A 288,358-nucleotide genomic window follows, 5' to 3' on the forward strand; every position below is an offset into this window, starting at 1 on the left:
ACAGTATTATTACCGGAGGTCCTCGGGTTACGACAGTCTTGACATACATCCTTTCGAGTTTGCGAAGCTCACTCGCATAAAACTTATTACAGGTGGAATCATCTCCAGCGTCTCCGGCATGTTCCTTGGGCAATCCTGATTCTCCTGACCCAGTGTCTCCAGCACCTCCTGCAGGTTCTCCTGCCTCTCCAGCTTCCTCCTCCCAATAGGTCACTCTCTCCCACCTTGCAATGCCCCTTCCAGTGTGCAAGCCAGCCACAGGAATAAAGGTAAGGAATTTTTTTTACACTCATTTTTTGTCATTTTTTTTGTTATTACAGTACAGTGTACAGTACAGCATATTTATGTCCTTTTCTCTTTTCTGTGGCTTAGTTGTGTTGTCATGTTCTAGATTATGATTTTACAACTGTGTTAGGATAGATAAGTGACTTAGGCTAGGGTGTGTTTCACCTTACACCGAAATTCGGGTTATGTCACTGACATAGGAATGGAACTGTGTCATAACCTGAGGACCCCCTGTATATTAGTTTCAGGTGTACAACATCATGATAACTAACATCACTCTCTTTTTATATTTCTTAATTTAAAATAAAAATTTAAGCACAGTTTACATCAATATTATCTTGTATTAGTTTCAGTTGTACACAGAGTGGTTAGCCAATCTTATGCTTTACAAAGTGTTCGAGATTGGAGCTTTCATAAATATTGCTTTTACCTGAAGATCATTAAAGGTAAGCCACTAAAACTCTCCTGTTCATAGTAGCTTAGTGTCAGAAAGGACTTAGGTGACTAGTTGGAGCGTGTGGACTGCTACTAAAATATTTGCAGCGGCAATATCAGATACAAGCTGGGAATTGGAGATGCCATCAGCAACAGTGACATCTAGTGGCCTCTAAGACCTACTGCACCTCTTTAAAGCCAAAAAATAATGCCTGGGTTGTAAGCAGTAAATACTGCTCACAAAAATTAGGGGATATTTTGGCCCTGGCCGGTTGGCTCAGCGGTAGAGCGTCAGCCTGGCGTGCGGGGGACCCAGGTTTGATTCCCGGACAGGGCACATAGGAGAAGCGCCCATCTGCTTCTCCACCCCTCCCCCTCTCCTTCCTCTCTGTCTCTCTCTTCCCCTCCCGCAGCCAAGGCTCCATTGGAGCAAAGATGGCCTGGGCGCTGGGGATGGCTCCTTGGCCTCTGCCCCAGGCGCTAGAGTGGCTCTGGTCACAACAGAGCGACGCCCGGGAGGGGCAGAGCGTCGCCCCCTGGTGGGCAGAGCATCGCCCCTGGTGGGCGTGCCGGGTGGATCCCAGTCGGGTGCATGCGGGAGTCTGTCTGACTGTCTCTCCCCGTTTCCAGCTTCAGAAAAATACAAAAAAAAAAAAAATTAGGGGATATTTCAAAATGAATATGAAGCTATTAAATATCCCCTAATTTTTGTGAGTATATTTTGTGACAACATAAAGGTACCTGAGTTCTGGAAAAGGACCCCAGAAATATTAAGATTTAACTACTTCCACTCAAGTCTTATATCGCTCAGTATATTAAAAATTATAACAAAAGAGCCCTGGCCGGTTGGCTCAGCGGTAAAGCGTCGGCCTGGCGTGCGGGGGACCCAGGTTCGATTCCCGGCCAGGGCACACAGGAGAGGCGCCCATCTGCTTCTCCACCCCTCCCCCTCTCCTTCCTCTCTGTCTCTCTCTTCCCCTCCCGCAGCCAAGGCTCCATTGGAGCAGAGATGGCCCAGGCGCTGGGGATGGCTCCTTGGCCTCTGCCCCGGGCGCTGAAGTGGCTCTGGTTGCGACAGAGCGATGCCCCAGAGGGGCAGAGCATCGCCCCCTGGTGGGCAGAGCGTCACCCCCTGGTGGGCGTGCTGGGTGGATCCCGGTTGGGCGCATGCGGGAGTCTGTCAGACTGTCTCTCCCGGTTTCCAGCTTCAGAAAAATACAAAAATAATAATAATAATAAAAATTATAACAAAAGAACTATTGTGATACAGATCCTTGTTTCTAAAGGGAAAGCAGCTAGAGAAATATGTTATTTTGACTGTAAGGGGTGCAGCATGTCTCTAACGATGTCGCAGGTGAGATGTGTTTCCATGGTCGGCCCTTCAGTGCCCCTCACCCACACACCGTATGAGTGGGTGACCGCCGGGGAACCCTGCTGTACCCCTGTACCACAACTTTAAAAATGAAAGGGACAATACGCTTCCTCCCTTGAGAATCCTGGAACTGGGGAAATAAAAAATGATGTCATTTATCTGGAGAGTGGAAGGTGGGAGCATTCCACGAGGTAGAGGTGTAGCCGGAGGGCCCTGAGACAGACGTGGAAGCTCTGAGGAATCAGGTCTGTGGAGCGCAGAGGACCCTGCCAGGAGAGGAGAGAATGAACTCAATGCTCCAAGAGAGGCCATGAGGTAGGGAGGGAAAAGGGGGAACTCAATGGAGAGGAAAGAGGAAGGGTGACTGCCCTTGATTTCTGCCCTTCGGCGGTACTAATTGTTCTTTAATTTTTTTTTAATGTCACAGAAATGGCCCTGGCCGGTTGGCTCAGTGGTAGAGCGTTTGGCCCAGTGTGTGAATGTTCCGGGTTTGATTCCCAGTTAGGGCACATAGGAGAAGCACCCATCTGCTTCTTCCCCCCTCCCTCTCCCCCTTCTCTCTCTTTGCTACTTCTCTCTCCCGCTCCTGCTGCCATAGCTGAAAAAGTTCAAGCAACTTGGCCTCCAGAGTTGAGGATGGGCTCCATGGCCTTCACATCAGACACTAAAAAAATGGCTCCATGCTGAGCAACAGAGCTAGAACCCCAGATGGGCAGAGCATTGCTCTCTAGTGGGTTAGCCAGGTAAATCCCTGTCTAGTCGCATTTGGGAGTCTGTCTCTCTGCCTCCCTTTCTCTCACTAAAAATAATAAATAATAAATAAATAAATGTATGTATGTCACAGAAATAACTTGAGTAATTTCGTAGGCCCCCCAAAAGAGTCTTAATTGCTCTTAATTAAAATATCTCTTTTCCCACAAATCTAAATTGCTTTCACACTGTATTAGCTCCTAAGTGCTCTTGATGCCTGTTTTTCTTATTTCTCTCCGATGTTTGACGGCCCCGAGAGGGAGAGGGCTTCTTGCCTGGAACTATGAGATACTGGACATTTTGCTTTCATATCATTGCATTCAAAACTGAGCCAGCTGAGAAAAATATACCAAGGGCTCCCTTGGTCTTTTCACAGAAAAGCCCAATTCATTCTGTACCAGTGCTTGGTCAGGGTCAAACTGACCACATCCACGCCTGCTGCCCATCTTACCATCTCCCCCTGCCAAACCTGTGCTTCCTATATTGCCAGTTTCCTCCCGGGAACCTAAGCCTAGTACTTCGAAGTCATTCTTGGTCATCCCTCATGTTCCATATCTAATCCGGTGTCACTAAAATCTGTTTAACTTGGAAAAAAAAAAAAAAAAAGCCCTGGCTGGTTGGCTCAGCGGTAGAGCATTGGCCTGGCGTGCAGGAGTCCCGGGTTCGATTCCCGGCCAGGGCACACAGGAGAGGCGCCCATTTGCCTCTCCACCCTCCCCCCTCTCCTTCCTCTCTGTCTCTCTTCCCCTCCCACAGCGAGGCTCCATTGGAGCAAAGATGGCCCGGGCGCTGGGGATGGCTCTGTGGCCTCTGCCTCAGGCGCTAGAATGGCTCTGGACACAATAGAGTGACACCCCAGAGGGGCAAAGCATCGCCCCCTGGTGGGAAAGGCATCGCCCCCTGGTGGGAAAAGCATCGCCCCCTGGTGAGCATGCCGGGTGGATCCCTGTCGGGCGCATGCGTGAGTCTGTCTGACTGCCTCCCTGTTTCCAGCTTCGGAAAAATGAAAGAAAAAAAAATCTGTTTAACTTGAAACTGCAGAAGCATAAATCTTAGCCATTGCTATAAAAGAAATGTTTGTGTCCCCCCAAAAAAGACTCCATGTTGAAACCTAATCCCCAATGTGATAGTATTTAGAGGTAAGACATTTGGAAGTTGCTTGGATCATGAGAGTGGGGTCCTCATCAATGGGATCAGTGCCCTTCTAAAAGAGACCCAGAGAGCTCTCTTACCCTTTCCATCAAGTGAAGACACGGCAAAAAGATTCCACCTATGAACCAGGAAGTGCCCTCCCTATACCCAGAATCTGCCAGCACCTTGATGTGGGACTCCCCACCCTCCAAAACCGTGAGAAATGAATGTTCTGTTGTTTAGAAGCCACCCAGTCTATGTTATTCTGTTACAGCAGTCCGAAAGAACTGAGAAAGCCACTAACTGGCTTTGTGTAGTTTTCTTACAAATTGCTTTCCTTTGGCCTAAAATAGAAATGCTTCTTAGAGAGCTAACACATTAAAATGAGTCAGTTCTACCACCATTAATGACCAGGAAGACCAATGAGCACTTTTTCCCTATTGTAAACTTACTGTAATTAAATGGTACACATACTATAGTAAATGTCTTGATGAAAAATATCAGGTAATAGAGGAAGAAACAATGCTGCCTAAGGAACGGAGATGAGAAAAGGATGCGAACCTTTGGAAACAAATACATATCACCGAAAAGTGTTAGGAGTATAATTTGTGTCTGCTGTTATGAAATAAAAAGGAAAAAAAAATCCTAATATGTGATTTATATGTAAATGATGTGAATGCATGTAAAATGTAAACAAACATGATTTCCCACCTTTTCAGCACCACCCCATAAAAAACAGAAGCAAATAGGGAAAAGATGAGATTTAGCTTTCCTAAGAGGAAGGTGGTAAGACCAAAAAGTTCTTAAAATTCTTCCAGTGAGACGAGGAAGCAGGGCGATGGGTCACATGCTGAACTGTTCTCAAGCGCTGTACCCCACTGCCCCGCGCCAACCCACAGCCAAACATCCTCGGTGCTCACACGTATTATACTTCGTCATAGTGTAGGGAACCAGGAAACCCTGTTCGGAGATGGAGGTCTGAAGGAACATCTTGTCCACTGACCAAGATAGAAGAGAACAAATGAGCTGAGAATTTTTGTCCGAACCAGAGTTAAAAGGGACAAATAACCACTGTCACACTGTATTTGCCTTGTTGTGCAGGTTTGTGTTAAAATGGACACCATTTTAACAAAAGGACACAAACGATGCAGCATTTTGCACCGAGCATTTTCTAAAAAGGAACAGACAATATACTGAGCTAGCTCCATATTCCCTCCCCAGTTTCAAGACCATCTCCGTAGGATGGTGACCATACTGTTACCTGAATCATAGTCCCTCCCCTCTCCCATCAATCAGGTTCTTCATTATTCTTTCAGTGATCATGGCTCCCAGAACATCAACAACAGTTATTCAGTATCCTAAAAGGAGAACTCGCAGATAAGAAAGAGAGGCAAGGCATTGAGAGCCTGCATTATTTGGGATGTGAAATTGTACCTGAGGTGTATTAAATTAAATGACTTTCAACCTGACCTTTGGAGATGTTATGCCCCCATATGGGGGAGCCAGTTTCCTCCTTTGGGGTGAGAATATGACAGTTAACATAGTGATATGGACTTTGAATAGAAAATACATTGTGCCGAATCTCACATATGGTGTCCTAAAAATGTTCAAAATGATGTCATCCAAAGGGGGGGAGGGGGACTGCAATTAGATGAGGAAGAGGCAGTTAAGAAAACAGACAGATTAATGATGCTTTTGACACAATCAGCCTGAGAGGAATATTGGTTTCCATGACAACCAAACCACTTAACCTAAATTAACTAAGCTGTTAAAAAAAGAAAAACTTAAAAGACGAGGAGGGAAAAACCCAAAGCATCCTCTTTTGGGAAATTAAGTAGCCTGTCCCATCAGCGCCTGTGAGAGGTGTGCTTGCTACATATCCACAGGGTTTGTGTTTTCTTACATTCTCTGGCTCCCAGTAATTAGTTTCAGAAGCAATACAGAGATGTTGAGAAACTGCAACTAATTAGTGCCGTTTTCTGATAGAACAGCCTTATTATTCTGATGCAGCCTTAGCTAGACAGCAGGGACCAGGAAGACAAACTTTCTGTTGATGTCCACACCCACCATGTTCACGGCGTCTTCCCAGAACCCCTTTCTCAGCACTGGGCAGGCCAGGCAGCACTTGGACACTGTTTGTAGCAGAGCATAATTGCTCTTATGGTGAAACACGTAGATCATTCATGATGAGACCACGTTCAAATCAAATGTTAAAATGTTTATGCCTAATTTAATGTCCCCTATGTAAGAAAAGGAATGGTACTTTCTTGAGTCACTTTCAAGACGGTGTAGAACTAGCCCCAGATTTTCCCAGGTCTCAGGTGAGCTTGCCCGAGTCACAGTGGGCATGAATGGAGGTGGCTAACAAAGAGAGTGGAGAGGGAGCAGTGCAGTCCATCTTTATTTGTTTCTAATTCCTCATGACTTCTTCCCCTTCTCCCATTCCTGACTGGAGCTCAGTCAGGGTTTGAGCCTCCCCCATGCCTCACACCCTCAATGAATGCTGGGTGATGCTTTTGACAATTTCAGGAATAAATGGCAATTCTCATGGGAGGGGGGACTTTAGCTGAGCCTCAAGACGTCTGGAGAAAGCAGACCTTTGTTGGACTGCCTGTGGGTTGTCTCTGTTAAAAATATGTCTAATATGGATAGCCTACTGCCAACATAAACGAGAAAGAAAAAAATAGGAACCCAAATAATATTGGGAGTACTTCCAAGTTCTAGCATTTTTTTTTTCATTTTTCCGAAGCTGGAAACGGGGAGGAAGTCAGACAGACTCCCGCATGCGCCCAACTGGGATCCACCCGGCATGCCCACCAGGGAGCGATGCTTTGCCCCTCTGGGGCGTCGCTCTGTTGGGTCCAGAGCCATTCTAGCGCCTGAGGCAGAGGCCACAGAGCCATCCCCAGCGCCCAGGCCATCTTTGCTCCAATGGAGCCTCGCTGCGGGAGGGGAAGAGAGAGACAGAGAGGAAGGAGAGGGGGAGGGGTGGAGAAGCAAATGGGCGCCTCTTCTGTGTACCCTGGCCAGGAATCGAACCCAGGACTCCTGCACACCAGGCCAACGCTCTACCGCTGAGCCAACCGGCCAGGGCCAAGCATTTTTTATAGATGATATTTTCTGCTGTATTTATAAAAATATACATACATAAATATTATAATCAAGTATGTTACACCCTTGTTAGTACAGTATATTAAAGTTTATGAAAAATACGTTAGGACTTTACAAAACAAAACTCAAGTTTCTATCAGTTAAATTTTTATAATTAAATCTAAAAGACAGGAAACATGCACATTGGCATTTTTTAAAAAATAAATAGCATGGTGCATATCCACATAGCATCCACACACACGGATCCTGTTCCTCACTTACTTGTAAATTTGACTCACATTTTGCTCCCACTGCTGAGGATGAGAAGAACATCGCTTTATCTGTGACATGGCGGTACTGTTAGTCTGGGAGAGAAAGAGTACCTCATAGTTTAAACTTTGCCTTTCACTTTTCATATGTTATTGGTGACTTTGTTTATTCCTATGTGAGTCACCTGTGCCCTTTTTTTTTTTCTGCTAGGTCCTGAGAATTTCTCTTATAACTACTATTGATATTTTAAAATATTAAGACTATTAATCTTATTCCTGCCATATTAATGAAAAAATATCCCCAATTATTACTTTTTGATTTTATAATGTGTTTTGGCATAAAAAGTTTTTCATTTCTGTAAGGTAAAATCTACCGATATTTTTCTTTAGTATTTCACCTTTTGCTTTTCTGTATAGAAACTTTGTAATTTTTAAAGTAGTCTAGTATTCGTGTATATTTAATGTAATAATTTAGTTCATCTAAGATTTGATGTATGGATCTAACTTGAAATTTTCTTACTGAGATATAATTCATGTAATGGAAAATTCACTATTCTTTTTTGTAATGCACGAGAGACAAAGACAGGGAGAGAGATGAGAAGCATCAACTCGTAGTTGCATCACTTTAGTTGTTCATTGATTGCTTCATGCCTTGACTGGGGGGGGGGCTCCAGCTGAGCCAGTGACCCCTTACTCAAGCCAGTGACCTTTTGGCTCAAGCCAGTGACCATGGGGTCACATCTATGATCCCACACTCAAGCCTGCAACCCGGCACTCAAGCTGCTGAGTGTCCACTCAAACCATATGAGCCCATGCTCAAGCCAGCAACCTCTGTGGTTTTGAACCTGGGTCCTCAGCATCCCAAGTTGACACTCCATCCACTACGCCACCCCACCACCTGGTAAGGACCAGAAAATTCAATATTTTAAAGTACATATACAATTCAGTGGTTTTTAGTATATACCCATTGTTTTGCAACTATCACCACTACCTACTTCCAAAACATTCCATCACTCCAGAAAGAAACCCTATACCTATTAGATGTCAACCAGCACTCCGCTTCTGTCCTTCCTCAGCCTCTGGTAACCACTAAGCCACTTTCGGACATTTCATAGAAATAAAATTATACAAGATGTGACTTTTCTGTATGGCTTCTTTCACTTACCATATTTTCAAGATTCATCCATGGATAACATGTACGGTACTTCATTGGCTAGGCAATATTCTATTGTATTGGTATGCCACATTTTATCTATTCATCAGTGGAGGGACATTTGGGTTATTTCTGCTTTTTAACTATTGTAAATAATGCTGCTATAAACATTCATGTACAAGGTTTTGTGTGGACATATGTTTTTAATTCTTTTGGGCATATACCTAGAAATGAAACCTCAAATTTTTTTTTTTTTTTTTGTATTTTTCTGAAGTTGGAAACGGGGAGGCAGTCAGACAGACTCCCGCATGCGCCCAACCGGGATCCACCCAGCATGCCCACCAGGGGGCGATGCTCTGCCCATCTGGGGCATTGCTCTGTTGCAACCAGAGCCATTCTAGCACCTGAGGCAGAGGTCATGGAGCCATCCTCAGTGCCCGGGCCATCTTTGCTCCAATGGAGCCTTGGCTGCGGGAGGGGAAGAGAGAGACAGAGAGGAAGGAGAGGGGGAGGGGTGGAGAAGCAGATGGGCGCTTCTCCTGTGTGCCCTGTCAGGGAATCGAACCCAGACTCCTGCATGCCAGGCCGACGCTCTACCACTGAGCCAACCGGCCAGGGCCAAAACCTCAAATTTTTTGTTGTATAATATCTTTTCCATTGATTTGTAATTCTTTCTTTATCACATATTTAAATTCCTGCCTGACCTGTGGTGGCACAGTGGATAAAGCCTCAACCTGAAACGCTGAGGTCACTGGTTCAAAACCCCAGGCTTGCCGGCTCAAAGCACATAGGAAAAACAACTATGAGTTGATGCTTCCTGCTCCTCTTTCACCCCTTTCTCTCTCTTTCTCTCTCCCCTCTCTCTAAAATTAATAAAATCTGTTTTTAAAAATTCATATTTATAGCAGGATTGGTTTCAGGGTTCTCTAATCTTATCCATTGTCCCGTCACTTTTTTCGCAAATACCAAACATTTCCAACTTTAGTAGCCTTATGTTTGATTACTTCATAGGGCAAGCCATCTTTAATTTTTAAATTTCTTAAAAATTTCTTAACTTCTCAACTATTATCGATATTGCCTCCTTATTTTTCACTATTAACCTTAAAATTATTTTGTCATGCTACTGGTATTTTGGTTGGTGGAAAATTAATTTTTGCAATATTTTATCTTTCTATATCTTTCTCTACACCATAAACATGGTGTATCTTTTCTTTTGTTTAAATCTTTTACTCTATCTTCCCCTAAAATGGTGTGACTCTCCTCACCCATTTCTTAAGGGAATAATTAGATTCTGTAACTTCTGAGAAGATGACAGTAGGACCCAGGTGATGAGAGGAAGTTAACCAAGCATGGACCCAAGGGAAGGCTACCCCCCAGCACAGCAGATGAGAGCAGAGGCTCTGAGGTAAACACAGGTTGACTACGGAAGCAACAGGGAGCAGTGAGTGCGGCTGGGACACACAGAGCAAGGAAAGCTAGAAAGCGTTAGAGTCAGGCTTGGTAGTGTCCACACATAAGGAGCTTGGTCGTATAAGGAGCTTGGACTCTGGCCTCATGCAAACAGGAAGCCACAGGAGATTTTAAAGCAGGCATGGACATGATCTTGTGTGAAGGTAGCTGCTCTTGGTCCAACTAGGAAGTGACTCTCTCAATGTGGTCACATAGCTTTCTGCCCACGCCAGGGCCAAGATTTAACAGCCAGAGGGAAATGTCAGGGTGCAACAAGAAGCCAGTTCAAAAACACTCACCTTTGCAAAGTGGGCCCAGCAGGACCACTGATCTCCAGTAGCCCCCATAGGTCACCCACGGATGTGACTGACCCTGAAGCCATCAGCACCACCAGAGAGAACTGCAGGTCCCAGAGATACCCATTCCCCATCCACTCTCATAAACACTGATGGAAAAGCCCACACAATGACTGCAGTAGCCAACACTTCTGGAGAGAAGCTAGTCGGCAAATACCCTCCTCCCAACTGCTTGTCCACTCTTCTCCCTCACAGCTGCTACCAGAAAGGGCAGCTTTGCAAGATGGGGACTTCCAATACCAAGAAAGGTGCTGGAAATCACTGAAACTGCCCACAACCTTCCAGGGTTTTGTGTGGCTTCTTACCCAGCCAGATGCCGCCACCTTCACAGCGGTCATCAGCTTACCTATCATCCTCTCTCTTGTCTCAGCTGTCAGGTTGCCGGAAGGAATCAGTCCTGGTAACCACGGCAGGCACATGTGCCCACGAACAGCCCAGTGAGCTCACGCCCTCTTGCTTGGCTGGGAAGCTAAGCCGTTGCCAGGCTGAGGGGGCAGGCCCCCAGTCAGATAGGTTTTGAATTCTAGACAACTGTTGCTCAGTTCTAACCTACCTCCTTCTAGTGGCTCTTCTGAACTGAAACTTGAAATCTAAAAAATGACATTTCCAAGACACCCTTGCTGCTATAGATCTGGGTGCAAATTTAGGTAGATGCCCTAACCAGAGAATTGAAAGCAGAAGTGAAACAGGCTTCACCTTCCTGCAACTTTGGCCATTCCCATGGCCAGCAAAGCTACGCGCAACATGGGATATTTCTGCAGCCAGTTCTGTGTACCAAATCTAAAGGGCAAATGACATTCTGATACCAGATTCAGTGACACAGCATGTTAGTTTTTATAACTGAAAGTTTAAAAATTCTCCGCCTTCCTGATTATGTCCCCAGTAGGTCACTTCTTCCATGTTCTGGAGTCATTCCTGGAGGCCCAGCCTAGAACCTACTTGTCCAATCCTTCTAATGATTATGAATAATTGTGTAAGCACCTACCTTCATGTAGCAAATCCTTTCTTTCGAAGTACTTAGAGTGATTTCTGTGGACTCCAACTGACATTCAAATAACAACAAAAAATGTGATCTACCACAGGAAAACCAGAATAGGTCTATTTCCTAAGCAATCCCCATAAGAACTATTCACCTTGCCAAGTAAAACCATTGGCCTGGCCACTGTCCTAGAGAAAGTGCCTCCTCTTACCACCTTCCCCTTTCCATACTCAGGCTCAGTCATTGTCCAGTCTGAAGGAGACTTCTCAGCTTCTCCGTCCAGCTCTTCTACAAAGTCTGCCCAGATGGCAACCCAACCTAACGCCCACTGAGCAGAGGTAAGTCCAGTTAAGAACTCCTAAACCAGTAATCAGCTGAATGCCCATGCTTTGCCAGGGCTGCTTGTAAGAGACTATTTTTAAAAAAATCCTGAAAGGCCTGACCTGTGGTGGCGCAGTGGATAAAGCGTCAACCTGGAAATGCTGAGGTCGCCGGTTCAAAACCCTGGGCTTGCCTGGTCAAGGCACATATGGGAGTTGATGCTTCCTGCTCCTCCCCCCTTCTCTCTCTCTCTCTCTCTCTCTCTCTCTCGGTCTTTCTCTCCTCTCTCTCTGTGACTCTCTCCCTCTCTCTCTCCTTTCTAAAATTAAAAAAAAAAAAAAGTCCTAAAAACCTGAAAAACCTCACATCAGCCAATTTTCAGCATTAAGGTAATCACGTAGGGGACCAAACTGTCCCTGAGGATCAGATCTCTGTCGACTCTGAAAGAGGGAGGGCACGCAGAGCTCGCCCCAGCTGGAGCTGGGCAGACGGCCTGACAGAGAGGCGGAGCTGCCTGCCTGAGCCTCTCTCCTGCAGCTCAAGAGCCAAAAGGGAGGCTTTCAGTAGGACAGCTCCTCCTGGAGGTGAGCTTCATGCAGCCTTCAGACTGGTGGTAAAGCAGGAAAGACATGGAGCCCATTCAGTCTTGGAATGATCAGAGCATTTCTGTTCAAGACAAGGAGGCGCTCAGTGTGTGTACTCCTGCGCACCCAAGAACACAAACATGTATGTGCTTTGTAATGGCAGCGATCTTAGGAAGGAAAATAAATCTATATGGAGCCTTGGACCTCCAAGCAAATGCTACCAGGCAATGTGCCTTTTTCCCTTTAGTCAAAAGACTATTTTCTGAATTTAAGTCTATAGACATTAGTATACAAAGATATCAGAGACACCGATTCACACTCTGGTCAATGCTACCGTGTGACCTGCACGAAGTCCCACCGGGCAGAACTGTCACCTGAAAAGATGGGGCTGATAACGCACACCTCAGTTTTGTGTGTGACAGCCCCTCCCCCCACAGATCTCTGCAGCGCAGGGCTTGGCCTTGACCGGTGCTGCAATCTTTATTTCTCACTTTCGCCATCAGGTCAGAAGGCGAAGGTAGATGATGATAAAATTTGTCTTATTTAACTTCTTTCTGATCAGCTGGATTCTCTGGGTAAGGCCTGCTCAGAAAAAAAAAACCTTGGGACAAGGGACAAACACTTATATCCATAGACAACTGATAGAAAACATTAGATCTCTTCCCAAATCAAAGGATAGAACATCCTAGTTGTAGACTTTCTATTCTTTTCGCATCAGTTCATCTTTGGTATTTGTGTTTTCTTCTGTAAACAGCTGTTTTTATTCCTTTGATTTTGTATAATTGCCTAAAACCCTTCTTGTCTCAGTAGGTGTCTGGTCATTCATACTCAGCATTATTTGAATAATTTAGCATATAAAACAAAACACATCCCAGAGAAGAGTGTACATTTGCTTAACAACAAAAATAACAGCCACCGCAATCATCAGTGACCTCCAACGGATGCAAGTTGAAGTTCCAAACCCTTGGACTTAAGGCTGGGATGAAAGGCCCTAGGAAGTTCCCAGCTTTTCTTCTGTGCATCATTCACCACCTGGAAAGACAGGAAGCACAACTTACCTTTATAAATGTGAGTGCCTGGTAAGGGCTAACAGTGTTAGTTCTGTGAAATTCTGTGTTCAGGGCTCTTATTAAATAAATCTCTGAAAATCGACCCAGAACAAGGAAGTACAAGCTCAGCTCCAGCCTGAGTATAATCACCAGCTCTGACTGCGCACCTCCTGTGCCCCTCTGCAGCTACGTGTCCAAGGACAGGAAAGGAAGTGGCCATAGCTTCATCTCCAGGTCCTCCCCAGGGAGGAGCCGCATATGAGATCAAAGCAGCTGGATGGTCAGCTGTTGCTCAGCACATTCAAGAGAGAACCAACAAAAGGCGGTAATGAAAGGACAGTAGGCAGCTGGCGGGCTGCTAGAGGCCACCTGAAGAAAGACACAGCTGGGGTGAAGCAGACTGTTCCTTTGGACCAGGGGGCCTCAAACTTCTTACACAGGGGGCCAGTTCACTGTCCCTCAGACCGTTGGGAGGGCCGCCACATACAGTGCTCCTCTCACTGACCACCAATGAAAGAGGTGCTCCTTCTGGAAGTGTGGCGGGGGGCTGGATACATGGCCTCAGGGGGCTGCATGCGGCCCACGGGCCGTAGTTTGGGGACGCCTGTTTTGTACTAAGCTTTACAGATCCTTTCTTCAGAAGGCAAAAGATTGCTCCAATAAATCAAGAAACTAACTTTATAATGGAACAGGTGAGAAAGGAAAGATGAAATCAAATCTATCGTGCTTATGAAAATTCTGGAAGCTATCTAGTGATCACTTTAAGGGGAAATGAACATTGAGCATCAAATGTTAATGAAATAATCAGTATGAGGGAGATGGAAAAAGAAAGTTCATCTGGAAGGAAAGATGAAACAAGTGTTGAGTGTGTGCTCTCCTGTGGTTTGGATATTGAATAAGTAAGAGCCATGAAAATGGATTACGTGTCTAAGAGATCCCATGGACCTGGCATTGGCTTATTACTTGATAACCAATGGCAGACACAGGGTTTTAACATCAAGTACTGGGAATGTGTGCTCCCTTGATTCCTACATTCTATACAGCGATATACCCAACACTGACTAGACATGGATTTTTTTTTTTTTTGTATTTTTCTGAAGCTAGAAACCGGGAGAGACAGTCAGACAGACTCCCGCATGCGCCTGACCGGGATCCACCTGGCACGCCCACCAGGGGGCGATGCTCTGCCCCTCCGGGGCGTCGCTCTGCCCTGACCAGAGCCTCTCTAGCGCCTGGGGGAGAGGCCAAGGAGCCATCCCCAGCGCCCGGGCCATCTTTGCTCCAATGGAGCCTCGGCTGCGGGAGGGGAAGAGAGAGACAGAGGAAGGAGAGGGGGAGGGGTGGAGAAGCAAATGGGCGCTTCTCCTGTGTGCCCTGGCCGGGAATCAAACCCGGGACTTCTACCCACCAGGCCGATGCTCTACCACTGAGCCAACCGGCCAGGGCATAGCCATGGATTTTGTTCATCAGAATTTTGGACACTCTGAGTAAACTAACTGTAGGGATACAGAACTCATCGAGAAAGGAGGGCATCCTGGAGGCAGAGGGGGGCACCAATCTGAAACACCATCCCTACCATCTCACTTTCTACTTAGACAACAATAATATAGAATTGGTGTGTCCTCCGCACTGTCCTCTTCCCCATCAAAAAATTTAAAAAAGAATTTGCAGAATATAAGATGTAGAAAGCTGACAACCACGATACTAACCCACACTATGGCCAGTACTCCATATACAGATTGATAAATGTCTAAAGGGACAGATTCTGGTCCTGAAAATGACACTAAATGTCTAAGAGAGCATCACACCGGTAACTGTCTCCATTCTAGACATGACGTGAACCTTCTCAGAAGTTTCCAAACATAAGGCTTCATTTCAAGAGCCACAGTTTCAGCGACAGGATACACTGTGCAGCTATTTTGAAAAGCAGCATTTATCTTTCTTCCAGCTAGTCAGCAGGTCACCTTTTGAGATCAACCTGCCTGATTTGGCCTTAGGAAGATCACCTGGTTGAGAAAGGGTGCAGGAGGAATGTATCCTGTTCTTACTCAATGAAAGTTATGCATAAATCTGACAAGGATTAGAAAGAAAGAATCCCCAAAGGCCCTGAAATGTCAGAATATACGTATTTCATACAAGATTAATGAGCACCATAAATATTTACATCATCTGCTCACAGATCTAACTTGTAGGAGGAATATGAGAAGAGTGGGAGAAGCTGGACAAATTCTAAGAGATTTTCTAAATAATTATGTGTCATCATTTTTTTTTTAAATTTACTTTCCTTGAATGAAGCATTCCATATCTTTTCAGAGAAACCATTTTATGGACAAAAGGAAGAATGTTTAGCTCCAACCCTACATTGATGCCATTATGTCCGTGCTCAGCCAGAGTGTGCCAAGTAGATCTTTTGTCAAATAAGATTTATTTGATAATGGAAGGAAAGTCAGGAAATAGTTCGTATCTCAGGACTTTAAAAGATCATATACTTTTAATCTGGATTTTAACAAGCTGTAGTGTTATAAAATACTTCAGACACAGGAAAAAATAAATAAAATGAAGGCATTTCATCTTTTCATAAAAAAATATAGTCTAAAATGTTATTAAAATGACTGCTTTTAATCTCAACATAGAAGTGCTCTGTTTAAACTATTAATAGTTTATTAATATAAACCATTAAGTGAAGAAATAAAAAGAAAATGGGAACTTTCAGGGTTAGAATGAGCTCTTCTTTTCCATTTAATATTTGGGTAAGGAACCATTCTTGGAAATGATCACAAACGCAATAATTACTGGCTTAATTCTAAATAGATTTGCAGTCAGTTCTTTGCTCGTTATTTTTGGCATACTGGCTGCAGCAGTGGCATGCCGTAATGTTGATATAACTGGTTTCTCAGAAAACAAGATTTGTGACAATTTGCTGCGCTTTGCTGCAGAGACAATCTGAGCCTTTCAAAGTAGGGCTAAAAATGCACACAAATCTTCCCCCTCACAGCTGCTTCGTGTTTAACATTGTCAAATTTTCTTAATTAAAATTTCAGAATGTGTGCTTGGCTTTTTTTTCCCCCAAAACAACTCAAATGACAATTTACCTTCTAGATATATACGAGTCTGCAAAAAGCAAGATAAAAACTCTTGTTTTATAGAAAGAGCTCATTTTAAAGTTGGTGCTTAATATCATCATCTCTGTCCCCCACTCCTGCCCATGGATTCCACAAGGCCCACTTCTCCCTTTATCTGTTTAATAGAGTCCTCCTCGGGTTTTTGTTCTTACACTAGCTCAAGTGGATTTCTTTACTTTCAACTGAAAGAGTTGTAACTAATGTGTTCCCAAAGCCACTAAGCTGCTCATGCCAAAGGACAAATGTGAGAGCAAGAAAAGGGACAAATCTGGGGGAAGCCATGGTGGAGCCAGCCCAGATGGAGATACGGCAGACAAGCTGGGACCACACCTACCTTCTCGTTCCCCAGCCAGCCAGCGAGGCTCCATTTCTCTGCTTCTTTCCCTCGGGCCAAGCAAGGCCTGAGCTTGAACCAACGGCAGTTGAACAAATTACAGGCACCACCTCCCTCACGCAACCCTCCATGCTTTTCCCGCTTCAGCCACTTGATGCAGACAAGCAGAGAGTGATCTTAGCGGCGATGCTTTGAAGACAGTGGAACCACAAGCCTGAAAGAACCTCGGTTACTGCAACACAACATGAACAGCCACCGGCAGGCAGGAGCACCGGACCTGCGACTGAGAGCAGTTTACCCTAACTCCTGTAGGGGAGGAGTGAGGGAAGTACTCCATGCTGGATTAACCCTGTATGCTTCTTACATACCTCCTCCTTTGACTCTCCTGCAGAGCTGAATGTGATGGTGGAATTGTCCCCGTGTTACAGAGGGTTAGGAAAAGTTCAGGGAAGTTGCTAGGAAGGAAGACTCACGCCACTACCTAGCCAAGTTCAGTCTCAAATACAGATGTCCTGATTTCCAGAGATCAAATTTTTTCCCCACTATGTTACAATAAATGCTAATGAAACTTCCTTAAATTAAACCTCTTAGCAGTCAATCTAAACCTCAGAACTATCAGATAGATTATGATACGGTGAACAAGAAAATAATGCTCCCTCAAGAAAACTGTATCAGCCTGCCCAGTGGTGGCGCAGTGGATAAAGCGTCAACCAGGGATGCTGAGGCCCCCAGTTCAAAACCCAGAGGTCCCCAGCTTGAGCGTGGCTCACAGCTTAAGCACAAAGGTCACTGGCGAAGAAAGGAAGGGGAGAGGAGGGGAGGGGAGGGGAGGGAGGGAGGGAAGGGAGGGAGGGGAGGGAGGGGAGGGGAGGGAGGGAGGGAGGGAGGGAGGGAGGAAGGAAGGAAGGAAGGAAGGAAGGAAGGAAGGAAGGAAGGAAGGAAGGAAGGAAGGAAGGAAGGGAGGAAGGAAATTGTACCATCTCATTTATTGCTTCATGCCCCGTGCTCAGCCAAGAACATGGCACAAAGAAGGGCCTTCAATGGTTTGCCTGTAAATGTTTTTTGGATTTTTTTAAAGCTTACTGAGAAACAAAAATTCATGTGTATATTGCACTGCAATTAAAGATCAGCAAAATATATCTTGTGTACATCCTTCAACTGTAGACAAACCAGAATAAGACTGTAATTCCATCAAGTGTAATTTATTTATATAACAATACAATTGCATGTTGTAGGTAAACCAGTTGTAGCAATATGAAAATATAGGATTGTGAGACTATCTGGCAACTTAAACATGCATCTAATAATGCAGGGTATTCTGTAATACTAAGGAATGAAAAATAAAACACTGACTTTCAAGTTGAGATGATTTATTTGCACTTAAAAATACAATTTTAAAGATGACATCTGTTTTCAAAAATGTCTTAATGCTAAAAATAGGCTACAGGGACTGTTATCTTCATGATGAAAATTTAGATCTCATATCAGCATTAGCTTACAAATCATAGATGATAACACTAACACAAAACCAGCCAGCGAATACTCATTGGGAACACAGTTTTAAATTAAAAATACCAGAACTTCACAGTTTCCTTCTTCCTTCTTGACTTATATTGACAAAATGCTTTTATAGCTACAATTTATTTCATTTTCCGGTACCAGATCCTACTTGATCAGCAGATGGATGCTACTAACACATTCATCTTACATAGAACTCACACATCTTCCATTTCTAAAAGCGCCTTGCTCTGAAACTGTGACGGCTGGGAGTGGGAAAGACAGAAGACTAAGTTCAAATGGAATGAGAAAGAGTGAGATACAATAAGGACAATTTTTTCTAAAAAAAAATATTGAATTACAAAACACATACAGGTTGCTTTGACGATTCAACAGGAAACCATATATTGATTCACGAAACACTATGGCCTCTAACTTTTTTGGTTTAATTCAAATAAAAGTGAAAAATAAACTTTATCAAAGAATTTCAAAAGCTGTTTACACGACAAGATAACACAAAGGTTTTTTGGTGATTAGATCACAAGACAGGTTTATTTTGTTTGTGTGTCTTAAGGCAAAGCAAAATATCCCAAGTGGTGTATCTACAAAATAAGTTTGCTTCGGAAATAAATTTTAGTAATAAAATAATACTTCTCACTTATTAAATATATATTTTTCTTTTACCTATGATTTTGCAACTTACATAAAAAAAATTCAAGAGTTCTTATGAACAGTTGCAAATAAATATTTTTAAACACTAGTACACAAATGAGTCCTTCAGGTGTGTGGATGTCAATAGTGAGCAAAAGAAAAATAATAAACTACTTAGTTATAAAATTTTCCTCTAACACATCATGCGAATGCAAAATATTATTGAGAATTAACTAATTTTTCTGGACAGCACATATCAGTGAAACACACGTGTTCTCCTGCAAATCTGAGTTAAACAGAAGCCAATAGTAGCCTAAGGTTTCTAATGTTTACCACAATCTCTTGTTCCATGTAAATCATTTTCTTAAAAAACAAATCACTGTGCAGAAAGCAACTATGTACTATAAATAATAAAATCACTTTAGAAAAAAGTGAAGTAATTAATGAAAACTGTTTAAACTCATTTACTAGGCCCAAAATTGCCAACTGAACACTTGGCTCCAATTAAGATAAGAGTGAATTAAAATGTCAGTTGTCCAGCAAAGGAAATCATCAACAAAATGAAAAGGCAACCCATTGAATGGGAGAACATATTTGCTAATGACACATCCAAAATTTATAAAGAACTTATAAAACTCACACCAAAAATAATCCACTTAAGAAACGGGCAAAGGACCTGAATAGACACTTCTCCAAAGAGGACCTATAAATGGGCAAAAGGCATATGAAAAGATTCTCAACAACACTAATCATCAGAGAAATGCAAATAAAACCACAATGAGGTATCACCTCACACCTATCAGAATGGCTATTATCAATAAACCAACAAACAACCAAGTTATGGTGAAGATGTGAAGAAAAGGGAACCCTTGTGCACTGTTGGTGGAAATGCAGACTGGTGCAGCCATTGTGGAAAGCAGTGTGGAGATTCCTCAAAAAATTAACAATCAAACTGCCTATGACCCAGTGATTCCACTTCTGGGAATATATCTGAAGAAACCCAAAACACTGATTCAAAACAATATATGCTCCCTTATGTTCACTGAAGCATTACTTACAATAGCCAAGATTTGGAAGCAGCCCCAGTGCCCATCAGTAGATGGGGGGGGGGGGGGGGGGGCAGCTGTGGTACATTTACACAGTGGAAAACTACCCTGCCCAAAACAGAAGGAAGTCTTACCTCTTGTGACAGCATGGATGGACCTGGAGAGCATTATGCTAAGTGAAATAAGCCAGTCAGAGAAAGACAAGTACCGTATCATTTCACTTAAATAAAGAAACTAATAAAAATAAACTAACAAAATAAACTAACAAACAAACTAAGAACAGAGTCCAGACCACATAAAATACAAAGACCAGACTGACAGTTTTCAGAGGGAAGAGCGTTTAGGGGCTAGGTGAAAGAAGGTGAAGGGACTTAATAAAAACAAACAGACATAGACAATAATCTGGTGATTACCAGAGGGGAAAGGGAGACAGAGAGGGCAAAGCGGGGGTAAATGGTGATGGAGGGAGACTTTACTTGGGGTGGTGAACACACCACATACAGATGATGTAGTATAGAATTGTACACCTGAATTCTATATAATTTTATTAACCAATATCACCCCAATATTTCTTAAAAAAGAAATATCTGCATAATTTCCAAAGCAGGAAGAGTCATTTCTTCTAAATAAGAAAGACCTTCCAGCATTTCAAAATAATGTAATTACTTTAGAATTGAAATAAGCAATATTCTTTAATATGTTCATTCTATCCAACTTCTCTGGATATCATTTCTGTTACACTGAGACCAACTTTTTTTCCTAATTAATGCCAAACAGACTACCAATAATTAGAACCAATATGCTAGAAAATATTAAGTAGCAATAAAACAAAATTTCCCACCATAAGCTAGCATTTCTTATATTCATCTTTTAAATTATGTGTTTCTAACTACTGAATTGACATATATATAAGTTGTATATTAATATGCAACAAGTCTCACTTATTGAAGCTTGGTATTCAAGTATGTTGAGCTTTCCTATTAAATATCCAAGCTGTAGGTATCTGTATGAATTCTCTGTGAGTGAACCACAGTGGGGCCACTGTTTTGATTTTTCCATACAATGTCGTGTTACAGTATTACTGTACTGACCCATTTGTAAACTGGACAGAATGGAAGGGTTGGACTTCTTCCAAAGCTAGATCCCCATATCCCTTAGGATCAGACCAAGAACCTGCTCAGTCTTCTCAATCAACTAAAGAGCCCTTGCACCATTTCTTTCTGTAGTTATGACAGTAGAAACAGACTGGCACGGGTTTCAGCACCATTAAGGTCAGATACCAAGTTCTGAACACAGAAGATATTCTCCCTCATGATACCTTCTAATGTATCCTTTGCATTGCATTTCACGTTCAACATTCTGAAGTAATTAAATCTAACAGAAGATGTATAAAAGACAAAAAGAGAAGTAGGAATAGGGTTTTACACCAAGCAATTTGACAAATAAAGAAAAATATGTAGATAAATGGTCTGGGGGAGGAGAAACTATCTGAAGAAAATCCTGTACTACTTCTGAAAGAATAGTGTAAAGCATTGTCTATTTAATATTTGTAAACTATTTTTCTACTTATTTGTCTATGTACTTGATCAAGAAATGTCTCAAGAGTTTAAAAATATGTCAGTTACATATATGAATTTCACTTAGGTATCATACACAGTAAAAATAATAATAGGCAGCAAAGGCATAAAATATATAACTTTAAATAAACTATCTGCCAAATTATTCTGTAAGTGGGTAACTAGTGCCTAAAAATTTTAAAATAGTAACACTGGCCTACCCAAGTCAGTGTTGAAACATCAATACTATAAAAGGGATTGAAAGGTCAAGGAATTGAAATTTTTCAGAATAATATTAAATTTATAAAATGTTATTTTAATCATAAAATCTACTGACATCTCAAAGATGAGTCACTTCTGCTACAACTCTAACAGTCTGTGCTGTCGCCTCTGAAAAAGCAAGGAATGTCTTTAAAATCAGATGAAAATAGTTCTCTGAGAGAATAAATTGGTTTAGTATACAAGGAGCTCTAGGGTGGGAATGAAGAATGTTCGAATGTGCAAATGACCTTACTCATCTGCAGAACGTGATGAAATGAATGTTTATAGGCACTGAAATGGGAAAAGCAAATCCTACCGATATATATTAGAACCACAACTGACAATGCAACTATGGTGGCGGGCTGATCATAGTCGTCATCAAGTAAAAGCCAGAACTCTAAGCAGCACATTAGGAGGCAGCATGTACATGTATAAATGAGTGTTCCCTGACACTCAGCATCATTCCAACATGTGCCACCAGCCATGTTTCATGTGCTCACTCGCCACCTGTGGCCATTGGCTACCATACTGGACCAAACAGGACTTAAGAAGAAAACAACAGCCCTGGCCGGTTGGCTCAGCGGTAGAGCGTCGGCCTAGCGTGCGGAGGACCCGGGTTCGATTCCCGGCCAGGGCACACAGGAGAAGCACCCATTTGCTTCTCCACCCCTCCGCCGCGCTTTCCTCTCTGTCTCTCTCTTCCCCTCCCGCAGCCAAGGCTCCATTGGAGCAAAGATGGCCAGGGCACTGGGGATGGCTCCTTGGCCGCTGCCCCAGGTGCTAGAGTGGCTCTGGTCGCAACATGGTGACGCCCAGGATGGGCAGAGCATCGCCCCCTGGTGGGCAGAGCGTCGCCCCATGGTGGGCGTGCCGGGTGGATCCCAGTCGGGCGCATGCGGGAGTCTGTCTGACTGTCTCTCCCTGTTTCCAGCTTCAGAAAAATGAAAAAAAAAAAAAAAAAAAGAAGAAAACAGTTCAGGGATAGGAAGGACAAGAAAATTTCTCAAGACCCACTCTAGGCCCTATGAATCACAAAATCTTGGGCATCAAAACCATCACCGGAGTCCTCATTAATTCATTTTAACTAAATGTATTTGAATTTATGATTCATAAATATGGAGAGAATAGGAACAAATAAAAATATGACCAAAAAAATCAATGAAGTATTAATTAGTAATTCCAGAACATTTTCGTTAGTTACAAAGATCTTTTTTTAAAAAATTGTTATGTATAATGTCCAAAGGAAGAAAAGCATCTATTTGAAACATTAACATACTCACTTTAAAGGAATGGATGAGAACTGGAACCATAATGAGTATTAACAGCAGGGGCAATCAGTGCACATCACACTGTACCTCTAAAAGTAGCTTCAAAACAGAAAACACTTTGCTTTGAAAGGGGGCAACTTTCATCTTTATACACATCCCACTGATGTGAGGTCCTAATCAGAAACTGATAGAGTGTCTTAACCTCAAGGTTAAACCATTAGGTTTTAGGCCAGGTAGACATGACAATCACAGAGCTCTGCTAAACTACACTTTTGCCCAAGAGAAGGCTACACTGTTGGATTGTTTCAATGATTTAATATCCCCTTTGATGCTGATGGATCTGGAATTCACCTTCCTACAGTTTGGACCCACTTGCAGAAGAGACAGGGAATCAATGGCCTCCCTTTTCCTGTGTAACTTGGGACCTTCTTGTATGCAGGAAAAGCACAGAAACATCAAAATATATGTCCCTAAACGAGCTGATGTAGTGACTCTTTAATGAGATATAAAGCAGACTCATGACTTCACTGTCACCGTCCTACAAAGCATAACTTCTAGTTGAGTCTTAAATTTACAGCACCAACCAGAGCTCTAGTTCTCCATTTTTATATAAAAAAGGCAATTATACCAAGAACTACACAAATTGCACAAACTGTCAGACACATTGGCAGCTCAACCCTACCACATATGCCCCTCAAAGCATTAGATAAAACATTGTCACTTCAGTACTCATTCTACACAGAACACCCTGCATCACAAAATAACTCCAAAAAGGCTATATGAGCTGATGTCACAAGAAACTGGTGTCACCACAATATCTTAAACAAAGCAGGTAACAGATTAATACCTGTAGCATTAGTGCTATTACAGCACTTTAAACCCTATTGGCTGTGTTATCCATATCACCAGGCAACTAAAAAAAAAAAAAGGAAATAGTAATAAAAATAAGAAAAATAACAAAGTGAAATTTTAAGTACATATGAATTATCCCATATTTGTTTAAAGTATGGAGTTACAATAAAATAAAAATAACCACTATTAGCTTAAATTGGTTTCATTTTATACCAAAGAGAATATTTTTAACTGACTTTTGCTCTGACTTGCGACTTCTCACAAAAACAATGTATATGTTTATACTTTAAAAAAATAATGCTACCAAAGCTCTTCTAAATAATTTATAAACCTTTTGTTCCAGGCTATATAAAAAATAACTATTAAACATATTTTACTAGTTGTAATGACAGTTTATTTCCCCTATAGTCTGGACCTGCAGTAAAGTGACATAATTCATATTAATAGCACATACTGATTATCTTCCACCATAGCATCTGAAGGGGTGGTACTCTGACTCGAATTGTACTGATATCTCCTATTGGAAATCTATCCTCTGTATTAGTCAAGAATTAATACCTTAAAGAAAATAAGGCAAACACCTGCTGGGGACAAGCTCGTGTAGCAAGGAATAAATAGCAAGGAATAAACTCATAAGCTGGGCTACTGTCCATGCCAAATACATGAATAAATCAAAAGGGTGATTGAATTTCCATGCTTCTCTCATTTTACATCAGAGACCACAGACTCAGCCACTACCTCTGTGCAGATACTGTAATCAGTGCATAAAATGCATAATTGGCTCAACTCGTACTCATATGGTCTTTCACAGTTTACAAAAAGCTATGCATATGACTGTGCATTATCTAACAGAGCTGCACAAGCACCAAGCTCTATGCTGCTATCCCCAATGAGTCCCAGGGAAGGTGAACAACTTGCTGCACGCTGAGGAACTATTAACTGAGACGGGCTCCTAACTCCCAGTCTGGGGCTGCTTCTGTTAAACCACATAGGCCTCCGTGACAAGTTCTTCTTCAAGAAAGAAACAGAAATAGGACAAAATTCTGATTCATTGATTCACAAATTTTTTCCTCACTCTGGATGCAAACTGGTCCTTAGTCACAAAACATACATATTTGGGGGAAAGAGAGTAGAGACAGTGATGACCGGCAAAAAAAACATACTCTAAGCAGCAGTGTTTTGGATTAAACATTTTAACATTGCTGAAAAGAAATACCTAAAATACTGACAGTTATAAAACTTAGAGATATCTTGGTAATCATTTGCTTTTCTTCCCATTTCACAGATGAGGAAAATATGGTGATGCACAGAGCCGGGGGTCCCTCCAGGTCACCCTGGTAACTGCTAACCAGCAGCAGAGCCAGGACCACAGTCACGCTCTCTTCCACAGTGTCCTGACTGTGTTTCCCAATGAAAAGGATCAAACACAGTCCAGATATTTTAAGAAACCATCACAGTGCTAGAGAGATTAGAAAATTAGATCTTACTCACCAACATCTGAGTGTAAAAATTACTGATAGTTTACATACATTTAAAGCAGCAGGAACTTTTTGCATCCTATAAGAAAAATAATCAAATGTATTTATTTTAGGCTCTCGTTGCTAAGGATAATGTCTAAAATATCACATTTTCTTCCCTTTAGATACACATTTTTAAAATTTTTGTTGTTATAATAGATTTGATAAGTACATTCAAAAACAGGACAGTCTCCCAAAAACATTACCGCTTTTAACTTACATGAAGAATAAAAAAACAATAACAATATTATACCATCTTTGCTAGCTATGGTCTTTTCAAACTATTAACTACATCGTCCCACCCCTGTTCCCACCCACCGCCTGTCTTTTCCAGGAGACTTCAGAAGGTTATTAAGCCATTTTGATTGTGATTTTATTTCCCCTCTGAAATGTAAACTCTAGGAAACAAAAATAACTCTGATGTTTAGCTGACTAACAACTCTAAAAATGGCTCAACTTGTAAGTCATTTGCTATTTAAACAATATTAATTTCCATGTTTAAAAAAAATAATCTAATTAGATTTTATTGTACCTGTGAGTCCTTTAAAAGACTTCTTCACTCTCCAACTGAAATCTAATATGAAATTCTTTTTGGAGAGGCAAAATACAAGAATTATCTGGATAGTATTAAACATTATTCCACAGGGAATAACAAAAAAATTCACACAGAACAACAGTAAACCACACAGATGACAGAAAATATTGACAAAATTAATTTTTGTCTCTCATTCACAAGATCACTTTTCCACTTTAATACAAGGTCTAATCTGTAGCAGATGTTGGTATTAATGGAAGGGAAGTGCCATCCTTCATGTTCTGTTCAGTCTGAGGAAGGTTTTTTCCACAGTTGAAGAGCTGCCTGAATTCTGAAGTGTAGTCTAGACTCCATGGAGTAATCTTTGTAGTTGTTTCTGAAGACAATAAGAATAAAATCATAAGGTCAAAATTTCTTGTCTGCCACAGCACTCTCACCGTCCTCCCCTTCCTTTCATCTTCATTCCTTATTTTCTGTCCAATTTGAATATACATAACAATGGATTATGTACACATAAATGTAGATTATGTCCTATGAGAAAAGGATGGTAATATTCTTTATTTCTAGAAGCTTCATAGTGAACATCTAAAAGTCATACATTGAGTACCAAGGTTATATTTAATTTCCAAGCCATTCACAAGCACAGCCAGAAGGTTGTGAGGATGTTTGACAATTTTGTGAACTATTCTTAAACAGTTGACTCCTTTTCTAAACTGGAGATGTTAAGGCAGCCTTGTATAAACAAGGTGAACATGATTGATCACAGCAACCCACTCCCAAAAACAATTACCTTCAAACTCCCATGAAATAACAACCTCAACAAAGATGGCAAAATTATTTACTCCAATTCTCACAGGCAAATAGCAATGGCTTGGCCAATAATTATTGTGTGACAATGTCAGAAAGGGCCCGGCCATTAAAATCCAGATTATTGAAAAACTTTTACTTAGATCATTCATGACTGCTCTTTAAGAGAATTATTACGAACGATCAAAACGGAATGGCTTTGACATTGGGCTCCTGCTCCGTCCCATGGGTGAGCTGCCACTTCTTTCTTTGCAGTGTATTTATTTCTTTTGATAGCCCTTCATTTTCTACAGGTTAAGTACTACTTACTGGTAACCTTGAGAAGAGTTATTATTCATAATCTAAATCATCACCTTACTAGAGTTTACCAAAGAAGGTAGATGAGTATTTTCCTAAATGCCTAATTTTTGACAACTCTGCAAAGCTCCTACTACATAAGGGAAACTGCAGACAACTGACAGTCATTAAATTATTGGGGAGCATGTTTATGTTGGCATCATTAGCACTGGCTAGAGTTAGTGGTGATTTTTGATCACTGCTGGTCTTGTTTCATAATGGCGAATTATTATTCTTTTATTTTCATCATTATAAATTTGTCTTATTGTGCATTGCTAAGGTAACACTAAATATGTCCAAATAACAAATACTTGGAACAACAGTATTTATAGTCCCTAATTTTCCATCAGCTACATTTGATGACACATACGTATCAGTTGAAATGTGAGTCATTATCACTCGTATTCATTTTATTAACTTTAAAGGTGGTATTACAAATTAACTTTAAAGGTGATTTGTTCTCATATCTCCTAATAACAAGAAGAAGGCAGCAGAGGAGGAGAAGGAGGAGCAAAAGAGGAAGAGGAAAAAGAGAAGAATAAAGAAGGCTTTCTTGACTCTATCATGTTCCTGAAGCTTCTATCTCATTACTAGGTTTTATTCACAGCAGAACATCCTGAAAGAGTTACCTGAAGTAGCTGGTTGTACTTTCTCATCTCCCTTGTCAAGGTCACCAGTGCTCTGCAGGCAGCCAAGTATAACTCTAGTCTCATCTCGCCTGACCTCTCAGCAGCTCTTTACAAGTGACCACTATCTTCTTTCTGAAACACTTTCCTCACTTGGTTTTTCTGGATGTCTTCCTCACTCAGTGGGCATTTCTTCTTACTCTTACTATTTATTCTCATTAAAATGACAGCATATCCCAAGGTTCTCTGCTGGACCTCACTCTCTCTTTAGCTAAGTTTCCCAAAATGACCTCATCAAGTACCATGGCTTCAAATACCATTGTGTCTGTGCTGGTGACTCTGAAGTCTCCACACTTGGCCTTTATCTTTCCAGTGAACTCCATGCTTTTAGGGTTGACTGCCCACGCACTATCTCCATGTGGATACTAGTAGGCATCTTAAAATATCATGGTCCAAACAGAATTATATATATATTATTCTCTCCCTAAACCTGCTCCTTTAAATATTCCCCATCTCAGTAAAAAGCATCATTATCGATCTAGCTGCTCAACCCCCAGTCTAGAGGTTACTTAGCTGTGGCTTCAGCCAGGGATATTCCCTAAGTAGTCTTCTGCTGACCGATCTCAGGACTGCTTTTAATTATGCAAATATCAACCACACTATATTACTTCCTCAAGGAAACCTTCCAGAATCAACCCAATCTAAGGCAACAGCCAGGGACTCTGTATCAGACTATAAATCTCGGCAAAGCACATACCATTGTTAATTTTCTTTACTTTTTATTTAATATCTCCCTCCAACTAAGAGAGCAGAAATACCGCCTATTTGTGTACAGTTGTCTGTCTAGAGCTTTATGAGTGCCTGGCACATGAGTGGTGCTCAGTGAACACCTGCTGAGTTTGAGTAAATGAACAAACAAATGAACCACTAAGCTATTTATGGTCTAGAGCTAAAAATGGCATTCTTTATGCACTGCAAGAAGTGCTCAAGGCAAAGAGACCACAGGGTTTCTCCCCTTGCTAAGTAAACCAGGATCACAAGTCTGTGAGCCACTGACTAGCAGAAATGATGAAGTGCTTTGAAATCGCCATGGTAGACAGACAGAAGAAAGTCAGGGGAGGATTCAAAGGTCTTCAAATCAGCGTGTCCTCAAGGAAATGAGAAATATAGTGAGATATACCAAAGGTCAGCAAATTATTTTTAAAAGTATGGCTAAATCTGGACACATCCATTTATTTATACATTGTCTTCTAAGGCTGCTTTCGATAGAATAGAGTAGTTGAATAAAGACCTTAGACTGTAAAGCCAAAAATACTTAATACTAGCCCTTCACAGAAAAGTTTGCTGACCTCTGATATAGAATAGAATGGATTAGATTAGATATCTGTCATATAGAGGCCCACAATCACAACATCTGTAAACAGTCACAGGGTCAGGCATTCAGAAGGTAAAAACAGCACAATTACAGCAAAAGCCATGAGCATACACTAAGCATAAGTAACAGTACTATAATTTCTATTAATGTTTTAACTTTTGAGTGTACACACACTATTACTGTTGGTACTGACATTCCCAACTCCATAGCAGTCAAGGAAAAGCTGTCATCACCACCTACCTTGCTGTTTCCAGGACCTTTATGGCCTTGTCAATTTCCCCTTGGCTTTTGTACAAAAATGCCAACTCAAACAGAGTGAATGGCACTAAGTAGTGATCAAACTTCAGTAGCTTCTCACTAAACGAATGAATGAGAAGTAATTAAGTCTTAACAGAACAAGAACTGGATCATTATTTTCAACATATATACTTCTCAACTTATAAAACAGGTGCTTGGCAGCACTATTAACAGAGAAAAGCTGTTTGAATATACAAAATTTATTCAAAGAATCAAATAAACTATGGCAATAAATGATATGCTTTTAATATATTAATATTTTATTCCTTGATCTAAATTAGACCAACGCTGAGGACAGTTTACGGCCCCTTTAGTATATGAACACATGCAGACCTTCAAAGGTTAACTCTGGAAAGGACAAGATCATCTTCCTGAACATAAATGTGTTCCATTTAAAAATAAGAATGCTGGATTATTTTTTGTAAGGTTCACTTTGATTTGCATTGTGAAGTCTTGTAATGCTAAAACTATGCCAATAAAGAACTGGTCAACAGGCCCTGGCCGGTTGGCTCAGCAGTAGAGCGTCGGCCTGGCGTGTGGGGGACCTGGGTTCGATTCCTGGCCAGGGCACATAGGAGAAGGGCCCATTTGCTTCTCCACCCCCCACCCCCTCCTTCCTCTCTGTCTCTCTCTTCCCCTCCTGCAGCCAAGGCTCCATTGGAGCAAAGATGGCCCGGGCGCTGGGGATGGCTCCTTGGCCTCTGCCCCAGGCGCTAGAGTGGCTCTGGTCGCGGCAGAGCGATGCCCCGAAGGGGCAGAGCATCGCCCCCTGGTGGGCAGAGCATCACCCCTGGTGGGCGTGCCGGGTGGATCCCGGTTGGGCGCATGCGGGAGTCTGTCTGACTGTCTCTCCCCGTTTCCAGCTTCAGAAAAGAAGAAAAAAAAAGATTAAAAAAAAAGGAACTGGTCAACAGCCCGGCCTATAAAGGCGCAGTGGACAGAGCATCGACCTGGGATGCTGAGGTCACCAGTTCGAAACCCTGGGCTTCTGCCAGGAAGACATACAAATGGCTAATAAATATATGAAAAGATATTCTTCTTTGCTAGCTATTAGAGAAATGCTAATCAAAACTACAATGAGATATCACCTCACACCTATTAGATTAGCTATTATCAACAAGACACATAATAACAGTGTTGGAGAGGCTGTGGAGAAAAAGAAACCCTTTTTATTGCTGGTGGGAATGTAAACTGATATAGCCATTAAGGAAGACAATATGGTGGTACCTTAAAAAATGAAGAATAGAGTTACCATATGACCCAGTAATCCCTTTAGTCAGTATGTACCCCAAAAAACTCAAAAACATTGGTACGCAAAGACACATGCAACCCCATGTTCATTGCAGCATTATTCACAGTGACCAAGACATGGAAACAACCAAAATGTCCCTCGAAAGAGGATTGGGTAAAGAAGATCTGGTACACACACACACACACACACACACATACATATATATATATAAATATATAATACAATACTACTCAGCCATAAGAAATGATGACATAGTGCCATTTACAACAATATGGATGGACCTTAAGAACATTATACTGAGTGAAATAAGTAAATCAGAAAAAGCTAAGAACTATACAATTTCACACATAGGTGGGGTATAAGACTGAGACTCATGGACATAGATAAAAGTGAGATGGTTACCCAGGGGAGGGGGGGGGAGTGGAGACAAAAGGGACAAATACAGAGTGATAGAATGTGACTGGGGTGGTGGGCACACAACACAAGCAACAGCTTGAATGCTATACGGATGGTCACCGAACCCCTACATACTCTTAATGTCATCCCATTAAATTTAATTTTAAAATTAAAAATAATTTAAAAATAAAAAGAAACCTTGGGCTTGCTTGGTCAAGGCACACACAACAAGTAAGCAATGAACAACTCAAGGGAAGCAACTATGAGCCGATACTTTTTGCTCCCCCCATTCTCTCTTCTCTGTAAAATCAACAACAAAAAAATCTTTAAAAAAAAGTGGTCAACACTTTTGTTTTCAGCAATGTTATGAGAACTCTCTGACAGAACATCTAGACGTACTAAAAATATGAATAACACACTTTCAAACGCATAGCTGAGCTCACATGAATGGAAGAAAAATTCTGGAACTCTAAACAAAACAAAACCAGAACTCTGAGTGTGAGGATGGTGCCCAAGCAGTCCTGGGGTCTATGCAGTGTGAATCCACGGGAGCTCTGTGTGCCAGTGTCCAGGGAGGGCATGAGGCCCTGGGCCCACACAGGACAGGGAGCAGGACCGACACTTTCATATAAGGTGGGCCCTTCCTTGGAAGACTGCTTCATCAGAGAAAGGGCAGGTTAGAAAAAGCCCAATCTCCGGCACAGGAAGAAAACCTGGGCAGTTGGCTCCTTGGCCAGTGCTGCAGGGGGAAGTAAAAACATATTCCTTGAAAATTAATAACCAATGGGCCTGTCCCCACATGAATTTTCAATTCAAATTTACATTGCCCAAAGGATCAAAGAACCTCTAAGCCATAAAATTAACACAAATGTGATTCTGGGCTGGAAAAGTCTTTGGAGCACCTAGCAGAAAGAAAAGCAAAACGACATGAGAGAGACTTTTCCTCTTTCATCCTAGCCTCATAGGAGTTTCCAGACTAAACGTCACCTGACCAGGCGGTGGCACAGTGGTTAGAGCATTGGCCTGGGATGATGAGGACCCAGGTTCAAAACTCAGAGGTGGCTGGCTCGAGCGCCAGCTCATCCGGCTTGAGCGCAGGGCCACTGGCTTAAAGCCCAAGGTTGCTGGCTTGAGCAAGGGGTCACTCGCTCTGCTGGAGCCCCCTGGTCAAAGTACATATGAGAAGGCAGTCAGTGAACAACTAAAGGTGCTACAACAAAGAATTGATGCTTCTCATCTCTCTCCCTTCCTGTCTGTCGGTCCCTGTCTGTTCTCTCTCTCTGACTCTGTCTCTCTCTTAAAAAAAAAAAAAAAGATAAATGCCAACAAAGAAAACCTCAAAATCCAAAATTATAAAACACAGAAACAAATAATTCACTATTGTTAAAACACAACAAATAGCACAAATGGGTAATCCTTTTAATAACCCTTTTGATCCTTATAAAAACACCAATAACACAGAACTCAGCTGATACTTCTTTAACATGTTTACTAAAATTGTAAGTATGTTACTCATTTGGGAATAGACAGGGTCTCTTTCCTGTTCTTATAAGCACACCAGCCCTCCTACACGCTCAGAAAGAAGAGGAAGAACGGCCCGGCTGGCAAGCACGTGATGTAAAACAGGACGTCAGCTGGCAGCCTGTGGCTGCCATCCATTCAGCTTACACTGTTTTAAAAACCTTTTTGCCAATATTTAAAAATCAGGAGATTTTACATAAAATCCAGATTCTAGTGTTTTCATGAAAAAATGCAGGGTTTCGTGTTCCTGGGCCTGTACAGAGTGGTAATCAATGAGAGCTCAGGAGCAGCTGCATTTCTTAGAGAGCACATGCCCCTGAATCTACGGTGCCCACCGAGCCCTCTTCCTGCCGTCACTCAGGAAGGTTTCTGGTCTGGCCCTTGTAGATAATGTGCATTTGTAAATCCAGATACGGAGAAGAAAGCCAGCCATCAGAGCCTTGACCCAACTCTCTGTAGTAAAGGTACAGGACACCATCATCAATGCTATTAGGACAAAACAAAAGAAACAAAAAAATGCACATATGCAGGGAAGAAATGCCTTTTGCCAAAAGAGCAGCAGTTATACTGTGCATCCCACGCCTTTCTTCCCTGCCAAACTGCCATCACGGTGACTGCAAGTCTCTCTGCTCAGCACTGAATCCCTAGGACCCAGCACGTCTCTGGCATGTCGTGGGTGCTCAGATAGCTGTAGAGTAAATAAATGAAAAACAAATGCAGGAATCAAAAAAAGTATCAGAGGTTCCATACATCGCTGCCAGTTTGGATAGACACCTGTTAGCTGGGCCATAAATTTAGTTTTGTGTGTCACTTTTAAATGCCAAGTGGAAAATGTACAAAGCCATGTTCCACTTCGGTTACAATTTTGTTCTCAGAGAACACACTACTGGATTCCGTTTCTGGTAGCAGCAAGAGAAATTACTTCCTCGCGGTAGTGCCCCAGAAGCCACAATGTGCACTCAGGTTGGCTTCCTTGCGTGTTTTTACCTTTGGATAACATAATTGAAACACAGCTCCGCTTGCAAGGGCCGCTGTAAATTCTTCAGGCAGCACCCTTTCAGCAGCTTCAACAAGCACTCATCGTCCACCGAGTAGTCGCTGAAGTCTTAAAGCAACACAAACAAACAAAAATCACACACCAAAACAAAATCACTTCTTTTAAAATCCCAACTGAGAGGAATAATAGCTATTAGGTTTCAGAGGGGTCATTTAAAAATCATTAAAACATTTTAGAATTTGGTGTGCATCACTAAATAAAATCCAATGAAATTATTTTAAACTGGATCTTGAACTCACTAACCTTAGTTTCGTACCCCATCTTATTAAGGGGTCGGTCTGTCCATGTAAACATTTTTTTCAGGGGCTCATATTCTGAGTTATGCAACCTTAGTATGTATAACAGGAGAATACCAGAACTCTAAATGAGGTAAGTGCTTCATTAGTTCTATAAAAGGTAAAGCCATGAGGAGGAGGAAGGCTGCCCCCTCCTGCGGTTCTGGCTTCTCGCTGTGCTGGCTCCATGTGGGTGCGGACAGCACTTCCATATGGAGAAGCAGATGGCGTTCTACCCATTAAAAATTCAGGAAGCAGAATACCCTCTCCAGATCATTATGTTTGTAGCTTATCAATCCTCCCAGGCTATGTTCTTTTGGGGGGATATTACATTACAAAGTTAGATAAAATGGTTCTAAAGTACACGCTAGCTACCTCAGATCCTCACACACTTCAAACTGCTTGAGGCTAATGGAAAGTTTTTTCTTCACCCAGGTCCTCCCTCTGGAAAGTGATTCTTGGCCCCTACAGCGCAAGGCTGTGTGGATTATTAAAGAGAAGGAGCCATATTATGTGATATCTACCTGATAAAGGTAGCCATTTAACGGCAACCACTTTTGAATTTGGGGTTTTCTGCAAGTTAGGTACAACTAAAAAGTGATCCCAAGACAGATGATAATTTACACATTTCAGGCTGTGACAACACTGAGGGGTAAGGGATCTGGTGGGCAGTGGGGGGTGCCCTGTAAACCAAACTAATGAGGCCCTGGGAGTCCCTCGTATCGACATCCTCCTGCTTTCAGAACAAACCTCAGTAATTGCCATGAACACATGCTGCTGTGTGAGTGAGGAACTGCTTGTCTATGGGAAGGTAACAATGCTACGTGACCAGCTAGAAGGGGTCCGTTTGCTTCAAGATGCTGAGGACAGCTGAATTCACCTCTCACTTCCAAGCTCTGTTAGGTCATTCACCCAAGAAAACCACAGATATCACTGCCACATTACCTTTTCTATTACTTAAGGACCATTTTTCTACACACACACAAAAAATCAATTTATGCTTCTAATCATGGATGCTCATTGATATATGCATACAAGAAGCAGTATCTTTCCAAGCCTAGAATCAAACTCTTCGGATCCATTCTAGATGCTACTTTTTAGTATCTTATTTCTGCATTTTACTGAGTTCCATGCAGGATTTTCTGATAGTCTCGTGTTATCACACAATTCTGGTGCTCAGTGAACGACGATTTTGCTGAGAGAAACAAACATAACACCACACAGAGCTTGAGTACCAGTAAAGCCACTCTTAGCTTTTATTTAGATAAGTTAGGAATATGGAAAATAGGTTCAAAAACATCAACATTCCTTTAAAAATCCTAGAGAGCAAAACCATAGTTTTTTCAGACCACAGAGCTCTACATGTCAGAGGATTATTTTCCCTTAAAATGTGAATGTTTGTCATGATTCTCTGGCCCAATGTGAGTTCATAGATGAACATTTCAACACAGTTTCCATGTCACATTCCAAGATAACGATGATGCTGCCAAAGCATATTTTCATCACAAAAGATGTGCACTTAATAAAACAGAGGCTAGGCAGAGGAAAAAAGTTAGAGGCCCAAACTACAAAAATACCAACATTGAATATTTTAGAAGCTAGTTGAGATGCACCAAAGAAAAACGTGAAAATAGATTTAGAAAGTGAAAAGTCATAAAGTAAATAACACTTTTTCTTGTATGTAACTCTGATTATGCTTGCTATGCAATTTCACCAGATTATCCACAAAAACAAAAAACAAACAAAAAATAGAGCTACTGTACTAACTCCTGGCTACATGTTGAATTTAGTTCGATTTCAAATGAAACACTAAGGAATTAATAGCAAACACTGACTCCAGCCATATTACACCACGTATTTTTTCTCTTTAAACAGAATTGCTCCGTTTGTATCTCTGACCAGCCTCTCAGAACTACAGCACTGCCAAAAGTAACGTCCACTGTAGCTTCTACTATCTTTTACTTTAAAGACACTTGTCCAAAAAAAAAAAAGACACTTGTCAAACGTAGAAGCAAAAATTCATTCAATTCCTAACAATGGGGGAGGATGGAGATAAAGTCACATCAGGTTGAGAAGTTCATTCCTTTTCCCAATTTTGGATTTCTTTCCCCTCACGCTGAAGGATAGAAACCTAGTTACTCAAAAGTTATAACAGTTGTTAGGGGGGTAGGGGAGAGGTGTGTGTGTGTTGGGTAACCTTCCTGCATAAAACAATGGACCTAGAAGAGATGATCACAAATTTCATGAGTAACATCTGGCAAAGGGGATCATCAGAAAAGAAACCAATTTTTTTACCACAGGGAAGACATACAAAGACAGAATTTTACGAAGTACGGCGTGTCTGTCTGAGCTCCCCTGGGCCATGCTTAAACATCTCTAGCCTATCGCCTCAATATGTCATTAAAAGAGGAAAGAATGAATGGAAACAGTGTCTTGGTTTTCTAAAGCTCGATTGAAATTTACATACATAGCCTGATACATATATTACTCCTTTAATTTTTTCCCAAAACCAATGAAGGGGCAAAATAAATTTATGAGTGTGCTCAAACAGAGAAAACCCAATGGTCCTTCAGGACTTTTTAATATACAAAGGCCCCATTCTGGTGGTACATATTAGGTTATACTGAAAGGATGGACATTCAACCATCAAAATTTATTCCACAAAACCCAAATCCTGGCCTACTTCATTAGGAGAAAGAACAAGAACACACTACAAATGTTTTTACTTAATAAAAAGAGATTTTCTTTTACTCCCTGTTTTCACATATCCACTTATTTAAAAAATAGTCCTTTTACCATTTAGTTTGTGGATATGTGGGATTTAATCTTAAGTAATTCTCTTAATAGCAGAAATAAGTGCTTTCTCTGCCTATCATAATTCTAGAAGGGAAATCTACAGAGTTTCCAAATAAGAAAATTAAAAGCCCCAATGGATTTTACAGAAGTGCATTTTGTGAAATCTCATTTTTAAGGTAAACTTTCATAGGGTTTCATTTTATTTAAATTCATAATGATGTAATTTTATGTTGATTTCCACTCAAAACAAAATACTTTTCACTTCTGAAATTATATCATATGAAAAGTAGTAAAGATTACTTCACACCCATTAGGATGACTACTACTAAAACAAAACAAAAAACAGAAAATAACAAGTGTTGGCAAGAATTGTAGAGAAATTGGAACGCTTGTACACTGTTGGTGGGAATATAAAATGGTGCCACTACTACAGAAAACAATATGGTAGTTATTCAAAAAGTTAAACATAGAACTACCATATGACCCAGTAATTCCACTTTTGGGAATATATCTACAAGAACTGAAAGCAGGGTCTCAAAATATATATGTATACCCATGTTCATAGAAGTATTATAATAGCCAAAAGGTACAAGCAACCCAAATGTGCATCAGTGGATACATGGATAAGCAAAATATGGTACATACATATAAAGGAATATTATTCAGTCTTAAAAAAGAAGGAAATTCTGACATGGTACAACATAGATGTACCTTGAAGGACATTATGCTGAGTGAAATAAGCCACTTATATGAATACGACTCTAGAGCAGAGGCGGATTAAGTTTGGTTGAGGTCCAGGGTGCAGGAGAAAATATTGGGCCCCTTAAAAAAAAAAAGAGACAGGGAGAATAAAAATAGATGTTAACCATATTTTTAAATAAATAAAAAATATTATGTACTATTAATGTTAAAATTGCACATATGAAACCAAAACTTGGTGTCATTAGAAAAAAGTGTAAAATTGGGGTTTTGTGGGGCCCCTTCAGAGGTGGGGGCTCAGGACACACACCTGGTGTGCCCGCCGTTAAATCTGCCTCTGCTCTAGAGCAGTCAAATTCACAGCAACAAAAAGTAAAATAGTGTTGCCAGGGACTAGGTGTAGGGGGCAATGGGGAGTTGCTGTTTACTGTGTGAAAAAGTTCTGGAGACTGGCTGCCCAACCATACGCATGTATTTAACATTCCTGAACTGTACAATGAAAATGGTTAACATGGTAAATTTTATGTATATTTTGCTACCATAAAAAGATATAATTGTTAAAAAAAAGTAAGAAAGCTTATCACAACTCTATGCTAATAAAAGCTATATAGAAAATATGTTAGTAATGGAACTCCTAGAACAACACACAAAGAAAGTCTGAAATGTCCATGTAGCAAGTCCGTAGTCTATACCCATACATACAATCCTTTGGATGTCTGCAAAAGAGAAAACAGTTTTGACTCTTCCTTCTTTTCCCAGAATCTTGAGACTTCTTATTTGCTGATTTCCCTGGGTACCCAGAAATCAAAGGAAATTATCAGTCTGTGAAAATAAATACCTCAGTATTTTGGCTTCTCAACCTAATCTATAGTTCATTATCAGGTTTAAATGTTACAACTTTTTGCAAAAGGGAAGGAGAAAAGAAGAAAAATGATGATACTGATACCATAGTTCTTTGATTAAAATGCTGCCTTTACTATGGAATAGTGACATTATAGTAGTTCTCCCTTATCTGCAAAGGAAACACTCCAAGACCCCAGTGGATGCGTGAGGCTGCACATAGTGTCAAACCCTATATACACTATGTGCATTCCTAGACACAGGTATCTATGATATAATTTAATTTACAAATTAGGCACACTAAGAGATTAACAATAACTAAAAATAAAATACAACTATTATTATACTGTAATAAAAGTTATATGAATGTAGTCTCAGTCTTAAAATACCTTGCTGTATATACTGTACTCACTCTTCTTGTGATGATATGAGAGGATATTATGTCTATATAATGATATAAAGTGAGATGAATATATTGGACAAAGGAATAATTCATGTCTGTAGGAATATCTGTGAAGATTTGCACAGTTAGGTAAACAATCAAAGACAGCAAGGCATGCTACGGTGCAAGCCCTGAGCCTCTACGGTGCAAGTCCAGAGGCCTCTCTGACCCATGCTGGAAGCAGCAAAACATCAGGATAAGATTCAGAAACAGAAATGTTTAAGCTCTCAGAACAGAGATTAGAAGTCAGCACGTTCCTTATCCTTTACTTCACCCCCTGAAAACTTCTTCCATCTGCTTTCTTGAGTTATTTTCACTGGCTAATAAATATCTGAGTAGGGCTGGGGACAGGGAGGGCCTCAGTCCTCAGATCTGCTGACCGAGCTGTTGCCTCTCCTTGGCTCCGCAGAGCATTTCATTTGGTCCCCGAGTAGTTCGTTGTTGCCACAACACATGTCCTTGGCAGGACAGATCAGGACAGTGCAGGATTTCATCATGCTACTCAAAATGATGCACAACTTAAAATTTCTGAATTCTTTATTTTTGGAATTTCCATTTAATATTTTTAACCCACAGCTGACCACAGGTAACATATCACAGACAGCAAAACCACCAATAAAGGGAGGCTACTTTACTCACCCTCCATCAGCAGATGAGCCTTCCACGTGACTGTTTTTCAATTAGTGGAGTAGAATATTCCACTCACCTGGTCTCCCTGTCACCATCAGTTTGTATTTGCAAAGTGGCTAATAGGGGAGAGGGTCTATGGCCTCAAAACAGCCTTGCGCTCTGTTCTACTGGGTTCCTTAACTACCGAACCTGAACCCTCGGCCTTGTTAGCAGATTCAGCTTTCATTCTTTCAGATGTCTTCTCCTGACTGACTGAAGTCTAAAGCTAGAATTATCTTAAATATGGAAAATAACCTAAATGCTCAATAATATGTATGGTAAGAGTTGATTAAACTACAATACATTAGCTCCATGGAGAGCTATAAAGCCTTTTGAAATTATTCTAAGGGAGTCTTAGCAACAATTTAAAAGTTTATGGCAAAAACAGGACTACCATATGATCCAATAATTCTACTCTTAGGTATCTGCCTAAAAAAAATAAAAACACTTCCCATTGACACCAGTGGATAGACCTTCCAGACAGAAAATCAACAAGGAAATGTTGGCCTTAAATGACACATTAGATCATATGGATTTAGTTCATATCTTTAGAGCATTTCACCCAAAGCAGAATATACATTCTGTTCAAGTGCACATGGCACATTTTCTAGAATAGACCACATGTTAGGACACAAAACAAGTCTGAATAAATTTAAGAAGACTAAAATTATATCAAACATCTCCCCTGACCATAATGGTATAAAACCAGAAATCAATCACAAGAATAAAACTGAAAAATACACAAAGACATAAAGGCTAAATAACATGTTACTAAACAATGAATGAGTTAACAATGAGATCAAGGAAGAAATCAAAAGATACTTCAAAACAAATGAAAATGAGAACTCAACAACCTAAAAATCTAAGGGACACGACGAAAGCAGCCCTAGGAGAAAAATCCATAACATCACAGGCCTGTCTCAAGAAACAAGAAAAATCTCAAATAAACAATCTAACTTTACACTTAAAGAAACTAGAAAGAGAACAACAAACAAAGCCCAAAGTGAGCAGAAGAAAAGAAATAATAAAAATCAGGGCCAAATTAAACAAAATAGAGTCAAAAAACAAAATGAAAGATCAATGAAACCAAGAGTTGGTTCTCTGAAAAAATAAACAAGACTGACAAAACTTTAACCACACTCATCAAGAAAAAACAAAAAGGACTCCAATAAAAAAAATCAGAAATGAAACAATTGAAAAATAACAATTGACACCAAAGAAATACAAAGGATTTTAAGAAAACATTACACACAATTGTATGCCAACAAATTGGACAATCGGCATGAAATGGATAAATTCCTAGACACATACAATCTTTACAACTGAATAAGGAAGAATCAGAGAATCTAAACAGATTACAACTAGTGAAACTGAAGCAAAAATCAAAAAACCTCCCAAAAACAAAAGTCCTGGACCAGATGACTTCACAGGCGAATTTTACCAAACATTCAGAAAAGAAATAACATCTATCCTTCTCAAACTATTCAAAAAAATTCAAGAGGAGGAAAGGCTCCCAATCCCTTTTTATCAGGCCAGCATTATTCTAATTCTAAAAACAGATAATGACACTACAGTAAAGAAAAATTATAGGCCAGTATCCCTGATGAACATAGATGCTACAATCCTGAACAAAATATTAGCAAACCGGACCCAGCAAGACATTAAAAAGATCACAGATCATGATCAAGTGGGATTTATTCTGAGGATGCAAGGTTGGTACACTGCCTGCAAATCCATAAACATGATATATCACATACACAATATGAAGGCTAAAAACCACATGAATGTATCAATAGATACAGAAAAGGCATTTGATAAAATTCTGCACCCCTTTATGTTAAAAACTCTCAGCAAAGTGGGAATACAGGGAACATACTTTAATGTAATAAAGACCATATATGACAAACTCACAGGCAACATCATACTCAATGGGCAAAAACTAAAAGTGTTTCCCTTAAGATCAAAATCAAGACAGGATGTCCACTTTCACCACTCTTATTCAACACAGTACTAGAATTCCTAGCCATCACAATCAGACCAAGAAAGAAGAAAGAAGAAAGGAGAAAGAAGAAAGGAGGAGGAGAAGGAGAAAGAAGAAGAAGGAGGAGGAGGAGAAGTAGTAGTAGTAGTAGTTATAAAAAGCATCCAACTGGAAATGAAGAAGTAAAACTGCCATTATTTGCAGATGACATAATACTGTATATCAAGAACCCTAAAGATTACACCAAAAAACTACCAGAACCGATCAGTGAATTTAATAAAGTAGCGGGATACAAAATGAATAGGCAGAAAGCAGTTCCATTTTTACACACCAATGAACTAGCAGAAAGAGAAACTAATAAAACAATCCCATTCACAACTGCTTTGAATAAAATACCTAGGAATAAATTAAACAATACTGTAAAAAAAACCAACAACCAATATTGTAAAACACTGAGAGTACTCAGAAAATTATGACACTAAAAAAGAAATCAAGGAAGATACAAATAAATGGAAGCATATGCCGTGTTCATGTATAAGAATTACATCATTAAAATGTTCACACTACCCAAAGCAATCTATACATTCAGTGCAGTTCCGATCAAGACACCAATGGTATATTTCACAGAATTAGAACAAATTTTCCAAAATTTATATAGAACCACAAAGACCCAAAATAGCTACGGCAATCTTGAGAAAGAAGAACAAAGTTGGAGGAATCATGCTACCTGATATAAACCACACTACAAGACCATGGAAATAAAAATTGCATGGTACTGACATAAAAACAGACATACAGATCAATGGGACAGAATAGAGAGCCCATAAATAGACCATGCTTTTATGTTCAATTAATATTTGACAAAGGAGGCAAAAATATACAATGAGGTAAAGATAATCTATTCAATAAATGTTGGAAAAACTGGACCAATATGTGCAAAAAAAATGAAACTAGACCACCTTCTTACACCATACACAGAAATAAATCTCAAAATGGGTTAAAGATTTAAATGTTAGACTCAAACCATAAAAATCCTATAGGAAAACATAGGCAGTAAAACCTTGGACATTTCTTGTAGCAACATTTTTTCAAACATTTCTCCTTGGGCAAGGAAAACATAAAAAAATAAACAAATGGAACTACATCAAAATAAAAAGGTTTTGCACATCAAAGCAAAAAAATGAAAAGACAACCCACTAAATGGGAGAACAATATTCGCCAATACATCTGATAAGGGGTTAATATCTAAAACTAATTTAAAAAGATACACAATTCAACACACAATCCAATTGAAAAATGGGCAAAGGACCTAAGTAGACACTTATCCAAAGAGTACATAAAGATGGCCAAGAGACAAATGAAAACTAAATGCTTAAAGACACTAATCATCAGAAAAATGCAAAGTAAAACCACAATGAGATATCACCTCACACCTGTCAGAATGACTATCATCAATAAATCAACAAACAACAAATGTTGGAGAGGATGTGGAAGGCAACCCTCATGTACTGCTGGTAAAAATGCACATTGGTGTGGCCACTGTGTAAAGCAGTATGGAGTTACCTTAAAAAATTAAAAATGGGCCCTGGCTGAGTAGCACAGTTGTTAGAGCACCATCCTAATACTCCAAGGTTGTAGGTTCAGTCCTTGGACAGGGCACATATAAGAATCAACGAATGAATGCATTAATAAATGGAACAACAAATTGATGTTTGTTTCTCTCTCTCCCCCTACCACTCTCTCAAATCAATTTTTAAAAACTTTTTTAAAATTAAAAATGGAACTGCCTTATGATCCAGTAATTCCACTTCTGGGAATTTATCCACAAAAACACAGAACACTTAACTCAAAAGAATACATAAACCCCTACATTCACGGCAGTGCTCTTTACAATAGCCCAGATTTGGAAGCAGCTCAAGTGTCCATCAATAGATGAGTGGATACAACAGCTGTGACATATTTATACAATGGAATACTACTCAGCTGTAAAAAAAGAAGGAGATTTTACCCTTTGCAGCAGCATGGATGGACCTGGAGAGCATTACGCTAAGTGAAAATAATCCAGTCAGAGAAAAGACAAGTACTGTATGGTTCCACTCATATGTGGAATTTAATAAATAAAACGAACAAACAAGCAAAACAGAGATAGAGTCATAGATAGAGAGCAGGCTGACAGCTGTTTGGGTTGGACACGGACAACAGTATGGTGACTGCCAGGGCGGGGGTGCTGGGGAAGGTGGGGTAGAGCACAGAGGGGTGAGTGATGATGGACAGGGACTTGTCTCGCAACGGCAAACACAGAATACAGTGGACAGATGATGTGTTGTGGAATTGTGCACCTGAAACCTTTATAATTTGTTAGACTGTGTCAGCCCCATAAACAATAAAAATAAAAAATATACAACTCACTGAGTATATTAGTTGTACAACAATCACTACAAAAACTTATGACCCCCCCAAAGAAATACCATACCCTTTAACTATCACCCCCATACCAGCTCTCCATCCCTAGGCAACCACTAATCTAGTTTCTGTCCTTACAAATTTACCTACTGCCAATATTTCATATAATTGGAATTATATGACATGTTGTCTTTTGCAACTGGCTTCTTTCGCTTAGCCTAACGTCTCTAAGGTTCACTCATGTTTGCAGCATGTAGCATTCCTCCCTTCATTTTGATTGCAGTCACCCAGACACCCGCAGCCCAAGCTCCCTTGTCCTTACGATGCACACAAAATCACGGGGGGTAGAGGTGCACAGGGAGAGCACGGGCGAGTGATAACAGTGAAGGTTTCCAGTCTTTCACTTTTCATCCTTACCTTCATTTTGTAAAGCTGCCTCAGCCTTTTCAATAGTTAACAACAGATTTTCAGAAAGGTCTTTTCTTTTGCTCACTATTGGAAAACCATTCCAGATGTACATCATTTCCTAATGAGGAAGAATAAAAAACCATTTGCCATTATGTAAGGTTATTCAATCTCCTTTATGACAACAAAACTACGGACGTGTATTTACCTTGGTTGCTGGGGATCTTATGTGGAGTTTAGTGATATCATTTCCTCCTTTCTCATTTTATTATGTGCCTTTTGCCTTTTATACTGTGAAGTAATTCAATATATGTACTATAGTATGGTTTTACTAAAAAAATTAATTTTTTCATTTATCTAAGAAATATCTATGAAGCACCTACTGGTATTCAATCCTTTTGGAAGATAATCAATTACAGATAAATAAATATAATATTCTAAACTGATACCATGAACAATTCTATTTAATATAAATTTTTATTGTTACATTTAAGTATAGGAAAAACATTTTAAAATATCTTCCAATTATTTACATAAATCATTTCCAAGGACATCACTGGAAATGAACACAGGAAATATTTCCCTGGGCTCAGGTTCCTTTTATACCATTAAAAATGTGACAGTCCAGTGCTGCAATCCAATATGCAGAAAATGGACTTGTTTGAAGGCCATATGGCTGGATGACAGCCCCTAAAAATGTAAATTAATGATTTCTCATTGCAAATTATATTTAATAGGCTAACAGATGAGAATTTTTTTTGAACCAAAAGCAAATGTGCTTTTGCTTGAAAATATTTTTCTAATCTTCCTAGTTCATATATTTAAGAGTATGAAATAATATGATTAATTAGTATTTTCTTGGAAATAAATACATTTTAAAATATGGTAAAGATATTATTTGAACAACCTCTTACAGGGAAGCAGTGGAAACAAGAAAAATACATTCAAGTAGAGTGACAAGAACGCATCCTTACGTGATAAGCACTGGAAACTACTAGAATCACCACACTCTACCTTTTATTTTACATCTAGCAGTTTCTTGTTGCTAACAGCATACCAACTCAATTCAATAACTAATGAAATATTTATTTTAATTAATGATGAATCTTTCTAAAATTTTGTTTTTATTGATGAAATATTTTACCAGAAGATGGCAAGTTCATATCTGAGATTTTAAGAAAAATAGGATTTTGGTAAACCTAGTCACCATAATTCAAGCCAATTCTATACCCTTAGATCGAGAGAAATAAGTGCAGTGAGTTGACCTTTACTAAGGTCCCTATTAATCAAAGTGAGAAAAAATTAGCATATATGTTCTAGGACAGAGAGAGGACTATGGTGCTCCAGACAATTTTTAGGAAAGTTCTGTGACAAAGAAAAAGTTTCCAAGCACAAAAGAGATAGAAATGAATCAGGATTGGAGCTAAAAGCTATAATTGGTAAAATAGCAGCAGGCTGCCAAATGAGCAAGGAAAGAGAAATATCTGGTTCTTTTTGTGATTTTATTATTTTTTTAATATTTATTAATTTTAATTTATTGTGTTAACATGGATTCAAGTGTCCCATTCAATATAACAAACACCCTCACCCTTACCCCCTTGTCCCCCATTATACCCCCTTTGCCCCCTTCCCTGAGACTTGCTATCCTGTTATCTGTATCTCTGTTATGTATATATAATTTCATTTATCCCTTCACCTTCTCTGATCCCATCCCCTCATCCCCCTTCCCTGTGACAGCTGTTACTCTGCTCTCTGTGACTCCGCCTCTGCCTCTATTCCATTCCTCAGTTCACTTTGTTCATTGGATTCCACATAGAAGTGAGATCATATGATATTTTTCTTTCTCTGCCTGGCTTATTTCACTTAGCATAATGATCGCCAGGTCCATCCATGCCACTGCAAAAGGTAAGATTTCCTTCTTTTTCGTGGCTGCATAGTGATTTTCTTATTTTTATCTGTGCTCTGCTCTGATTACAGAGTGGTCACAGTTTGTCTATCGCAAGCAGAGAATAGCCTATTCTAGTGGTGCTGCTCCAAGAGAGTGTTTATCTGAAGCGGGGAACACCTGGACCTAGGTACTAGGTGCAGACCAGCTTCTTTCACTGGTAGGGCTATAGTTTTCTTTCTCACAACATATATAAAGAGCTCCTGTAATTAATTCAATGATGAAACAATACAACTCAATGAAAAATTAAGTATATGAACAATTCACAAAAGAAGAAAGAAAAATTAATAAGGACACAAAAAGATGTTCAATTGCACCAATAGGGAAATGCAAATTAAAACAGTAAAATACCGTTTGTAGATTCAGCATTTCTGGAGGAAAATTGGGCAGTGTCAAAATATTAAATGCATATACCTATAACTAAGAATTACATTTCTAGAATGCTTTCCCAGAGATTTATACGCCCATGTACAGGGAAGGGGGTAGAGAGTTAGGGGGCGGGGGGCAAAGAGGGTATAATGGGGACCAAGGGGTGGGGGTGAGGATGTTATATTGAGTGGGACACTTGAATCCATGTTAATTAATTTATTTACTCATTTTTTAGAGAGGAGAGAGAGAGAGAGAGAGAGAGAGAGAGAGAGAGAGAAAGGGGGGAGGAGTAGGAAGTATCAACTCCCATATGTGCCTTGACCAGACAAGTGCAGGGTTTTGAATCAGCAACCTCAGTGTTCCAGGTCGACACTTGATCCACTGCACACAACAGATCAGGCTTTGAATTCATGTTAACACCATAAATTAAACTTAATAAAAATTTAAGAAATATACAAAAGAATATGCATTGTAGCATATTTGTAACAGTAAAAACTGGAAACAAACTGAATAACTTTCAAAGGGAAATAGTTGAACGAACTCTGAAATACAAAAAAATAAAAATGAAAAAATTCAGGAAACCCCAGTGGAGGACTTCAGGGGTCAGCTGGAAATAAACAGCTTTCTAGTGCTATCTGGCTACCCAGGCATATCTAAAGCCTCACGGATCCCTGGCCAGATAGCTCAATCGGTTAGAGCCCCATCCCAATATCTTGTACAAAGGTTGCCAGTCCAATCCCTGGTCAGAGCACATTCAGAAACAAATGGATGTTTCTGTCTGTCTCTCTCCTTACCCCTCTCTCTAAAAATCAATGAATACACTTAAAAAAAAAAAAAACACAAAGCCCCAAGAGCCACAGTAATTTGATAGGGGGAATAAATGGTGATGGAGGGAGACTTGACTTGGGACAGTGAACACATAATATACAAATGATATACAGTGCTCACAAAAATTAGGGGCTATGTTATCGCTTCATATTCATTTTGAAATATCCCCTAATTTTTGTGAGCGGTATATTATAGAACTGTACACCTGAAACCTATATAATTTTATTAACAATGTCACCCAATAAATTCAATAAAAAAAGAAATCTTCATTAAAAAAATTTAAGTTGAAATGATGTTTTTTATGAAGTCTAGCCTGAATGGTCTAACAATGAAGAATAAGAGCCCCGGCAGTGATGCCGGCGCCGCCAGTCACGCAGGGCTCTGGGGCTCGGGACACGCGGCCCGTCCAACCAGGATGCACTCAAGAGGAAAAGACACACCACATTTCATAGAACTAGGACAATAGAAAACAATGTCAAACATCTCACTAAATTTTTGTTAACTGCCTGTTCAAACAACGACAGGCATTACATATACTGGATTAAACAAAATCTATCCCTTCAATCATTTTCATCTTTCCTTTTCCTTTTCAATTTCTTACCTTTTCATTTTAATGTAGCCACTTAGAAAAGACAAAATTACATATGTGGCTTGCATTATAATTCAACTGAACTTCAATTAAGTCAACTCACCCCAGTGTGCCTGAATTTACTTATCTGTAAAACAGAGCAACAAAGAAAAACTACCCTCACAGAGTTACTGTAAGAATTAAATGACATATTTTTAACTAGTCTTTATCATAACATCTAGAACATACCAACTAGTCAAAAAACACTAGCTGTAATATTTAATTTTTAATTATTTATGAGTGTTCACCTTACAGACACACTTAAATGGATTTTAATGGAGCTAAACTTCAGAACCTAAGTTCGGTGTGCTCCCTGCTGCTATAAATAGAAAATGTATTTTTTTTTTAATTTATTTTTTTAAGTGAAAGGAGGGGAGATAGACTACCGCATGCGCCCTGACTGGGATCCACCCAGTAACCCCCTTCTGGAGCCGAAGCTCGAACCAACTGAGCTACTGGCTGGGAGGGGGGAAGAGAAAGAGGAGGGCGACACACTTCTCAGGTGTATCCTGACCGGGAATCAAACCTGGGACGTGCATGCCTGGCTGATGCTCTACCCACTGAGCAAACCGGCCAGGGCCAAAAATTTATTTCTAGAATGCAAACAGTAAGTAAAATGAAGGCAGGTACCAGAGCAGGCAAGACGAGCTTCACAGGCACAGGCACCGAGGCAGAGTAGCGTCGAGACTTCCTCACAGCAAACTTCTCAGTAGGAATAGATTTCCCCGCAATCCTCTGCTTCAAGCTATCCACCTGTCTGTGAAGAGCCCCAGCCCCAGCGAGAGGTTATTAGAATACAGACACTACAGTGTGTCTGTAAAGTCGCGGTGCACTTTTGACCAGTCACAGGAAAGCAACAAAAGACGATAGAAATGTGAAATCTGCACCAAATAAAAGGAAAACCCTCCCAGTTTCTGTAGGATGATGTGCCAGCATGTGCGCATGCGCAGATGATGACGTAACACCGTGTATATAGCGGAGCAGCCCACGGCCATGCCAGTCGAGATGTGGACGGTACAGAGGAAAGTTCAGTGTGTTCTGTGGCTTGCTAAATTCGAATCCGTGACCAAAGTGCAACATGAATATCGGCGCGTTTATAACGAAGCGCCACCACATAAGAATAACATTACTCAGTGGGATAAGCAGTTGAAGGAAACCGGCAGTTTGGTGGAGAAACCCCGTTCTGGTAGGCCATCAGTCAGTGATGAGTCTGTAGAGGTTATACGGGATAGCTACCTAAGGAGCCCTAAAAAATCTGTGCGTGAGCCCACATCGAACTGCACTGAATAGGTGTGAAACTGGGAGAGTTTTCCTCTTATTTTGCAGACTTCACATTTCTATTGTCTTTTGTTGCTTTCCTGTGACCAGTCAAAAGTGCACCATGACTTTACGGACACACTGTATTTACACCTGTGATATTCATGCCGTGTTCCCTATACCAGAAGCAGCAGCAGAAGCAGCCGCAGCAGCATTACCTGGAAACCTGTTCCAAATGTAAATTTCAGGCTCCTCCCCAAAGCTAATGAATCAGCAGCTCCTAAGGCTGGGCCCAGCAATCTGGATTTTAATGAGTCTGCCAGGTGATTCCGCTGCATGCGCAAGTTTGAGCACTACTGACTGACACATATTTCCTCCTAGTTAACTGAGCCCATGTCTTGATCTACCAGACACAGTCTAGGAAATCTAGATATAAAATTGGCAATTTCCATAAGTAATCAGGAAAGCATCCAAAGTATTTACTTACATCATGAATACTCAGCAAGAGCTAAGAGAGTTTACGGGCACCTTTCATATTCCTATCTGCAAGTATGACACAGATTTATAAAATAATGTGGATCAAACAGCTGTCAATTAATGTATAATTTGAGAAAATGTTTCCCAAGCATAAATGATTGTGAAAATAACCAGCTAAGGAAAGACACCATGTTTACAAACTTCCTCTCAAAATTCTAAGGAATTACAATTAATAAATTGTACAAGTACATAGAAATGAGAGTAGGATGGCAGAAGCATGTTTCTAAAGTGCTTTGTTATAGCACATAAATCTGTAAATGCTTCACACATGTGGCTGAGAAAGATTTCACTGAAATAGGAAGATAAAACGAGAAAAAAAATATTCCAGAAGTACCTGATGCTCAGTAACATCAGCGAAGGCGGGAATGGAAATGTGAGGCGGGGTTGGGAATAGGATGTTAAAACGAGAAAAAAATATTCCAGAAGTACCTGATGCTCAGTAACACCAGCGAAGGCGGGAATGGAAATGTGAGGCGGGGTTGGGAGAAGGGTCAGAAGAACGCACTGGACATGAAACCCCATGGTTTAATGATCCCAGAGTGTGTACGAAGAAACAGTCATTTGGGGACTCTCCCATCGTTATCACAACAAATTAGGTGCTGCATACAGCAGACCTCAAGCTTGCTCCTGAAAATAAGGTAGGTTACATGTTTCACAGAAATTGTTTTGATATGGAAAAAATCTATTCCGAAGCAGAGGAAACAGAAGATGTAGAGGATCTGAATGTGTCTCAGTATTCCATTCCATCCCATTCATCACTGTTCATGTGAGGTGAGAAGTGCATTTGACCAGTAAGAGGTAGCATTTACCATCCTATGGCTTCTACTGATGTTGACTCTCTACTTAGTAAACATGGCCCTGTTTTTAAAAAGAGATCTTAAAAAGGAGATGAAAAAATGGTTCTGGTCATACCTTCAGATTTGTTCTGATAAGTCTAAGGGATCACCTAAGATCTAATTTCTCATAACGTGGTCACAGAATATTATACTGCATTTAAATACTTTTGTTATCAAGGTTTGAAAAAGTGGGGTTTCTCCATTCCTTAAAGTCTCTTATCTCCAGGGGCACCTGCTCACTACCACAACCTCCCACCCTGTCGTCTTATCCTTAGACCACTTCATCACCCGTAACTTTTCACCTCAAATCACGAGTTCAAACACACCACCCTTTGAACATCATTCTCCTCACTCAAACTTGGCTGTCTAATAAGACTTCAGTCCACCTGTCTTTCAACTTTCTCCCGATTCAGCACCTGTTCTGTTCTCCCCACCCCTTCACATCCCTGCTTCAATTGCCCGGTCCTTTTCTCCTTCTGGTCCTTGTCCACAGCCTAGTCGCCACACTAAGCTGGTCAAAACCCAACCCTGGATGAAGTTCAGTGTCCACCCTGCCTGCACCTGCACTGAGAGCAGATTGCGAGAAGCTCATCAGAGCCAGCTTCACGTGGGCCCTGCCTGCCGGCCATGCCCCCACCCTGTCACTCACCATTTCACTGTCCCACCCTGTGCAATGAAGACTTCAAACATTCTCCATCCCCCTCAGACCTTCTCCTTCATTCCCAACAGAACCCCTGCCTCCTACATCACAGTGAAAAGCAGAAGCTCTGAGGTAGGAAGACTGCCACCTTGTACTCCCACCATGGGCTCTGCACCTGTATCTGTACCCCTTCCCTTCCAATACAGCAGAGGACCTGTGCTCCTCCTATCTAGATAAAGCCAGTGCTGCCAGCAACCTTGGATCCTACCTCCTCTTGCCTTCTCAATACCTTACAAATATTAATTATTCCATTTCTCACTTGAATGCGCAACTTCTCTTTCACAGCTGGATCCTTCCAAATGGTTTTTCAGAATGTTCAGTACTATCCCATTAAAATACTCTTTGATTTTAAGTCTCCCTCCAATTCTCTCTCACCCTCTCTTTCTCTCCCTCTCTTGTCCAGGGATGTAGTTATGCTCAAATCTCATTCATTCTTTAGCCAGCTCCAATATGGTTTCCACCTCCATCCTATTACCTATCAGCTCTTGCCAGGGTTACCAAAGACCTCTGTGTCACTAAATACATACTTTGTCTTATTTTAAAGTGAAATTCTGGGTTCTGTGGAACATTTGTGAGTAATCCTTGACATTTCTTTTCCTTTGACCTATATGTAAAAAATGTAGCATCATGTCCTGTCCAATACCGGCTTTTAGTTCTTTAACATGCAGCAGGGTCCCCTCACACGCTGCTCCCTTGGTCTGACACTGCATCATGACAATTCCCCACTGCCTTGGCAGTTTCTACTTCACCTTCCAAACTCAACTCCACCATTATTCCATCTATGCTCCTATAAATACCTCTTCTCCCACTGGGCAGTGAGGGGACAGTGGGTGATGCAAGTATCATTGGTTTCTGACTTGCTAACTGGTGGTCCCAGCCACCGAGAGAAAGCACACTGGGTTGCTAGGAAAGACTGAACATGATGAGTGTAAAATGGCTTGACATACTCAAGTAAAGGTGGCAAATGGGAGGTCGATATAGGAGTTTGGAGCTTAGTCATGAGGTCTGAACTAGAGATTTAAATTTGGCTGGGACGAGATTTCCTAAGGTGGTAGCTCTAACCTTTGAAATAAAAAGCACCAACATTCCCCTGACCAGGGAGTGGCACAGTGGATAGAGCATTGACCTGGGACACTGAAGACCCAGGTTCAAAACCCCAAGCTCACCAGCTTGAGTGTGGGCTCATCTGGCTTGAGCAAAGACTCACCAGCTTGAGCGCAGGGTCGCCAGCTGGAGTGTGGGATCATAGACATGACCCCATGGTCACTGACTTGAGTCTAAAGGTCACTGGCTTGAAGCCTAAGGTCGCTGGCTTGAGCAAAGGGTCACTGGCTCAGCTGGAGGCCCCTGGTCAAGGCACATATGAGAAAGCAATCAATGAACAACTAAGGTGCCACAACTATGAGTTGATGCTTCTCATCTCTCTCCCTTCCTGTCTGTTCCTATCTGTCCCTTTCTGTCTCTCTTTCTTTCTCACTTAAAAATATATATATACATGTATATGTGTGTATATTTATATCAATATACATATATGTAGATATACATATATATTCACCAATATTCAATAGCTGGTTAAAGTAGGATGGGCCTATAAAGATACTAAGAAGGAATGATGAAAGAAGTATGTAATTTTGCAATTATTTGTGTATTTCACTATGTCTAGTTCCATAATAAGATTATAAATTCTGTAAGGACAGGAGCTATGCCTATTTATTCACCACATAACACTGTACTCTTCACACAGTAGGTGCTCAAACAAAAAGGTTACAGATGAGTGGGTGGATAGAGGGATGGAGGAAGGGAGGGAGGGAAGGAGGGAAGGATACTGGTCTAAAAACAAAGCTAACCAGATTACTTCACAGCAGAGGTACTTAGAATCTTTGACACATTAATGAAAACTAAGGATATATTATACTAAGTTTCTTAAGTTTATCTGATCACAGAATACCTTTGATTCACAGCAATGATTAACATCTTTTGCTAACAATGCCATTTTAGGAAACTATTCAAAATGAAGAAACAGTTCCAATAACAAAACAAAAAAATATTCTCAAAATTCCCAATCATGCCAGCATATCTGCAAAATCCTGCTAACAGGATGACATTTTGACTCTTAGCTAAATGTATTTTTTAAGAGCTCCTGTATGAAATGAGATATAAATGAAAGAAATATAGAGGTGAAGAACAGGAGAGCACTGAGGAATAAAAAAGAAGCTGTATTTGTGTGCTCCTTTGTATATTCAAGGTCTTGGATATAGAAGCAGGGTGCTGCTTACCTGAATAAAGCTATCACATTCTCTTTAGTTGCTACAACATCCTCCTCTGGAAGCATACTCAAAATTGCAGCTTTCAAGAACACATATGTTGCCTTGAGGAAGAGAAAAAAAGATCTAGTTATAGAAGGGTCCTCCTAGGTACACAATATTTCTACTTTGCAATCAGGAATGACCTACACACCTTCCAGGTATGATACATGAGTCATCAAGCGATAAAAGAAAATGAAGTCTTAAATTATGTGTTCTAAATAAGATGAACACTTTTCACTTAATTCTGGTCATTTTCCTATTATACAAGTATAGTTTTCATGGGTGAGAAAATGGACAGATGAACAAGGATCATTATCTCATTCCTCTTGACTTCTCACAAATGGATCAAATCAATGTTGATTATTAGGAAAAGCTTTGTCACCAGAACATTGGAAAATCTACAAAAACAAAATCCTCATACCACTGAAATTTAGTAACTTTTAAATATAAGTAAAGTTCATCTTCAGAGGTAAAGCCTCTATTGAAAAGGACTGTTTAATAGGTACTAGCTGTACATTTACTCCTTTGATAGATCTCTAAGTTCAGAAAACCATGCTGTTATCATACTACTAAACAAACAGTCCTTAATGCAAATCATCTTGTATACTTCTTAGCAAATATACTGCTCACAAAAATTAGAGGATATTTCAAAATGAATATGAAGTGATTAAAAAAGAAGCATTTGATTTTTTTAAATTAAACTAGAACATCAGAAAAGCAAATGACAAATCAAAGAAAGTTGTTTGATTATGCAAATGAGATACAAAACCAACTTTTATTTCATTGGTGAAAATGCACTGTACAAAAGGCTGAAAGTACTGGAGTATCTGCACGTTCCCTGATCCCCTAATTTTTGTGAGCATTAATAAAAATACTGCACTTTACCTTGGACCATTTACTCTCGTTGAAAAGCAGGTCTGCATAGTAATATGCCTTCATCCAGTTTTGTTGGAATATATTAATCCACATCAGCTCCCAATAACAGAGATGGTGAAACTGTTTCCATTCTTCTTGAACTGAAATGCATTTTCGAAATACCTCTTGTGCCTATAAGTCAATTGCATAAAGCTGATCATCCAGATATTACACAAGGAGATAATAACCTAATGGAAAAATACATAAAACACTTTGTACAAAAAGAACAAAATCATCACTCATTAAACCACTCAATAAAATGCTATGTTCCTTGTATTATGTGCAATGATACAGTTAATTTCTGCCCCTTTATTTCACTTTGTTAGGGGGTCGTGAAATTTTATAATGTGGTAATAGGAAAGTTATAAAAAGTAGTAAGATATTAAATGTTGCCATAAGCTATAAAATGTAGAAGTCCTTTTAAAAAAGACTGACAATAAAAGTTAGAACTTTCAGAGGTTAAGAACTTTCAGACTTCTTAACCAAAATTAAAGGCAATGAACAGACTAGAAGAAGATATGACCTTCTATATAACTGGCAAAGGATTAACCCTTATCATACAACAATTTTATCAAATCTCCTAGAAAAAGACAACTCAACAGAAAAATTGTCAAAGATGAATAGGTAAATAAGACAAGTAAAAAAAGACATATGAAGAAAATTATAAACTGAAAATATGAATTTTAAAATTAGGTTATCATATTTCAGCAAAGACAGTGGTAAAAATAAAACAATGTCCAGAGTGGATAAAGAGCACTGGAAACAGTATTCTTATATCTTTACAAGAAGAGTTTAATAGAATAGCCTTAAGTTAGGAGGGCAATCTGGCAGAATTTATCAAAATGTAAACATTTTTCACTTATTAACGATACATCTATGCACAGAAATATTCACATAACCATGTTTACACACCACTGTTTATACTAGTCAAATGTCTATCAATAGTGAACCACTTTAATAAGTATAGCACATCCTTCCCATGAAATGAAACTCAGCCATCAAAAAGAATGAATGAGATTTAAATACACCAACCCAAAAAGAAATCCAAGATGTATTATTAAGTAGAAAAAAAAAAATCAAAGAAAAATACATGTTTGACCCCATTTGTATAAAAGAAAATGGTTTGTGAGAATATGTATATAAAAGGCTCTTCACTTTCTTCAAGGGAATTAGTGAGCAATTTCCTTTGATGAGTAGCACACATGTAGTACAGTGAAATTATATCTTATGCAGGGGCTACATTTCAAAAGTCAATATATAATATAGAAATTGAAGATAGTCAATTTTTTTTAATTCCTTAAATTGTCCACCTATATTTTATATACTCTACTGTGAACTTTTTCATGTATTTTATGTATAAATATAGACTATAATCAGTAATCTACTACATCTCATAGAATGCACACATAAAATTTAACTTTGGCTTTTACTTACAGATTTTTTTCTTTGTTATTGTCTAGTGCATTTAACCAAATTTACTGATGTTGAATGAGTATGTGATGCAACTCCACCACACAGACAACTCCCCAAAAGACTCTCCCCAAATAAGTTACCTTTTCTATGTTCCCTTTCAGCAGCTCTATTCGGGCATGATAAAACAACATGAGTGAGCCCTGTGGAAAAAGGAAGAAAACAGGCTGTTCAATGGTCAACCGGGTTGACTGATTATGATTGAAACATACACTTGAAAGTGCGGGCGTACATTTGGATACTGCTGGAGAAAGGGTGCAAGGAGGCGCTCTGCTTCCTCAATGTTCACCTCTCCTGTACCTGAAATTCAACAGGAAAAGCTTCAGTCTTCATGAAACATGGGAGATGCTTCTAATTAATTCTCCAAATTTCATTACAATAGAGCAAAAGCCTATTCATAGAAAAGATAAAAACTGCTCACCTGTCATTTTTATATTTGGAAAATAATATGTCTCATCTGTGACTTCTGTTTAAGAAAGCTCTAGGATGGTCTAATTCTTAGATTCCTAATTGGAATTTCTGGTTTTAATAGCAATATTAACTTATTTTAGCCCAAAATCTAATTTTGAAAGAAATCTAATATGAAGAAGCTAAGATAGATCATCTTAAAACAAGTTTTATAGACCTTTTTAGCTAACAGATAAATTCAATGAAAGAAATCCTCCACCCACCTCTGACAAATGTTACTTACTATGACAAATGTCACAATTTTCCATCTCTCTTCATAAATAAACAAATATACACTAGCACTTATTAATTTTTCTAAATTTTTACTTTCTTAGATAAAAGATAATCAACTGTCAATGACATAAAATGTAATCCAGTACTTACCAAGTATTAGAGAGATATAAGTATGAAAAGATAGTATAGTTAAGCAGCATAGTGGAGACCTCATGCTTTTTCCTTCTGCACCTTCCTGTAACTGCAGGAGGCCCAGTTCCTGTGGGGACAAAATGCATTTAAGAATGAGAAGAGCATGTTTGAAAAACCATAGTCAGAACCTTAAAGTGTTATTTCATATATCCTCACCTCCACAAAGGTGGGTTTATTTTTCAAGAGCTTAACGTAGCTATAATTCCTAACTAGAAACAAGGTTTATATTTTAAAACAGCATATGACAATCTCACAAATTCTTTTATATCATGTGATTCTATGAAGAGAAAAAAGTAGAGCTCATTTTATAGAAATGCCGTACCTGTCTGATATAAATGTTAACTTATTAAAACATATTGAGCCTGACCAGTGGTGGCGCAGTGGATAGAGTATTGACCTGGAATGCTGAGGTCCTAGGTTTGAACCCCAAAGTCACCAGCTTGAATGTGGGCTCATCTGGCTTGACTACAGGTTCACCAGCTTGAGCATGGGATCATCAACATGATCCCATGGTTGCTGGCTTGAGCCCAAGATCACTGGCTTGAGAAGGGATCACTGTCTTGGCTGGAGTTCCCCTATGAGAAGCAATTAATGAGTTGATATTTCTCATCTCTCTCCCTTCCTGTCTCCTCTCTCTCACTCGCTTGCTCACTAAAAAATTTTTAAAATAACATTTTGAAGATCTAACTGGAAGGCACTATGATGAGATGAGTATGAACAAATATGATTTTATATCTTCAAAGATTTTTCCATCAAATAGAGAAGACAGTTTATGGCACACGATTTTATTCAAATAGAGTGAGTGCCACATGTAAGGTGAGTGGTCAAAGGAAACAGCAATCATTACACAGGGTCTGAATAGGCAGAACACATCGTGAAGAGGTCACCATCAATACACAATAGCTTACGAAGAATCTAAACAGTAGAATGAGAGAAAAAATTATAGGTTCTTGTACATGCTCTCATACATTTCTTAAAACCTGCTCTCTAAACTAACAGGGACAGCTTTTGCAATAAGGCAACTCTGATAATAGCATATTCAGTATTATGATTAATAAACATTATCATTACAAAAAGAACCACACAGAAATACAATAAGCAAAACTCCTAGAAAACAAATTTCCTTGCTTAAATAGTGAATCTTATAAAAACACAAGAAAACCCAAAATACTGCAACTATACTTGATCTATGTGAATCATAAAATACTAGACTTGGAAATCTAGCCCATGTCCTGGTTTTACAGGAGACTCTGGGGTTGCAAACATGTTAAGGAAGCAAATTTGAAACACACAAGTGTACTAAAAGGTCCAGCAAGCAGCAAACGGGTAGGCAAAAGCAGGGTTACAGCTGAGAGCTTGTGAAGCACAGGTGACTCTTGTATTATTTATTATTGTATTATTTTCCATATGAATCACTAGAAACCTATTTTTGCCTCACCCTGTACTAGTAAAAGAAAAAATGTAACCCAAGAATTTAGTTAACAAAGACAAAAAATTTTAACTTTCAATAGAAAAATCATCTCTACATCTTGAAAAATATGATCAAGAGCCAATGGCTTTTTATTGTCCGGCAAACAACAGTCATGTTAGTTATGAGGACATGTTTCATTGTTCTGATGTTCAACATACAGTGTTTTATCTTCACTGTCAAAATTAAGATAAAATTAAATTTGTACCCTATTTCCAGAAAATCCTATAAATTCTAGTAGTCTGATAATCCGTGCTGGTAAAAGGGACAGCATCTGTAAGAAAAAAACATACAAGTGTACTCACATTTAGTGTAACCAACTCTAGATAAATGTTAAGCTCCAAACAACTTAAAGTTTTAGTGATTGAAAAATAAGAACCAAGTTTAAATCATGAGACATGATTTAAACCATCATATACTGTACATGATATAATCATTACTTAGGAATTCATTTCATTTAGCTAAGACAATAACCTACAAAATGTTAAAGGAAAAAAAAACCTAGCCTTTTCAGCATTCTCTAAAGCAGTGGTCCCCAACCTTTTTTGGGCCACGGACCAGTTTAATGTCAGAAAATATTTTCACGAACTGGCCTTTAGGGTGGGACGGATAAATGTATCACGTGACCGAGACAAGCGTCAAGAGTGAGTCTTAGACGGATGTAACAGAGGGAATCTGGTCATTTTTTTTAAAATAAAACATCGTTCAAACTTAAATATAAATAAAATGGAAATAATGTAAGTTATTTATTCTTTCTCTGCGGACCGGTACCAAATGGCCCACGGACAGTACCGGTCCACGGCTAGGGGGTTGGGGACCACTGCTCTAAAGAATACTTGCCCCTTTCTTGTGTAGTGATGAAGCAGTAAGATGGCAATTCCTCAGTGCCCACCTTTCCAAACATGGTTTCTTTTAGCATCTTCTTCCAGAAAGCACAAGTCTGCTGGACTGTGCATGACATGCAGGCACACCCAGGAGTGGACAGCTGCAGCACTAGAGCCCCCACAGGGCATCCCTAAGAGCAGAGGTCAGGGGAGAGCCTTCCAGTGGAGAACTTCGAGCCCTGTGCCTGATGACGCACTACTGGGGAGGAGAAATAGCCATATGTGTAATTATACACCAGTTCTTGGGCTGTAGCCTATGGTCAGGGATTCAGAGAGAACATGATAGGAAAATTGATGATAAGAGGTCTGGGAAAGAGATGTGTAGCTAGACCTCTCTGAATGAGCAAAAAACGTGAAGATATTTGTGTCCCATCTGAATGTTCACTAAAGGCTGACTTCAGCAAGGGAGGATTTTAATAATCAAGTGGATAGGGTGACTCATTCTGTGGATAGTAGTCAGTCTCTTTGCTCAGCAACTTCTGTCAGTGGCCATGGTGACATATATACTTGTGCACAAAACCCCTTTACCAATTTATTTTCTCACCAATTCTAGTCAAATCTTATTAAAATTTCAAAAATCTCAATTATAACACAGTTTGACAGATATCGACTCAAATGCTTCATCTCTCCTACAGCATCAAAATCATTCCCCAAGATGTATCAGTCCTTCACCTATTTTCAATTCCAGAGCTGCCGCTACTGTCGCAACAATATTTCTGGCGTGGAAATTGAACTGGATTCCAAGCTCCCTATTACCCCAAAATGTTATCAGTCCATTCAGAGTGCTATATATGCTTCCCTGATTGTACAATCTAAAACCATACAGAGAATGTGAAGGACTTTATAACACATACTGATCAAAGCCTCCACTGCATCACAACAGAAGAAAACTGATCCCAATCTAGCCACTTATCAACCAAACTCAGGCAGATGTTCAGGGTAAGGTTCAAAGACACTGAAAACCTACAATTCTGTTACAAAAGATTCTGGTGGGTCTGACCAGGCAGTGGCGCAGTGGATAGAGCCATCAGACTAGGATGCGGAGGACCCAGGTTCGAGACCCTGAGGTTGCCAGCTTGAGCACCAGACTCATCTAGTTTGAGCAAAGCTCACTAGCTTGGACCCAAGGTCACTGGCTTGAGCAAGGGGTTACTCGGTCTGCTGTAGCCCCATGGTCAAGGGACATATGAGAAAGCAATCAATGAACAACTAAGGTGTCGCAACAAAAAACTAATGATTGATGCTTCTCATCTCTCTCCATTCCTGTCTGTCTGTCCCTATCTATACCTCTCTCTGACTCTCTCTCTGTCTCTGTAAAAAAAAAAAACAGGTTCTGGTAGGCATGTAATTATTTACTTACCAAATTAAAGGCCCCTATTCCAAGTTTGACACCCCCTTCAAACTCAGAGAAGAATTGTTGCTCAACTTTGTTCTTCTGAATTATATGCAGGATAGAAAGACATTCTCTGGATGGAAGAAAAAAATTACAGCATAAGTTTATTATGACTCTGACAACTATTGTTAAGTCCAATTCCACACTTACACACCATAAAATAATTGCCATTAGACAAAATACTAGAGAATATTTAAGTGGATGTTGCTGTGCTCAGTTAAGGCTACTGGGTAATTACCATTAAGAAAAAATGACACACCATTTCTACACTATTTATCAGGGCCAATCCTCCTGGGCTTCGAGCAACAATGGATTCGAACATGAGCAAGTATACTCAGGAGACACCGGACCACAGCACCGTGATCTCCCAGACTCCCAGCAATGAGTTAGAGGGGACTTCCAAGGTGTGGTCCATTCCTCCTGTGTGCACACTTCAGCCACCCACCTTCCACTGAGTAACTGAGGCACTACTGACAAAATATTTGAGTTTCAGTGTGATCACCATGGTATCAAATAGATGAAATTAATGAGAGCTTGTGACTAGGAAAGACTGAAAGAGGAAAACAAATTCCATCCCAACAGCCTCATTTGTCTTATTTTTTCCTGTTCCATCCACGTAAATCTTTCTGATTTCTCACTTTACTATCTTTTCTGTGCATTTCTCCCTTTCCCTCCACATCTTCAAAAAAGAAATGCAAATTAAACACAATGACAAAGATGTAAAAACTAATAATAATCAGGAACTGCTTATCAAATTGACAAATATTTTTTTTTTTTTTTTGTATTTTTCTGAAGCTGGAAACGGGCAGAGACAGACAGACTCCCGCATGCGCCCGACCGGATCCACCCGGCACGCCCACCAGCGACGCTCTGCCCACCAGGGGGCGATGCTCTGCCCCTCCGGGGCGTCGCTCTGCCAAGACCAGAGCCACTCTAGCGCCTGGGGCAGAGGCCAAGGAGCCATCCCCAGCGCCCGGGCCATCTTTGCTCCAATGGAGCCTTGGCTGCGGGAGGGGAAGAGAGAGACAAGAGAGGAAGGGGGGGGGGGGGTAGAGAAGCAAATGGGCCCTTCTCCTATGTGCCCTGGCCGGGAAACGAACCCGGGTCCCCCGCACGCCAGGCCGACGCTCTACCGCTGAGCCAACCGGCCAGGGCCTGACAAATATGTTTTTTAAAGTATTAAAAAAATAGCCAGATATTATGTATCATCTGGTGTGATGTAATTATAAAGCATGTACCTTCATTTATGATGTATTTAAGCCAAATGTATTTAATATGAATCTAATAATTCTACAGATATAAATTTACAAGAAATATAAAGGGTTATGAACTAAATTATTCCCCCCACACACACATATACACACACACATTTATATGTTGACACTCTAAGCACCCAATATGACTGTATTTGGTGACAGAAAGTTTAGGAGGTTAAGTGAGGTCATTAGGGTGAGGTATTGATCTGGTTGAGATAGCTAGCCTTTTAAGAAGAAGAGAAAAAGATAGGCCTCTCTGCCACGTGAGGGCACAGTGAGAAGGTAGCTATCTTCAAGCCAGTAAGAGAGTCTTCACCAGCACCTGACCATGAACTTCCAACTTCAGAACTATGAAACAATATACTTCTCATACACTGGTTAAGCCACCCAGTCTAGATCATTTTGTCACGGAAGCCTGAGCTAAAACGAGGAGCAAGGTAAATGTAAACTCAAGGAAGCCACCAAACAAATCTGGATATTCTGCAGGACACCTGGACTGGGCTGTTCAACAGCTGTCACAAATACAGACACTCTTCTAAAATAAAATATATTTAATGGAAGTAAGCATCAGATGTGCACTAGACAGTCTTGGGTTGGATCCTGGGGCAGACATACCACCAGTAAAAGAAATTTGAGGCCAACTAGGATATCTAAAGATGGACTGCGTATTACACAAAATAAAGACTTATTGACATGAAAAAATAATTAACTGAAAAAAAGCAAGTTACAAAAAAGTATGTCCAATAGGATCTCATTTTGGTTAAAAAAATACATGTATTGCCCTGGTCGGTTGGCTCAGCGGTAGAGCGTCGGCCTGGCGTGCGGGGGACCCGGGTTCGATTCCCGGCCAGGGCACATAGGAGAAGCGCCCATTTGCTTCTCCACCCCCACCCCCTCCTTCCTCTCTGTCTCTCTCTTCCCTTCCCTCAGCCGAGGCTCCATTGGAGCAAAGATGGCCCGGGCGCTGGGGATGGCTCCTTGGCCTCTGCCCCAGGCACTGGAGTGGCTCTGGTCGCGGCAGAGCGACGCCCCAGAGGGGCAGAGCATCACCCCCTATTGGGCAGAGCATCACCCCTGGTGGGCAGAGCGTCACCCCTGGTGGGCGTGCCCGGTGGATCCGGGTCGGGCGCATGCAGGAGTCTGTCTGACTGTCTCTCCCCGTTTCCAGCTTCAGAAAAATACAAAAAAAAAAAAAAAATACATGTATCTTTAGATGTGTATGAAATATATTCTTAAAGGACATATACTAAGATGTTAACAACTATAATCACTGAATGGTAAGAGTACAGTGTATACAGGGTGTGTGTGTTTGTGTTTGTTAATTTTTTTGAGCAGTATATTTGCTTAACTACATTTTCTTTTCTAAAATATATTTAATACTTTGTGATAATTAAAGCATTATTTTCATTTTTAAATAAAAAGCTAGGGCCAGCAGAGGTAAGAGAAAATAGATACATTCACCTACTTCTGGTAAAATGGTAAAAAGTACAGGGGTCAGTGTGCTATTGGAACACAGCCTCACTCATTCATTCACTTATCGTCCATCGCTGCTTACACACTTCAGTCGCAGAGTTGAGTAGCTGCAATAGAAATCTTATGTCCCACAGATCTAAACCATTTACTATCTGGTCTTTTAAGAAAGTCTGCCAACCCAATTATTCTTCAGAATAATTTTGTAGTACATATCAAAAATCTTAAACCCATGCATATCTTTGACCCAACAAATTCAACTTTATTCTAAGGAAATAGCATGGATACACACAAAAAATTTTACTTATAATGAGCAATACTGTATTACTTATCTATAATAAAAATTTATAAACAAACTAGGCAACACCAGGTTAAGAGCACAGTTGCATCAATTCATACATTTATACATACACACACATGTGGTACGTCCACATAATGAAATACTACGCAGCCATTAAAGGCCATGATGAATTAAAAATATTTAATGACCTAAAATTTTCAGATATGAAGTAAAAATAAAAATTACAAAATGATACAAAACATATAATTTCATTATATAAATAGATAATTATATATGCTTACATACATGCATTAAAAATTAAAATGTCAAAATATCAACAGAATGGCAGGAGGTAGATGTGATGTTCTGAGTTCTTTCCTGTTTTTAATCAAAATGTAAATGTTCTATTTGCTGTAATAGATGACTGTTACAGAATTTTCAAATACATAGAAAGCATAATTGTCCCTACAAAACCACCCCACAGAGAGATAATCACTGTTAACTACCTAGTACCTACTCTTCTGGACGTTTCTATGCTTTACTAAGAATGCAATCTTTGCCAGACCAATGGTGTTCCAATAGACTGAGCACTGGCCTGGGAGGCTAAGGGCCCCAGTCTGAAACCCTGAGGTTGCCGGCTAGAGCGTGGGCTCCTCAGCTTGAGCATAGTGAAGGTGGGGTCACGGGCTTAAGCATGGGATTATCAACATGATTCTAAGGTCACTGACTAAAGCCCAAAGGTTGCTGGCTATAGAAGCCCAGGATCGCTGACTTGAGCCCAAGGTTGTTGGCTTGAGCAAGGGGTCACTGGCTCAGCTTGAGCCCCCTGGTCAAGGCACATATAAAAAGCAATCAGCCTGACCGGGTGGTGGTACAGTGGATAGAGCGTCGGACTGGGATGCGGAGGACCCAGGTTCGAGATCCCGAGGTCGCCAGCTTGAGCGCGGGCTCATCTGGTTTGAGCAAAAGCTCACCAGCTTGGACCCAAGGTCGCTGGCTTGAGCAAGGGGTTACTCGGTCTGCTGAAGGCCCGTGGTTAAGGCACATATGAGAAAGCAATCAATGAACAACTAAGATGTCGCAACGAAAAACTGATGATTGATGCTTCTCATCTCTCTCCATTCCTGTCTGTCCCTGTCTATCCCTATCTCTGACTCTCTCTCTGTCCCTGTTAAAAAAAAAGGCAATCAATAAACAAAGGTGATGCTTCTCATCTTTCTCCTCCCTTGCTCTCTCTCCCTTCCTGTCTCTCTCTCTCTCAAAAAAAAAAAAAAAAAAAAAGATTCAAATGCGATCAGAGTATATACTGTTATATTGACAAGTTTCCATGAAAATACACGAATGTTAACTTATTCTTTAAAAAGTAACTAATATTATATTCTATAGACTTTGTTTAACCAAATTCCTATTGTTAAATATTTGTTTTTGTATTTTTCATTTTACAAACCATGATGTTCAGAATGTTCTTGTACATTCATCAAGTCCTTTTCCTACACCAAGTACTATAAGTATAGTTACGGTATACTAACTATCCTTAGGACAAATTCTTGAAAAATGAACTTCTGAGATCAGTTGTGATGCACACTGTTAATTTTGATATGTGCTGCCAGAGCCCTCTAGAAAAGCTACCAGCAACCTTTGAGGGTCTTACTGGCATTGCACCTCAGCCACTTACATCATGTTTCCATCTGCAGTGTTTAGTATGGTGCACTCTGACCTGATGACAACTTCAACGTTCATTTGGTCAAGTTAATCATTTATGATTTCTGATTTTATCTCATGCTTAAGAAGGCTTCTGAAATTGAAATTACGTCCTAATGATATGATGCCCTGAGAAGGACACAACATCCTGTCTGAGATATTCTTGCCAGATGCAAAATCTGAATTTAATCATGAAGAAACATTAGACAGATTCACACTGAGAGATGCTCTCTACAAATAACTTCCCAGTATTCTTCAAAGTCATGAAAGACAAAGAAAGACTGAGAGACTCCTCCAGATTAATAAAGACTAAGGAGACATAACAACTAAAACAACATCCAGAATCATGGCTTGAATCCTGGACCAGAAAAGGTTATTGTTGGGACAGTTAGAGTAAACTGAGTAAAGACAATAATAGAGTAATTTATATACTGAAGCAATGTCAATTTTTAACTTAATCATTGTATTGTGGTTCTTAATAGAAGGTGTTAATTTTTGTGACTGAGTGAAGGGTATCTGAAAATTATAAAAATTCTGAAATTCTTTCAAAGTAAAAAAATTTTTTAATAAAAGTCATTGTACTTTAAGACTACAAAAAATACTTTCCTATGTTACATTAGTACTCTTTTTAAAATATTCTAATATTGTATCTATATAAATTTATTTTTGTTTAGTTTTTTTCCCTAAAATGAAGACCAATTTTCCTAAACCATTTATTAAAGTTCCCATCTTTCTCCATTCTTTTGAAAAAGACTTATGGATATATAAGAATTTAGTATATTTTAGTACATATGATTGTGTGCACACATGTGCACATGCACACACATAATATATCTGTGTCAAACCATATGTTCTGTCCCACTGATAAATGAGTCTGTGCCATTATAAGACTATTTTAATTTCTTCAGTTTTTAAAGTTTTCATGACTAGAAGCAACCAATACTAATATTGTTTTATATCTTCTAAAAATATTTTGAGAGGAAAACTAAAAGCAATATGTCAGGATCCCAAAGTCTGTCTCTCTGGGATTTTTAAGTGGAGTATAATATTATGAAATCATTTTGGGTAAAGTTATCTCTTGATATACTAAATTGTGGCTCTGCTTCCACTAATGGAGATCTGCTTCTACTAACAGCAGGGTGGTTCATATTAACCCTCCCACAGATAACAATTATTAAACTCTAGAAAAATTTCAAAATATATATTGTAAATATATCTGCAGGAACTAGAAAGAAAAAAATGTAGCCAGAAGCTGGGGAAGAGTTGACTTTTTTAAAAAAGGAATAACTCTCTTGAGTAGACTTTCTATTTACAAGACTAGTCACCTAAAAGTACTCCCCAATGTCCATCAACATGGGTGCCCAGAACTTTACGTACAAAGCCACTGTCTCATTGCCTTAAAAAGTAAGAGTACAGAGCTTAAGATTGCCAAAGTGGCTGTAGATAATGGACAAATTTTCAGATAGAAGAGGACCACATATGAGAGAAGCACCAAAATCAGTGTTAAAACTTCACTCCAATTACTGGCTGACCCATGAACTATATGAACACTGAGGAGGTTCCAAACAAAAGCAGAAGCAAAAGAGAAAAAACAATGTAACCAAGATTTCAGATGCTACCACTACCAGAAGGTAAGAGTATGGAGTCTGTGTAGTCAAGTTAAATGCTTCCTGGAACAAAAATTAGCACACTTTTTAGAAAGATAACAGAACCTACAATCTTTACAATGTATCAATATCTAGTATATAATTTAAAAAACACTGACATGACAACAGAAAATTATGACATATATTCAAGAGAAAAAGCAGGCAATAGAAACAGACCCCATGATGGCCCAAATGTTGAGATAATATCCAAACATGAAAAAATATATTTTTTAAACGAGCATCACCTAGGTGACCTGGTAAACAAAATCAGGCTAACTTGTAATGGCAGTCTCAGAAGTAGAAGCATAAGAATGGAGCAGAAAATAATATTTGAAGAAATAATGGCCACAGATTTCTCAAAGCCACACTTTAGCACACCATTGTCAAATTGCTAAGAACCAAAGATACAAAAGAGTCCTCAAAGCAGCCAGAAGAAACGACACATTATAGCCAGGGAAACAATAATACAGATAACAGCTGACTTCTAATCAGAAACAATAGAGGCCATAATACAATTGGTTGACAGTTTAAAGGGGGTAAGAAAAAGAAAATGAAAACCCTGTAACTCAGAATATCTTTATATTGAACAAAACTAGCCTTAAAAAATGAAGGCAAAAATAAAGACATTTTCAGATAAATGAAAAAAAGAGAACTATTGAAAGCAAACATGCACCATTAGAAATACTAAAAAAAATTATTCAGTCTGAAAGTATACAGGAATGAAGAAGAGCAAATATGATAGATATATGGATACATAATGAAGATCATACTATAAGACAATTTAAAGCAAATGTTTGACACTGCATTGTGGAGTTTATATATACATGCACTATCATAAGAACAGTATAAAAGACAACAGTGGGTGGCACAGTGGATCAAGCGTCGACCTGGAACTCTGAGGTCGCCGGTTTGAAACCCTGGGCTGCCTGGTCAAGGCACATATGGGAGTTGATGCTTCCTGCTCCTCCCTCCTCCCTCTCCCTCTCTCTCTCTTTCTCTCTCTTCTCTAAAATGAGTAAATAAATAAAAATAATTTTAAAAAGAGACAACAGTGATAAATGAAACTCTACTTTAGCAAAGTTCTTATTTTTATGTACAATGGTACAATATTTATTCTAAGTTGACAATAATAATAAGTATATTATAATCATTAGAGCAACCTTTAAAAAATTAAAGATGGGTCCTGGCCAGTAGCTCAGCAGATAGAGCGTCAGCCTGACATATGGACATCCTGTGTTCAATTCCCAGTCAGGGCACAAAGGAGAAGTGACTGTCTGCCTCTCTCCCCTTCCCTGTCCCTCTTCTCTCCCTTTTACCCTCCCATAGCCAGTGGCTTCGATTGGTTCAACCTTCAGCCCTGGGCACTGAGGATAGCTTGGTTGGTCGGAGCACATCAACCTCAAGTGCTAAAAACTGCACAGTACTTGAGCATCATCTCCAGACAGGGTTGCCAGGTGGATCCTGGCCAGGATGCATGCAGAGTCTGTCTCACTATCTTCCTTCCTCTCACTTAAAAAAAATAAATAAATAAAGATGGCTATAACTAAGAAAATTGAGGGGTTACACTAAAATATACATGTACATATATTTTTAATTCAAGAAGAAACAAATGAGGTGAAGAGAAAAAACAAAATGGTAGTCACAGGTGCAAACATATTGTCATACTGAATAGAAAAGCAAGACACAATTATGTACATCCACAAGAAATGCAATTTAAATATTTTTGAAAAGATAGGTTTAAAGTAAAAGAATATATGCCATGCAAATGCTAATTATAAAAAAGCATGAACAGCCTGACCAGACAGTGGCACAGTGGATAGCGCGTCAGTCTGAACACAGAGGACCCAGGTTGGAAACCCTGAGGTCGTCGGCTTGAGCACAAGCTCATCCGGCTTGAGCATGGGCTCACCAGCTTGAATGTGGGATCACAGACATGACCCCATCATCACTGACTCAAGCCCAAAGATCACTGGCTTGAGCAAGGGGTCACTGCCTCAGCTGGAGCCTCCCCACCCTGGTCAAGGCACATATGATAAAGCAATCAATGAACAATTAAGGTGCCGCAATGAAAAACAGATGCTTCTCATCTCTGTCCCTATCTGTCCCTCTCTCAATCTCTCTGTCTCTCTCACTTAAAAAAAAAAAAAAAAAAAAAAAAAAAACCCAGTTGTATTAGTATCAGAAAAAAATAGATTTCAAGACAAGGAAAATTACAAGGAGTTAAGCAGGGACATTTCATAATGATAAAAAGGTTAATTTATTAGAAAGATGAAACAATTAAAATACATATGAACCTGACAAAGAGGTTCTGAATATACAATGCAAACATTGATGGAGAAATGAATTCTTAACACTGTGAATAAATGATAAAACCATTAGATGAAAATCAGAAAATATAGAAGATATAAACAATACCATGGTCCACCTTAACTGAACATTTGAATCACTGCAGAAAATTCTATTGGATAATACTGCCCTAGAAGCTAGACCAAAGATATACCTGTTATTTTAAATTTATAAATTGTTTTTAGGAGGTACTAAATTATCTAACCATAAAATTATACTAGCTATTTTTCCCTCAATATTATAATATATTTAAACTTAAATTCTGTTGTCCTTACTGAGAGCACTGAATATATATTTAGTCAATAAGCCAAAAATCAAGTGCATTTTTACCAACACCAAATAAAAAACCTAGTAATATTTAATGAGAATTTTGAAGTACAAAGTGGTACACAGTATAGGAATCCTTTAAAAAACACATGATCATGGTCAAAAAGGCACAAACTTCCACTTATAAGATTTTAAATACCCACATCTTAATTTTTAACTTACTTATATATTTGGTAACTTGTTCTAATTTTGAGTCCACCTTTGATGAAGTTGATCATATTTTCATCCTGTAAACAATTCAATTAAATAATTAGATCATTTAGCAAGCGCTTCTTGAGATTTCCCCACAGCTACATAGTTGCATGATTAGAACAAGATACTATCTCTTGAGTACATAATCTTTTAATTAAAACATTCTTGTTTTACATTTGAAATACTTTGTCATTTTTCTTCTAAGTTAAAGGATATAAAAGAGGAAACATTTTTAAAATCCTTTAATTACTTTAAGGAAGTAATTAAAGAAATAATCCTCAGCAATTAGGGGCCATATAGGCTAGTTCAAACCTACTTTAATAAGCATCCTCATCGCCTGAGCAATTTTCTTCTGGGTTCAATAGAATCCAAAAATTGTTGGCTTTAAGAATTTGCTCTAAGGCTTAACTTTCCTGTCCCTGTTTGTCATACTCCAGTAAACGAATTTTTCACAGGGCATTTTAGTAGGCAAAGTCTATTTAACATTGTGAATTTCATTTATATACATTACTAAAAATAACTTTTGGATTCTAAATTTGTTGTCAGTAATACAAAATTTGTTTTTGGGGAAAAAGTACTTCTCTTTAATAAATGGTCATCAACCTTAAAATTGAAGCAGTTGGCTTACATGAATGACATCTTCAGGGTCAGCATTCTAGGATTCCAAAAGAGTCTTTTAATCAAGTATATCAAATAACTGCCTGAAGAAAGTTACTACTGGATAATATATGATGCAAACAGACATGATCCCAAGTTTCACATTTTCAAGAATATTTTTCTAATCTATTAATATCAGGAAGATGCCCTGGTATTTATTTCCTGTGCACTTGAACATCCTTCTGAAGAGAAAGACTGATTTCAGTGTGCTAATTTCATTAACTACTTAAATATTTAACAATTATATTATAACAATCAATAAATACAAAATTCCCTATGCAACTTAAATTTTATCTTTGTATTTTAGGGAATTTTATGACTACACAAGTTGCAATAACGGCTAGGGAAGAATTTTTTAAGTTTGATTAAATCTGCCTCAAATAAGAATATCTCATTTCATGATTCACCAACATTGGCTGAATGCCTATTTTATACCAGACACCTGTATGAAAAATTGGACGAAAGCTATGCAATGGGCTAAGGAATCGAGGAATGCACAGATGGAGGCATGCACAGCAGGAGACCATGAGAGCACAAAGGTGGGAGAGCTGGGGGACGTGAAGCAACCACTAAAGCATCCTGGAAGTACCAGTGCTTAAAGGACACACACACACACACACACACACACACACACACACACACACACACGATTAGTAAGTGGCTTGGTGAAGAAATGCAAAGCAGATGTGATGTAAACTTTGCAAGTAAAGAAAAACCCGGGTGGGAAGGTAAGGAAGCATTACATATCATGGTGTGGTTTGCCATCTGTGTTGTGTAACTAACTCATCACTACTGCAGAAATCTACAGCAAAGATGGGAATGACTAAGGAGTAAGAAAGTCACCTCTACCCATGCCGTCCAACTGTGCAACATACCTGCCCTCTGAGGATATCAGTTAAGAGGGAAGTAGGGAATTTGGAAGGAGATAACAGTTTAGTTTGAAAAAGCACCCCCTATTTCTGATATTCTAATACAGAGCCATTGCAACAGCCCATGAGAGGTACTAAGTGCTGAAGCAGTGAACGGACAAGGTGACATGCTCATCGTTGTCAGGGTGCTCAATTACATAATGGAGAAGGAGTTGGAGGTAAGAAAAATTAGAGAGAGAATCACTGGTTGCTCTGCAGTTTAGGGGAGGGCTGATGAGCCTTCCACTGGAACAATTATAGGCAGAAGAAAGAGAAAGAGGTGCAGCTGCTCAATCTTCAAAAGGTAAAAGAAGCATGACCATGAAACTGACTGCATATGGAGGCACGAGGAAGAAGAAAGCCACAGATATCTCCCAGATGTTTAATTACAAGTCCCCGACAAAAAATCTGGAAAACATATCAAGGAAAAAAACAACTGAAGCCCTCCATGTCCAGCATTATGTTTACTGAGGCAGTCAGACTTGTTTCAATCAGCCTTCATAATATGTTGGGTTTTAGGGAACAGGGTCATAGACCAGACTGATTCAATTTTACTAAACCAGAATCCGACCTAAGAGGTCAACCTCCAGAAAAAGAGAAGAGCAACTTTCAATACCATGAGAAACACTGAGATTGAGGAAGACTTCCCACTTTAAAGTTGAATAAATTTAAGGTTTTTTTCTGGCCCCTTACAATCTCCACCTCACAGAATCCATCACTGTTACTCATGTAGACATGATGTTTAACCGTCTTTCAGAAGCATTGGGAGATACAATGATAGGTGAGGTACTGACGGTGCCATTTCTTAGAGGTGCAATTAAAATGCTGCATAAGAAAAGGTTCATAGGGTTTTTAGTGATTTTTTTAAAATGCTCTTCCAAAGGTAGAACTAAAAGCAACACAGGAGAATGAAAATGGGGTGGGGGGTGGGGTAGAATTCGAAGTCTACATGAGGGGTGTTGCTCTCTATGCATGCATAACTGAGTTTGCTGAAGCATCTGGTGCAAGAAGGGAATGGCCAAGGATTAGGGAAGCCTCTTATGCCCAGGCCACTGCTGTGTGTCCAGTCCTCTACCAATGACAGTAAGCACAGCGAGAGGTAAGCTCCGTTTCTACACAGAGAAGCGTCCTGAAATTAGGTGTGGTACTTGCAAGACAGTTTCTTTAAAAGGCAGTGGTCGTCTACGGCCATACCACCCTGAACACGCCTGATCTCGTCTAAAAGGCAGTGGTTCCCAGTGGACTAAAGTTTAAAACAGACCCTAAGTGCATTTGAACAGGAATAAAGCTCCCTGGAATTGTTTTTCAGCCCAAGTTTATCAGAACAGCAAATGTCTTTCTTGCAACTCTGAGTCAAAAGAACTGAAGCACGGACATAGAATGAGCCACATGCTTCCTACGGAGCATTGGCAGGCTTCCCCAGCAATACCGACTCGAGGGCGAAGGTTCATTACCTGCACAAACGTGAGTGCTGCTTTCTGTAGGAGACACTCGGCATAACAGATTTCAGCATGCATTTCCTCTATTAAAGACAAATAAAATCATATTAAGGAAAATCCCATGTCCATAATAACTGCTCTGAGATGTTCAGAAAAGACTAGTAGATAAATGAGCCCAAGAGAGACACTGAAACCTAGTTGCTCTGATGTTTCTGTGAAAGTGGAATAATGAGCTCAGTTCTCAGTCTCTCAGCAAGACTTTCTCAGAATGAGTGAAATGGTTCAGGCAAGTCATTTTATGGTTCCACTCAAATGTAAATGACAAGACTGGTGTCAGAAAGACCCAAACTAGCTTGCAAAAGGAAACCAAAAGTTAAAAGCATTTTTTTTTAAACTTATTTTTTAAACAGTAATATGCAAGTTTAACAGTTATAAATATTGAAAAAACTTAAATTTATGAATTCTAACTTCTAAAATAGGAAGGTATGATAACCATGGCAATGATTAGACACATTATTAACCTGAAGAGAAAACAGCAGTTCTCTAGGTTGTTGGAAAAGAACCGTCTGGATGCACAAGTCGTGGCTCCTCACACACAAAAGGCTTGACGGGAAAAATACACTCGCGCGCAGTTTCAGGCTGGTCTGATCGCTGCGACATGGAGCACAGGGACAAAGCCCAGGCTAACGTACAGCCGTGCGCATCTCAGGGACAAAGCCCAGGCAAACGTACAGCCGTGCGCATCTCAGGGACACGCAGGTGCCTCACACCACACGGCCTGCCTTCCCAAACAAGCCATTACACTTGCAGAGACTGGGGAGAAGGGGGCAAGCTTTGCATTTCTGCATTAAAAACATCAGCAGATTCCTGTTTTATCCATGAAATACAAATTGGTATTTTATTTACGTAAATGGAGTTGGGGTATTGAACAGCCTGGGCTGGAGGCAAGGCTCAGCCCAGTACTTAGCTACAGGACTTCATGAAAGCAAGCCTACCTTTCTGCTGGTTTCCCCACTTCTAAAGGCTGGCGATAACGTCTCTACTTCACAGGGGAAGAGCCCAGGGAGGTGCTGCGTGGGGAGCTCACCTCTCAGAGAAGCGCCCAAACCTGCTGTCTACTTTCACTAAGCTTACAGCCCTTGGGCCGGGTCATGCTTTTTGGAAAAGCTCAGAAAGCAGATTATCTTTTGTGATGTAACTGAAAAACAGAGTATTTCTGTGGTAGTGGAAATGCTGTTCAATCCAACTGGATAAGAACTAGTGCTTTATTTCTTTCATTTACACACCAGACCTCCCACCTGACACACATACACACACACACTCACACATGTGTGCACACCCTCCTGAGGCCCACTGGTTATTCTCACAGATCAGTTCAACTTCCTGTCATGCTCATATTCTACAGACTGACTTTGTAAAAAAGTAACTATGCAGCTAAGATCCCACAAGAGCACACACACATATGGGGCCAAACCTGAGGCGTGGAAGCACCAACAGGGTATCAGTCCTTCACACACCTCAACTTAAAGTGTGCTTTTGGGTTTTCACAGTGTATCCAGTGGGATAAAAACTGGTAACTTCTATTTGTACAGAGTCACCTGAATGCTCTCTCCCTAGGTGCATTTGTAACAAAGCAGAAATTGTTAGGAACTGCTCCCTTTGAAAGCTGTTCAGTGACACAGACAGCGGGCGTGGGGTAGGGCCAAGGGGTGACGCACAGTGGCACGGAGGTCGCCCGTGGGTGCGCCTGAAGCTCAAGGTGTAAAGTGAGGAGGGGCCAATGAGTCTGGGAATGTAAGTCAGGGTTACATTACGGACAACCTTGAATGTCAGAGTCTGGGCTTGACCCAGTAGGCAATGGTGAGTCCTTGCAGAGAGCTGAGCAGAAGGGTGACAGGATCAGGGCTAAGTTACAGATGGACAAATCTAAGAGCAGCTAATGGATATAAGCAGAAAGCAGAGATAAAAGGCAAGGAAGTTTGAACTCTGTACACCATCTGTACATATTCTTTGTATTAAACCCCTCTCACATAATAAGTGCTGCATATGAATACCTGTTCTTAAAGGCAATTTGAAAGCCATTCAGGGCCGTGTGCAGCCATGAGAGAACAGGTGTGTTCCATGTTAAACCCATGAAAAGCTTAAATATATTCACACAGCCATCCACTCAAGGATGCACATGAAAATCACCAAGGGGAAAAACCAATCACACACGAAAGCTACGACATTTGACGTGCTCCCGTGAACACAATGTCTGTCTGGGCTGCAGTGGCAGCCGAACTCATTAGGAATAAAATGCAGCCTAATGTACAAAAGCTTCATTTCTTCACAATTCCTTAGTTCATTTTAGGAAATAGCTTCATTTTGTACCGAAATGTTAGCTAAATATGCCTTTAGATACAAAAGTCTAAATAGACCTATATTTCAGAATAGGCCATAGCCACAGTCCATTTATTTTTCTTATTTTTTAAAGCAGTTTCAGGCTCAAAGCAAAATTGAGTGTATGGTACAGAGATTTCCCCTTTGCCCTCTGCCCCACACATGCGCAGCTCTCCCACTGTCAGCCCCCCACGCCCAGTGATAGATCTGTTACAGTGGATGGACCTCCATTGGCATCATAATCACCCAAAGCCCAGTTTTCTTCAGGTTTCACTGTTGATGGGGCACATTCTCTATGAGGGACAGGTGTATAATGACAGGTATCCACCAGCATGGGGTCATACAGAGAGACTATTTCACCGCCCTAAAATCCTCCCTGCTCTACCGATTCGTCCTTCCACATGATCCCCTGGCAACCATTGACCTTTCTACTGTCTCCACAGTTCTTCCTTTTCCAAGATATCCTAGAGTTGAAATCATACAGTATGTAACGTTTTCAGATTGGTGTCTTCCACTTAATAATGTGCATTTAAGCTTCCTTCATGTATTCTCATGGCTTGATGGCTCTTTTTTAGTGCTAAATAATATTCTACTGTCTGGATGCTTATCCACTCACCTACTGGAGGACATCTTGGTTGCTTACAAGTTTTGGTAATTATGAATAAAGCTGCTATATAAACATTCATTTGCAGATTTTTGCACAAATATAAGTTTCAGCTCTTTGAATAAATATTAAGGAGAGCAATTACTGTATTGTATGGCAAAGTATACTTAGTTTCCTAAGAGCCTGCCAAGCTACCTCCAAAATGGCAGTACCGTTTTGCATTCACATCAACCATGAATGGCAGTTCCTCCTGTTCCACATCATTGGCAACATCTCCTGTTGCCAATGTTCCAGATTTTGGACAGTCTGCTCAATATGTAGTAGTATCCCATTCTTGTTTATTTTTTAATATTTAGCAGAAAGTAATTTTCTACCTATTCCAGATTTTCTAAAGTGCTATGTCCAAAGACGTCATAAAAAGATAAAAAACACAGTACCACCTATTTTTAAGATGTCTAACACGGGAACAATTCAGCATCTCCCTTATCCGCATACGACCCAGTTGTTGTCCTTTTCTTCATGCCTACAGGAGAAGCCTGGGTACAATGGGAAGATCTAAGGCTTAAGGAAAGGCAAATCAGGTTTGGACCCTGCTCTGCTAGGCATGCAATCTTGGGCCATGTGTCTAATCTTCTGAACATCAGTTCATAGTCCATAAAAGGCAGGTTACACAGATTAGACTGAATAATGTTAAGAAAAGCATCAAGAACTATGTCTGACACATAGATACAATACGGCATTATCACTAATTACTTTTTAAATTATTATTTATACTTACAGTAAAATTACCATGTTATTCTTCCCAAAACTAAGGTTTATAAAAAATCTCAACCTGGCCAGGCGGTGGTGGTACAGTGGATGGAGTGTTGAACTGGGACATGGGGGACCCATTTTCAAAACCCCAAGAGAGCCGGCTTGAGTATGGGCTCACCCAGCTTGAGCACAGGTTCACTGGCTTGAGCCCAGAGGTTGCTGGCTTGAAGCCTAGGGTCACTGGCTTGAGCCCAAAGGTCACTGGCTTGAGCAAGGGGTCACTCTCTGCTGTAGCCTCCCAGTTAAGGCACATATGAGAACGCAATCAATAAACAACTAAGGAGCCGCAACAAAGAATTGATGATTCTCATCTCTCTCTCCCTTCCTGTCTGTCTGTCACCATCTGTCCCTCTCTCTGTCTCTGTCACACACAAAATAATCTCAAATGTAAGTCTCCACATTGCAAAGAAAAAGGGAAGCAGGGGTCAATAGGCCCCTGGAGAGAAACTATATTGAGGAAAACAGAAAGGAGAATATAATAAGAGTCATGTTTCTTTGAGGCCCATTTTACCTACCACTGACCTACTTTAGTGGACTTTAGGACTACTGGGGCCAATTTACTTCAATGCCCAACAATGGAAACTATTAAGCCATATTCTACTCAAAATTGAGGGGATAAAGAGAATTCTTATGGGTTCTTACAGGCCATTTTCTGCAGAAAAAGAAGAAGGGCTTCAACTGCCTGGAGTGACCCTGAAATGCCATTCTGTTTTATCATGGTTGAAGGGCCAATATCACGCCCTTTTGGAACAAGTCTCTCCTATAATCAGTAGTCCAGCCTTACATCATGCAAATGTTGTCACAAGTTCTTCAATGTCTACAGCAAGTTGAGGATTTTTTCTTCTAGAAAAATAAAACTCCATAATAAAACACATTCAGAAATGTGTTTGCCATCAACTTTAAGATTAAGAATGTCTCCATCAGCACCCAGAACTGCCTGGGCCTTAATCAGCCAAGGGTACTTCTATTATTTTGTCTTGCCTCTTCTAGAGAGTACGTTTGACAATGACAACAAATACACAGATTCTCCTTGGATGGCAGAAGCTTAATTCTAGAATGGCCACAGATGAACATTATTTCCTCTTCTGCAGGGTATCTGGATGTTTATTTCCTATAAATCGTGCTGATTAGTGTGTAACACTTAGAAAACAGAGCTGATCATGGGAATCTGCCCTGATTTCAGTGGGAGTGTGAAGCAATTAACAACAAAAACACTCATTTCCTCCTATCTAGCTGATCAATGTGCTGTAACCATTCCTGGATTCTTGAATATTTCCTGAATGTCCACAAACCAAATATATTTTATATTGTGAAACATTATCAATGGTCTTCAAAGTATCAAAATTATTTTTACCTTGAAAAAAATTTTAATCACTTATAGAGAAACAACAACTCTCATGCATGGATGATAAGAATACACACTAGCCTGACCCATTGGCCTGGGATGCTGACGACCCAGGTTCGAAACCCTGAGGTCACTGGCTTGAGCAAGTCTCGTATGGCCTAACAGTGGGCTTACCAGCTTGAGTGAAGGATCACCGGTTTGAGTGTGGGATCATAGACGTGACCCCATGGTCCCTGGCTTGAAGCCCAAGGTCACTGGCTTGAGCAAGGGGTCACTGGCTCAGCTGGAGCCCACTGGTCAAGGCACATATGAGAAAACCATCAATCCACAAGTGAGACACCACAACTATGAGTTGATGCTTCTCATCTCTCTCCCTTCCTGTCTGTCTGTCCCTTTCCCTACCACTTCTCTAAAAAAAAAAGATGAATACAAACTGACCTGACTTTTTGGAAAAAACATAGGCAGTACCTATAAATATTATCAATTTTCAAATCCTAAGTTCCAATAATTCCATTTTAAGACTCAGTCCTATGAAACACAAAAATGCATAGGTATAAGAATTTTAGGACAGCATAATTTATAATAATGAAAACAATGCACCTGTCCTTCAATAGAGAAAGAGCAAGTAAATTATGGTACCCCATCCTATGGAATACCACATAGCCAGCAAACAGGATGAAGTCCAGGTTATATGTGTTGTCAGGGAAAATGTCAACATCAAAAAAACAATCCAGGTGGAGGGAGGGGGAGTGCCAGAGGGGGTGAAAGGCCTGGAAAGAGACTGTACATGGGGCATGATGCAGTGTGTAGAGAGTATTATATTGAGTGAGACACTTGAAACCATGTCAACACAATAAATTTTAAATAAAAATTTTAAATTAAAAAAGATTATGTTGTGGAACAATATATATAATGTGATTCTATGCTTGTCAGAATAAACAATAAATGAACACCTACAAAAACTGCATATGTACCTTATGCATATGTTCATATATATATATACTAGAAAGCCCGGCGGTCATACAAAATGACCACTGTTCTAGATATTATAAATTGTAATTAAAATGATTTGTGCAAAGGTGTCTGCTAATTTAAACTGAATTACCCAGGGCAGGCGGCGAGGACGCCCCTTTGCTTAGTGCCCCACGAGGTTTCCCCCTTCTACTTGCCTAATTGCTTAAAGTAGAGTGCAATGAAGGAAACCACTGGCAGTACATTTCTTAAGAGCCACCGCTAGCTCAATAAATAAAGATGATTAGGAGGCATTCTTAAAAGAAATTACGTTAAGACATAGTTTTTATGTAAAACAGATGATTGCCAATACAAACAAATGTTCACCTTCCCCCTGACCCGCTCAATTTGCGTTCAGCCATGGCAACTTCACCCCATTGACTAGTACAGTTACGCAAGCAATCAATAAGCTATCGGCGACAAACAGACACTTAAGCCGCATATAATAAAGATACACACACACACAGAAAATTCTACAAAGCTTCAAAACCAATGGTTACTTCTGGAGAGTATGATGGGGAAGAGAAAAAGACATTTCCATTTACTTCTTATGATACATTTAAGTGTGAAATTTTATGAGCATGGTTCCATTTCAATTTTTTAAAGAAAGGAATAAAACATCTTTTAAATAATTCTTACCTTCAGTCATTTGTTCCAATGATCCTCTAGAAAGAAAACTTGAGAAAGATTCTACAACCGTGTTTTTTTTCCTATATCTTCATAGAATAAGCAGAAGGGAAGGAAATAGAAAAAAATACCAATATATTAGTCTGAGCTCATTTTCATTTGACCATTCACTTCAATCACAATCACACCAAAGAGTCGCCAAGGCAGAGCTGAACCCTGAAGTCCACAGGGCAGAGACCACCCTTTCTACACCGTCTCCCCGTCTCCCAGCACTGGCTGGCACGCTGTGGGCACTCAGCTCCCACTCACTGAACACGTGCATGAACAAACCCACACAAAACAGTGCATACCTACCCTGCCAAGCACCCTTCCCTGATCTCTATGGCTGAAATCAGTATTTCTGTGGTAAGAGTCACCAGGTAAAGAATGTACTTAAGCCTGACCAGGCAGTGAAGCAGTAGGTAGAGCATCAGCCTGGGGCACTGAGGACCTAGGTTGCTGGCTTGAGCATGGGCTCACTGGCTTGAGCATGGGATCACAGACATGACCCTATGGTCACTGAAAAGGTCACTGGCTTGAAGCCCAGGGTCACTGGCTTGAGCAAGGGGTCACTGGTTCAGCTGGACCCCCTGGTCAAGGCACATAAGAGAAAGCAATCAGTGAACAACTAAGGTGCCAAAACTCTTTCTCCCTTCCTGTCTGTCTGTCCCTCTTCCCCCTCAACCTCACTTAAAAAAAAAAAACTTAAGAATGCAATGTTTAAAAGCTCTCTCCTCGTGAGGCTTGCAACATATATAATTACATGAGTATATAATTCCACCAATGTTAAAATTCACTAACGCTAACTAACAGCTTTTGCTAGGGTATTCCTATACACATAGAGCAAGGATTAAAATAAACTGAAAGTCCATCTGATTTTTGTGTGTGTGACAGAGACAGAGAGAGGGACTGACAGGAAGGGAGAGAGATGAAAAGCATCAATTCTTTGTTGCAGCACCTTAGTTGTTCATTGATTGCTTTCTCATATGTGCCTTGACCAGGGGGTTAAAGCAGAGCGAGTGACCCCTTGCTCAAGCCAGCAACCTCTGGGCTCAAGCCAGTGACCATGGGGTCATGTCTATGATCCCGCACTCAAACCAGATGAGCCCGCGCTCAAGCCAGCAACCTCAGGGTTTCAAACCTGGGTCCTCTGCATCCCAGTCCGACACTCTATCCACTGTGCCACCGCCTGATGAGGCAAAATTCATCTGATTTTCACCGACCATAGTGTTCAACCACATTTTGTTTTGTTTTGTTCTTAGATTTTATTTATTCATTTTTAGAAAGAGAGAGGGGAGAGAGAAAAGAGAGAGAGAGAGAGAAAGAGAAGGGGGGAGTAGCAGGATGCATCAACTCCCATGTATGACTTAAGCAGGCAAGCCCAGGGCCTCGAACTGGCGACCTCAGCATCCTAGGTCAACATTCTATCCACTGCACTACCACAGCCACATTCTTTTTAAACAAATAAAACATTCCCTTCTGATCTGCAGCATTTCCCACAAAAAGAAGCCTGTGCCTTGCGTGGCCAGGTGTGGGATGCAGTACCTGAACTCATCTGCCACAGGACGACCCTGGAGACCCTCTGCTCACCCACAGAAATCTCCCTCAGCCCTTCTCTGTAGTTCATCAACAAAAAGGAAAGTGTCAGGCATAAATGCCAAGTGTCTGTTCAAACGAGAGGCATACTGCAATTCCTGACAGGAATTTTTTGTCTCTATTCTGTAAAACTACATGAGGCCAAGAAAGCCTTGCAGCTCAAGTCCTTTTCTACAACTGTGGACAACTTCAAACAGAGCTCTCAGTCTGGCAAACTGCATTAATTTTATCACACAGACACAAAGGTTTCTAGTCACATTTCAAGCATTTAATTACGCAGTTCCTACTTTTGGCAGGTTTGTAAGGCGTCCCTCATGGCAGAAATGCCATTTTGGATGTCCAGTTGCTCGAAGGTCATGATGGCTTGCAACACCACAATGGTACTGTAGCCCAAGGCATGGTACATGCTGTCCTTGGCACTGGGGGCAACACAGGAAATTAGCACATTTCAATTCAACTGAAAAGCATTCTAGCACTGCCTGATAGCAATCATGAGAAATCCTAGTAAGAGCATATCTTGACTTTCAGTTATAATCTTTACTCTTTTATCAAAGTCACTGAAATAATATGGACTGTAAAAGACAGGCCCTAAAATACTCAAGTATCAAAGACTTTCCAATCCACAGGCAGCACAAAACATTCCAGGCTCAAACACGAGACAAAGTGCTTTTTCCTGTTTCAGCACAAGGGGGCAGCGTGCGGATTCATTTCCTAGAAAACCTTTCAAAGCAAACCATTTTTTCACCATCTGAACAAGGAACAGTGTATTGTCTTTAGCTCCGAGGTAGTGCTAAAATAAAAGCCACTGAAATATATTTTGTGACAGATTCTGATGTTTTTTGAAAGATAAAGGCTCACTTACAATCCTTCTCTCTCCTCTCCTAGCCAGGGACCAAGAGGAAGAAAGATTTTTGCAATAAAGTGATGGAGGCAGGAAAGGGCCCTGACAAAAGTGCATTTTAAACACTATCTCTAATCTAATTTCATTATCCGAGATTCTGTTTAAAGTTCTTGAGAGTTCGAATTATCAAGTTATCAATGAGAATCACTTAAGAGTGTTAAGGAGCTCACCTCATGTGTAACAGACACCTCAGATTCTCAGGCTATAACAAAAACTACTTTTCTCAAAACTTATTAAATTATGTTAAATATTTCTAAAATTTAAAATATCAATGCACAATTTTGTTTTTAACTCAAATGTAATCACAACAGCAAAAAAAAAGCAAGCCCCTTTATAACTTCCCCCATAGAAATAGTCTAAACATCCTTTGCATGTTTGCAGTTTGTTCTAAAAAGTAATAGTACTAGCTTTCAAAAGGACCACAAAAAAGGACAGCCCAAAGTTAATCAGTAATTGTGGTTTCAAACCTCATGTTTAAACCAAAAGGTCCTCCAAGAGAAAAACAAGTATTCAAGTAGGAAAAACATTTAAGTCAAACATATATAAAGATCAGAGAATATACGTATAACTCCACTAAATACAATACTAATACATTTATTTTCATTCCATATTTTGTTTAGAAGGGTGTCAATGGCAGAGAGAAAAACGAGACATGTTTGACTAAAAAAGCAGGCTGAGAAAGAAGAAACAAAGAAAAAAAGGAGAGAGAGAGAGGAAGGCAGAGGGAAGTAGAGGCGCAAGAGGGAGAGATGGAGAAGGCATTGAAGGAAAGGACCAGAAATAGACAAGGGAGAGGCTGTGAGACAAGTGTTGGAGACACACTGGACAATTTCCTTAGGCTATGGGCTTCACCATCTATTTTAGCATATGTTCCTATCCTCTGAAATGCTAATAGGGAAAGGTCTTCTATTAAGAGAATCACCATAGGAGCATCCAAGTAGGTTAATTCATTTCTAAGATTCAAAGTGAAGGACTGGAATCACATCACCCTATTGATGTCTCAAATGATGAGATTCCCACTTCTGTGTCCAGCTATTCTTCTAGAAAATTATTACATGAGGTCTTAGTTTCATCTAAGTAAGCGACTGTGTTTAAAGGCACAATGTAAGAGTAAGTACTCCTGTCAAGAAAGACATAGTTGGCCCTGGCCGGTTGGCTCAGCGGTAGAGCGTCGGCCTGGCGTGCGGAGGACCCGGGTTCGATTCCCGGCCAGGGCACGCAGGAGAAGCGCCCATTTGCTTCTCCACCCCTCCGCCGTGCTTTCCTCTCTGTCTCTCTCTTCCCCTCCCGCAGCCGGGGCTCCATTGGAGCAAAGATGGCCCGGGCGCTGGGGATGGCTCTGTGGCCTCTGCCTCAGGCGCTAGAGTGGCTCTGGTCGCAACATGGCAACGCCCAGGATGGGCAGAGCATCGCCCCCTGGTGTGCAGAGCTTCGCCCCTGGTGGGCGTGCCGGGTGGATCCCGGTCGGGCGCATGCGGGAGTCTGTCTGACTGTCTCTCCCTGTTTCCAGCTTCAGAAAAATGAAAAAATAAAAAAAAATATAAAAATATATATAAAAAAAAAGAAAGAAAGACATAGTCACAGGGGGCGGTAAGATGGTGATAGAGTAGGCGGACGTTCCCACTGCCACCTCCTACAACCAAAGTGGATTACAACTTAATTTTAAGAACAATCATCTGGAAAAACCAACTACGGACTAAACCAAGAGGAATCTATAACCAAAGATCACCGAAGAAGCCACATTGAGACTGGTAGGAAAAGCAGAAACGCAGAGAGGGCTGCCCAGCTCCCGGGAGCGAGCGGCGGCCCGGAGGGACTCGCGTGGTGGTGGGGTTTTACTGGAGAGGGGAGGGTCCTGGGCACCTGGACCGAAGCCCCAGCCTGCAGCCCCGCACCTAGAAGAGGCCTACGGACAGTATTTAGCTGTGAAACAAGTCAGGATACTGTTTGTGACAAAGAGAAAGATTTCTCAAACCCAGAATTCGTCTTAAAAGCACTGCACAGAAACTCTTTCACAACCACTCACCCGGGACTCTGGGGGACGAGAGAGCTGAGAGGACCGGAGTAGCAGGAAGAGAGTGTAATCTAGAAGGCACAGGGACAAACACTTTGAGGGACAGCCACCCTAACCCCTGGGCTGAGTCACTCCCCAAATCTAAAGTGAATATTTTTCCTGGTACCAGCAATACCAGCAAAGGGAAGTAAAGTAGGTCACCAACCAAACGGAAGCTCTCCTGCTGCACTCAGAGCAGAGTCGCTTAGAAGCAGGGAGCCCGTCAGGAATACAATAATGAGTGCTGAGGCCTGAGCTACAATGCCACCCCCACACTGCTGAGTGCTCACCAGAGGGTGGGCTGTGGCAAAATGCGGAAGCGCAGTCCCGTCTGCAGGGGTGCAAGCCAGGAGCCCAAGGCTGCAGCCTAGTGTGTGAATGCAGTCCTGCCCGTGAGGGCAGGTGGAGGCTCAGGAACTGGCCAAGACTTGCAGCTTGGACACCCACAGGGGCAAGGTGGAGGCCAGGGGCCAGCCACAGCTTGCAGACAGGGCACACGCCTGCAGTTCCACCAGCAGAGGTGAGGTGAAAACCGCAGTGACCACAGCAGTGGGCCCCTGCCAGCAACACGGGTATCTGAACACGGGAGGGGGCAGCAGCAGTGGGGGCGGGCCTACGACAGACAGGCCTTTGGGAACACAAAGGTCACACCCATTGGACTCCTGTGGCCACACCCTTCTGAGGGCTTAAAAGAAAATAAAGTATTGTATATAAAATAAAATAAAATAGCCCTGGCCGGTTGTCTCAGTGGTAGAGCGTCGGCCTGGCGTGTAGGAGTCCCGGGTTCCATTCCCGGCCAGGGCACACAGGAGAAGCGCCCATCCGCTTCTCCACCCCTCCCCCTCTCCTCCTCTCTCTCTCTTCCCCTCCTGCAGCCGAGGCTCCATTGGAGCAAAGATGGCCCAGGCACTGAGGATGGCTCTGTGGCCTCTGCCTCAGGCGCTAGAGTGGCTCTGGTCGCAACAGAGCGACGCCCTGGATGGGCAGAGCATCGCCCCCTGGTGGGCGTGCCAGGTGGATCCCGGTCGGGGGCATGCGGAGTCTGTCTGACTGCCTCCCCCGTTTCTGGCTTCGGAAAAATACCAAAAAAATAAATAAATAAATAAAATAAAATAGAAGGTTGGATAGAATGATACCTGAGGCTAAGGTTCAAGCCACATCCAATACCTTACCTAACCCCTGATTTTTAGTACTGAGCCCAACAAGTAGCCAGCAATAAGACATGGCAGAAAGCGGATCTTAGGGTAACCTGAACATTTAAACCAAGGATCCCCAAACTATGGCCCGCAGGCCGCATGAAGCCCCCTGAGGCCATTTAACCGGCCCCGCCGCACTTCCGGAAGGAGCACCTCTTTCATTGGTGGTCAGTGAGAGGAGCATAGTTCCCATTGAAATACCTGTCAGTTTGTTGATTTAAATTTACTTGTTCTTTATTTTAAATATTGTATTTGTTCCTGTTTTGTTTTTTTACTTTAAAATAAGATATGTGCAGTGTGCATAGGGATTTGTTCATAGTTTTTTTATACTCTGGCCCTCCAACAGTCTGAGGGACAATGAGCTGGCCCTCTGTGTAAAAAGTTTGGGGACCCCTGATTTAAACAAACATCCTCCAGGCCAAAAGTAGATAAAAGCCAGCCTAAAACTGCAGTTGATATTAACAATGGCACCTGGGCTCAGCAGAGGCAGCCACAGGATCTGGATCAACTATTGCTACAAAAAGATAGATAAGGGCCAGTCATAGGCAGTAACCCCCACTGGCCTGCGCCAAACTCCAGCCAAGAAGATCCAGGGAGGGCACATCCAGAGGCCAGATGTAAAGAGCATCAATTCAGGACTTAACAACCCTTGTTAGAGTGACATCTTAAGGAAGGGCTCCTCACAACTGACCCAGTTAAGATACAGACAAGGAAAAAGTGGATCTACTAGTTAAGGAGACCACAACTCGAACAAGCCTGCAACCCACAAACAGAAACAATGGGAAGACAGAAGAACGTAGGCCATATGAATCAGCAAGAAAAATCTCCAGAAAAAGATCTGGATGAAATGGAAGTAATCGAATTACCAGATGCAGAGTTTAAAATAATGATTGTTAAGGTGCTTAAGGATCTCAAAGCTACAATGGATAGACTTAAAAAAATTGTAAGCATCAAAAAGGACACTAAAATCATAAAAAAGAATCAGACAGAAATGACAAACACAGTATCAGAAATGAAGACTACACTAGAAAGAAGGAAAAGCAGGCTGGATGAAGCAGAGGATCGAATCAGCAACTTAGAGGACAAGCTAAGTGAAAGCACAGAAGCAGAACATCAAAAAGAAAAGAAGGTCAAAAAGTCTGAGGAAACACTAAGAGAGCTCTGTGACAATATGAAGAGAAACAATATCCGCATAATAGCGGTTCCTGAAGGAGAAGAGAAAGAACAAGGCATAGAGAACCTGAATGAAGAAATTATAGCTGAAAATTTCCCTAAATTGATGCAGGAAAGAGTCATACAGGTTCAAGAAGTAGAGAGAGCTCCATTAAAAAAGAACCCAAAAAGACCTACACCAAGACACATTATAATCAAAATACCAAAGCTAAGAGATAAAGAAACAATACTAAAAGCTGTAAGAGAAAAACAGTCCATCACATACAAAGGAGACCCCATAAGGATGACATTAAACTTTTCAGCAGAAACACTTGAGGCCAGAAAGGAATGGCAAAAAATATTCAAAGTAATGCAAAACAAGAACCTACAACCAAGACTTCTTTATCCAGCAAGGCTATCATTTAAAATTGAAGGAGAAATAAAAACCTTCCTAGAAAAAAAAAAACCCTCAAGGAATTCATCACAACCAAACCAATATGTCAAGAAATGTTAAGGGGCCTGCTGTAGACAAAACAAAGTGAGGAAAAAATCTAGTAAAAGAGGAATGTAGATTTAAAGAAAAAAATGGCAATAAACAATGACAAATAAATAATAACCTTAATAGATTAAATACTCCAATCAAAAGAAATAGGGTAGCTGAATGGTTAAGAAAACAGAATCTGTACATATGCTATCTACAAGAGACACACCTTAAAACAAAAGATACACATAGACTGAAAGTAAAAGGATGGAAAAAAAAATATTTCATGCAAATGGAAATGAAAACAAGGCTGAGGTAGCAATACTTATATCTGAAAAAATAAATTTTAAAACAAAGACTATAGTAAGGGATAAAGAAGATCACTAATAATGATAAAGGGAGCAATCCAACAGAAAGAGATAACCATTATAAATATCTATGCACCTAATATAGGAGCACCAAAATTTATAAAGCAGACTTTAATGGACATAAAGGGCGAGATCAACAGCAATACGATAATACTAGAGGATTTCAATACCCCACTAACATCACTGGATAGACCCTCAAGAAAGAAAATTCACAAAGAAACAGCAGAATTAAGAGATACACTAGATCAACTGGATTTAATTGATATCTTCAGAACCTTTCACCCTAAAGTAGCAGAATATACATTCTTTTCAAGTGCTCATGGTACATTCTCTAGGATAGACCACATGTTCGGGCATAAAACAAGTTTCAACAAATTTAAGAAGATTAAAATCATATTAAGCATCTTTTCTGACCACATTGGCATGGAACTAAAAATCAACTACAATAGTAAAACTGAAAAAACACTCAAAACGCTTGGAAACTAAACAGCATGTTATTAAATAATGAATGGGTCAACAATGAGATTGAGGAAGAAATAAAAAATTTCCTTGAAACAAATGAAAATGAGCATACAACAACTCAAAATTTATGGCACACAGCAAAGCAGTCCTCAGAGGAGTTCATAGCATTACAAGCATACCTTAAGAAGCTAGAAAAAGTTCAAATAAACAATTTAACCCTGAAACTAAAAGAACTAGGAAAAGAACAGCAAGTAAAGCCCAGAGAAAGTAGAAGGAAGGAAATAATAAAGATCAGAGCAGAAAAAAATGACACAGAGGCTAAAACACAATACAGAGGATCAATGAAACCAAGAGCTGGTTCTTCAAAAAGGTAAACAAGATCAATGAACCTTCAACTAGACTCACCAAGAAAAAAAGAGAGAGGACTCAAATAAATAAAATTAGAAATGAGGGTGGAGAAGTAAAAACTGACACAGCAGAAATGCAAAGGATTGTAAAAAAATACTATGAAGAACTGTATGGCAAAAAATTAGACAACCTAGGTGAAATGGACACATTCCTTGAAAAATATAAGCTCTCAAAAATCAATCTGGAAGAATCAGAAAACCTAAATAGACCAATTACAACAAATGAGATCGAAACAGTTATCAAAAAACTCCCAACAAACAGAAACCCTAGGCCAGATGACTTCACAGGCAAATTCTACCAAACATTCAAAGAAGAACTAACCTCTATCCTTCTCAAGCTATTTCAAAAAATTCAAGAGGAGAGAAGATTTCCAAGCTCCTTTTATGAGGCAAGCATAATTCTGATTCCAAAACCAGGCAAAGACAGCACAAAGAAAGAAAACTATAGGCCAATTTCCTTGATGAATTTAGATGCTAAAATCCTCAACAAAATATTAGCAAACCGGATCCAGCAATACATAAAAAAAATCATACATCATGATCAAGTGGGATTTATTCTGGGGAGGTAAGGCTGGTACAATATTCACAAATCAATCAATGTGATTCATCACATAAACAAAAGGAAGGAGAAAAAGCACATGATAATATCAATAGAAACAGAAAAAGCATTTGATAAAATCCAGGACCCATTTATAATCAAAACTCTCAGCAAAGTGGGAATATAGGGAACAAACCACAACATGATAAAGGCCATATATGACAGACCCACACCAACATCATACTCAATGGGCAAAAATTAAAAGCAATAACCTTAAGATCAGGAAAAAGGCAGGGGTGTCCCTTTCCACCACTCTTATTCAACATAGTCCTGGAAGTCCTAGCCACAGCAATCAGACAAGAAGAAAAAATAAAAAGCATCCAAGTTGGAAAAGAATAAGTAAAACTATCATTATTTGCTGATGATATGATATTATACATAGAACACCCTAAAGTCGCAGTCAAAAAACTACTGGACCTGATAAATGAATTCAGCAAGGTGGCAGGATATAAAATTAATACTCAGAAATCAGAGGCATTTTTATACACCATCAATGATCTGTCTGAAAGAGAAATTAAGAAAACAATCCCATACACTATTGTAACTAAAAATAAATAAAGTAGCTAGGAGTATATTTAACCAAGGAGGTTAAAGACTTGTACTTGGAAAATTATACAACACTGATAAAAGAGATTAAAGAAGATACAAACAAGTGGAAGCATATACCATGTTCATGGTTAGGAAGAATAAACATCATTAAAATGTCTATATTACCCGAAGCAATTTATAAATTCAATGCAATTCCTATTAAAATACCAATGACATAATTCAAAGATATAGAACAAATATTCCAAAAATTCATATAAAACCAAAAAAGAACACAAACAGCCTCAGCAATCTTGAAAAAGAATAAAGTGGCTGGTATCATACTTCCTGATATCAAGTTATACTACAAGTCCATTGTACTCAAAACAGCCTGGTACTGGCATAAGAACAGGCATATAGATCAATGGAACAGAACAGAGAACCCAGAAATAAACCCGCACCTTTATGGACAATTGATATTTGACAAAGGAGATAATAGTATACAATGGAGTAAAGACAGTCTCTTTAACAAATGGTGTTGGGAAAATTGGACAGCTACCTGCAAAAAAAATGAAACTAGACCACCAACTTACATCATTCACAAAAATAAACTCAAAATGGATAAAAGAATTAGATGTAAGTCGTGAAACCATAAGCATCTTGGAAGAAAACATAGGCAGTAAGCTCACCAACATCTCTCGCAGCAATATATTTGCTGATTTATCTCCACTCACAAGGGAAATAAAGGTCAGGATAAACAAATGGGACTATATCAAACTAAAAACCTTTTGCACAGCTAAAGACAATATGAAAAAAATAAAAAAACAAACCATACAATGGGAGAACATATTTGACAATATGTCTGATAAGGGGTTAATAACCAAAATTTATAAAGAACTTGTAAAACTCAATACCAGGAAGATAAGTAATCCAATCAAAAATGGGCAAAAAAAAATGGGCAAAAAAAAATGGGCAAAAGAAATGAATAGACACTTCTCCAAAGAGGACAGATGGCCAATAGGCAAATAAAAAAATGTTCAACATCACTAATCATTAGAGAAATGCAAATTAAAACCACAATGAGATATCACCTCACACCAGTCAGAATGGCACTCATCAACAAAACAACACACAATAAGTGCTGGCAAGGATGTGGAGAAAAGGGAACCCTCCTGCACTGCTGGTCGGAACACAGACTGGTGCAGCCACTGTGGAAAACAGTATGGAGATTCCTCAAGAAATTAAAAATGGAACTGCCTTTTGACCTAGTCATCCCACTTTTAGGAATATACCCCAAGAACACCATAGCACTGTTTGAAAAGAAGAAATGCACCCCCATGTTTATGGCAGCATTGTTCACAATAGCAAAGATCTGGAAACAGCCCAAGTGTCCATCAGTGGATGAATGGATTAAAAAGCAGTGGTACATATATACTATGGAATACTATGGGGCCATGAAAAATAAGGAAATCTTACCTTTCGCAACAACATGGATGGACCTGGAAACTATTATGTTAAGTGAAATAAGCCAGGCAGAGAAAGAAAAATATCATATGATCTCACTCATTTGAGGAATCCAATGAACAATATGAACTGAGGAACAGAATAGAGACAGAGGCAGGATCAATGGGTCCAGAGGGAAACTGGACAGAGGGAAAGGGGATGAGAGGATGGGATCAGAAAAGGGAAAGAAATTGGTGAAATTATACAGATATAACACAACGTTATAGAGAGCAGAAAAGCTAATTTTGGAGGGAAAGGGGGAGGTCGTTGCGGGGAGAGGGAAAAGGGGGATGTTGTGGGGAATATGGGGGAGGGGGAATGCATTCAAGGGGACACTAAAATCTATGTAAACACAATAAATAAAAATAAAATAAAAATACATAGTTGCACTGTAGGGCTGGGGGCACAGGGTCCACGTGAGGCCTAATAAGAAGGCTTAGCACAGCTTTTGCTGCCACATTTTAGAAATTAACAGGTACTATTAATTGAGTTAAGTTGTTCAAGTTGTTTATCGCATAAACAAGTCCTGGTAATATTTATATTATCTTCAGTGTTTCAGTATTTGAAATGAGCATATTCTAGTTCTTCCCATTCCCCTTTCAAAGAAAAATTTTGTTATATTTAACCTTAACAGGAACATCCATAAAAACACTTCACTGAAAAAAGCAAAATAAAGCTCTACAAAACTTCATAAATGACACTATTCAAACAAGTACAGAAATTAAAATAGGAGAATCAGAAATTTTCTACTGATTAAAGGTGAAAAGACAGTTCTTAACTGGATATTAAAAATAACCAAGAGTAAGCAGTCACAACCAAATATTAAGGTGAAAATACAAATAAATTAACTGACAAGACTGACATAAAAGACAATCATCAAAAAATCCCCCCAAAAAAGTTATTTTATCTAAAAGAACTAAAGTCAATTACCATGGTCGAAGCAATTCTAAGGCATCTTTAAATCTGTTACTTAGAAATAATTTCAGCGCCACTTCACACTCTTCCAGGCCCCTCTTGAGGTCAATCTTGGCTGATGGTGACCTAAAGATCAAGAAAAATATATACAGCATTTCTATAGCATTTAATATTATTAGCAAGTTGTTGCAGGGGGGAGGGGTATGTAAACACACTTTCGAGACAGACAGATAATCTGGAATTCTAACTCTGCCACTTACTAGCAGTGTCTTGACCCTCTGGAAGCTGCCTCTCTGACCTGTAAAACGCGAACACTGCCACCTATTTCATGAGGCTATCGTGAAGATGGAATAAATGACAATGCCCCTAACAGGCAGTGAATAAATGACCGTCCCCACCCCACCCACCCACCGTCACTCCAAAGACTACAAGTACAGGGCCTAACTCTATTCATGGGGGCAGTGGAGGTTATTTTGTTTTGGTTTGATCATATAAGGGGGAAAAATAGGCTTCAGTGGCAAACTGAATTGTCTAGAAGAGACCCCTCCAAGTTACCTGCTTTGATTTTATGGGAGCTATCTTACAACTCTGTAAATTTTAAGTTACTGATTGCAATGCAAAATAATTGCCTATAGGCATGTCAAGTCAGTCCTGGCCAGTTGAGTTCAACTGACTTTCCTCCAACGTGGAAGAAACTAGTCCCTGAATTTGCACATTCACTTCAACACTCCTTTATTCTATATAAATTTGTGCTATTTACATTTCTCCTATGAACACTATAACATGCGCCTAGTTCCCTCATTGACTAATGAGTTAAGTCTTTAATTAGTGTTCATTTCTACATCTCTATGACAGTCATGTTTTTACCCTTGTTGGAAAATTACCTGTTAATTATTTACAACTGATAGAAATTTTGCTCTTTAAAACTAGAACCATCTCTAATATGTTCTGTGTAACAATATTTAATTTAAAAAAACTCTTCAAAAAAAAACTTTTCAATAAGTAAATGAGCAGTAAAAAGTTATTTAAAAGTACTTAAATTTTAATTTCCATACTCCAATCTCTCCAAATTCATTCTTTCAAGCGTGAAAACAAAAATCACACCAGTTACTTATCTACCAGAACTGGATTCTGAAGGTTCTCCAAGGAGCGATCCCCTGTCCCCAAAACTTCTCGTGGCCAGTTCCTTTCTTTTATTCAGTTCTGAGCTCAACAAGCATCAACTCAGAACCGTCTCGCTCACGCCGCCCCATCGCGTCTCACCATTTTTTCACTCCATACCACTTATTACCACCAAAGTATCCCCACAGCACTGGTGGACAAGTTTGTCTTTGTCTATCCTCCCTCTCTAGGACATAAATGCAAAGAGGCTGTTTTGGTCCCTGCCGTGCCACCAGTGCCTTCGTGGTACCTATAATATAGCACATGCTCAATAGATATTGTTGAGTGAGGTGGGGGTGGTTAAGTAAAGCTCATCTGGGAAGAAACAGAGAATTCCTCATGCCTCAGGCTTAACAGCACCTCTACTGCAGGGCAGTACTGAAATGAGACAAGCCATTGGCAGAGGGATAGCTGAAGATCTAAACATTTGTGATGGTTAATTTACATGTCCACTCGACTGAGCTAAGGTATGTCCACACAGCTGGTAACACACTATTTCTGGATGTGTCTGTGAGGGTGTTTCTAGAAGACACTGGCTGTTGAATAGGTGAACTGAGTAAAACAGACGGCCCTCCCCAAGGTGGGTGAGCACCATCCAATCCATGGAGCGCTGGCATAGAACAAAAGCAAGGGACGCGGGAACTTGTGTGCACTCTCTGTTTGAGTGGGACATCCATACTCTGCTCCCTCTGCTCCTGGTTTTCAGGCCTTCGCACTCAAACTGAATGCACCACTGGCTTTGCTGGTTCTACAGCTTGCAGAAAACAGGTGTGTGACCTCTAGGCCTCCATGATCACATGAGCCAACTCCCAAGATTAATCTCCTCCTCTTAAAGATCCTACTGGTCCTGATTCTCTGGAGAAACCTGAATGACCCAGAACTGCTTTGCCCTTAAGTCTCCAGAGTCTAAAGAGGCCAAAAAGGAATGCCAGGCATTCACAAACCTTTCTTGGGAAGATTTTTCACAAGAAAGTTGCTTGATACTTCCCTTGAATCCGTCACCCAATTTGGCCAGTGTTACTTCCTGAACATCTCTTGGATTGGTCTTGCTTCTCCTCTACTCCCCAGTCCGACACAGCCATCACTGGCTGCCGGTATCAGCAGGCCTATTTTACCCCATCTCCTTCCTCTACCCCAGGGGTAGTCAACCTTTTTATATCTACCACCCACTTTTGTATCTCTGTTAGTAGTAAAATTTTCTAACCACTCACTGGTTCCACAGTAATGGTGATTTATAAAGTAGGGAAGTAACTTTACTTTATAAAATTTATAAAGCAGAGTTACAGCAAGTTAAAGCATATAATAATAATTACTTACCAAGTACTTTATGTCGGATTTTCGCTAAGTTTGGCAGAATAAATATTTATAAAACAACTTACTATAGTTAAATCTATCTTTTTATTTATACTTTGGTTGCTCCGCTACCACCCACCATGAAAGCTGGAACACTCATTAGTGGGCGGCAGGGACCAGGCTGACTACCACTGATCTACCCCTTACCCCAATCAAATCTCTATTTAGAATTCATTCAGCTGATATTCATTTAGCTCTGAGTCTGCAACAGGCACCCTTCCAGGGGCTGGGGATACAGCGATAGGCGAGACATACAGGGCCAGGGCTCTAGAGCAGCCTTCATTCTCCCCGGGTGGGCAGCTGACTAAGCTCATCCCGGGCTGGGTTAAAGATCTGGGAGAGAAACTGGTTTGGGAAGGTGGGTGGGGCAGGGCCCAATATTAATGAGATGGTCATGGAACACTTTAAGGGTGACCTCTGAGTGCTAGAACACGGATCCAGACATGGGAATATCTAGGTTAAGGGGTGTGAGGGGAAGATTCTAAGCTGGGAATGTGGTGAGCAAGGCAGAGAGTGGAAGAAAATGAAAGAGAGTGGAAGAAAATAAAGGCAGTAAGCAGTCAGAAACCACAGTGGCAGAAAAGATGGGGTTTACTCTAAGAACAAAAATAAAGTTTTAGCTCAGAAATCTCCAGTCCCTTTCGAATCAACCCTTCAACTTCTGGGTGTTTCAGTTTTGCTTCTCACCTGTTCCCTTCATCGGCACTCCCACCAGCTCTCTGGCTACAGCTCAGGTTGTAGTACAAGGAAACGGGCTGTGAACAGGCTGCTCCTTCTGCCAAACAAGCCATCACCTGTACCTCTCAGCAGGCCAGTGTCACCTGGGAGGATGCACTTCCCAGCTTACAGGGAGTAACACGAGTGGGACAGTAGCACCTTCAAACACAGTGAACTCACCTCTTCTAAGCGGTTTTACCAAGTTATTCACAGGAAAATAAGAAACACAACTCACAGGCAGAACACCAGCATGACCATGTGTTTTTCAAGGAATGACCAACAGAGAGCAAGTTGTCAACAGAAACATAAAAATAAATGATGTTTACTCAGATAGAAATCAGCACCTCCCTTGCCTCCTGTTACGTGCTGGTTTCTGGAAGAGTTATTGTTCTGACCTGGTCACGCATGTAAAGCAATTTCCTGTGCCTGGTAGAATTCAGGTACTCGTACCTGTGACGATCACCCCTCTACAGTATATAATTCTTTGGTGCCTGCCAAGTGGTGTCACTGGTCTCCATTTCCTCTGCCATCTCATTAACTGAGACTCTTATCACATCAAGTCTGAATTCTGAAAGTCTCCCAGAACAACTTCCTGACTGTTACTGCTTTGATTGGATGGTTCTCCAACTTCAGCATACGTTACCCTTCCCTGGAGGGCTTGTTAGTAAACGCACAGCTGGACCCCACCACCAGGGATCCTGACTCAGTAGGCCGGGGGTGGGCCCAATAAGTTCCCAAATAATACTAATTTTTCTTTAATTCATCCTGGACACCACTCTCACACTACTCTTCCTAAAACAGATTCAACCTTACTGCCTCCTCAGGTTCAAAACCTAAAATAGCTGCCCATATCTACCAGAGAAGTTCAAACACTTCTGCCCAGCCCCCCCACCCCTGTCTATTCGATCAGAGTGAACAGTACAGTTATTTACAAGCAGCCAACTATCTTGCAAGAGGCTCATCACCATGGCGTCCTCCTCAAGCCTGACATGAGAGAAGGAAAATTCCTGGACCGGAAACTGAAACAGCATTGCCATTCTTAGCCATGTGATCTTTGGCAAGTCACTTAACCTCCCACAGTCCATGGCCTCATCTTTGAAATGCCCTCCCGTTTCACAATGTATGCAGAAGAAACAAAGGCATAAAGGTCTTACACACACACACACACACACACACACAAAGATAGTGAACATGTCAGAAGTGTATTTATGACGATTTGAGGATATGTGTGTGGTGAGGGAAGAGGAGGGCTATTATGTATTATGGATCAAGGAGGCAGAAGAAGGAAACAGGAATTTTAGATTCTTTGCTAAGTGCACCCAGAGAAAGTTCCTGCTTTAGCCAAGAGCCCAGGAGCCCCTCTGCACCAAGAGCCACAATCAGAAATTTCCTATACTGATCGCACTCAAAACTGTGGTCCTAGGAAACCAGATCTCGAACGCCCAACACCGCTTTCAATTATTTACCTGGAGACCTTGTTTTACCCTCTAAGAACTCACAATGTAGACTGACTTAGGTAGAGAGATTACTGGTGGCTTTTTTCTCTTCTTTCCAAATTATTTGAAATTTTTTCATGTTTCTTTTATGAAAAATACTGATTTGTATATTACACACAAAAGTAATGTTTTTTTAAAAAGTGAAAAGTATTATCTGTACCATTTCCCAGCTTTGTAACCTTGAACAACCACATTACCTCTAAGCTTGTTTCCTTATCTGTAAAATGGGAATAGGCAAGCCTGCGGTTACTACTGTATAAGGTAGTTATAAACACTAGGTAAGCAGCCTGACCTGTGGTGGTGCAATGGATAAAGCATCGACCTGGAAATGCTGAGGTCGCCAGTTTGAAACCCTGGGCTTGCCTGGTCAAGGCACATATGGGAGTTGATGCTTCCAGCTCCTCCCTCCCCTTTCTCTCTCTCTCTCTCTCTCTCTCTGTCTCTCCCTCTCCTCTCTAAAAAATGAATAAAAAAAACAAAACAAAAAACTAGGTAAGCACGTGGAAATAACAGGATGAGCACTATTTATATTGAGTGTAATTCTCCAGGAATGTCAAACTGCCCAGCCTCACCTGATAAGAACCACATACACATTCACGCTTTCTGACCAGGCAGTTTCTCTACACTTGGCTCGGAATCTGATGACCTACTTTTACCACATCTGATTCATAAGCCCTGTTGATTAAAAGGTAGAAAGGGGATTTTTATGATTTCTGTTAAAATGAACAAAAGTCTAAAAAACTAATATATGGTAATGCAGTACTTCTGAGTTCCTCTAAATTAGTCCTTACTTTTTCAGTAGCCTCCTGAACTCGATAAAATCAACTGTTTAAAACAATTGCACACCCCACTGAACAGTTAGTTATTAACATTTTAGAACTTTCCAAAAGCATCTCAAATATAAACTTATTTTAAATCCACCTCCATGTACTAAAGGCTCGATAGTAATCAGGTTTTCAACTAAGGATAAATGAACATTGTAAACATTGATGTGAATCAAAACAGGAAACTTAGCTCTCTATTTAAAAAAAAAAAGGAAACTTGCAGAAGAGTAACAACTGTGAGGGAAGAACATTTCTTCCAACTTCTCAGATTCACCTGAGGGGGACTTCACGGATTAACACACCTGGACTCTCCTCCCTTTTCACTCCTCCTCCGGAGAGGAATTATCTGACTGGTATACTGGAAAGAAAAACTGGGCACGAGTGGTCCAGCCCCTTTCCCACAGGGAAGGGGAGCTCATCACAGTCTATGCTCTCCGTGATACAGTGAGCCAAACAGACGGGCTCTCCCCCACCACCATCACCACCCTCACAAAGGATGCTTGCAATTCAGTGCCTAAAAATTTCATGCAGGGGTGTGTCAAAAGCCCATTTATCGGCCCTGGCCAGTTGGCTCAGCGGTAGAGCGTCGGCCTGGCGTGCAGGGGACCCGGGTTCGATTCCCGGCCAGGGCACATAGGAGAAGCGCCCATTTGCTTCTCCACCCCCCACTCCTTCCTCTCTGTTTCTCTCTTCCCCTCCCGCAGCCGAGGCTCCATTGGAGCAAAGATGGCCCGGGCGCTGGGGATGGCTCCTTGGCCTCTGCCCCAGGCGATAGAGTGGCTCTGGTCGGGGCAGAGCAACACCCCGGAGGAGCAGAGCATTGCCCCTGGTGGGCGTGCTGGGTGGATCCCGGTCGGGCGCATGCAGGAGTCTGTCTGACTGTCTCTCCCCATTTCCAGCTTCAGAAAAATACAAAAAATACAAAAACAAAAAAAAAGCCCATTTCTCCATGCATTTAAGTCATAACCCTCCAAGACAGCTTTTAAGAATAATTAGGCTGAGAGTTTGATCTCTGTAGAGCTGACCCCTTCACCAATATCTCAACTGGTTCTAGACTTAGGCCAAAAAAGAGACAGTTCTTTCAAAGCCAAACTAATCAAAGGATTTGTAGGCACAGGATGGTAGCAGGATTACAATTTACTCTTCATAGACCTTTACCAACACATGTGGGAACATCCAGGGTCCTTCTCCAAGCACATTCAAGATCCAATCTGTGCTGAGGACTACAGGTCTCCCGTCCTCAGGAGCTCCAGGCCAATGTGCCTCAGGTCAATCATTTCAGCCCTGTGAGTTCAGAGGCTCAGAGGTACCCCATAGCTGGACAACCAGACCACAGAGACTCCTGGCACACCTTCTTTTTAAGAACCCAATAAGTTTATAATGTATAGTGGGCTGTGTTGGATGGTGAGACTTTCAGGCAAGTCACCTAACCTCTCTAAGTCTCTGTTTCCTCAACTATAAAAAGGATATAAGGACAGGACAATACCTACTCAGCAAGTATTAACATTGCTGCTATGAGGAACACAAAAGATAGCACAAAGTAAAAATGCCAATAACAATGCACTAAATGAATGAGGTAAATACTATTATTGTTGAAAAGAATATAAGTGGATAGTGTCTCTCATGTGAATTGCATGCTTGTCCTTTAGACCCAAATAGAAAAGCAGAGTTCTGACCCAGAGCCACCACTACGGTGCCACAGTACCTCACATCATGTCTGTTTTAGTATTCTGGTAACAGGAAGACTGGAGTTTTTATCAATTTTTCTTAAAAAGCACTTAGTCTACAAAACTAGAATATCATATATCAAATTCATGTAAATTACTTGTGCTTTCAAGCCTTTCCTGACTATCCTGATTTGTCAATAAGTATAATTATAATGAGCTGCTCTTTACTACCTCATCAATATGGTAATAATTTAGCATTGCCCAATAGGTCTCTAATAAAATTAACTTACTTTGAAATGGCTTCTATTTGGCAAAGAGTGGTAACTACTCCTAGTTTACCCTACTTGTGCAGATCCTGGACAATAAGCAACAAAGCAAAAGTCCCATAGGCTAATGCCAAATGGGTTAGAAAGAGCCACGGAGAAGAATGTAAGTACAAGAAGGTGAGAAGCATACAAAAACCCTGCCTCAGCTCCTCTGAGCTCAGCCCACCATCTTCTTTCTCAAACTAGGAGGGATCCTTCCAAGAGGGGATGGTATAGATGTCTTAACCACATGGGAAATATATCTACCACCCTTCTAAGATAAAAAAGGTCAAAGAAAGCTAGGTTGAACTCTATAACAATATTTTTAATTGTGGTAGAATACACGTAACATAAAATTTACCATTTTTAAGTATATATTTACATTGTTGTGCAACCAATCTCTAGAACTTTTTCATCTTGCCAAACCAAAACCCCATACTGATTAAACAATAATTTCCTCTACCCTTCACCCTTTACTAACCAAGCAAAGAGCGAGGGTCCCCTCTTTTCTCACAAGCCCCTAGTCAAAATTTGGCCGTAACCTTAAATGATTTAGTCTCTAGAAAACATTATCTCACTGAAGTCTCTGGAACTCGGCCTCTTAAGGGACCAGAACTCCCTGCAGAACCCCGGGAGTCTCCCAACCTTCCTTAAGTAACTAAGGATACAGTGGTCGGTGCCACACTCAGCTGACAATCTCAGCTCGGTAAGGGAAGGATGAAGAAGTCTGTAACAGGTTTCCTCTCCATTCCTTTATTCCTCAGACTCTAGATCCCTGTTTTGCTTCCTGCTTTTAACAAATTTCTCAAGTAGATTGAGAAGACAAAACACACTGTATCTCAGGATTTTAAAGTGGGCAACTGTGTCATTATATCACTTGCTATGGAAAGACCAAACATGGCTCTCAAAAATAATCAAGAAGTGTGTTGCAGGAGGAGGTAATGGGAAATCCTTGAGCCAAGGTGGCAAGTCTTTCCTCACTTTTCCAAAAGTGATCTTTTTTTTTTTTTCCTTTTTTTTTCATTTTTCTGAAGCTGGAAACAGGGAGAGACAGACAGACTCCCGCATGCGCCCGACCGGGATCCACCCGGCCCGCCCACCAGGGGCGGTGCTCTGCCCCCCAGGGGGCGATGCTCTGCCCATCCTGGGCGTCGCCATATTGCGACCAGAGCCATTCTAGCGCCTGAGGCAGAGGCCACAGAGCCATGCCCAGCGCCCGGGCCATCTCTGCTCCAATGGAGCCTTGGCTGCGGGAGGGGAAGAGAGAGACAGAGAGGAAAGCGCGGCGGAGGGGTGGAGAAGCAAATGGGCGCTTCTCCTGTGTGCCCTGGCCGGGAATCGAACCCGGGTCCTCCGCACGCTAGGCCGACGCTCTACCGCTGAGCCAACCGGCCAGGGCCCAAAAGTGATCTTAACACGGCTCTTTCATCAACCAATGTGTCAACAGACTTGAAGTATGAACACAAAACTTACAAATGACTGAAGCTTTGTGTCACGGTGCCCTGTAAGGACACCAGCAATAAACTCGAACTCAAAGGGTATCAGTGTTACAAGGCATTGTGATCTTTATAAGGGAAAAGACTCTCTGCTGGCTCTTTCAAGTTGAAAAACACTCAAAAGAAACCATGGTTGTCAAAACACTGTAAGACTAAATAAACGAGAGGGGTTATAATCAGGGAGGTTCATGAAAGGTGTACTGGCCTGGAAATGAGACGACAGAGCATCAAGTTGCAATTCAACCACTGCCTGGACATGGCACCTTGGGCATGTCATTTGATATCCAGGATTTCTTGTTTCTCAAATAGTGACCCAAACACCCTCCTTGACTGCCTCACAACTTTGTGCTGAGGAATAAATAATTGGGTATCTGTGGAGTAAGGACTCACAGGAGGAGTGATAGATTAGGTAGGGTGCTGTTTTGTTCTACATAGTCTAACTACCCACATACTTGTCCAAAAGGGTAGATTTGTTCCACTTTAGAGATGTCCGTTTAGGCTGCTCTAGAATATCTTTACAACTGTTTGTTTTTACAAATACACTAAAAGACCTGTTGACTAAAAGGCAGAGTAGGAATTTTTACTGATTAATTTTTTAAAAAGGAAAAGGCTATGAAATCTGCAAATGTTATTACAATATACTGACTATGCCTATAAATAATGTCTTACATTTCCCTCCATTTCTTCATTTATATATCTTTTGTTTATTTGTTTTTCAATTAAAGTCGACATGCAATATTATATGACACTCGGGTAAACAGATATAATAGTATTAATAATTAGACATTTATATAACCTACAAAATAATCTCCCAATAAGACCAGTACCCACCTGGCACCATACATAGTTATTACAATATTACTGACTACATATCCTATGCTGTACTTTATGTCCTTGTGACTGTTTGTAACTACCAATTTGTACTTCTTAATTCATTTACTTTATTCATCCAGCCCCAAAGCCCCCCTCTTCTGGCAATCATCAGTTTGTTCTCTGTATTACAAGTCTGTTTCTGCTTTTTTTGTTTATTTTTTTTAACATTCCATATATAAGGGAAATCATATGGTATCTGTCTTTCTCTTTTTTGATTTATTTCACTTAGTATAATAACCTCTAGGTCCATCCATGTTGTCACAAATAGTAAGATTGCTTTTATGGTCAAGTAATATTCCATTGTATGTATGTCCCACTTTTTTTTTTTTTTAATTTGTATTTGTTGATTGTAGAGAGAGAGGAAGAAAGAGAGGCAGAAACATCGATCTGTTCCTGTGTATGCCCTGACCAGGGATCGAAACCACAACCTTTGCGTATTGGGACAACAGTCTAACCACCTGAGCTATCTAGCCAGGGCGCCCCACTTCTTGATCCAATCATCTATCAATGGTCTGCTTCCCTATCTTGGCTATTGTAAATAATGCTGTGGTGAACACAGGAGTGTATGTATCTTTTTGAATTAGCGTTTTGATTTCTTTGGGTAAATATGCAGAAATGAGATTGCTGTGTCATAGAGTAATTCTACATATCTTCAATTTTTCGAGGAACTTCCATTCTGTTTCCCACAGTGGCTGCGCCAATCAGCATGTCCACCAGCAGTGCCCAAGGGTTCCTTTTTCTCAATATCCTCACCAACCCTTGTTTGGCTCTGTCAGGTGTGAGGTGATACCTCATTGTGGTTTTAACTTGCATTTCTCTTATGATTAGTGACACTGAGCATCCTTTCATACATATTGGCCATCTGTATGTCCTCTTCAGAGAAGTGCTTATTCAGATCCTCTGCCCATTTTCTAATAGGCTATTAACCCTACTGCATGTAGCACTGGTGGGTATCTTCTCCCAGTCAGCACGTTCTCTCCCATTTATTGTTTCCTTTTTCATGCAAAAACTTTTTAGTTTGTGGTAGTCCCATTTGTTTATTTTTTTCTTTGTTTCCCTTGCCTGAGGAGACATATCCAAAAAAATATTACTAAGATCAAAGTCAGAGAGTTTACTGCCCATGTTTTCTTTTAGGAGTTTTATGGTTTCAGGTCTCACATTTAAGTCTTTAATCGATTTTGAGTTTATTCTTGTATATGGTGTAAGAAAGTAGATGTTTCTTTTTCTTTATTTTTGCATAACCCTGTCGGGTTTTCCCAACACCATTTATTGAAGGGACTCTCTTTACCGCATTGTACATTCTTCCTTCCTTTGTCATAGGTTAACTGACCATATAGGTCGGGATTTACTTCTGGACTCTGCATTCTGTTCCATTAATCTGTGTGTCTGTTTTTATGCCAATACTATACTGTTTTGATTACTATGGCCTTATAGCACAGTTTGGTATCAGGTAGCACAGTACCTATTGTACAAACTTTGTTCTTCTTTCTCAAGATTGTTTTGGCTATTTGCCAGCACTTCGTCTGGGAGAAAGCTGCCCCTCCAGTCATTGGTGCTTTCTGAGCTGCTGCCCCAGTGCTGGAGCTCAGAGCAAGTAAGTCCATGTGCACGCCCTGTAAGAGAAATGCCTGGGACTCCAGCAACCTCTCCTCTTACCAGGAGGGACAGGATCCCTGCTGATTTAACAGCCAGATGTTATGGGGACTCTTCTTCCCAGCACTGGTGGTCCAGGCTGGGGAGCCCAGTGTGGGCCCAAAATCTCTCCTCCCCAGGGGGAACCTTCACAGCCAAGATATCCCTGCTGATTCTTAACCAGCACATGTGGGCATAGCCTGTTTTGTGGCTGTTTCCTGCCAGCCTCAACTTGGCTTCTTCTTTACAGCCTTCTTGACATGACCTCTGTTCAGCTAGACCTCAGGTTGTTCTCAAGGGTGGCTGTTCTGTAATGTAGTTGTAACGTTGATGTGGTGTGGGAGAAAGCAAGCACAGTTTACCTACTCCACCATTGACCGGAACTTCCTTTATATATCTTTAACCTCCTCTTCTCTGATCCCTTTTCAACTCAGAAACTCACACAGATCTTAATTATTTCTCTTTAATGTTAAACTGGCAAGAAAAGGTAACTTTCCCTCACTCTTGTTTTCTCTCTTAAAACACAACTTCTCCTGCTCCTTTTCTTTGTGGGCCAGAGCTTCAAAGAGGAACTGACACTCACTTTCTTCACTGCCCCACCCCCTCGTTCACCTTCAGCCAGCACAGCCTGGCTCCTGCCCCAACTTGCTTGAAACCCTCCAAACTAAAGGTCTCTGATAACTAACTGCAATTGCAAAAGATATTTTTCAACCTATATGCACGCAGACCTCTGCGACACCTGGCTCTATTGACCGAATTTCCAAACTCGCCCCTCCCCGAAAGCCCTGCCCGCCCCACAGCCACCGTCCCATGGAGGCCGCCTCTCTCCCACGCATCTCTCTCTGTAGCTCTTGCCTGCACTCTCATCCCCTCAGCCATCCCTTCAGTGTCTGTGCTCCCAAAGGTTCCCTCCTCCATTCTCCTATTTGTTTTGCTCTCTCTTAGAAATAGCATTTGTGGTTCATGACTTCAAAAACTACACAGACGCTGAAGAGTCCAGTCTATATATCCAGCTCGCGGCTCTCTCTAAATATCATACCCTTTATTTATTATTGCTTTCAATACCTTTTTTTAGCTATTCTATTACAGCTTTCAAACTTGGCATTATAAATATTGATGCAGTAGTTACCTAGGAAACTATCAGATAAATTAGAAGATACCTCTGAAAGAGGGACACACATTTCTGAAGAAAGCTCATATTTCCATGAACAGGGACATATGGAGCAAAATAGTAATGCAGAAAATAAATGCCTTAGGAGCCTTTCAAGTTATTTTCAAGTTCACCTCCATTCCTCAATCCTCATGTTACCGCACCCCTTTCTAATACTGCCAAACTGCCAAGTCCATAGAGAAACTCATAAAGTTTCAAATGCAAATTCCAAACTGCTAAAGATCTCCTATATAATTTAAAGTTCAATAAACCTGTAAGGATAGATGAAAACCACTCTCTTGTAGTAGTAAAAAAAAAAAATAGCTTTAATAGAGTTGCCTTAATAAGTGATAAAGAAATACCCTACATGTTTACAAAGAAACAACTAGTGAATTCCAGAATAGGCAGGAAAGGGACAATATTTAGCAATTAAATGTGATATTATAAAAAATAATGCAAAGAAAAAATGTCATGCTTTACTAAGTTTTAAAAAGCAAGTTACTAAATAGCATATTTAATATGATCCCAATTAAGCAATGATTTAAAAAGTTAGTATCTCTAGATATGAAGAGAAAAACAAATACACACCTCAAAATAGTTATGATAGTTATAGTGATAGTAATATATATTTTATTCTTTATGATTTTCTATATTTCCTGAATTTTCTACAATAAACATGTTTAAATATACTTTTTAACCCAAGATAACAAGAAGACTCTAGGTAGGAAAATAACCATAATACAAATTTGAATGAAAACGCTGTGGTTAAATTCATCTTAAGAAACACATGCCTAGGAAAAAAAACTGGAATGAAATACACCAAAACGCTAACAGTCGCATTAAAGTGTCATAACTACAGTTTATGTTTCTCCTGTCCTTCGTTTTCCCCGATGCTCGGCAATGTGGTTATATTATTTTATTAAAAAATTAATGGTTAAAAAAATTTTAAGATAAAAAAGATACAAAGAGAGCTGTGCCCCAAAAGTTGAATTTAGTTTTGTTTCTGCTTTTATGTGACAGTGACATTTATTCACTGAGTCCCTTAGCCTCCTTCCCCAATTTGTGAAATGGACACCCTACCCACCTGGGCCTCTCTCCTCCCCATCAAGCCATAAAACACAGATCCCTGTTCTAACATCAGCATTATAGTTCACCAGTGGGCTACGCTGGTGCCCCCAGGAATGCTCGTACACCCTTTCTGACCTGCTCACATTCGATGATCTGTGATGTCCAGAGGCTCGTTTTGTATCTAACGATGCTAAGTGATGGCTGCTTGTTGCCATATCTGCGCAGAAAGGCCTGATAATAAAAAGAAGAAGAAAAAAAAGACAAAGTGAGGTTTTTCTTCGTCTTACAGGGAAAAGTCCACATAAATTTAAGCACGCCACACAGCCCTTCAATTATTTGGTACTTCTCACCTTCATTTCTTAGCAATTTGGAAAACCAAGTAATAACAAAAATCTACTGTTATGCGATGAATATTCCTGAAATACAGCCCCTCCAAAATAAACTTATTTTTCTTTTCTTCTCATACACACAAAAAAGGAATTAACTGAAATCACCCTCTATAGTTCTCTACCTAAAGACAGCATTGTACCTTGTATATATTCTTCCAGATCTTTTCTCAAATAAACTTATACATAACATTTTTATATTTTATTAAAATGGAATATTATAGTAGAGAAAAAAATTTTCTTTGAACCTCTTGGGGAGGGGGGGGGCTCAGACCCTGAGTGGGTCTCAAAAGTAACAAAGACAGACGAACAAGAGAAAAGCATATAAATTTTTATTGAATTACTACAGGTACTTGGGAGCCTTCACAAGAAAATAAAGAGCCAAACAAATGAGCAAAGAGCAGGCTTTTATACCTTTTAGACTAGGAGTAGTAAATGGTGAAGAAGTAACCAGGAACAGAATGATTACTTTAATAAGGTTTGTTTGCAGATTCTGTGGTCTGATAAGTATCTGTCTCCACTGTAAGAATTTATTTCCTGCCTTAATGCAGAAAAAGGAGAGCTTTTTCTTTTTCTGCCTTTTACTGCTTAATTGCCTTCAGTTCAAAATAATTTTTATGTCAAAGAGGCATATTTAGGGGTGACATACGCTGACTTCCTTCATTAAAACCTTATTTTATCCTGAAACTTTTCTTTTCAATAAATAGAATTGTTTTGTGTCTGCACAGCATTTTATTGAATGGAAGGAAGTAGCATAATTTGTTACCCGAGCCTCATTTGGGGGCATGGAGGTTGCTCCCAATGTTTTGTGACTACAAGCAATAGTGTAATATGTCCCTTCATACACTTTTGCCTGAGTATTTCCTGAAGAGAAATTGTTGAATTAAAGGGCATATATTTTGTAAGATATCTTATTTTTAATAAAGTGCTTCGTGTCCGATTGTCTATATACCACAAAGTACTGAACTGACATAGATAAGGCGGACACTGATCTGGTTTCCAGAACCTTAGGCCACTTTATTAACCCAGAGCCACTCAAGAGAAGGAAACGTCCACAGAGGAGCCTGCCCTGAATTACAACAGAAGCCCCATCCCCTGCTTCGTTCACCTTAAGAGCAGACTTCCCATAAAGAAGAATGAATTATTGACTATCCCATTAGGGAAGCTTTATTATTCTTTTATATATTTAATTTCTTATTGAATTTATTGGATGACATTGGTTAATAAAATCATACAGATCTCTGGCCCTGGCCAGTTAGCCCAGTGGATAGAGCACTGACCAGGTGTGAGGAAGTCCGGGTTTAATCCTGGGTCAGGGAACACATGAGATGCAACCATCTGCTTCTTTTCCACTCCCTTTCCCCCTTTTCTCTCTCTTCCCTTCTTGCAGCCAGTGGCTCAGTTAGTCCAAGCATTGGCTTCAGGCACTAAAAATAACTCAGTTGATTCAAGCATTGGCCCTAGACAGAGTTGCTGGCCGGGTGGATCCGATCAGGGTGCATGCAGGAGTCTGTGTCTCTATCTCCTGTATTCTCACTTTAAAAAAAAAAAATCATACGGATTTCAGGTGTACCACTCCTTAACACATCATCTGCACTGTGTGTTCACCATCCCAAGTCCCCTCCATCTACAGCCATACCACCCTCTACACACCCGGTCTTGTCTGATCTTGAAACCTAAGCAGGGCTGGGCCTGGTTAGTACTTGGATGGAAACCTTTTTTTTTTTTTAGTTTTGTGACAGAGACAGAGTCAGAGTCAGAGAGAGGGACAGATAGGGACAGACAGACAGGAACAGAGAGAGATGAGAAACATCAATTCTTTGGTGTGGTTCCTTAGTTGTTCATTGATTGATTTTTCATATGTGCCTTGACCGGGGGGGGCTACAGCAGACCAAGTAACTCCTTGCACGAGCCAGCGACCTTGGTCCAAGCTGGTGAGCTTTGCTAAAACCAGATGAGCCGCGCTCAAGCTGGCAACCTCGGGGTCTGGAACCTGGGTCCTCCACATCCCAGTCCGACACTCTATCCACTGCGCCACCGCCTGGTCAGGCTTTTTTTTTTTTTTAATTCTAAAATATATAATGCCTTCAATTAAGTGGAGTAAGATTATATTCCACCTTTCAAGCTTCCTAGTACCCTCTAATTTTTACATTCAACATTCATCTTACCTTGAATAGATCAAATTCCCTAAATTTTACACATCAGGATAGGGGAAAATCAAGGTACTTCTTAAGAGTGGTTGGGTGTGAGTGGTGGTAGGGAAAACAATACCACAGATAAAGGGGAATGTATTGTAGCTTGAAGTCAGGCTATGTTCCATCACAAGAACTTTCTACTGGAGCAGAGGAAGCACCAAGCACTACATAAGCAAGACTCTGGGCAGTGCTGCCATCTCTTTTCACAGACTTGGAAAAATAAAGATTCAAGAGGCCGTCTACCCTTTTGGACCATTTTTGCCCATCTGTTCTCTTATAGATTCACTTATAAGGACAAGAAAAAGATGGTATCAAAAATGTACTGTAGCCTGACCAGGCGGTGGCACAGTGGATAGAGCATCGGACTGGGATGCAGAGGACCCAGGTTTGAGACCCCGAGGTCGCCAGCTTGAGCGTGGGCTCATCTGGTTTGAGCAAAGCTCATCAGCTTGCACCCAAGGTTGCTGGCTCGAGCAAGGGGTCACTCAGTCTGCCAAAGGCCCACGATCAAGGTACATATGAGAAAGCAATCAATGAACAACTAAGGTGCCACAAAGAAGAATTGATGCTACTCCTCTCTGTCCCTTCCTGGTTGTCTATCCCTATCTGTCCCTCTCTCTGAGTCTCTCTGTCTCTGTCACAAAAAATTTAAAAAAATTTTTTTTCTTTTATTTTTTCATTTTTCTGAAGCTGGAAACAGGGAGAGACAGTCAGATAGACTCCCGCATGCACCCGACCGGGATCCACCCGGCACGCCCACCAGGGGCGATGCTCTGCCCATCCTGGGCGTCGCCATGTTGCGACCAGAGCCACTCTAGCGCCTGAGGCAGAGGCCACAGAGCCATCCCCAGCGCCCGGGCCATCTTTGCTCCAATGGAGCCTTGGCCACGGGAGGGGAAGAGAGAGACAGGGAGGAAAGCGCGACAGAGGGGTGGAGAAGCAAATGGGCGCTTCTCCTGTGTGCCCTGGCCGGGAATCGAACCCGGGTCCTCCGCACGCTAGGCCGACGCTCTACCGCTGAGCCAACCGGCCAGGGCAAAAATTAAAAAATTTTAAAAAGAGAGAAATGTACTGTAAAAGAGTCTCTGTTTCTTATTTGTCTTTAGCTTTAATTATAAAATTCTCTCCAGTGTTGAAATTTTTGAGTTTTTTTTTAAATCAAAATTAATCATTCTTTCCTGACCTGTGGTGGCACAGTGGATAAAGCACTGACCTGTAACCCTAAGGTTGCCAGTTCAAACCCCAGCACTTGCCTAGTCAAGGCACATATGGGAGTTGATGTTTCCAGCTCTTCCCCCTTCTCTCTCTCTTTCTGTTTCTCTCTCTGTCTCTCTTAAAAATGAATTAATAAAATAAAAAAAAAAGATTTTTTTAATTAATCATTCTTTCCTTCAACATTGCTGGTTTTGAGGGCTTACTTAGGGAAACTTCCCTGTGCAAAGATGATCTAATATCATTGTACTGATGTTGTTACTTTTTCATATTTAATTTGTTGATCTATTTATAATTTGAGTACACAACATAAGATAGTGCTATGAATTTGTTTCTTAATCTCTGGTCATTTTCTCAAGATAATTTTTAAAAGCCCACATCTTTTCTTCCAATGATCTGACATCCCATCTACGTAAAACATTAAAATTTTATTAAGTTCTGCTAAAATCAAGTATCTTGTGGCAGTTAAGTGTTGCATGTTCCAAAGCTATGTCTAGTGTCTTTTCCTGGCACAATGGACTTGAATTTAACAGAACTTAATAATTATTAATAAAATTATTTTAGATTTTATACATCTTTTCTGAGGTATAACAGTTTGGGCTAGATGCCTTTAGTCCTTTATGCTTTTATATACATGTATACAACGTCCTAGAAATTCTATAGTATCTTAAATTTACATTAATGTCACAATAAGTATATCATGCTACAAATCAAGATTTTATTTAGTAGTATTTTGATATAGTTCTAATTCACTCACTTAAACAACTACCTAGTGTTTCATCAAGAAATAATTTTTTATGAGAAATGTTTCAAATACATGGAGAAAATAATATAACATGCAAGTATATCTGGAATTCATTTTTGTGTACAGTGTGAGCTGCACATATTTGTTTCCCACGTGGACAGGAAATTAGCCCAACACCAATAAATAACTCATTCTTCAGCTACGTCTTAGCTTGGAAATAAGACGAAAGGAGAACCAGTGTCCTCTCAATGTCACCATGGAGCACTAACAGGCCCAGCCAAAGGTATACCTTTGTTTGATCTGCTATTTACTATTTTTTTAATTAATTTGAGAGAAAGAGAGAAACATTGATTTGATGTTCTACTTATTTATGCATTCATTGGTTGATTCTTATAAGTGTCCTGATCAGAAATCAAGCCTGCAGCCTTGTTGTATGGGGGTCACCCTCCAGACAACTGAGAGCTGCTTGGCCAGGGCCTGATTTGCTATTTACTATCAACTGAGGCCTATACTCTGTAAAATTATATGTTAACTTATAGGTTTTTCTATCTGGTAAATATCCAAATAATTTGTCTAGTAAGGTTATGGTTTTATTGCCTTGTAAGAGATCAACCAGTTTTTGTATATAACAAGTCTTATTCTAACATTCTTTCTTCAGTTCCCCAAAAATTCTTGGAACCATTTACCACCTTGCTGATTACTTCACTGATAAATAGATCTTTGACATTTGTTCATGCTGGAATTTTTATACGCCGACATACTGAATAACACTGCTATCGCTATAACACAGGGCAAGTTTCCACATGTGCGCAGGTCTGTCTCCAGGCACTCTTGTGTTCCACTTGGATATCTGCCTCTCTCTGCCCCTCACATGATTTTCATTATCATGACTTTCTTTAGACACCAATGGAGCAAGCTCTCTACTTTATTAAATGTTCCTTTTGGGGGGATTGGGAAGGGATTGGTATTATTTTACCCTCATTCTTAGTTATAAATTTTAGAGTAAGTTAAGTTACAAGCAAAATCCTGTCATGGTTTTTAGCAAACTTTGCAGAGAATTGCTGTCTTTATAACATTACATTTTTACATCTATACACTTTTATTCAGGTCTTCTCTTCCTTCCATCAATCAAGGTTTGTAATATATGGAACGCTGGCGGCACTGGGGTCCATGCATCTTTGCACAACAGCCATGCTACACGTTCCCTGTATCGCTTCAGTTTTAGAATCTGTACCACCAAAGAAAGCAGTTATTAAAAACTTAAATAGAATGACTAGTCTGTTCCACGGCTGCACATAAACAAGACATTACACTGAGATATTAAAAGAAATGTATTTTTAGCCAGTGAAAAATATTATTTAGTTGATAAATGCTAAAGAAAACAAGTCATTTCAATTACAGGTGCTAGTGTGCTGGAAAAGATATCCTTACGTGGCCCTGTTTTCACTGCTCTAATTATCTCAAGCTTCTAAAAAAGCTTTATCAAGGTACGATTCACCAGAACATACAATTCGCCCATGTAAAGTATACAATCAATGATTTTTAGTATATTCATATTCACAGCAGTGTGCAACAACTACCACAATCTAATCTTTGAAATATTTTGTGACCCAAAAGAAACTTTGTATTCATCCATGAGCAGTCAATCCCATAGTCTTAGGCAACCACTAAAACAATTTTTGTATCTATAGTTTGCCTATAACCTTTTTTCACTTAGCATGATGTTTTCAAGATTAATTCATGTCATTGTATTATCAGTACTATTACATTCCTTTTTATTGGTAATATTCCATGATATGGAATATTACCAATAAATATTGTTGGTAATATTCCAACAATAATACATTTTGTTTATTGTTTTATTAGTTGATGGATGTATGGATTATTTCCACTTTTTGGCATTTATGAGTAATGCTGCCATTGACATTCTATATCTATGCTATTGACTCTATTATAGCTAACATTTTGAAAAACTGTCAGACCATTTTCCAAAGTGGCTGTGTGATTCTACAGTCCTACCAGTAACATATGAGAGTTCTAATTTCTCCATAGGTTGGCCAACACTTGTTATTGCCCATCTGAGTGGATGTAAATGTATCTTATTATGGTTTTGACTTGTATTTACCTAATGACTAATGAGAGTGAGCCTCTGTATAGGTCTTTATTCGCCATTTGTATACCTTCTTTGGAGAAATGTCTATTCAGTTTCCTTGGCCATTTGTTAATTGAGTTGTCTTTTTATTTTTGTATTTTGTACTGCTCTAATTTTTAATCACAAGGTAGAACTATTTTCCAATGAAAAGTTTTCTGCTGTCTTCGTTTAAACTTTTTCTCTCATTCAAATCATAATCATCAGAATCAATTCAAAGTTAATTTCCCAAGTAAATTCAACACCATGTGCTGTGTTCCTGCACAATGAAAAGCTAGCTTATCTTGAAAAATAAAAAAGTGAAGTAAAATTTCCAAAATTGAGAAAAAAAAACCAAACAGTATCCTTCAAGCTTTTTCATCAAAGGTAAAATCTCACTTTAAGGGGAGAAAAGGAATGACCGGAGCTAGGCCAGCTGTTTGCTAGAAGAGGCACCACTTATATAATCTACAGTCTGAATGGTGTCCCACGGAGTTATGAACATAGGACTCCAGTGATACTACCACCAGGTTTCCAAGAAATCTATTGCTTAATATTGACCATATATGATCAGCTAGCCTTTCTTACTAAAGAAAACTGCTGCTCACCAGACCAAATTCTGCCCAGTGGGCAATGGCTTCAATTAGCCATTCTCATGACCATTGATCAGAGGAAGTGTGGACATGCTGGAGCTGCCGCTGGGAGAGCAAGAACAGCCAGAAATTAACAGGTACTCCACACACACTTCTTACTCTCAACAGGCCTCTCACCAGCGCTATCAGAATCCAAGGAAAGGAATTCAACATTTGCTCACCACTCCGATCCTGCTCCTTCAGAAGGTAGGAATTAAAAAGCTGGCAAAGGCCAAAGGACCAGCACAAACAAATGATATAATTATTCTATTTAAGGAAATACTTCTCAATTCACAAACTAAATAACCTGGCCCTAAATACCCTCTGCTTAGACTTCCTCAACCAAAACTACAAGCCTCCATATTATCTGTAGGGCTTGGGTGATTTTTATATATATTCTTTGTGCTTTTCTATGTTTTTTGCAAATTTCAAAAATGATCATACACTACTTTTTATAATCAGGATAAAATATAGTTAATATATATTTTGAACAATTTAAGTTCCAATTTGTGAAGGGAATATTCAAATATTAATTTAAGAAGACACCTTCTGATCATCATTTTATATCACACATAGCTTAAAATAGTTCTCCTAAAAAAAATACAAAAACAGCCTGACCAGGCGGTGGCGCAGTGGATAGTGTCAAACTGAGAGGCGGAGGACCCAGGTTCGAGACCCTGAGGTCCACAGCTTGAGCGCGGGCTCATCTGGTTTGAGCGAAGCTCACTAGCTTGGACCCAAGGTCACTGGCTCAAGCAAGGTGTTACTCGGTCTGCTATAGCCCCATGGTCAAGGCACATATGAGAAAGCAATCAATGAACAACTAAGGTGTTGCAATGAAAAACTGATGATTAATGCTTCTCATTTTCTCCGTTCCTGTCTGTCTGTCCCTATCTATCCCTCTCTCTGACTCTCTTTCTGTCTCTGAAAAAAAAAACAAAAAACCAAGAACAATATACTATTTTTAGTCCTTCCTAGGTGTATAAGTTAGAATGCATCACTATCCAATGTGTTTCTAATGTGACTTTAGACATTTTAGAACACTTCCAAATATTTACTACTTTGAAAAAGTCATGTCTTAAGTGTTTTGTTTTTTTTATTTTACCTTTTTATTTCCTACATAGAAAACACACTTCAATGTTATTTTGTTTTGAATCTAAAATAGCTGTAATACTAAATTCCTGAATTGATTTCAAACTTATTATTTTATACATACATTTATAATCTCAATCTGATTTGTAATGTATCTACTTTTGCAGAAAATGAACTGAGATTTTCTTTTTTTATCGGAAGGAAGTGGCCCTCACAGGGGCTGCAGGTGGCAGTGAGCAGGCACACTCTGAGTTCTTGACACCAGCCCCGTTAGCAGTGTTGGCAGACCAGGGCCTGCGAGCATGTCAGCCAGCGAGAGTTCTCCCGGCCCTACTGGAAGGTGGGGAGTGACAGGTCCGTCAACACAGACGGGTTCATAACTATTTAAACAGCTTTATGCCAGGGACTTCCCTTTACCCTGTCCAATTTTATATTTTTATAAAATCTCAGAAACTGAGATTAAGATAGAAAAAGCAAGCTAATCAACTCTGCAGAGAAAAAATTAAGCTGGGAATGGACCATAATTTTAAAAGATGATATACTAAATGAATGAGTTAAATTAGTAAACGAAAGTATAATTTTCTCTCACAAACACCTGGGAATGCCATATTACAGACTCTGTATCAGGCATTAGCTACATGAAATCACTCAGTTCATGCTCTCAAAGGTGATACCTGAAGGTAAAATGTAAACTTTAAATCATTCACAACTTTTTACTACTATGTTGTTAAGTCACATTATTTTTATCCTGCTTATTAATTCCTAAATTTGGATCAAAAAACTAATTAAAAGCAGAAAAAAAAAGATATGACTCAACAATACGGCAGTTTGATTACTGGTCAGGGCACACAGAAGAAGCAACCATTTGCTTCTCCCCCTTTCCCCTCTCCCCCTTCTCTCGCTCTTCCTTTCCTACAGCCAGTGGCTCAATTGGTTAGAGCGTGGCCCTGGGCACTGAGGTTGGTCCAGCACTAAAAATAGCTCAGTTGATTTAAGCACTAACTCCAGACAGGGGTTGCCAGATGGACCCCAGTTGAGGCACATTTGGGAGTCTGCCTCACTATCTCCCCTCCTCTCAAAAAAAAAAAAAAAAAAAAAAAAAGGATATTAACCGAGGCAACTTAAGCTGTATTAATAGATGCAGAACATCTAGATAGAAGAAAGTGATAGTCTGTCCTAAGTTTCATTTAATTGACTGTTTTTAACAATGTTTTTTTTTTTTGTTTGTTTGTTTTTTTTATTAAAGAGACAGAGAGTGAGTCAGAGAGAGGGATAGACAGGGACGGACAGACAGGAACGGAGAGAGATGAGAAGCATCAATCATTAGTTTTTTGTTGTTGTTGTTGTTGTTTTGTGTTTTTTTTGTATTTTTCTGAAGCTGGAAACAGGGAGAGACAGTCAGACTCCCGCATGCGCCCGGCACGCCCACCTGGTGCGATGCTCTGCCCACCAGGGGGCGATGCTCTGCCCCTCCGGGACGTTGCTCTTTTTGTGACCAGAGCCACTCTAGCGCCTGGGGCAGAGGCCAAGGAGCCATCCCCAGCGCCCGGGCCATCTTTGCTCCAATGAAGCCTTGGCTGCGGGAGGGGAAGAGAGAGACAGAGAGGAAGGAGGGGGGGGGGGAGCAAATGGGCGCTTCTCCTATGTGCCCTGGCCGGGAATCGAACCCGAGTCCCCCGCACGCCAGGCCGACGCTCTACCGCTGAGCCTACCGGCCAGGGCCCAATCATTAGTTTTTCATTGCGCGTTGCAACACCTTAGTTGTTCATTGATTGCTTTCTCATATGTGCCTTGACCGCAGGCCTTCAGGAGACTGAGTAACCTCTTGTTGGAGCCAGTGACCTTGGGTTCAAGCTCGTGGGCTTTTGCTCAAACCAGATGAGCCCGCGCTCAAGCTGGCAACCTTGGGGTCTTGAAATTGGGTCCTCTGCATCCCAGTCCAACGCTCTATCCACTGCGCCACCGCCTGGTCAGGCTAATTGACTGTTTTTAAATATGTAGTTTCTCTCCCCATCAAAGTATAAACTCCTGGAAGGCAGGATTGTATCACAGCTCCTAGCAAAGCCAGTGTGACATCAGCAAGCCACCTGCCAAGTGTCCTCCTGGGCAGATCTGCCTGCCTTACAAGTGGAAGCCTTCCATAAGACTGCTGGCTGACTGACTGAATAAATGGACAGACCAGGAGCGAATGGGGGACAGCACTGCTTTATTTTTCATTGGAAGGAACTGTCCCTCACTCTCGTCTGGTCAGATCAACCACCTGGACTGTCTGATGTCCTAGACATACTGTTCTAAGACAACCAACAACTGGAAATGCAACTAGAAGCCAACAGCCAGTAAGAGGAAAGACTCAAAGCCAGATCAACAAAAGGAGGACTTCAAGAAAGTGGAGAAGCTTAACCCGAAAGGAAGAGATGGAAGAAAGCAGAGAAAAGAAAAGAACACGGAACTTATTTCCAGACATCTCCCTCTCTAATTCATCCTTCTAAACCACCTTCTCTGGAGCTCCTACATCCAAATGACCCCATAAAATACATAATAACGTGTATAAGGAGAGAGAACAAAATAATGTGGCAAAATTGTTAAAAATGGAGTAAGAGTATACATTAAGTTCTCTGCATTATTCTCACACTTTTTCATTAAGTTTGAAATTATTACAAAGTAAGAAAATGTTTTTAAAAGACAGATTAGGTGTCCCTCTAGCAAAGGGCAGAAACAGGGATCAAATGAGTGGTCACTGGGCCTCAAGCACTGAACTAGCCAATGCCAGCAGAGAATGCTAATCCCTGAGGATCATGGACACACCAACAAGTCCAGCCATCACAGGTGCGTGGCTGGCAGAGGCAGTGGAACCAAATACAATGGGTTTGGTGCTTGGGGTGTTCTATTCAAGGATGAGACATGTGGTCATGAAATGGTTTTAATTACTTGCAGCAAGTAAAGGGGATTCACATTAAGAGTTCTGTCCACCTGAAGGGATGCACAGGCATTGCTTATACACACTATATGTTTTATTACATGTTGATTTCTTCTTTGAAGTTGATTAAAGTTATCCCTGTTGGGTTCTGGTTAAGTTCATTCAGTTACAGCTGCATCTGCAAAATACTATACTACACTTTAACATTTAGCAGAATACCATTTAGTAAAAACTGCTAGACTTTGAGACCCTTGTCCTATGTAACGGCAGCAAAGACAGAGATGAACACAAACACAACAGGATACAGCCATCAACCAGACAGCAATCCCAGAGCCATGCTCCATCACACACCCCTTTCTCCCGCCCCCACCAGGCGGCACCTGGGAAGGAGAGGCAGAGGGAGGAGAAACCTTTGAGATGGGTGATACAGGCCCGCTGCAGAATTTAAAGATTTACTTGACTGGGCACTTGCCTTTCCCACTCCCCCAAGAAAATCTAAGTCATTCCAAAAGAGACTGATTGAAATTTGAGCAGATCATATCATCTTTAATTGACAATGTTTTTTTCTTCCATCCTTAATGGGGATGAGAGTTTCAGAGCCAATTGAGAACTGAAAAGAATGAAAGTTCATTATGTATAAAATATAGTGTGTCTCCAACCTTACAAAAAAAATGGGGAGTAGGATTCAAGTCTCTTAGGAAAAAATAAACTATCCCAACAGATGCTGTTTGTCTTGCCCACGGCCACAGCAAATCATTGACGGAGGGGAAAATAAAACCAGAGCCTCTGCCCTTCAAATTCCTTCCTTAGGCAAAACAAACTGGACTCCTCACATTATTCAAAATGAGTAACAATGGGATGTTAGATTGGCAAGAAGTGGGTATAGCTCCTATTTCACTTTGCTGCTTTTCTTTGATATTTATTTATTTATTTTGAGAGAGAGAGAGAAATGGACAAAATAGAAAAAGAGAGAGATGAGAAGCAATAATTTTTTGTTATGGCACCTTAATTGTTCATTGATTGCTTTCTCATATGTGCCTTGATCAGGGGACTCAAGCCAAGCCAGCAACCCCTTGCTTAAGCCAGTAACCCCTTACTCAAGCCAGCGAGCTTAGTCTCAAGCCAGCAACCTTGGGCTCAAGTCAATGACCTTTAGGCTCAAGCCAGAAACCATGGGGTCATGTCTATGATCCCATGCTCAAGCCAGCAACCTTAGTCTCAAGCCAGCAACCTTGGGCTCAAGTCAATGACCTTTAGGCTCAAGCCAGAAACCATGGGGTCATGTCTATGATCCCATGCTCAAGCCAGCGACCCCACGTTCAAGCCAGTGAGCCTGTACTCAAGCTGGTGACCTCGAGGTTTCGAACCTGGGTCCTCAGAGTTCCAGGCCAATGCTCTATCCACTGCACCACCACCTGTTTACTTCACAGGGATGTTATGAGAGGAAATGCATTCTACTTAATAGAATCACTTTTAGACTGAAACATCACATAAAGGTGGTGCTGACGTTGTTGAATAGTTTAAGTGATTGAGGCCAAGAACTTCCCATTAGACAGACGATTATATTCTTGCTGCTCAGTAAGCCAGCACTCCCTGCAGTCCCGAGCAGAGGCCGCGTAAGCAGCACTGTGCCATTCTCCTTAGTCCCCCAAAGGAGGAATGCAGAGCGAACAGGGTTTGCAATGCGACACTGAAGGGGGAAGGGGGTGTATCATTTCTTTTATTTTTTTAATATTTTATTTTTAACTTTATTCAGTTTTCTTAGAGAGAGAGAGAGAGAGAAGGGAGAGGAGCAGGAAGCATCAACTCTCATATGTGCCTTGGACAGGTGTATCATTTCTTTTAAAACATCAGAAACCTAAAACAAAGAGGAGCAAAAAACAAAAATCAGTGCTAAAAATAAGTTTTCCTTCTATTTACTTCTCGAAATAAAGGCTACTTAAGTAATTTTCTCTGGTTAGATAATGTGCATCTCCTCTGGGTTCCTTGGTCAGAATTTAAAACTCATCATAGTATAATGATTGGATTACTTTTCAGTTGTGGTGAATCGATTATGAGCCTCTTAAGGAGAGAAACTCCGGCTCAGATGAGACATGCTCAATGATTTTTTAATGAATGAATGGCATTTTTATTGATTCTATATAAGCACCCTTGTGCCAAATACAGTCATGATACTTGGCATTTTATGTGGTATATGTTGATTATGGAAAGTACTCGTGAATATATTATCACAGAATCCTTCATTTACAAACAAGCAGCTTTCAGTAAACACAAGGACTTCCCTTCCTATTAAGGTCAGACAAACAAAAGAGAAGGGGAAGCATATAAAAATATTCAAGTAATTAAATGCCGAACTTTAATTTTCTGTGGATCATCCATGTGCAGCTGTTTTCATAGTTGGTGTGCTGTGTTTATTCAACCTATGATATCAAGAAGACACACAAAATGTTTTTGCTACACCGAGATGCTATTGCTTAGAAAAGAAAACAACAAACATCTAAGCTAATATTAAGGAGGGGTGACGGCACATAAATGTTCTATGGGGCCTGGTGTGCTGGATACTGGAAAGGCTCAAAATGTGCTTCATCCACTAACTGAAAAGATAATGGCTATAACCCAAATCCACAAGAGAAGCTCAAGTCTTGGTCTCACACTTCCCTGTTTTCGAAAACATAGTCACCTGCAATGATTTGAAATGAAGTATTCTGTAACATGCTCTTCTAAAACAATCACCAAAGAAATCCATTCCAACCACTCAAATAGTCACTAAAGGCTTTCCACAGCTGCAGACTGATGAAATAGATATACCAGAGGAAAAGTAACCCATGCATGAAATCCATACCAAATTCATGTTCATGTACTTTGCCCATATATGCAGCCCTGCCCTTTCTAACTCGAGCCAAAGATGTAAGTGTAAATATGGTGTCAAAAAGGGGAAAGCAACTGCAAAATGTTAGGAAGACCTCTGGACATGAGGCCCAAGAACACTAAGCATTTTTTATGACACAGGATTCCAGGAGCGCACTGAGGATTTTAAAAGGGGGACAGAGGGCTATACTCCCCCAGTCAACCTGTGGCTAATGGACACAATACAACAGCTCGGGCACAGAACTGCCAACCTGTAGCACAATGGGGTACAGTCGGCTCACTGAATGAGCTTGGGCAACTGATTCGACCTTTGTGCACTCATCTTCCTCATCCATATCGGGAGCAACAAGACCAATTAGCACAGTTATAGAAGATACAGACTACCATAGGTGGCCCGGCACAGAACACATTCTAGAAAGATTCTAGTTCCATCTCTTCTCAACTAAGATACAAAAATGACGACAAAGCTAAAGGGTGCTAAGCCTCCTCCCCTCCCCGCTTTGTTCAGGAAACCCCATAGACCAGGGGTAGTCAACCTTTTTATACCTACCGCCCACTTTTGTATCTCTGTTAAGTAGTAACATTTTCTAACTGCCCACTGGTTCCACAGTAATGGTGATTTATAAAGTAGGGAAGTAACTTTACTTCATAAAATTTACAAAGCAGAGTTACAGCAAGTTAAAGCATATAATAATAATTACTTACCCACCATGAAAGCTGGAACGCCCACTAGTGGGCGGTAGGGACCAGGTTGACTACCACTGGCTAAGAGCCTCAAAATATCCTATTTCATGAGAGGCCTCAGAGGCTTCTGTTAATCAAATGAGAGATTTGATGTAAAAAGAAAATGGGAGATTAAAAACTACACAAGTTGTAAGTGGGTATTTTCTATATAAGTTTGTTTATCAGTCACTTGGTTAGAAATCAGAACATATCTTCTAGCCTGACCAGGTGGTGGCGCAGTGGATGGAGCATCAGCCTAGGAAGCTGAGGACCCAGGTTCAAAACCCCAAGGTCGTCAGCTTCAGTGCAGTCTCACGAGCTTGAGCGCACAGTCGCCAGCTTTAGCGTGGGATCATAGACATGACCCCACGGTGGCTGGCTGAGCCCAAAGGCCACTGGCTTGAGCAAGGGGTCACTGGCTTGGCTGGAGCATCCAGGTCAAGGCATGTATGAGATACAACTACTAGTTGATGCATATTTTCTATGAAAACAATAACTGAAATATATCTGTGGTAGGCAGTTAGGCACACGTGAGCAGAGCATGGACAATGGGCCAGGTGTGGAAGGTCCCCAGGGTGGAAAGCCCTGGGTGCCTAGCAACAGGCAAAACTGGGAAAACAGGGACTTCACCCCCAGGTGATCTTTCCTTCCCAAGAATATCTCTGGGTCATGCAGTCTAGACCCCTTGAACTTTCATGTCACTGCTCAGGCAGTTTGGATTCTCCCTTGACCTTTCCTCCATGGCATGCTGCTAGTCAAGCAGGTTAAATTCCCTTAGAGAACACACGGGGGCCAGCAGTAAGCCCTAAGACAGTGAGGGTCTGAGCCACACTGAATACATCAAGGACGCAATTGTATTTCAGCTTCAGGCCCAGAAAGGCAGCAAAACCAGACAAATGATGCCATGGCTGATAGCAGAACCAGCTGCAATGACTCATGACCATCTGTCCTGGTGCCAACCAATCAGTGGAGACCATGACCCTGAAAAAACACACCTGGAAAGCTGATGAATATTATTAAGAGCCTTCCCTGGGACCTCCCCTAAAGTCCCCACCCTTTAGAAGCCCTTAGGGACAGAAGACCCAGCACTCGTCTGCTGAGCAGGCCATGACTCCCCTCCCCCTTAGGTGCATTGCCCTGACCTTTCTCTTTCTCCTAAGGTCAAAGGGTCCTTCTTTTGCCTCTGTAACTTGTTTCCTGAGCTCTTTTCTTCTATAGCTCACTTCTTCTACTTCTGTGACTTTCTTTTTTTCCTTTTTTTTTAATATTTATTCATTCATTTTAGATAGGGAGAGAGAGAGAGACAGAGAGAGAGAAGGGGTAGGAGCAGGAAGCATCAATTCCCACATGTGCCTTGACCAGGCAAGCCCAGGGCTTCGAACCAGCGACCTCAGCATTTCAGGTTGCTGCTTTATCCTCTGCACCACCACAGGTCAGGCTACCTCTGTGACTCTCTAAATAAACTTTCTCTTATAGTTTGAGTCTTGGCTCTAAATTCTTTCTTAGCCAGAACTCAAGAACTGAGGTTGCTGAACCGAAGTCTGGTCTGACTCCCCTGGTCTAACACCCAGTGCCATTTTCTCACTGCCAACATGTCTACAGATAGATACAGAGATACACACAAATGCATGCATATTATGTGTATATACATGCATATAAATATGCAAACATGCTAAATTCTCAACCTAAGCCACAAAAGCCTGTCTAAGACCTAAATTATTAAAAATTTTGGCCAAAGTCTTAGAGCCAGGAGCAAGGTATCATATTACAGGACTGAGGCATACTTCCCCTCTACCAGTCCCTGGACTGTGGCCAGAAATCCTCTCTAAATACAAATCCATGTCATCTTCATCATGAAAATACTGCTGCAGCTTGTCACTTCCCTTGCCACAGTTCTTGACAGGCACCCTTGGCATCTGCCTATCCTTATTTGAACTGCAGACCTCCCAAGCTTCTTGGCAAACACTGAAGAGATGGTGGCAGTGGGCATCAGAGTATGTGCCCCCAGAATATGCCATATGGACAGAATGATTGTTTTGAAGCCAATTAGCTCTCTGCCTTCCCCCTTTCTATCTAAAAGCAGGGGATAAATTTCCCTTTATAAAGGTGTCCCCCTCTCCCTTACTAGGAAGAGAATGACCAAGGCACCAGAAAAAGATTTTTATTTGTATAACAAACCTTACTAAACAATCCTTTTGTGCTGTACATTTCCCAGTCACCTTCCCATAGCTTACCTCAGGGGTCCCCAAACTACGGCCCCGCGGCCGCATGCGGCCCCCTGAGGCCATCTATCTGGCCCCCGCCGCACTTCCAGAAGAGGCACCTCTTTCATTGGTGGTCAGTGAGAGGAGCATAGTTCCTGTTGAAATACTGGTCAGATTGTTGACTTAAATTTACTTATTCTTTATTTTCAATATTCTATTTGTTCCCATTTTGTTTTTTTACTTTAAAATAAGATATGTGCAGTGTGCATAGGTATTTGTTCATAGTTTTTTTTTATAGTCCGGCCCTCCAACGGTCTGAGGGACAGTGAACTGGCCCCCTGTGTAAAAAGTTTGGGGACCCCTGGCTTACCTCATCCAGAAGCCCAAAAGCCCTTTTCTTTTCTAGCCTCTTCTCCAGGCTTCGTCATCCTTTGTTAAGATGGTATATAAATAAGTCCCAAATTCTAATCACTTCCACTAGGCACATTTCTTTGTGAACTCTGCTAACTTTGTGTGTGTATGTAATTTAACTTGTTTTTGTTTTCTCTTGCTAATCTGTCTTCTGTGCATTTAATTTGCAGGGCCCCAAGAAATGAACCTGAGAGTAGAGGAAAAAGATTTTCCTTTCCTACAACAGTCTCTCATATCTCGGGTCTCTATACTTACTAATAACCCCACCCCCACCCCGCTAGACCCAATTGCCCAGGTATCTAGCAGTATCTGCCTACATTCAGATATCTCCTCTTCCAGAAAGCCCCAGGAGGTGAGCATCTCACCAGACTCCTGTCCATTACCCAGGAGTAGGTTGGTCGCCCGCCTTTTGCTTCCACAGAACCCTGACCTTCTCCATACCACAATGTTTACCCCACTAACAAACCAAAGACAGTTTGTCTGTATTCCCCAACAAACTGTAGGAGCCTGAATGAATATTAATTAATAAGCCAAGATATTTGCTTTGTTAAAAAAAATCCTAACCAGGCAGTGGCGCAGTGGATGGAGCGTCAGACTGGGATGCAGAGGAGATCGAGACCCCGAGGTCGCCAGCTTGAGTGCGGGCTCATCTGGTTTGAGCAAAAGCTCACCAGCTTGGACCCAAGGTCGCTGGCTCCAGCAAGGAGCTACTCGGTCTGCTGAAGGCCCGCGGTCAAGGCACATAGGAGAAAGCAATCAATGAACAACTATGGTGTCACAGTGAAAAACTAATGATTGATGCTTCTCATCTCTCTCCGTTCCTGTCTGTCTATCCCTCTCTCTGACTTACTCTCTGTCTCTGTGAAAAAAAAAAAAAAAAATCCTAACCAGTTTACTCTCAAGTAATAACCACCGGGCAGCTGAGGGAGACTCTGAATTGGGGGTGTCAGGGCACGTGGGGGAGGTCTACCAGGGTTTCTTTTAGAACCCAGACCAGCCAAATACCTTTACCGATCCAGACTCCTGTTGCTGTTATTTTGGTTTGGCTTGGTTTGGTTTGGTTTTGTTGGTAGGTTGACTCTGGTCTATTGTTTGCTTCCTGTTCTGTTTTTGGTGTCTGTTGGGCAGATAAGTTATTTTATGCTCACTCTGTTAGAGATGGCCGCTGCTCTCACGTGGTGATGCTTTCCCGTGATACAGCTAATTACCTTTCATGCTTGGGAAAAGGCTTGGTTATGCTAATAGGTGCTGGAGAAGGGGGTTGTCTCACCGAAAAGTTTTAAAAGGAGGAGCTAGGAGGCCATTTTGGAGAGAGTGACCACATTCTTGTAGAGAGGAGGAGCCCATGTTGTAGGAAGGCAAGGAGGTCATGTGCAGGAGAGGAGATAGCCAAAATGGCAGAATGCTGAAGGAGAAGCCCGTTTGTGCAGGAGAAGGAGATGGGAACAGAGGTGAATGAGGCTGATGAAGCCTTTGATTCTAGGAAAAAACCGGAAAGAATGGGTTTTGGTGCCCATGTGTTTGTGTTTACTCATTAGCCGGTACGAGTCTAGAATAAAAGAAAATGGCCCACCAGTTCTTGGCTCTGTTGTTTCTCTACGATCAGTCTGAATCAAATGCGAACCTACACAGGCCAGGAGGCTATGATGGTGGACGCAGCTACTGGCTTTACAGTGTCTTATAGTCTTCTAAGCCTTAGAATCTAAGGTACTGTAATGAAATGAACAGTGACTAGAAAATCAGGAAACCACTTTAACTATGATGTGATCTCGATAGATAGATAAATGATAGATAGATAGATAGCCTATCACATACGTATTACACTAATTAAATAATTTCCAAAATCTCTTTCCAACACAAGCATTCTAAGGATCTGTGGCTTTAGATCAGGGACAAAATCAGTTGCAAGTGTTTGTACGTTCTGAATATGTCTGGCCACAAAGTCCCTATACTTCTACAGTTGAAAAATTACCACAATTGCAATGAAATAATTAGGTAGCTTTTGAATGCCCCCTCATCTGCTAAACATAACTGATCCATGAAGACAGGTATAATATTTTGTTTAGAATCATATTCAAGAGCTTGGCAAAAGCTTCACAACAAATTTAAACGTTTGTTGAATGAATGAATGAATGAATGAATGAATGGAATTAATGAATGAATATAAATTTTTACAAGTCTAGCTAAGGCAGAACTTCCAATTTTAGGAATCTTTCCTAATTAAATAGAAAGTTTCTGCAATTAAGTACGACAAAAGATTTAAAAATAAAAACAGCAGCTGTTTCATCTCTGTGTGGTGGAGAGTTTCTTTTTAAAATCCTTGATTTAGTTTATGCTTCAGTAAATCCACCAATATACTAGCACCCACAAAGCTCATATAAGTTAAACATATTCTATTGTATATTTACAAAGATGACTGTTACCAGTTGTTTTAAAGTATTTTGACAACTGGTCTCTGAACATATCAACTTTTAGAAATTGATTTAGGTAATGTGTTTTTAAGATAAAGGAATGAGATCAGCAACCAAACAATGTGAATCAGTTCACTAAAGACTTTCATTTAACAAAGGCAAATCAAGAACATATGGGGGTTACGTGGGAACCATAATTTAACCTTTATACAAAATTTTCAAAACTGATCGTAATAACTCAGCAAGGTTACAGTTCTAGCCTCCAGTGAATTCCAGTGGGGAAAAGTGGGACACGATGACTAAGAGCAGATGTTTAGACTAAAGGGTCTGCGTCACCAGAAAAAAAATGGCACAGTTTCAAATGCACAATTAGAAAAGGGTGATCATGCAAAGCTCACTCTTCTGTAACTCCCATTTCCTGTAATCTTGCTACAAAGAGACAGGCTGAAGCTGACACAGCAAGGCGAGGGAGGCAGTCTATCAACCCAAGAGCATGACCCTATACTTAATCTTTCTGTAAGGTTTTAGGCACCCTAGCAAAACAAAACCTGTAATGAAGCCCACAAAGGACACGAGACAAACACAGCGAACACAAAGTGAGTCACTGCAAACCTTCCATTGTTCTGCAGCCCCATGCACACCTTGCAGCAACAATAATCCAGCCACAGCATCCAGGGACACCGCAGTCTCTGCAGCAGCCAGACTTGTTATTTTCTCTGATTTCAGCACTCGCCCTTAGGGGATTAAAGGGGGGAGGGGAGGATGCAGGAAAACCCTGGCAAGTTTGACAGGAAGCCTTCAATGAAGATAAAGTCAACTAACAAAAACTGCAGATCCCCAATGAAATTTAACTCCGATTTTTAAAACTGTCATCGCTTTCCTTGAATTAAATCCTCACAGATCTAAAGAGAACGTTGCTATCATACCCCCAGGAACAGCTAAATAAATGCAACATACTCACAGATTTAGACCAGCTGTAACTTTGGAAGAATGAATCTAGCCCCACTGTGAAGGTGCCTTTCCCTCTCTTCTACCAGATTTTTTAAAAGCCAACAAAAAGAAGAGGCAGTCCTCAATATAAAAACCAACAAAAATCCTCAATTTTGTTTTATTTCCTGGTCTCCAGTGAGACTCTCAATCACCAGGCAGGAGAAAAGAAGTTGCCGAGGTGGCTGACAGCACCCCAGAGCTTCCCAGGGCAGAAGTGAAGACCTGTCAGTTAAAGTGGCAGGTCCGCTCACTGCCCACAGCTGATGCTTCTGCAGGGAGGGATGCCGGGAGATTTTTCTCCCTAGTCTCTGCTGCACCCTAATGCTAATCCATCACTGTTTAATTGTCCTAGGGAAACAGGAAATAAAAACACAAATAACCTGGATTTATAAAATATACAGAGTCTTCTAAAGATTTTTCAAATAATCCAGGGATTTACCTACACCAAAAAAAGGGCCAGTTGCAGAATAGAATGAATTTCTTTTGTTTCAAGGAAAATATAAAAGCAGGCTGACACTTCCAGTTTGACTTGGATTTTATATCCCATGGAGTTTTTAAAAACACAAAATAAGGAAAAATCACATTCTCTGAAGTTTTTAGTCTAACAGGTTAAATGCACAAAAGTTAAATTTGTGGACCGAATTAAATACACATGACATAGTCACACTGATACCACTGGAAACAGCACTTTGAAATTAATCATCGATAAACAATATCTGAGCTGGTCTTGATGAAACTGTTTTAAGTGGCCTTAGAGATGGCCAGTGACTTGGCAGCTTTCTTGTCTGCCATAAGGGTTCTTGCGCATATTGGAACGGATCCATTTTTTTATGATGGAGCTCCCATTTTATCTGATTATAAGTTTTAGGGGATGTGTTCTGATATTTCCTGATTATAAAATAATAAACTCCTTGGAGAGAACAGAAAAACAACAAAGAAAATTGAAAGCAGCCAAAATCTTATAACCGAGATAACCGCTGTTAGTATTTTGCAATATTTACTTCATCTCTTCCTCTGTCTCTCTATATGCATCTTTCTTTAATTCTATATTGTATATTACCTTTTCAAACAGCATCATCTTCGAACAGCATAATGTGACCCGATGTTAACAACGTGTATTTCTAAAAGTGCTCAAAACCGTATATGACAGTCTGTCAACAGGTATCTGTGTGCCTACTATGCGCTGGGCACCGGGGATACAGTAGTGAGAAGAGCACACGTGGTCCCTGCTCCCAGGGAGCTCTCTGCCTGGTGGGGAAGCCAGATATTCACCAAATGATGCCAAACGTGACAGGTTCTGCACTTCAAAGGGGAGCTACAGCACACTTATAAATATGTGAGCCCTGGTCTGGCAAAGGTCAGGGTTTCTCAAGGAGGGAAAAGAGAACGGCAAGGCCAACTGCAAAATTATCAGTACAGTATATTCCACACATATATCTTCTCATTAACATAAATATCTTTTATCTAATACTTTTTCCTACATCAAAATAAACTTTAAATCCAGCTATATTTTTTGTGAATAACGTGCAGTATGTCATAGAATTGATCTAACTTGTATTTGAACAAAATCTTTGAGAAATTACAAAAGGTAGGTGCCCAAGTAATTTCAGACATCCCTTATGAGTTAACACATATTTCCAAGGGTTCTTCAACCTGTAATGAACTTAGCCATGCTCAGAATCTCATAACAGCTAAAAGATTCCTATGAGAATGTTGAAAGAAATACATATAACAATTTGACATGGATTTTAGACATGAACATCTTAAAGAAAAAAAAAAACACCAAACATCCAAATAATTTATGCAGATTCCCTGCCCTCGTGTAGCAGAAACATAACTCCCCCCACCCCAAGAAAAGTATCTTGACAATGGAAAAGCCTGAGATGCACAATCTCTGCCAGGTGATCAAGACCTACATCAACAATGATAAACCATCTTGATAGTATACACCCTTGACATGTGATGAAAATGGCACTTTATCTTTCTGCTCTGTCCCTCAAAAACCTATAACTCAGACTTACCATAGAAAAACATCAGACAAAATCCATTAAAAGAACACCCCACAAAATATCTTAGTACTCCTCAAAACTTTCAAAAAGGAAAAAAAAAAAGCCCGAGAGAAACTGTCATAACCAACTAGGTAAAAAAATAAGGAAATCTGAATAGTATATAAATAAACTTTAGTTAGTGATAAGGTATTAATATTGGTTCATTAAATATAATAAATTACAATACTAATATATGATGTTGATAACAGGGAAAACTGGATATCGGTAACTCACTGTACTATCCTCTCAACTTTCTGTAAATCTAAAACTGTTCCAGCCCTGGCTGGTTGGGTCAGTCGGTTAGAGTGTCATCTGCATATGCCAAGGTTGCGGGTTCGATCCCCAGTATGGGCACATACAAGAATCAACAAATGAATGCATAAGTAATCAGAACAATAAATTCTTTCACTTCTCTCTTTCTCCCTCTCTCTGGAACCTATCCATGTCAACTTATATCAGAAAAGAGGCTCTACTGGTATAATTAAGAATCTTGAATGGAGAGATTATCCTGAATTATCTGGGTAGGCCCTACATGCAATCAATTACAAGCATCCTAATAACAAGGAGGCACAGAGAAAGCAAAAGGTGATGGGTCCACAGCTGTCAACTCAAGGACCATCTCATTTCATCTATAATCCACCCCTAGGGTATTTGGAATCATATTTTATACATTCTAACTTATTTCTACCTCTAAATATTTTAGTATATACTTCTTAGAAATGAAGATCTTCTCTTAACATAATTACCATACAGATATCAAGGTTGGGAAATTAACATCGATATAGAACTATTATCTAGTCTATGTATCAAATATGCATCATTTGAAAATATAATGTTGCTGCTGGCTTCGAAGTCAGAGGAAGGGGCCATGAGCCAAGGAATGCAAAGTACAGCGCTAGAGGCTGGAAACCAAAAAGAAAATAGATTCTCTCCTAGAATCTTCCAAGGAAGCGTGGTCATGGGACACCTTGGTTCTGACTCAGTGAAACCCATTTCAGACCTCTGGCCTCCAGACGTAAGAGAACGCATGTGTGTTGCCCTAGCCACCAGATACGTGGAAATCTGCACAGCAGCCACAGGGCACCAGGGCAGCAGTCATACTTGACCTGTGTTTCTTCTCTTCAGTTACCTAAATATATCCTTTTCCCAATTTGTTCTTCCCTTTCCTGATCTGTCTTTCCGGTATTAATCCTCTTTCATAGATGCTCAAGTTTTTTTCTAGCTAATTGTCTTTTAACTGGATTTACAATAGTGTCGTTAAAATGGTCAAAACCATCCATCTCTTTTCCAGTTAGTGTCAGGCCTAAAACATAATTTCCAGCCCAAAGAATACAGAATTATTTGCCTTAGTTGGCTTTTAATATTTAAGCAATAAAATCTTTACTATTTTTCCTTTATTACGAAAAACCATGCAAAGCCACACATCTCCACACGTGTCCCTCCACCCTACAGCCCCGAGACCAACACTAACACCAAGATGTGGCTGAATAACAGTGCTCAGGAGGGGACTGGAGACTTTCCACATACCCACTCGCTCCCTTCCTCAAGCCTCTCCCCTCAGACTAACTTAACGCCTGATGTGGAAAATACGCTCAACAGACATTTGTTAAACCATGCAAAGTACACATGCTGACCTTATCCCTCGGCTGATGAGGTAGGTCTCAGAAACAGGGAAATGGCCAAGGATAATAAGTACTCTTGTATCTCAAATAGATGTTAACTTGACAAAATCTTTTCTTTTTTACTATGTTTTTACTTTTTTTTTAATGCTTTATATCTTGAGGTAGCCATTGTGAGACTGCATGAAAATAACTCTTATCAAAATTTCTTGTACCTTGAGAGGAATAGTGCCTTTACAAAAACAGCAGTGCTCCCAAGATGACATTGTACACTATTAATTGGTGTACATATTACATTTAAACCTGCTTATACTTTGCAGGTTTTTTTTGTTTGTTTGTTTTGTTTTTTGTATTTTTCTGAAGCTGGAAACGGGGAGAGACAGTCAGACAGACTCCCGCATGCACCCGACCGGGATCCACCTGGCACGCCCACCAGGGGGCGACGCTCTGCCCCTCCGGGGCCTTGCTCTGCCGCAACCAGAGCCACTCTAGCGCCTGGGGCAGAGGCCAAGGAGCCATCCCCAGCACCCGGGCCATCTTTGCTCCAATGGAGCCTTGGCTGCAGGAGGGGAAGAGAGAGACAGAGAGGAAGGGGGGGGGGGGGGTGGAGAAGCAAATGGGTGCTTCTCCCATGTGCCCTGGCCAAGAATCGAACCCGGGTCCCCCCGCACGCCAGGCCGACGCTCTACCGCCGAGCCAACTGGCCAGGGCCTACTTTGCAGTTTTAAAAAATGCATTTAAATAAAAACTTTCATGAAGACATGTTACAAAATAATTATACTATTTTAAGTTCTACTGAAAATATATGTAGCCAAAACAATACAGTTGTACTGAGACAATGAGAATGTTCTTTCAAAATATATATATATGCTTTTAATAGTTGATCATGAAACTCGTTTTCTTGTAGTAAATACACAGAATTATTTCAATCAAAGCAAACAATGCATTTTGGTCTAGTTTCTTCTTAATTGGCACCAAATTCTTTTTTCTTAAAAATGAATTTATTGATTTTAGAGAGAAAGGAAAGGAGAGAAACAGAAACATTGATCTGTTCCTGTATGTGACCGGACCAGGGATTGAACCTGCAACCTTTACATTGTGGGACAATGTTCTAAACAATTGAGCTATCTGGCCAGGGCCAAAATCTTTAAATGGCAAAGAATCTCTTAAATCATTGGGGGATTTGATGCAGAACTTTATATAAAGTTATACACATACAATTTTTTAACTGCATAAAAATAAAGTCAAACAGGTAGAAAACTTTCTTACATGCCAAAATAAATAGAAACCATAGCTTATAACTTGTATTGCTTGTGGGGGAGACCAAACTATGCCTAGCCCTCTAAAAAGATTAATTAATCAGAATTACATGAAGCCTTAACAGTTTGAGTTCTAGTAATAACATTCTGCTTATAGGCAATTAAAAAAAAATACTCCTTGCTGGCTTGAATACTTTCACTCTGGACAATGAAAGTAAAATAAGTAACATAAAAATTACTTTACATAAAAATAAAAGTCATACATAAACCCCTAAATACCACTTCACTTTTAAGCATTTCAGAGCTCTTAGATTTGTTAGATGCTATTAAGTCTTGAGATTATTTATTAAATTAAATGCATGTGATACATGCTACTGAATTACACATTATTCATAAATGTACCTAACCCAAATATCACTCCATCTTTGAGAAGTTCTGCCCATGATGTTCTCCAAATATGATGACACAAATAGGGGAGAGCAGGAAGAATGGGAGAGAGAGGAGATTGATCCGTTTTCAAAGTATAACCAATGGAGAAGTTTGACACAGTTCTAAAGACCAAGCTCCCAAGTAGTGTCTGCTTTTTGGAAGTTTCATTATTCATTTTGGGCTATTTTTATCAAGAGATAGATAAAGATAACACAAAAAAAAGGCAAAAACAATGGTAGAAAGTTAAAAAATAAAAAAAGGCAGGGAAGCTCACTATGTCCTTTGAGACTCTGACAGCTTATTTACATAAACTTCAGATAAAAAGTGAGTCAGCCCTTAGTTGAGAAATAGTAAAGGAGACACCCAAAATCCTGAATAGTGTTTACTAGGCCCAAACAACTGAACATTACCTAATTATGTATGTATTTGGGTTGATTAGCACAACTAGCTGTAACATTATTTTTTTTTAAATACACATCCCAAAAGATCCTTTATCTCACTCTCCCTCTGAACAATCACAGCATTATGACTGTGCCCTATACTTAATAAGCAATACTTAATAAGTAATAAATGATTGAATTTTTTAATGTACCACAAATTCTTGTAATCTACCATTTTTCCTTTTTTAATTTTTATTTTTAACTTATTGTGTTGATATGGTTTCAAATGTCCCACTCAACCTAAAGCCCTCTGCCCCCGCACAGTGCCCTCCGTGCCCCATGCAAAGCCTCTTTCCATTCCTATTTTACCCGTTTGCCCCTACCCCTACCTCCATCCCCCCTGTTCTGAAATTGCTACCATGTTGTCTCTATCTTTGTGTTATGTATATATAGCGTGGCTAATACCTTCACCTTTTTTGATCCCGTCCCTTCTTTTTTTTTTTTTAATTTATTCATTTTAGAGAGGAGGGAGGGAGGGGGAGAGAGAGAGAGAGAGAGAGAGAGAGAGAGAGAAAGGGGGAGGAGCAGAAAGCATCAACTCCCATATATGCCTTGACCAGACAAGTGCAGGGTTTTGAACCAGCAACCTCAGTGTTCCCAGGTCGAAGCTTTATCCACTGCGCCACCAGAGGTCAGGCGATCCCATCCCTTCTTAACCCTTTGATTACTCATCTATATTTTCTGAGCAGTGCATTCTTTCAATGAATCCAAATATATACTGAGGACCTACTTTGTGCTGAGCACGGTGCTTGAATGCAGGATACCCCATGAGCAGCACAGACAAGTCTCATCCCCAAGGAACTTAAAGCCCAAAAGAATAGATGGTCAAAAAACAAATAACAATTAACTACAACATGAGAAATGCAGTGAACTAAGTGGGAGCCAAGATGGAGAAATGAAAGAGGAATAACTTATTTAGGAGGAGTCATTAAGAAGAGTGGGAGAGCCTAACCAGAGTGGTACAGTGGATAGAGCATTGGCCTGGGACACAGAGGACTCAAGTTCAAAGCCCCGAGGTCATCGGCTGGGGCACAGGCTCACCAGCTCGAGCACAGGTTCACCAGCATGAGCATGTGATCATTGACATGACCCCGTGTTCACTGGCTTGAGCCCAAGGTCACTGGCTTGAGCAAGAGGTTACTAGCTTGGCTAGAGCCCCCTAGTCAAGGCACTTGAGAAAACAATGAGTGAGCAACTAAGGTGCTGCAACTATGAATTGATGCTTCTCATCTCTCTTCCCACCTGTCTCTCTTTCTCTCTCTCACACACACACTAAAAAAGAGAGACCTACCTTTTACATTTACATACTAAAATACAGATTAAAATGATGCATATTTGATATATAGACCAGATAATAGTTCTATATCAATGTTAATTCCCCAACCTTGATATCTGTATGGTAATTATGTTCAGAGAAGACCTTCATTTCTAAGAAGTACATACTAAAATATTTAGAGGTAGAAATAAGTTAGAATGTATAAAATATGATTCCAAATACCCTAGGGGTGGATTATAGATGAAATGAGATAGTCCTTGAGTTGACAACTGTGGAAGATGAGTAATGAATACACAGGAATTTAGTTTAGTACCCTTGCTACTTTTTGTATATATTTATAATTTTTCACATTAAAATTCTTTTAACATAAGATAACTTTGGCTGCTGTGTGAAGAATGAGTAGGGTACAGTTGGGAATGTGAAAGGAGAGAGAACAAATGAAGCAAGAAAATACACTAGGGACCTGTGGTGGCGCAGTGGATAAAGCATCAACCTGGAACGCTGAGGTCACCAGTTCAAAACCCTGCACTTGCCTGGTCAAGACACATATGGGAGTTGATGCTTCCTGTTCCCCCCCCCCCTTTCTCTCTCTTTCTCTCTCTCTCTCTCTCCCACACACACACACAAACACACTCTCTCTAAAATGAATAAAATAAAAAAAATACTTTTTTAAAAAACTTATTAAAAAAAAAGAAAATACACTAGGCTGCTCTTAAAGTAATCGCGGCAAAGGCCCTGGCCAGGTAGCTCAGTTGGTTAAAACATCATCTCGATAAATGTCAAGGTTGCACGTTCAATTCTGGTCAAGATACATGAAAGACTCAACCACTGAAAGCATAAATAAGTGGAAAAATAAAAATCAATGGTTCTCTTTCTCTTTCTCTTCCTCTCTCTCTCTAAAATCAATAAAAAAATTTTTTACTAGAGTAATCCAGGCAAAATCTAAAAGTACCTGGAGTTAATTTGTAATAGGGGAGAAAGAAAAGAGAACTGTATTTCCCTTTACTATATTTCACTATGACACAAGATTTTTCTTCATCATGTAATATCCCTAAAACCAGAATATATCTTAAAATGCCAGCAACTTTGACTGATCTGGATCAAAGTGAAATTCTTGGGGAAAGGATCTCCAAACCGATTACCTGAAAGAGCCACAAAAGTGATTCACTTAACATTCAATAACTTGCTTAAAGCTGTGTGGGCCACACTGGTAACTAAGATTCAAACCACAAACCTGCTTCTAATTCAAAATTTTAGAATGTTAAAAAGTTCAATATAGGCTTCCTATAGGACCCATCAATTCTCTCCTAGACATGCGTGCTAGAGAATTGCAAATATATATCCACAAAAAGACATGTGCACAATTATTTGCAGAAGCATTCTTCACAGTAGCAAAAACGGGAAACAACCTGAATGTCCAGGAACCTATGAATCAATAAGCAAAATGTGGTATGCCACATATTCAAATACTATTCAGCCATAAGAAGGAATAAAGTTCTGACACATGGTACAACGTGGATGAACCTTGAAAGCCAGACACAAAAGAACACAAATGTCTCTATCTTTATGAAATGTCTGTAGTGACTGAAATTATATTAGTGGTTGTGTAGGGGTGAGGGTAGAAAAAGAAAGTGACTGTAAAGGAACACAGGTTTCTTTTTCAGGCGATAAAAAGTTTTAAAATTAGACTGTAGTGATGGTCGTATAATTCTGTAAATATACTAAACTTCAACTTATAACAGGGATTTTAAAGGCTATAAATTAATAATGCTATATATATATAAATTATATATATATAGTATTATTATATATATTAAATTATAATAAATATAATTTTATATATATAAAAATTCTCAGGGCAGAAAATCTCCTGAGAGGTTTCTTCCCTCCACTTAGTACCAAGATTGAAATATACAAGCTTTCTTTTTTTTTTTTTCCTTTTTCTGAAGTTGGAAACGGGGAGGCAGACTCCCGCATGCGCCCGACTGGGATCCACCCAGCATGCCCACCAGGGGGCGATGCTCTGCCCATCTTGGGGTGTCGCTCTGCTGCAACCAGAGCCATTCTAGCACCTGAGGCAGAGGCCACAGAGCCATCCTCAGCACCCGGGCAAACCCCGCTCCAACGGAGCCCCGGCTGCAGGAGGGGAAGAGAGAGACAGAGAGGAAGGAGAGAAGGAGGGGTGGAGAAGCAGATGGGCGCTTCTCCTGTGTGCCCTGGCCAGGAATCGAACCCGGGACTCTCACACACCAGGCCAATGCTCTACCACTGAGCCAACCGGCCAGGGCCTATACAAGCTTTCTTTCTGTGTCTTCCTGCATGACAGTTTGATTTCCCTTTCTCTTATGAAAGGTCTCCTAAAACATTCTCCATTGTGTTTTAGCTTTCTTAGTGGTATATGAGATAACAGTGTCAATGACACTTTTTTAAAAAGTCAGGTTGGTGCTGGCCGGTTGGCTCAGTGGTAGAGCGTCGGCCTGGCGTGTGGGAGTCCCGGGTTCAATTCTCAGCCAGGGCACACAGGAGAAGCACCCATCTGCTTCTCCACCCTCCCCCTCTCCTTCCTCTCTGTCTCTCTCTTCCCCTCCCACAGCCAAGGCTCCATTGAAGCAAAGCTGGCCCGGGCACTGAGGATGGCTCTATGGCCTCTGCCTCAAGCACTAGAATGGCTCTGGTTGCAACAGAGCGATGCCTTATAGGGGCAGAGCATCGCCCCCTGGTGGGCAGAGCGTCGCCCCTGGTGGGCGTGCCGGGTAGATCCCGGTCGGGCACATGCGGGAGTCTGTCTGACTGCCTCCCCGTTTCCAGCTTCAGAAAAATACAAAAAAGCCCTGGCCGGTTGGCTCAGCGGTAGAGCGTCGGCCTAGCATGCGGAGGACCCGGGTTCGATTCCCGGCCAGGGCACACAGGAGAAGCGCCCATTTGCTTCTCCACCCCTCCGCCGCGCTTTCCTCTCTGTCTCTCTTTTCCCCTCCCGCAGCCAAGGCTCCATTGGAGCAAAGACGGCCCAGGCGCCGGGGATGGCTCTGTGGCCTCTGCCTCAGGCGCTAGAGTGGCTCTGGTCGCAACATGGCGACGCCCAGGATGGGCAGAGCATCGCCCCCTGGTGGGCAGAGCGTCGCCCCTGGTGGGCGTGCCGGGTGGATCCCGGTCGGGCGCATGCGGGAGTCTGTCTGACTGTCTCTCCCTGTTTCCAGCTTCAGAAAAATGGGAAAAAAAATAAAAATAAAAAATACAAAAAAAAAAAAAGTCAGGTTGGGGGTGGGGGAGGGGCTGTGAAGAGGGTCTCTCTTCAAACCTAAGCAACATTTGAATTACATAGAGAGGGAAGCTGGCCCCCCACAGTTTTTTTTCAGAGAAAAATAAAAATAAATCCAACTCTGCCAGTAGTTACTCTTCATGATTTAACCAGTATGAAGAAAAATATTAACTAGATATTTTTCAACTATCATTTGCTGATTTTCACTCTAAATAAACTTAAAACAGGACAAACTATTACATCATAAATAATTGATCTAAGCTGATGAGGGGTTGGAACTGGCCTTAGAAGCTTTATCACATTATAGTCTACAATATATGGTCCACAATAGAAGGTATGAAGGAGGAAAAAGTCCATGAGAAATGTTATATACAGTACTACAAAATATTTTTACTTTCATTGTAAGCTTTTTACCACCTGGCTCAAAATGTCACCTTATCACTTTTTTCAACTTCTAGAGGTAAAAGACAAGTTCACCATAGTTCTTGCTCAAAAACACATTCATCCCCACTGCATTCACACCACCTTGGGACTGAATTAAACAAATACAAATTTGCATGTTAGGTTAAATTCAAAAACTGGATAAGGTGCTACGGAACATGAGAGAGCACTGCTGAGAACATATCACACCTGTGTCTGCTCTACCAATCTTTGGACATGAATTCAACCTGTCTCCTCTGACTCTCTAAACCATCATAAAAAGGAAATCCTGAGTAACTAGTACCCAACCAGGCCCATCAACTAATCAGATTTTTGTGTCATTGTCTACTGTGGTTTATACGGGAAAGGGTTCATTGAAAACACTCCTAAGACACAATGATTCCAAGTGGGTAGCCCGCTTTCTCCACTCGATGAAGGCCAGGAATCCTGTGACATAACTTCACTCTTTCCACATATCCCAGGTAACCCTGGCACCCCACCAAAACCCAAAACCAATGCCAGCTGCTCCTCTATCCCAACCAGAAAGAGCTCTCTTTGGAACCCCTGAACATGTTCTTTATTCTTCATATGTCTATCACAGTTAGTTTCTGAACATACTTCATTTACACTTGCCAACACACTGTCAGAAATGGGAGTTGTACACAAACACTGAGAAAGAAGGATACCCAGTCAATACAGCACCAAGAATTCCATGTCAGCATGGAGTTATTAAATCAAAAAGCAAAGGACACCTTGACTAGGAGGTGGCACGATGAATAGAGTGTTGCCCTGGGGCACTGAGGACCCAGGTTCGAAACTCTAAGGTTGCCCGGCTTGAGCGCAGGCTCACCTGGCTTGAGCACAGGATGCCTGGCTTGAGTGTGGGATCATAGACATGACTCTATGGTTGTTGGCTTCAGCCCAAAGATCAATGGCTTGAAGCCTAAGGTCACTGGCTCGAGCCAAGGTCCTTGGCTTGAGCAAGGGGTCACTAGTTCTGTTGGAGCCCCCCCATCAAGGCACATATGAGAAGCAATCAATGAACAACTAAAGTGCCACAACTATGAGTTGATAGTTCTCATCTCTCTCCCTTCCTGTCTGTCTGTCCCTGTCTGTCTCTCTCTCTCTCTCTCTAAAAAAAGAAGGGAGGGAGAGAAGGAGAAAAGGGAGGGAGGGAAGGAGAAAAGAAAGGGAGGGAGGGAGGGAAGGAGAAAAGGAAGGAAAGGAGGGAGGGAGGGAAAGAGAAAAGGGAGGGAGGGAGGTGGGAGGGAGGGAGGGAGAAAAGGAAGGGAGGGAGGGAGGGAGGGAGGGAGGGAGGGAGGGAGGGAGGGAGGGAAAGAGAAAAGGAAGGGAGGGAGGGAGGGAGGGAGAAAAGGAGGAAGGAAAGGAGGGAGGGAGGGAAAGAGAAAAGGAAGGGAGGAAGGGAGGGAGGGAGGGAGGGAGGAAAGGAAGGGAGGGAGGGAAGGAGAAAAGGAAGGGAGGGAGGGAGCAAACAAAGGCCAACAGCACAGCTAATCTGGCAAATTTCTATAGTTCCTGAGATGGGTCTAATTTACAGGTCACCTCCTCTCCCCAGCAAGTCAGAAAATTCATAAAAACTTTTAATTTTAATAAAGGACAGGTTCGTGTGTCACCATTTAAAGAAAAATCTCATTTTCCCTCAAGTTCTAAATGGTGGAGAAGTTTGTATGACCTATCAGTTTGCAAACCTAGCAACTTTCCAAAATACTCAGTTAAAATAACCTAGTGGTTACCACAAAGTTCAGAAGTAAAAAAAATTTACGTCTGCAGTGGTAAATCCATTAAGCAGAATGAGACAGCAGGAAATAGTTTTGTTTTGTGGAAACAATTTAAGGCCTCCCTCATCTGTTAGTTCACATTTTTTCATTAGAAATTCAGGAGAAATTATTCCCAGTAAGAAATTAATCATCAGGTTGGTGAGAGGACCGTATCCGGCTACAGAGAAGTTGCGGCATAGTTGCACTAGAAACAAAAACCAGAACATGTGGTTCAATGAGTGGAACGAAAGAGAACCCTGCTGAGTTGAGCAGCTAATGGATCACAAGGGGAATGTTGTGGCATCACAAGCTGATGAGGAGATGAAAAAGAAATACTGACAAACCCTGAAACTAGGTCAAACTAAAAATCCACAGAAAAACAATTCAAGAATTTTTTACAATGAATATGTATTTGAAATCAGAGAGAACATACGCAATTTTTAAAGAAAAACACTGAATAACAGACTATTTCTGCAACCTTTTTTTATTTCCAAAACTAGGTCACTAATGCCAAAGGCATCAACACAGGAAGGACACACTCTATTGGGGCAAGAAGGGGAACCCCCCAGTGAGTTTTCCTGTGAATGAAGGGTACCTTACTAACTTTCAAAATAGGATTCTAAAATATTTGTGGTTATTCTGAAACTTTTTTTTTTTAACATATGTGATACAATTCTCTACCTTTTTAAATGGAAATATACCAGGTATAATTTAATTTAACCTTTTCCCAGTGTCTCAGAGACAGCATCATGAACATGATTTTCTCAGTGGAGACTGACAGCGATTGGTGTGGGAGAAACAGTTCAAGTACCGATATTTGCTGAGCAAATATTATGTGCCTTACTCCCATAATGGATCACATTTAAATCTCATTTTATCTTCCCAATAAATCTATGAGATGATGAAGAAACTGAGACCCAAGAGAAACTGGTCACAGGCCTCCCAGCCAGTAAATAGTGGCTGGACTGCAGCTCAAGTCCACCAGTCAAGTCCAAGGACCTGTCTCCAGGAAGGTACATCCAGTTGTGTGTACCTACATAAAATAAAACCATGTGGCTGTGATACTGAGTTCTATGAATGTATGTCATTTTTTCTTTCACTGGCATTTTTTGCCACTATCAACAAATTGGCTTCTAAAACCACCCCCTCACCTTACGTCTCAGAACTCTGAAAAATTTATGCCACAAATAAAGCTTATTGGAATCAGATCAGAACCAATTAGAAATAGCCTCTGGATGGAGGCCTCTACTGCAAGTAAAGAACAAGATTTTAGAGCATGAACACTGATATGTACACTGCTCACAAAAATTAGGGGATATTTTATTGCTTCATAATTCATTTTATTAATAAAATATCTCCAAATTTTTGTGAGCAGTATACTTTGCCTGCCTTGGCTTTGGGCTCTATTTCAAATACGTGAGATTCTCTATTGGGTGAATGCTGCTATAATGTGTTGCCACAACCACCGTGAGGAAAGCACATACTAGGAACATTTTGGCATCACTGAAAAAGAAATACAAAACTGTTCCTGAGATAAGTCTTAACAGACACAAGAAAAAAAAAATGCACTCGGAAACCTAAAAGAGCAAGAACATTTTAAAACCTTTGGTTTTTCAAACAGAGCAGAACAGGAAGTTAAAATCCAAAGACAGAAGACAATGTTGGCAACAGCAGATAAATACAGGCTAAGAGAGACTGAAAGAGGCACTGAATGGGAAAGAGAATGTGAGGTAACTAGAAAGTGACAGAGCGTTAATGATAGTTTTCAGAATGAGAAAAACTGTGACATGGTTGACATTAGACTAAAAGTAGCCAGGACACAAGAATTCTGCATTTTCAAGTTAAAGAAGCGTTTCTGATAGCCACGAATCAAAAACATCTCCACCACAGGAGCCACTTTTTAATACTGTTCACCTAAAACCACTGAACAGAGTACCGTATTTCCTCATGTATAAGATGCACATTTTTTCAAAAAACTTGAGGTCTAAAAACTGGGTGCGTGTTATACAGTGGTTGTAGTTTTTTTTTTTTTTACTTGCATTTGACAGTGATAAGGAATTGTATGAATTTTATGATGAATAAAACTTGAGTTCGCCTGAACAGGCAGTGGCACAGCGGATAAAGCATCAGACTGGGATACAAAGGACCCAGGTTCGAAGCCCCGAGGTCACCACCTTGAGAGCAGGCCCATCCAGCTTAAGCGTAGGGTCACTGGCTTGAGCGTGCGATCATAGACATGACCCCATGGTTGCTGGCTTGAGCCCAAAGGTCACTGGCTTGAGCAAGAGGTGACTCACTCTGCTGTAACCCCCACCCACCCCGAGTCAAGGAACATAAGAGAAAACAATCAATGAACTAAGGAGCCAAAAGAACGAAAAATTGATACTTCTCATCTCTCTCCCTTCCTGTCTTTCCCTATCTGTCTCTCACTCTGTCTCAGTCACAGAAAAAACAAACAAACAAAGAAAAAAACTTGAGTTCAATAACGTTTTGTTTTTTTTTTAATTTTTTGTATTTTGCTTAAGTTGGAAACGTGGAGGCAGTCAGACAGACTCCCGCATACGCCGGACCCGGATCCACCCGGCATGCCCACCAGGGGGGATGCTCTGCCCATCTGGGGCATCGCTCTGCCACAACCAGAGCCACTCTAGCGCCTGAGGCAGGGGCCACAGAGCCCTCCTCAGCGCCCGGGCAAACTTTGCTCCAATGGAGACTTGGCTGCGGGAGGGGAAGAGAGAGACAGAAAGGAAGGAGAGGGGGACGGGTGGAGAAGCAGATGGGCGCTTCTCCTGTGTACCCTAGCCAGAAATCGAACCCGGGACTCCTGCACGCCAGGCCGACACTCTATCATTGAGCAAACCGGCCAGGGCCCAATAACTTTATGTAATAATTTTTTTTTCAAATTTTGGGCCCCAAAATTAAGGTGCCTCTTAACATGGAAGTGTCTTATACATGGGGAAATATACTCCAATTGTTTCTGTGCAAACATAGACAGATAGATCAAAGGAACAAAATAGGAAGTCCAGAAGGAGTGTTATTGTTTTAATGAAATCATTTGATAAAGGAGATATCATACATAAATTTTCTTTCACATAGCCCTGGCCAGTTGGCACAGTGGTAGAGCGTCGGCCTGGCGTGCAGAAGTCCCGGGTTCGATTCCCAGCCAGGGCACACAGGAGAAGGGCCCATCTGCTTCTCCACCCCCTCCCCCTCTCCTTCCTCTCTGTCTCTCTCTTCCCCTCCCGCAGCCAAGGCTCCATTGGAGCAAAGATGGCCCGGGCGCTGGGGATGGCTCCTTGGCCTCTGCCCCAGGCTCTGGAGTGGCTCTGGTCGAGACAGAGCGACATCCCAGAGGGGCAGAGCATCGCCCCCTGGTGGGCAGAGCTTCGCCCCTGGTAGGCTTGCCGGGTGGATCCCGGTCGGGCGCATGCGGGAGTCTGTCTGACTGTCTCTCCCCGTTTCCAGCTTCAGAAAAATACAAAAAAAAAAAAAAAATTCTTTCACAGATTTGGCAAATGATATTAGAAAAGTGGGTTAGCAAGTTTAGGATTTGCATGAGAAAGGCATCTAAATTAACTTCAGTTGGGTCAAGTTCAGGAGTTAGTTTGTTTTTTAATTCAACTCTGTCCTTTACTGATTTTCTCCCTGCTGGATCCGACCATTTCTGAGAGCTGTGTTGAGGTCACCAGGAATGATAACAGGTTCATCAATTTCTTCTGGTAGTTCTATCAGTTTTTGTCTCATGTAGTCTGACGCTCTGCTGTTAGACACATACACACCAAGAACTGTTTCCTCTTGGAGAACTGTTCCTTCCATCATTAGGTAATGTCCTCCTTTATCCCTGATAACTTTTTTTACTTGGAATTCTGCTCTCTGAAGTTAATAGAGTTTACCTCCTGCTTTCTTTTGATTAGTGTTAGCAGGGTGTATTTTTCTCCACTCATTTACTGTTAATCTATATGTATATTTATATTTAAAGTAAGTTCCTTAGAGACAACGTATAGTTGGGTGGTGTTTTTGATCCACTCACAGTCTGTCTTTCAATTGGCACATTTAGACCACTGACATTCAGAGTGATTATTGATACATTTGGATTACAAGTTTCTATTTGTTGCTGTTGTTCTTTGTTCCTATTTTTGTTTTCCACTCTTTTCCGGCCTTTTGTGATTTTAACTGAGCATTTTATATGATTCCATTTTCTCCCCTCACTTAGTATATCAGTGATATTCATCTTTTTTACCTTTTATAGTGGTTGCCCCAGTTTAAAATGCACACGTACAACTAATCCAAAACCAATTTCAAATATATGTATATTGCCACTTCACAGTGTGGTTACACTGTAATAGCAAAATAATCCTAATTCCTCCTTCCCATTCCTAGCATCATTGCTGTCATTCATTTAATTAATATATAAACAGACATATACATATAAGATGCATATATGACTGGTTTAATTGTTGGTATTATTATTTTGAACAAACTGTTATTTGTTAAATTAAGAATAAGAAAAAGACTTTATTTTACTTTCATTTATTCCCTTTTCTTTTAATTAAATGAGAGGCCGGGAAGCAGAGAGACACGCATGCACCCTGAATGGGATATACCGGGCAAGCCTTTACAGAGCGAAGTTCTGCCCATCTGGTGTAGCTGCTCTGTTGCTTGGCAACCGAGTATTTCAGCACCTGAGGAGAGGCTATGGAGCCATCCTCAGCACCCGGGGCCAACTTGCTTGAACCATTCTAGCAATGGCTGCAGGAGAGGAGCAGAGAGAGAGAGAGAGAAAGTGAGGAAGGAGGAAGAGGTGTGGAGAAGCAGATGGTCGCTTCTCCTGTGTGCCCTGACCAGGAATCAAACCCCGGACTCCTACATGCCGGGCCCACATTCTACCACTGAGCCAAATGGCCAGGGCCTCATTTATTCCCTCTTTGATGGTCTTCCTTTCTTTATTGGATCCAAACTTCTGACTGATATTATTTACCTTCTCTCTAAAGAACTTTTTAGCCTGACCAGGCGATGGTACAGTGGATAGAGCGTCGGACTGGCATGCGGAGGACGCAGGTTTGAGACCCCAAGGTTGCCAGCTTGAGCGTGGGCTCATCTGGTTTGAGCAAAAAGCTCACCAGCTTGAACCCAAGGTCGCTGGCTCAAGCAAGGGGTTACTCGGTCTGCTGAAGGCCCGCGGTCAAGGCACATATGAGAAAGCAATCAATGAACTAAGGTGTCACAACAAAAAACTGATGATTGATGCTTTTCATCTCTCCATTCCTATCTGTCTGTCCCTATCTATCCCTCTCTCTGACTGTAAAAAAAAAAAAAAAAAGAACTTTTTAAAGTATTTCTTCCAAGGCATGTGTACTTGCAACAAATTCCCTCAATTTTTGTTCACCTGAATAATTTGACTACAGAATTCTAAGTTGGTGTTTGTTTTATTTTGTTTCTCAGTACTTTAAATATAAATATTTCCCTCTACTCCAGGGGTCTCAAACTCGCGGCCCGCCGAACAATTTTGTACTGATTTTTTTTTTGTTTTCAACTGCAGTGAGAAAAGTGTTGCATAACAGTTGCCTTTTGTAGACCTAGAGCCGAACGGCTGTGATCTTGCTCTGCAGCCCACATGCTGAGTTGAGTTTGAGACCCCTGTTCCCTTCTGCTTGGTTTCTGAGGAGTTCGATGTAACTTTTTTTTTTTTTGAGAGACAGACAGACAGGAAGGAGAGAGATGAGAAGCATCAACTTGTTGTTGCAGTACCTTAGTTGTTCATTAATTGCTTCTCATATGTGCCTTGATGAGAGGCGGAACCTTCAGTCAAGCCAATGACCTTAGGCTTCAAGCCAGTGACCTTTGGGCTCAAGGCAGCAACCACACGGTTCTGAACCTGGGACCTCAGTGTGCCAGGTCGATGCTCTATGCACTGTGCCACCATGGTCAGGCCTTGGATGTAATTCTTAACTTCACTCTCCTACAGGTAAACTGAGGTTTTTTCCCCATGGTTTCTTTCAGGATTTTTTTTATTTTTATTTTTTATTTTTATTTTTTGTAGCCTGAACATGATATGCTGATATATAGTTTTTTTTTTAACACTTATCCTGCTTGTTTTCTGAACTTCCTGGAGCTATAATAGCTATGATTTTTTTTAACCTGACATTAATTGGAGAAATTTTCAGTCATTAGTGTTTCAAATATTTCTTCTGTTCCTTTCTCTGTCCTCTCCTCCCAGTGGTCCTATTACACACATATTACAGTTACTGCAGTTGTCCCACTGTAGATATTCTACTCTGTTTCTTCAGTCTTGGTTCTCTCTGCTTTTCAGTGTTGGAAGAGTTTATTGATACGTCCTCTAGCTTAGAGATTCTTTCCTCAGCCATGGTCAGTCTACTAATAAGCTCACCAAAGGAAGGCATTCTTTATTTGTGTTAACAGTGTTATTTTTACCTCTAGCATTTCTTTTTGCTTCTCTCTTAGGGTTTCCATCTCGCTGTTTACATTGCCCGTCTGTCCCTGAATGCTGTCCACATTATTAATTAGACCCCTCACCACATTACTCAAAGTTGTTTTAAATTCCCAGTCTGGAAATTCCAAACTCTTCCCATATCTGGTTTGGATATTTGCACTGTCTCTTCAAATTGTATTTCTTCCCTTGTGGTATACCATTTAGTTTTTCTTGCTAGCTGGACATGATGTACAGAGGAAAGAAAACTACTATAAATAGGCCTGTAGTCCGTAGTAATGAAGTGGGGGGTGGGGGGTGAAGAAAGTGTTCTAAAGTCCTACGATTAGGTCTCAGTCATTTAGTGATCTGACGCCTCTGGACTGTGAACTACGTTAATTGTCAGTTTTTCTCTCCTCCCATTGGTGGGCAAGATGGCTACAGTGAGCTGAAGTTGGTTATTTCTCTTACCCAAGTCCGTTAGGCTCTGATAATACCCCAGCTGGTTAGATTCTCATTAACTAGTTTCCTCTGAGAACAAGCCTTGTTAAGAACAGTATACTCTAGCCTTGGCTGGTTGGCTCAGTGGTAGAGCGTCAGCCAGCATGTGGATGTCCCAGTTCAATTCCCGGTCAGGGCACAGAGGAGAAGCACCCATCTGCTTCTCCATCTCTCTCACATACTCTCTCTCCCTCTCTCCGTCTCTCCCTCCTTCTCTCCTCTCTTCCCCTCCTGCAGCCATGGCTCAATTAGAGCAAGTTGGCCCCAGGCGCTGAGGATGGCTCCTTGGCCTCCACCTCAGGTGCTAAAAAACAGCTCCGGTTGCAACGGAGCAAGGGCCCCAGATGGGCAGAGCATCGCCCCCTAGTGGGCTTGCCTCGTGGATCCCAGTCAGGGCACATGCCCAAGTCTGTCTCTGCCTCCCCTCCTCCAACTAAATAAAAAAAAATTTTTTTTAAAGAACAGTATATTCTATCATATTTCAAAGTGGTTCCTTTTTACTTCCCCTACTGGAAGCCTGAGGAGAGTTTTCTCCTATGCTTCAAATGGAAATCTGGGCAAACTCCTGAAGGTAAATTTCACGATACTACAGGCACACCCTCTGCGCCGTGACTATGTCTCCTTATGTCCCCCTGAGGTTTTTTTAAAGTTTTATTTATTCATTTTAGAGAGGAAAGAGAGAGACAGAAGGGGGAAGGAGCAGGAAGCATCAACTCCCATATGTACCTTGACCAGGCAAGCCCAGGGTCTCGAACCAGCAACCTCAGTGTTCTAGGTTGACGCTTTATCCACTGTGCCACCACAGGCCAGGCTCCCCCTGAGGTTTTTAACTCTCCGAGTTGCCCACACTGAGCCTTCAACAATCCATCAGTCGCAGGTCAGGTATCCGACCCCAGCACTGGTTCCTGTGGCAGTTTCTAGAGCAGTGACTCCCTGTTCTCACCCTTCTCTCCAGCCCTGATATCCTCTCCCCCCCTTTTTTGTGACAGAGAGTCAGAGAGAGGGACAGATAGGGACCAGACAGACCAGAAGGGAGAGAGATGAGAAGCATCAATTTTTCATCACAGCACCTTAGTTTGTTCATTGATTGTTTTCTCACATGTGCCTTGATGGGGGTTAGGGGAGTGGCTACAGAGGACCCAGTGACCCCTTGCTCAAGCCAGATGACCCTGAGCTTAAGCCAGCGACCTTGGGGTCTCAAACCTGGGTCCTCCGCGTCCCAGTCTGATGCTCTATCCGCTGCGCCACCACGTGGTCAGGCCTCCCTCTTCTTATGGATCCAGACTGAGTTGTGGATTTTCCAGTCAGCTCAGCTTCTCACTGGCTAGAACAGAGTGGCAACTTCCAAATCCCTTACATGTGAAACCGGAAACTAGATGTCAAGTTCAGAGTTTTGTTAGTCTGTTACTCTATGACTTGATTTCTTAAAAAATGAATACATGTTAAAAATAGCTGACCGTGCCTTATAAACACAAAGTTAATGTCACTGTTAGTCCAGCACAGCCAGTAAAAACTGAGAGAAACACACGTGACAATGTGTGCTTCCCCTGGTCACATCACTTACAGTCTGACCCGTTTTCATCCCTTAGGCCTGAACCCCTTTCCGGTGAGTGTCTCGTGTCCTAGCCCCTGCTGGAACAGCAGTGCCTCTGTGGGTGAGCCCCAAACACCAGCCCCACAGCTGGATCCTTCTCTCCCTTCTAGATGGCGTCTCCCGTTACCGCCCAGGCTCAGTTCCTGCCACCAGAGTGAAAGAACCTTAACAGTGCCTTTTTAAAAACAATGTCATATAAACAGGTTATTTTCCAAAGAGGACAGTATGAACAGGGAAGGGCGGGGGAAAGAGAATCTTTACAGAGAAGAAACCTAACAAACACCATGTCTAGCTAGGTGGTCAAGTTTAATATCCTACTAAGCCACACTGATAACATATGCCTTTGCCATGATGTGATGAGCATGGCACTTTATATCTGTGGTCTTTCTCCCCAGACATAGGACCTCAGTCTAATCATCAGAAAAAACAGAAAAACCCTAATTGAGGCACATTCTGCAAAATAACTGACCAGCACTACTCAAAACTGTCAAAGTCATAAAAAAAACTAGGGGAGTCTGAAAAATGGTCACAACCAAGAAGGCCTACGGAAACACAGTGACTAAATGCAATGTGGTACCTTGAAGGAGATGATGGGACAGAAAAGGACACTGGGTAAAAACTGAAGAAATTGAATAAAGTATGGACTTTATAAATAATAATGCAGACATATTTGATTATTTTTAATGAGAGGAGGGGAGACACTGAGGCAGACTCCCACATGTACCCCAACCAGGATCTACCTGGCAATCCCCATCGGGGGCCCATGCCCAAATCAGCTGAGCTATTTTTAGTGCCCCGGTCAGTGCTCAAATCAATTGAGCCATTGGCTATAGGAGGGAGAAGAGGGAGAGAAGGGGGAGAAGGAGGGAAAAAGAAGCAGATGGTCACTTATCATGTGTGCCCTGACGGGGATCAAACCCAGGACATTCGCACACCAGGCCAAAGGTCTACCCACTGAGCCAACCAGCCAGGGCCCATATTGGATTATTAATTGTGACAAATGTACCATGCTAATGTAAAAAGTTAGTAATAGGAAAAACCAGTGAGGGGTCTACAGAAGCTCATTCTGAAAGTCTGAAACTGTTCCAAAATAAAATGGTTATTTTTTATATTAATCACAATTAAGTTTTTTAAATCACATAAACAGTCAACAATATAAACATTATAACTTTCAGACAATATAAAAATTTGGAAATCTAACATACAGAAAAATAGCAATTGGCCCTGGCCGGTTGGCTCAGCGGTAGAGCATTGGCCTAGCGTGCGGAGGACCCGGGTTCGATTCCCGGCCAGAGCACACAGGAGAAGCGCCCATTTGCTTCTCCACCCCTCCACCGCGCTTTCCTCTCTGTCTCTCTCTTCCCCTCTGGCAGCCAAGGCTCCATTGGAGCAGAGATGGCCCGGGCGCTGGGCATGGCTCTGTGGCCTCTGCCTCAGGCGCTAGAGTGGCTCTGGTCGCAATATGGCGACGCCCAGGATGGGCAGAGCATCGCCCCCTGGGGGGCAGAGCACCGCCCCTAGTGGGCGGGCCGGGTGGATCCCGGTCGGGCGCATGCGGGAGTCTGTCTGACTGTCTCTCCCTGTTTCCAGCTTCAGAAAAATGAAAAAAAAAAAAAAAAAAAATAGCAATTAAGGGAAAATACTTGTAACAATTATGACAAAATATTAAAGTGTATATATATTTTACACTTCATAAATATATGCAAAACATTGAGAAGAAAGTTAACAGAGGAAAGAAGAATAGTACTGATACAAAAGGAAAAGCAATGTACTAAACAAACAATGATAATAAACAAAATATTTTAAAACTAAGTCAATTAGGTATCTATCATTTAAGCAGCAAAACTTCAAATAATACCCAGTGATGCTAACACTACATCTTAAGCCACTTCACTTATACAGTACTATAGTCACGTAAATTGATAAAAACTCTTCTGGCCCTGGCCAGTTGGCTCAGCGGTACAGCGTCGGCCTGGCGTGCGGGGGACCCGGGTTCAATTACCAGCCAGGGCACATAGGAGAAGCGTCCATTTGCTTCTCCACCCCCCCCCCCTTCCTCTCTGTCTCTCTCATCCCCTCCCGCAGCCGAGGCTCCACTGGAGCAAAGATGGCCCGGATGCCGGGGATGGCTCCTTGGCCTCTGCCCCAGGCGCTAGAGTGGCTCTGGTCATGGCAGAGCGACGCCCCGGCGGGGCAGAGCATCGCCCTCTGGTGGGCAGAGCATCGCCCCTGGTGGGCGTGCCGGGTGGATCCCAGTCGGGCACATGCGGGAGTCTGACTATCTCTCCCCGTTTCCAGCTTCAGAAAAATACAAAAAAAAACAACAAAAAAAAACAACTCTTCTGATAGTGCTGTGGACTGAACTGTGTGCCCCCAAATTCACATGTTGGAGCCCTAACCCCCAATGCGATGGTAGTTAGAGAGGACTTTGGGAGATAATTAGGTTTAGATGAGACCCTGAGAATCGGCCCTTTTGATGGGATTAATGCCCTTATAAGAAGAGATACCAGAGAGCTAGTGTGTTTTCTCCCCCTCTCTCTCACATCTCTTTCCCTTTTTCCCAACAGTAGCCGTCTGCAAGCCAAAAACAGTGCTCTCACCAGAACGTGACCAAGATAGCACTCTGAGTCAGACTTCAAGCCTCCAGATAGCTGAGAACATAAATTTCTGTTGTTTAAGCAGCACAGTCTGTGATATTTTTTTATGGTAGCCTGAGAAAGGCAATTTGAGATAGAATATATAAAAAATGATACAAATATTCATCGCATTTAATCCAGTAATTCTACATCTATAAAGCTAATCTTTGGTAATAATTCAAAAACATGACAAAGCTCTACACATGAAAAAATATTCATTACTTAGTTTTAAGTTTTAAACCAGTAACAATGGAGAAATGCGTAAATACTTGTGATACTCCATCTCACCTAATATGTCATTTAAAAACATTACAAAACTGTGTAGGCTTATGGAAAATGCTTATAATAAAATTAAGTGAGAACCAAAAGCAAAAAACTACAATATGAAGTGAATCATGTAAGTAAATATGAGCAGGATGTACAGGAATCTTCCTGCTTTTCAAAAGTTCACCTTACACCACTTCACTTGTACAAAAGTATTGTTTTCACTAATGGAAAAGAAAGAAGAGAATTTTCACTTTTTAAAAAAAAAGGCAGAGGCCCTGGCCGGTTGGCTCAGCGGTAGAGCGTCGGCCTAGCGTGCGGAGGACCCGGGTTCGATTCCCGGCCAGGGCACATAGGAGAAGCGCCCATTTGCTTCTCCACCCCTCGCGCCTTCCTCTCTGTCTCTCTCTTCCCCTCCCGCAGCCAAGGCTCCATTGGAGCAAAGATGGCCCGGGCGCTGGGGATGGCTCTGTGGCCTCTGCCCCAGGCGCTAGAGTGGCTCTGGTCGCAACATGGCGACACCCAGGAGGGTCGCAACATGGCGACGCCCAGGATGGGCAGAGCGTCGCCCCCTGGTGGGCGTGCCGGGTGGATCCCGGTCGGGCACATGCGGGAGTCTGTCTGACTGTCTCTCCCTGTTTCCAGCTTCAGAAAAATGCAAAAAAAAAAAAAAAAAAAGGCAGAGTGAAATAGCATTCAGTGTCTGTTCTGCAGCGAGCCCTTCCAGAGGCAGCATGCGCCCACGGCACCCGGAGCAGCCCCAGCGAGCCCTCCCAGAGGCGGCATGCGCCCACGGCACCCGGAGCAGCCCCAGCGAGCCCTCCCAGAGGCGGCATGCGCCCACGGCACCCGGAGCAGCCCAAGCGAGCCCTCCCAGAGGCGGCATGCGCCCACGGCACCCGGAGCAGCCCCAGCGAGCCCTCCCAGAGGCGGCATGCGCCCACGGCACCCGGAGCAGCCCCAGCGAGCCCTCCCAGAGGCGGCATGCGCCCACGGCACCCGGAGCAGCCCCAGCGAGCCCTCCCAGAGGCGGCATGCGCCCACGGCACCCGGAGCAGCCCCAGCGAGCCCTCCCAGAGGCGGCATGCGCCCACGGCACCCGGAGCAGCCCCAGCGAGCCCTCCCAGAGGCGGCATGCGCCCACGGCACCCGGAGCAGCCCCAGCGAGCCCTTCCAGAGGCGGCATGCGCCCACGGCACCCGGAGCAGCCCCAGCGAGCCCTCCCAGAGGCGGCATGCGCCCACGGCACCTAGAGCAGCCCCAGCGAGCCCTTCCAGGGGCGGCATGCGCCCACAGCACCCAGAGCAGCCCCAGCGAGCTTCTTCCCCGGGAACCACACTCGGCCTCTCAGCATTGAGCTGTGTCTGGGATTCATTCTGTACGTTCCTTCTCTTACTATCTATCAGAGTTATTTTGGTGTTTAGTATATTTATCTGTTATTTCGTATGAACTGGTAGATTATTCTGGGGGTCTGGGCATGCTCAAAATGTTTTCCAACATAAATTAGTGGTAACTACTTTGTTTTCTGCCATTTTGGCTTACGGAAAGCTCACAGGAAATCTCTACTTTCAGATAGTGGGGGAAACCTGTAAAAGGGCTAGCTACAAACAAAATTTAATCTGCTGGACAACTGTCTTTTATTTTAGTTTAGTTAATGTCATAAGGAATAATAATCAAAAATATATTTGATAGTAACCTTAGATAGAGCCTTTCTTAAGCACAATCATATCCTAACTCTTGAATAACAGAAAAGTGACTTCCTTTTGACAGTGGTCACTAATCTCAAAAAAACAAAAATGAAATATTTACATCTTCCATAAGAAAGCCATCAATTTTTATTTACTACACACTTTTTATTATGTTACTACTTACGAAGAGATGATTTCCAAGGCATCTTCAAAAACGTCCTGAGGGGGAACAAAAAATACAGTAAGTTCCTCGAGAATAAGGAGTGTGAAAGGTAAACACGAATGTGAGTGTGAGTGTGAGTGTGTGTGCAGGGCAGGGCAGTTTGGGTGGGATGCAGTAGAATCACCCAACTCTCACTAAAGAAATGTCTTTCAGAGAAATCAAGCATATGAATTTAAGTGAGGCTTAATTTTTTTTAAATCATTAAAACTGGCCCTGGCCAGGTGGTTTAGTAGATAAAACATCGTACCAGAGCACCAAGGTTCGATCCTGGTAAGGGCACGTATGAGAAGCAATTAAGCAGTGCACAACTAAATGGAACAACCACGTGGAACAAGTTGATGGTTCTCCCTCTCTCTATTCCTCTCTCTCTCTTCCCTCCCTCTTCCTTTTTACCTCTTCCCCCCCCCCTTCCTTCCTTTCTCTCTCTTTCGCTTAAATCAATGGGGAGAAATGTTTTTAATTAAGACTGGTAACCCGGGTTCGATTCCCTGCCGGGGCACACAGGAGAAGCGCCCATTTGCTTCTCCACCCCTCCGCCGCGCTTTCCTCTCTGTCTCTCTCTTCCCCTCCCGCAGCCAAGGCTCCATTGGAGCAAAGATGGCCCGGGCGCTGGGGTTGGCTCCTTGGCCTCGGCCCCAAGCGCTAGAGTGGCTCTGGTCGCAACATGGCGACGCCCAGGATGGGCAGAGCATCGCCCCCTGGTGGGCAGAGCGTCGCCCCATGGTGGGCGTGCCGGGTGGATCCCGGTCGGGCGCATGCGGGAGTCTGTCTGACTGTCTCTCCCTGTTTCCAGCTTCAGAAAAAAAAAAAAAAAGACTGGTAAAATACTTGGCTAGCAATCAAAGTGGGGTTATCTAAAAGACTGTGACTTCTTTAACAGAGTTATCTTTCACTCCTCTGTCTCATTCATCCCAGATAGAGGATAAAACAAAAAACAGGATTTACCCACTTCAGTCTTCTCTTTCTCCAAAAGCTAGCCAAGTTAGCATCCTCCGGGCCTTTATTTCACACCTGACTTCAATAACCACCTAGCTAGTCTTACTGCCACCAGCCTTTCCCGTAGTTTAATCTGTAAACCTGACATAGGACAGCCTTAAGGAACATGCCAATGGCCTGTTCAAAAGCTGCAAGAGAAAAACTCAAATGCATACTTACATCTACTCACAAATCCATACATGTACCCCATACTCATACACACTGAGACACACCCACAATCTCACACATAAACTCAAAATCATACACACACTCATAATTCAAACATACACAGAGTTCCCCCATAGCTGCAAAAATCAAATCGAAGTTCTTCATCCTGGTATTTGGAAGCCACCATAACCTGGTCCACTCGTCAGGGCATCCTTCTGTCCGTCCCTCCCACCTTCACCACAACCAAACACAGGGATTGCACCAGTTGCCCTACACCCACGCTGATACCATTCATTCAATTCTTCACACAACAGCCATGGTTATTCTTTTCTTTCTCTTCTTTGAATAAGCACATACCATCCACTGCTTTATATCAATTCCTAAGATCTTTCCACTGCACTGAAAATAAACCCACACTCCTTCCCATGACCTAGGAAACCCACCTCTCCACCCACCTGCCCCTTCCTCACTCCATGTCAGACACAGGTCTGACCTTCTGTTCCTTGAACAAGCCAAATTCATCCCACACCTCTCCAAATTGTTCTCTTTCATAGAACGCTCCTCACTCATCCCTTTCCTGTGGCTGACTCACTCCCTCCTTCTGCTTTCAGCTCAAAAAGCCACCTCCTCAAGGACTGGCTCTGACAACCCTAATTAAAATTATTAAAAGTAGCAGTTTAGCCTGGCCAGGTAAGATAGCACAGTGGATAGAGCATCAGCCTGGGATGCAGAGGACCCAGGTTAGAAACCTCAAGGTCGCTGGCTTGAGTGCGGGCTCACCAGCTTGAGCGCAGTCGCCAGCTTAAGCATGGAATCATAGGCATGACCTCATGGCTGCTGGCTTGAGCCCAAGGTCACTGGGTTAGCAAGGGGTCACTGGTTCAGCTAGAGGCCCCAGGTCAAGGCGCATATGAGAAAGCAATCAATGAACAACTAAGGTGCCACGACAAAGAATTGTTGCTTCTCATCTCTCTCCCTTCCTGCCTGTCTGTCCCGCTCTCTCTCTCACTTAAAAAATAAATAAATAAATAAATAAATAAATAAATAAATAAATAGCAGTTTTACTTACAGTTTTTCATCATCTGATTTATTTCATTCATAACCTTATCATAATCCCTAATCATCTTGTTTACTTGGCTACAATCTGTCTCCATCAGGGCAGGTTCTTATTTATCGTGTTCAAAGAAAACTTGCCAGGGCTTGACACAGAGTTGTGCACAATGAATATATGTTGCCTAGTGAATGAGTAAATTGAGCATAGACTGTCAGGGCACTGATCTTACCACCTTATTGAGAGCGACGATGTAGAAATGAGGAAATAGGGATACAGAAGTTTTCCCTTGGGTGGCCATTAAGTTTGAACAATGTTTAAACTACACTGCATTTTGCATTTAGGCATGACAGGAAAAATTTGTATAAATACTAAAAAGAAAAAATAACATGACAAATGGTGGCCAAACAGAATTGAGAATGGGGGATACCTGACCCCATAGTATTCATCTACATTAATACTATGTTCTGCAAGGGAAGCAGGTAGTTCTGTCTTAACCCCACTTTCCTGTAGCAACATCAGAAGCTCATCAAGTATCTGCCAGCAGAGAAGTGAACCAGTCCTGAAGTAAACGATCCTAAGCCAAAAATAAAAAGATGCTTCTCTGGCCTCTATAAAAATGTCTAAGTAAAAAAGAATCTTTTCTCCAAATCAAAAGTCTGAAGATGCTCTTGATGTCACAGCTTTGCCTTTTTGAATCACATGTTAGTGACCCACATGCCAGCACAGAGGTTCTTGTACAAAGGGTGTGGAGAAGAGGAGAGTCCGTCTTCCCGAAACCCAAATCCGGCTGTGATGATCAGCTGCCTATACCAGACACCTGCTCACAATCCTTCCGATATCACTATTAATCCCACTCCGGGGACCTTGACCAAGTAAGGAGCAATGTGAAGAACAGGCTCAAAAGGCTTCTGTGCATCCGTCCCCCTCCTTGCAAACCTCATCCCAGAGCAGGGCACACAGCAGACACTGAATACTGAGTGGACTTCAGAAAGGACAACTTAGGAAGCCAGCTCTCCACTTAAAAGAAGACCAGACTGACATTTACACTTAAACAAGAAATAAATCCATCACTACCCTCAGAAAAAAATACGATTATCAAGTAAGAAATCATTTTTAATTAATTAGGTAATAGCTCTCCATTTTTTCATATGCAGAAGGTTCTCTAAATAAAGCATACTATACAAGGTGGTGACCATAGCCAACAACACTGCATTATGTATTTGAAAGTTACTAAGAGTAGATCTTAAAAGTTCTCACCACAGCCTGACCAGGTGGTGGCATAGTGAATAGAGCATCGACCTGGGATTCTGAGAAACCTACATTTGAAACCCCAGGGTCATCAGATTGAATGTGGGATCATAGATATGACCCTATGGTTGCTGGCTTGAGCCCAAGGTCACTGGCTTGCTCAAGGGGTCACTGGCTTGGCTGGAGTCCCCTGGTCAAGGCATGTATGAGAAGCAATCAATGAGCCTGACCAGGCTGTGGCACGGTGGACAGAGTGTCAGACTGGAGCACAGAGGACCCAGGTGAAAAACCTTAGGGTCGTTGGCTTGAACACAGGCTCATCTGACTTGAGCACAGGGTCGCTGGCTTGAGCATGGATCATAGACATGACCCCATGGTTGCTGGCTTGAGTCCAAAGATGGCTGGCTTGAAGCCCAAGATTGCTGGCTTGAGTAAGGGGTCAATCAACGAACAACTAAGGTGCATGCTCTCGTTTCTCTTCAGATCGCATAAATCTTTCGCCTTTTAACTAAGGTGCCACAACAAATAATTCATGCTTCTCATCTCTCTCCCTTCCTGTCTGTCTCTGTCTCTCTGTCTCTCTGTCTCTCTCTCTCTCTGAACAACTGAAGTGCTGCAACTACAAGTTGACGCTGCTCATCTCTCTCCCTTTCTGTCTCTCTACCTCTCTCCCTCCCTCCTTCTCTCTTTCTCTCTTAAAAAAAAAAAAACTCGCCTGACCAGGCGGTGGCGCAGTGGATAGAGCGTCGGACTGGGATGCAGAGGACCCAGGTTCAAGACCCAGAGCTCGCCAGCTTGAGCACCCACCAGCTTGAACCCAAGGTCACTGGCTCCAGCAAGGGGTTACTCGGTCTGCTGAAGGCCCACGGTCAAGGCACATATGAGAAAACAATCAATGAACAACTAAGGTGTTGCAACGCGCAATGAAAAACTAATGATTGATGCTTCTCATCTCTCTCCGTTCCTGTCTGACCCTGTCTGTCCCTCTCTCTGACTCACTGTCTCTGTAAAAAATAAATTAATTAATTAATTAAAAACTCACCACAAAAAAAGAAAAGCTATAAATATGTGAGGTGATGGATGTGTTAACCCTATCATGTTAATCATTTTGTAATACATATCTCAAACCATGATGTGATACACCTTTAACTATACAATGTTTTATATTAATTATTGCAATAAAGCTAAGAAATTTTTTTAATTAAAAGATGTTCGCCTGACCTGTGGTGGCGCAGTGGATAAAGCGTTGACCTGGAAATGCTGAGGTCGCCGGTTCGAAACCCTGGGCTTGCCTGGTCAAGGCACATATGGGAGTTGATGCTTCCAGCTCCTCCTCCCTTTCTCTCTCTCTCTCTCTCTGTCTCTTTCTCTCTCTCTCTCTGTCTCTCCCTCTCCTCTCTAAAATGAATAAATAAAAAATTTAAAAAAAAAAAAATGTTCAAGGGCACACAGGAGAAGCGCCCATTTGCTTCTCCACCCTCCGCCGCGCTTTCCTCTCTGTCTCTCTCTTCCCCTCCCGCAGCCAAGGCTCCATTGGAGCAAAGATGGCCCGGGCGCTGGGGATGGCTCTGTGGCCTCTGCCTCAGGCGCTAGAGTGGCTCTGGTCGCAACATGGTGACGCCCAGGATGGGCAGAGCATTGCCCCCTGGTGGGCAAAGCGTCGCCCCATGGTGGGCGTGCCGGGTAGATCCCAGTCGGGCGCATGCGGGAGTCTGTCTGACTGTCTCTCCCTGTTTCCAGCTTCAGAAAAATGGAAAGAAAAAAAAAAAGATGTTCAAGTCTACTGTTTTTTATTTATATGAAAATTAAATAGTAATGCAGAAAATCCCTGGAGGTCTAGGACATTAGTCTAACCAACTGGAGATGAGGAAAGACGAACGGGAAGGAGGAACAGGGAGGGAGAGACGACTCTGTCTATGAAGACCAGATGAAAGGTGAAATTGTTTGTTCATTTTAAAAAGAGGAAAGAGCCTGACCAGGTGGTGGCGCAGTGGATAAAGCGTTGGACTGGGATGCGGAGGACCCAGGTTCGAGACCCCGAGGTCACCAGCTTGAGCGCGGGCTCACCTGGTTTGAGCAAAGCTCACCAGCTCAGACCCAAGGTCACTGGCTTGAGCAAGGGGTTACTCGGTCTGCTGTAGCCCCACAGTCAAGGCATATATGAGAAAGCAATCAATGAACAACTAAGGTGTCGCAACAAAAAACTGATAATTGATGTTTCTCTCTCCGTTCCTCTCTGTCCCTATCTATCCCTCTCTCTTAAAAAAAAAAAAAAAAAAAAGAGGAAAGGTAAAGAGCAGAACTAAGATTTACTGATTTCCTATTATGTACAGTACCCTTACAAAAGCTATCTCCTTTGCTCCTCCCAATTTACAGCAAGTAAATCCAGGGGCAGGTAATGACTTGCCGAATGTTACACAACTGGCAAAAGTGAAGGAATTATAATTCACTCTCAGATTTCTTTAATTCCAAAGTAGTTTTTTTGTTTGTTTGTTTGTTTTTGTATTTTTCTGAAGCTGGAAACGGGGAGAGACAGTCAGACAGACTCCCGCATGCGCCCCACCGGGATCCACCCGGCACGCCCACCAGGGGCGAGGCTCTGCCCACCAGGGGTCGATGCTCTGCCCCTCCGGGCCGTTGCTCTGCTGCAACCAGAGCCACTCTAGCACCTGGGGCAGAGGCCAAGGAGCCATCCCCAGCACCCGGGCCATTTCTGCTCCATTTCTCCCGCCTTGGCTGCGGGAGGGGAAGAGAGAGACAGAGAGGAAAGAGGGGGTGGGGGTGGAGAAGCAAATGGGCGCTTCTCCTATGTGCCCTGGCCGGGAATCGAACCCGGGTCCCCCGCACGCCAGGCCGACGCTCTACCGCTGAGCCAACCGGCCAGGGCCTCAAAGTAGTTTTTAAGTGTTAATAAAACTATCCAAAGCTTGGAGCTGTGGCCGCTGGCAGGAGTGGAAAGGAGTGAGAAAGAAGGGGGCGGCGTACCCCCTTACGCCACACTGAGGCATTGCTGGAACAGCCCTCCAAGAATGGTTTCATTCTCTAGGAGAACGAACGTACTTATGTTTGACTTTGCTACTTAATATCAGATTAGAACCCAGAGGCAGTGAGGTTACAGGTTAATGTGTAGATTTCTGAATGGTGTAAAACCGCAAAGGTTGTAGTTATATTGCCCAGTTTCATGTCCAGCCTAGCAATCTTAATAGAACATTCTTCTTTCTCAAGCCTATAAATACCTAGTTGCTCAAATACACTTTGAATCTGTTTACCATCTCATTGGTGTCCGTCTTGATGGGCTAAGTAAAATGTTATATCTTTATGAGAGTCATATTTCTAATTGTTTAAAAGTATACTTTGATATTAATAGTGACAATATACTCTCTCTCCCTGGATAGCTGCAAATACAGTTTCCCAGCTTCTTGAGGAAATGATGAGGCTCTACCTGGGGGATGAAATACCAAAAGTCAAAAAGAGACTGTCTGCTCATACCTCTAATACATATACCCAGGGACCAACGCTTCCTTTTCCTCTGACTCACTAGGTCCCAACACCCAGCTCAAATTCTACCCCTTCCTGCCACGGCCTTGGAGAGCTCCTGTCCTCTGTGGGTTCCCAAGAGGACACCCAGGTCTGACACTTGATCTGCAGTGAACTGATAGTCTAGCCTCCCTCCTAGTGCTAGTCTTAGCCTGGCACTAAGTATGCCCGCATATATTCATCACATAACTAGAATTTTCTACCTCTGGTCTATCTGCTTCCCCATAATCACCATCAACTTCCCGGTACTCTTGGTGCTGGTTTTCATTTCCCCAATGATTACCATAAACTGGATTCCCTTAAACCACCTAGAATTGGGTAGGCACACCATGTGGACTCCAGCTGAAATATATGTAGCCAGAGAAGCTTCCAGAGTCCTTCCAGTTTAAGGAACATAAGACAGGAAAGCGCATGCTGTGGCACTGGGCTTTGCTCACAGAGAAGCCTCCACGGGTAGTTCTTCCCTGGAAGGCAGCTAGCTGCCTTTGCACTGCCCTCCCCATGCTGGGGCCAAACAACCTTGAGGAGCTGCTCCCTTGGGCGTACTAAAGTCAATGTTTAACTTACCACACCTGGCTACTGATCATACATTGCCTCAAAATGCTACCTTTTCCAAGAGCTTATCTTGACTTTCTGGGTAGAGTCAAGAGCTATCATACTCCTTTTGAATCCACTTTATAATCTAACACAGTACTGTGAACTTCACAGACTCTTAGCAAATAACCTCAGCTGACTGGCTGGCTGAGAACCCTTGTCTTGAGACGGATGCTCCTTACCTTGAGCAGTGTCATTTTGCAATTTAGCAAATGGGTTAACCCTGTTAGGTGAACGATTCCCTGGAAGACCTTGTGGATACAAGGATAGTTCCCACCCCCACCCCAGGCCTGCTCCTTGCTGAGTGGAGAGCCTGCCCCCAGGTGGATAGAGGACCCTGGTCATGAAAATAGAGAAGTGAGGAAAGGGGGTAGGGGTGCTGTATTCACTATCAAACCTTTTCTGAACAATTTTCATGATAATTGGTTAACTTGGTCATATTCTGAGTATAAAAATGCATGAAAGTGCCTGACCAGGCAGTGGCACAGTGGATAGAGCATTGGACTGAGATGCAGAGGACCCCGGTTCGAAACCCCAAAGTCCCCGGCTTGAGCACAGACTCATCTGGCCTGAGCGCAGGCTTACCAGCTTGAGCGCGGGGTTGCCGGCTCAAGCATGGGAATCACAGACATGACTGGCTTGAGCCCAAGGTCACTAGCTTGAGCAAGGGATCATTTGCTCTGCTGTAGCCCCACAGTCAAGGCACATATGAGAAAGCAATCAGTGAACAACTAAGGTGCTGCAACAAAAGATTCAGCAAAGTTTTTTTTTTAATTGATTTTTAGAGGAGAGGGTGAGAGAGAGAGAGAGAGAGAGAGAAAGGGGAGGAGCAGGAAGCATCAACTCCCATATGTGCCTTGACCAGGCAAGCCCAGGGTTTTGAACCGGCGACCTCAGCGTTCCAGGTCGACGCTTTATCCCACTGCGCCACCACAGGTCTGCAACAAAAGATTGATGCTTCTCATCTCTCTCCTTCCTGCCTGTCTGTCCCTATTTGTCCCTCTAGCTGACTCTGTCCTTGTCAAAAAAAAAAAAATGCACAAAAGTACATTGAAATGACAGCAAGTTCTTAATAAATATTTAATTAAATTAAGAATCTTAAATAATAAAGATACTAATGATAAAAATATTTACATTATTTTTATCCCAAAGGGGGAAAAGTAAAGAATAAAAATGACATCATGGAGATGTAAAGTACAATACAGGGAGTACAGTCAATGATATCATAACTATGTATGGTGCCAGGTGGGGACTGGAAATACTGGGGGAACCACTTTGTAAAGTATATGAATGTCTAACCACGATGACATACACCTGAAACAAATACAAAGTAATACTGAATGAAAACTGTAATTGAAAAATAAAATTTTAAAAATAAAAAACACAAAAAAGAATAAAATTAAAACTATGCTATTAACAATAATTTAATTAGTCTGTATTAATTTTTTTAGAACCTTTTTTTATATTTTTTTATTTATTCATTTTAGAGAGGAGAGAGAGAGGGATAGAAAGAGAGAGGAGGAGGAGGGGCAGGAAGCATCAACTCCCATATGTGCCTTGACCAAGCAGGTCCAGGGTTTCGAACCAGCGACCTCAGTGTTTCCAGGTCGACGCTTTATCCACTGCGCCACCACAAGTCAGGCAGTGTGTATTAATTTTCAGAGACAAAATAGATTGATAAACTTTTCAGGTCTCCCCATCTGAATTTTAAGTCACTTTGTGGTATGAAAAGGAATGTATAGTAAGTATTATTCCAAGAAGGAAGAAATAGTAGGAAGAAACACCATTAAAAATTAAAACAAACAAAAAAATTAAAACCAGGTCCAAAATTCAAAAAGTCGACTCACTTCCCTCCCTAGAGCTGCTTCCTCTCTCCCCTTACCTCTTCCTCCTCCTCTTCTGTCTCTTTCTCCATTCCTCCCTCTTTCATATGGATGACTTAATGGGGTCTATGAGCCAATGTTATCATGTTCTCATTTAACTGTTGTTCTTTAGGAAGGGATGACAAAGTTTAATGGGGCTCTGTAGACACCTTCCTCCTCAATGAGAACCCCACCCCCCCACACACAGCCCCAGACCCTCCTCACTGCTTTCTTCCAACATTCCATTCTATTGCCCAACGATGCTGTGTGTTTGGTTCCGTGGGCTCCAAGAACTCTGGAGCTACTGAGAACTCTGTGACAAGTCACAGGTTCTACTCCTGACTCTGGGGCACATCTGGACCACTTCCAGGGAGATGAGACATGAAGCGAGTGCCCCAGACTCCCACAAGACTAGGGCAGGGATTAAGGGCCACGGATGTTGGGGCCCTAAGGACTGCAAATGCTCCACTGCATGGGCTTCACGCCTGGTGAATCAAGATATTCAAAACGGGCCTGACCAGGTGGTGGCGCAGTGGATAGAGCATCGGACTGGGATGCGGAAGGACCCAGGTTCGAGACCCCGAGGTCGCCAATTGAGCGCGGGCTCATCTGGCTTGAGCAAAGAGCTCACCAGCTTGGACCCAAGGTCGCTGGCTCCAGCAGGGGGTTACTCGGTCTGCTGAAGGCCCACGGTCAAGGCACGTATGAGAAAGCAATCAATGAACAACTAAGAAGTCGCAACGCGCAACGAGAAACTGATGATTGATGCTTCTCATCTCTCTCCGTTCCTGTCTGTCTGTCCCTGTCTATCTCTGCCTCTGTAAAAAAAAAAAAAAAAAAGATATTCAAAACGGGAAGCCAGACTGACATCAGTGGTTATACTTCATCATTATCATAGGGACACATGAGGAAGATCCCTCAAATATTGGCTGAAAGCCCTTTCATACATAAAAAGAGAGGGCACATGGCTGGTTAGAGGAATCACATGAAAAACACGTCAACTTAAATGACATCATTCCCCATTATAACTTCCATAAAGTACTGATTTTTCTAAATCAGGATTAATTAATTTAAAATACATCTTTGTTATGTGTCCATGGAGTTACTTTTAGTAGAAAGATTGGGCAAAGAACTTTCTCTAAAAGATATGTTTGCCCTGAGCTGACCTGTCAAGGAGCTGTCTGATCTATTTGCGATGCTTCAAAAGCAGCCCATGGCCTTCTGGAGCATTTAAACTCCCTAACTAGCTCCTCGGGCTCCACCAGTTGCATTTTACAGGTAAGGCTACATTTTTTAAATTTCCTATTGTCTGATGGGGTGTCACTGAGTCTCCCTGAAGTCACAAGTAAAACTCAGCTTCAGCCTCACCCTCACTGGGTCTGCAGGGAGCGAACCCCACGCGTCTCCCCTCGGTGGGGTAACATCAAAGCACATACTGTGAAACTGTAACTGGCCCACAGGGCTCTTCATCAAAAGGAAGGAACGCAAGTGGGGTCTATACACTAGATAGCACTCACACTCCAAGTCCCCACATGGCCCTTGCAGGGGACATAATGTAACCTTCCCAGGGTTTAAAAAGATAGACATAAATCCTCAAATACAGCAGACAGAAAAAAGAGCAAGACACAGAGTTCATCTGCTGACCTGCTCAGATTTGTAAAGTCTGATTTTTTTTGGATACATTTATTAAAAAACTGGAGATTTCTAAATATTATTCAAATATAGTTTTTTTTTAATTTTTAAAACTACAAACCATAAAATTTGCCAAATATTTGGAAATATTCATAGCAAATAGGTACTCGAAAATGTTAACTGTCTTTACTTCTATCTTAAAATGCCTTTACCTCTTATTCTTTAATGCCCAGACCCTTCTTGTTCAATGGGTTACCCAGCATGGTAAACGTTAACCGTGGGCACAGAGCCCAGGTCCTCAGCTCAATGGGGACCAGAGTGACCTTGGCAAACACAATGTGACCTTGGCTAAGACACCCAATAGCTAGGAGCCCCAGCCTCCTTATAAGCAGACAAGCTGGCATAGTTACCATCCCTACTCAAAATCTAAATCTCTGAATTAAACATAAATCATCCCCAAAGAGAAAACTGTTTGTCCATCACACATGCTAAAATAAAAACACTCGGAAAAGGCTGGCATTAAGACAGAATGCATCTAAATGAACTGCTAAAGTCTATGGCCATACCACTCTGAACTCGCCCAATCTCGTCTAAATGGACTAAAATGTTCAGATTTTAAACCATATCAGTTGTACTTACTTGATCCTCAATAGTTAGCTAGTGTTAGGTATCAAGCAAAGCAGTTCACAAAATGATTCTTTGGAATTTGCAACAACTTCTAGCTAAGCACAGAGGAACCATGAGAATTAGAAAGGAACCACCACACAGGCTTGATCTTGTGGTTGCGGGCTTGAGCCTGCAGCCACTGGTTCAGTCCTCTCTCTGTCTCTCCCTTCCTCTCTTCCTCTCCCTTTCCCCTCTCCCTCTCCCTCTCTCACTTCCTCTCTCTCTCTCTCCCTTTCCCTCCCACCCCCTTTACTCCCCCACCTCTATATAAATAAAAAAAGGAACCACCAGATGTCACTCTCACAAAAAAACAACTACATTAGACAGCTTTGTTTTAGTTTCAACCAACACACAGATAACTTGTGTTAGGAAAATGAAATGGTTAACTTTATGAAGGAGGAAAACATTTTTCTTCCTGCATTTTGTTATAAATACAGAGTTGAGTTTCAGTTTAAGGCAGGGATTAAGTAAGTTCTGAGGTTAATACTTAAAAGGAAAATCAGAGTTAACATTGAACAAAAACTTTAAATTGTCATTATAATAGAGTACAAATGGTTTTAAATACAACCTCATGGAGGAATGGGTAAGTATAAACATAAAATGTGTATGCTGGTGTATGGTGTGTAATAAAGAGTACATACACAAGATTTTATAATTGTGTATTGTTGAATTTGTTTAACATAAATAAGTGAATTATTTTACTCCCCTGTATATATTCCTCTGCCACTCTTTTTATGGTTATAAAATGAACGTTGGCAATCACTTAATATGTCAAGTACTTATGTCCTCTAGTGCCAACTCTGCTTAATCTGTAGTTAACAGAGGAATATTTAGGGAATACCATTTCTGCAAGAGAGTAATTTAATACAAAACAAACAGCAACAGAACCAAGAGACTGCTTTAAACTGTGTAATTTTGAAATAGTCACTAGTAAAGGTATTTTAAAGTTAAAATGAACAGAGCCTATAGCTTCTTCCTGTGAATAAATAACTCTAAGTTCAATTTATTAACACCTAGGCATTAATTTGGAAACTTAGATGCTTATTTCTAATTCACAAACAATCATAGAAAGTGAGCATTTCACCTCTACTACTACTACTCTGTTCTGATAGTAATAATGATGATAATAATAATAATAACAGGTCACAAAATAGAGTGCCAAAAACTGCTCCAAACCCTTACATTCATTAACTCATTTAATCTTCATAATGATCCTATGAGATAAGACTACTGTTATGACCAAATAAGGAAACTTAGACTCATAAAGACTTAATTAACATATCCACCACCCCGTAGATGAACCTGTTTTTCCATTGGTGCAACTGAAATACTATCACTTAACTTACTGCATTGTTGTGAGGTTTAAACGAGATGATGTACTGCCCAGCATAGTAATGACACAACTAATAAGTAATTTCTTTGCTATCATTACAGTGGTTCTCTAGCTAAAAGGCTCCAGTGCAGCCCAAGGATGAGCAAAAAGAAACCTCTTGCATCATCTTTCCAGCTGTCACAGAAAATTGGCAGTTAGCATTCCCTCACTGTACTCTGCTCCAAAGTAAATGTATTAAAAACAATACAACGGCCCTGGCCGGTTGGCTCAGCGGTAGAGCGTCGGCCTGGTGTGCAGGAGTCCCAGGTTCGATTCCCTACCAGGGCACGCAGGAGAGGCGCCCATTTGTTTCTCCACCCCTCCCCTTCTCCTTCCTCTCTCTCTCTCTTCCCCTCCCGCAGCAGAGGCTCCATATGAGCAAAGATGGCCCAGGCGCTGGGGATGGCTCTGTGGCCTCTGCCTCAGGCGCTAGAATGGCTCTGGATGCAACAGAGCGATGCCCCAGAGGGGCAGGGCATTGCCCCCTGGTGGGCGTACAGGGTGGATCCCGGTCGGGCGCATGCGGGAGTCTGTCTGACTGCCTCCCCGTTTCCAGCTTCGGAAAAATGAAAAAAATAAAATAAAAACCAGAATACAGTATAAAATCTTGCCTCTTAATACAAGTGCTTCGAAGAGTCAGTTCCTGACAACTAAGGATACATACAAAGGTGACCTCATGCTGAGAAAACTCACAGTTCAGCAGAGAGAAGGTAAAAGGACTTGAGCTCAGAATCAGCCTGCCTGGGTTCAAGTCCCAGTATCACCACTCACTAGTTTGTGACCTTGGGCTATTAACCTTCTTTGTGCCTCAGTTTACCATCTCAGAAGCATGTCCACAGATTAAATGACACATGTGAAAAGCACATGGAACAAAGGAAGCATCAAGTGCAAAATGTTTGTAATTCTCACTAGTATTCCTAGGACTTGAGTCTCCTGAAGGCACCGGTGAGCATGCGCTGCAGCCTGGAGAAGCTGGGTGGTGGACAGGGCAAACACTGGGCACTAACAGTCTGCCTCCCCTGTGGCACGCCCCACTGTTGCCCAATAGATTACCACCACAGAGGCCGGCAAGCTACAACCACGGGCCAAATCCAGCCTGCTGCCTGTTTTTGTAAATAAAGTTCTACTGGAACACTGTCACGTTCAACACTTCAACACTGTCTGAGGCACTTTCCTGTTACAGCTGCCGAGTTGAGCAGTTGCATCTGGCCTTCTACATAAAAAGTTTGCCTACCTTTGCACAAATGGATAAAACATTGAATTTTCTTCCCCAACCCAACTGGATGTTTTGAGAATAAAGTAAGAAACAGATGTAAATAAATGTAAAACAAATTATTTATTTAAAAAAATGGCCTTCAGGCCCTGGCCGGTTGGCTCAGCGGTAGAGCGTCGGCCTGGTGTGCGGGGGACCCGGGTTCGATTCCTGGCCAGGGCACACAGGAGAAGCGCCCATTTGCTTCTCCACCCCCTCCCCCTCCTTCCTCTCTGTCTCTCTCTTCCCCTCCCACAGCCAAGGCTCCATTGGAGCAAAGATGGCCCGGGCGCTGGGGATGGCTCCTTGGCTTCTGCCCCAGGCGCTAGAGTGGCTCTGGTCGCGGCAAAGCGACGCCCTGGAGGGGCAGAGCATCGCCCCCTGGTGGGCAGAGCATCGCCCCTGGTGGGCGTGCCAGGTGGATCCCGGTCAGGCGCATGCGGGAGTCTGTCTGACTGTCTCTCCCCATTTCCAGCTTCAGAAAAATACAAAAAAAAAAAAAAAATGGCCTTCAGTCGTTAAATTGAAGGACAAAGTTAATGCTAAGAAGATGGGTGTAGAGTCCCACCATCACCGCCATCACTTATTAACTATGTGTGGTCTCGGGTAAGTTACTTAGCTTCTCTAAGATTCCCACTCATTGTTGGGGTTGAAAGAATTAAATTAGATGGATGTAGTGTTTGTCATGGTGTCCGGTCCATAGCAAGTACTGGATAAGGTCAGCTCTCACTAAATTATTATTTTCATTGTTACTACTTCATGGAATTGTATGTCCAAATATTGGACTAGTCAGACAACACCTTCCTTTCAGCATTCTCCCCTCATAAGAACTTTAGGTGTTGCCTGACCTGTGGTGGCGCAGTGGATAAAGCGTCGACCTGGAAATGCTGAGGTCGCCGGTTCGAAACCCTGGGCTTGCCTGGTCAAGGCACATATGGGAGTTGACGCTTCCAGCTCCTCCCCCCTTCTCTCTGTCTCTCCTCTCTCTCTCTCCCCTCTGTCTCTCCCTCTCCTCTCTAAAAAATGAATAAATAAATAAATAATTAAAAAAATAAAATAAAATAAAAAGGCACATACGAGAAACAACTATGAGTTGATGCTTCCTGCTCCTCCCCACCCCCATCGCCACTTTCTCTATATATCTCTACTCTCTCTAAAATCAATACCTAAAAAAAAATCTAAAAACAAAACAAAAAAAACAAAAAAAAAAAAAAAAAAAGAACTTTAGGTGCCAGCAAAGCAGAGATGCGAAGAACTCTAATATGTTTTTTGGGTCAGTCTAAAGGAAAAAAAGCTACGACTTTGATAAATTCATTTCTGTCAACATTAATTTTCCTCCACTCCCCACCAACATTTCTCTCCTTGCCCAAGAGCAAGAAATTTTCAGCCAGAAGCTAAATGTCTACACATTTGTATTATGTAGACTAGGAATAAACCTTATACTATAAGACAAAGTAACTGAATCAGTCCCATTGTAAGTGAAATGCTAACATTTGATTTCTAACAAGAAGCAAATTAAACATGGAAGCATTCAAAACTAACAGAAAAAAAGAAGCTGCCAAGAGGATTAGGTTAATAAATCATATAATAATATATCAAACTTAATAGACATTATAGATTTAAAACAAAAAATATGAAGTAAAAATTCTAACCATGCTAAAAGACAACTATTAGAATTCTGGTAAAGCAAATGCATTAAAAAGAGTCTGAAGTGACACCAGGGCACTTTGGGGGCTGATGCAAATGTTCAATATCTTGATAATAATGGTAGTTAAATGGGATGGATATACATTTACGAAACAATCTATATTTAACATGGGTGCATTTTATTGCATGTAAATTAAGACTTGATAAAGTTGTTTTTAAAAGAATTTGGGGAAAAGTAAACATAAAAATTAATGGCTAACATTTCTACAGGTACTGTTTGTTTTACACACTTTTACATATATTAATTTATTTGCTCTTCATACCAACCCTCTGAAATGATCTCTAGTTTACAAATAGTGAAATTGGGACCCAGAGAGCTTAGGTAACTTGCCCACAAAGCATCTAAATGCAGAATCAGTATTTGAACCAACAGAGTCCAACTTCAGAATCTGTGATTTATATTCATTCTCATTACTATCCATAGTTAATAGGGATTCTGGAAAGTCAACATATACTATTGCCTGAGTCTATTTAGAAATCAGTCCAGCAGTATCTATAAAAAAAAATTATGTGCATATACATTTACACGGCAATACTACTCTAGGATCCTGTACTATAGAATATTCATGCACAAGGATCCATCTATTATAGCATATATTATATTGGGTAAAAAATTAGAAACTACACAAATGATCCTCAATAGGGAAGTAGTTAAATAAATTATTGTACAACTGTATTACCCAATTCTCTTTAGTCATTATAAAAAGAATAAAGCAAGTAATGGAAACATCCATAAGATATGTTAAAAGAAAAACCTAGTCCTGGGAAAGGTATATGGTCTAAGATGACATTTATATTAATAAGAACTGTTAATGCCGATTTCTTCTGAGGAGGAGAAGGGAGAAAACGGTAAAGAAAAAGATCATTTTTGACTTCTGAATGATTTCAATCTTTTACTACAATATTTGTGTGTTATTTGCTTAATGTAAAAAAAATGAACAATTTGAATATAAAAAGCTTAAAGTAATACATATGTTGGGCAGATAAAATATATTATGCTCACTTTGTTAAAGATGGCACTGCCCATACAGAAGCCGTCGCCCAGGTGATATTAATGTGTGTCTCTGTGGGCTGTGGGCAGGCAGGATCATTGTAGCCTGGGGCTTGGTTTTAGGACTAAGCCTTTCCCACCCTTTTTGATGTGGGGTGGTACAATCCAATCATGCCTCAGGGAAGTGACTTTGTATTAGAGACTTCCCTGTTTTGTATATTGGATTAAGGGTTATGAAGCTACACTATAAAATGGGGGCAGAACGGGAGCTTTCGCTCTTAGTTCCTGAGATTAGCATTAGAGAGCAGAGAGCAGAGAAAGGCCACGTGGAGGAGGCCAGGAGAAGCAGCCAAGATGGCGGAGTGTTGAGTGAGAAGCCAGTTAGTGCAGAGTTTGTGCAGAGAGAAGGAAGGAGATGGGGAACAGAGGTGAATAAGTCTGGTGAGCTAGAAACCTTTGATTCTAGAAAACTCAGATAAGTCAGTAGCTTTGTGAGCACTGAATGTGAGTGGGTTTTGGAGCCCAGTGTGTGTTTTCACTTGCCCGCCAGGTGCAAGCTAGGATTAAAGCTAATGGCCCACCAGTTCTTGGCTCCGTTGTTTCTTTACCGACTGTTCAAATCCAATGCGAACCTGCATGGGCCAGGCTGCTGTGATAGTGGCCGTGGCCACTGGCTTTACAACATAATTCAGAAAAAGCAGATCCAACATACCTCAAGCACAGTAAAGAAAGTGACATTTTTTTTTTTTTTTTTAGCAAGGGCGGTGGGTGGGGGAGATAGACAGAGACAGACAAGAAGGTAAGAGATGAGAAGCATCAACTCGTAGTTGCAGCACCTTAGCTGCTCACTGATTGTTTTCTCATATGCACCTTGACGGGGGGGGGGGGGGGGGGGGGGGGGGGGCTCCAGCTGAGCCAGTGACCTCTTGCTCAAGCCAACAACCCTGGGCTCAAGCCAGCGACCAGGGGGTCATGTCTATGATCCCACACTCAAGCCAGTGCCCCTGCGCTCAAGCCAGTGAGCTCACACTCAAGTTGGCGACCTTGGGGTTTCGAACCTGGTTCCTCTGCATCCTAATTCAACGCTCTATCCACTACACCACTGCCTGGTCAAACAGAAAGGTGACATTTCAACTAAATTTATTTTATAACCCAAATCCTTTCATACCCACTATAAGTGAAGAGCGCTTATCTATTCAGTCTTTAGTGGTAAAACCTAAAAAAAAAAAAAAAATTCTTTGCAAAATCTTTTTATTCAGAAATAATTTCAAACTTACAGAGAAGTTACCAGAATAAGAACAGTATGGAGAACAGTTATATTTCATTTACCTACATTCTTCTTTTGTTAACATTTTGTCCCATCTGCTTTATAATCTGCTCTTTCCTCGCCCTTCCACTTCCCTTTCTCTTCTATAGCTAGCTAGCTAGCTATATTTTTCTGAACTGCTGGAGAGCAAATTGCATGCACTTTATCTTTAAATACTTCAGCATGTATTTCCTAAAAATAAGGACAATCTCTCACATAACCAGTTCAGTAAATTTAACTACTTTAAACAACTGTCCATATTCCAATTAAATCTACTAACCTAACGATTCTCCGCGCTGGCATTTCCCCCTAAGGCACAGGAGCTCAGCCGGGGTCAGCGCGGCCCTTCGCTGTGGGTCTCTCTCCTTGGCCTCCTTTCATCCGGAAAATTTTCATGGCCTTCCTTTGTCTTTCCGGACACTGACAATTTTTGAGAGTACAGCCCTCTTCTCATTTTTTTTAAAAATAGAACCTTCCTTAATTACAGTTTTTCCATTGCTTCCCTGTGATTAGAGTCAGGTGAGACTCCTACAGCAGGGACACTGTGCCCTTGCCCGGTCGTTCTATCTGGAGGCAGACATGTTCAGCTGCTCACACTGCTGATGTCAATTTGGATTACATGGTCAAAGTGCTGTTCAATTTCTCTACTTCCTGGTTACTATTATTTTTTTCTTTTATGATTTTATTTATTCATTTGAGAGAGGAGAGAGAGAAAGAGAAGGGAGACACGAGGGGGAAAGAGCAGGAAGCATCAACTCCCATATGTGCCTTGACCGGGTAAGCCCAGGTTTTGAACAGGCAACGTCAGCGTTTTCAGGTCGCCGCTTTATCCACTGCGCCACCACAGGCCAGGCCCTAGTTACTATTTTTGTCTTGCAAGTAACAAGGAATCTGTGGTGAGATAGTGTAAGGCCAAGTAAATACCATGCCCCTCACCCCAACCAGCCCCTCGAGCCAGCCCCTGGGATGCTGGCCGCCTGACTCAATCTTTACTATGATAGCTGAAAACTGGTTTAAGGAAGAGCTCTTCAGTTTCCCCACTTACCTATCTACTTATCATCAATATGGATTTTAAGGATTCCTGTTGTGTTTTTTTTTTTAAGGTCTATTATACATTACTGTCCTTAATTATTTTCATGATCAAATTTCACAAATTTGGCCTGTGCAACGTCTAAATTTCTATCTACTCCTCTGTGCAAATTCTAATCATAGAACTTGCTTATTGTAAGAACTCCATTTGCCAAAAAATCTTACAAGGTTAAGGCATATCTTAACCTTCACAATAAGACTCAATTATTTTTCTAATTCCCCTAATAAAAAATGAGGTATGCAGCCACTGACTTACATAACTTGACCCACCAACATGCATTACAAAATGGACTTTATAAAATGAGGATATAATGAAAATAAATAACTGCCAACAGTAAGAAGTAGAGAAACAGCTAGAAACAACAAAATAAGTAAATTGTGCCTGAACAGTGGTGGCACAGTGGATAGAGCACTGACCTGAGATGCTGAGGTCCCAGGTTCGAAACCCCAGAGTCACAAGCTTAAGCGCAGTATCATCTGACTTGAGCACGGGCTCACCAGCTTGATACGGGGTCGCTGGCTTGAGTATAGCAGGATAACCAACCTGATTCTAAGGTTGCTGGCTTGAACCCAAAGGTTGCTCGCTTGAGCAAGGGGTCACCAGCTCAGCCTAAGCCCCCTGGTCAAGGCACATAGGAGAAAGCAATCAATGAACAACTAAAGTGACATAACTATCAGTTCATACTTCTCTCTCTCTCTCTCTCTCTCTCTGTCTCTCTCAAAAAAAAAAAAAAGAAAGAAAGTCACTTGTAACAGAGTTTTTGCCCAGTGTAAAGCCAGTATCCACGGCCACTATCACAGCAGCCTGGCCCATGCAGGTTCGCATTGGATTCGGATAGTCGGTAAAGAAACAACGGAGCCAAAAACTGATAGGCCATCATCTTTAATCCTAGCTTGCACCCGGCGGGCAAGTAAAAACACACACTGGGCTCCAAAACCCACTCACATTCATTGCTCACAAAGCTACTGACTTATCCGAGTTTCCTAGAATCAAAGGTTTCTAGCTCACCTATTCACTTCTGTTCCCCATCTCCTTCCTTCTCCCTGCACAAACTGGCTTCTCACTCAACACTCCGCCATCTTGGCTGCTTCTCCTGGCCTCCTCCACGTGGCATCTCTCTGCTCTCTGCTGTCTCCTCTAATGCTAATCTCAGGAACCAAGAGAGCAAGCTCCTGTTCTGCCCCCGTTTTATAGTGTAGAAAGCAAAACCTTTAATCCAATATACAAAATAGGGAAGTCTCTAATACAAAGTCACTTATCAGAGACATGATGGGATTGCACCATCTCACATCAAAAAGGGTGGGAAAGGCTTAGTTCTAAAACCAAGCCCCAGGCTACAAGGATCTTGCCTGCCTTCAGCCCACCCCCAACACACATTAATATCACCTGGGTGACGGCCTCCACGTGGGCAGCGCCATCTTTAACAAAGTGAGCATAATATATTTTATCTGCCCAACACTCAGTCACAACAAAAATTTGAGGAACTTCAGCGTAATTCACAAAGACAGGGGCTCCTATGAGCCTAAAAGATTTGTGGCTGTAGAGGAAGTGAGTTGACTCTGAGTGAGAATTAGGTTACACCCTCTGAGATATATACCTGTGCGAGATTTGAAAGGCTGAGGTCATTTTCCTGCCTTTTCTTGCTGTCAAGAAAGGTTGGAAAAGCGAGTTGTTCCAACAGCAGTGCTCCAGCATCTATTCTCCACTTCCTGCCCACAAAGGCAGCGGCAGCAGAAGCTTCTAAATTCCAGGTTCTGGGACCCTGAACCACAGCTACTGCAAAGTGCTGTGAAAGCTCAGCTTTACAATCATCAACCACAGTGTAAGAGCGCCTCCCTTAAGTGGGTCAGTTCTGGACGGGACTGAGGGCCATTCCAGGAGGCCCAGCCTATAACCACTCTTCAGCCTTTGCATGCATTTTGTGTACACCAGCTTCCCTACTTAAACTCTTCTGATTTAAACTATGTATAGCAGTTTCCGCTTCCTGCACTGAAACCTGATGGAGCAAGACAGATGACAGAGAAGAAAATAAACACACGAGATAATATAGAGTGTGATCACATCTAAGAGGAAATAAACAGGATGCGTAACAGAGAAAAGAGAGAGGCTGCTTTGAAGATGGAACCCGAGGACAGCCGCACTTGGAACCTGATCTTTAAAGTGAGGACGGAAAGTTGAGAAGGAGCCAGTCATGTGAAGGGCTGGTGAGGTCTGCCAGGCTGGGGAAATAGCCATGCACTGTGGTGGAAAGGAACGGGCATGTTCAAGAAACCCGCCGGCTGCTAGCATGGCGACAGCAGACAGAGCGAGGGGGAGAAGGGCAGGAGGTGCCCTGGAGAAGGAAGCCAAAGCCAGACCACACAGCCCACAGGAAATAGTGTGGGTTTTATTCTAAATGTTACAGAAAGCCACTAACCAGTTTTTCCTAATTTTTTCATTAATTTGACAGAGAGAGAGACAGAGAAGCATCAACATGTTATTCCATTTAGTTGTGCACTCACTGATTGCTTCTCCAACGTGCCCTCACCGGGGGTCGAACCCACGACTTCTGGCATGCCGGGTCGATGCTTTAACCACTGAGCCTCCCAGACAGGGCTGCCATTAACCAGTTTTAAGCAGGGGAGCAACCTGTATCAATGTACACAAGCATTTGGGCTATAGGAGAGTGGATTGCAGAAGTTGCGGAAGGCAGAGGGGACCTGGGAGACCAGTTCGTATACTCTCCCAGGACTGCGGGCGTGAGGAGGGGGTGTGCACTGGGGAGCTGGTGGTGGACGTAGACAGAAGGGACCAGTATGCAGTAGGGAGCCATGTTGTGCAGGTAGATTTGACAGGACTAGCTGATGACAGAGATGTGGAGCAAAAGGAGGATCACTGAGGGAAAGAGAAAGGGAAAATCAAGGAGGCAAGGGGGGATGGGCATTTTGGGTTGAGCAACACTGTTTTAAATTGTTTCCCCAAAGCATTGTGTTTGCTCTTGAAATAATTATAGGAAGGACAACTGTCTCCAAATTGCCACAGTTGTAATGTAATGCTTTACAGTCTTTAACAAAGAGACAAAGAATTCACTTAAGCATGTCACCTGTCCATCAGAGTAGCCTAATCTATTTTCAAGTGAATCCTGCTCCCCCAGACATGCAGACCTAAGGTTCTGCCTTGGCCAGGGCTTGTGTACATCAAAAAGGAGACTCTTATTTAAGTTAAAATATAACTTCCTCCTTCATAAACTACAAAGAGAAGTAAAAACAGGTAAGTCTTAAGGAGAAAAGAAAGATTCTAAGCTATTAGCTTTACTTCTTAAATTACAAATATAAATAATGATATAATTAGACTTGTGAGACCTCACACCCTATTCAAGTTATCCCTACTATTTATGAAATCAGAGGGTGTTTGCTTTATGTCTGATGAAAAAGAACGCCATGAATCTCAATTTTCCTAGTTTGAAAAGTTGGGAGGAACCAGATGTTATTATTATTAAATAAGCAAATTGTTAGAAGTGTAAATACTTCAGAATTTACATTAAGTGCATGAATAAATTACAATCATCCTCACTTTGTGGACGCTCCCCAGCTAGACTGAGTCAGTTACTTCACTGAGCCCATGGCAGGAGTCAGGAAGCTATGGCACCAAGTGCCCTGCCTGGGCAAACTGTCCTGAGCCCGTTCTCCGAAAGGACATCTACCACTGTCTGTTTTTGAAAATTAAAAACAGAACCTTCCATCCCCAAATTGGACCTTAAAATAATATCAGCAAATGAATGTTTAATATCAAGATGTTCAGGGGCCCTCGCCGGTTGGCTCAGTGGTAGAGCGTCGGCCTGGCATGTGGGAGTCCCGGGTTCGATTCACGGCCAGGGCACACAAGAGAAGCGCCCATCTGCTTCTCCACCCCTCCCCCTCTCCTTCCTCTCTGTCTCTCTCTTCCCCTCCCACAGCCAAGGCTCCATTGGAGCAAAGTTTGCCCGGGCACTGAGGATGGTTCTGTGGTCTCTGCCTCAGGCACTAGAATGGCTCTGATTGAGGCAGAGCAACGCCCCAGATGGGCAGAGCATTGCCCCCTGGTGGGCATGCCGGGTGGATCCCTGTGGGGCGCGTGCGGGAGTCTGACTGCCTCCCTGTTTCCAAATTCAGAAGAAAAAAAAAAATGTTCAACATGGCTAGTTACAGCATTTGATACAATCTTACTACAACTCTTTCCCTCTCTATTCAGATGGCTTTCTAGCCATCTGAATGTACTAATAAAAATAAAAATCTGTATATAGTTGCTTCTCAAATTAATGGTTGCAACTAAGCATTATAATATGGCAGGCACCAGCTAAGGTGCCAGGGCTACACAGAAGGACTCTATGAGACAAGCATCAGAATCCCCATTTGACCGATGAGAGACTGAAGTTCACAAAGAAATGAAAAAACCTGTCCAAGGTCACAATGCCAGCAAGTGGCAGAACCCAACCCATATCTGCCAACCTGCAAGCACACCCACGTTATCTCTCCCACATGCCTTCCTAGGTACAGAAACAACACAGCTGAAACTCAGGAGTGCTGGAAAAGAAGCTGATTTTGTTGACCTTTGTCCTACTCGAGACTTTAGCTATGGTGATGGTCTCTTTTATTCAACTGTTAATGGCTTAGAAATGCAATTGCTTGTATATCTTTCCAGCAAGAAGCTAGAACACATCAGATAAGTCGCAACTGCCCTGGGGAATGAACTAGAAAATCAGGAAAAACCATCATCTATATACACTACACATCTGCTTTCTTGCAAATAGGACAAATTATTTCTTTGGACGGGAGTAATTCACATAGCTCTTAAACCTGTCTTCTTGAGTTCACAGTGTAAGAGCCCAGTCCTGCACTGACCCGAATGTACCCTGCTCTCCAGTATTGCTTCTTGATACCTAACTGTTGCTTCATCCCTCTAATGATAAATCATGGCTCCTTGCTTTTATTTCTGCCTGTGAAATTCTAGTTTATCCTGGTGATTTTTAATTTTTCAAGTAATTCAACTGTGAAAGTATACTGAGGTGAGAGCAAATGGGCAGAAGCAATCTTAATGGGGGGAGAGAAATGCTACTAAATTATTATAACTGTAGTGATAGCTACATAACTGTAAATTTACTAAAAGTCACTGAATTGCACATTTAAATCACTGAATTGCGCATGTAAATTATACCTCAACACAGCTTTTTTTAAGTATACTGAGTAATTTTAACAGATTATGGAGGTCAAGTTTCCTCTGTGACTGAGAGGACAGAAATATCACACTGTTAGAAACAGTTGAAAGGAGTTCCTCTGCTGCTTTCTATGGCGGAAGAGGCCACGCCTTCCTTCTGGAACACGAGGGTGCTGTTGGGCAGATAAAATGTATTATGCTCACTTTGTTAAAGATGACACGAGGAGGCCGTAGCCCAGGTGATATTAATGTGTGTTGAGAATTGTTGTAGCCTGAGGCTTGGTTTTGGGATTAAGCCTGTCCCACCCTTTTTGGTGTGAGGTGGTACAATCCTATCATGCCTCAGAGAAGTGACTTTGTATTAGAGACTTCCCTATTATGTATATTGGATTAAGGGTTTGGATTTCTACACTATAAAATGGAGGCAGAACGGGACTTGGCTCTTGGTTCCTGGGAGATTAGAAGAGAGAGCAGAGGAGAGCAGAGAAAGGCCACGTGGAGGAGGCCAGGAGAAGCAGCCAAGATGGCGGAGTGCTGAGTGAGATGCCAGTTTGTGTAGAGTTTGTATCTGGGATAAGGAAGGAGATGGGGAACAGAGGTGAATAAGTCTGGTGAGCTAGAAACCTTTGATTCTAGGAAACTCGGATAAGTCAGTGGCTTTGTGAGCGCTGAATGTGAGTGGGTTTTGGAGCCCAGTGTGTATTTTTACTTGCCCGCCGGGTGCAAGCTAGAATTAAAGATGACAGCCCATCAGTTTTTGGCTCCATTGTTTCTTTACCGACTGTCCGAATCCAATGCAAACCTGCAAGGGCCGGGCTGCTGTGATAGTGGCCCTGGCCGTGCCTCCTGGCTTTACAGGTGCCTAGATCCCAGTCCTACCAAGTGTCACAGCACATATTCCAAAAGAGAAATGTTTCTCCTGCCAGGCAGCCAAGAATGTTCAATAGTTATTGAGCAGCTGCAAGGGAGGGAAGTAAGGCCTAACTATCCGGAAAGGCTGGGGGAGGGGTGGTACTGTAGGGAGGTGATGGGCAGATAAAATACATATGCTCACTTTGTTAAAGATGGCGCTGCCCACGTGGAAGCCCGTCACCCAGGTGATGATATTAGTTGCCCTTATGCTTGGAATGGGCGTAATTATATTAATGTGTGATGGGGGCGGGATGAGGGCAGGCAGGATCCTTGTAGCCTGGGGCTTGGTTTGGGTCTAAGCCTTTCCCACCCTTGACTGATTGCATGATGTGGAGTGGTGCACTCTCATGAGGAATCCCATTATGCCTCAGATAAGTGACTCTGTATCAGAGACTTCCTTGTTTGTATATTGGAATAAAGGTTTTGATTCCTACACTATAAACTGGGGCAGACCAGGAGCTTGCTCTCTTGGTTCCTGAGATTAGCATTCGAGAAGAGAGCAGAGAAAGGCCACATGGAGGAGGCCAGGAGAAGCAGTTAAGATGGCGGAGTGCAGCCCTGGCCGGTTGGCTCAGCGGTAGAGCGTCGGCCTAGCGTGTGGAGGACCCGGGTTCGATTCCCGGCCAGGGCACATAGGAGAAGCGCCCATTTGCTTCTCCACCCCTCCGCCACGCTTTCCTCTCTGTCTCTCTCTTCCCCTCCCGCAGCCAAGGCTCCATTGGAGCAAAGATGGCCCGGGCGCTGGGCATGGCTCTGTGGCCTCTGCCTCAGGCGCTAGATGAGGCTACCCTTTTTGATGTGGCTCTGGTCGCAATATGGCGACGCCCAGGATGGGCAGAGCATCGCCCCCTGGGGGGCAGAGCATCGCCCCTGGTGGGCGTGCCGGGTGGATCCCGGTCGGGCGCATGCGGGAGTCTGTCTGACTGTCTCTCCCTGTTTCCAGCTTCAGAAAAATTAAAAAAAAAAAAAAAAAAAAAAAAAGATGGCGGAGTGCAGAAAGAGAAGCCAGTTAGTGCAGAGTTTGTGTAGAGAGAAGGAGATGGGGAACAAAGGAGAATGAGGCTGGTGAGCTAGAAACCTTTGATTCTAGGAAACTCGGATAAGTCAGTGGCTTTGTGAGCGCTGAATGAGTCGGTGTTGGGCGGATAAAATGTATTATGCTCACTTTGTTAAAGATAACAGGAGGAGGCCGTCACCCAGGTGATATTAATGTGTGTTGGGGTGGGCTAAAGGCAGGCAGAATCCTCTGGCCTGGGGCTTGGTTTTGGGATTAAGCCTTTCCTACCCTTTTTGATGTAGGGCGGTACAATCCTATAATGCCTCAGAGGGTGACTTTGTATTAGAGACTTCCCTGTTTTGTATATTGGATTAAGGGTTTGGATTTCTACACTATAAAATGGGGACGGAATGAGAGTTTGGCCTCTTGGTTCCTGGGATGATTAGAGGAGAGAGTAGAGCCAGCAGCAGAAGGAGGCCACGTAGAGTAGGCCAAGATGGCAGAGTGCTGAGTGAGATGCCAATTTGTGTAGAGTTTGTATCTGGGATAAGGAAGGAGATGGGGAACTGAGGAGAATAAGGCTGGTGAGCTAGAAACCTTTGATTCTAGGAAACTCGGATAAGTCAGTGGCTTTGTGAGCACTGAGTGTGACTGGGTTTTGGAGCCCAGTGTGTATTTTTACTTGCCCGCCGGGTGCAAGCTAGGATTAAAGGTAATGGCCCACCAGTTCGTGGCTCCGTTGTTTCATTACCGTCTGTCCGAATCTAATGCGAACCAGCATGTGAATGGCCACGATGGCAGCTCCTGGCCATACAGGAGGTCTTAAATGCTAGAGAACTGGCCTAGTGAGGGAGCAACATATAAAAAAGCTGGGAAGTGGGAAAGGACCGACCTTTTGGGAAATGAGGTATGGATGGGCATCTACAAGCATGGTTGATGTTAAAGGTCATATTAGAAACACAAACTCCTGGGAGCCACCCCAGACCTACTATACAGAAATGCTCGTGGTGGGACCTAGGGACATACATCTTAACAAAGCAACCCAATCCCTTAACCAGCTGCTCTATGCTCAACAACATGTGAGATCCACTAAGCTAGATCCTAAACAAGGACTTATGTGCATGCTTAGGTGTTTGCATACAACCTCAAAGGCTGGAATGCACATTGTTTGGGGGCAGAGCCCACTCCAAGGCCCAGAAATGCACTTACTATACATTGTCATCTCCTCTACCTTTTAACCTCTCACACTAAGTAACTGAACACAAACATACCTTTTATAAGTCTAACTCTCCAACTAACATCTAGGTCGGTGATGGCAAACCTTTTTATAAAAACCGCCCACTTTTGCAGTGCTGGTCAACCTGGTCCCTCCCACCCACTAGTGGGGTTCCAGCTTTCATGGTGGGCGGTAGCCCAGCAACCAAATGGCGCTGTGATTGGCCCACCATGAAAGCTGGACCGCCCACTAGTGGGTGGGAGGGACCAGGTTGACCAGCACTGCAAAAGTGGGCTGTTTTTATAAAAATGTTCGCCATCATGGGCCTAGGTCATACATGAAAAAACTGTAAGAGCTATTATTACATTCACTAATATTAACAGGGGGGCCTTTGACACAACAAACATTTGGAGAAACCAGAGGTTACCACACATACTATTTACATGTTGGTGGGCAAAAGCCATTTTCAAAAAATACTATTGATATTGCCACTTTCCTTGCTGACAAATACTAACACTGTTCTGTTTAAGCAGGTGACCCTACAAGCTCATGTTACCATTGTCTTTTGTATTAAGTGGTTTCCCCTCTCCCATCTCCCCTCAGGGAGGAAAAGGTATAATTTTGCAGACTTGACCAAGTTGGGGGTCTGGGGTTAGCTTGAGAAGTATCTTCATCTATATTCCCAGATTCCAGAGGAGTTGTGCAGGACCCCGGATGGGCTGACCTTTATAGAATGCCAGTTCCTTACAGAGCTGGAAAAACAGTGTCAACCAACCACTTCCTACATCCTTAATAATAGTGCTAAGAGACAACATTTGCATCCCACATGCTAAACATGTTACAGGGTTTCAATCCTCACCATAACGCTCAGAAGGTTCTGGTATCTCCGATTACAGATGAAGAAACTGAAGCTTAGAGAGATTAATTTATCCAAGGCTGTACATGGAGGAGCAGGGAATCCATTTGACTCCAGAACTTATATGATACCACTTCATGAGATGTGGCAAATAGATTTATATTTTCTCCTAGTTTTTGATGCCTATATGAGTATTAAATAAGCAAATTAATTCATAAGGCTTACAACATATTATAAACAAACTTACATATTGCCTTAGAAATCACCTAGTACAAGGGTCAGCAAACTTTTTCCATAAAGGACCTATAACTATTTAGTAGGCTATGTAGACCCAACAGTCTGTGTCCCAACTACTTATTACTGCCATTGTTGCGTGAAAGCTGCCACAGGCAACACCTAAATGAATGGGCAGGGCTGTGTTCCAATAAAACTTCATTTACAAAAATAGGCAAGAGGTAGGCAAGTTATGTTTGGCCTTCCTGTGAGGTCCACTGCCCCTGACCTAGTGGATAGGGCACTATATAGAGAGTCAGAAACTTGGCTGCTAACCCTGACTCTGTGCCTGGGCAAGCTGAGTGACTTTGGGCCATTCATTTCCTGACTGCTTCCAGGACGTGTACTTCTGCAAAATTTTCTTCTGAAATGACTGCAAAAATAAGGTGAAACTATATATACATACACTAAAAAACTTGTGGCAGATTCTCCATCAAACCCATAATTAATGAGCAGTAAAAGCAATACCTTAAGATAAAGCATAAGAGGAAAGAGAACTGGCCTTTAAGAGTACTCCTAGGCCCTGGCCAGTTGACTCAGTGGTAGAGCGTCGGCCTGGCGTGTAGGAGTCCCGGGTTTGATTCCCGGCCAGGGCACACAGGAGAAGCGCCCATCTGCTTCTCCACCACTCCCCGTCTCCTTTCTCTCTATCTCTCTTTTCCCTTCCCACAGCCAAGGCTCCACTGGAGCAAAGCTGGCCCAAGCACTGAGGATGGCACCATGGCCTCCCCCTCAGGTACTATAATGGCTCCTATAATGGCTCCAGTTGCAACCAAGCAACGCCCAGATGGGCAGAGCATTGCCCCCTGGTGGGCTTACCAGGTGGATCCTGGTAGGGCGCATGCAGAAGTCTGTCCCTTTGCCTTCCCTACTTCTCACTTCAGAAAAGTACAAAAAGAAAAAAAGAAAAGTACTTCTATGTGCCAGGAGCTTTGTAAAATAGAATTGTATCTCATCCTCATCAGCAATTTTGTGGAGCAGGTATACATGTGGTCCTCGGGTTAGGACAGTCTTGACATATGATGTTTCAAGTTTACGATGTTCATTCCCATAAAACTAAAAACTTGAAACATGAGTGTTTCAGCTTATGAGGTTAGCATCATACTTATGGACTACGTGGGCGAACTAGTTTGGTTGAGCATGGTGGAAGAATACACAGTAATGCGGCATGTGAGTGAGGGAGTTGGCATCCCCCAGTACACTTACCTACGCCATTTTGGACTGTTAAAACCACAAGTGTTCTGTTTGTGTTAGGCTAGGGTGTACTTTGACTTACACCAAAATTCTGGTTATGTGACTGTTGTAGGAACGAAACTGTGTTGTAACCTGAGGACCCCCCTGTATTCCCATTTTATAAATGAAGAGCATCAGACTAGTCAAATAAAATACCGATGGTCATACCGCAATTGAGAACCTAAGACCTGAACCCAAGCCGACCGCTCCTCAGAAGCCTCAATACTGCTCTGTGCCAGGGCTATTCTTAGCCAACCGATATATGGTCCATGATTTTGCACAGTTGATGGCATCAGAGTGCTTCTGGGAGATGTTCTGGAGTCAGACCTCATTCCCTCATCCTCTCCTCAGGACTCTCACTGTCATCTGTCTACCCACCTCCTTTCCAAAACATTGTAACCCACGTGGCCTGAAAAATGATGTGAAAATCTGAAGTTTGTTTCCTTCAGTTCTGAGTGAAAAGACTAGGGACACCCTGGCCGGTGGCTCAGTGGACAAAGCATCATCCTGGCGCACCAAGATCGCGGGTTAGATCCCGGTCAGGGCACATGCGAGAGCAATCGATGAGTACGCACCTAAATGGAACAACTAAGTGAAAAAGTTGATGCTTCTCTTTCTCTCTTCTCCCTTTCCCCCCAATCTCGCTCTCTCCCTCCCTTCTCTCTGTCTCTCAAAACAATGAGGAAAAAAAAAAAAGAACCAGGGGCCACAGAACTCTAGCAAGAAGTGGTCTAAGGAAGGAAGCAGGAAAGGAGAAGAGGACTGAGGAGCCCGCAGAGAAACCCTGACTGGTCTCGCTGACCACACCGGACCGCTGGGTCGGGTGGTTCTGATTCTCAGGACATAGCCAAGGGTACAAGTCTATGTGATGAAAACATAAGCCAAGAAAATTGTGCAAATGTGTCTGACTCATCTGTCCTTGTAACCACTGCACTGCAGTTCACAGTCATCATTGTAAAACTGTACTTTGGAAATGGGGCTGGGCAAGGAGAAAACGAAACTAAGAAAAGTTATCATGATTGCTTTCTTTACCCAAAGAGAGCGAGAGAGAAAAGGAAAAACATTCCACAAATACGGGAGATTACATGTCTCTCCACTGTCAAGAAGAAGAAAAAAAAAACTCCTTAGCTGAGGGTTCAAGGTCCACCTAATCTGCGGGCACACAGCCAGCGCTGCCTCTAGCCCCGGCCACACACCTCACACATGGGGCCCCAGCACCAGGGCCTGTCAGGCTTCACCCGCGCCTGAGCATGTGTCCTCCATGGCAGACTGCCTCAGGGACCAGAGGTGTGACCTGCTCCATCACTGCCTGCTGAAATTCCACCCCTCCACGTCCAGATCAAATGTCACCTTCTGATCACAGATGTCAAAGGTGAGAAGAACTTCAGAAACAGATCATTAACGTGAATTCCTTCCTGTCACCTATGAGGAAATCAAGGCCCACAAGGGTTAAGTCACACGGCAGAGCAGTAGAGACCTGGTCTGCAAACCAAGCCACCTGACCTGGGGAGGGCACACCCTACCACGTTTCAGTGGCAGCCCTGTGAAAGCTCTCTTTCTTCTTCTTCTAGGAGCACTTGGCCTGCTTCCTCTCTCCGGACTCTCCCCTACACTTGAAGATACCATTGTTTGTTTGTGTCCACATTCCTGACCATCAGCTTCAGAGGGAATAAAATAATACCCTACCTATCGTATTATCCCAGTACTTAACTACCCTTGCATATAGAGGGCCTTCAGGGGGCTGTTAACAGTCACTGGACAAAGAAAACCACCCATGGTGTAGTCTCCCTCCAATCAGCTTCCACGAACTGCCAGAGAGCCACCTAACTACAGTGCTGATCTCTCCAACGTCCTGAGCTGAAAACCTGAAATACACACCATGATCTTCACAATCTGGGAAGAAAGATGTAAAAATGGCCCTTCCTACCCTTCCAATATTGTTCCCTGTCACTCCTAGCACCACAATCTCTCCCTCTGCCTGCTAGTTCTTCTCCCTGAGACAAACCTCAACAGTTCCCTCATGCCCGTCCTGCAGGATCCAGAATTTCTAAACATTGCCTCTTCCAGAAAACCATCCCTGAGTACCCATCCTGCCTGCAGGTGAGGTGCCGTCCTCTGTGCACCCAAAGTCCCTGGCATCCCTCCTCTATGATTCCCAGCACTGAGTATTACAGCAATTTGTCTACACACCTGTCCCTATCCCCAACTAGACCATAACTTACGGCGAGAGCTATAGTCGCCTCTCCAGGACCTAGCACAAAATCCAACACATTAAATTAGACTCAATAATTCTTCTCACTGACTAGTTACAATCAGACCCAACAAATATATATATTTGATATATATCATCTCACTGAAATATTTTAAAATATGTAGACCTTATTTATATATCCACATAATATCAGCAATACATTCAAGGGGACATGTCCCCAGATCTCAGCAGAAACGCATTTACTACACACCCACAGTCTTTAAATAAAGAACTTAAGAAGCGGCCCTGGCCAGTTGGCTCAGTGGTAGAGCGTCGGCCTGGCGTGCGGAGGTCCCGGGTTCGATTCCCGGCCGGGGCACACAGGGGAAGCGCCCATGTGCTTCTCCACCCCTCCTCCCCCTCTCCTTCCTCTCTGTCTCTCTCTTCCCCTCCCGCAGCAAGGCTCCATTGGAGCAAAGATGGCCCGGGCACTGGGGATGGCTTCTTGGCCGCTGCCCCAGGAGCTAGAGTGGCTCTGGTCGGGGCAGAGCGACGCCCCGGAGGGGCAGAGCATTCCCCCTGGTGGGCAAAGCGTCGCCCCTGGTGGGCGTGCCCAGTGGATCCCGGTCGGGCGCATGCGGGAGTCTGTCTGACTGTCTCTCCCCATTTCCAGCTTCAGAAGAAAATAAATAAATAAATAAATAAATAAATAAATAAATAAAGAGTAGGAGTTACCCTGACAGATGGAGTATCCTGAGATCATGGACGAATCCTGAAAAGGAAAAAAAAAAAAAAAAAGAAACACTCTCCCCAGGAAGTCTCACGAGTGTCCAAGGAGCCCACTAGTACTCAACCTCCACAACATGAGCACACCTGAGATGCCCGCTGGAGCCCCTGAGACTGGGGGCTGGGAGATGGCTGGATGGAAACCATGGGCCTCACAGAATTCACAGTATCAGATTTACATTGTGGATAATTAGTAACAGCAGACAAGGGCAGGGAACAAAGATAAGGTAAACCAGCTAACTTAAGGGAGAATTGAGAGCTGCCTGAGAAACATCCCTGCACTCCTGGACTTGACAAGAAGGAAGGGGATATTCAGGTATGGAGGGAGGGAAGGAGGTATGAGAGCAACTTTCGATGAGAAAGTAGCATTCCAAGAATAGATGGGCCTCCCAGAGATTCAAGATTGAACATTTCAGGGAAACTGCCTGTTTGTTAACCTAAGCAGTAGTTGAGGCTGATGGTAGATTGATACTATTATTTCCTCCCACTAATTTTTGTAATATGTACACGACCAATTACAAAAACTTTTTCTATTTAATCCACTCATATAAAATGGCCATGCTCTCTGTAAATCACAGAGAGCCACAGGGGTGAGCTTATGCAGAGTGAGGTCCATTCCCACCCACCAAAAAGGGGGGCGAGGTTAAACCATTCACTTCCTCTGAGGTAAGAATTGTCACTGAATAGCTCCTCCTCTTGCCTAGTGAAAAAACCTTCCATCACAGGGATGTAAAGTACAGCACAGGGAATCTAGTCATAATATTGTAATAACTATGTACGGTGCCAGGTGGGTACTGGAAATATCAGGGGCAACACTTTATAAAATATTTATGTATGATTGTCTAACCACTATGCTGTACACCTGAAACTAGTACAACATTGAATGTAAAATATATATATATACATAGATATATATACATAGATATAGATAGATATATAGATACCTTTGACTAAATGAAAAAAAGTCCAGATTCCTATTTTTTAGGAGCTAGAACCCAAACTCCTTAGCATGACATTCCAGACACTGTACCACATGATCCAAACTGGGCTGTGCAGTTTCAGCCCTCACCAGCCTCCTCTCTATGGCTGAATACCCTGCTGAGCCCCACTGCACCCTCACGTCCGCCATCTCAGCTTCCAGCCAGGTCTGAGCCTGATCCCACTTGTTCTTCCCATCACAATCCTGATCACCCTTCAAGCACCAGTTCAAATACCATCTCTTCTTAAAGTCTTGCCAGCCCCTAAACTAGGTTGGTCAACCATTGCTTTTCGCACCCCGTTGTTCCACAGTAACTACTGAAAGCACTCCATGTACTCTCATAGTACCTACCATGACAATAAATTATGTATATATGGCCCTCCTACTTAAAACCTACCCTGGCCCAAAGACAGAGTTAGTTACTCATGCAACTGTGTCTTTGGCTAGAGTGTTCTTCCAGGGCTATGTTGCTGTCTTACCTTGGTGTACACAACCAGCATCTAAAGACTGTTATTAGCTCCTAAGAAGTGCTCAAGGAACACTGGTGGAATGAAAGAATGAAGTTGATTCTAAGAAACCATAGCAATCAATTTGATCTAAATTTCATCTAAAATTCCAATGAAAAAAAGTTTCTAAATCAGAATTAGACCTAAAAGATCCTGGGCCAAAAAAGCAGGCCATGAAAATATCTGTTCCATAAGCCATTTCCTTGCTAAACCCAATGTTTCTCAACTTTCTTTTATTAAAGCCCCCAAGAAGCCCATTTAGACATTTTTTTCCTACCTATGTGCCCCCCATGAAATGTTAATGGCGCAGAAACATATCTGTGCTTTATATATACATGAAATGAACAACTACAGCCTGACCAGTGGTAGCACAATGGGTAGGCATGGAAGGCTGAGGTCCCAGGTTCAAAGCCTGAAGGTCACCAGCTTGAGCATGGGCTCATCTGACTTGAGTGCAGGCTCACCAGTTTGACCACAAGGGTCACTGGTTTGAGTGTGGGATCATTAACATGATCCCAGGATCACTTGCTTGAGCCCAAGGTCACTGGCTTGAGCAAGGAGTCACTGGCTTGAGCAAGGAGTCACTGGCTCAGCTGGAGCCCCCTAGTCAAGGTACATATGAGAAAGCAATCAATGAACAACTAAAATGCACCAACTATGAGCTGATGCTTCTCATCTCTCTCCCTTCCCCCTCCCCACAAAAAATAAATAAAAAGAGCAAGTACAATTTACTTTTTGTTCAATAATGGGTTCAGAATAACTGAATAAAAATTTAAATTCAAATTTTAAGCTATTAATATTTAACTTTATAACTATATTTGCTGAATAACTTTTAATGGAATTTTATATAAAATATTATGTATCAACTTACATATGCAAATAACCAATTTCTACCTAATAGAAATATAGCCAAAATTTTTAAGACATTCAAAGCTGTTATGTTTCCTGAAAAGGGAAAATAACTGAAAAATTATCTTCTTAAAAGTTATTTTTAGTGAAATCAACTCATTCCACATGAGAAAATAATTAACTTAACTAGTTGCTATTCATTCAAATATTGTTGACATGTCCTCTTTTTAGTATTTCTTAACATAATTATTATTAAACTAAATAACTTTAGTATTTATAGAATTAAATAATAAAATATAAACAAACTATTTTTATTTAATTCTGGAATCTCAAATCACTCAAAAGCACAGAGGGGCAAATATAAGCAAGAAAGGCAATGCCAATGCCATAAATATAAGGAGTTCACCAAGAGAGTAACTTCAGGATCAAGCAACTGATGGTCCTCCAGTCACAGCCATCTATATGCTATAGGTTCGTAGTATTGACTTTGTACAGTTTCTGTACACCTTTCATGAACTTGACGGCAATGTTGCTTGTGTAATTCCCAAGAAAACCCAAGCAGGTAAATTTAAATCTTAAGAAATAAGATTTGGCCCTGGCCGGTTGGCTCAGCGGTAGAGCGTCGGCCTAGCGTGCGGAGGACCCGGGTTCGATTCCGGCCAGGGCACACAGGAGAAGCGCCCATTTGCTTCTCCACCCCTCCGCCGCGCTTTCCCTCTCTGTCTCTCTCTTCCCCTCACGCAGCCAAGGCTCCATTGGAGCAAACATGGCCCGGGCGCTGGGGATGGCTCTGTGGCCTCTTCCTCAGGCGCCAGAGTGGCTCTGGTCGCAACATGGCGACGCCCAGGATGGGCAGAGCGTGGCCCCTGGTGGGCGTGCCAGGTGGATCTCGGTCGGGCGCTTGCGGGAGTCTGTCTGACTGTCTCTCCCTGTTTCCAGCTTCAGAGAAATGCAAAAAAAAAGAAATAAGATTTGGTTAACCAAGCTTTGAAGGGCCACGCACCACTGTAAAATCTACGATGTTTCTGTCTCCCTCCAGAATCAATTTTTGCCATCCTTGAGATTGCAAGTCCTAACCTCTATATTTTCATATTTATCCTCCTAGAACCTAAACAGAAAAAAAAAAAGAGAGAGAAAACATCAGACTACCTAAGAAACACTGCATCCCACAGCTACTGTGAGAGCTCTTCTACTACCCTCTCCTCTTTGGTTACTTTGAAAGAAAAAAGATCCACATTATTATTTTCTCTTTTTTGAGAAAGAGAGAGAGAGAAACAGAGAGACAGGAAGGGAGAGAGATGAGAAGCATCAACTCATTGTTGCAGCCCTTTAGGTGTCCTTGATTGCTTTCTCATATACCATGATGGGGGGAAGGGCGGTGCTCCAGCCAAGCCAGTGACCATGGGATCATGCTGATGATCCCACGCTCAGCCAGCTACCCTGTGCTCAAGCTGGGAGCCTGCGCTCAAGCCTGATGAGCTCATGCTCAAGCATAAGACCTTGGAACCTGGGCCTGCAGCATCCCAGGTGAACATTCTATGCACTGCGCCACCACCTGGTCAGACGGGGGTTTAGCCCTTCTCCAAAAAAGGAGCATTCCTTCCCTCTTATTTAAAAGACTTTTTTTTTTTTTTTTTTCTGAAGCTGGAAACAGGGAGAGACAGTCAGACAGACTCCCGCATGCGCCCGACCGGGATCCACCCGGCACGCCCACCAGGGGCGACGCTCTGCCCACCAGGGGGCGATGCTCTGCCCATCCTGGGCGTCGCCATGTTGCGACCAGAGCCACTCTAGTGCCTGAGGCAGAGGCCACAGAGCCATCCCCAGCACCCGGGCCATCTTTGCTCCAATGGAGCCTTGGCTGCCGGAGGGGAAGAGAGAGACAGAGAGGAAAGCGCGGCGGAGGGGTGGAGAAGCAAATGGGCGCTTCTCCTGTGCCCTGGCCGGGAATCGAACCCGGGTCCTCCGCACGCTAGGCCTACGCTCTACCGCTGAGCAAACCGGCCAGGGCTAAAAGACTTTTAAAAGAAGAGCCCTAAGAGGTTGAGAAAACTGGTCAATCACACCAGTATGGACAAGGTCCTTGTCTGTCTACTTCACTGTTGTTTCTCCAGGCTAGCACTGGATTTGGCACATAAGATAGTCAAGTGTTTGCACACATAATGAATAGCTATGGAACAAACAGAGCTGAGAGTTCAGTTCACCTAATTCCTACGCTACTACTTTTCCAACTTCACCACTTTGCACTTTGTTCTACTTTTCCAACTACACCCCTTTACTTCCCTGGAATATCAAAGAGTGGCCACAGAGACTACCAAATGTAAATTAAGTGTTTGAAAAACTTCCCAGCTGAAATAAGCTATTTACTTCACACAACCAGTAAAGTTGAAGAGCAGAGTCTTGTTCATCTGTGTGTAGAGCACTTCAGCCCATTGAAAGTTAGGGACTTCCACAAATGATACCCAGTCTACAATGCACTACTTCTCACCTGCTTAACCTGCCTTGAGCTCTTTTCTAGAGTTCTTGTACACATGTCATATCTCCCTACCCTGACTGAGAATTTTAGAGAGCCAAAACTGGCTTCTCTTTCTAAGGCATCTACCAAGTTTAAGCACAGAGCAAATATTCAGTAAATGTTTGCAAAACTTAGCCTGACCTGTGGTGGCGCAGTGGATAAAGCGTCAACCTGGAAATGCTGAGGTCGCCGGTTCGAAACCCTGGGCTTGCCTGGTCAAGGCACATATGGGAGTTGATGCTTCCAGCTCCTCCCCCTTCTCTCTCTCTGTCTCTCTCTCCTCTCTAAAAATGAATAAATAAAATTTAAAAAAAAAAAAAAAAAGAAAAGAAAAGGTATGGCCTGACCTGTGGTGGCGCAGTGGATAAAGTGTCGACCTGGAAATGCTGAGGTCGCTGGTTCGAAACCCTGGGCTTGCCCGGTCAAGGCACATATGGGAGTTGATGCTTCCAGCTCCTCCCCCCCATCTCTCTCTCCCTCTCTCTCTCTTCTCGAAAATGAATAAAAAAAAAAAAAAAAATGTTTGCAAAACTTATACCAATAGAAATGGTATATCACGAGGGATAAAAGTGGATTTGGCATGAACAAAAAATTCTGTTTGCATTTGGCTCATCTCCTAGGACCAGTATAATACCTACCTAACACGAAATAGATGTGTGTAATAGTTACTGAATTAAAAAAGTGAATGAAAGATTAAGCAAAAAAAAGGGCAAAAAAAATTAAAGAGGAATAAATACCTGAGATTAAAAAAAAAAAAGAGGCCCTGGCCGGTTGGCTCAGTGGTAGAGCGTCGGCCTGGCGTGCAGGAGTCCCGGGTTCGATTCCCAGCCAGGGCACACAAGAGAAGCGCCCATCTGCTTCTCCACCCCTCCCCCTCTCCTTCCTCTCTGTCTCTCTCTTCCCCTCCCACAGCCAAGGCTCCACTGGAGCAAAGTTTGCCTGGGCACTGAGGATGGCTCTGTGGCCTCTGCCTCAGGCGCTAGAATGGCTCTGGTTGCAACAGAGCAACACCCTAGGTGGGCAGAGCATTGCCTCCTGGTGGGCATGCCCGGTGGATCCCGGTCGGGCGCATGCGGGAGTCTGTCTGACTGCCTCCCCATTTCCAGCTTCGGAAAAATACAAAAAAAGAAAAAGAAAAAGAAAAAGAATGAGCATTACTGCAATGAAAAAAAATAATACGGTTCCAGCAAAAAAAAAAAAGGTGAATGAAAGATATGGCAAAAGCTGAGAAATTATTATGCAACATCTTTTCTGCAGTCATTCATTCATTCATTCAACAAATATATATTCATGAAATATCTGTGTGCCGGGTTCTCTGCTACTCTCAAACCTAACTTCCCCCAGAGCTAGAGCCCTTCTCCCTAGCTAATGTATGTCAATACATCAGTTCATCCTGCAGGCAGTGGGCATAGATAGGGTGGCCATATGTCTCAATATGCCCAGGACAGTCTAGTTTACACCTGTTGTTCAAGTGTTAATTAATAATAGCATCTCTCTCAACCATGCCCTGATCTAGACAAATATATAGCCCTAAGTGTAACAAAATTATATTTTTCAACAAGCATACTAGAGATTCAAAAATTCACTCCACATTTACTAGCTACTCCCTATCTTGTTTCCTCATTTATAATATGGGAATAACACAGATTAAACTAAATGGTCACACACAGAGAAGCAGCTGGGGACAAGATGGGAACATCAGATTGAGCCCAAACTGTACAGAGCCAACCAAGTACATGGATCTTAATTCACTATACAACAGGGAGTCATTAAAACTTTTAAGGAATGGAGTGATTGTATGATCAAAGCACCATGAAAGTATTACTAACTTGATTACAGGAAAGAACTAAATAATGAAAAAGAGCTGAAAAAAAAAAAAAGAGCTGGCTTCATCACAAAGCAATAAGACAGCCTGAAGCTATAGATGAAGAAAGATTGTCACAATAGCAACAAATGTAATATTGCATCATTTGCTTTTATGGGTAGTTTACAGGTTTCAACAATAAATAGATGCAGTTAAGCAAGCTCTAGTTCACTGGTCTGTGATCTTGGCGCCTTCATTGCAAGGGGCAGTCTTTAAGGAAGGTTCTGGACCTCCCAGCTTGCCCTCTCGCCTTGCCAGTCCTTTAAAAGCTCTAGTTAGGCTATTGTTTTGTTTTTACTTTATGGGCTACACTTAAAACATAGTGTTCATTTGTCAGGAGTTTCCCGACATTGAAGAGAGGGATGGGAATCTTAACCCGCCTCCTCCAGATCTTCCACTATTGCATCATTTGAAACTAAGCCTCCTCGGGCAGCGACTTGTAAAATTCAAGTCAGGTAAAATGGAAGCAGCAGCAGCTGTCGGTGCTGCTGCGCTGCCGCCGGGCTCAACTTCAAGCTCCAGAGAAAGCGTCTCTGGTCTCCCGGGAAATGCCAAGTACAGAAAGAAAGTCTATAAATCAACAGGTCCGGCGCGCCCGCCCGATGGTGCCCAGACCTAGGCGCGCCTGCCATAGGAGGAAGTGGCTAATTACTTAAACACAGCTGAGATGACAGGATGCCAGAGTCGGTCGTAGCTTCTTCCTTCAGCCTATTACACCGACACCGGGGACTCATGGGCGGCTGCTCCGGTCCCCACGGCAGCCCCTGCCCCGCCCGCCCCTGAAGACAGCCCTGGGGCTCCTTCTTCCTCCGGCCATCCCGCTCTTCTCATCGACTATAAGCCTCTCGGTTCTCCAACAGGAAACTTTCAAAGAAGGTGAGACTGGCTCCCAGCTCAAGACACGATTGCGGCAAACCCGGATGGCAGTGTCGGGGCTCCGGGATCAGAGCTCAGAAAGCCTGGTGTCCCTGGAAAGGCTCGGAATGGCTCAGTGCTGCGGGTCCTGCGCTACCGCACCCACGCACCTTCCACCCGCGGACCGGACGTAGGGTCCTCCATCCCCGCAGCCCCAAGGGGCCGGCGCCCGAACCTCCGCTCCGAGCGCCGCGGAGATGCTCTTCTCCTCACTCCCGTGGGTACATACCGCCCAAGGACGAGAACACCCATCCGCAGCCCAGCCTCTTCTGCAGGCTGGAGGCTGCCGGTCCCAAACTGGGACCAAGGGGGCGGGACGTTGGCCATCCCCTCCGTGCTCCAGGGACAGTGCCCACACCCCCCACCGACAAGTACCTCGTCCGCTTCCAGCTCTGCTCCGTTGCCTACGAGCGCCATGTTCCTCCTCTGCCTGCCGCCACCCGAAAACCAAGCCTGCAGCTTAGAGGCGACTCGGTTTCTCCGCTCTGGGCTCAGCCCAGCGGCAGTGTGGGAGGAGAGGCGGCCCCGCCCCCGCGCCGGATTCCGGGCGGGGCCAGAGCGCTGCTAAACGAGCACTTGGCGCCCAGGGTCCCTCTTCGCCCTCAGCCCCGCCCCCACAGGCATCGTCCCGCCCCCGCCCCCCCCCCCCACGCGGCTCAGACTGGTTCAGCCAACCAGGTTCCTGCAACCGAGTGTCTGCCGCCACCCTCACCCACGTGGGCGGGGTCATCCAGTGAGCGGAGTCACCTTGCACACTAAGGCATAGAGGGCTGGCCCATCTTCTCATACCTGAAGGTCCCCGCTTCCCTAGTTCTGCAGAGGACTTAGTGATCACCAGTACCCAAGTGAGTGCTGGGTTGACGAGGCCAAGGTCAAAGCCATGCTACCCCTGAGGCCTACAAAATGTCCACCTAATCCTTGGGCTGATGCCAGTCCTCTTCCCTTGCAGGTGGACACCAAGTCTCACAGATGGTATGTCCAGAGTGCCTTATGTCACTGTCACCGGTCACCCAGAGGCCTCTGTCATAACACCTGTCCAGACACTAGGTCAGTCAGGGGCATCATCTTCAGACACAGAGGTGCTGTGTTTGCCTTCCCCCCCCCCCCCCTATTTTTCTGAAATGAGAAGCAGGGAGGCAGAGACAGACTGCCTCATGTGCCCGACCGGGATCCACCCAGCATGCCCACTAGGGGGGCAATGCTCTGCCGGCCTGGGCCGTTGCCCTGTTGCAACTGGAGCCATTCTAGCGCCTAAGGTGGAGGCTACAGAGCCGCCCTCAGCGACTAGGCCAACTTTGCTCCAATGGAGTCTTTGCTGCAGGAGGGGAAGAGAGAGAGAGAAAGGAGAGGCAGAGGGGTGGAGAAGCAGATGGGCGCTTCTCCTCTGTGCCCTGGCCAAGAATCCAACCTGGGACTTACACACGCCGGGCTGACACTCTACCACTGAGCCAACCAGCCAGGGCCTGTGGTTTCCTTTTGTGTATGTGTGAAAACTCAAAGAAAAACCACAGGACAGATATTTATACTACTTGGAGCTCCTGCTACTACGTTGTGAACTATGTCCCCGAGCATCCCACACTGACCCCTTTTGTCACTGCAAACATATGTGTCTACTCATGCTTTAACTGTAAGCTCTGTAAATGTAGGGATTCTGTCTGTCTACTTCAAGGCTTTATCCCCAGCATGTAGAACAGTGCCCCTGCACCTAGTAGGTGCTCAACAAATATGTGTTGCCTAAGTTTAGAAATTGATTCTTGCTTCTAACCTGTAAAATAAACTATCCAACTGGTAAATTAACAGCTATATTTTCAATACAAAATAAAGCTATATTTTGTCAGCTTTATTTTACATAGATAAAGTTCACCATGTAAATGTGTAATTGGATGACAACTGTTTACAAAACACCATCCCAATCATAATATAAAACCAAAAAAAACATTACCTGTGTGTCTTTGCTCTCAATTTCCTATCCCTAGTCCCTGACCTCTGGCAACCACTGATCTGCCACCATGATTTGCTTTTTCTACAATTTCAAATAAATTGAATCATAGATCATGTGGTCTTTTGTGTCTGCTCATGAAGACTAATGTCATCAAGTGATAATTACAAAAATAGCTGACATTTATTGAGTACTTTCTATGTGCCAGGAGTATGCTAAACCCCTTCCATATATTATCTCATTTATTTTCCATAAGCCCATGAAGTAGATACTATCAACTTACAGATGAAAAAACTGAGGCTCAGCAAGTTTAATGACTTGCTTGCAGTCAGACAGCTATTAAGCAAATAGGGCTGCCCAAATCTGAACCCCCACAGTCTAACTCAGGGGTAGTCAACCTTTTTATACCTACAGCCCACTTTTGTATCTCTGTTAGTAGTAAAGTTTTCTAACCACCCACCGGTTCCACAGTAATGGTGATTTATAAAGTAGGGAAGTAATTTTACTTTATAAAATTTATAAAGCAGAGTTACAGCAAGTTAAAGCATATAATAATAATTACTTACCAAGTACTTTATGTCAGATTTTTGCTAAGTTTGGCAGAATAAATCTTTATAAAACAACTTACTATAGTTCAATCTATCTTTTTATTTATACTTTGGTTGCTCTGCTACCGCCCACCATGAAAGCTGGAATGCCCACTAGTGGGTGGTAAGGATCAGGTTGACTACCACTGCTCTAACTCAAGGGTGTGGCTGGTAACCACTGCTCTGCACTTCCTCTAGCCTCCTTCCCTCTCTTCTCCCTATTTGCTTCAGTAGAGCAATGTCTTTTGTTTCAAGTTCATATCTTAGCTCCTCAAGAATTTCCCTTTCTGTCTGCACATGTCTATTGCACATATTTTCAGTAAATCACCTTTGTATCCTTGAAACTTGCTCTACAATTTTAATGAGTTGCTATGTACCTTTATACTAGAAAATAAAATGGTTCTACCCTATAAACAACATGTTTTAAAAATGGGTTAGATTGTGGTAACGGTTGCACAACTCTGTGAATTTATCACAAATCATGAATTGCATGCTTATAATAGGTGAATTTTATGGTTATGTATATTATCTCAATAAAGCCTTGTTAAAAACTGGTTAATGCCTGACCAGGCGGTGGCGCAGTGGATAGAGCGTCGAACTGAGATGCCGAGGATGCAGGTTCAAGACCTCCGAGGCCGCCAGCTTGAGCACGGGTTCATCTGGTTTGAGCAAGGCTCATCAGCTTGAACCCAAGGTCTCTGGCTCGAGCAAGGGGTCACTCGGTCTGCTGTAGCCCCCGGTCAAGGCACATATGAGAAATCAATCAATGAACAACTAAGGAACCGCAACAAAAAAATTGATGTTTCTCATCTCTCTCCCTTCCTGTCTGTCTGTCCCTCTCTCTGACTCTCTCTGTCTCTGCCACAAAAAAAACCCACAAAAAACCAAAACTGGTTAAAACACTCTTTGGGTGCTCTTAGAATCAGTTATATGGGGCTAGAAGGGACCTAGAGATCATTTAATTCCAATGCCCCTGAAAGTTTTTATTTCTCCCCACAATCTCCTATTTATGCTTCACTTTCTGAGTACAGATTTCCTATCTGGTCCAGATTCTACTCTATATTAATCATGTATGATTCTGTTTTATAAAGTTCATTGGTTCTTAAGTTAATATTACACCCTTTTGACATGAAACCATCTCATTGGTAGCTTCTCCTTCCCTCAGATGCTTTGTTATTCTCTTACTTATGAATTTCAGCTCGTCATATTTTGAAAGGATATTGAATACAAAGAACCTTGGCTCTAATTACTATCATGATTATGTTATGAGAAAAAAAGTCTAATTTTTCAAAAATCTATTCTTATAGATGAAGCTTGATGTATTACTTCTTTTATTTTATTTAATTTTATTCTATTTTATTTTATTGATTTTAGTGAGAGAGGAAGGGAGGGAGTGAGAGAGAGACAGGAACATCAATTCGTTCTGGTATGTGCCCTGACTGGGAATCAAACCAGTAATCTCTGTACTTCAGAATGATGCTTAACCAACCAACCTACCCAGGCAGGGAAGTATCTTATTTCTTTTACTACAAGGGATCAAATCTGGCCTGACCACTGGTGGTGGCGCAGTGGAGAGAGCATCAACCTCTCAGCTTGAGCGCAGGCTCATCCAGCTTGAGCACGGGTCGCCAGCTTGAGTATGGAATCATAAACATGACTCCATGGTCGCTGGCTTGAAGCCCAATGTCATTGGCTTGAGCCCAAGGTTGCTGGTTTGAGCAAGGGTCACTGGCTCAGATGGAGCCCCTGGCCAAGACATAAATGAAAAAGCAATGAATGAACAACTAAGGTGCTACAACTATGAATTGATGCTACTCATCTCTCTCTCTTTTTGTCTGTCTGTACCTGTGTCTGTCTGTCTATCTCTCTCTCTTCCTCTCTCTCATTTGCTAATAAAAAAAAGGAATCAAATATGAAGCCCTGTGTGTTTTAAATTCACAACACTAGAGCAATACTCATATTTCTGAGGAAGCTGATTATAAACACTGAATGAATAAATGGGTGCTAGCCACTAGAACATCTAATCAAATTTGCTTTTCTTCTGGTAAATGCCAACTTTCTTTTCCTGTACATGTGTGATTTTACAAGATCATGAATCACAAATATAAATAGATTTTTTCCAAGAACAATTAGGATAGATTCATTTTTATAACAGAATTTCCCTTGCCTGTTTCCTAATAGTAAACATTGTAGATTACTCAAATATTCCATTTCCCAAAAGTTACTAGCACAGGGATTAAGCATGAGTAATATCTGAATTTTTTTCTTTGAAGGCACACCTACTGGGTGTTTGGGTTTCAAAATAAATCTAATATTGCAAAAATCTGATTTTTAGTATTCCCAAATGCAAGGTTTTTTGTTGATATTTGATTTAAATAAAAATTGCATTTCCATCATCTGTGCAGTGGAGAAAGAATGGTTTAACATTTAGAAATGAAAATTTTCAGATGTTCCTATGCATAAAGTATGTATTCATTATAAATCACACACTTACCAATAGCTTTGTGGAGGTTTTGCATTTTTTTTAATGTTTATTATATGGCCTGACCAGGTGGTGGTGCGATGGATAGAGCATCAGACTGGGATGCAGAAGGACCCAGGCTCGAGATCCTGAGGTCACCAGCTTGAGCGTGGGCTCATCTGGCTTGAGCAAAAAGCTCACCAGCTTCGACTCAAGGTCGCTGGCTCAAGCAAGGGGTCACTCGGTCTGCTGAAGGTCCACGGTCAAGGCACATATGAGAAAGCAATCAATGAACAACTAAGGTGTCGCAACGAAAAGCTGATGATTGATGCTTCTCATCTGTCTCCGTTCCTGTCTGTCCCATCTATCCCTCTCTCTGACTCTCTCTCTGTCCCTGTAAAAAAACAAACCAAAAAACACCAATATTCATTAATAAATAAATATTAAATAAAAAATAAAAAAATAAAATGGCTCCTCCCTCTCAATCCCATGCTACCATGTCTGCCAGCTGCCGTCACAGATTTATCACTATGTGAAACTATCTTGTTCATTTATTTGTTTACTTGTTTATGGCCTATCTTCCTCAACAACAACACACACACACACACACACACATACTATAATGTAAACTCCGTAAGGGAAGGAACCTTGTGTTTTGTGCTTACAACAAAACCACAGTGCCCAACATGTAATAAATAGTTAATAAATAGATATTGATTGAATTAGTGAAATATTAAAAAGTTCATAGTATACAGAGCATGTTGTTTAGATCTTGGAATGCCAGTGCTTTAGCATAATAATTTTTTAAAACAGACCAAAACCACTAGTTATGAGGGAGATTAAAGAACACAAGTTACATAAAGTCTAAAAAATGAACACTATTTTTCTTAGGGTAATGTGGCAAGCATGATGACTATCTTTAACACCTACTCATTTTTGCAGAATTATACAAGAGCTAAGCACTTAGAGGTCCCTCAATGACTTAAAGGGGGTTAATTCAAATACCTGGGAGAGGTTTAAATGCTGGGTGTGGGGGATTCATCTAGTGGAGGCTGAAATCCTCACTTAAGAATATTTCTGTTCTAGGCATTTGGACCTGGGTAAACATTTATTTTGCCCTGTTTATCAGTTCTTTGTTCACTTTTTAAAAATACATATATACAATCTTTTCAATCACTTTAATATTTAGTTTTTACTATGTACTTTAACCTCACTTTTTCAGATGAGAAAAGTGAGACACAAGAAGAGAAAAGCAAAACAAAGACTAACTAACTTTGCCTGACCAGGTGGTGGTGCAGTGAAAGGAGCATCGGACTGGAATGCAGAGGACGCAGGTTCGAGACCCTGAGGTTGCCAGCTTGAGCGCGGGCTCATCTGGTTTGGGCAAGAGCTCACCAGCTTGGACCCAAGGTCGCTGGCTCGAGCAAGGGGTTGCTTGGTCTGCTGAAAGTCCACAGTCAAGGCACATATGAAAAAGCAGTCAATGAACAACTAAGGTGTTGCAACAAAAAACTGATGATTGATGCTTCTCATCTCTTTCTGTTCTGTCTGTCTGTCCCTGTCTATCCCTCTCTCTGACTCTCTCTCTGTCTCTGGAAAAAAAATTCAATAAAAACTTAAAAAAGGCCCTGGCCGGTTGGCTCAGCGGTAGAGCGTCGGCCTAGCGTGTGGAGGACCCAGGTTCGATTCCCGGCCAGGGCACACAGGAGAAGCGCCCATTTGCTTCTCCACCCCTCCGCTGCGCTTTCCTCTCTGTCTCTCTCTTCCCCTCCGGCAGCCAAGGCTCCATTGGAGCAAAGATGGCCCGGGCGCTGGGGATGGCTCTGTGGCCTCTGCCCCAGGCGCTAGAGTGGCTCTGGTCGCAACATGGCGACGCCCAGGATGGGCAGAGCATCGCCCCCTGGTGGGCAGAGCGTCGCCCCTGGTGGGCGTGCCGGATGGATCCCGGTCGGGCGCATGCGGGAGTCTGTCTGACTGTCTCTCCCTGTTTCCAGCTTCAGAAAAATAAAAAATAAAAAATAAAAAAAAATAAAAAAATAAAAAAAACTTAAAAAAAAAGACTAACTTGGACAATATAAAACAACATGAGTGGAGTGTTGAGGATTTAAAAACAAGAGTAAATAAGCAATCTGTGGTAGGGGCTGTTTGTTGCCACCTGCTGTTTATTCTCTCTTTTCTCCATTAGTAAGAGAACTGAATTACATATTGCGCTACATGTCGCCGCCTAAAAGATTGCATTTTGAAGGACTCTTTTACAAGAAGAAATGAACAAAGTAACTAGATTTTGGCCAATGAAATATATTACTGTATATTTGACTTCCATGAAAGCTATTTAAAGGAAAATGACTCAACAGAGGCACGTGCCCTTTGCCCTTCTGCATCTCCTCCTTCACACAGCCTGGAACAGACATGATGGTTGGAGCTCCTGCCACCTATTGGGCCATGAAGTAATATCTTGAGAATGGAAACCATAAATCAGAATACTGGAACAAAAAGACAGGATTCTAGATTCCTGATGACTGTTGAGCTAACCCCATGTACTTCGCTACCAACCTCCAGAATTCTATCACATGAATGATAAATGAATTACTACTATCTTTAAGTCACTGTTATATTGAGATATCAGTTATATGCAAATAGACCTAAATCTAAATGTATACACTTGTAACATGTATACAGATGTTCAGAGTTCTTTTTTTTTTTTTTTTTTGTATTTTTCTGAAGCTGGAAACGGGTAGGCAGTCAGACAGACTCCCGCATGCACCCGACCGGGATCCACCTGGCACGCCCACCAAGGGGCGACGCTTTGCCCATCTGGGACGTCACTCCATTGCAACCAGAGTCACTCTAGCGCCTGAGGCAGAGGCCACAGAGCCATCCCCAGCGCCCGGGCAAACCCTGCTCCAATGGAGCCTCAGCTGCGGCTGCGGGAGGGGAAGAGAGAGAGAGAGAGAGGAAGGAGAGGGGGAGGGGTGGAGAAGCAGATGGGCACTTCTCCTGTGAGCCCTGGCCGGGAATCGAACCCGGGACTCCTGCATGCCAGGCCGACACTCTACCACTGAGCCAACTGACCAGGGCCAATGTTCAGGGTTCTTAGATACCTTTTCCCTCATTCCAGCCAAAGCATTTAGAATTAGTCAGTGTTGGCCTGTTGTAGCTGACTTGGAACAGTTTTGCATACCTTATACACCTTCTCTCCTGAGGGCACTTCCCCCAAGTCCTCTTTCCCTGGGTTCTGCTGTACATTGTCTACTGACATGTTTCCCTTCACATTGCTAGAGTCTTCTATTGTTCTATAAGCCCAAATAATCTTCTCATTCTGAAGAATACTAGCATCATTTTTTTTTTACAGTGACAGAGAGAGGGATAGACAGGGACAGACAGACAGGAACGGAGAGAAGAGAATCATCAATTATTAGTTTTTCGTTGTGCATTGCAACACCTTAGTTGTTCATTGATTGCCTTCTCATATGTGCTTTGACTGTGGGCCTACAGCAGACCGAGTAACCCCAGCGACCTTGGGTTCAAGCTAGTGAGCTTTTGCCCAAACCAGATGAGCCCACGCTCAAACTAGCGACCTTGGAGTCTCGAACTTGGGTCCTCGGCATCCCAGTCCAACGCTCTGTCTACTGCGCCACCGCCTGGTCAGGCTAGCATTTTTTTTTAAATGACATTCTCATTGTATTTCATGAATACTTTTAGTAAACCAATATTGTAATTGCCTTTGGTCACTTTCAGCAATTCTATCCTCATAGCCTCTTTTTAGCCTAATATTTACACTACTATCCATTGGACACTTTGGATATATATCAGGCAGTTCCTCCACTTACCTAAAAAAAAAGAGTCACAGATACAAACCTTTTCCCTGAAACATATGCATAGTAAGTAGTAACATCTATATTCTAAAATTGGTTTGACTTTGCACTACCATGATTAGCTCTGATTGTCTCTAAAGCAATGGTTCTCAAACTCAATCATGCATCAAGATCACCTACAGAGCCTGACCAGGCGGTGGCGCAGTGGATAGAGTGTTGGACTGGGATGTGGAAGGACCCAGATTCGAGATCCCAAGGTCACTAGCTTGAGCATGGGCTCATCAGGCTTGAGAAAAAAAAAAAAAAAAAAAGCTTACCAGCTTGGACCCAGGGTCCCTGGCTACAGCAAGGGGATACTCAGTCTGCTGAAGGCCCGCGGTCAAGGCACATATGAGAAAGCAATCAATGAACAACTAAGGTGTTGCAACAAAAAACTGATGATTGATGCTTCTCATCTCTCCGTTCCTGTCTGTCTGTCCCTCTCTCTGACTCTCTCTGTCTCTGTAAAAAAAAAAAAATCAAGATCACCTACAGAGGTTGCTAATCACCAGAAATTCTGATTAGATAGTTCTTGCGCCTGACCAGGTGGTGGCGCAGTGGATGGAGCGTCAGACTGGGACACAGAGGACCCAGGTTCGAGACCCTGGGGTGGCCAGCTTGAGCGCGGGCTCATCTGGCTTGAGCAAAGAGCTCACCAGCCTGGACCCAGGGTTGCTGGCTTGAGCAAGGGGTTGCTCGGTCTGCTGAAGGCCTGCGGTCAATGCGCATGTTAGAAAGCAATCAATGAACAACTAAGGTGTCGCAACGAAAAACTGATGATTGATGCTTCTCATCTCTTTCCATTCCTGTCTGTCTGTCCCTATCTGTCCCTCTCTCTGACTCTCTGTCTCTGTAAAATAAATAAATAAATAAATAAATAAATAAATAAATAAATAAATGAAAAAAAATAGATAGTTCTCAGGTGAAGCCTGCTGGTTGTGGTTGCTACTGCTACTAATTCAAGAACCATACCTAAGGACCACTACTCTAAACCATGGTAAGCAACTTGAGTCCCTGGGACACAGGCAGTCCACCTGCCAGATATATATACTACTTACAAAAATTAGGGAATATTTTATCGCTTCATATTCATTTTGAAATATCCCTTAATTTTTGTGAGCAGTATATATAGCCTACCCAGTAAGAGTTCAAGATGAAAAAACTAGAAGTGTTCTTGGGTTGCTACTTAGCATGCAAGGTTTAACATTAACATTCCATCTAACTGAAAATCTGCGACAGTTTTCTCCCTGACATTCTTCCAGTAACAACCTAAGTGGTAAGTGTAAAGCCAGTATCCATGGCCACCATCACAGCAGCCTGGCCCATGCAGGTTCGCATTGGATTCGGACAGTCGGTAAAGAAACAATGGAGCCAAAAGCTGATGAGCCATCATCTTTAATCCTAGCTTGCACCCAGCGGGCAAGTAAAAACACACACTGGGCTCCAAAACCCACTCATTCAGTGCTCACAAAGCTACTGACTTATCCGAGTTTCCTAGAATCAAAGGTTTCTAGCTCACCAGACTTATTCACCTCTGTTCCCCATCTCCTTCCTTCTCCCTGCACAAACTGTGCACAAACTGGCTTCTCACTCAGCACTTCACCATTTTGGCTGCTTCTCCTGGCCTCCTCCACGTGGCATCTCTCTGCTCTCTTCTCTAATGCTAATCTCAGGAACCAAGAGAGCAAGCTCCTGGTCTGCCCCGTTTTATAGTGTAGAAATCAAAACCTTTAATCCACTATACAAATAAAGAAGTCTCTGATACAAAGTCACTTATCTGAGGCATGATGGGATTGCACCACCCCCCACAACAAAAAGGGTGGGAAAGGCTTAGTCCTAAAACCAAGCCCCAGGCTACAAGGATCCTGACTGCCCACAGCCCACCCCAACACACATTAATATCACCTGGGCAACAGGCCTCCAAGTGGCCAGCGCCATCTTTAACAAAGTGAGCATAATATATTTTATCTGCCCAACATCCTCACTCCTGCAAGTGAGCCTGACTAAAACACAGATACTGGACTACCAGTAATAAAGCCTCATCTCCTAGCTCCTTGTGACCTGGATTTGTGACCTTGAACAATGCACTTCAGCACTTTCATCATTTTTTGTGTGTGTGCCTGTCAAATATAGAATGGAGAGTTAAAGTATAGTTATAATCTATAAAACGACAATCCTGGGAATCTCAGAGTTAAACTGAAGAAAGCTCTCATTGACTTACCATTATGTGCGAGAATGGAGTGTGGTGACTGGAAGTAGCCAAGTAGGTGACTTTATGTAGTCCCAAATTATCAGGTACCTTAAGTGATTTCCTCCCCAAAATGTTGTACTAGCTAATATGTTGGGGGTGGGGAAAGACTTTTAAAGAGAAATAATTTATGCTATTCTATTTAGCTTATCTACATACTATTTTCTCTTTGTGATGTTGCCATCTTACTCGGAATTCCCCATTTGTTTCCCAACAGAAAGCTTTATCTGGAAACTTATATAAATATTGAGAAGTAGGCTGCAGGGTGATGGCCCTCGGTGCAGCCAGGGAGCCTCTGGCCGGGCTCAGGAGCTGTGCTGTATACCCGGGGCAGCAGCGCGGTCTGATTCTGTGTGTGTAAAGGGCTCACTGTCTCCTAGGCGCTTTCACAACAGCCCTGTGAGCTGGGCAGGGTTTCCATCTAACAGATGAGAAATCCAAGGCTCCAGAATGTTAACTCACTCACCTAAAGTCATTACTCAATGGGAATAAACCACACATTAAGTCTCCTTTTTTTTTATTTCTTTTTCTTTTTTAAAGGGACAGAGAGAGAGTCAGAGAGAGGGATAGATAGGGACAGACAGACAGGAACAGAAAGAGATGAGAAGCATTAATCATCAGTTTTTTGTTGCGACACCTTAGTTGTTCATTGATTGCTTTCTCATATGTGCCTTGCCTGCGGGTCTTCAGCAGACCGAGTAACCCCTCGCTGGAGCCAGGGACCTTGGGTCCAAGCTGGTGAGCTTTTTGCTCAAGCCAGATGAGCCTATGCTCAATCTGGCGACCTCGGGGTCTCAAACCTGGGTCCTTTGCATCCCAGTCCCACACTCTATCCACTGCGCCACCGCCTGGTCAGGCTAAGTCCCTTTTCTGAAAGGTATTTTATAAAGGATATAACAATGGCTTGGAAGATTTTTTTTTAAGAGATTAGGAAAGGCTTAAATACCCTAAATATACCTCAGTATGACAAACATACCCCAGAAACTTATGAGCTCCCTGCCCCTCACCCCTACTCCACTGGCTGTTTGTTTTGTCAATACCAAACAATTCCAATGCCATTGGACACGCAGACCTTTGGTAAACTCAAAACATATTTTTCAGCACTGTTCATGTATAAGGTTCTATAAAAATGATAGATATCAAACTGTGAAGAATGTGAACTAATAAGTCCAGAGAAGACCCAATTGCAGGTAAAAAATGCTCAACCAAAAATAAAAAAAAGAGAGAGAAGGAAAAACCTCCCTAAAGGCACTAAGGAAAGGCCCAAGGCAGTTGGGATCTCGTGCTTGAGAGAGAAGTACTCTATGACTTTCTTGTGTTTTTTGTTCGTTTGTTTGTTGTTGTTGTTTTGGTTACAGAGAGAGTCAGAGAGAGGGACAGACAGACATGAAGGGAGAGAGATGAGAAACATCAATTCTTCATTGAGGCATCTTAGTTGTTCATTGATTGATTTCTCATATGTGCCTTGACCTGGGGCTCCAGCAAACTGAGCGACCCCTTGCTTGAGCCAGCGACCTTGGACTCAAGCTAGTGAGCCTTGCTCAAACCAGATGAGCCCACACTCAAGCTGGCAACCTCAGGGTCTCAAACTTGGGTCCTCCGTGTCCCAGTCCGATGCTCTATCCACTGCGCCACTGCGAGGTAAGGCGACTTACTTGTTTTTGATGGCATTAGCCTGAGGATAATCTGTGTAATTTAATTGTTGAAAGAATCTGAGGCCAGAGTTAAGGACAATCACAGCAGCTGGAAATTGAGAAGAAATACCCAGGAAAGGAAAGGGGTACGGGGCCTTCACCTTCTGTGGGTATGAACTCTTACCCAAGACTCTGACTCACTGTGAAGCATGCACATGTGAGCTTGACTGAAACCAGCCCGGCTAACACAAAGAGCAGAACTAAAATGTCAGCAGGCACTCACCAAGGGGAAGAGTGTTCACTATTTATGTTCAGCCAAGTTAACTGATTAAAAAATAATAATAATTCAATGCTCTTCAGAAAATCTAAAAGAATCTAACTCAAACTCTGATTCCAAAGAGTATTTTCCCAGCTGCTGCTATCTACTTCCTTATACCTTTTTTTTTTTAACCAATACAGTGAGGTCTTCAATTTATTTTTACACTTATCATGCCATGAATTCATAGGAAATGGGTTACCGCATCTCAGGCTCCTTCCCATTGGTTCTCACAAGGTGTGCTTCTCTGGGTGGAACAGGCTGACGCTTCAGCTGAACCCAGGGACCTTTCTCTTTGGCTTCCTCTCTTTCTGGTCATTTTCCTTCACATGTTTCAGGAAGCTATCTTGGCTCTTAGAGTGCTTAATATTCCCAATACGTACATTAATCCTCTTGGCAAGAATCTTGCTCTTAACTTGTTTGTTCACAACAATGCCCACCGCATGCTGGGTGACATTGTAGACTCTTCCAGTTTTGTCATGGTAACATTTGTGGGGCACTCCTTTTTGAACAGTGCCCATCCCCTGATGGCTATATCACCTTTCTTGTAGATTCGCATGTATGTGACCAGAGGAACAACTCCGTGTTTTCTCAAAGGCCTGGAGAGCGTATACCGGGTGCCTCTCCGCTTTCCTTTTGTGTTAGTCCTTTTGGCGAATTACTGGGAGACGCTGGTGGCCAGTCTGGCTGAAAAGAAGTTCTTTACAACCTTTTTAAGTCGTTTCTTCTCAGGCATTGTAGGTGGGAATGAGAAAATTAGCATATCTTTTTTTAAAAGTTTGGCAAAAAGAATCAAGGGTTTAAAATGTTGCCTAAGCTTTTGATCCAGTAATTTCCCTCTAGGATCTTATCTTTAGAGATAAGCAGACAAGCTTGCAAAGATATACGTAAAAACTTTTTTTTTTTTTGTAAAAACTTTTTAATAGTAGTACAGTTTTTAATTTTTTAAGTTGCGTAGTAACTACCCAAAGCTAAGATCCAAAAATTTGATAGAACGCTATTTTGAAATTTTTACCAAAATAGTAACACTAGTGGTTTTCTGAGTGGTGAAATTTAGAGTGAGTGTTTATTTACTATCTTCTTCATGCATTCCTCTATTGTTTATGTTAGTTTACAATGAACTCATATTACTTTTTAAATTAAAAAAATAATAATAATAGTTTTTTCTCATTATACATAGTAGTTATGTCCAATAAAGTTGCCACAAACACTGAATTAGCCAATAGAGGAAATAAAGGGTTAATTTCCTGTGAGCTTCTGGTCACATTTTTTGTATTATGTGTTTCTATTTAAAAACAACATTTTTCTTTTTTAGATTTTATTTATTCATCTTAAGGGGGGGCAGAAAGCATCAACTCCCATAAGTGCCTTGACCAGGCAAGCCCAGGGTTTTAGACAAGTGACCTCAGGGTTCCAAGTGAACGCTTTATCCACTGTGCCACCACAGGCCAGGGTAAAGACAACATTTTTATTTAATATATATTGTCAACTCATCAACATTGAATTCACAACAGCACTATAACTCATGCCCGAACAAAGCATATCTATATATGTATTTTTTTTCTGGAAGGCACATCATAGCTTTCTTGTATTCAGAAACTAGACAAGACTTCTACACTATGCTTGGAAGCCATTTTAGTTGGTAAATTCACCAACAAAAAGCACAAAAATGTGAAAAATGGCAATAAGTAGGCTACAAAAAAGAGAGTGGTTTACAGCATGAGAGTGCAGTGAGAAGGCAGTGTCACCACGTGTGTGAATATTGGATGATGCAAATTTTCCACAACAGTGCACACTATAATTTGGAACATATAACATGAAAATTCTAAAGTTGTAATTTTAGAATGTCAGAAAGTTAAAAACATGAATTAATACAAATATATCATGAACACATGCTAATCTATTTAATTCATTAAAAAGGGAACCAGCAGAATAGTGATGCTGGCCCAAAGAAGCACAGGAGAGACCTTGGAAGGCACAAGTATGATTTTTGGGTTATGATAACTTTTAGCAAGTAGCTGAATTCAAAATACCAAATCTGTAAAGAATGAGGATTGACTGTATAGCTATTTTCCCCGTTTGGAACTAAAATACAAACACTTTATTTTATGAACCTATATAAATTTTCCCTCAGGTATTGGCCTCTGAACTTTAGAAGACAGCAATGATTTCTCATTCACCACTACACACCAAATAGCTAGCTAAGTGCCCATAGTAAGTGCTTAATAAATGTCCTTTTCTATCAACCATTTCTCTGAATGACAAACTTCAGGGCATACAAAGTTTTGTCCTCAATCCTGTAGTAAAGTTCTGCTGTTTGGGGATCACTAGGTAGAAGGATGAGCCACTAGAGGGGACATCTGTCATTGTTTTTAGCTACCCAGCATCTAAAACTATCATCAGAAAACTCCCACATATAAGGCAAAGTTTACCTCCCACTTGAAAAGCTGAAAATGCCAGACCTGCTTCCTCTGCCTCACTTGCATCTAGATTCAAATTATGACCTAGGTTTAACCAATAAATTCAAAGCTTGTACATGAACCAGCAGGCTGCCAGCCATTTCCAGAAGCAGCTATAGCAACAGTCTTAGTGATGGTGGACAGCGTCCTTCTAGCGTCATAGCGTTAGCGGCACCAGCTGCAGTGTGTGTGTACGGTGGGACAGCTCTGTGACATGATGACGGGCATTGTCTCAGGTTGTGAAAGTCTCTGAGTTGGTTCTCTGACACCCTGAAAAACAAGTCCACTGCTCAAACCTAATGATTTACCCTAACATGTATAAGACTTCCTAAAATAGACCAGATGACACCAAAAGTTCTAGTTACATGGGAACAAAGGAAATTCTGTTTGGCTTAAGCAAAATAAGAAGTTTAGTAACCTACATAAGTTAAAACTCCCAGGGTAAATCAAGTAATGGGCATGCTAGATACAGAGGCTTAAGCTAAACATCAAGAACTCAACTTAGCCTGACCAGGTGGTGGCACAGTGGCTAGAGCGTTGGACTGGGATGTGGAGGACCCAGGTTCGAGACCCTGAGGTCGCCAGCTTGAGCACAGGCTCATCTGGTTTGAGCAAAGCTCACCAGCTTGGACCCAAGGTTGCTGGCTCCAGCAAGGGGTTACTTAGTCTGCTGTAGCCCCACGGTCTAGGCACATATGAGAAAGTAATCAATGAACAACTAAGGTGTCACAACGAAAAACTGATGATTGATGCTTCTCATTTCTCTCTGTTCCTGTCTGTCCCTATCTGTCCCTCTCTCTGACTCTCTGTCTCTGTAAAAAAAAAAAAAGAAAAAGAAAAAAGAACTCAACTTAAAAAAAAAAAGAACTCAGCCTTGCTCTTTCCATAGCTCAAGAAGAAAAAAAAAGACTGAATGGACACAGGATAGGTAAATAATATGTGCTATAGACATTAATATAATCCATATGGCTATTGTGGTGAAGAATGTAACAATTTAAGAAATTTTATAAAAGTCTCAATGATAAATAAAAATCTACCAGGCTTGCTTTACCATGAAAGGACCCATCTTCCTTCTGAGTGCATGGTAAGGTTCAAAACAGTACACTTTTAGCTATATACTACTTCCATGACCCACCATGCCCATGGCAGTAGGCTTCTAAAATTAGCCAAAGCTTTGTGACTTTGGATTACTTTAGATTATTGGCAAATGTTACCAAATGTGAAATCTAAAAGGAAAATGGTTCAACAATATATGAAGTTTCCTTTCTTTTTTTAAATATATATATATAACATTTTTTAATTTAATTTAATTTTTATTTTTATTTTTTACAGAGACAGAGAGAGAGTCAGAGAGAGGGATAGATAGGGACAGACAGGAATGGAGAAAGATGAGAAGCATCAATCATTAGTTTTTCGTTGCAACACCTTAGTTGTTCATTGATTGTTTTCTCATATGTACCTTGACTGTGGGCCTTCAGCAGACTGAGTAACCCCTTGCTCAAGCCAGCGACCTTGGGTCCAAGTTCGTGAGCTTTACTCAAACCAGATGAGCTCGCGCTCAAGTTGGCGATATCCGGGTCTCGAACCTGGGTCCTCCGCATCCCAGTTCGATGCTCTATCCATTGCCCTGGTTGGGCTGAAGTTTCCTTTCTTATTGATGGGGTGTGTGAGTGTGTGCGCACGCGCGCGTGCGTGTGCACACACATGAATGTACATGTTTGTATTTTCTTTAGTTTTTTGCCTCATATATCAGTGCTGTGGATTTTTGGTATCTTCCCAGATGGGAAGAAGCTCCTGAATCAACCATTTTACCTTCCACATCTCTCCTCCCAGTAGCCATTACTTTGGAGAGTTTCTAGCTTCAGCTACTTGAGTGAAGCAGTAAGACAAAAAGTAATGTGTAAAGTGAATCAAGACTTTCAGATTTAATCTGCCTCTGACTGTGACAGGGGGAGGGCCTCAGGAGAAATTGAAATGAGACACTGATTTTTGGCTCCTCCACAGTTTGTGAAGAATAAAGGGTTTTATTGAAAAATTATCTCACGGCCCTGGCCGGTTGGCTCAGTGGTAGAGCGTCGGCCTGGCGTGCGGGGGACCCGGGTTCAATTCCCGACCAGGGCACATAGGAGAAGCACCCATTTGCTTCTCCACCCCCCCTCCTTCCTCTCTGTCTCTCTCTTCCCCTCCCGCAGCCAAGGCTCCATTGGAGCAAAGATGGCCCGGGCGCTGGGGATGGCTCCTTGGCCTTTGCCCCAGGCGCTAGAGTGGCTCTGGTCGTGGCAGAGCGACCCCCCCGGAGGGGCAGAGCATCGCCCCTGGTGGGTGTGCCGGGTGGATCCCGGGGCGCATGCGGGAGTCTGTCTGACTGTCTCTCCCTGTTTCCAGCTTCAGAAAAATACAAAGAAAAAAAAGAAAGAAAGAAAAATTATCTCACTGGGTAACTCAGTTGGTTTGAGCATCGTCCTGAAGGACACAGGTTGCCGGTTTGGTCCCTGTTTGGGGCACATACAAGAACAGATTAATGTTCCTGTCTCTTTCTGTCTGTCTGTCTGTCTCTCTCTCCATTTCTCTCTTTAAAGTCAATAAAATAAACATTTAAAAAAATAAACTATCTCCTCCACCAGGTTGCAAGGGATTCAAGGACTTAGCTTGAATGTTACTGTCTGTCTCTACAGCCTTCAGCAAAGTGAGGGACTAACGGATGATGAACTCTGACTCCGAGTACTTCAAAGCAAGTGGAAACATAAAACTGGTATATGAATAACCAAGATATAACACAGAGAATATTTTAAAAAGGGCTTTGGGATTTCAAAGAAGGAAGCAATTTCATGCAGCTGAATGGACAAAAAATCTTTACTACAGAAGTAGCTTTAAGAGAAGGAGAAAGGAGAGGGCTGGAGCTGGCGTCAGGAAATGCCAAGCAGAGAAACCACGAATAAAACAAGCCAAAAAAGAGTGACTTTTTTGTTTTTTTCTCAACCACTGACAACCAAAATAGGAGAGGACATTCTTTGTTTGGAAAAAATACTTTGATAAATTACTAGAATTAAGGGTGAGAACTTCAACTTCCTGGTGATCACATGGCCCAAGCAAATATCATGATCCCTACACTTTACTGAGTGAGACAGAGGGAATCAGACACACAGCCAGGTTGGAGGACCAACGCCCTGAGCCATACACCCTCCCTATTACACTGGAATACAGTAAGCATTTTGGGAAATTGCAAGGAGTTTAAAGGGGATTATCTTGAAAGGGTAATGCTGGGATTACCTAGGCATGTCATGGAAGACAGCCTAAAGGCATATGTAGGGTCCATATCATAAAGTGCAAAATGCTGTAATGTAAAATTTGGGTTGTTTTTTTCTGATGCCAATAGCCTCAGACCATGGCTCTTTTCAGTAACGTCCCTACTATGCACTCTTTTCCTTTTTAAGAAAGATCCTCTGTACACTTTACCCAGTTTCCCTCAACAGTAACATTTTGCAAAACTATAGTACAAAATACATTCAGGACATTGGCATTGGTACAGTTCAATGATCTTATTAGATTTTTCTAGTTTTGTGAGTGTTATGTGTAAGGTATTTTTCCCCGCCGAGAAGGAAGGAACGGGGCCGAGCCGCAAAGTGTGGAATAATAAACGGCTTTATTGAGTACAGAGCGCACACCCCATCCGGCAAGGTTCCCTGGCCCCTAGGAAAGATGGAGGCCAGAGAAGTTGCACGGATTAAACCCTGTGGGAGATATTTAAAGAGTCCCTCTAGGGAAGTGGAGCTACTATGACGTGGTAAAATTTCACTGGCTGGCATACGATCGCTTCTTTCCAAATGGTTCCTGGGAAGCTTCCTTTGGCGGGCTTGATTGTGGGCGGTCCTAGCCAAAGTGGGCGGGTCTGAGTTCCTACGTGACCATCCCTCTATCCACCGACCTTACATTATGTGTGTATTTTGGTCTATACAATGCTATCACATGTGTAGATTTGTGAATCCATCACCACAGTCAAGATATTAAAGAGATCCAGCACCACAAGGATACTTCATGTTGCCTTTTCATAACTATCCCCACCTTCCTGCCATGCGGGGTCACCCCAACCCAACTTCATTCCTAACCCCTGATAGCCAATAATCTGTCCTCCATTTCTAAAATCTTCTCATTTCAAAAATGTTATATAAGTGAGATTCTACAGCATGTAATTTTGGAGAAGTGAATTTTTTCACTCAACATAATTTCCTTGTGACTCATTCAAGTTCTTGCATGTGTCATCCCATTATTCTGCTGTTGCTAAACAGTATTCTAGGGAAGGAGTACACCACGGTTGGTTTAACCAGTCACCTGCTGAAGGATCTGGGTTGTTTCCAGTTCTGGCCATCACAGATAAAGCTACTTTGAACACTTGTGTACGGGTTTTTTATGAACATAAGTTACCATTTATCTGAGTTAAATGCCCGAGAGTGCAATTGCTGAGTCATATAGTAATTGGATGTTTACTTTTATGAGAAATGACAGCTGTGTCACTTTATATTTCCACTAGCCATGTTTGAGGGATCCAGTTTCTCCACACCCTTACCAAGCATTTGAGTGACAACATTTTTTTGTTTTAGCCGTTTGACAGGTATATAGTCAAACTCGTTGTAATTTTTATTTGCTTTCCACTGATGGCTAATGATGTTGAACATCTTTTCATGGGTCTATTTGCCCCTTATATTTCCTATTTGGTGAAATAGCTGTTCATGCCTTTCCTTATTTTCTAAATGAGTTGTCTGTATCTTTACTCTTGGGTCCTGAGAGGATTATAGATACATGTCTTTTGTTGGATATGAGGCTTCCATATCATATTTCCTAGTCTATGGATTATCTCTTTACTCTCTTCACGTGAGCTTTCATAGAACAAAAATTTTAATTTCAATGAGTTCAGATCCTCAAAACTCTTTTTTCCCTTAAAAAATTATATATATATATATATATGGAATGCTTCATAAATTTGCATGTCACCCTTGCCATGCTAATCTTCTCAGTAACGTTCTCATTTTAGTATATAAACTGCTGAAGTGAGGCCCCCCCTTTTTTACTTTTTTTTCCAAAGAGTTTTATAGTTAAAATTTTATGTTCAAGTTCATAACCCATTTTGAGTCAATTTATGTATTAGGTTGAATTTTGTTTAGCTCAAGTTTCATTTTTTTTGCTAAGGATGTCCCATAGCTCCAGCCCCATTTATTGAAAAAGCGACTCTTTCCAATATTTATATCAGACAAAACAGACTTTAAAGCAAAGGCTAAAATAAGAGGCAAAAAATTATAAAAAGATCAATTCAACAAGATTGAATAAATTTTGTAAATGTTTATGCACACAACATAGGAGTACCTAAATATATAAAACAAATCTTTTTTTTTAAGATTTTTACTTTTTTTTAACTTTTTTTTTATTATTCATTCTAGAGAGGAGAGGGAGAGACAGAAGGAGAGAAAGAGAGGAGAGACAGAGAGAGAGAGAAGGGGGGAAGGAGCTGGAAGCATCAACTCCCATATGTGCCTTGACCAGGCAAGCCCAGGGTTTCGAACTGGTGACCTCAGCATTTCCAGGTTGACGCTTTATCCACTGCGCCACCACAGGTCAGGCTATAAAACAAATCTTGATGGACATAAAGGGAGAGATTGACAGTAATACAGTCACAGTAGGGGATTTTTAACATCCATTGACATCAATGGATAGATCTTCCAAACAAAAAATCAACAAGGAAACAACAGCCTTAAATGACATATGAGACCAGATAAATTTAATTGATCATTTTAGAGAATTTCACCCCAGAGCAGCATAATATACATTTTTTTCAAATGCACACGGAACATTTTCTAGGATAGGGCACATGTTAGGACACCAAAAATGTCTCAATAAATTTAAGAAGGTTGAAATCATATCAAGCATCTTCTCCAACCACAATGGTATGAAACTAGAAATCAAAAGGAACCCTCATGCACTGTTGGTGGGAATACAGACTGGTGTAGCCTCTGTGGAAAGCAGTATAAAGTTACTTCAAAAACTTTAAAATGGAACTGCCTGTGATCCAACAGTTCTAGTACTGTGAATATATCCAAAGCAATCTGAAACACTGATTTGAAAGAATATATGCACTCCTATGTTTACTGCAGCATTATTTACAATAGCCAAGATTTGGAAGCAGCCCAAGTGTCCATCAACAGATGAGTGGAATAAAAAGTGGTGGTACATTTACAGAGTGGAACATTACCCGCCATAAAAAAGAAAGAAATCTTACCTTTTTTTTTTTTTTTTTTTTTTTTTTTTATTTCTGAAGCTGGAAACGGGGAGAGACAGTCAGACAGACTCCCGCATGCGCCCCACCGGGATCCACCTGGCACGCCCACCAGGGGCGACGCTCTGCCCACCAGGGGGCAATGCTCTGCCCCTCCAGAGCCACTCTAGCGCCTGGGGCAGAGGCCAAGGAGCCGTCCCCAGCGCCGGGGCGATCTTTGCTCCAATGGAGCCTTGGCTGCAGGAGGGGAAGAGAGAGACAGAGAGGAAGGAGGGGGGCAGGGCGGAGAAGCAAATGGGCGCTTCTCCTATGTGCCCTAGCCGGGAATCGAACCCGGTTCTCCTGCATGCCAGGCCGACACTTTACCGCTGAGCCAACTGGCCAGGGCTAAATCTTACCTTTTGCAACAGCATGGATGGACCTGGAAAGTATTATGCTAAGTGAAATAAGCCAGTCAGAGATGACAAATACCATATGCTTTCACTTATATGTGGAATCTAATAAACAATCTGGCCCTGCTTAACAAAGCTTAAAAGCAAGACCCAGGCCTGACCTGTGGTGATGCAGTAGATAAAGCACCAACCTGGAACACTGAGATTGCTGGTTCAAAACCCTGGCTTCCCTGATCAAGGCACATATGGGAGTTGATGCTTCCTGTTCCTCCCTCCTTCTCTTTCTAAGATGAATAAATAAATAAGTAATAAATAAATAAATAAATAAATCTAAAAAAATTTTTAAGGAAAGCTAGACCCGTAAGCATGACAAAATTTCCAAATAACATAACTGTGTCCCAGAACAAAGATCAACAATATTTATAGTACTGTATTATATAACACTTTAACAAGATAAATACACAACATCTGGCATTTGATGGAAAATTATCAGGCATGCAAAAAAGTAGAAAAAAAATGATCCAAAATGAGAAGTAAAATAATGAATCAATAGGAACAGATTTAGAAATTATATACATGATATTAAGGGACAAGGGCATTAAAACAGTTACTATGTGAAGAACTCTACTGCTATGGTCTGAATGTCTTCTCAACATACGTATGTTGAAATCCTATTTCTCAATGTGATGGCATTTGGAGGTACCCTTTGGGAATTGCTTAAGTCTTAAAGGTGAAGTTCTCACAATAGAATTAGTGCACTTATTAGAGAGATCTCACCCTGGCCTGGTATCTCAGTTGGTTAGAGCATTATCCTGACATGCCAAGGTTGTAGGGTCTATCCCCAGTAAGGGCACATACAAGAATCAACCAATAAATGCATAAATAAGTGGAACAACAAATCTCTCTCTCTCTCTCTCTTAAATCAATCACTAAATAAAAATTATAAGCCTGACCAGGCAGTGGCACAATGGATAGTGCATTGGTCTGCTGAGAACCCAGGTTTGAAACCCTGAGGTCACCAGCTTGAGCACAGGCTTCATTCGACATGAGCGCGGGATCATAGACATGACCTCATGACTGCTGGCTTGAGTCCAGAGGTCACTGGCTTGAAGCCCAAAGTTGCTGGCTTGAATCCAAGGTCACTGACTTGAGCAAGCAGTCACTTGCTCTGCTGGAGCTGCCCCATCCCCATCAAGGCACATATGAGAAAGCAATCTATGAACAACTAAGGTGCCACAATAAAGAACTGATGTTTCTCATCTCCTTCCCTTCCTGTCTATCTGTCCCTGGCTGTCCTTCTCTCTCTCTCTCTCTCTCTCTTTCTCTCTTTTTTGTACATGCACTCGTACACATGCACTAAAAATTAAAAAAAGAAAGAAATCTCACAGAGCTCTCTTGCCCCTTCTGCCATGTGAGAAATTTGCAACCCAGAAGAGCACCCTCACCCAACTGTACCAGCACCCTGGTCTCGGACCTCTCAGACCATGGGAGATAACTTTCTGTTGTTTATAAGCCACCTGTCTGTCGTATTTTGTTATAGCAGCCCAAACTGACTAATAAGACAGCAGCCTTTGAGTGTCTTTGACTTGAATACACTCACACTGCTAAAGCATATGCCTACTTCAGCTGGCCAATGATTTCAAGCTATTACATGATAAAATGACCAAGTTACTGTCACGATGGAACGTCAGCCTTAGGCAAGGTGTCAGGGAGTTTCTTACCTTCAGTTATGGTTTCAACATAGGAATCCCTCTTCCACATCTTATCATGATCACATTCCAGTCTCTACCTTTTGTCTGAAGGGACTACAGACCCCACAGTGCCTGAGATCTGGAGCCCTGAGCTTACTCTGCCCCCTCAACCCCATCCTGCCATGCTCTGGGAAGTCCATCACTTGACTGAGCCCAATGTCTCCTTTCACTCTCCTGCCTTTCCTGCCTCGCAGGGGCCCTAAAGCCTCTAGCTCATGCCCAGTTGCCTGTTTCCAAGAAAAGAAGCCCTGACATCAACTTCGTATTTTTCAGGTCTCTGGGAATGTAATGGTCTTTATAGCATGTGAGTCTGTTGCTTGGCTTTCAAGCACTCAACTTGAAAACACATTTCTAAGAACATGTTATGAACGAAAGTAGAGACTGCCTGTACCAGAAATGAAAAAAAACTGCCCAAGGGTGGCATAATAAGAGACATATTGTGTTTGTTCATCAGGAGAAATCATCCTGAGTATACCATAAATAAATCAACCTGGTTTTATTTATTTTTTATTTTGAGAGTATGTTGATGAAAGCTGGGGACAGTGAAACAAGGAAGGGCTTAGGGCAGAGGAGTAACAGGAGAGAGCCCAGGCCGGGCTGCTCACGGGTCCCTGGAAAGGCAGAGAGAAGGGGGCCTTGGGGATGGGTTCGGAGTTATCCCAGGACAGGCTGCCGCTGCCCAGTTCTCCCCTGGTTGCGAGTTTCATTGGGATCCTTACATATTAGGAGATGCAGGCCTGCGCCGAGGGGGAAGGGAGGGGAAGGGAAAGGCGTGGGCATGCTGCCTGGAGCAGGAGCCAGAGCATCCCACCTGGCTTTAGAAGAAAAAAAAGCCCTTAGCATTATTTGTAATGTTTACTGCCACTCCAATTTGCATTTCAAAGTAGGGTTGGAATGAACAAGGTTTGACTAGAAGAGTAGTTCCAGTGAGTGTTTTGTCATCCCTCTGACCAACACACTCACAAAATACCAACGTATTTGCAAAATCTTAGCCGGGAAACAGGACACCATTCACATGCACACACAGGACCTACACATATTTACACATTCATGCCTTCCTTTTGCTATTCTGATTTCCATATAGCTTTCTGGGTAGAATTTGAAATGATTACAGAAAAATCATTGCTCTGAACAACCTCTTGAAAGAAAAAATACAATCACCACCCCCAAGAGTTTGGCTGCGGATTCAGATTTAGTCCTCCCCAAACGAAGAGCTCAGTGCTCACTACAAATGGCAAGGCAGTATGTTTTGTCTGCACTGAGTAAACCCAAGTGCCCGTTAGAATCCCAGTGGAAGCAGCTACCAGATTTACGCACACAGTCTGGCTGTCCTACCTCTAGTGGCAGGGGTGGTGGCAGGTGAAGGAGAGTGAAGCTCAGTGCTTGACCTCAAGGCTCTTGTAAAAGAAAAGAAGGGGGAGGGGGAAAGCCCAGTGGATGCTCCCTACAGGTGTGCAGGGGATGTGAACACAGACTACACATCACTTGAAAATATATAGTTTGAGTTGGACCTGTGCAAATGGTAAGATAAAGGATTTCATTTTAAAGATTAAGGACAATCAGGCCAATGTGGGAGTTTGTCACAAGTCATACTGGGTTCTCAGGTAGAGCAGCGACATTCTTTCCAACAGCTAGCTTAAAATAGCCAATAATTGCACAGGGTTTTCTGCCCCACGCAGCACCTGGATCATTAAAAAGCTGTGGACTTCTGTGAATCTGGGGGAACTCGGGGATGGGGAAAGGATTTGTCAACAATACAAACTCATAAAGAGAAGGTGACTAGTAATTCACATCAAACCCTTTCTAGGTACACACTGTGTCAGAGGAGAGCATTGTCCTGAACACTTTCTACTTTCTTTCCCCCAGAGGAAAATAAAAATGGGCCTGCTTCCTGCTGCCTTCTTCCCAGCTCCTGCTCATGTCCTTAAAGGACATGGAAGTACAAGGTGTTCTTATAGTGAGCTCTATGAATATATGAGAAGGGGCCAAAGCCATCAGGTCAGCAAGTGGAGCTTCCACAGGTCCCTTTCTTTTTTTTTTTTTTTTTTTTTTTTTACAGAGACAGAGAGAGAGTCAGAGAGAGGGATAAACAGGGACAGACAGACAGGAACGGAGAGATGAGAAGCATCAGTCATTAGTTTTTCGTTGCACATTGCAACACCTCAATTGTTCATTGATTGCCTTCTCATACGTGCCTTGACCGTGGGCCTTCAGCAGACCAAGTAACCCCTTGCTCGAGCCAGCAACCTTGGGCTCAAGCTGGTGAGCTTTTTGCTCAAACCAGATGAGGCCTCGCTCAAGCTGGAGACCTCAGGGTCTCGAACCTGGGTCTTCCGCATCCCAGTCCGACGCTCTAGCCACTGTGCCACCGCCCGGTCAGGCCACAGGTCCCTTTCTAACACCAAATTCACACTCTCTCCACAGTCTCAAAGGCCTCTACAAGCTGCCCTCGCTGCCCTCAGGTACTCGCTCAATCACCGAGACAAACCAAATCAGAACCTGGGACCTTCTACCCAGAGTGTTCCCTTCCCCCACCACCTCCACTTCCTTCAGTTGCCCTCAGTCAGTATACAGAATGCCTGTATCCTGGAGAACGCAACATCAGTCAGCAACCCGATGCTCCTGCAAACTTGTTTTAAAAAGTGATGTTTAGGGAGAGCTGGAGTTGATGCATTAAATAACAGCTGCCACTTACCGAGCCTCACCTTGACCAGGCACTGTGCTAAGTGCGTACCAAGAATCCTCGCATTTCAAACCCCAAAAAACCCTTCAAGTTTTCCTGATCCTCAGGTTTTCCTTTTTATTAATATTTCATAACATTATAAATGGACTCAAATAATTTGTAGGAAAAGGAGAATAAACAAATAATTTAAAATTAAACACAAATCATATTTTCTTCATCAGGGTAAAAACAAGATATCATTAAATCTTGAAGGAAATCACCTAACCCTCGGTGATTTTCAATACACACGGTCTGATTTACAAGTTGTTGTTGTTTTTAAGCTCCATGGAGGATTCTGATACCAAAATTGTATACCAATAACTCATTCCAATTACCTTGTTTTATAAGAAACTAGAAGGAGAAAGATAGTCTAACATGCACTGAATGCCTACCAATTTGCTACCTGCTGATCTGACTTAACAAAGAAGAACTAAAAACAAGAACATCGGGGGATTTTCCCAAAGTGACATAGCTGGTCATAACAGAGCCAACATTAGGATTCATGTTTCTTTTCTCTCTTTTTTTTTTTCTGAAGTTGGAAACGGGTAGGCAGTCAGACTCCTGCATGCACCCAACCGGGATCCACCCAACATGCCCACCAGGGGGCGATGCTCTGCCCATCTTGGGGTGTTGCTCTGTTGCAACCAGAGCCATTCTAGCGCCTGGGGCAGAGGCCACAGAGCCATTCTCAGCACCCGGGCCAACTTTGCTCCAATGGAGCCTTGGCTGCGGGAGGGGAAGAGAGAGACAGAGAGGAAGGAGAGGGGGAGGGATGGAGAAGCAGATGGGCGCTTCTCCTGTATGCCCTGGCCAGGAATCGAACCCAGGACTCCCACACACCAGGCCGACGCTCTACCACTGAGCCAACCGGCCAGGGCCTCTTTTTTTCTTTTTTTTTATAATTTTTAAAAATTTTTATGTATGTATGTATGTATGTATGTATGTATTTTTTACAGAGAGAGAGAGTGAGTCAGAGAGAGGGATAGATAGGGACAGACAGATAGGAATGGAGAGAGATGAGAAGCATCAATTATTAGTTTTTTGTTTTTGTTTTTTTGTTTTTTTTTGTTTTTCTGTATTTTTCTGAAGCCAGAAACGAGGAGAGACAGTCAGACAGACTCCCGCATGCGCCCGACCGGGATCCACCCAGCACGCCCACCAGGGGGCGAAGCTCTGCCCACCAGAGGGTTATGCTCTGCCCCTCCGGGGCGTCGCTCTGCTGCGACCAGAGCCACTCTAGCGCCTGGGGCAGAGGCCGAGGAGCCATCCCCAGCACCCGGGCCATCTTTTGCTCCAGTGGAGCCTTGGCTGCGGGAGGGGAAGAGAGAGACAGAGAGGAAGGAGAGGGGGAGGAGTGGAGAAGCAGATGGGCGCTTCTCTTATGTGCCCTGGCCGGGAATTGAACCCAGGACTCCCACATGCCAGGCCGACGCTCTACCACTGAGCCAACTGGCCAGGGCCAATCATTAGTTTTTCATTGCACGTTGCAACACCTTAGTTCAGGGGTCTCAAACTTGCGGCCCGCTGAACAATTTTGTGCGGCCCGCAGACTAATCCACGAAGTTCAAAATATTTTGGATAAAATTAAGTAAGCCTAGGGGCCTACTTGTATTTTTCATTTCTCTAGCATCCTAGCTAGATATTAGCTTAGTTAACAGCAGTTGTGATGCGAACTACAGTTTCTGGTCGTTTTGTGACACTGAGTAAACTGCATGTACGATTGTGCTTGTTGTACTGATTTTTTTGTTGTTTTCAACTGCAGTGAGAAAAGTGTTGCGTAACAGTTGCCTTTTGTAGACCTAGTGCGGCCCGCTGAACGGCTGTGATCTTGCTCTGCGGCCCACATGCTGAGTTGAGTTTGAGTCCCCTGCCTTAGTTGTTCATTGATTGCTTTCTCATATGTGTCTTGACCCCCATTGTGCCACGGCCTGGTCAGGTTCTTTTTTTCTTTTTTAAGATTTGTATTTATTCATTTCAGAGAGGGAAAAGAGGGTGGGGGGGAGGAGCCAGAAGCATCAACTCCCATACGTGCCTTGACCAGGCAAGCCCAGACTTTCAAATCGAGACCTCAGAGTTCCAGGTCAAGTCTTTACCCACTGTGCCACCACAGGTCAGTCCAGGACCCATGTTTCTTAACACCTAGCCCCAAATTCTTTCCTCTACCTAACTTAAAAAACTAATTCCTTAGCTAGCATAGCCTTTCACATAGATGATCACATTTAACTTTTGCAAGAAAAAGAAACCACAAAATAGGTATATTATTGTTACTCTTTTGTGTAAATGAAGAAAGTTGAGGCCAATAGATATAATTAGCCAAAAGTCATCTTGCTAGTACATAGCAAAAGCAAGACTTCAATCCAGATTTTTTTTTTCTATTTTAGAGCTAAATTTTAATAGAATGTGAAAGTTTGAACTCTTACACTTTAAACAAATAAAACTTTAAAAGTTACTGATTGGTTCAAAACAGTTTTATTGACAAACTAATCTGTAACAAGAAATTGGCATTGAGAACAAAGGCAACCCCCACTTCTGAGCAAAGTGTACACATTACAGAACAGAAAGAGTTCGTCCGCCCTGCGCTAGCAGAGCCGCACACACACGACACACTGACAGCTGCAGGGGAGAAAGACCGGCTTTTTACTGATGAATGATGCCATTTGGGAGAACGGGAAATTAATGCTCAAAAGCCCAAACTCCCTGATGGTGAGTTCGGGTTACAGATTACACAGAGTAAAATCACAAGGCATCGTGAGTTAGGGGTTCAGGTTCATTCTGAGAGATCATTAAAAAGATCATTGGTTGGAAGTGGGATGAGGTTAATAAATCATTTCTTCAGGTATTGAGGGCAGTTCTGAGGTCTGTTCCAGTGTCCATCTGTCTGGTTTCATGGAAAAGTAGCCAGGCCGTGGTTTCCCTTAGGGCTCAGGAGCTGAAACCTAACTTATGTCAGATGTTGTCTTTAGCCTGCCAGAGGTCCAGACTGCAGACCATTTGTCAGGTCCTGGCTATTGTCTTCTGCTGCCTGGAGGTTGCTGACTGTCCAGGGAAAAGGCTAGGTCTCTGAGGGAGGGAGGGAGGGAGGGAGGGAGGGAAGGAGGGAGGGGGAGGGAGAGGGAGAGAGAGAGAGAGAGAGAGAGAGAGAGAGAGAAAGTGATTTCTAGAGCTAGGATTTAAAGCTAAATTTAATCATCAAAGTCATAAGGACCCTCAGTTTCAGACAAAGTTTCCAACGGGGACTAGGGCAAGGAAGAAGGAGTTCAGACATTTACAAGAGCAGGCATTTCCTCTTTTCCTTTTTGACAAGAAGTCAGAGAGAACAGCTGGAAAAGCTTCATCAGATGCCATCTGGAGGCGTTGCTGTGGCCGAGCCCAGCACCCCAGGTGTTTCACAGCACAGAGCTCCCAGCCTTGGCTAAACCTTGAGGACTGGTGATGGCAGGCAGCCTCTCCCGCAGCTCCTCAGGCATGTCCGTCATCCTAAGGTCCAGTTCGGTTCCCACTAGGATGATGGCAGTGTTCAGACAATGGTGTTGCACTTCAGCACACCACTCAGCATGCACATTTTCAAAAGATGCAAGACTTAACAAAAGAAAAGCAAACTAAGAATATATGTTTGCAGATAGGAGAGGGGTGGTGATCTGTTGCCATCTTTGAAGGGGTTTAGAGCATACCTCCCTAAGGTTGGCGCTTTGGCATGTGAATTATTTTGAGCTGAAGGCAATTGAGCATCTGGAGGCTCCCAAGAAACTTCTACTTCTCTGTTAAAGAATTTAAATTGTAGGCCTTGCCACTAATAGGGGTGATTACCAGAGATAACATTTCATGACCTGGGATAGGGCAGGGCAAACACGTCATTACTGAACATCTGCTCTTCTGATCGTCCTGCACTGACTCTGAAGTCCTAGGTGCCTTACCTCATCCTTAGCTCAGAATGCCCTGAAGACCTCCTTTTAACTCTTTGTCTCTAACCTCTCGTGTATGTAGGGCCTCTGACTCTCATGTGTGGATGGAAAAGGGACTCTGTAATAAATCTGACCTAAGATAACCTCACAAGGTGATCTGTTGATAAAATCCTAACTGGGCATGACATGGTGGGTAGTCATATCCCAGGCCCGTACAAAGATTTATCTTTTCCTTAAGCAAGCCCTGTCCACGTTCTTTACACACCTTTGAATTGCCAGAATAATTCTCTTTCTTTAGATTCGCTCAGAGACATAGCCAGCCTCAAAGGATCTTGCTAACTATCCTGGACCTTGCTTTCTCCCACCTGCATATATACTCTTTCTTGCGTTCCCTCCTTCATTCCAAATAAAAGAAACTGCTAAACTGTCTTTCTCCAGAGCAGCTGCAATCTTGCTTCCCAGCATGTCATCAAGTGGCTCAAATAAACTCGTAAATATTCTCCACAGGTTTGAAGTCCTCACATAGACACAGTTGTGTGCAGGTCCCATACACACATACATAATTAAATGTGGTCATTTTTCTCTTGTTACTCTGTCTCATTATATCTGATTATTAGACTTGCTGAGAAAAGTTCAGAGGATAAGGGAAAGTCTTCCTCTTTCTCATCTTCTTGTCCAGCTGTACCCGTTAGCCCACAGTCACTAGTTTTCCTTCTACCATAATATGAGCCAAAGATTTGTCAAAAACAGTGTGGATTTAATTTAGTTTAATTGTGTCACTGAGAATGAGTAGTAGTCAAGTTTTACCTACAAGCCCGCCCCCCCCCCCCTACTTGATGGCCTGCACCTGGGCCTCCGCGATGGCGTGCTAGGTTCCAGGAAGCTGTGCAGGCACCTCATCCTCTGCAAACTACAAGCCAAGGTCCAGCAGTGGCTACCACCCATATCTCCAGAACTTTAATTTCTCCATTCTCTGCCCCAAACTCAATGGTTCCTTTCTCTAAGTACAAATGTGCAGGTCTCATGCCCTCTTTTCTACCTTTCATTGATATTTCATTATGTATTGCATCTCGTAACTTCTTATTGCAGCTTCGCGGTGTTAGTTTTAAATTCCTACGTGGGCTGCAAGGCAGAGAGGAAAGTCCATGGGTTCTGGAATCAGATGGCCTTGGGTTTTAATCCTTTCTCTCTTCCCAGTTGCTAGTTTTGAAACCTTGGACAATACCAATAATTGCTAACATTTATTGAGTACTTACTAAGTTCCAGTGATGTTAAGACCTTAGTATGTATTAACTCATTTAATCTTCAAGAAAGGAGGTAAAATCAATTAACATTCTCATTTTGTGGAATAAGGAATTAAGAGAATCCGTTTTCTTATGTGTAGAGTGATGATAGTCGCATACAATTCACCAGGTTCTTATGAAATGGCATGGACAAAGTGCCTAGCACTATGCCTAGAACACAGGAATACTTTTGTCACCATTCACTGCTTCCCCTTCACCTTTCCTCCTCGAGCACAGAGACCACATCTCCACCACTTCTGCCTTCCTCCAGAGTCAGAGGGAGTGGTGAGCATGTAGCAGAGACATGAAAGTGCTATCAAGTCAGGTTAACAGACTCAATTCTCCTTTAACTTCAGCTTAACTTCCTTTACACCTGTTGGGCAAATGAGTTTGTAAAGTATGATTTTTGAGTTTGCTCACTTTTACTGTTAAAAATGGCGCTGCCCATGTGAATGGTGCTGCCCAGGTGATACTCCTAATTACCTTCCTGATTGGGAAGGGCCACTCACTGTTATACTAATGTTGGCTGGAGGAGAGGTTTTGGCGCCAAAGAAAGGAGCAGGAGAGAAGAAGAAGAAAGCCATTTTTTTTTTTTTTTTTTTTTTTTAGAAAGAAGCCAAGATGGCAGGGTGCTGAGGAAGAAACAAGTTGTGCAGAGAGAGAGGTGTGCAGATGGGGAACCAGAGGTGACAGACTGGTGGGGGCCTTTGATTCTAGGAAAAACCAGATGAGTCAGTGGCTTTCGGAGCCCTGAATGGAAAGGGAAGTGTTTTCCCGCTGTGTGTTTACTCGCTGGCTGGTGTGAGGCTAGAATAAAGGAATGGCACACCAATTTTTGGCTCCACTGTTTCTTTACCATCTGCTCAAATCTAATGGGAACCTACAGGTGAATGGCCATGATGGCAGCGGCCCCTGGCCTCACAACACCCCAGATACCAAACATACAGATGCTGACCTTTGTCCTTTTCTCTGACTGTAATAAACACAGCTGGTGAAGCAACTACATCTCATTGGTAAAAACAGCTACTTGATATGTTCTACTATTGAATAAGAAATTGACTAAGAAAAACTCACATCTGCACTGGATAATGACAAGATGCAAACAAGATGTAACGCAGTGCTATGTTAACCTGGCCACAAAAGGAATCACCTGGGAAGCTCTTTAAAAATATTGATGTCTGGTTCTACTCTAGAGATTCTGGTCTGAAGTGAGGCTTCAGGTAGTTAAAAATGCTTTAGTTAAGAAAAAAAAAGCTTAAATTCTACAGATGACTCTAACGTGTAGCCAGGATAGCAAATAACTGTTACCTTAATACATTAACAGGGTACTTATATACATGAATGGGAAATCCATATTAGCCAGTCAAATTATTTAGGTTTGAAAATCTGTGTTCCTACAGATGATATCATTTAGACTAGAACCAAATAATCTATCATTGTGCACTAACTATAAAGGAAAACTGAAATATATATATACATATATGTATACATATATATACATATAATATATTTATATGAAAAAGAATAGGGTCAACAAATTTGTGGCTGCCCCTTCCTGTGCCCACAATCACAGCACTCTTCTCCACTCAAGTCATGCTGTTGTATTCCTTCCAAGGAGAGCAGCCTGGTCACCTGGTCATCACATGAGATGGAGCTTAGTCTTGCATAATATAAACACACTTTTAAAGATCAATTATAAAGACAGTATTGATTCAATAAACCTTGATCAAGAATTTACTGTATGCCAGGAGTTGGATTCCCACTAGCTATAAAGATGGGGTAATATATGGTGCCTGCCCCCATAAATTCAGTCTACCAGAAAGAGAGAATGTGGAAAGCGATTCTGTAGAATATGTACACATCGCTGTTGGAACAAAGAGAACAAAGCAACTATCTATGTCTGGGAGAATCAGGAAAGACAAGGAGAGCTGTCATCAACTGTGTTAGATAATAAAGGACTGAGCAGGAGAAACTCACTAGGCCCTCTTCAACTGAAAGGACACTCCACTGTGGGCGAATGTCTGAACATGGTGACATACGAAGCAGTGGTTATGTTTAGATCCAGAAGTGGTACCATAAGTATGACTTCAGCCTAGAGTGAGCATGAGAGATTGACAGGAAATCAGGCTGGAAAGGGAAGCATTAGGGCCTTCACATGACATTTTGGTGTTTGGATGACCACCAGCACTCTCCAACAGAACTTTGTGATGATGGAAATTAAGGAACAGTTCAAGCAAGACAGAGTATGGAAATTCCAAGAGCAGACTCACATTCAAAGGGAAGGTCTTTGAACCTATATTAGAAGTTTAAAAAATCAATGTATGCTTATATGTTTTAATTTAAATAAAGTGTCTAAATTCTGCTTGGAGTGGGGGTGGGGGCAGTTAATGATTCTCTACTTAAAAAAGTTTTTGTGTTCATAGGCCAATCACCAATCCAGAGAGCTTCTTCTATTTTTTTTTAATTTTATTTATTCATTTTTAGAGAGGAGAGAGAGAGGGAGAGAGAGAGAGAGAGAGACAAAGAGGGAGAGAGAAGAGAGAGACAGAGAGAGAGAAGGGGGGAGGAGCTAGAAGCATCAACTCCCATATGTGCCTTGACCAGGCAAGCCCAGGGCTTTGAACCGGTGACCTCAGCATTTCCAGGTTGATGCTTTATCCACTGCGCCACCACAGGTCAGGCAATTTTTTTTAAGTAAATTTTTTTTTTATTCATTTTTAGAGAGGAGAGAGACAGAGAGGGAGAGAGGGGAGAGAGAGACAGAGAGAGAGAAGGGGGGAGGAGCTGGAAGCATCAACTCCCATGTGTGCCTTGACCAAGCAAGCCCAGGGTTTCGAACCGGCAACCTCAGCATTTCCAGGTCGATGCTTTATCCACTGCGCCACCACAGGTCAGGCTAGAGAGCTTCTTCTAAATACCCCAACTAAGGATGAGGAGATACTGTTTATGCCACTGCACCTACCCAGTAATACAGTTCACTACTTCTTAAAAGGAAAGATTCCCCACTCAGCATTAAACATCTCACTCTCATCCACTCTTATCAGCCTGGTGTTCAATCCTTACACTGTCTTCATTTCAAACCTTCCAGCAACCAGCCTTGATCCTTGTTTCCAGTATTTGTCATTGTCTTAAGCTTCAGCCTCAGTGCTCAATCCTGTTTTTCCAGCTGCAAACTTGACTTCACTTTTTTTTAAAATTATTTTTATTATTTATTTATTCATTGTAGAGAAGAGAGAGAGAGAGAGAGAGAGAGAGAGAGAGAGAAGAGGGGAGGAGCAGGAAGCGTCAACTCCCACACATGCCTTGACCGGGCAAGCCCAGGGTTTTGACCCGATGACCTCAGTGTTCCAGGTCCACACTTGATCCACTGCACCACCACAGGTCGGGCAAACTTGACTTCACTTGACAGTCTCTTTCTCCACTTAGCTATGTTGTCATGGGAAAGCACCCCTCCTGTTCTGAATGGGCTGGAAATACAGCTATCCCAGGGCCTCCTGCCTGTGTGCTGATCCCAGCAGGCTGGCTCCAGCTTCTGCAGAAAATCAGGGAGAATGAAGAAAGGGAGTCTGGGCTGATGCTCAGGTTTCTGTCTCAGATGATTGGGTTGATGGAGGCAATAACAGACAATGGTTCCCCAAAGAGGAAATATATATAGTAAGACAGGTTTGTAGAGGAAGAGACTGAGTTCAGTTTTAGGTATGTTAATTCTGAAGTGTTTTGTATCTTCTTCCTAAAATCTGTACAGGAATTGGGTACAAAACCTGATGTACAGCAGCCCCGTCTCTCTAGGCAGCCTTCGCCGACATTTTTTCTTCTACATGAGCTATCCTTCCCATTTAAACCCCCTGTACCTTTGTCACTGCACTCATCAAACTTTCGTGGGAGCGGCTTGAGGGCCGGCACTTTGTCTTTATCTTTGAACCCCACTACCAGCCATAGTGTGACATGCATAGGATATAGTAAATAAAATGAGAGGGGCATAAATGAGGATTGATTGACCTGGTAACCATGAAGAGACCAGAAGTGCAGGCGTTGAGTTTGCATAGTGAGGAAAAAGGACACCCTTTCTATACAAGGAATAAAGGAAAGGTAAATTACAGAGAAGTTGTCCCCAAATAGCTAATATTGTTTCACACCTTTCACCAACAAAGTTAAGTGCTCATGAGTTAATTATATCAGGAAAAGTCCCAAATTGACTAAGCATTTGTGAAGCTGAGTCAGAGTCAAATTCCTTTTTTTTTAAAATAAATTTTTATTTTAATGGGGTGACATCAATAAATCAGGGTACATACATTCAAAGAAAACATTTCCAGGTTATCTTATCATTTAGTTCTGTTGCATACCCATCACCCAAAGAGAGATCGTCCTCCGCCACCCTCCATCCAGTTCTCTCTGTACCCCTCCTCCTCCCCCTCTCCCTCCTTCCCTCCCCCCACCCCCCATAACCACCACACTCCTGTCCATGCCTCTTAGTCTCGCTTTTATGTCCCACCAATGTATGGAATCCTGCAGTTCCTGTTTTTTTTTTCTGATTCGCTTATTTCACCCCGCACAATGCTACCAAGACTCCACCATTCCGCTGTAAGTGATCCAATGTCATCATTTCTCCTAGCTGAATAGTATACCATGGTGTATATGTGCCCCATCTTCTTCATCCAGTCCTCTATTTTTTTTTTTACAGTGATTAAAAGCCTTTAAGCAAACTCTTGGCCAATACAGCAAGAATCCATAAAAGAATAGTGTCCTTAACATGTTCACCAAGTCCAAGTTGGCCCCATCACCATGCCAAATCCCTGAAAAATGCAACCCAACCACAGTTCAGTCTGTTAGGAGCTGTCACAGGGAGCAGGAGTCCAGGAAAGTTCCCCACAGGAAAAGTCCTCATGGCACTGGAATTGTTGTCACCATTCTATACTTTGCAGCTCATGTCCAAGTCCCAATGACCGCTGCTTCTAGCTGGTAATGATTCAGGTAGACTGGAAAAAGCCATTTGCAGCATGCGTGGATATGGAGCTTCTGTTCTCCTCTGCCTGGAGAGTTGAGACCAGGTTGCTTTTCCCTGGAGCTCTGTGACTGTGGCATGGTAAAGAGAACCTTGGGATACACTAAGCTGGGTGGCAAAGGTAAATTCGTAATACAAGTTGGCAAAAGGAGGAAAGAGAGCTCTAAATTAGGAGTAGGTCCCAGCCTGAAATATGAGTGGGGCATTGAAGTAGGAGGGATAAAGGAAACACTATATATTAAGCAAAGCAGCAGAAAATAGGACTATCAACACCCACAACAGAGATCTTTGAGGGAAGAATAAAAAACATGACTATTCAGGCAAAATATAGTTAAGTGGCCTTTGTGCAAATGAGATCAGTTTACCTGCTTCTTGGAAGAAATACCCTAGGCTTGTCCACAGTGTGGTAGATGGAGCTGACGGCCCTGGGCACCTTCAGCCTTCAGTGGCAAACCCCAGCTTTCTGGGCAAGGTTAGGTCATAGGTGGCTGGAGCAGGGCTGGAAGAGACTGAACCCTCCCTTAGAGGAACGAGGGGGAAGCCCACCTTCCAGTGTCCCTGTTTCCTCACAGCAGAGGCGTGTAAGCCTGGCAGGCTTTAGCTCAATGACCATCCTTTCCACTATTGAAGCAGGACGCAGATGGCATCCTATGAGACCCCTTTGGGGCGTTGGAGCCTTTAAGGGTGTATCCTAAAAGCTGGTAGTTCCCCTGATCTCTATTGGGCTTTTTAGAGTCAAATTCCTTTTGACTTCCTTTGAATTTGTAAGCAGGATGAGTACAATGCTTACCCCATTATTAGCACTCAACAGATATTTAAAGATTTTTTTTTTAATTTTTAATTTTTTATTTATTTATTTTTATTTTATTTTTACAGAGACAGAGAGTGAGTCAGAGAGAGGGATAGACAGGGACAGACAGACAGGAACGGAGAGAGACGAGAAGCATCAATCATTAGTTTTTCATTGCACGTTGCAACACCTTAGTTGTTCATTGATTGCTTTCTCATATGTGCCTTGACCGCAGGCCTTCAGCAGACTGAGTAACCCCTTGCTAGAGCCAGCGACCTTGGGTTCAAGCTGGTGACCTCGGGGTCTCGAACCTGGGTCTTCCGCATCCCAGTCCAACGCTCTATCCACTGCGCCACCGCCTGGTCAGGCAGCACTCAACAGATATTTAATCTTGCATTTAGGAAAGTCCCAGTTAATAATTGCTGAATGAATGAAGAAAAAAAAAACTTTTAGGTTACCATTGGGATATGGTCACTAATGGCAGGAAGTCAAAAAATAAACACTTTTTTTGACAGAGATAGAGACAGAGGGATAGATAGGGACAGAAAGACAGGAGTGTAGAGAGATGAGAAGCATCAATTTTTCATTGTGGCACTTTAATTGTTCATTGATTGCTTTCTCATATGTGCCTTGACCATGGGGCTTCAGCAGACTGAGTAACCCCTAGCTCAAGCTGTGACCCTTGGGTCCAAGCTGATGAGCTTTGCTCGAACCAGATGAGCCCACGCTCAAGCTGGCGATCTCGGGGTCTCGAACCTGGGTCCTCCGCATCCCAGTCTGACGCTCTATCCACTGCACCATTGCCTGGTTAGGCAAAAAATAAACATTTTTAAGTTAAATAGATTTACCTCAACAAGTTCCACAGGATAAGACTTATTAACTGTTAGTAGATAATTTTATTTACATAAAGGAATAAAGAACAAGGTGCATAGAACAATCTATCCTGGTGTATGGCCAGTAGCCACGGCCATCGCCACCATGCACATGCAGATTCTCATTGGATTCGGGCAGACAGTAAAGAAACAGTGAAGCCCTGGCCAGTTGGCTCAGTGGTAGAGCGTCGGCCTGGCATGCAGAAGTCCTGGGTTTGATTCCCGGCCAGGGCACACAGGAGAAGCGCCCATCTGCTTCTCCACCCCACCCCCTCTCCTTCCTCTCTATCTCTCTCTTCCCCTCCTGCAGCCGAGGCTCCATTTGAGCAAAGTTGGCCCGGGTGCTGAGGATGGCTCTATGGCCTCTGCCTCAGGTGCTAGAATGGCTCTGGTTGCAACAGAGCAACGCTCCAGATGGGCAGAGCATCGCCCCCTGGTGGGCATGCCAGGTGGATCCCTGTCGGGCGCATGCGGGAGTCTGTCTGACTGCCTCCCCATTTCCAACTTCAGAAAAATACAAAAAAAAAAAAAAAGAAAGAAAGAAAGAAACAGTGGAGCCCAAAACTGGTGGACCATTTCTTTATTCTACCCTTTCCCCAGCCGTCAAGTAAACACACACAGGGCTCCAAAACCCTGACACATTCTCTGTTTCCATAATCAGGAGAATCCTTTCTGGTTTTTCCTTGCATTAAAGGTCCCCAGCCCTGGCCGGTTAGCTCAGTGGTAGAGCATCAGCCTGGTGTGCAGAAGTCCCTGGTTCGATTCCCGGCCAGGGCACACAGAAGAAGCGCCCATCTGCTTCTCCACCCCTCCCCCTCTCTTTCCTCTCTATCTCTCTCTTCCCCTCTGTAAGGCCAGAAGCCACGGCCGCCATCACAGCAGCCTGGCTCATGCAGGTCCGCATTGGATTCGGACAGTCGGTAAAGAAACAATGGAGCCAAAAACTGATAGGCCATTTTCTTTAATCCTAGCTTGCACCCGGTGGGCAAGTAAAAACACACACTGGGCTCCAAAACCCACTCACATTCAGTGCTCACAAAGCCACTGACTTATCCGAGTTTCCTAGAATCAAAGGTTTCTAGCTCACCAGCCTTATTCTCCTCAGTTCCCCATCTCCTTCTTTATCCCAGATATAAACTGGCATCTCACTCAGCACTCCGCCATCTTGGCTGCTTCTCCTGGCCACATGGCCTCTTTCCGCTGCTCTCTGCTCTGCTCCCTCTGCTCTCTCATGCTAATGATAATTTCAGGAACCAAGAGAGCAAACTCTCATTCTGCCCCCCATTTTATAGTGTAGATTCAAAACCTTTCATCCAATATACAAAATAGGGAAGTCTCTAATACTAGGTCACTTCTCTGAGGCATGATTGGATTGTACCGCCCCACAGCAAAAAGGGTGGGAAAAGCTTAATCCCAAAACCAAGCCCCAGGCTACAAGGATTCTCAACACACATTAATATCACCTGGGCGACGGCCTCACGTGGGCAGCGCCATTTTTAACAAAGTGAGCATAATACATTTTATCTGCCCAACACCCTCCCGCAGCCGAGGCTCCATTGGAGCAAAGATGGACCGGGCACTGGGGATGGCTCCTTGGCCTCTGCCCCAGGCACTAGAGTGGCTCTGGTCGCAACAGAGCGAGGCCCCGGATGGGCAGAGCATCGCCCCCTGGTGGGCGTGCCAGGTGGATCCCGGTCGGGCGCATGCGGGAGTCTGTCTGACTGCCTCCTCGTTTCCAGCTTCAGAAAAATACAAAAAAAAAAAAAGGCCCCCACCAGTCTCAGTCACCTCTGGTTCCCCAACTGCACACCTTCTCCCTTCTCCTCTCTGTACAAACTGGCTTCTCCTCCAGCATCCTGCCATCTTGGCTTCCTTCTTCCTTACTCACTCTGCAAAAAATGGCTTCCTTCCTTCCTCCTTCTCTCCTTTTAAAATTTCTTTGACACTAAAAACCTCTCCTCCAGTAAACATTAGCATAACAATGGCCCTTCCCAAGCAGGAAGGTAATCTGCAATTTGCAATCAACATGTGGCTGCCCAGCGCCATTTTTAATGATAAAAGTGAGCAAACTTGCCTGGCCTGTGGTGGGGCAGTGGATAAAGTGCCAACCTGGAACACTGAGGTTGCCAGTTCAAAACCCTGCACTAACCTGGTAAAGGCACATATGGGAATTGATGCTTTCTGCTCCTCTCCCTTTCTCTCTCTCTCTCTCTCTCTTACTCTATTTTCTCTCTCTAAAAATGAATAAATAAAATCATAAGGCCTGACCTGTGGTGGTGCAGTGGATAAAGTGTCAACCTGGGAATGCTGAGGTCACCAGTTCAAAACCCTGGGCTTGCCTGGCCAAGGCACATATGAGAGCTGATGCTTTCTGCTCTTCTCCCTTCTCTCTCTCTCTCTCTCTCTCTCTCTAAAAAAACTGAATAAAGTTAAAAATAAAATATTAAAATCTTAAAAAAAAAAAGCCTGGCCAGGCGGAGGCGCAGTGGATAGAGCATCAGACTAGGATACAGAGGACCCAGGTTCAGAACCCCGAGGTTTCCAGCTTGAGCGCGGGCTCACATGGTTTGAGTAAAAGCTCACAGTTTGGGCCCAAGGTCACTGGCTCGAGCAAGGGATTACTTGGTCTGCTGTAACCCCACGGTCAAGGCACATATGAGAAGGCAATCGATGAGCAACTAAGGTGTTGCAATGAAAAACTGATGATTGATGCTTCTCGTCTCTCTCTCTGTTCCTGTCTTCTGTCCCTATCTGTCCGTCTCTCTGACTCTCTCTCTGTCCCTGTAAAAAAAAAAAAAAAATCTTAAAAAAAAAAAAAGTGAGCAAACTCAAAAAACACAAATTTTACAAACTCATTTGCCCAACACCTAGGAACTTCAGAAATACCCATGATAACACACTGTTACTCTCTTCATTTGGACAAAGGGATTTTTAAACAAATTTTGTTTATACTTTTGCTTTGATTATATTTTTTGGGGAACTTGGCTTTGGTTCAAATTCTTCCTTAGTGCCATACAGCCAAATGGGGCAAGAACTTTATTTACAAGAAAATAAGAGTGCATATCAAACAGAAAAGTCAACTCACCTATTCTCAGTTGGTGCAGCTTGCTACTATGGCAACAAGTAAACCCAGGAATACAAACAAGGAGGCTGAGCTCTGCTTGGTAACAAGAACAGCCTTCACACCTTTAATGTGCCCTTTGCTGTTTTAATGTCTTTAAATGTCACTGCAAAGTGGATTAAACATTGCTCTTCTCATTAGGTTTTTAAAAAGTAAAGTGACTTTTTTTCTTATTACAAAAGCAGTACCTTGCATTATAGAAAAATCTGAAAATGCAGATGAATAAAAAAAAAGAATATTACTCCTGAAGTAATTGGAATTCCTGCTAATAGGTCAGTTGGGACTTGAGTGATTAAATAAAAAATTGAGAAAAACATCTAGCGATAATTACTTTAAAATTTTTTTTTTTATTTATTCATTTTAGAGAGGCAAGGGGGGTGTAGAGAAAGAAAGAGAGAGAGAGAGAGAGAGAGAGACAGGGCAAGGAGCAGGATGCAAAGCATCAACTCCCATATGTTCCTTGGCCAGGCAAGCCCAGGGTTTCCAACTGGCAACGTCAGTGTTCCAGGTGGACACATTATCCCCTGCACCACCACAGGTCAGGCTGAATAACTACTTTTTTTTTTTTTTTTTTTGGTATTTTTCTGAAGCTAGAAACGGGGAGAGACAGTCAGACAGACTCCCGCATGCGCCCGACCGGGATCCACCCGGCACGCCCACCAGGGGCGGTGCTCCTGCCCTCTGGGGCATCACTAGCGCCCTGGGCAGAGGCCAAGGAGCCATCCCCAGCGCCCGGGCCATCTTTGCTCCAATGGAGCCTTGGCTGCGGGAGGGGAAGAGAGAGACAGAGAGGAAGGAGGGGGGGTGGAGAAGCAAATGGGCGCTTCTCCTATGCGCCCTGGCCGGGAATCGAACCCGGGTCCCCCGCATGCCAGGCCAACGCTCTACCGCTGAGCCAACAGGCCAGGGGCCTGAATAACTACTTTTAACCTCACAGTATATATCAGTGATTAGCAAATTTTTCAAATTTGTAAAACCTTTTCTTTCAAATGAAACTTATATAAGATATTAATATATAAAACAGATTAATAAAAACAGAGAATGGTAGCCTAAAGCCCAAGGGTTTGGTCCTCAACCCCCAAATTAAGTCCTGACGCATCTCTTGCACCTTAGAGCTCTTCGGAGCAAAGTTAAATATCAATTGGAATTTACCATTCCAGACCTTTATCCTGTGAATATAATAAAAGTTAAAGTAATAAAAGTTAGCAATTATATGTATCAATTTACAAAAAGAGGATCACATAAAGAATGCATTTTATAATCTATTTTTATTTCACATTATAAATCATGAACGACTTTCCCACATCAAGATATTCCCTTCCATTGCATCGATTTAAACAGCTGTATAGTATCCCATTGTTTTGATGTCCTATATTTACTAACCAATCCCCAGGACTTAGACATGGCATTTGTTTCCAGTTTTTCCCTATTTTCAAACAACACTGTGACTGACATTCTAGTAAATCCTTCCAGTGTTGTGTGTGCTTATTTCCTAAAGATTCACATTTTAATGTGCTTTTAAAAATATGTAAGCCTTTTTAAAACATGCACGTTGATGAGCATTGTTTTTGATAAACCTCTAAATGTGACCTGAAGCAGTCTTGCCCATGGAGTGCACAGACTGATCACACAGGGATGGAGAAGTATTGCTGACCCGCATGGACAAGAACATTTGCCTAGAAACACTGGGGATAAAGATCTAGAGGGGGTATGTGCCTGCGACATCCTCACTTGCATGTGAAGGCATTATTCGTACTAGGTGTTGAAACTTACAAATGAATGGTCAGCTGTTCTAGAACTTTGAAATTTGTGAACACCAGATAAATTTTTTGTGTGTGTGTGGCAGAGAAAAAGAGACAGAGAGAGGGACAGATAGGGACAGAGAGGCAGGAAGGGAGAGAGCTGAGAAGCATCAATTCTTTGTTGCGGTACCTTAGTTGTTCATTGATTGCTTTCAGCCACGAACCAGCACAGCTAGTAGTTCCAGGTCCTGAGTGGGAATGGTGCGGCATTAAGAATATAGGCTTAAAGTAAAAGGATGGGGTCGGGAGGGCTTTGCAATTACTGATAGCAAAAACAGAGTGTGCTCCACAACCGCTTCTGCTTTACTTATAAGACTATGTGAGGCAATTAGCAAATCAGAGATCTCTGATCATGTTTCCAAGGCAACTCAAGAATTTTACCAAGGGCAGAAAACCCTCACCATACATAACACCTTAACTTTACACAAAACAAAGCATAGAAGAAACTTGACTCCAGTCTTTCCGGGGAACATGGGGGTAAGATGTGTATAAACAATCCAGCACCACAGCTAACATGGAGGTGTGGGGAAGGGCATGTAAAATGCCTTCACCAACTTCAACAATCAGTCAGAGGTTGTGGGGAAGAGCTTGGCCTTTTGCAACTTAATCAGGCAAGTGAGGTGAGGGGATGAGCAGACTGTCAGCTTATGGCCAGTTCCCTGCACCTCTGTCCCCCAAAAATCTAAACTGCAAAAACCCTGTTGGCTTTTTGGTCCCCAACAATTTTCTCATATGTGCCTTGACTGGGGGGTACAGCAGAACGAGTGACCCCTTGCTCAAGTCAACAACCTTCAGCTCAAGCTGGTGAGCCTGCGCTCAAGTCAGCGACCTCGGGGTTTCAAACCTGGGTCCTCCACATCCCAGTCCAATGTTCTATCCACTGCGCCACCACCTGGTCAGGCCACTCAATAAATGTTTAAAAAATATTAGTCAAAGTATTTGTTATAGGAGCCAATACACTATTTTCCATAATGTTATCACTGCTCCACATATACTTTTTTTTTTTTTTTTTTTTACAGAGACAGAGAGAGAGAGAGAGAGGGATAGACAGGGACAGACAGACAGGAAAAGGAGAGAGATGAGAAGCATCAATCATCAGTTTTTTGTTGCGACACTTTAGTTGTTCATTGATTGTTTTCTCATATTTGCCTTGACGGCGGGCCTTCAGCAGACAGAGTAACCTCTTGCTCAAGCCAGCAACCTTGGGTCCAAGCTGGTGAGCTTTGCTCAAACCAGATGAGCCCGCGCTCAAGCTGGCGACCTTGGGGTCTCAAACCTGGGTCCTCCACATCTCAGTCTGATGCTCTATCCACTGAGCCACTGCCTGGTCAGGCTCCACATATACTTTCAATAATAATTTTTCTTCAAAATATGTCTTTTATTTTATTTTATAGCTTCAATTTATTTTGAACACAGCCAAAAGTCACTCACAGCTGGTTTTAGAAAATCCTGAGAATAGTTTCAGAGAAGCCATACTGTTAGCCTAGAATGCCACTATTTACTTTTTGTTTGTTTGTTTGTTTTTTGCATTACTGCCTCCAACTCAAAAAACCATTGAGTTGCTCAATCAAGATGGTTTGATTGGTTACTTGTCCTTACAGAATGAATTCCTAATTGTCAAAGAATCTCTTCATCATGGGTTTGTAAGAGGTTAAAAGGTTCAGTAGTCATAAGTCTTAGCAAGAATAAATAGCCTATCTCATGAACAATATAATCTTTGCTTTATGTCCTTCCAAGGAACATAAGGAGTTGTTTTGCAGATTAGTTCCCAAGGACTCAGGATGCCAGTACCCTGGAGACAAAGTTAAAGAACGTTGATAAGGCCATCGCTGACATTAAGTAAACGTCCAAGAGGACATTCCTGCATGCCAGATCCCATCACCTACACTCTACTATGTGACTAACTGCACACTCAGTAATAAGTCATTAACCTCCCCCAAAATATATTATCTGGCCAGTCAACCAAGGCTGTTAAGGCAGTTCTTTTGGACACGAGTCCCCTGCCTTCTCAAGGTGCTGGCAATCTTAATAAAAGACACTTTTATACCACCTGGACCCTGGTTCCACGACTCAGTGACAACAGGCCACTTTAACCCCAGCTTGTTCCGATAACAGATTTGGCCTATGATTTTGACAGCTCGGGGGTTTGAGACAGTGTTCTGCCACAGATTTTGATATATTTTTTATAGGTCATGGCAGAAAACCCAAGCTTACTTCCAACTATTTAAGAGAAACAAACAAACAAAAAGTCTTTTTTTCCAGATGCCTTTAAGAGAATAGTCTTTATTGCTCTGTTCATGACTCCACTGAGTGGTCAACTCTTTTTTTTTTTAATTAATTTTTTTTTTAAAGAACAAGTAAATTTTTTTTGTTTGTTTTTTTGTTTTAATTTTATTTATTCATTTTAGAGAGGAGAGAGAAAGGGAGAGAGGGAGAGAGAGAGGTGAGAGAGACAGAGAGAGAACGTGGGGAGGAGCTGGAAGCATCAACTCCCATATGTGCCTTGACCAGGCAAGCCCAGGGTTTCGAACCAGCGACCTCAGCATTTCCAGGTCGACGCTTTATCCACTGCGCCACCACAGGTCAGGCTGAGTGGTCAACTCTTCACAAAAATATTTTCCCATTTACGTTTTCTTTTAGAAAAGAAAGTTTCTTTAACTAAATTTAGCCTTTGTGGTTCATTTAAAGATATAATTATTTAGTGCTCACTCTTGTTGGAAAAAAACCTTTTTCTTCTATGCTCTTAGGTTTAATTGGGCCCTGCAAATTAGACTGAAAAAAAAAAACACTAACAAGAAGAAAAGGTTTATTATGTATGCATATGGGGAGACTTACAGAAATAAAATGAAAACCCCCAAGAGGTGGTCAGTCCTAGACATTTATTTACCATTTTAATAAAGGGCAATAAATTTGTGGAGAAATGACAAGACCAAGGAAAAGGTTGATGGCTCCTAGGGGCAGTACATTGTGGGAAAGTAAATATTTATATATGGGGAGATTAATGGAAGATCAGTGTTATTTTAGTAAGGTTCATTTGTGCGGATCCATTTTGGTGCTCACTTTCCATCTTCTTATGGCTATAAATCTCCCCTGGGTGAAGGGATTTATGGTGGTCCTCATTTCTCAGAAGTTTCTGCTTTTAGTCAGATAATGGAAGCTCCAAGAAGGCTTCTTTGATTCTCAGCTGTCTTCAGTTCAAAATAAATATACCAAAGTGACATATTTTGAGGTTGCGTACTCTGACCCCCTATACTCTCATAACTAAACATCTATTTAAGTACACTACATCTCTAGAGAATGACTTGCTACAATGTCATAGACATCTCTCCCACCATCCTTTTAAAAAGAAGTTCCCTATATGCTTTCAATCATTTATGCTGGTTTAGAAACCTTTACTTTTTATCTTAATTTTCTTCTGTTAAACTGTTGAATGTCTCCCTTGCAGTTAATTTTACACAGAATTATTTATTGCTTAACTCAAATATCAATTCCTCATAGAACTCAATTACTCATATCAATTACACTTTTCCACTCACCACAGGAGCTAGAACAACCCTAAGCAACCCACAAGGACGGCACCTCTTTGATTTCCACAAACCATGTAGGAAGCTATTTGTTTAGAGCTATTCCTTGAGTTGGGAAACTCTAAACTATGTCAACACTACTTAATAGCCTTAATTTACTTTAAAAATATCTTTATTCAACATCATTCATATTATATAACATTATGGGGCAAAAATAGCTATGAAGGATAAAATAACAAGTGCAGCCTGGGGTGAATTTGCATATAGCAAATCAGTTTTTAAGCAAAGTTTAGTAGAAGTCAAAGGTCCAGATTACAATTTTTATTTATTCAGAGACTTTGTTCAGAATAGGAAGTAACTATATGATTGCTCCTTAGCTGTAATTAATTAGTAGTTAATAGCTGTGCAAGAACAAGATTTGTAAGTCAAGCTTACGAAATTTTTTTTAAACTCTTAAAAAATATAGAATTGTACACCTGAAACTTATAATTTTATTAACCAAAGTCACCCCAATTACTTCAATAAAAAACAATTTAAAACAAAAGTCAGGAAGGATAGTGGTTGCCTTTGTAGGGAAAGGGGGCTACATAAGGAGCTCTGGATGCCTTATTAACTTATTTTCTCAAGCTCAGTGAGAAGAAAAAGGAGGAAGAAGAGAGTGGAGTTTGTTAAGAGGATTTAAAACAAAAGCCTAAACTGACCCCCAAAGAGATTCTGATTCAATTAGTCCAGGTTGGAGCTAGAACTTTAAAAAAACAAGGGCAGCCCATGTTGAAATAGCTCACTTACAGAAGAGCTGTTATTGTACAAAGGAAATGAATTAATGATGCTAACATTTAAAAGTCTTTTTTTTTATCCATCTGTCATTTTTGCAAAACCAAAAGCAATCAATATAATGTTTATATTTTCCATTATTATTTTAAATAAAGTGGCACATTAGCTAAATAAATGAAATGGAACAGTAATTAGGGAGTTGTTTATGTGCTGATGCGCCACTTTATTTAAAATAATAATCTGCCTTTGATAGACCTTTGTTTTCTACCCTTTACTCTCACAAATGATGCAATAATGAACCTTGTATAGACTTTTTTTTAAATGAATATCTGTAGCATAAATCTCTAGATATTGACATGCTGGGTCAAGGCTGTGTGTGACTGTACGTGTTAGTTATTTTGGTAAGGGTTACCAAGTCCCGCCCATCTGTATTGTACTACCTTACACTCCCACCAGCAGGATATGAGAACACCCTGCCCACACAGCAGCACCCACAGATTGTTATCCAACGTCAGGAGTCTTGCAAATCTTTCAGGTATTCACATTCTTTGCTCATTCTTCTGAGGAATTTCTAGTCTTTGTCCTCTCGATTTTTAGGAGCTCTTTAATTTTTATTTTATTTTATTATTATTATTATTTTTTTTTTTTTTGGTATTTTTTCTGAAGCTGGAAACGGGGAGAGACAGTCAGACAGACTCCCGCATGCGCCCGACCGGGATCCACCCGGCACGCCCACCAGGGGCAACGCTCTGCCCACCAGGGGGCGATGCTCTGCCCCTCCCGGGCGTCGCTCTGCCGCGACCAGAGCCACTCTAGCGCCTGGGGCAGAGGCCAAGGAGCCATCCCCAGCGCCCGGGCCATCTTTGCTCCAATGGAGCCTTGGCTGCGGCAGGGGAAGAGAGAGACAGAGAGGAATGAGGGGGGGGGGTGGAGAAGCAAATGGGCGCTTCTCCTATGTGCCCTGGTCGGGAATCGAACCCGGGTCCCCCGCACGCCAGGCCGACGCTCTACCACTGAGCCAACCGGCCAGGGCCTTATTTTATTTTTTTAAATTGAATTTATTAGAGTGACTTTGGTTAATAAAATTATATAGGTTTCAGCCTGGGAGTTCTTTATATACTAGGAAGACTAGCCAGCACATCATCTATGAGTTGCAAATGTTATTCCCAGATGTCTGTATTTTTTATTTCATGTACTTTTGTTTGTTTGGTTTTGGTTTTATTTTCATGCAAACTTTGTGGGGCATTTTTGTTGTTTGTTCGGTTGTTTGTTTTTAATCAATTTATCAGACTTTTCTTTAATGGCTTTTGGATTTCAAGCCCTAGTTCAAAAGACCTGGCCCTCTCCAAGGTATTAAAGGAATCACTTCTGTTTATTTCTAGAAATTTCAGGGTTTTATTTTTCACATTTAAAACTTTGATCCATTGGAAATTTATCCTAAGATGTGATGTACAGAGGTAACTTTATATTTTCCCAGACACCAGTATTATGAGGCTTTATAACACGTTTGGTTTTTTTAAAAGATTTTATTTATTGACTTTAGAGAGAAGAGAGAGAGAAAGGGGGAAGAGTGGGAAGTGTCAACTCTAGTAGTTCCTTTTTGTATGTGCGTTGACCGGGCAAGCCCAGGGTTTCGAACTGGTGAGCTCAGCATTCCAGGTCAAAGTTCTATCCACTCTGCCACAGGTCAGGCCATAATATGTTTTAATGTTCGTTTTTGCTATCCTCCTGTATCATTTTCCTCCCCACCCCCAGCACTGTTCTTATTTTCAGGTTTTCCTAGCTACATTTTAATATACAATTTAGGGTCAAGTTTTAAAAACTAAAACATCTGCAACAAAATAAACTTACTGAAATTTGGAAAGGCTGAATTAAATTTGTAAACTTCCTTAGGAAAATTAAGATATTTATAAGGCTTAGTCTTCCCATAAAGAACGTTATCAGTCCTGCTATTTGTTCAAATCTTCTTTTCTATCTCTAGGAATTTTTCAAAGTTTTATTCATGAGTCTTACACATTTTTTGTTTAGTTTATTCCTAAGTATTGTGATTTATTGCCGCTTCTATTGTAGACAGGGTTTTTCTTCCTTTTGTCTTATTGTGATTTGTAAATATATGTAAGGCTATTAAGTCTACAATCATAATATCGGCAGATAGTAATAATTTTACTTTCTCCTTTCCAAGTTTTTCACCTTTAACTTTTTTCTCTTGTCTAATGTATTAGCTAAAATCTTCAGCCCTGGCCAGGTAGCTCAGCTGGCTGGAGTGTCATCTAGAGATGCCAAGGTTTTAGGTTTGGTTCCCAATCAGGGCACACGCAAGAATCAACCAATGAACGCACAGATGGGTGGAACAGAGGGTTGATGTTTCTATCTCTCTTTCTCTCTATCTCCCTTTCTTTCTCTCTCTCTCTCAAATCAATAAATAAATTTAAAAAGTTCAAATCTCCAGCACCCTGTTAAATAATAATAGTGACAATGGACATCTTTTATCTTGTTTCTGACTTTATTGAAAATGTTTTTAAGTTCTGCCATTTAACATGATGTTGAGTTTTGAGCTGAGATCAGTCTATTTTAATATTTTAAGGACATATTTATTTATATGTTATTCAACATTTTATTCAAGCATAGTTGTTGAATTTGATCAAATATATTTTCAGCATCATGGAGATAATTATATAATTTACCCCTCAGATTTATTAATATGATGAAATTTCCAAAATTGAAATTTCTAGGATAAATCTAAGTCCACATTTTATTTCCTCCTGCTTTCTGTTCATGTCTTTCCTTTCCTCACCATTGCCTCCATAATCTTTTTTTTTTTTTTTTTCCAGAGACAGAGAGTCAGAGAGAGGGATAGACAGGGACAGACAGACAGGAACGGAGAGATGAGAAGCATCAATCATTAGTTTTTCATTGCGCATTGCGACACCTTAGTTGTTCATTGATTGCTTTCTCATATGTGCCTTGACCGAGGGCCTTCAGCAGACCGAGTAACCCCTTGCTCAAGCCAGCAACCTTGGGTCCAAGCTGGTGAGCTTTGCTCAAACCAATGAGCCCATGCTCAAGCTGGTGACCTCGGGTTCTCGGACCTGGGTCCTCGGCATCCCAGTCCGATGCTCTATCCACTGCACCACCGCCTGGTCAGGTGCCTCCGTAAGTTCTTTTTTTTTTAAATTTTTTTTTATTCATTTTAGAGAGGAAAGGGAGAGACAGAGGAGAGACAGAAGGGGGGGAGGAGCTGGAAGCATCAACTCCCATATGTCATATGTGTCTTGACCAGGCAAGCCCAGGGTTTCGAACCGGTGACCTCAGCATTTCTAGGTCAACGCTTTATCCACTGCGCCACCACAGGTCAGGCCTCCGTAAGTTCTTATAGTTCTGCTTTTGGGTCTTTCAAGAGGCAAGTTTTAAAATTCATAGCAAAATGTTTGGTTATTGTTTTCACTACCATTTTCTATTCAACCTTCTCTGATTAGTTTTGCTGCCATTTTACGCGTTTTCTCTGTCAGCACCTTGATATTGGTGTCACGCCAGCTCCCGGTTTATTGCGCGGTGTGGAATGACGAGCTTTCCTGGCCTGGCTAACTGCAGTACTTACTTCTAGAGAGTACATCCTTGCTAGCATTTGCTGAGATCAGCTGTCGGCAGGCCACTGGGCTATTTGCATGTCTTTGTTGAAGGCCATGAAAACCCGCAGCCCGCTCCAGCGTTTTCCTGTAGTATTATACATTTCACACTTAAAGACTAACACATGAATTAGCTATGCTTAACATAAATAAAACTATTATTTTCATTGACAGGATGCCCTTATAATTATTTTCATTTTTTTTTTACAATTTGATGAAATTGTACTGGGGAAACAGTGCACAAAGACTGTATTCTTTTACAAAGTAGAGAGAGATTTTTTGGTTGTTCTAGGTTTCTAAGTATTTTTTTCTAAATATACTCACAAAATATATGCACATACACAGCCATTTTTTTTTTTTTTTTACAGAGACAGAGAGAGAGTCAGAGAGGGGTAGATAGGGAGAGACAGACCGGAACGAAGAGAGACGAGAAGCATCAATCATCAGTTTTTTCATTGCAACACCTTAGTTGTTCATTGATTGCTTTCTCATATGTGCCTTGACTGTGGGCCTTCAGTAAACTGAGTGACCCCTTGCTCGAGCCAGCGTCCTTGAGTCCAAGCTGGTGAGCTTTGCTCAAGCCAGATGAGCCCGCGTTCAAGCTGGCAACCCCAGGGTCTCGAACCTGGGTCCTCCACATCCCAGTCTGATGCTCTATCCACTGCGCCACCGCCTGTTCAGGCTACACAGGCATTTTTAAAAAGTGAGATCATAATATAGATTCTGTTTTTGTAGCCTGTTTATTTGTTTATTTTGAGAGTACATTTATGAAAGCTGAAGACAGTGAAGCAAGGAAGGGCTTAGGATAGAAGCAGCGACAGGAGAGAGCCCAGGCAGGGCTGCTCTGGCTCACTGGAGAGTCAGAGGAAAGGGGCCTTGGAGACAGGTTCCGGAGGCGAGCCTGGCTGGGACCCTGGTTGCAAGTCTAATGGGGACCTTTAGAGTTTAGGAGATACACACCTCAGAAGGAAGAAAGGCGTGGGCCAAATCCCAGGAGGGAAAGGGCTGAGCCTATTTCTTTTTTACTTAACACAATATAGCTCTCTTTTTTAATTAATAAATATAGAACTATAGCTTTCTAATGGATATAACATCACAGATATCACCAATCTTCTACTGGTGGTCATTTAGCTTATTACCCATTATTCTCTTCAAATAAATAATACCTCCATGAATGTCCAATCTACTTATCTAATTAATAATTCTCTTAAAATACACTAAGTAAAAATCACTAGGTCAAAGGATATAGCTATTTCTTTTCTTTTTGCTTTTATTGAATTTATTGGGACACAGGTTTCAAGTGTACAACTCAATAAACATCATCTGCACACTGCATCGTGCCCCCGTGGCCCCAAGCAGCCTCTTCGCGTCCCATTCCTCCCCTTTCCCTCCTCCATCTAGCCCACCCCTCCCCTCTAGCTGTCACCACAGTGTTGTCTGTGTATACGTGTTATGTATATATATTTTTTGGCTAATTCCTTCGCCTTCTTTCATCCTTCGCCTTCTTCTACCCCCCCCTTCCCCTCTGATGGCTGTCAGTCTGTTTCACGTATCTTTGCCTCTGTTTCCACTTTGTCAGTTTATTTTGTTCATTACACTACCCATACAAGTGAGATCATATGGTACTTGTCTTTCTCTGACTGGCTTATTTCACTTAGCATAATACTCTCCACGTCCATCCATCCTGTTACAAAATGTAAGATTTCTTTTTCTTTTTTTTTCACAGCCACATAGTATCCTATTGTGTAAATGTACCATAGCCTTTTATCCACTTATCTACTGATGGGCACTGGGCTGCTTCCACATTTTGGCTATTGTAAATAACACTGCAATGGACATAAAGGTATACATATTCTTTTGAATTAGTGTTTTGGGCTTCTTTGGATACATTCCCAAAAGTGGAATTACTGGGTCAAAAGGCAGTTCCATTTTTTATTTTTGACGTAACTCCATACTGTTTTCCACAGTGGCTGCACCAGTCTACATTCCCGTCAACGATACAGGAGGGTTCCCTTTTCTGCACATCCTTGTCAGCACTTGTTGTTTGTGAATTTATTGATAATAGCCATTCTGGCAGGTATGAAGTGATACCCCATTGTGGTTTTAATTTGCATCTCTGTGATGATTAGTGATATTGAGCAGTTTTTCATGTCTATTGGTCATCTGTATGTCTTTTTTGGAGAAGTATCTATTCAGGTCTTTTCCCTTTTTTTAAAATTGAATTGTTTTTTTCTTTGGTGTTGAGTTTTATAAGTTCTTTATAAATTTTAGATATTAAGCCCTTATAGGTATATCATTGGTAAATATGGCCTCCCATTCAGCGGATTATTTTTCCATTTTGTTGAAGGTTTCTTTTGCTGTGCAAAATTTTTTTAGTTGTATGTAGTCCCATTGTTTACTTTTTCCTTTGTTTCCCTTGGGAATATAGCTATTTTAAAAGAAAACTACAGTTTATTAAACATGACTTCAATTAACCTTAAATATAATCTAATGTTAATATGTTAAATTTTTTTTTTTTTTTGTATTTTTCTGAAGCTGGAAATGGGAAGAGACAGTCAGACAGACTCCCGCATGTGCCCCACCGGGATCCACCTGGCACGCCCACCAGGGGGCAACGCTCTGCCCACCAGGGGGCAATGCTCTGCCCCTCTGGGGCGTCGCTCTGTTGCGACCAGAGCCACTCTAGCGCCTGGGGCAGAGGCCAAGGAGCCATCCCCAGCGCCCAGGCCATCTTTGCTCCAATGGAGCCTTGGCTGCTGGAGGGGAAGAGAGAAACAGAGAGGAAGGAGGGGGGGTGGTGGAGAAGCAAATGGGCGCCTCTCCTGTGTGCCCTGGCCGGGAATCGAACCTGGGACTTCTGCATGCCAGGCTGACACTCTACCACTGAGCCAACCGGCCAGGGCCAATATGTTAATTTTTTATTACATTAAATAGTCATAAAATGTTCCTATTCTAAAATAATCTATAAATAAATCTCAAATAAGTTAGAATTTTTAATTCACAGAAAACTTTTGTTACCCCAGAAGGAATTTATTATTTTATGCTATAATTCATCAAGTACTTCTGTCTCCCTGAAAAAGAGCAATGATTTATTAGAACTAATTTCTTTATCACATCTTCCAACAAGATAAAAGATTATAAGAATGACCAGAAAATGATTATTCTTTTTAAAGTCAGGTTCATTGAGGTTTAATTTGTCTAAAAAAACCTACCCTGTTTAATACACAGACTTATGAGTTTTGCCAAATGCATATGGTCATGTAAGCACAATCAACATGTAGAAAAGTTCTGTCATCGTCACAAATTTCCTCATGCTTCTTTGTTGACAAACCTGTCCCCAACTTCAGGTCCTGGCCACACTGATGTATTTTCTACCTGTACAGTTTTGCCTCGCCCAGAATTTTATTTTAAAAGACTCATACAGGCCTGACCTGTGGTGGCACAGTGGATAAAGTGTCGACCTGGAAATGCTGAGGTCGCCGGTTCGAAACCCTGGGCTTGCCTGGTCAAGGCACATATGGGAGTTGATCCTTCCTGCTCCTCCCCCCTTCTCTCTCTCTGTCTCTCTCCTCTCCCTCTCTCTCTCCTTTTTAAAATGAATAAATTATTTATTTATTTTTTACAGAGGCAGAGAGTGAGTCAGATTGAGGGATAGACAGGGACACACAGACAGGAACAGAGAGAGATGAGAAGCATCAATCATTAGTTTTTCATTGCGCGTTGCAACACCTTAGTTGCTCATTGATTGCTCTCTCATATGTGCCTTGACCGCGGGCCTTCAGCAGACCGAGTAACCCCTTGCTGGAGCCAGAGACCTTGGGCTCAAGCTGGTGGGCTTTTGCTCAAACCAGATGAGTCCACGCTCAAGCTGGTGACCTCGGGGTCTCGAACCTGGGTCCTCTGCATCCCAGTCCGACGCTCTATCCACTGCGCCACCGTCTGGTCAGGCTAAAATGAATAAATTTAAAAAATAACAAAATAAAATAAAAACAAAAAAATAAATAAAAGACTCATACAGACTTGTGATACTGACTTCTTTCACTCAGCATGATATACTTCTGAGATTTACCCAGGCTATTGTGTTCACTAATAGTCTTTTCCTTTTTACTGCTGACTAAACACACCAGTGCATGGATGAACCACAATTTGTTTCTCCATTCACCAAGGGAAGGGCGTTTAGTTTCCATCCTTGACAATTGTGAATGAAGCCGATAGAAACATTCACATACAGGTCTTAATGGGAACATAATCTTTTATCTCTCAGAGGTAAATATCTAGGACTAGGGTTGATGAATTGTATGATATATTACTCAGGGTTCTCCAGAAAAACAGAACCAATAGGAAATTATATCTAGCCATCCTTCTACCTAGATAGGCAAGACAATAAAAGCTCATATTGCAGTCTCCAGTCCAAAACTGGCAGGCAGGATGGCAGGCAAGAGACTCAGGAAAGGTTTTTATGTTGCAATCCTGAGGTATAATTACATCTTCTTTGGAAAACCTCAGTCTTTGCTCTTAAATCCTTCAACTGATCATATAAGACCCACCCAAATTATGCAGGGTAATCAGCTTTATTCAAAGTCTACAGATTATAGATGCTAATCATATCTGAAATACACCTTCACAGTTACATCTAGACTAGTATTTGACTAAACAACTAGGCATTATAACCTAGCCAAGCTGAAACAGAAAATTACTCATCACATTTGATAAATGTATGTTTAACTGCCAAACTGGTTTCCAATACCCTTTTGTATTCCCACCAGCAATGTATGAGTGTTCATAAGAGTGATTTTTTTTAAGCATTCATTTATTACATACATAGCACTTGTCATACTCACTGAGGATGTAAAGAAAATAAGTCAAGGCCCTGGCTGGTTTGCTCAGTGGTAGAGCGTTGGCTCGGTGTGTGGAAGTCCCAGGTTTAATTCCTGGCCAGGGCACACAGGAGAAATGCCCATCTGCTTCTCCACCCTTACCCTCCCCATTCTCTCTACTTCTCTCTTCCCCTCCTGCAGCCGAGGCTCCACTGGAGCAAAGTTGGCCCAGGTGCTGAGGATGGCTTCATGGCCTCCGCCTCAGGCACAAGAATGTCTCCCATTACAACAGAGCATCACCTCCTGGTGGGCATGCCAGGTGGATCCAGGTCATGACATACGGGAGTCTGTCTTCTGCCTCCCTGCTGCTCACTTCAGAAAAATACAAAAAAAAAAAAAAAGAAAGAAAGAAAATAAGTCAATACCACCCTGAAGAATATGTCAGAAAACATCTAAAGGAGAGTTCTCTACTTACAAGTATCAACCTTAAAAGGAAGTAGACAAGTTTAAAGGGTTGAATGTGCTGTTTAATGTTATATAGCTAATAACATAATTGACTAGTATATATATATATTGCACTCTTCAAAATTTGGCTGACATTTTTTAATTTAACCACTCCATACACTCCCTCAGCAGAGACCAATATCACAATTAGAAGCATAAAACCAAAACATCTAAGTGGTGTTGGTGGAAGACCAACCCTGTCCCACCTTTACCATTGTTCTTACTTTTCTCCCTGGTAAGAGATATCAGCTTTTAGTGAAGAATGGGGGGGTTATGTAAATCGTCTCTGACTTATCAGGGATGACAGTAAGAAACAACTTTCTATTCTTCTACAGCAGGTGCTTCGCTCAGTGCTCAGCCAGTCACCCCATCACTATGGTAACACCGTCCCTCCTTTCCAGTCTAGGGATCTCTGCCTGCCTCAGCTAAAGAAAGGGCCTTGCCTCATTTGCATCAGAAATCAAATAATGTTTTCCATTTCAAACCTCAGTGACTAACTCATGCAAAAGGACTTGGGGCACAGGGATCACAGGCAGAGTGGCTTTGATGGAAATGAGCAGAATTAGCCCAAATGTTATAGCATTCATCTTTAGCATCATTTCACCCTTTAGTAGCATGGGAAACCGGTGACTCAGAACTCAGCAAGCTCACAGAGGAGCAGGGGTCAGTACCAAGTGGAAGAATTTCCTTCTCTCTGGAGAGCTGGAGCGGGTTTTTAGGACGGCTCCCAGCTGGCGCTCCTTCACGCCTGGCCCCACACTGCCCAGTGCTTGCTCAGGACCTCGCTCTCTCTCCTCTTGCCATCATTCTCTTCTGTTTGCGGCAGTTCCCTTTCAGGCTTAATTTGGAGTGGCTGCTTGCCTCGAGGACCCGTCCACCCCCCTCACTGTCCCACTCATCACTGGCAGTGGGCACTGCAGCGTCTGGAGAGGGGACCTGTTTATGCCTCATCCAGTTCTTATTTTCACAGTCTATCCTTCCCTCTTGTCCTCATACTATTCCCACTCCCACACTTTCTTTCTCATTTCTCTCTCTCATGGTTTTTTTGCTGCTTTCTCCCCAGCCTAAGCCTTAGCACCTTCATAAAGGCAGCCACGCACATTTCACCCCACTGGAGACGCTCAGGGCTGTGGCAAGTGGCCAGCCACCACACTCCATGCCATACCACACAGGCCCCAATGTCAACCCTGGTGAGTAGATATATATCCATGGTCAAATGATGTACGCTCTTCACAGACATAAACCATAGTTTACAAAGCCATATTAGTATGTGGCTATGAATGGAGTCACATTAACTTCAATACATTGTCTAGCTAGATTATTCATATGCCCATTTTTTTCTTCTTTACCAACCAAAACCCAAGTTTAGTGAATACAGCAATGTGTCAAGCTATTAAAAATGACATTCCCCACCTCCTTAAAGACGAGCAGTGAAACACACATGGTTGTTGGCTGGGGCTTCAGGGAAAGCCCATTAAAGAAGGTGATCACCTGAAACATAACCTTTGGCCTTTCCTCTTTGCTATAGGCTTAATTATGTTCCTCTCTAAAATGCATATGTTGAAGTCTTAATCCCTAGAATGTTACTGTATTTAGACATAGGTAGGGCCTCGAAAGCAGTGATTGTTATCAGGTTGGACCCTAATCCAGTATGACTGCTGTCTTTATAAGAAGAGATTAGGACACAGACAAGGAGGGACGAAGAGAAAGATCACGTGAGAACACTGGGAGAATATAACCATCTATAAGCCACACAAAGAAGCCTCAGAAGAAATTAACCCTGCCACCACCCTGATCTCCAACTTCTATTCTCCAGAACTCTGATAAAATAAATTTCTGTTGTGTAAGCCACCGAGTCTGTGATACTTTGTCATGGCAACCCCAGTAAATTAATACAGCCGGTTTCCATCTTTTTCACCTCAAAGTGGTGTGACAGGAGAAGCTGCGGCAGCCGGCATGAAACCATGAAAACCATTGCGCTCCTGGTTAAGGATGTGGGACAGAGTCTGAATAGGCCCAGGACATGGACGGCTCTGTGAAGCCACTCTAGCCCACACTGCTTAAGTCTCTGTCATTTCAGATCACTATATTAGTAGCCAAAAGCAGTTCCTAAGGAATATGTCTGGTTACTGATTTTGCACTTTTTACTTAGAATCTCTAACCTTCCTGGAGAACTCCTTCACCTACCTCCTTTCTGGTTTTCTGGAACTCCTCTAAAGGAAGGTTCATGTGCAGCAGTCTGCTGGCTCCAGATCTTCTGCCTTTCACTTGTAGACAGCCCCTATCTGCTGCTCTGACAATCTCCCCCATTGCCACTGCTAATGCATCTTTGGGAGATCTCCAAAGCCAACCCGAAGTGTGCTATCTCCCAAATCTAACCCCGGTGCCAGGGGAGCTGGCCTGTGCCCCTTCTCTGAGCCACACCTGCCCTTGGGTCTCACAGTCCTGACGTCTCTCAACATATCCGCTCCTCCAGCCTCAGCTCAATCCAGCCCATGGAGCTGGGCAGGAGCACACACTACACCAGGGTCCCCAAACTTTTTACACAGGGGACCAGTTCACTGTCCCTCAGACCACTGGAGGGCCGGACTATAAAAAAACTATGAACAAATCCCTATGCACACTGCACATATCTTATTTTAAAGTAAAAAAACAAAACGGGAACAAATACAATATTTAAAATGAAGAACAAGTAAATTTAAATCAACAAACTGACCAATATTTCAATGGGAACTATGCTCCTCTCACTGACCACCAATGAAGGAGGTGCCCCTTCCGGAAGTGCGGTGGGGGCCGGATAAATGGCCTCAGGGGGCCGCATGCGGCCCGTAGTTTGGGGACCCCTGCACTACACCATCCTCCGGTCATGTGTCCGCTCTTCAATTATTTCAAAATTCTCCTCTTCAATTACAAAGTGAAATCATCTTCTATTTACTTTTTACTTTCCCAAAATGTTTGTAGCATTAAAAATCACATTCACGGGAATCAGTTGCACTTAAGTCTAAATTATCCCAAAAAGCCCTTTCCATTCATTCCAAATTCCAGGACCTCTACTTTCATATTCAGGAGAATGCCCACTTGTGAAAAGACCTTGGGCTAGTGCTGTTAACTAATGCAGTAGCTCTGGTGAAAAGGTTGCATCTATGAAAGCCTGCAAGCGTGTGGGAGCAATCTTACAATTTACGCTGGCCTCTGTCACTCAGAAATGGTTCTTTCAGAGCAAGGGTAGCAAGCATAAAACAATTTCCCAGCCAGCTCATCTTTCTCCTTTTAATGCTGAACAATCACGTCGTTGATCTCATTATTTGGCCACAGGATTTCTTTCATCTGGAATTAAACCTCTTTTCCAGGCTAGAGTGAAATTTACACTATAAAGTTTCAAGTGGCTCTCTCATGAAGGATGGAGGGAGTTTGAATTGTTATTTCTGCTTTATACTTTCTTGTAATTTCTGAGGTTTTCATGAGACAGCACGGGTGCTATAAATAGAAAAGGATGCTGCTTTTCAAAAGAAGGAAAAATCTGTTTTCCTTTCAGATTAATCTTGACAAAAACCCAATTTAAACTATTAGACATTTCTAGTATTTCCTTCCTGAATGGAAAAAAAAATGAATGTGCCAGCAGCTTGCATTTTTTTACACCACTGATATGATTATTAGATTTCAACTTTTTTTTTTTTTTTTTTTTTTTTTTTTTTACAGAGGCAGAGATAGACAGGGACAGACAGACAGGAACGGAGAGAGATGAGAAGCATCAATCATCAGTTTCTCGTTGCGCGTTGCGACTTCTTAGTTGTTCATTGATTGCTTTCTCACATGTGCCTTGACCGTGGGCCTTCAGCAGACCGAGTAACCCCCTGCTGGAGCCAGCGACCTTGGGTCCAAGCTGGTGAGCTCTTTGCTCAAGCCAGATGAGCCCGCGCTCAAGCTGGTGACCTCGGGATCTCGAACCTGGGTCCTTCCGCATCCCAATCCGACACTCTATCCACTGCGCCACCACCTGGTCAGGCTCAACTTTAGTGCATAAAAGTTTTCCCCTCTTCTGTGCCCTTGTTAAATTGGATTTTTATTATTTTTTATTTTTTAAATGTTTATTTATTGATTTTTAGAGAGGGGTGGAGAGAAAGAGAAAGAGAAAAACATCAATTTGTTGTTACACTTATTTATGCATCCATTGGTTGCTCCTTGTACGTGCCTTGACCAGGGATCGAACCCACAACCTTGGCGTATGGGGACAATGCTCTAACCAACTGAACTACCCAGCCATGGTTCTCAGTTGGATTGTTTAGAGAATGTGAACATAACCTTAATAATTTAAATCATACAATTAAATAATTTTTATATATACAATTAAATTTTTAAGGGGCAGAAGAAACAACTGGCAACTACAATAATCTGAAAAGTATCTCTGAAACGGAAAAACACGACCCAGAACGAGCCTCTGTGAGACCGCCCAGACAGTCATTTTTTCATTATAAGAGCCTTTTGGAATCAACAGGAGAAATGTGCTAAAAGCACAGCATTCTTTTTTTTTTTTTTGTATTTTTCTGAAGCTGGAAACGGGGAGAGACAGTCAGACAGACTCCCGCATGCGCTCCACCGGGATCCACCCGGCACGCCCACCAGGGGCATCGCTCTGTTGCAACCAGAGCCACCCCAGCGCCTGGGGCAGAGGCCAAGGAGCTATCCCCAGCGCCCGGGCCATCTTTACTCCAAGGGAGCCTCGGCTGCGGGAGGGGAAGAGAGAGACAGAGAGGAAGGAGAGGGGGAGGGGTGGAGAAGAAACAGATGGGCGCTTCTCCTGTGTGTCCTGGCCGGGAATCAAACCCGGGACTTCTGCACGCCAGGCTGACGCTCTACCACTGAGCCAACCGGCCAGGGCAAGCACAGCATTCTTAACAACTGTTGGGAAATAACATTTGACTTCATTTGGGATCATTTTAGAAAAATTGCCTAATCTCCTTCCTTCAGTTTCCTCCTTTATAAAGAAGAAATGGTAATACCAACAAAGGTATGAGAATTAAATGAGATGTTCATCCACTTATTCAATGACTAGTAATTTTTGATGTGTCTAATTGAGGAGCTGATTAAAGAACTTAAATATTTCCCCACCCATCTGTTGCTCATTTTTTCCTGCTACTGTCTGATCTTGTTAACTTGTACTCTTCAGTGCCTCCATCTGAGTGCACAGACAGAGGAGCAACTGGAGGAACATCAGCCAGTGTTGCTTCAACTTCAGTACCTTCATATTGAAGAAATAAGGACTTTTATCCACTAGTTCTCGATTTTATTTATACATGCTCTCCTAGTCTTCTCACTCTGGGGTTCTTTTTACTCAGTGCCCTGAATCAGGGTATTTGTTGGGGAAAAGCACAGTCTTGCTAAAGAGCTCCACCAACTGGAGCCCAGAGCTGGAGCTGACCTCACTGCCACTTGCCTGCCCCCTCTCCATGCCCCCTGGCTGAATGAAAAGCCTCAGGGCTGCCTTTTGCCCCTGCAGGCCAGGGTTCATCTCTGTCTCCAGTCCAAGCCCCAGTCTGATGATGAAGATGACAGCCAGCAGCTACTGATCACTTACAATGTACTTACATCGCATTTACTTTTCACTTAATATCTAATCTATTTGGCTGAGTCATATGAAATCACCATTTCCATAAACTAACAATGATTAAATATTAGTAACTTCATATGGCTCAACCTAATAGTTTCCATTTTTACTATGGTCATTTTATACCTGAGGAAACTTGTTTCCCAAAAAAGCCCTGGATCTTTTCATCTCTTGCCTCCTAAGCCACTTGGAGGGAAGCGCCCAGCCTGGGAAACCCCACTTGACAAAGAGAGACTGTCCAGGCAGCGCCTGTGCTCTAATCCCGAATGGGCCCTCAGCCCCCTCCTGCTGCACCCTGCTGGCTTCACAACCTCGTCGAAACCTGGAGATGCCACTCTGCAATTAACCATTTCAATCTGTACAAAGAACTATATACAGTACTTCAAAGTATTCTTGTTTGCCTCTCTTTTTTTTAAATTTTATTTATTGGTTTTACAGAGAAAGAAGTAGGGGAGAGAGAAGTATCAACTCATAGTTGCCTCACTTTAGTCGTTCATTCTTGTTTGTCATCTGTGCCTTGACCAGGCAAGCCCAGGGTTTCAAACTGGCGACCTCAGTGTTTCAGGTCGACACTCTGTCCACTGCACCACCACAGTCAAGCTTGTTTACCTCTTAAAGCGTTATTGTTGGTGCCACAGCACTTAATAGTAAAATAAGAAATAATTTGGCTTGACTTGTGGTAGCGTAGCGGATAAAACGTCGACCTGGAACACAGAGGTCGCTGGTTTGAAACCCTGGGCTTGCCTGGTCAATGCACATATGAGAGTTGATGCTTCCTGCTCCTCCCCCACTTCTCACTTTCTCTCTTCTCTCTAAAACAGGGGTCCCCAAACTGCGGCCCCCTGAGGCCATCTATCCGGCCCCTGCCTTCAGAAGGGGCACCTCTTTCATTGGTGGTCAGTGAGAGGAGCCTAGTTCCTATTGAAATACTGGTCAGTTTGTTGATTTAAATTTACTTGGTCTTTATTTTAAATATTGTATTTGTTCCCGTTTTGTTTTTTTACTTTAAAATAAGATATGTGGCCTGACCAGGTGGTGGCGCAGTGGATAGAGCGTTGGACTGGGATGCGGAAGGACCAGGGTTCGAGACCCCGAGGTCGCCAGCTTGAGCACAGGCTCATCTGGCTTGAGCAAAGAGCTCACCAGCTTGGACCCAAGGTCGCTGGCTCCAGCAGGGGGTTACTCGGTCTGCTGAAGGCCCACGGTCAAGGCACATGTGAGAAAGCAATCAATGAACAACTAAGAAGTCACAACACACAATGAGAAACTGATGATTGATGCTTCTCATCTCTCTCCATTCCTGTCTGTCTTTCCCTGTCTATCTGCCTCTGTAAAATAAGATATGTGCAGTGTGCATTTATTCATAGGTTTTTTTTATAGTCCGGCCCTCCAACGGTCTGAGGGACAGTGAACTGGTCCCCTGTGTAAAAAGTTTAGGGACCCCTGCTCTAAAATGAATAAGTAAAATCTTTAAAAAAATTTTTTTTAAAGTTTAAAAAAAAAGAAAGAATTTAATCATAGTTTATTAATGTCAGATTGCCCTTATCTAGAGAAAAAGTAATTAGGTGGATATAGTGCATGTGTCCATGTATCCAGATTTGTCTGATTCACAAATGTATGCATATTCCCTCTCTTTCTTAATCTATCTATATACATATCTATTTTGATGTTCTCATGGTTACCTGCTCAATGAACAAAGTATTATTCTATTACTTGTCAAGACAAGTGTAAATTTGGAAATCAATGCCAAAGCTCATTGTAATACTTATTAGACATCTCATTTATTTATATGACAAACATTTATTTTTTTTAATTTATTTATTTTACAGAGACAGAGAGTCAGAGAGAGGAACAGATAGGGACAGACAGACAGGAACAAAGAGAGACAAGAAGCATCAATCATTAGTTTTTCGTTGCAACGCCTTAGCTGTTCATTGATTGCTTTCTCATATGTGCCTTGACCGTGGGCCCTCAGCAGACGGAGCAACCCCTTGCTCAAGCCAGCGACCTTGGGCCCAAGCTGGTGAGCCTTGCTCAAACCAGATGAGCCTGTGCTTAAGCTGGCAACCTTGGAGTCTCGAACCTGGGTCCTCCGCATCCCAGTCCGACGCTCTATCCATTGCGCCACTGCCTGGTCAGGCGACAAACATTTATTGAGTACTCTAATGGTTAACCTTATGTGTCATCTTGGTGAGGCCATGATACCCAATTTTTTAGTTAAAGGCTAGTGTAGATGTCGCTGTGAAGATATTTGTGGGTATGATTAACATTTATATTCAGTTGACTTTAAGTAAAGCAGATTACCTTGATAAAGCCTCATCTAATCAGCTGAAAGCTTTAAGAGTTACCTGGTAGGTAGGAGCAGTTAACAGTCATAGCCCATCGGGTTATTGGAGAGGAAAGGTGGCCAGGAGGGGCAGATAGAGGGATCAAGGTACTTCAGAGTTCCTTTGAGTTTGGGGTTAGGAGTCGTGGAAGTGAAGGATTGGGAGCTGGAAGGGTGGGAGTTTGTGGTCAGATGGTGGGCTTTTAGAGTTTTAGATTTTAGAGGAGGAACTGGTCAGATCCAACTTGTCACCGTTAAAAAGTAATAACCTTTGATATGAGGTCCAGAGGATAGAAGCAATGTAGAGAAACGTCAGTAGAGAGAACCATCCGTCTCTCTGCCTTGAAGCCTGAAATTAAGAGGAAGTGGTGCACTCAGCACGAACTAGTCATTGAGAGCACGGCTGGACCTAGAGGGTAGGATGCTGAGTGAAATAACAAATATCATATGATTTCAGTTGTATGTGAAATCTAAAAAACAAAAGAAATGAAGCAACAAAACAGAAACAGACTCTTAGGTACAGGGAACAAACAGACGGACAGTTGCCAAATAGGAGGTGAGCTGGTGGGAGTCTGGGTGGAAAAGGTGAAGGAATTAAGAAGTACAAACTGACAGTCACAAAATAAGTCATGGGGAAAGTGTCCACCAGCAGACCAGTGGATAAACAAAGCCATGGTACACTTACACAATGGAATACTACTCGGCTGGGAAAAAGAAAGAAGTCTTTCCTTTTGTAGCAGCACGGATGGACCTGGAGAGCATTATGCTAAGTAAAATAAGCCAGGTAGAGAAAGACAAGTACCATATCATTTCACCCTTATGTGAAATCTAATGAACAAAATAAGCTAACATACGAAATAGAAACTCACTCAGAGAGAGCGGCTGACAGCTGTCGGAGGGGAGGGCTGGGGGAAGAGAAAAAAATTCCTAGACATGGACAACAGTGTGGTGATTGCTAGGGGTGGTGAGGGCAGGGGGGTAAATGGTGATGAATAAAGAAGACTCAGCTTGAGGGGTGAACACACAATACAGTGCACAGAAGATGTGTTGTAGAATTAAGCACCTGGAACTTGTATAATTTTGTTAACTAGTGTTACCCTAATAAATTCAGTTAAAAAAATAGTCATGGAGGTGTAAAGTATAGCACAGGAATACAGTCAATAATACTGTAATAACTGTGTATGGTGATAGGTGGGGGACTAGACTTATGGGGGGTTCGCCTTGTAAGTTATATATTAAATGTCTAACCACTATGCTGTACACTGGAAAATAATATGATATTAAATGTCAACTTTAAAGGAAAATTAAAAGAAAAATTTAAATGCTATACAAAAAAAGAAAAATAGTAGTCTTAGAGATCACAGTAGTCATAAGTGGCAGGCATGGCCCAAAATGAGGATTCCCTAAGACGCTGGAAATAGAGGAAAACTCTGCCCTCTGGGAGCTGAATGATATATATAAGCAAAGGAAGAATTCTATCAGAGGCAGTCAAAGTGACAGTAAAGGGACAGAGGGCACGATTCCCAGGCTAGTAAGAGATAACTATAACTTGAAGTATTTCTGTTAACACACCTGAAGAGAATGTCTGTGGGGTTGTGGTAGGGTTGGTCAGTGAAGCAGGAATGAGTCAGACACAGACCCTGACCGGGGCCTCTAGGCTGGGGTCGGGCCAGTGAACACCCTGGCCCATGGGCCAAGACAGCCTGCCACAGCCAGATCCCTGCTATTTCTCATACCTAGATGACGTGGCTATATAGGTCCAAACACCTCTGGATGCCCAAACAACAGAATTTCAGAGACTTAAAAGTTGAGTATCATCCCTGAGAAGCGGCACAAAATACTGCCACTCTGTGAAGCTGGGCTGGGGTGACAACAGTCCCTCCCCAGGTGGTGCTTCTCTGACTCACTGCCCTTCTACTAAATCCACCACTGATTTCTGCAAGCAACCAAAGCGGGAACAACACTCCTCTTTTTCTACCCAGAGAGCACAGACCAACAGTTAAACAAATAAAGCTGTGGTGATCTGTTATGTGGTGCTATGTAAGAATATAAACATATGTCTGCAAGTCGGAATTGCATTTGTAAAAAATATACTAGCACATAGAAATAGGAGGGAAACATCCTCTGGTAGTAAAATGATAATGACATGAATGGGTTCATTGTCATTGCAGTATGACAAAGCTGATGGTTTGGTAACAAGGCTAGAGCTGTGAAGGCATTCAGCCAGATCCCAGATGGGAGCCGCCTGCATGACCTGTGCTGGACAAATAAATCTATCTAGAGCTGTAGCTATTACTCATACCACTGAAACTATGTAAGCACTGTATTGTACAGCACAGTATATAAGAATAAAGCAAATTTACCCTCCACTCTCCTCTTAAATATACTTGTTGGGACTTGTTCTTCCTCTTCCCCTGGATAAAAACTGGACCAGTCCCTATGGCTTTTCTAATTATTCTCGGGTCAATATTTAATACATCAGTCTCATGTAATAGTTTAAACTTTCAAGTTTCTGGTGAGCTGGGGCCTCTCTTCCCGTTGCACCAGCTCTCACTTGTTGCCAGCTGTTAGCAGCTTCTTTCTTTCTCCCACTTTGGCTTTTACTATCCCACCTGTCTCTTCCTACCTGCTTTCCTAATGTTTCAAGAAAAATTATTACTTGTACTGTTATGTTGAACTCGTCACTACTCTTTGGAACGGCCCAATTAATTAAAGTTCTATCCTTCTCCAGTGAGTACACTTGTGAGACCCTAGGAGACTCCTGATCAGACAAGGTCTTAGCAACAAATAATATTGGCTCCAGATGGTTCCAGGAGACTCTCATGAAGGGCCTGCTTATAGAGGTGTGTACAGGGTTAGTGGGATATAGAGGAAATGGTGTCACATACAGACTTGTAACAGTGGAGAGCCATTATCATCCGAGCGAGAGGACAAGGAAGGAAACGGTAGCGTCAGAGCCCAGTGAGGGCTGACACTGTGACAGAGGAGCTGCCCGGCCAGAGTGCAGTCCTGGAAGGATGGAGAGGCTGCCAAAGACACAATGCCAATGACGAGAGGGAGCAGGAAGAACCTAGGACGGCCTCCTCTTACTCGGTGATTTCTTGCCAGTGCCTCACATTAGCCGAACCCAGCTGGTGACTAGCCAGCAAGGGAACTCAATAGTAGCGTTCTCAGGAGATAGCCTCCTGAGGAGAATGATGGATCTAGAAGGACAAACAGAAAAACTGGTACACCCCCATTACTAGGATTGCTCTCCTCCATGTGCCTTGATAAAGGCAAGTGCATCTGTGTGAGGATGAGTTGCTTACTCTTTCCTAACCTTCTGGGAATTAATCCTGCAATGTTATCACTTCCTTATGTAGAGGGCCACAGAAAATACTCACATGTCCTTTGCACATAATATTTACTATTTCATATTTAATGTATGAAATTTAATATCCTGTTACATATAATATTGACTATGTTCACTGAGCTGCTTAGATCTGGGCATTGTGTTAAAATTCTCTGTATGTGTTCTCATTAAACCTCATGGTAGCTCAACGAGCCAGATACTATCTCTCACTGAAGAGAATGGTGAAGAGAGAAGCTGATCCAGAGTGCTCAAGTCACTTAAGCCACGGGACTTTTTCTGGACCGTGCTGTCTCTAGGAACAGCAAAAACGCTTCTTGATTTATCATCATTTGTTTTGATTTTTTTTTTTTTAAGCAAAAGGGGGGAGAGGGGGAGAGAGAAAGAAAGAGACAGGAAGGGAGAGAGATGAGAAGCATCAACTCGTAGTTGCATCACTTTAGTTGTTCTCATACTCATCTTGACTGGGGCCTCCAGCTGAGCCAGTGACCCCTTGCTGAAGCCAGCAACCTTGGGCTTCAAGCCAGCAGCAATGGGGTCATGTTGATAATCCCATGCTCAAGCCGGCGACCCTGAGCTCAAGCTAGTGAGCCTGTACTGAAGCTGGCAGTGTCCAGGTTTCAAACCTGACCTCGGCATCGCAGAGTGATCCTCTATCCACTGCACCATCACCAGTCAGGCCATTTGTTTTGCTTTTTACCACTCTGCCTCATCCTTGAAGTTGGTATCAGTGTATTTAGCTTGGACTTGCAAACAACTGAGCTTGGTTCTGAGATCTGAGATTTCCAATGGGAACTGCTTTGCATCAAGCTGGTTAAAGAAAGCAAATCCCATGTGCTCTCCTTAATTGCTAGCTCAAGCTTCTATCTCGTTGGATGTTTTATTTGGAGTCCCTTAAGGAACAACGGCCCTTCCCATTCTCCTCTGTATGAAAGCTCTTTCATGTCTTAAGACATAATTTAAAAGGCTCCCAAGGGGTATACAACCTATGGTATAGTTATTTTGTTCTGGTAAATTCTGAAATAGTAAAAAAAAAATCTGAAATAGTAATGTTCGGCTTTTGGCAAGGGAATGGTTTCCACCACAAGCTGTCTTTTTCCTTGATCAGATCTTTGGAGGAGCTAAATCTGGGCCTATGTGCTCAGCTCTATGGGGACTCTCCAGGGCCAGCCCAGGACTGAACACAGCCTGTGTTTCCACTCAAGCACACTCTCCTGGGGCTATTCCAAGTGTGGAGGGAAGATACCTGGCGACTCTCTCTGATGTCTTAACTGAACCGAGACACACTCTGCCAGAGCAAGGCAAGCTGACTGCAACGGAACTGACATTGTTTTTAGTGTTACCATAACTCTTTTAAGATTTATTTTTCAATTATAGTTGACATAAAATTGTAGCCTATGCTATCTTTAGTTCAATGCCTGAAAACAGTTGTTTCATCTATTTTATTCAGCTTTAGAAATGTTTATAGTAGAAAGGAAAATATAGAACCAGTTATTACTTCATGACCAAACATAGTTCAAAGCATTCAGATTTTTAAAAAGAAAGAGTTCTTTTTACTGTTTCTTGTTTAATCTGTAATTGTTAAATGTAAATCCTATTGGATTAAAATATAAAAACATTGAATTTATGCTAAGCTTAGTAAGAAAGAACTTCTCTGATCATTCATTTTAAACAAGAGAAGATCTCCCTCTCAAGGAAATAGCATTCATCTTGATCCAGGAAATGGGTAAGATGTTGTATTAAGAGAACAGTCTTGCCTGACCAGGCGGTGGCACAGTGGATAGAGCGACAGATTGGGATGCGGAAGACCCAGGTTCGAGACCCCAAGGTCGCCAGCTTGAGCACGGGCTCATCTGGTTTGAGCAAAGCTCACTAACTTGAGCCCAAGGTCACTGGCTCGAGCAAAGAGTCACTCAGTCCGCTGTAGTCTCCCGGTCAAAGCACATATGAGAAAGCAATCAATGAACAACTAAAGTGTCGCAATGGAAAACTGATGATGGATGCTTCTCATCTCTCTCCGTTCCTGTCTGCTCCTCCCTATCTGACTCTCTCTCTGTCTCTGTAAAAAAATAAAAATGAGAACAGTCTTCAGCCCTGGCCAGTTGGCTCAGTGGTAGAGCATCAGCCCAACGTGTGGAAGTCTCAGGTTTGATTCCCAGCCAGGGCACACAGAAGAAGCATCCGTCTGCTTCTCCACCCTTCCACCCCCCTTTCTCTCTGTCTCTCTCTCTTCCCCTCCTGAAGCCAAGGCTCCATTGGAGCAAAGTTAGCCTGGGCACTGAGGATGGCTCCATGGCCTCCGCCTCAAGTGCTAGAATGGCTCCTATTGCAGCGGAGCAATGCCCCAGATAGGCAGAGCATCGCCTTCTAATGGGCATGCCGGGTGGATCCCAGCTGGGTGCATGCGGGAGTCTGTTTCTCTGCCTCCCTGCTTCTCATTTCAGAAAAAAAAAGAGACCAGTCTTCTTTCTCCATGCCCCACATCAATATAATGCAGGCTGGAGACAGAACCAGTTCTAGGCATCACAAAGAAGACTAGAAACACCCCTAACACAGCCACTTGAACTATGGGGAAAATGTGTGTGTGTGTGTGTGTGTGTGTGTGTGTGTGTTTTGGGGGCAGGGCAAATTAAATAGCTGGATTAATAAAGAGCTGGAGGCACTGGACAGTTGGCTCAGCAGTAGAGCCTCAGACCAATATACGGAAGTCCCCAGTTTGATTCCTAGTCAGGGCATACAAGAGAAGTGACCATCTGCTTCTTCATCCTCTCCTCCCTACCTTCTTTCCTTCTCGCAGCCATGGCTCAAATGAACAAGTTGGCCCCAGACACTGAGGATGGTTCCATGGCCTCACCTCAGGTGCTAAAATGGCTCGGTTGCTGAGCAACGAAGCAGCAGACCCAGATGGACACAACATCAGCTTCAGATGGGGCTTGCTGGGTGGATCCTGGGTGAGGGCACATGTGGGAGTCTATCTTTTCACCTCCCTGCCTCTCACTTGATTAAGATAATAATAACACTGAGACCCATGCTTGAAGTGGCATGGAGCTATCATAATAAACATAACACCAGAGAGAAAGAGTTTCAAACTCAAGAAACCACTAATGGATGGTCATTTATGGGAAGGACAACTGTAAGGGCCAAAAGCCCTTCCCTTTTGTACACAAAAATTACAACAGGCTGTTAGGGCCTCTCCTCTTAAAAAATATTAAGTGTAATTAAGCCCTTAGATATATTTTCGAAGTTACCATAGAAGGGAGTATGAAACCCAAAGAGAAAGTGAGAAAGAAAGAAATTATGACAATGAATAGAATGTAGATTCAGAATCTTGTTATCAAAAAATGACCTGTCACCCTGGCCAGGAGGCTCAGTTGGTTAGAGCATTGTCCAGATGCACCAACGTTGCAGGTTCTATCCCCAGTTGGGGCACATGCAGGAATCAACCAATAAATGCATAAATGGTGGAATGGCAGATCAGCATTCTCTCTCCCTTCATCTCTCTCTAAAATCAATTAAAATATATATTTTTTATTTAAAAAAAAAAAAATATATATATATATATATATATATATATATATATATATATATATATATCCCGCCTTCTTCCCCAAGGTGGTAAAGCAAAAAGTACCATTACACGTGTGCTGTGCTTGCCTAGCTAGGGATCTTTGCTTAGACTTTCCTTGTCCGAAATGTGTTTCTCAAGGCTAACATGCCATTACCCCTATCAAGTTTTCTCTTTCTTCTCTTCTCCTGAACTCTCATTGTACTTTCCCCTCATTTCTTATGACAGGTATTACTTCCTTTATTGCATTATACTTATGCAGTACATCTTTTGTCCTCACATAACCCTGGGCTCCTCAGGGTCATTCCTGTTTATATGCTCAGAATGTGCTGCAAATAAGAGGAGCACAAGGGAAGAGGGAATTGGAGGAAGATAGTCCAAAGGAATGAACTTCCAGTTATTAGAAAGGTAAGTACTTGGGATGTAATGTACATATAACTATAGTTAACACTGCTGTATGATATATAGGAAAGCTGTTAAAAGAGTAGGTCCTGGCCTGACCTGTGGTGGCACAGTGGATAAAGCGTTGACCTGGAAATGCTGAGGTCACCGGTTTGAAACCCTGGGCTTGCCTGGTCAAGGCACATATGGGAGTTGATGCTTCCAGCTCCTCCCCCCTTCTCTCTCTCTCCTCTCTCTCTCTTTCGTCTCTCAAATGAATAAAAAAAAAAAGAGTAGGTCCTAAGAGTTCTCAACACAAGGCAAAATTTATTTTTTGTTTTCTTTTGTTATATCTATATGAGATGGTAGATGTTAACTAAACCTATTTTGATATTCATTTCATAATATATATAAATCAAACCATCATGCTGTATACCATAAACTTACACAGTAATGTATGTCAATTATTTCTCAAAAAAATGGGGGAGCCCTGGCCGGTTGGCTCAGCAGTAGAGCGTTGGCCTGGCGTGCGGGGGACCTGGGTTCGATTCCCGGCCAGGGTACATAGGAGAAGCGCCCATTTGCTTCTCCACTCCCCCCTCCTTCCTCTCTGTCTCTCTCTTCCCCTCCCGCAGCCAAGGCTCCATTGGAGCAAAGATGGCCCGGGCGCTGGGGATGGCTCCTTGGCCTCTGCCCCAGGCGCTAGAGTGGTTCTGGTCGTGGCAGAGCGACACCCCGGAGGGGCAGAGCATCGCCCCCCCTGGTGGGCAGAGCGTCGCCCCTGGTGGGCGTGCCAGGTGGATCCTGGTCGGGCGCATGCGGGAGTCTGTCTGACTGTCTCTCCCCGTTTCCAGCTTCAGGAAAAAAAAAAGGGGGGGGGAGTCTGTATGAATAAATGAATAAGTAAATGAATGAAAATAGTGGCTCCAACTTCAAATGGGTACATTTTCTTCATGGGAAGCCTTCTCAGTCACATGGAGCTTGACTGTAAAATACCAAAACAATTTCAAATTTGCTAGAGGACACATTAGCAACTTCTGTAGAAAAAAAAAAATTAATGATCAAGCTGGGTAATTCAGTTTAGTACAAAAATGAAAGTGCAACTATAATAGCACTAACCTATGAAGTCCATTTTATAAGGGAGACAATGAAGGCACAGGCAGGTTTCAGAGTCAGGAAGTGTCTGAGCTAAGGATTTCAGATGTGCACTCCTTTTTTTTTTTTTTTTTTTTTTTGGTGGGAGACAGACAGACAGGAAGGGAGAGAGATGAGAGATGAGAAACATCAACTCGACCCCACACTCAAGCTGGATGAACCTGCGCTCAAGCTAGTGACCTCAGGGTTTCAAAGCTGGGACCTCAGTAGCCCAGGTTGATGCTCTCCACTGCGCCACCACCTGTCAGACCAGACGCGCACTCTTAAGCTCTGGTCTATTGCCTTCTTTGATGTGACTAACTACCGGTCTAACTTATAAAGCATAATCTCAAGCTGATTGCAAGTTACGTGATATCACAAAATTGCCATGTATTATTACTAACAGAAGTCCAGGTAATGTTTATATTTAGTATATTCCTTTTGTTTCTGAAATATAAGATAATTTAATTGCAAATGCAAACTAAACCCAGTAGGAAGAAGGCAAAGAAGAGTAGAAGGCATAGCTTGCTACTTGTTTCAAGTTTTTGTGGACTCAATGACTAGACCTCTTGTCCAAAGGGAGCAGCCATAGAAGATAGTGACTGGGAAACAACCATTTTTGAAATCAGGCAAATCTGAATTCAAGTACTATTCTCACCACATGCTTCTAGGGTAACTTTGTACAAGTTATGAGTTTTCTCTAAAATTTATTTTCATCATCTCTAAAATAGAGATTAATAACAGCACCTATTCCTAGGGTTGTTTAAGAGATTAAATATACCAAGTATATTACCTGGGACACAGAAGCACTTGATAGGCAATAGTTTATACTTTCAGTGAATTAATTTACTTATGTGGAACCCAGTCCTCTTCCTTAGTTTTCAATTCCACCCACCTATCCTAAACACAAAATACAAGAAGTTCCACTCACAAAAGGCTGTTGTAGAGATGGGTAGGACTTTGTTCTGTCACTCTTACCCTATGGACAGTAATGCCTGAGGCACTCGCCTGGGCCATACTACTTATGGAGCCCCTACAGACATTTTCCACCAGGACCAGTGTTGTGGCTGGACTTCCCCTTTTGATTGAAGAACAAGATTTACTAGTCACAAGTCCTAGAGGATACACAGCACAGCAGAGGGCACACAGTGAGGCTGTGGGTAGAGGGAGAGGGAGTGAATACAAATATAGGCTTCTGCCTTCGTTAGTCTAGAGCAGGGGTCCCCAAACTACGGCCCGCGGGCCACATGCGGCCCCCTGAGGCCATTTATCCGGCCCCCGCGGCACTTCTGGAAGGGTACCTCTTTCATTAGTGGTCAGTGAGAGGAGCATAGTTCCCATTGAAATATTGGTCAGTTTGTTGATTTAAATTTACTTGTTCTTTATTTTAAATATTGTATTTGTTCCCGTTTTGTTTTTTTACTTTAAAATAAGATATATGCAGTGTGCATAGGAATTTGTTCATAGTTTTTTTATAGTCCAGCCCTCCAACGGTCTGAGAGACAGTGAACTGGCCCCCTGTGTAAAAAGTTTGGGGACCCCTGGTCTAGAGTACAATGCCCAGCGCTTCATATGTTTGTTCTTTATTGACAAATTTAAAACAAAAGTGGGAATTAGGATGTAAGACAGAAAAAGTAGTCATTCAAGTGGTCATTTAACAAAAGTACACGGAGCTTTCTAAAAGGGGAACTTCAGCCTGACCAGGTGGTGGCTCGGTGGATAGAACATTGACTTGGGATGCTAAAAACCCAGGTTCAAAACCCTGAGGTCACCAGCTTGATCGCAGGTTCATCAGTTTGAGTGTGGGATCACAGATATGACCCTATGGTCACTGGCTTGAAGCCCAAAGGTTGCTGGCTTGAGCCCAAGGTTGCTGGCTTGAGCAAGGGGTCCCTGGCTCGGCTGGAGCCCTCCATCCCCATCATCAAGGCACATATGAACAACAAAGGTGTTGTAACTATGAGTTGATGCTTCTCATCTCTCTACTTTTCTGTCTCTCTCTCTTTAAAAAAAAAGAGTAAATAAAATAAAAGGGGAACTTCATGGGTGGGGTGGCCTGGTTTCTCAGTTAGTTGTTTTATGGCAATATGTTTATTCAAGAAGGATATATTTGAAATGAATGTTTCGGCAATCAAAAGCTTAATGTCAGGTACTTACGCTACAAATTTCTATTACAGAAACCTGATACATTAAAATTTTAAAAAGCCACTTAGCCTGACTGGTGGTGGCACAGTGGATGGAGTGTCAACCTGGGACTCTGAGAACCCAGGTTCAAAACCCTGAGGTTGCCAGCTTGAGCGTGGGATTGTAGACATGATGCCATGTTGCTGGCTTGAGCCCAACGTCACTGGGTTGGACAATGGGTCACTGGCTTGGCTAGAGCCTCCCACCCCCCAACCCTCAGTCAAGGCATGTGTGAGAAGCAATCAGTGAACAACTAAGGTGCCGCAACTATGAGTTGATACTTTTCATCTCTCTTCTTTCTTGTCTGTCTTTCTCTCGCGTGCTCACTTGTTCACTTGCTTAAAATTAGAAAAAGCCATTCTTTAAAAGATCCTTTCATCAAGTCCAGGGACCCTGAACTCCAGCCTACCTGGAGATTGTTGAGCCCTTTCTCTGCTGTCTTTGTTTTTGTTTTTTTTAAGATTTTATTTATTGATTTTACAGAGAGAAGAGAAGGGATGGAGACTGAGAAGTATCAAGTCAGTTGCTTCACTTTAGTTGTTCATTGTATGTGCCTTGACCAGGCAAACCCAGGGCTTCAAACCAGCGACCTAAGCATTCTAGGCTGACCCTCTAGCCACTGTGCTGTCTTTTATGCATGCCCTCCACCTCCAAATGTCTGTTCATTTCTAGTGTGCAAAAGTGTAAGCCTCACTTTCTATCCATGTGAGTCTTTTCCAGTTCAAAAACCACTTTTCTCTTAACAGGAATTTTGTGCGTGTGTGAGAGAGAGAGGCAGAGAGAGAGAGAGAGAGTCAGAGAGAAGGACAGGTTGACAGTAAGGGAGAGAGGTGAGAAGCATCAATTCTTCATTGTGGCACCTTAGTTGTTCATTGATTGCTTTCTCATATGTGCCTTGACCGAGAGTGGAGGGTGGGGCTCCAACTGATCCAGTGACCCCTTGCTCAAGCCAGCGACCTTGGGCTTAAGCCAGCAACCTTGAGTTTCAAGCCAGCAACCTTTGGGTTCAAGCTAGCGACCATGGGGTCATGTCTATGATCCCATGCTTAAGCCAGCGACTCTGCGCTCAAGCTGGCGAGCCGTGCTCAAGCCAGATGAGCCCACGCTCAATCAGCGACGTCGGGGTTTTGAAACTAGGTCCTCTGCATCTCAGTCCGACTCTATCTACTGCACCACTGCCTGATCAGGCCCAACAGAAATTTTTTTAAACTATAGATGTAAAATTTTTGTTCAGAGCCACTTACATTTGGTTTACATTTTGGAGTTCAAAATAAGAATTTCATGAGGCTGAAAAACAATTTTCACTACTAAAATTGGGGGAGGAAATTTTAAAAAAACTATTATGGACCAATACTAAGAGTGAAGATGGCAAATTGATGTTATACCTGAGAAACTGTATAGGCAAGTTCCCTTAAAGATGCCAGATCATGCTGGTGTGGTACTCAATTCTGCTTTGTTGAAATATATATTATGTGAAAAAATTGGCTAAGGAATTTTTTAAAATGCCAATAATACGGCACTTCTTACAGAGGCTAATGTAAGCTGACACCAGTTTGGCACATACCAACAGTATGAAGAAGTGATCTCCCATTGCCTCAAGGGCAGTGGAATCAGAAGCCTGGCATATTTAGAGCAGTAACAGAGCCTTGCTGTTGGCTAACTCAATACCCTCCCTTTACAGATGAGGAAGCGAAGCCACACCTAATTAACACTCCAGTGTTTTCCATTGTCCATAGTCACTCTCAGGGCAGGCCTCAGGGAGCAGGGATGAGACCCAGAGAATCAGGACAGTGCTGTGGAAGGGGGATATGAGCACCAGGGTTGGAGAGAACTTTGTCAAGCGGTTACCATACCTTCTGCTAGGGTCTGCATGTCTGGGTCCCCCTAAAATTCATAGGTGGGAACCTAACTCTCCAGATGGTGTTGTTAGGAGGTGGGACCTGTGGAAGGTGATTAGATCATCAGAGCAGAATTCTTATGAATGAGACCAGTGTCCCTGTAAAACAGGTCTCACAGAGAAAGCTCCCTTGTCTCTTCTGCCTTTTAAAGTTACAGTGAAAAGACAGCTCTCTAGAAAGTGGGTTCTTACCAGGCACCAGCACCATGATCTTGAACTTTCCAGCCACTAGACCTGTGAGAAATGAATGCTGCGGTTTATAAGCCACATAGTCTGTCTTCATTATAGAAGTCCAAGTGGACTACGACACCTTCATTGGCCCAAGTCAACTCATCTATAAAAGGAGGGGTGGGGCTAGCTGACCAGGCAGTGGCGCAGTGTATAGAGTATTGACCTGGGATGCTGAGGACTCAGATTTGAAACCCCGAGGTTGCCAGCTTTAGCACAGGTTCAGCTGGCTTGAGCGTGGGATCATAGACATGACCCCATGGTCACTGGCTTGAGAGCTTAAAGGTCGCTGGCTTGAAGCCCAAGGTCATGGGTTTGAGCAAGGGGTCACTGGATCAGCTGAAATCCCCCAGTCAAGGCACATATGACAAAGCAATCAATGAACAACTAAGGTGCCACAACTATGAGTTGATGCTTCTCATCTCTCTCCTTCCTGTCTGTCTGTCCATCCCTCAGTATCCTACTAGAAAAAGGGGAGCTAATTCTTCCTTCAAAGGGCTATATTGAAGTTATTTAAATATGTAATAATGAACATGAGATCTCTGTCACTATGTCTAGAACATAGCAGGCACAGAATGAGAGGTATCATCCTCTCTTCTCTCAGTCACATCAACATGCAAGTTATAATTAAGGCCAAATAATATCAACCAGAAAAAGTAACGAGCACCGATAGTTGAGAGATGGTGAAATATGTGAGCATTTTTGTTGGTACACATTGTTGGGATTCAGGAAGACTGTCTGCCCCACATTGTGCCAGTTGGCCAATGAGTGAAGCGACATCTGCTCCAAGTCCTGCATCGAGGGGTGGTACAGCCCAGCCCAGCCCAGCCTGGTTTCCCGCCTGCACACCGTTTCTACTGGGTCCCCACTCATTTTCCAGGTCAGGCTCAGTCCCCTCCCTGTTCCCAGAGCCACTCTTGACCTGGGGCCAGGTGCGCTCAGATGACATCTACTCCACATTTGGCTGCCAGTCTAATCCTGACCTATTGCCCAAGTCTTGATGACTGGGCTTATGCTTGTCTGCTTGCTCTCCTACCTGATTCCCTGCCCCACTGACCTGCTTCCTACTCTTCTCTGGCATCCCTGTATTCTGCCACAAACATCTGATAGGACGCCCACTACCTTGTCCACTTGGCCCTTCTTGTAGTCAGAATTTACAATGGCTTCCTGGCACAAAATGTTTTCTCAAAAAGCCATACCTATGATACCCATCCTGTACTTAGCTATGCTGACCTAACAAGTTCTTTCCTGGGAACTTTGAGAACTCAGAGACAGAGAGTGGTAAGAGCTAAGTCACCTCTGACAGTGCACAGAAAATAAACTCACAGCTGTTCCTGTTTCTGAATGACTGACCCTGTTACCACCCTTCCCGAGACTTTGCATTCACCTTTGTCTTCTATGTGAACTTCCAAAATAAATCTAATTTTTGCTTAAGTGAAGATCTGTTTGTGGTACTTGCATCCATAGGAACTTTATCCAGTAAAAATCTCAATTGTTGACTACTTATCTGAACTCAATGTGACTTGCTTCCAGTCTAAGACCTCCGTTTCCATCAACCCGCCTAGCCAGGCCAAATCTTAAAGCATAACAATGTACATAGGTATTTAACATTTATATTTGTCTCAGTAATAGTAACTTCTTGGTTCTATCTATTTATTTATTCATCCAATGATACTTCTATCTTTATTGAGCATCTCTGCTACATACTTGGCACTGTCCATGGTGCTGGGGCACAGGACTATAGCAGATGACAACCCTACTTTCAACCTCATAGGCAGTGGTGGGATTCACCCGGTTCACACTGGTTCGGTAGAACCGATACCTAATATTTGTTGAGTTCGGTGAACCAGTTGTTAAAATGGCGCTGTAATCAGGGTTCTCTCTAAGGTGGGTGCCTGGGCAACTGCCCAATGTGGAAATCACAAATTTACATTCCTTCATCTTTTTTAACATTCATCTGCGCAACAGTGTATTCTAAGTGCCTGCAGTAATGTTCATTCTATCCATAGGTGAAAAAAAATTGATGAAACTATGCTTGTAATATTTATTTACTCACTTCATAAAACTCATTATACCTTTGATGAAACACTACATTTTATTTATTTTGTTTTATTTATTCATTGTACAGAGAACGGGGGAAGAGAGAGAGAGAGAGAGAGAGAGAGAGAGAGAAGGAGAGAGAAGGGGAGAGGGGCAGGAAGCCTAAACTCCTATATGTGCTTTGACCAGGCAAGCAGCCCAGGGTTTCGAACTGGTGACCTCAGCATTCCGGGTTGACGCTCCATCCACTGCACTACCATAGGTCAGACGAAATACTACATTTTAATTCCCTCACATGTGTTTCTTCAGTTTTCATATAGAGAAAAAAAGTGCCAAACAACCAAGGAGTGACAAGTTGTCATTGGAAATATCTTAAATAACAGTTTTATTGTTTTTTGTAAGGTATTACTTAATGTTTTTTCATTAATTTTTGTGTTTTGGGGTTTTTTTTAATGTATTTTTCTGAAGTTAGAAGTGGTAAGGAGGCAGTCAGACAGACTCTTGCATGCGCCCGACCAGAATCCACTCGGCATGCCCACCAGGGGGTGATGCTCTGCCCATCTGGGGCATTGCTCCCCTGCGGCTGGAGCCGTTCTAGCGCCTGAGGTGGAGGCCATGGAGCCGTCCTCAGCGCCTGGGTGAACTTTGCTCCAATGAAGCCTTGGCTGCAGGAGGGGAAGAGAGAGAGACAGAGAGGAAGGAGAGGGGGAGGGGTGGAGAAGCAGATGGGCGCTTCTCCTGTGTGTCCTGGCCGGGAATCGAACCTGGGACTTCCACACGTCAGGCCGATGCTCTACAGCTGAGCAAATCGACCAGGGCCTCGTTAATATTTTTTAAAATGATTTTATTTTTATTGACTTTAGTGAGAGGGGAAGAGAAGGGAGAGTGAGAGAGAGAGGAACATCAAGTTGTTCCTGTATGTGCTCTGACCAGGGTTCAAATCAGCAACCCCCGCAGTTCTGGATGATGCTCTAACCAACTGAGCTATCTGACCATGGCTTCATTAGTATTTTTAAACTCTTTCTTATAACATAATCTAGTTTTGTGTACCTCTTTTATTGTGCTTATTTAAGTATTAAATGCACGAAATAAATAATAAACTACCTTTTGCTTTTTTATACTCAAAACAGTCGTTAGGGCAGAGAGCCGTTATTAAATTATTTGAATCTCACCACTGCTCAGAGGCCACTGAAGTTAACTGCCATACCAAGAAATAATTAGTACAAAGGCTAAAGAGCTATATTGGAGGCAAAAATATGGGTCAATAAGAGCATACAGGTGGGAGCAAATGACTATTTTCAGAAGGTGATCAGAAAGTTTTCACAAAGTAGCTAATGTATAAAATGAGTATTGGAGAATGAGGATCAGTTCACCAATAAGAGAATAAGGGTAGTACTACTTTAAAACAAATAAACAAACAAAAAATGCATGGCAAGAATGGCAAATTTGTTGACTCTTCAACCTTGCAATGCCATTTCTGGGATGTATCCCACAGATGAACCTGTGCATATAACAAATGGCTTGTGTATAAGATTACTCATTGCAGCATTGTTTGTTAGAGTGAGAGATTAAAAAAAAAACCCACATGTAAATTAATGAACACTGAGTAAATAAATATGGTAGATCCACCTGATAAAAGAATGAGGAAGTTCTATTAACCAATATGAAGGATCTTTAAGATACAGTGCTGTTAAAAAAAAGAAAAGAAAAAAAAAGCACCTGACCAGGCAGTGGCACAGTGGATAGAGCATCAGACTGGGATGTGGAAGACTCAGGTTCGAGACCCTGAGGTCGCCAGCTTGAGCGCGGGCTCATCTGGTTTGAGCAAGAGCTCACCAACTTGAGCCCAAGGTTGCTGGCTCAAGCAAGGGGTTACTCGGTCTGCTGAAGGCCCATGGTCAAGGCACATATGAGAAAGCAATCAATGAACAACTAAAGTGTTGCAACACACAACAAAAAACTAATGATTGATGCTCCTCATCTCTCCATTCCTGTCTGTCTATCCCTCTGTATCTGTAAAAAAAAAAAAAAAAATTAAAAAAAAGCAACATGTAGAACAATACTGCCTTTTGTTTTAAATGTAGTAGAATGAGAATATATATTCATATTTTTTCACATTTATATTAGAAAGCTAAAGTTATATGCATGTGGTAAAAGTGTTGGGCATAGGATGGTGAGAACAGAAAAAAGATAAAAGGGTGAGAATGGGACTTTTCACTGAAAACCTGTATTTTATGTTTTTAATTAAAATATTATTTTAAAATGTAAATAAATTTTCAAAGAATACATCACAAGGAAACTGCAAAGTTATATAGAGGGCTTAACAGACAACACCTTTTCTTAATGGCTCTATGAGTAAGACATTTGCTGGTAAAGAAAATGACAATGTTTTGCTTCACCTCCCTCTTACGTGGGTAGCAATACTGTAATAGCTAACTGCTCACAACAATTTCAAAATATGAGATTAGGTAACTTTAAAAACACAGATGTGAGTGGAGATTTATGGCTGGTGCAAAAGCAAAACATTGTTGGCAAGGAAACCTAACACACAGATTTGGAGGCAGAATTTTCATTCCTTCTGTGGGTGTATTCAATTTAAACAACATTCCTTCAGCCTCATTTTTAAAAGGCTGTAAAGGCTTCTCATTTAAAACAAATAAAAAAACATACCCTTAAGTCATCTTACAAGAAAAAAATCCATTGTAATGTTGAATTTTAGAAGCCTCCCTTGTGGAAAATATAAGACATGAGGCTGGAAAGTCTTGACTTCCTCAGGCATTTGGCCAGTGAATTATTAGACAGGATTTTTATGAGTTTTAAAAATTTTTTCCCATTCTTCCAAGCTTCAGTGTACTTCTGTTTAAAAGGAGAACAGTAGTCCCCTCTTAGATGCTTCATGCCATCTGACTATTATAAAATCCATGCAGACACTCAAATGGAAGAAGATAATTATAATTGAGTAAAATCAGTATCATTCCAATGTGTCTTCTGATATTTATCATTACCTGAGACTTTAGTCCTCAATTTAATAGTTTCAAAACTTTTTGTTTTCAATTCAACAAAAGATAACCAGATTTGAGGGGGCAGTTGGGTCACTACACCAAAACTCAGAAGAATCTTGTTTTTGTAGATAGCTGTTTTCTGTCTGTCCCTTACTACCTTCCTGCCTCTGAAGAACTGGTCTCCCCTCCACTCACCAGCTTTGATTTTGATTCTGATGGAACTGTCAATCACAGCATCTAATTTCGCGGCCATAGGGTGATCTAGATTGGCCAAATACAGTAGCTCATTCCTTTAGCCCCATTCATTGGTTCAAAGGAATGAGACACTATGTTATGGGCATGTATTCCAACCTGTATTAAACATTCTCTTGGGTTGTTGCTATGTAGAGCTACATAGCAATAGGTGAGAAGGGGCCTTGCCTCTTAGATCACAAAAGCTGAAAAGTCATGACTATGAGGCAACCAGAAACCATATGAAGTATATGTGTATGTTATAAAATTTGGAAGGCTACTCAAAAGTTACTAGAAATTAGCCCCTGTGTGGGGAAAGGGAGAGTGGCTGGGGGAACGGGAGCCGGGTGGGGAGAAAGCTCCCAATCTGTTTGATCCAGTTCTCCCAATGCCCTCCATCATAGATCCAAGCAGCTTGGGCAGGAGAAGCTCTCCGTGGCCTGGGACCCTTAGGCACCTGACCCCACCCCACCAGCTGTGACCTTGCCCAAGGGCGGTGAAAGGGAAGCCCCAGAAGAGACTGGCCCGGTTGTCAGCTAAATCTGCTCCTGCAAAAGTGGAAAGGAAGCCAAAAGAGGTGGCAGGAAAGGGTAAGTCTGCAGGCAAAAAAAAGTGCACACCAAAGGGAAAAGGGAGCAAAGGGAAGAGACTTAAGTGGCCGACCAGGAGCCTAGACAAGGCCTACCTGCGACCCGAGGAACTGAAAACAGAATTCAGCCTGCGATGAAGCAGGAAAGAAGCCCTGTCTGACTCTACCGGATAACACACCATGTCTTATGTTTCTTGTACAATCCAGAGGGCTCTGTCAACTCTTTTGTAAATGCAAGATTTTCAGTAGCTCTAGAAACATTTTTATCAAAGTGGAATTTCTACCTCATTCCATTTTTTTTTTTAGTGTAAATGCTTTTTTAAGAGGTGAAATCATTTGCTGGTTATTCAGGTTTTGCGCACCAGAAAATAGTGGGATATTGAATATGGGAGGCTTTGATTGTGTTGGTTGTTTGTTTAACACTCCACAGATTGGGTAGTTTTTATATCGTATAATACAAAGCATACTGAATGGTAATTTAGTGCCAGTCATGCATTTAATATGTCTTGAACATTTTAAATTACTTCTATTCCCACATTTTTTCCTAAACTGTTTCCTAAAGAAAACCACTCCTCGATCTTGGCTCTCATGGTCTGAATGTTGTGCATGCTGTAGCATCTTTGGGGTGGTAGGCCAGTGTCCCTAGTAAGTTTGTTAACCTGTTGCGAAAGCCTAAAAAGTTAATTCTGTAGTAAAGATGCTATTAAATTGTGAATGAGTGGGACTTCGATGTAACAGTGTATCAATGTTTGAAGATATTGGTACTTGATAAGCTATTAAGAAAAATTAGCCTCTAAATTTTATGTTGGAAGGTCAATGGAATAACTGTTTAGAAAAGGATCACAACTACTTGACTTGACATTTTTGATACCTATGTTAAGAATTGTGTACAAATTGAAATGTAGTGTAGTGAGCCTTAAAATAACCCACAAAAATCTCATGAAAGAAAAAACTTTTAAATTATTTTATGGTGTTGGCATTATACGTGATTTTTAAAAGTTACTATAATTTAGTGCTATAATTTTTACTTTCAACTTAAAGAAACAAACAGGCTGATTATACTTTTGAGGTAGTAAAGTATATGGAACAACTTATAAAGATTGCACAGAATGGTACAAATTGAAGTGGGAAAAACTTCGTAGAACTAAGGGATGTTAACTGAACCTTAAATGATCTGGGTGAACAGAGAGATTTAGTGACTACAGTTGTGCAGAAAAAGAGGCAGGCATAAAGGTTAACGTGACAGGCGCAAGAGGTAAGTGTCAGCAGACAGTTAAGTGGGCCAAAAACCTAAGATTCATATCGGAGAGTCTTGACACTAGGAAGCACTGAATGAGGCACGAAGTACTAGAAAAGGAGCACCTCTGGGGTAGAGAAGTGGGGAGGACTGGAGTGAGGGCGCCTCGTAACAGGCATGTGTGCACTAGACATGATTCCATGCTGCACTGGCTTCTATGACGTAAACAAGCTCTGTGTGCCCCCCACAGCCTGAGCTGCTCATTTCTACAGCCACACCTGGTTAGACCAGAAGCGGAGACAGCATGGGGCCACGTGAATGTTGACCAATAGCTTAGCATGGCCTGGAATATAGGGCCTTTCCCAAACAAGGAATACTGGGCCAGTCCTTTTCTCTCTTTCTCTGCCTCTGCCTTTGCTGTCTCTCAGATCTAGGGGGAAGAACTTCCTTGTAGTTCTATGAGCTGATCTGAAAGGCTATAAAATAGATGGTAGGTCAAGGTTGCCAAATAAAATATAGAACAGTTAAATTTGAATTTCAGGTAAATGACAACAACATTTTTTTTAGTGTAAGTATGACCCAGGTAGTGAATAGGATACACTTATACTGAAAAATTATTTGCTCATTCTTTACCTCTGAAATTCAAATTTAACTGGATGTCCTGTGTTGTTCATTTGTTAAATCTGGCAACCTTATCAAGCGCCCTTGTGCAGCATGTGAAAATAAAGTAGGTGGGGCAAAGCATTGCAGATCTCTCCTTTCCTGCCCTGAAGAGAAAGGCAGTCCACTGACTCTGCTGCTGGGGCTGGGCCCTGATGCGGAAGGTGTCTCCTGTTCTCTCTCTGCTGGAGCTATCGGGCAGCACTTCCTGTTCCTTCGGGGGAGTCTCTGCTGCTCAGCCATCCCTGACCAGACACACACTGTGCTCTGAGTGAAGTACAGAGGCTCATCATCAGAGGCTGGACTGTAACCGTAGGACTTAATTCTTTATTATATTACACACCAGGGAAATTTTTCCAGACTAGGTTTTCAAAAGGAAGAGGTTGAATGTTAATGCTCCCTCTCCCTCCTTCTTCCACCCTTTTCCAGCTAATGTAGCCTCTTTGATGCCCCTTGATGATGTCAGGTACCTCCATGCCACCCACTCCTGGGGCAACCCCTTGCCCTACCCGTAGGAAAAGGACACTCTTCTCCTCTGTCTTCGGCAGGGACTTGTGACTTTTACTCACAACTGACTCCGGAGAGTGATAGAATTCCTAGTGTTAGATGCACTTGACATTCTCAGATATATACCTAAAAAGCAAGGCACACCTTCCAAGGTGAGTAGTTTTTTCTCAGCCACAATGCCCAATCACATACAAGGAAAAGTATTCTTCTAGAAAATGACATTAATTTCACAAGTTGCAAAAGAGCAGCTGTGTTGAGAAGGCATTGCGTTTCTTTTTTTCTGGACCTAGCTAACACGACCAGGGGTATACTTGTCTCTGTTCACCATCCTAGGTGGTGGCTCCAGCTCTAATCAGATTCTCCTTTCTTAGAAATCTCCCTTCTCTATCTAGCTAGAAGGGGAGATTCTCCATCCCCTCCCCCAGTATAGCAGTGTACATAAAGAAGAAGTGACCTGTATCGGTGCAGTGGATAAAGTATCAACCTAGAATGCCAAGGTTTCTGGTTCGAAACCCTGGGCTTGCCTGGTCAAGCCACATATGACAACCAATCAATGAACAACTAAAGTGAAGCAATTATGAGTTGATACTTCTCACTCCTCCTTTCCTCTCTGTAAAATCAATATATAAAATCTTTTTATTTATTTATTAACTTTTAAACAAATAAAATCTTTTTTAAAAAAATACTTCTTTAAAAAAGAAAGAAGCCTGACCAGGTGGTGGCGCAGTGGATAGAGCGTCGGACTGGGATGCGGAAGGACCCAGGTTTGAGACCCCGAGGTCGCCAGCTTGAGCGCGGGCTCATCTGGCTTGAGCAAAGAGCTCACCAGCTTGGACCCAAGGTCGCTGGCTCCAGCAGGGGGTTACTCGGTCTGCTGAAGGCCCACGGTCAAGGCACATGTGAGAAAGCAATCAATGAACAACTAAGAAGTCGCAACGCGCACAACGAGAAACTGATGATTGATGCTTCTCATCTCTCTCCGTTCCTGTCTGTCTGTCCCTGTCTATCTCTGCCTCTCATCCAGAAAGGCAGAGGATGCGGGTTTGATTCCCAGTCAGTGCACATACAGGAACTGTTCGATGTTTCTGTCTCTCTTGCCCTCCCTTCCTCTCTTGCTGAAATCAATAAATTAAAAAAAATAAAATGAAATAAGAAAAAAAATCAAATGCAGGCCCTGGCCGGTTGGCTCAGCGGTAGAGCGTCGGCCTGGCGTGCGGGGAACCCGGGTTCGATTCCCGGCCAGGGCACACAGGAGAAGCGCCCATTTGCTTCTCCACCCCCCCTCCTTCCTCTCTGTCTCTCTCTTCCCCTCCTGCAGCCAAGGCTCCATTGGAGCAAAGATAGCCCGGGCGCTGGGGATGGCTCCTTGGCCTCTGCCCCAGGCGCTAGAGTGGCTCTGGTCGCGGCAGAGCGACGCCCCGGAGGGGCAGAGCATCGCCCCCTGGTGGGCAGAGCTTCGCCCCTGGTGGGCGTGCTGGGTGGATCCTGGTCGGGCACATGCGGGAGTCTGTCTGACTCTCTCCCCGTTTCCAGCTTCAGAAAAATACAAAAAAAAAAAAAAAATCAAATGCAAAAAGCCACAAAAGAAAATGTAATGTTGATTCCTGGTACCAGACCTTATGAACCCTTCAGTTGATATTTTAGACTTTCATAAGACCTACCTACCTCTTTGTATCCTTATAGAAATAAGGACAACCACCACCTCCACCTGGAAAAGGGGTCATCAAACTTTCTGTAAGGGGAGAGAGCAAATGTTTCAGGTTTCGGAGCCCATACAGCCTCTTGCAACTACTTAGCTCTGCTACTGTAATGCAAAAGCAGACATATACAATATGAATGTAGGAGCATGACTGTGTTCCAAGAAAATTTTATTTCTAAAAACCAATGGCTTGGCCTGGCCTGTGGAAGTCCTGGGTTTGATTCCCGGCCAAAGCACACAGGAGAAGCACCCATCTGCTTCTCCACCCTTCCCCCTCTCCCTTCTCTCTGTTCTGTTTCTCTCTTACCCTTCTGCAGCCCAGGCTCCATTAGAGCAAAGTTGGTCTGGGCACTGAGAATGGCTCCATGGCCTCCACCTCAAGTGCTAGAATGGCTCCAGTTGCAACGGAGCAACACCCCAGATGGGCAGAGCATCGCTCCGTAGTGGGCATGCCAGGTGGAACCCATCGGCACATGTGGGAGTCTATCTCTCTGCCTCTCTGCCTCTCAATTCAGTAAAATACAGAAAACAAACAAAACAAAAACAACAAATAAAAACCAATGGCAGCCTGACCAGGTGGTGGTACAGTGAATAAAGTGTCTGCCTGGGATGCTGAGGACCCAGGTTCAAGACCCAAAGTTCACCAGCATGGGCTCATCTGGCTTGAGAGCAGGCTCACCAGTTTGAGCATGGGGTCGCTGGCTTGAGTGTGGGATCATAGTCACGCTCATGGTCACTGGCTTGAACCCAAAGGTCGCTGGCTTGAAGCCCCAGGTTGCTGGCTTGAGCCCAAGGTCGCTGGCTTGAGCAAGGGGTCACTCACTCTGCTGTAGCCCCCCATCACGGCACACATGAGAAAGCAATCAATGAACAACTAAGGTGCCGTAACAAAGAATCGATGCTTCTGATCTTTCTCCCTTCCTGTCTGTCCGTGTCTGTGTGTCTGTATCTCCTTCACTAAAAAAAAAAAAAAATTTTGGCAAAATCATAGTCTAATAAAAAGGAATGAGGACTCTTTGGAGGAATGGCTGATTCTAGGCATTGGGCAAGGATTATATGAGTCAGGAGTATTTTGTAGTGCCAAGAAGTAAGGAGCTCTCAAACATCAGAGGACAGGGAGCATGTGAAAAGGACAGAGGGGCCAACCTGAAAGAGCTCTCAAAAGCGAAAGCTGGAAGAATTTAAACAACAAAATAAATAGTAATTGTTTTTTGTTTGTTTGCATGTTTTTGAGAGAGAGAAAGACACAGAAAGGGAGAGAGTTGAAAAGCATCAACTTGTAATTGCATCACTTTAGTTGTTCACCAATTGCTACTCATACGTGCCCTGATCTGGGGGCTCAAGCTGAGCCTGTGACACCTTGCTCAAACCAGCAACCTTGGGCTCAAGCCAGTGACCTTGGGATCATGCTGATGATCTTGCACTCAAGCCTGCGACCCTTCACTCAAGCTGGTGACCTCAAGAGTCCTAGATCAACACTTGATCCATTGTGCCACCACTGGTCAGGCAGTAGTAATTGTTTTAAAGTGCAAACTTTCCAAGAATTGTGAAGGCTAACAGATCAGGAGTCAACTGCCATTGAAAATATCATTTTTTAAAAAGACCAAAAAAGGATCACTCCATGCCATGCCACAGGGGACCACATGAGGAAGCACCAGGCTGAACAGGAGGCAGAAGGAGTAACAGGGAAATGTGGGCAAGAGCCTTCACTGTGGTTCCTACAGGAAGGAACAGGCAGGTATGTGCAGGTTTAGGATGCGCTAGTTTGAACAGCATCAGCAGCTCTGGGCACAGGCGTCCCTAGTGTCTGGTACCTGGACCTGGCTAATTAGGTCAGCGGAACAGTAGTCCTGAGTGTGAGAACCCCCTGGTGGAGGTGGTGGGGTACTGGCCCTGGACCGGTTGTTTTACACTTGAAAGGCCCACTCAGAGTAGAGTCCTTTATCATCTTTAGGAATTGGCTAGCTCTGGGAGGGGTAGTCTCTCCAGAGTCAGTAAAACCCCAGATGCCAAAGAATCAGAAACACAGGGCTAATAAAGTAGTATTGTATGATAACCCAGAGCATAAAATAAATATCCATGAGTACATACTGTATAAATAAAAGATTGAATATTTAAATAAATGGAGAACAGAAAAATCTCCCTTATAGAATTTCAAATAATTACGTAACTACTCTCCATTCTGTGGTAGGCAGTTAGACAGACGTGAGCAGAGCAAGGACAATGGGCCAGATACAGAAAGTCACCAGGGCCTAGCAATGGGCAAAACTGGGAAAACAAGGACCCTGACCCTAGGTAAGCTTTCTTCCTCCCCTAGCACGTTTGCTGGTCAAGGAATTTAGACCCCCTGACTTTCCATATCACTGGTCATGCAATTCGGACCCTCCTCTGAGTTTCTCTCCCCTGGCATATTGGGTTAGATGCCCTTAGAGGTATAACAAACAAGGGGGCCAGAGAACAGCCCTTAAGCATTATGCCCCAGGACAATGAGTTCTGACCCACACCGAATACATCTAGGACTCATTTGTGTTTCAGCTTCAGGCCCAGAAAAGCAGCAAAATCAGACAAGTGACACCACGGCTGCCCTCAGGACCAGCTGTATTGACTAGTGACCCCTGCTCTGGTGCCAATCAATCAGTGAAGACCACGACCCTGAAAGGCACACCTGCTATTGAGATGCTCTTCTGGTACCTCCCTTACATTCCCACCCTTAAAAGCCCTTTGGACAAAGGCCCCAGTGCACTCTCCCTCTCCGGAGCATGCCTGCACCTTTTCCACCCCCTCCATACAGCTCCCCTACCCCCCTGGCCCACTCCCTGCACATTACCTTACCTTTCTATCTCCCAGTTCAAGGGCCCCTTCTTTTGCCTCTATAACTCATTCCCGGAGCCCATTTCTTCTACAGCTCTCTTCTACCTCTGTGACCTTCTAAATAAACTTTCTCTTATAATTTGATTCTTGGCTCTGAATTCTTTTAGTCAGAACTAAGTACCTGTACTGAGGATGTTGAATCAAGGTCTGGTCTGACTCCACCGGTCTAACACCTGGTATACCATGCCCCCAACAATTCCAGGGGAGAGAGTCTCCCCAATTCCAGGGGATAGAGTCTCCCCACTTGAGTATGAGCTGTGCTCAGACTTACTTTCAAAGGGTACAATATGGAAAGAGGGGGGAAAGTAACTTTACAGGGAAAAGATGCTTTTCTTCTGAGATGAGGGTAGAACTTTCGCAGAGTGTATTTTGTTATCTGATCCCACAGCTTCTAGCCTTCAATCATTTTATACCTTTTTCAGGATCTATTCCACTTACATCAGTGAATGTGTCTTATAGAGGTCCTAAGATAACTTAAGTAAATGAAATCATGTTTGGTTGCAGAATCATGGGATGATGCCAGTCTCTTCTCATGAGAGTCGGACCATGTCCTGCTCCAAATCTCCCTCCAAAAAAAAAAATTAAAAATGACAGCTTCTCCCACATTTCTCCAAGTTCACAGTCCTCTAACCAAGGGGGCTAGAATGTTTTCTAATTTTTTCTCTCTGATTCTATATTTTTTTCCAATAGACTTTCTCACTATCCTTGCTAATCCAAGATTTAAAACACCTTACAATAAATGTGGCATTGTTCTTGGAAAAAGTAATCACCTAATTTTCACATATCATTGGAACTGAGATAATGGTGATGGGAGAATAAAGAATAACACAGGTTTCCTAAAGCAATTAGTTGGGGGCAATTTAGAAAATAAAAATGTCATTATGCAAATATGTGCTTATTAAGTTATTCAGTCTTTAAAAGGATCATTACTTAGATGAGAGGACATTAGATCAGGTTTTCCACCTCAGTTGTTAAAATTCTTTTTAATTAATGTAAGTCCTTTGAATAGTTATAAATCTTACTCCTCACTAAATGGTTATTATTATTTTGTCAACTGTGTTTATGACTAAGGGCAACCCAGCTGTCTTTCCGTTTCACACCATTCCTTTTCTGCCCTCTCTCTACTCCTTTTGGCAGAGAGAAAGCCCCAGGCAGTCCCATGGCTTCCATAAAGCAATTGTCCACCTGAACAAGCAATCAGTTGAAGCAGAGAATCCAGAAACGATACAAAGCAAAAAATTGTCTCCTTTTTGTATCTTTAAGGATGAGTCCTTGTATGGCCAGAAGCCGTGGCCACCATCACAGCTGCTTGGCCAACGCAGGTTCAGATTTCATTCGGACTGACCGTAAAGAAACAGCAGAGCCAAAAACTGGTGTTCCATTTTCCTTTAAACCTAGCTCGTACGAGAGGGGGGTAAGAAAACATACAGCAGGAAACACTTCCCTTTCCATTCAGGGCTCCCAAAGCCATTGACTCATCTGAGTTTTCCTAGAATCAAAGGCTTCCACCTCACCAGTCTTATTCACCTCTGTTCCCCATCTCCTTCTCCTTTACAAACTGGCTTCTCCTTCTCCCATTCCGCCATTTTGGCTGCCTCTTTCACGTGACTTCCCTGCCCTGCTCTAGCCTGGGTTCCTCCCTACAAGAACGTGGCCATTCTCACTCTCTAAAATGGCCTCCTAGCTAGCTCCTCCTTTTAAAACCTTTTGGTGCAAAAGCCCTCCCCAACACATTAGCATAATCACGCCCCTTCCAAGCAAGAAGGGCATTAATATGTATTATCACCTGGGTGATGGGCAGCACCATCTTTAACAATAAGGGTGAGAAAAAATAACTTTATCTGTCCAACAGTCCTCAAACTTTTTGCTGAGAATGAAATGTAGAAAAGAAAGGCTCTTAGCATAAATAACTTTCAGCAGAACTTACTTTTTTTTTTTTTTTGTATTTTTCTGAAGCTGGAAACAGGGAGAGACAGTCAGACAGTCTCCCGCATGCGCCTGACCGGGATCCACCCGGCACGCCCCTCTCTGCCCACCAGGGGGCGATGCTCTGCCCCTCCGGGGCGTCGCTCTGCCTGGACCAGAGCCACTCTAGCGCCTGGGGCACAGGCCAAGGAGCCATCCCCAGCGCCCGGGCCATCTTTGCTCCAATGGAGCCTTGGCTGCGGGAGGGGAAGAGAGAGACAGAGAAGAAGGGGGGGTGGGGTGGAGAAGCAAATGGGCGCTTCTCCTATGTGCCCTGGCCGGGAATCAAACCCAAGTCCCCCATAAGTCAGGCCGACGCTCTACCGCTGAGCCAACTGGCCAGGGCCAAACTTACTTTTTTCTAAGACTCCCTACCCCTGGCCTTGAACCTGGTTTCCCAGGCTGTGGTCTTGCGCTAGTTCTGCTAGGCTGCAGGTGTTCCTAGAATGTATTTCCCTGAATTAAACCTATAGATAAGTATTATAAATTAGCTCATTTCACTGCTTTGTTTTACTGCAATGCTTCCCCTCCTCCCTATTCCCCAATCAGTGTGTAATTTTGTCTTTAAAAGCTGACTTCAAACTGTGTTGGGGCACATGATTTGAGTAACTTAGGTCTCCTTGCGGTTGCTGGCCTTAAAATAGACTCCTTAATTTGGCTACTTAATTGTGTGGCAGAATGTCTGTTTCTCCCTGTTAGTACTTATTTTCCTACAGCCTCACAATGCCTAAGGTAGTGTTTCTCAAAGTGTGTGCCAGGGCGCACTGGTGCACCCTGTGATATTCCAGAGAAAAATGTGCCTCTTGGGGACCAAAAAACCAAGAGGGTTTTGGAGTTTAGATTTTTTTTTTGGGGGGGACAGAGGTGTGGGGAATTGGCTGTAAGCTGACAGTCTGCCCAACCCCCAACTCACTTGCCTGATTAGATTGCAAAAGGCTGTTAGCTGTGGTGCTGGATTGTTTACACTACCCCCCATGTTCCCTGGAAAGAATGGAGGCAAGTTTCTTCTATGCTTTGTTTTGTGTAAAGTTAAGGTGTTATGTATGGTGGGGGTTTTCTGCACTTGGTAAAATTCTTGGGTTGCCTTGGAAACATGATCAAAGATTTGCTAATGGTCCATTTTGCCCTATAAATAAAGCAAGATGCTGTTTTTGGGTGTGCTTTGTTCTTGCCAGCAGCAATTACAGGGCCCTCCCAACTTTGTATTTTCTTAATTCCGCACTGTTCCCACTTGGGACCTAGAATTACTAGCTGCACTGGTTCACGGCATGTGCCCAGATATAAAAATAAGTATAGTTACTCTATTATATAATTTCATTATGGAAATACTGTTCTTTTTGTTAACACATCATTATTATATTTATTAACATCATTATATTATTTTTAGATAAATGCACCCAAATGAAATGGATAAATTTCTCAAAAAAAAAAAAAAGCGTGATAGTGAAGAATCCGATTCTGGAGGTGAGCAAATTAAGTGTAAATAAAATAGGACTTGAAGGCTGATGGGCAGAATTTAATTTATAGCATTTTCCATCACTTAATATTGAACAATACCGATTGGATTTGAAACCCATTCATGGAAGCTTCAAGTGATTTTGGTTTAACATTAACAGAAGAAGAATTGGCAGCTATATCCACTGATCGTGGATTGATGATTAAACATAAGGAATTGTCTCCTGAAGCCTTTTGGATTTCTATAAAAGAAGAGTATTTGACAAATTATCTAAAAAAGCTTTGAACATTTTATTATAATTTTCAACATCCTATTTATGTGAATTAGGATTTTCTACCCTCAACACAATTAATAGTAAAAAGAGAGGAATTCTTCAATGTATTGATGAGGAAATGAGAGTTTGCCTTTCAAATATATGCCCAAACATTGAAGAAATCGCTAGGACACATCAGGCTCATGTTTCTCATAAACACAAGAATGAAAAAACTTAACATGCCTGACCAGGCGGTGGCACAGTGGATAGAGCCTCAGACTGGGATGTGAAGGACCCAGGTTTGAGACCCCAAGGTCGCCAGCTTGAGCGTGGGCTCATCTGGTTTGAGCAAAGCTCAATAGCTTGAGCATCGCTGGCTCCAGCAAGGGGTTACTAGGTCTGCTGAAGGTCTGCGGTCAAGGCACATATGAGAAAGCAATCAGTGAACAATTAAGGAGTCCCAACGCGCAACAAAAAACTAATGATTGATGCTTCTCATCTCTCCGTTCCTGTCTGTCTGTCCCTGTCTATCCCTCTCTGTCTCTGTAAAAAAACAAACAAACAAAAAAAACCACAACACATTTGCGCCGGGACCTGCCAAATTTACTAAATCTTACTAAGAATGTATCTATATATAAAAAGATGACATTTTTGTCTTTTTTAATTTTTAACCCCTTTATTTTACAAATTCAAAAAAGCATAACTCAAAAAATGTAACATAAAAGTATTTTTTAATGTCAGAATAAATTTAATTTTGTTGTATTTATTTCATTTAATTACCATAAAAGCATGCTTGGACTTTATATTTTTTTCTTTACTATTTGACTTAATTACTATAACATATTTCTCAGAAATTTGTATATAGTGTGCCTACTATTATTTGTAGGATTTTAAATGCTTCCCAACTTCAAAATGTTTGAGAACCACAGGCCTAAGGGATGGGTGAGGGTTAGGTATTTTTCCCACCCTCCTCTCACTACAAATGCCAAAAGTTGGCCATGGCAGCAGCTGTTTTACTGTTGCCTTCTGCAGGGCCTTTCTTTAAATTTGATGGGAATGCCTGACCGGGCGGTGGCTCAGTGGATAGAGCACCAGACTGGATGCGGAGGACCCAGATTCAAGATCCAGAGGTTGTCAGCTTGAGCGCAGGCTCATCTGGTTAGAGCAAAGCTCACTAGCTTGGACCCAAGGTCGCTGGCTTGAGCAAGGGGTTACTCGGTCTGCTGAAGGCCCACGGTCAAGGCACATATGAGAAAACAATCTATGAACAACTAAGGTGTCACAATGAAAAACTGATGATTGATGCTTCTCATCTCTCTCTGTTCCTGCCTGTCTGTCCCTATCTATCCCTCTGTCTGACTCTCTTTGTAAACTCTGTAAAAATAAATAAATAAATAAATAAATAAATAAATAAATGTGGTGGGAATGCCTGTCCCACAGAGCATAAGCAGAGTTGGGAAACCAACAGACAAATAACAATTCATAATCTTTTTTTTTTTTTTTTTTATTGCATTTTTCTGAAGCTGGAAACAGGGAGAGACAGTCAGACAGACTCCCGCATGCGCCCGACCGGGATCCACCCGGCACGCCCACCAGGGGCGATGCTCTGCCCATCCTGGGCGTCGCCATGTTGCGACCAGAGCCACTCTAGCAC

The 288,358-nt window shown here is 42.2% G+C and overlaps 1 protein-coding gene and 2 pseudogenes across 3 annotated transcripts; all 3 read right to left on the reverse strand.

Moving 5' to 3' along the window:
• Nucleotides 1-18,298: 18,298 nt before the first annotated feature.
• On the reverse strand, nucleotides 18,299-193,381 carry TTC39B (tetratricopeptide repeat domain 39B). Of its 3 annotated transcripts, XM_066257283.1 has the most exons (20): nucleotides 193,256-193,381; nucleotides 152,124-152,158; nucleotides 105,523-105,618; nucleotides 91,661-91,771; nucleotides 81,372-81,503; nucleotides 79,462-79,538; nucleotides 72,686-72,753; nucleotides 69,637-69,701; nucleotides 60,416-60,521; nucleotides 58,380-58,445; nucleotides 56,662-56,770; nucleotides 56,063-56,130; nucleotides 55,914-55,973; nucleotides 54,331-54,492; nucleotides 53,416-53,507; nucleotides 48,440-48,566; nucleotides 44,052-44,160; nucleotides 33,460-33,577; nucleotides 29,247-29,363; nucleotides 18,299-26,238 (listed from the first exon to the last, which is right to left on the reverse strand). In XM_066257283.1, the coding sequence occupies exons 1-20, from the start codon at nucleotides 193,295-193,297 to the stop codon at nucleotides 26,148-26,150; spliced, it is 1,851 nt and encodes a 616-aa protein (XP_066113380.1). In that variant the 5' UTR covers nucleotides 193,298-193,381; the 3' UTR covers nucleotides 18,299-26,147. The 3 variants fall into 3 exon arrangements, with proteins under 3 accessions (XP_066113380.1, XP_066113382.1, XP_066113381.1); XM_066257285.1 differs by lacking the exon at nucleotides 105,523-105,618; XM_066257284.1 differs by lacking the exons at nucleotides 105,523-105,618; nucleotides 152,124-152,158; nucleotides 193,256-193,381 and adding an exon at nucleotides 94,847-94,970.
• A 12,709-nt stretch (nucleotides 193,382-206,090) lies between these two features.
• On the reverse strand, nucleotides 206,091-222,984 carry LOC136322245 (large ribosomal subunit protein eL21-like; annotated as a pseudogene).
• On the reverse strand, nucleotides 213,333-213,427 carry LOC136327377 (U6 spliceosomal RNA; annotated as a pseudogene).
• Nucleotides 222,985-288,358: the final 65,374 nt, after the last annotated feature.

Source organism: Saccopteryx bilineata, chromosome 2 (genome assembly GCF_036850765.1).
Source record: "Saccopteryx bilineata isolate mSacBil1 chromosome 2, mSacBil1_pri_phased_curated, whole genome shotgun sequence".
NCBI lineage: Eukaryota > Metazoa > Chordata > Mammalia > Chiroptera > Emballonuridae > Saccopteryx > Saccopteryx bilineata.

Coding starts and splice junctions, on each gene's coding strand:
- TTC39B (XM_066257283.1), bottom strand. CDS start 193,297: ATGGCGCTCGTAGGCAACGGAGCAGAGCTGGAAGCGGACGAG. Junction 48,567..53,415: donor AATGTGATAGCTTTATTCAG/GTAAGCAGCACC, acceptor GGCTCTTCACAG/ACAGGTGGATAGCTTGAAGC. Junction 33,578..44,051: donor GGCAGCTTTACAAAATGAAG/GTAAGGATGAAA, acceptor TGTTGCTTTAAG/ACTTCAGCGACTACTCGGTG.